Source organism: Ornithorhynchus anatinus, chromosome 9 (assembly GCF_004115215.2).
Source record: "Ornithorhynchus anatinus isolate Pmale09 chromosome 9, mOrnAna1.pri.v4, whole genome shotgun sequence".
In the NCBI taxonomy this organism is placed as follows: domain Eukaryota; kingdom Metazoa; phylum Chordata; class Mammalia; order Monotremata; family Ornithorhynchidae; genus Ornithorhynchus; species Ornithorhynchus anatinus.
Window position 1 is genome coordinate 60,507,511 of NC_041736.1, and position 227,947 is coordinate 60,735,457.

At 53.8% G+C, this 227,947-nt stretch overlaps 1 protein-coding gene across 5 annotated transcripts; it reads left to right on the top strand.

The window, feature by feature from the left end:
• The first annotated feature begins 513 nt into the window (after positions 1 to 513).
• SRBD1 (S1 RNA binding domain 1) lies at positions 514 to 133,429 on the top strand. 5 transcript variants are annotated; one of them, XM_029071844.2, is made up of 22 exons: positions 514 to 556; positions 6,983 to 7,134; positions 8,762 to 8,841; positions 10,725 to 10,890; positions 12,541 to 12,915; positions 19,002 to 19,168; positions 21,438 to 21,555; positions 22,959 to 23,097; positions 25,513 to 25,609; positions 26,354 to 26,489; positions 29,524 to 29,627; positions 33,780 to 33,887; positions 36,948 to 37,105; positions 37,666 to 37,762; positions 38,418 to 38,525; positions 76,459 to 76,550; positions 82,207 to 82,289; positions 110,848 to 110,954; positions 113,518 to 113,694; positions 116,911 to 117,057; positions 130,992 to 131,176; positions 132,390 to 133,429. In XM_029071844.2, exons 3-22 carry the CDS (start codon positions 8,762 to 8,764, stop codon positions 132,689 to 132,691), a joined length of 2,946 nt encoding a protein of 981 aa, XP_028927677.1. In that variant the 5' UTR covers positions 514 to 556; positions 6,983 to 7,134; the 3' UTR covers positions 132,692 to 133,429. The 5 variants fall into 5 exon arrangements, with proteins under 5 accessions (XP_028927677.1, XP_028927680.1, XP_028927679.1 ...); XM_029071847.2 differs by having other exon boundaries at positions 520 to 556; positions 6,983 to 7,090; XM_029071846.2 differs by lacking the exon at positions 514 to 556 and adding an exon at positions 5,823 to 6,080 and having other exon boundaries at positions 6,983 to 7,090.
• Positions 133,430 to 227,947: the final 94,518 nt, after the last annotated feature.

Consider the following 227,947-nt stretch of genomic DNA (forward strand, 5'->3'; position numbering starts at 1 on the left):
CCACGGCGGAGGGGCGGGGCCAGGGGCGGAGCCCAGACCGTGGAGGCGGGGCGAGCGACGTCACACGGGCCTGGCCCAATCAGGGGGCGCGACCACGGCGGAGGGGCGGGGCCAGGGGCGGAGCCCAGACCGTGGAGGCGGGGCGAGCGACGTCACACGGGCCTGACCCAATCAGGGGGCGCGACCACGGCGGAGGGGCGGGGCCAGGGGCGGAGCCCAGACCGTGGAGGCGGGGCGAGCGACGTCACACGGGCCTGGCCCAATCAGGGGGCGCGACCACGGCGGAGGGGCGGCGCCAGGGGGCGGAGCCCAGACCTCGGCAGCGTGGCCCAGCGGAGGGGGCGGGGCCAGGGAGGCGGAGCCCGCGCCTCCGTCCGGTGGGCGGGCCCGGATGACGTCACGGGGGTCGCGGCCCCGCCATTGGTCCGGCGTCCACTTCCGCCCGTGCGGGGCGGGGGGGGGGGGGGGCGCCGCTCCTTCTTTCCGCCCGCGCCTGCGCGGTCCCCCTCCCCCCTCCCCCCCACGCCGGACGCCTGGCCCCCGGACCGGGACCCCAGTAAGTGCCGGGGCGGGGACGAGCGCAGCGCTTAGCGCAGGGCCGGGGGCGCCGCGGCCGCTCCAACGGCACCCTGCCAAAAAAAAAATAAAATAAAATAAATCCTAACTAAGCACCCCACCCCTCCCCCTCTCCGCCCCGAAGCCCTTCCCGCGTGCTGGGCGTAGTAAGCGCCCCCTTCCCCCCCCCCCCCCCCCGTCTTCCACTCCCGGGGCGCTTACTACGTGCGCGGCACTGGGCCGAGCGCCCGGTCATCATCATAATCATAGTGATCGTGATGATAAGGATAATCAGGGTGCCGCGCCGTTTGCCTCCGTTTAGGCCCCGAGCCCGTCGTCGGGCGGGGACGGTGTCTCCGGGCCCCGGTACGACCGAACCAATAAAATCGAAAAATAAAGATGGGGTTAAAGCGCTTCCGAGGGGGGGCCCCGAGCGCTGCGCTAAGCGCTGGGGGGGACGGAATAATAATAAATAACGTTGGTATCTGTGAAGCGCTTACTATGTGCCGAGCACCGTTCTGAGCGCTGGGGGAGATACAGGGGAATCGGGTCGTCCCACGTGGGGCTCACGGTCTCCGTCCCCATTTTACAGATGAGGTCACCGAGGCCCAGAAGTTAATAATAATAATGTCGGTATCTGTGAAGCGCTCACTACGTGCAGAGCACTATGCTAAACGCCGGGGGAGACACGGGGTCATCAGGCGGTCCCACGCGGGGCTCCCGGTCTTCATCCCCATTTGACAGATGAGGCCACCGAGGCCCAGAGAAGCGAAGCGACTGGCCCACGGTCCCACAGCTGACAAGGGGCAGAGGCGGGATTCGAACTCGTGACCTCCGACTCCCAAGCCCGGGCTCTTGCCGCCGAGCCACGCTGCCTCTCAAGCCCCCCCCTCCCCCCCCATTCATTCAATTATAGTTATTCAATAATATTTCATTCATTCAATAGTATTTATTGAGCGCTCACTATGTGCAGAGCACTGTACTAAGCGCTTGGGATGAACAAGTCGGCAACGGATAGAGACGGTCCCCGCCGTTTGACGGGCTTACATATTTATTGAGCGCCTACTAATAATGTTGGTATCTGTTAAGCGCTTACTACGCGCGGAGCACCGTTCTGAGCGCCGGGGGAGACGCGGGGTCATCGGGTGGTCCCCCGTGAGGCCCACGGTCTCCATCCCCGTTTTCCAGACGAGGTCACTGAGGGCCCGAGAAGTGAAGCGACTCGTCCAAAGTCACCCAGCTGAGAAGCGGCCGGGGCGGGATCGGAACCCACGACCTCCGACTTCCCGGCCCGGCCTCTTTCCGCTGCTTTGCCGAGCTCTGTACCGAGCGCTTGAGAGGGACGGTTCGGCCACAGAGCCTGACCGCTGGTTTTCCTTTCGTTGTCTGTTTCCCCCCTTGTAGACCGTGAGCCCGTCGTTTGGGCGGGGACGGTCTCTGTCCGTTGCCCGGTCGTCCATTCCGAGCGCTCAGTACGGCGCTCTGCACGCAGTGAGCGCTCAATCAATACGACTGAGTGACTAAAGAAGCAGCGTGGCTCAGTGGCAAGGGCCCGGGCTTGGGAGTCGGAGGCCGTGGGTTCGACTCCCGGCTCGGCCCCTAGTCGGCTGGGTGACCGTGGGCGAGTCACTGCACTCCTCTGGGCCTCGGTTCCCTCGTCTGGAAAATGGGGATGAAGACCGGGAGCCCCACACGGGACGACCCGATCACCCCGGATCCCCCCCGGCGCCCAGAACGGCGCTCGGCGCAGAGTGGGCGCTTAACAGATACTAACGTTATGACTGTTATCATTTCTATTGATGCCCGTCTCCCCCTCCGGACCGTCACGCGGGCGACGGGCCTATCGACGCCGTTTCACTCCGTCAAGCTTTTAGGCGCTCAGTAAGTACGATCGATTGAGGATCAGGTGAACAGAGGGTACGAGCTTTCCCGGAACCTCGGCGTCCGTGCTCGCCTCTATTCCCAAATGTGTCGTTTGTCCATTCCAAGCGCTTAGTCCAGTGCTCTGCGCCTGGTAAGCGCTCAATAAATACCGTTGGACGAGTGAATGAATGAATGTCCGCGTCCCCGGAGGCTCCCGTGAGGACCTGAAGTCACAGTGATAGTTACGGAATGAAGAGTCATCGTCATAGTGTTGGTATTTGTTAAGCGCTTCCTCTGTGCGGAGCGCCGTTCTAAGCGCCGGGGGAGAGACCGGGTCATCAGGTGGTCCCACGGGAGGCTCACCGTCTGCATCCCCGTTTTCCAGATGAGGGAACTGAGGCCCAGAGAAGAAGAAGAAGAATGTGGGTATCTGTGAAGCGCTCACTCTGCGCCGAGCACCGTTCTGAGCGCCGGGGTAGACGCGGGGTCATCCGGTCGTCCCGCGTGGGGCTCACCGTCTTCATCCCCATCTTCCAGATGAGGGAACTGAGGCACCGAGAGGCGAAGCGGCCGGCCCAAAGTCACCCGGCTGACGAGGGGCCGAGCGGGGATTCGAACCCATGACCTCCGACCCCGAAGCCCGGGCTCTTTCCACGGAGCCAAACCGCTTCTCTGTAAGCGCCTCCTACGTGCCGGACACCGTGCCGAGCGCTGGGGGAGATCCAGGGTCATCGGGCGGTCCCCCCGTGGGGCGCGCGGTCTTCGTCCCCATCCGACAGCTGGGGGAACTGGGCGAGCCGCTTCGCCTCTCCGCGCCTCGGAGTCACCCAGCGGACCGGCGGCGGGATTGGAACCCGCGACCTCCGACCCCCCCGCCCGGGCCGGGCCGCCTCGCGGCCCCACCGCTGCGTCCCCGCCGAAGCGGCGGTTCGCGTCGTCGGCGTCCAGCACAAGAGGTCCCAGCGTCTTCGGGCGCTCAGTCCGTCAGTGGCATTTACTGAGCGCCGGATCCCGTATCGATGTATTTATAATCGGCGGTATTTCCGGAGCGCCGAGTGCGGGATACCGTATTTACAGTCGGTGGTGTCCCCCGAGCGCTGCCCGAGCGCGGGATGCCGTATCGATGTATCTGTGATCGGTGGCATTCGCTGAGCGCCGAGCGCGGGATGCCGTATTCGTTTATAAGCGGGGGTGTTTACGAGCGCCGAGTGCGGGATACCGCATGTATTTATGAGCGGCGGTGTTTACCGAGCGCTGACCGAGTGCGGGATACCGTATTCATCATAGTCGGTGGTGTTTGCGGAGCACTGACCGAGTGAGGGATGCCGTATTCATTTAAAATCGGTGGTGTTTACTGAGCGCTGAGTGCGGGATACCGTATTTACGTATTTATGATCGGCGGTGTCTGCTGAGCGCTGAGTGCGGGATACCGTGTCTACGTGTTTATGATCGGCGGTATTTACTGAGCGCTGAGTACGGGATACCGTGTCTACGTGTTTATGATCGGCGGTATTTACCGAGCGCTGAACCGAGCGCGGGATACCGTATTTATTTCTAACCGGTGGTTCTTACTGAGCGCCGAGTGCCGGATACCGGTATTTATTGATGAATGATCGGTGGTATTTACTGAGCGCCGGGTGCGGGATACCGTATTTATAATCGGTGGTATTTACTGAGCGCCGGGTGCGGGATACCGTGCTGATGTATTTATAATCGGTGGTGTTTACTGAGCGCTAACCGAGTGCGGGTTACCGTATTTGTTTATTGAGCCCCTGCTCTGTACTGAGCGTTCGGGTGACCTCCTCCTGTTTCGAAAAGGGTATTCGTTAAGCGTTCACTATGTGAGCCCGTCCCTGGGCCGGGATCGTCGCTATCTGTTGCCGAATTGTAACGTTCCGAGCGCTTAGCCCGGTGCTCCGCACCTGGCAAGCGCTCAGAAGATAACGAATGAATGAGTGCCGGGCACTGTAAGAATAATTGCGGTGTTTGTTAAGCGCTTACTATGTGCCAAGCACTTGTCTGAGCCCGATGTTGGGCAGGGATCGTCTCTTCCTGTTGCCGGATTGCACCTTCCAAGCGCTTAGTACAGTGCCCTGCACCCGGTCAGCGCTCGATAAATACAGCCGAGTGAATGAATGCGAGTTAATCGGGCGGGATACGGAGAAGCAGCTCAGCCTAGCGGCCGGAGCCCGGGCCTGGGCGTCAGGAGGACCTGGGTTCTAATCCCGCCCCTCCACCCGTCCGTTCTGTGACCTTGGGCAAGTCACCTCGCGTCCCCGTGCCTCAGTTGCCTCATCTATAAAATGGGGATGAAGACCGTGAGCCCCACGTGGGACAGGCCGATCACCTTGTATCCCCCTCCCCCCCCCCCCCCCGGCGCTTAGAACAGTGCTCCGCACGGAGTGAGCGCTTCATAAATGCCATTCTTGTAATTACCGTACCGTCCGTGTCAGTTCAGGAGCCAGGAGACGTGCCCCCCGCCCACCGCGAGCCGGGGGAGGCCCGTCCTCCGAGGGTTTAAGAGAAGAGCAGGGGAAAGAGACGGTCGGTCCGTCGGTCGGTGGTATTTACCGAGCGCCTGCCGGGTGCGGAACCCTGAACTAAGCGCCGTGGAGAGCCCAGGACAGCGGCGTGGCTTCGTGGAGAGGGCCCGGGCTCGGGAGTCGGAGGACGCGGATTCTCATCCCGGCCCCGCCGCTCGTCTGCCGGGTGACCTCGGGCGGGTCACCTCCCTGGGCCTCAGTTCCCTCGGCTGTAAAACGGAGCTGACGACCGTGAGCCCCGCGTGGGGCGACCCGATCGCCTTCGGTCCACCCCGGCGCTTGCCGCGGACCGTGACCGGAGGCGGCGTGGCGTAGAGCCGGGGCCCGGGAGTCAGCGGGTCACGGGTTTGAGTCCCGGCCCCGCCGCCCGTCCGCCGGCTGACCTCGGGCGAGTCGCTTCGCTTCTCCGGGCCTCGGCTCCCTCATCCGTACGACGGGGATCGAGACGGCGAGCGTGGGGCGGGGGCCGTGTTCAGCCTGATTCGCCTGCGACGATAACCTTGGCGTTGGCTCAGCGCTTACTCCGTGCGGAGCCCCGCTTCCAAGCCCTGGGGGGAGATCCAGGGTCATCGGGCTGTCCCGCGTGAGGCCCCCGGTCTTCATCCCCCATCTTCCGGATGAGGTCACCGAGGCCCCGAGGAGCGGAGTGGCTCGCCCGCGGTCCCGCGGCTGACGGGTGGCGGGGCCGGGATCCGAACCCGTGACTCCCGCCTGCCGAGCCTGGGCTCTTCCCGCCGCGGGGGAGGCCCCGCCTCCGCCCCGCCGCGCCCCTCGGGCGGTATTCGCGGAGACTCCCCTCCCGGGTCCTCTTGGCTGCGGATCGTCGGCGCGCGTCGGTTTTTGACCTTCTCGCGCTGCCGACTCGCCGGCCCCCTCCCCCGCGGCTGCGTCGTTGGCAGCGGGTGTGGAGAAGGGAACGCGAACACGGGCCGGCAACCCGGAGAAGGAGAAAGGGAGCCGGGGCGGGCGGTGGGGGGGGACGGACCCGAAGACACCCCAGAATCGAAGCTCCCCGAGAGGCGTGTGGACCTCTTGTGCCTTCCCCGCCGTCGGCGGAAACCGGGGAGGACTGCGGGTGGGGTTTTGCCGTGGCGGCGAGGCGGAGGACTACCCTTGCCGGTAATTACGCCTTAGATTTCCACGGACCTCTTCCTCCAAGGACGTCCAAGCGCTCCGACGTCCGGCGGGGTTCAGGTCGCGCGTCGGCGGCCGGGCCCGGGACGGCGCCGGGCTTCCAGCTGGGGTTTGGTTTTTTTTTTCCGTCCCCACCCCCAAAGCCCGAGGCCCAGGGGGTCCAGGCGGCCGCGGGCCCCCGGCGAGCGGTTTTTTGAAGTCGGTCGGGCCCTCGAGTTCTGCGCGTCGGCCGCCCGCGACGGCGGCGGCGCGGCCCCGGGACTCGGGGGGGTCTGTGTCCCGATCCCGGCTCCGCGACCTCGGGCAGGGTCCGAGGTTCACTTCCCGGCGCCTCGGTCTCCCCACCTGATCCGGGGTCCCCTCCCGCCCCCATCTAGACCGTGAGCTCGGCGTGGGCGGGGATCATATCCGTCCATTGTTGTGTCGTCCGCACGCATTAGGGCGCTCGATAAATGTGATCCACGAACGACCCGGGGCTCCGGTGACGGGGGCGCGTGACCCGCCCCCGACCCGATGGCCACGTATCGACCCCGGCGCTCAGAACGGGGCTTGGTCCTCGGAGACGCTCGCCACTTGTCACTTTTAATCCCACCTTCCTTTAACGTGATTAGCGGTAACATTTAAAGTCGCCCCGGGTATACGCCGCCGCTCGATGCCGCCGCTCGTTCGTCCGAGGATCAGCCGGATCGGAAACCCACTCTTCCTGCCCCGGGCCCTCCTCTGGCATCTCGGCGCCCTTGGACCTCCACGGGGGTTGAGAAGTCAGGCGAGTCTGAAGAACGGGCCCGTTGGACTCTGCACGACAGACCCCTCTTCGCCCTCCTCCCCCGGCCCTTTTCTCTGCAAGGACCTAACCTTTTTTTTTTTTTTTATCCCGTCCCCCGCAGAACCCCCCGGAACTCCCCCTTCAACTCAGCTCGAGGACAGGAGAGGGCCGGAGCCCTGACCGGGGGAACCCTGGTGCCGAAGAAGAGCAGCGGGCAGAGAAAGCGGAGGCGAGCGGATCTTTTTTGTCCGTTTTACGGTACCGGGGCAGAAGGTGCGTCACACCGGGGTGGGTTTCGCCGACGGTAACGTTTACGGAGCACAGGGTCGGGTGCCAACTCCCGGGCCAGGCGCCGGGGAGAGTATAAGGAGTGTGAAGACACAGTCTCTGTCCTCGGGGAGATTACGGCCCGGCGGGGACGACTGAGCCTTAAATATACCGCGGGCGGCAACGGAAAAGGTACAGCTCGTTGCGGGCGGGGAATACGTCTCTCCCGAGTGCCCCGCACGCAGTAAGCACTCAATAAACGGGATCGACTGCTATACTGCCGGAAGAGACCAGATGATCAGATCGGACGCGCTCTCCGTTCCGCCCGGGGCTCGCGGTCTAAGGGGGGCGGGGGGGGGGGTGAACGGGGTATCGTCCCCTTTCGTAGACGAGGCCGCGGAGGCGCAAAGAGGTTAAGTAACTTTCCCGAAGTCACGTGGCAGGTCAGTGGCGGAGCGGGGACGAAAACCTCGGTCTCCCGGTTCTTAGTCCCGTGCTCTTCCCGCCAGACCTCCCCGCCCCCTTCCTTCTGCGACGAAGAAGTGAGGAAACCCCCTCTCGTCTAAAGGTCGCGAAAGCGGGGAGCCGCGACGGAGCGAACGCCGTCCCTTCGTTCCCTCCCTCGGGCGTACCGGCGGAATCGGCCGAGCGCCAGGCGCTCCGCTGAACGTCGGCGCGGCAGAGACCTGAGTGGCCTCCCCGTTTTACGGTCGAGGACCCGGGGACCCGGAGAGGTTCGGCGTGTTGCTCGGGGACACCCGGACCCATCCTCTCTCCTGAAGCGGTTTACCCCGGTGGGGCGGGCGGCCTCCCCTCGAGGCAGCTGCCGGGCGTCGTGCCCGGATCCCGAGGGAGCCGGGAAAGACCCCCCGCGCCCTGACTCAGATGCCCCTGACTCCCCCCCGCGGGAGTGCCGCCTCCCTCCCGTTGGATCCAGCCGGTCGGCGCTGTGAAATGTCATTTTCCCCGAGGGAGGCCCGCCGGGAGCCCGTGCCCGAGGCCCGGTGTGGCTCGGCGGACCCTGACTCCGGAGGGGTCGTGCGTTTCTGCGCTCGGGAGGCGGCGGCGGCGGCGGCGGCGTGCCCTCGGCGGGTCCTGCGAACGGGGCGCCCGGGACCCTTCCCGGCAGGAGCACTGGGGGCGGGTGGAGGGGGCAGTTGCTCGGGCAGCCCCGTCTTCGAAGACATCTTGCCACGCACTCGGAAAGGGAGGAGCCTCGGCCCTCCTTCCCCCGTGGCCGCCTCTCCTCGCCCGGCCGGGCCCGGCCCCCGGCGTCGCCGGCGGGGCGGCCCCAGCGGGTCGGGGGAGGGCCTGGCGTGGCGGACGGGGGGGCGTCGTGGAGGAGCCGGAGAAGAAAATAAATCAAAGTTACGGGAACAGATCCGGCACGGGAGGATTCGGGGACCCCCCCACCCCCCTCCCCCCCCCCGCGCCAGTCACTTGGAGCAAGAGCGCCCTTCCCCCCGGGCTGACGTGGAAGTGCCGGGGGCGGGTCCGGCGGCGGTCTGTGTCCGCGGCCTCTCGCCCCCACGCGCGCTCCTCCCCCCCTTCCCTTTCGGTGCCCCGGAGCCATCTGGAAGAGGGTTTGGCAATCTGTGCCGCCGGGGAACTGATCCCGTCGTGTCGATTTCAGATGTCCACGTTACCCAGGAGAGCCAGACTCAAGGCCCAGGCCGCGTTGCCCGAAGATGAGATGCCGTCCTTCCTCCAGACGTGAGCGAGCCCAGGCGGGGGGGCCCGAGGGAGACCGTCGCTCAGGGGAGGGGGCCCGCGGCCCGGCCGGACCCCGCGGCCCTCCCGGTCCCGCCCCCGGGGGACCCGCGATTCTCCCGCCCTCCTCGATCCGCCGGCCCGTCGGCCGGGGGTGCTCGCCGAGCGCTTCCCGCGTGCGGGGCACCGTGCGCCGAGCGCTTGGGAGAGCAGGTGGACTCGCTCCCTTCCCTCGTGGAGCGTACTAATCACCGCCGTCGCAATCACGGTATCCGTCGAGAGTTTACTACGCGCCAGGCGCTGCTCTGAGCCCACGGGGCGGGGCGGCGGATCCGGGCGGATCGAGCCGCACACCGTCCCTGTCCCGCGTGGAGCTCACGGTCTCAGATCCCCATTTTACAGATGAGGGGACGGAGGCGTGGAGAAGTGAAACGACTCGCCCGAGGTCACCCGGCGGACAAGCGGTAGAATCGGGGCTGGGACCCGGGGCCGCCCGACTGCCGGGCCCGTGCTCCGTCCGTTAGGCCGTGCCGCTTCTCCGGTGGACTGGAATCCTCTGGGACAGGACCGAGCCCCGCCCCACGTGTCACCGCCCAGACTCCCTCCGTTCCCGGGAAGGGGCGGGGGAGCGTTGCCCGCCCGGGGAAACCGAGGCCCGGGGTGGCGGCCTGACCGGGTGCGGGTCCCACCGTGAGGCGGTGGCGAGCGTCAGGTCGAGAACTGACGGTCGGTGACGGTCAGTCGTATTTATTGAGCGCTTACTCTGCGCGCGGCGCTGGCCCGGGAGCTTGGGAGGGAACGGTATTCCGATACTGTAATACAGGACCGCATTCACTCTTCCCCCCTTCGGTAATAATGACGAGGTTGGTAGCCGTTAAGCGCTCACTACGTGCGGAGCGCCGTTCTAAGCGCCGGGGGACAGACGGGGTCGTGGGGTTGACCCGCGTGAGGCTCGCAGTCTGCGTCCCCCTTTCACAGATGAGGCCAGCGAGGCCCAGATAAGCGAAGCGGCTTGCCCGCGGTCCCGCAGCAGACAAGGGGCAGAGCCGGGATTCGAACCCCCGACCTCAGACTCCCAAGCCCTTTCCGCTGAGCCACGCTGCTTCGAAGCCCTACCGAGAGCTCGCCTCCTCCAGGAGGCCTTCCCAGGATAAGCCCCCCTTTTCCTCAGCTCCCCCGCCCCTCCGACCCGCTCCCCCTGCCCTACCCCGCGTCTCCCCGCCCCCCGGCACTCACGTCTACGTGTATTTATCTATCATTCTGTTCATTCCGATGGTCGTATGTGTCGGCAATTCTGTTTATTCACACCGATGCCCGTTCACCTGTTTCGCTGTCCGTCTCCCCGCTCCGAGACCGGAGGCCCGGTGCGGGCGGGGGATCGTCTCTATTGGCGAATCGTACTTTCCGAGCGCTCGGTACAGCGCTCTGCACCGAGTGGGTGCCCGGTAAATACGACTGAATGAGCCAACGGACGATCTAGAGGTACGGCAGACACGTAGAGAAGCAGCGTGGTTCGGTGGCGAGAGCCCGGCCCGGGTGGTCCGAGCTCGCGGGTTCGAATCCCGGCTCTGCCGCTCGTCAGCCGTGTGACTCAGGGCAAGTCGCTTCGCTTCCCTGGGCCGCGGCGACCTCATCTGGAAAACGGGCACGGAGACCGCGAGCCCCACGGGGGACAACCCGACGGCCCCGCGGTGCTTTGCACGCGGTTAGCGCTCAACAGATGCCGTCATTGTCGCTCCCTGCCCCCGGCCGGCTTACGGTCGAGCGGCGGGGACGTCGGGATAGATAAATCGATCACGGGGGTGGCGGTGGAGGTGGGGGCCGTCGCATCGTTCCCCCTTCCCGGTCTTCGGTTCCCGTCTCCCTGAGCCCGCCTCCTCCGCCAGGTCGTCGGAATCCGACGGCGACGACGTGGAGGACGCGGCCTGGGTGCCCCCCGAGAAGGCCGCCCCCGGCCGGAAGGCCCCCCGGCCCCGGGAGCCCCGGCCCGAGAAGGCCCCGGCCGCGCGGCGCGGGCGGCCGCGGAAGATGGCGATCAAGGAGGAGCCTCTGGTGAGTCCTCCAGCCCGGCGACGGGGGACTACAAAATAAACTAAACAGGGTGATAAAGATAAAAAGATCTGGGCGACAGAATGAAGCTGGACGGCAGAGAGGCAGGAGGCGGGGACGTCGGCGAGGAGGCCGATAGGGTGATATCGGCGGGACAGGATACGTCCTCGGATCGACGTGGCGACGGTTTGGCCGGAGAGGAAAGGGCGGATTTTAGACGCGAAGGTTGGCCCGACGAGATCCGGCGACAGACTGAGCGGGTGGGTCGAGTGGGAGAGATGAGTCGAGGATGAGGCCGGCTCTACGGGCTCGTGAGACGGGGAGGATGGTGGTGCCGTCTACAGTGATAGGAGAGTCAGGGGGAGGCCGGGGTTGGCGTGGGAAGACCAGGAGTTCTGTTTTAGACGCGTTCGAGGGGTCGGCGGGGCGTCCGAGAAGAGATGTCCTAAAGCCGGGGGGAAACGTAGACTGCGGAGAGGGAGCGAGATCGGGGCCGGAGGCGCAGGCTTGGGAGTCGGCCACAGAGAGGAGGCAGTCGAAGCCGGGGGAGCGAACGAGGGAGCGGGTGTCGACGGAGAGTAGAAGGGGAATCCGGGAATCCCGGAACCGAGGCTTGAGGGATTCCCACGGTTAGGGTGGGGGAGGCGGGGGAGGAGCCCGCCGCGGCTGGAGAGATAGGAGGAGCGCCGGGATGAGGCGGCGAAGCCGGAGGTTGGACGACGCCTCCGGGGGAGAGGGGCGGCCCCCGGTGTCGAGGGCAGCTGAGAGGTCGAGGAGGAGTCGGAAGGAGCGGAGGCCGGGGGGGGGGTTGGCGGGAGTGACCGCGGTGGTAAGGCTGGAGCTCCGTCCCGCCGACGTGGCCGGTCGCCTCTACCCAAAGTGGCGGACGCCCGCTCCGTCGGGCTTCTGTGGCTCCGAGAGACCGCTGCCGCCTCTTTGTCGGAGCCGGGAGGAGGGGGGATCCTAGAAACTTGACCGGGAACTTGAAAGGAAGCCCATCCCGTACTCTCCCAAGTGCTCAGTACGGCGCCTCGCACACGGTAAGCGCTCGATAAAGGCGGTCGAACGAAGGAATGAGTTTGGGGTGTACCACCCTGTCAGCACGATCACTCGTCCTGTCCCACCTGGATCACCGCGTCCGTCCGTCCGTCCGATCGTATTTACCGAGCGCTTACTGTGCGCAGAGCACTGTACCAAGCACTCGGAAGGTACGGTTTATACTATTTGTCAAGCGCCGATCTAGGAGCCGGGATAGGTGCAAGTTCAAAACCGGTTTGGATTCGCGGGGCTCACGGTCTAAACAGGAGGGAGAACCGGTATTTAATCCCCGTTTCGCAGTTGAGGAAGCCGCAGCGCGGAACAGTTAAGCGACTTGCCCCGGGTGACACAGCCACGGGCGGAGCCGGGATTAGGACTCAGGTCCCCGGCCCCCCGAGGCCCCCGCGCTCCCTACTGGGCCACGCCGCTGGTCTAGATTCGAGAGGGTGGGGAGGAAGGGCGTGAGTCGGGGGGTCGGAGAGTCGAGGGCGGGCCCCCGACGGGAGGCGACCCCGGGGTAGGAACCGGGGAGGCGAGGGAGACGCGGGCTGAGACGTGGGTTCCGGGGAACCTCGCCCGGGCGGCGCCCCTGACTTGTCCTTCGTACTTTGACAGGATCCCTCTTGGGCCACCGCCGGTCAGGTTTCGGGGGAGAACCCGGGGGAGCCGGGGGCCCCGCCCCCTCGAAGGGCCGCCGCCGCCGCCCGGAAACGGAAAACCCCAGGCGGCAAGCCCCCGGCCCGGCGCTCCAAGAAGCCGAAACCGGACGAGGAGGCCGGCGGAACGGGCAGCCGGACCCCGTCCGCCGGCTGCCCCGGCCCGGAGGGGACCCGGGCGAAGAAGGAAGAACCCGAAGAGGACTTTACGTTTGACGCCCCCGCCCCGAAGAAGATCAAGACCGCCGCGCGGCCTCAGGGTCGGCCCGCCCGGCCGCCCGGAGAGGCCGGCCGGGTGGCGGAGGAGGTGGAGATGAACTGGGACCTGGTGCAGGTAAGGGCCGGGCCCTCCCCGTCTCCAGCCGGGTGGGACGGTGGAGGGCCGAGGGGTCGGGGGCGGCTCCGGGCTCTCCACGGGGCTCGTTTCCGCCTCGGCCCCGGGTCCCCGGCGGTCTTCGACTCTGTCGCCTCGGCCCCGTCCCCGGTTCACGCCCGATCCTCACTACAACTCAGCGTGCTCCTCGGGATGCGCCCAGTGCTCCCGACTGGCTCCTTGCCCTCTCTTTCTCTCTGTGAGCTTGCCCTCCCCTCCCTCTCCCTCCCCGTCTCTCTCTCCCCCTGCCTCTCTCTCTTACCTTCTGGCTCTGTGAGCTCCCCTTCTCTCTCTTTCTTTTTCTGAACCTGCCTCCACCCACCCTCTCGTGCTCTTTCTGTGAGCTTGCCCTCCTCTCTTCTTTTCTCTCTGTGAGCCTGCCCCCCCCCCCCCTTCTGTCTCTCTCTCGCTCTCTCTGAGCTCTCCCTCCGCCGTCTCCCTCTTTCTCCGCAAGCCCGCCCCTCTCCCTCTCTCTCCGAGCCCGCCTCTCTCTCATCCTCTCTTTCTCCCTTTGAGCTTGCCCTCCCCTCTCCCTCTCCGCCAGCCTGCCTCATTTTGTCACGTGCTCTCGTACGCATACGCCCGCTCTCGCTCTCTTTGCCTCACAGTCTCCCCTGTCGGGCCGCCTCGCGCACGTTCTCTCTCCGTGAGCCCGCTTCGCTGTCTCCGTCGACCCGCCGTGCACTTCTGCTCTCTTTCTCTTGCATCCGTCTCTGCCTCGCCGTCTCTCCGTCCGCTCACCTCCCTCTCTGTCGGTCTGTCCCCCCTCCCCTCTCTCTCTCTGTGCTCTCTCTATAGCCGTCTTCGGTATTCGGTGGTAACGTCGCCTGCTGGGCTGTGAGATCCTGCGTGTGCGCGTGAGAGGGAGAGAGAGACAGACTCCTCCCCGCCGTCTCCTCACCCCCCAGACCCCGGCCTCCTCCCTTCCGGGGTCAGGAGCGGAGGAGGGCCGAAGTCCTGCTTTCTGCGGGGGACCCACCCCCTCCCATCCCGAATGGAGCCATTTTGGGGGGCTGCGGGCGTCTCCCGGGGCTCCGGGGGTGCGGGACAAACTCCGCAGGCACGGTGGGGGGCCGCCATTTTGGAGTAACGGTCCCCGTGTTAATGGGATCCCAGTGTCTCGATGACCCTGACCCTCGGGTACGCTCCGGGGAGTCGGAACCGGCCCGCTCCGAAGGCGACTGCTCCGCCGAGGCCTTCTCTCTCGGTGCCTTTCGAGTCCCCCTCCCCCTTTTCCTTCCACAGCTTCCCTCTTTTCTCCGGCGCTCAAGCGCCTTCTCCCTTCTCTCCGCTCTCCCTCCCTGGGATTTCTGACGACTGCCGTTGGAGCGGCAGCCGGTGAGGTCCTCGGGCGAGCAGATTTCGGGCAGCAGGAAGGGAGGGGCAGAGGGAGAGAGAGAATGCACACAAACAAGAAAGGCAGGAGGGGAGGGGATGCGTGGGCGTGCGTGTGTGTGTGTGTGTGTGTGTGTGAGAGGGGGCGACTGACGAGGACGGAGGCAGGGGGTCGGGGAGACAGCAGAGAGGTTGGGGGGGGGAGGGGGGAGGTCGGCAAGTCCAGGAGGACAAGATGTCCATGAGTGGGAGTGTGCGTGGCGGGGGGGGGGGGGCGGGGATTGAGGGGTGTGTGATTTGGGGGAACGAGAGCTGAAGATAGACCAGCAAGTCCAGTTCGGGAGATGCGGCCCCCAGCTTTTCTTAAAATGGTATCTATTAAGTGCTTACTCCGTGCCAGACACCGTGCTAGGCACTGTGGTAGATGTAAGTCGGTCGTTATCGTGTAAGCTCACCGGGTCGGACACCATCCCTGTCCCCCAGGGGGCTCGCAGTCTAAATCCCCATTTTACAGACGTGATAACTGAGACACAGAGAAGCAAAGCGACTTGTCAACCGGCAGGCAAGGGGCAGAGCCGGGGTTAGAACCCCGGGTCCCGCCGAGTCCCAGGCCCCGGGCTCTTTCTCCTGGGCAGCGCTGTTTCCCGTAAACGGTGACGATGACGTGCGCCCGAGACTGAGGGGAGGGGATTTCCCCGAGAGGCGGGAGGGCTGGAGGCGGCGGCCCGGTTCTCCAGGTCCACAGCTCCCGCCGTGGCGCTCCGAGCTGGGCGCCCACTGGGGCGAGTGTGAGCGGAGGTTGGTCGCGACGGCAGGGAGCCTTTGGGTTGCCCACTCGTCACTGAAAAAGGGGAGGAGGAGAGAAGCCCCGAGAACCGTCCACCTCTTTCTGTTTTTCTCATCGGAAGCGGCGCGGCATAGTCGCGAGAAGCCCGGGAGTCGGAAGATCTAGACTCGAGTCCCGGCTCCGCCACCCGTCCGCTGGGTGACCTCGGGCGGGTCGCTCCTCGGTGCTTTCCTTCCCTCATGTCTGCAAAATGAGGATTTTGCATCCGAGTGAGTCAGATCGGGGGGTACGAGTGAACGGGTGAAGATCGGACACAGTCCCTGTCATTCGTTCGTTCAGTGCGATCGAAGGGCTGAGGTTTGGACACGGTCCCTCGTTGGTTCGGTTGCATTTATGGAGCGCTTAATAAATAACCCGCGCTCCCTCATTCATTCGGTCGTATCTACCGAGCGCTTACCGTGTGCAAAGCGCTGTACTGGGCGCCCGGGAGAGTACGATACGGCGATGAGCGGACGCATCCCCTGCCCGCAGCGAGCTTTGCGCGAGGCCCGTCTGAGACCCGATCGTCTCGTATCGACCCCCGTGCTGGGTACTGCGCTTGGCGCGTAGTAAGCGCTGAACAGATGCCACGGTTATCATCATCTGTCGGGGGATCTCCGGGGGACGGGCAAGAAAACACGGTCGTCCTTATCGGAGAAGTTGCCCCGCTCCTGCTATTTTATTCTCCCCGTGGGAAGCCGTGACCTTCCGGGGCAGAGCGATTGATTTTCGTTGCGGTTTCTGGTCCTCTGATGGAGGCTCAGAGCTCCAGGTAGGGAATAGACGGGAGGAGCAGCTGAGCACTTCAAGAAGCAAGATGCTGTTTTCGTCGCAAATGTCAAACATAATAAAGGAGCAAAAGCAAAGGAGGTGCCAGAAATACATCTCAGCAGGCCTGCCTCACGTGGGCGCGGCAGCGGATTGGGAGGGGGAACGCCGAGCGGGCCGGGAAGCGCGTGATCCCGGGTCCGTTTTCGGCACGGGACCGACCCTTTCCCTCCGCGGGCCGGGAACGGACTTGGGAGACTTGGCTCCTCTGGTGGGTGGCCGGGAAAACGGTCCTGGGAAGCGGACCGGGGAGGGGCGGATAGCAGACCCCGGGATCCCGTGGGTGCGTTGGCGGGTGGTGCCCCTCAGCCAGATTCCTCCAGCCCAGCCCCGATAAATGACACTAATAATAGTTCCGGTACTTCTTGTGCGCTTACTGTGTGCCAAGCGCTGTTGTCGGCGCCGGGGTCGAATCGAGCGAAACGGATCGGTTGAATGCGATCGAATGAACCAAGACTGGACACCGTCCCCGTCGTTCAGCCGTATCGCCGGAGCGCTTAATAAGCGACGCCCCCGCCTCTCGGTCAGTCGGCGGTGTCAGTCGAGCGCTTAACCGTGTGCAGAACACCGCGCTAAGCGCCTGGGAGAGTTCAGTGTAACAGAGACGGTGGTGAGAGTCGGGTACGGTGACAGGGTGATGAGAAGCAGCATCGGCTTAGCGGGGAGAGAGCGCGGGAAGACAGAGGGACCCGGGTTCTAGTTCCGGTCCCTCCACTTGTCTGCCGTGCGACCTCGGGCAAGTCACCTAACCTCCCTGCGCCGTAGTCACCGCGTCCGTGAAACGGAGACGAGGGCCGCGAGCCCCGACCGGGACGTGGATGGTGTACAACCTGCTTACTTTGTTTCTACCCCGACGGTTGGGACGGTGCCTGCACGTCGTAAGCGCTTAAATATCGCTTTAAAAAAAAAAAAAAAAAAAGGTCGGTAGACCCGCTCCCCGCCCACAGCGAGCTTACGGCCTAGAAGGGGAAGGGCAGTAATAGAGATAAAGAAGTTACGGAGAAGGACGCCAGTGCTGCGGGGCGGAGGGAGGGGCGGATAAAGGGAGCAAATTCGAGGGCCCCCCTCTATCCCCGACTTCCGCGTAGCGTCCCGGCGCGGACCGTCCGACGCTCCTCGCTCGGCGCCGCGGCCTGGACTTCCTGTCTCTCGGCCCGCCCGCCTCGCACGTCTTCTCGTGGGCGCGGATTTTGCACGTTCGCCCCCTCCCGCCCCCCCCCCCCCCCGCCTCCCCTATCCTCGGCGAGGAGCGTCGCGTGTCGCTCGTTCCGGACCCGCCGCCGTGCGGCTCCGGCGGGGACCCCCCCCCCCCGGCCTTGGCGCGGCGGGATTTGGAGGAGCGGCGGTTCCGCCTTCGCCCCCGCTCACCCCCTTCCTGATTTCGCCAGGAAGGAAAGCCGGCGAGAGCTCCCATGCCTCTACCGAGATGCCTTCTGAGCGGGCAGACCCGCCTCTCCGTTCTAAAAGGAGTCTCTTCTCTCGGCCTTCGAAGGGATGGGCGGATTTTATTTTTAACACGCGGCGCCGTGCCGCCGCCCGGGAGCTCGGCTCCGTGGGCGACCCTCTCGCGGCCGCCTCGGCGGCCCCTCGGAGCCGACTCCCCCCCCCCCCCCCGGCTCCTCGCCGGTGCAGCGCCGAGGCCCCCCGCGAGCCGGGGCCCGGGGACCCCGCGGGTGCCAACCGGACGGGGACCCGGCCCACCCCTCTGGGGTGTGGGCGATGCGGGGGACGGAGCCGATGGTGATCATCATGGCAGTCGTTAAGCGCTTCTATCTGTTGCTGTCGTAAGCCCGTCAGAGGGCAGGGACCGTCTCTGTCCGTTTCCCGTTTGTCCGTCCCAAGCGCTCAGTCCGGTGCTCTGCGCGTCGTGAGCGCTCAAGACATACTGTCGAACGAACGAGTGAACGTGCAGAGCACCGTTCTAAGCGCCGGGCAGGGTCCACGTGGGGCCCACATTTTTTAATCCCCATCTGTTACGGATGAGGTCGCTGAGGCCCAGAGAAGTGACTTGCCCGAGGTCACACGGCAGACCAGCGGCGGAGGCGGGATTAGAACCCACGACCTCCGACTCCCAAGCCCGGGCTCTTGCCACTGAGCCTCGCTGCTCTGGGGGAGACCTGCCGCTCGGTAGTCGCAACTCCCTCTAGACTGGACGCGCGTCGTGGGGCAGGGAGCGCGTCTTCGTATGTCGCTGCTCTGCGCACGGGAAGCGCTCACTAAGTGTGAGCGGATGGATGACCGCGCCGGTCTGGAAAGCCAGGGCAGGGCGGCCGGGAGTGGGAGGACCGCTTTCTCCAGGGGGGCGTCTTCCGATGGGAACTTTCCGCGTCTTGTAGACCCCCACCCCCCCCCCCCCCCCACCCCCGTTATCTCAGAGGAGCGGCGCGGCTCGGTGGAAAGAGCCCGGGCTTGGGAGTCGGAGGTCATGAGTTCGAATCCCAGCTCTGCCGCTTGTCAGCTGGGTGACTGTGGGCGAGTCCCTTCGGTTCTCGGCGCCTCCGTGACCTCATCTGTGAAATGGGGATGAAGACTGTGAGCCTTATGTGGGACAGCCTGTGTCTCCCCCAGCGCTTAGAGCGGTGCTCGGGACATAGTAAGCGCTTAACAAATACGAACGTGATCTGTTATCTCCGGAGCTCGGGGGTCCTTCCGGACGTCGCACCTGGCTCTCCGGCCCGACTGGGCTCACTCCGCGTCTCTCGAGGCTAGGCCTCCGGTTTCCAGGTGGAGAGTTCGGGAGCCGGGGCCTTCACCCTCTTACTCTCTCCCCGCTGAACGATCTGGTTGTCGGGTCCCACCCTCGCCGCTCTGCTCTCCGGCCGCTCCGCTGATTTCCCCGGACCTGTTTTTAATTCGCGGTGGAGCGGGGGGACGACCGCGGGGGACGCGGCCCGAGACCCCCCCCCCCCCCAACGGCCCCCACGTCCCCGGGGGATCGGTCGCCTCTTTCCGCGTCTCCTCCGGAGGGCGAACGGACCGAAAAGGGTGGACCGCGTTCCGCCCCGTCCGGTGGGCCGGCGTGCGAATTCCGAAAGGCCTTGGGTCTCGGCGCTTGTAGGTTCTGTCCGAGAGGACCGACGTCGAACCCTGGGTGTGCGCGAACGTCGTCCGCCTCTTCGACGACGACAACACGATACCCTTCATCGCCCGCTACCGCAAGGAGCTCATCAATAACCTGGACGCGGACGCCTTGCGGGAAGTGCAGCAGGCGCTGGAGGAGTTGCGGTGAGTCGTCCCGGGGGAGGGGACGGCGGAGGAGGGGGGCGGCCGCTCGTCCTCCTGGGGCCCGTCGCTCGGCGATCAGGTTGTCCCGCGTGGGGCTCCCGGGCTTCGTCCCCATTTGACCGACGAGGTCACCGGGGCCCCGAGAAGTGAAGCGACTCGCCCAGAGTCGCCCGGCTGGCCGGCCGGGATTTGAACCCGTGCCCTCTGACTCCCAAGCCCGGGCTCTGTCCGCCTGGCAGCGTTCGGTCGATCGTTGGTATCTGCTGAGCTCTCACTGGGCGCGGGGCGCCGTAATAAGCGGGGTCCGGAAAGCGCCTCGCCCTTCGGTCGCCGTAGAGGTGGTTCATGCCACTTGGCGGCCGTGTGACTCTGGGCAAGGCGCTTCGCTTCGCCGTGCCTCAGTTCCCTCATCTGTAAAACGGGGATGCAGACCGTGAGCCCCACGTGGGACGACCCGATTCCCCTGTGTCTCCCCCAGCGCTTAGAACGGTGCTCTGCACGGAGTAAGCGCCTAACGAATACCAGCATTATTCTAGCCGCACACACGAGCCCGACGGTGACAATTGGGAACCTGGGCCCAGCGTGGCCGAGCGGCCCCGGGCTTGGGGGGTCGGGGGACGTGGGTTCGAATCCCGGCTCCGCCACCGGTCTGCTGCGTGACCTCGGGCAAGCCGCTTCACTTCTCTGGGCCTCAGGTTACCTCATCTGTAACCCGAGGATCGAGACTTTGAGCCCCACGAGGGACTCCTGATTACCGTGTATCTACCCCAGTGCGCGCAACCTGATTACCTCGCATCTACCCCGGTGCTTAGCACGTAGTAAGTGCTTAACGGATGCTATTATTAATAATCCTAACGATCAACCTGAATTTTAACAATCCCGTCTGTCAGATGGGGAGGGATATGGCGAGCCCCCTGTGGGACGACCTGATGACCTGGTAGCTACCCCAGTGCTTAGCACGTAGTAAGTGCTTAACAAATGCTGTTATTATTATTATTATTATTATTAATAATCCTCACGATCAACCTGAATTTTAACAATCCCGTCCGTCAGGTGGGGAGGGATATGGCGAGCCCCCTGTGGGACGACCTGATGACCTGGTAGCTACCCCAGTGCTTAGCACGTAGTAAGAGCTTAACAAATGCTGTTATTATTATTATTAATAATCATCCTAACGATCAACCTGAATTTTAACAATCCCGTCTGTAAGGTGGGGAGGGATATGGCGAGCCCCCTGTGGGACGACCTGATGACCTCGTAGCTACCCCGTGCTTAGAACGGTGCTTGGCACGCATGAAGTGCTTGACAAATGCTATTATTATCATTAATATTAATGGACACGAATTTTAACAATCTCATCTGTAAAATGGAGATTAATATTGCGAGTCCCAAGTGGGACGAGGACCCCCTGTGGGACAACCTGATTAGCCTGTATCTACCCCAGCACTTTGCATAGAGAAGCGGCTTGGCTCAGTGGAAGGAGCCCGGGCTTGGGAGTCAGGGGTGGCGGGTTCGAACGCCGGGTCCGCCACCTGTCGGCCGTGTGACCTTGGGCAAGTCACTGAACTGCTCCGGGCCTCAGTGACCTCATCTGTAAAATGGGGACGAAGACCGCGAGCCCCCCGTGGGACGACCCGGTGGCCCTGTATCCCCCCCCAGCGCTCAGAAGGGTGCTCTGCACAGAGGAAGCGCTTAACAGACGCCAACATCATTATCTTGTATCTACCCCAGCGCTTAGAACGGTGCCTGGCTCACGATAAGCACTTAACAGACGCCGCTATCGTCGTCGTCGTCATCAGTAATGCCGGTGACCGGTTTTACCGCGCGCCCGCCGGGCACAGTGCAGCGGGCAGCGGGGCGGCTCAGTGGCGAGAGCCCGGGCTTGGGAGTCGGGGGTCGTGGGTTCGAATCCCGGCTCCGCCGCTTGTCAGGCGGGTGACTGTAGGCGAATCGCTTCGCTTCTCTGGGCCTCAGTGACCTCATCCGTAAAATGAGGATGGAGACCGTGAGCCCCCCGGGGGACGGCCTCAATCCCCCGGGTCTACCCCGGCGCTTGGAACGGGGCTCAGGACGGCGCTGGGCGCACAGGAAGCGCCTAACGGATACCGAGATCATTACGAATCGGGGGAGCGGGCGTCTGGAATCTTTCCTCCGGGAAGCCCCGGGGGCGCGGGAGCCCGGAGCGGGCGGGGGCTCCGCCGACCGGATGAGAGGGCTCGACCGGGTGGCGCGTGTGGATTTTGGGTAAGGAGCCCCTCTGGTCTTTCAGGACCGTTGGAAGGAAGGCCCAGGCCGTGATCCGGAAGATAAAGAAGGAAGGAGAGCTTTCACCCCGCTTGTTAACGGCCTTGCTGGACTGTAGAACTCTGGAAGAGTTGGACCATGTGGTTAGTGAGCGTGGGTGTGAGCGTGGGTGTCTCTCCCTCTCTCTCTCACTCTCTCTCTCTCTCTCCGTCTCTCTGTGTCTCTCTCGCTCGGCGCGACGTAGGTGGGAGGAGGAAGAGGAGAAGCGATGGACCGTGGCCTAGTGGAAAGAGCCCGGGCCTGGGAGTCGGGGGACCCGAGTTCTAATCCCAGCTCCGCCACTTACCTGCGGTGTGTAATTGGGCGAGTCACCTCGTTTCTCCGTTCCTCAGTTCCCTCGTCTGTGAAATGGGGATCCGGGACCCCTTCTCCCTCCTACTCAGACCGCGCGCTCCACGGGGAGCTTGATTATCCCGTGTCGGCCGACCCCCCCGGGCCGAGAGCTCGGTCGCCCGCAGGGCGCGGCGGGGAGACGCGTCCCCCGCCCACCGGAAGCCTACGGTCCAGGGGACGGAGACGGACGTTACGTCGTCGGTAGGATCGTCGCTAGATCGAAAATTACCCGTCACCAGAACGATGGCCGTCTAAAAATACCCATCGGTCACGAATAGGGACGTAAGGGCCGAGGGCGGGGCGGGGCGGGGCGGGTCGAGGCTACGGATCCGAGCGTAAGGACGCAGCACGGTGCTTGGCGCGGAGTACGTCACGGTTACTATTACGTGAGTTCAGTGTGGACCGGGGATGTGTCTGCCGTTATACTGGACTCTCCCAAGCGCTTAGTGCGGTGGTCTGCACGCCGGAAGCGCTCAGTAGGTACGACCGAATGAAGAAAACCAGTGAGTTCTCATCGTCCGTTAGCGTGAGCTGGAGGAGCGGCGTGGCTCAGGGGAAGGGGCCCGGGGTTGGGAGTCAGAGGTCGTGGGTTCGGGTCCCGGCTCTGCCGCCTGTCTGTGTGACTGTGGGTAAGTCACTTCATCTCTCTGTTCCTCAGTGACCTGGTCTGTAAAATGGGGATTAAGACCGTGAGCCTCACGTGGGACGACCCGATGACCCTGTAGATCTCCCCCCGCGCTTAGAACAGAGTTCTGCACACAGCAAGCGCTTAACAGATACCAACATGGTTATTATTGTGAGCGTTCCCATTCCTTTAGGGAAGGGAGATGACATTCTCCCACCTCCTCTTGGTCACCTAGGAGTAGGAGTCCCTCGGCGGGACTGTAAGCTCGTTGTGGGCGGGGAACGCGTCTCTCGGGTGTCGTAGCGGACTCTCCCGAGCGCTCAGTGCTCCGCACGGAGTAAGCGGTCCACGGATACGGCTGAGTGAATGAATGGGTCCCGAGCGCGGGTTCGAGGCTGGGTCGAGACTTCTCTGAGTCGGGATGGTGGGGGCTGGGCGAGGGGAGGGCGTCAGTCCGCCCCCGTCGCCGAGGGAGGTGGGACGGCGTGGGGCCGGACTCTCCGTCCGTCCGTCCGTCTTTCCCTCCAGTCCACCCCCTACAAGACCGGAAGCAAGGGCACCAAGGCCCAGAGAGCCAAGCAGCTGGGGCTGGAAGGGCCCGCCAAGACCCTCCTCGAAGCCCCCGACACCCTGGACCTTCGGTCCCTCGTTCAACCCGATGTCCAAGGTCAGTTCCGGCCGAGCGACCCGCCCCGGCCCCGGCGGCTGGCGGGGGGCTGTCAGCGGGAAGAGCCCGGGCTCGGGAGTCCCGGGTCGTGGGTTCTGATCCCCGCCCCGCCCTCCCCCTCCCCCCCCCCCCCCCCCCGTCAGCGGGGTGACTTCGGACCAGTCACTTCGCTTCTCGGGGCCTCGGTTACCTCATCGGGAAGATGGGGGTGAAGACCGTGAGCCTCACGGGGGACAGCCTCCTTATCCCGTATCCACCCCGGCGCTTAGGACAGCGCTCGGCACCTAGTAAGCGCTTAACAGATACCGACGTTGTTATTGTTGTTATTGTTGTTATCGTCCCCGCCCGGGGGAAAGGGGACCGGAGCAGGGCCCCGTCCGGGCCAGAGAAAGGGAGGAAGGGGGAGGAGGGACGCCTCCTTTGTTAAAGGAGAAGAGAAGCGGCGTGGCTCAGTGGAAAGAGCCCGGGCTTGGGAGTCAGAGGTGATGGGTTCGAGTCCGTCTCTGCCACTTGTCAGCTCTGTGACTGTGGGCAAGTCACTTCTCTGGGCCTCATTTACCTCGTCTGTCAAATGGGGATGAAGACTGGGAGGCTCACGTGGGACAACCTGATGACCCTGTGTCTCCCCAGCACTTAGAACAGAGTAAGCGCTTGACAAATCCCAACATTATTATTATTATGATTATTATTAATAATAATAAACTGGGGCGTGGGGGGCTGGGGTCCCCAAGTTTGATGTTCCGGGGCGCCTGTAGGGGGCAGCCTCAGATAACGCAACGCCGCTCCGTCGCCTCGCCTGGTGGTCCCGCCGGCCCTCTCCGGCCACCCGGCACCCCTGACCTCTGTTTTTCTTTTCCAAAAAGAAAAAGCCATTAAAACGGAGCTTTCCCCGGAGCGGGCCGATCTAGCTGGAGGAGCGCGGAAGCTCCTTCGTAATAATAATAATAATAATTTCTAGACTCTCAGCCCGGGAGACGGTTCAAAAACGGGATCGACAGAACATCTACTCTTTTGAAATGTGGTGGCGGAGAAGGGTCCCGCGGTTACCGCGGACTGCCCGGAAAACAGACGAATGGAATTCGGAGCAGATCAGATCCGAACGGTCTCTGGATGGCCACGTGACCCGACTTAGATGAGCACGTCTCGGACACGTAATCAAGAGGACTGATTCTCTGGAGAAGGCACTGTTGCTAGGAAAAGCGCGGGGGAAACGTGGAAGAGGCAGACGGGCGGCTAGATGGGGAGAGACCCTATCCCGACTCCGGCCCTTGTCGGCTGTGTGACAGTGGGCAGGTCACTTCACTTCTCTGGGCCTCAGTCCCCTCATCTGAAAATGGGGATGAAGACCGGGAGCCTCACGTGGGACAACCTCGTTCCCCCGTATCTCCCCCAGCGCTTAGAACGGTGCTCTGCACGTAGTAAGCGCTTGAGAAATACCAACATTATTATCATTATTATCATTATTATTATTAATAACGATAACGGGAGCACCGTGAGGAAGGTGGCGGATTACGGCAGAGGACGGGACGTCCCGGAGAAAGCACATCCGTGGAGTCGCCGCGAGTCGGAAACGACCCGACGGCACTCGGTAAGCCCGATGTGGGCAGGGATCGTCTCTCTTTAATGCCGAATTGTACTCTCCGAGTGCTTAGTACAGGGCTCGGCACACAGTCGGCGCTCGATAGATACGACTGAACGAATGAATAATCGTAATTATGACATTCGTTAAGCCCTTACCGTGTACCGGGCACCGCACTAAGCGCCGGGATGGATACGAGCAAATTGGGTGGGACGCAGTCCCTGTCCCGCGTGGGGCTCGGTCTCAGTCCCCAGATGAGTGAACTGAGGCCCGGAGAAGTAAAACGACTCGCCCAAGATCACACGGCAGACAGGTGGCCGAGCTGGGATCGGAACCCGTGACCTTCTGACCCCCGGGCTCGTGCGCTCTATCCACTCCGCCATGCTGCTTCCCGTCTTTCCGAGTGGGTTTTCCAGGCAGGCCGGCCCCCGCGTCTCTCCGACGGCCTGGGTCGCCGGATGGGTTCCCCGTTTCCCGTTGTAGCCGGGGCTCCCGGCGGGCGACTGCTGGTCTGAGCCCCGGGGGGAGAGATTTTTGTCTTTATTTTAATGGCGCTTACTACGTGCCAGGCACCGCACCAAGCGCTGGGGTGACTACGAGTTACTCAGATAGGGAGGGAAGAGCTTCCAGAGCGAGCGGGGCACCTCGGGGTGAGGGTCTCCCCTCCCGCTCCCGAAGAACCCCGCGCCCGTCCCCGCGGGGGCCTCGGCAGCCCCCGGGGCTGGAGTTTCCACTCCCCGAGTTTTCCCACCGCGGGTTTCGCGGGCAAGGGAAGAGAGCGACGGGGGCCCCGGGTGTCGAGTTTTAAGGAACGCCCTGTTTTCATCCCCACCAAGGGCTCGGCACCCTCAAGGAGATCGAGGCGGGCGTGCAGCACATTTTGGCGGACATGTTCGCGAAGGATAGAGACACGCTGGACTTCATCAGGAGACTGTAGGTGGCCCCTGGGACTCCAAAGCGGGTGATGGGTGGCGTCGGGACCTAGCTTTGGGACCTGGGGCGAGTCACTTAACTTCTCTGTGCCTTGATTATCTCATCTGTAAAAGGGGAATTAAGACTGTGAACCGTGCTTGGGACCCGGACTTGGTCCAAACTGATTGCTTTGCCTCTAACCCAGGGTTTAGAACGGGGTCTGGCATTCATTCATTCATTCATTCATTCATTCATTCATTCATTCATTCAGTTATATTTATCGGGCGCTTACTGGGTGGAGCGGGTGGGCAGACACCCCCTGCGCCTCTCCTGCCTCAGGTCCCGCCCCGGGCTGGGGAGGAGGAGAGCTGGGTCCTCCCTACTCCCTCTGAACCCGCTCCTCCTGGTTGACACAAGACCCGCAGAACCGAGTCCCCGCTCTGAGCACGGGCTTCCGCGGGCCCGTTTGCGGTTCTCAGTTTCGTGGCCTTTTGCCTTCTCACCGTAGGAGACCGGATCCTTAGCATCACCGGGCGGAGCTCCTAAAGCAGCCCCAGTGGAGGACGGTCGCGTCGGCTGCTCAGAGCGGGGCTCCCCCCCCCACCCCCCGATTAGTCCGACGAGACCGTAAACCCGTCATGGGGCGGGGATTGTCTCTATCTGTTGCCGAATTGTACCTTCCAAGCGCTCAGTACGGTGCTCCGCACGTAGGAAGCGCTCGCTGAATACTGTCGAATGAATGGATTTCCCGGTCCCGGTGTGCAGGTGCCTGCAGAGGTACATCTGCATCCAGTCTGCGCTGGCCAAGACGTCGTCCAAGAACGTGAACGAGAACGACATCAACAAGTTCCATCTCTACCAGAACTTCTCGTGCAACATTAGGAACATTCAGCACCACCAGGTAGACGCCGATATCGACGACGACGGTATCTGTTAAGCGCCTACTCTGTTCCGGGCGCTTTACTAAGCACTGAGGCGGATCGATCGAACGATCCCGTTTGAGTGCTCACTGTGTGCGGAGCACTGTAGTAAGCACCTGGGAGAGTGCAGAGTAACGACACAGCAGACACGGTCCCCGCCCGCCGCGAGCTTACAGTCCTAGAGGGGCCGAGGTGACCAGGTTGGCCGTTCTCGAGGAGGGGTCATCGGCCCGGCCCCGGCGGGGCTCCGTCTCCCCCCGCCTCCCCAGATTTCCGCTCCGGGAAGAGAGCGGAGGTGGGATTTCCCCCCGGTGACGGCCTCCCGCGGGGAGGATCGCGTGAAAATGACCCGCTCTGACGCCATTGCTCGTAACTGGAGCGGGACGATTCTAGACCGGTTGGGGGGTGGTTAATTCAGTACCGCGCCCGCAGTGAGCGCTTAGTATACGCCGTCGATCGACTGACCGCCGGGCTGTGGTCCTGCTCAACCTCGTCGTCGTATCTGAGGGTGACTCGTAATCCCCCGTTGCAACATAGGAGTAAGCGCAGACGCTGCCGGCAGAAACCGCTCCTTCCCAAACTCACATCCGGGACGGGCTCTGGCCGTCGAGGCGGCCGAGGCCCCGACGTCTCGTCCGGGATCCCGGTCGCGAGCTCGGTTTTTCCCGGCCACGTCGGGCCCGGGCCGTCCCCGGCGGGGAGGCGGGGAGGACCGTCCGTCGGGGCCGTGTCCCCGAGTCACCGCCGACCGCCGCGCTGGGCGTACGTGACGTGCCCGAGGTCGCTCGTCGCGGAACTGGAGGGCGTGATCGATCCGGGGCGCGCCGTCGTGACGGCGCTCAGGGCCGAAAACCCTGCCGATCCCCGAACGTCAACTTCCAGCTGCGGTTTCGGGCGGGGGGGGGGGGGGGGGGGGGGAGTTTCGGTAGCCGAGGGTTCTGCGGGACGGATTCGGATCCCACGCGTTCTTCTCGGTGACCGTCTTAAACGTGGGTCGGTTTGTTTGCATTTTCCGTGTGCCTCCCGACTTCTCTGTCACCCGGGGCATTTTGCCCTTTTAAACGTGCCTGTCTCCGGAAATTATCCTGTCATGCGAAGCGGAGGTGGAGGCCTTTACAAAATAAGTTGTCTCGGGGCAGCAGGGGTGGTGCGTCGAGAAGATGGGTTTCGGTCGTTTATTTTTGCCGCCCTCTCCCCCGCCGGACTCTAAGCTCCTTGAGGGCAGGGATCGTGGCTTCTGGCGGTGGAGAAGCAGCGTGGAGACTGTGGGTTTGCTAACGGTCGCCACGCCGAGCTGACCTCCTGGGAAGAACGCGGGCCTGGGTTCTAATCCTGGCTCTGCCACTGAAATGCTGGGTGGCCTCGGGCAAGTCCCTTAACTTCTCCGTGCCTCATTTCCCTCATCTGCAAAATAGTAATAATAATAATAATAATGTTGGTCTTTGTGAAGCGCTTACTGTGTGCAGAGCACTGTTCTAAGCGCTGGGGGAGATACAGGGTCATCAGGTGGTCCCCCGTGGGGCTCACAGTTTTTTTTAACCCCTGCTTTTACAGATGAGGTGACTGAGGCACAGAGAGGTTGGGTGACTGGCCCAAGGTCACACAAGGTCATTCGAACCCACGACCTCTGACTCCCAAGCCCGGCCTCTTTCCACTGAGCCACGCTGCTTCTGTAACGGGTATCCGACCCCCGTTCTCCCTCCTACTTGGACTGTGAGCCCCCCGTGGGACCCGATGATCCTATATCGGAGAAGCAGCGTGGCTCAGTGGCAGGAGCCCGGGCTTGGGAGTCAGAGGTCATGGGCTCGAATCCCGGCCCCGCCACCTGTCGGTTGTGTGACTTTGGCCAAGTCACTTCACTTCTCGGTGCCTCAGTGACCTCATCTGTAAAATGGGGATGGAGACGGTGAGCCCCACCTGGGACGACCCGATGACCCCGTATCTCCCCCAGCGCTCAGAACGGTGCTCGGCACGTAGTAAGCGCTTAACAAGGGCCAACGTTATTATCGTCATCACTGATCCCCATTTTCCAGATGAGGGAACTGAGGCCCAGAGAAGTTCTTCGCCTTCATCTTCTTCTTCTTCTTCTTCTTCTTCTTCTCACTGTAATTATTATTATTTTTACCCCGGTGCTAGGCACATGGTAAGTGCCTAACGCCTAGCACGTTTATGATTATTTTTATGATCACGAACTCCCTTGTACCCTCTCCAAGCCCTTACCTCAGCGTGCCCTTGCAGGACCGTTGGCTGCTAGGTTGTTTTCGTTCAAACCACGTTCGGGATGAGCAAGCAGGATCATCTTGAAAAGATGAGAAGAGAAGAGAAGCAGCTAGGTTTAGCGGAAAGGGCACGGGCTTGGGAGTCAGAGGACGTGGATTCCAATCCCGGCTCCGCCACTCGTCTGCTGGGTGCCCTTGGGCTAGCCACTTAGCCTCTCTGTGCCTCATTTCCCTCAGCTGTAAAATGGGGGTGAAGGCCGTGAGCCCCACATGGGACAAGCCGATTACTTACCCCAGCGCTCAGAACGGTGCTCGACACCTAGTTGGCACTGAACAAATACCGTGATTATCATTATCTGATTTCGGGGGGGGGGTCCCGCATTGCAGCGGGCCGTCGATCCACCGGCTCCCTCTCCCCGGATCATCGGGCGCCGGGCCGGCCCGAGCCTCGCGTCAGAAGGAGGCCTCGCACAGTGCCGATTTCGGCGGAGCCGCCGTCCCGGACTGTGATGCCCGCCGAGCCGGAAGCGCCGCCGGGATGCCCGTCGAGCCGGGGGCCTCGACGGGGATGGCGCCGGGCCGGGGACCTCGGCCGGGACGCCCGCCCGGCCGGGGGGTTCTCGATCGGGACGCCCGCCGAGCCGGGGGCGCCGTCGGGATGGAGGGCTCGGCCGGCGAGGGGGAGCGGAGGCCGGTCGGCAGGCGGACCGCGGCCCCGTGCCTTGCCCGCCCGCTTCCTCTTCGGGGCTTTCGGCGCGGCGCGTCATCTGTTTCTGCCATTCGTGCTCACGCTCAGATCCTGGCTATTAACCGAGGGGAGAATCTGAAGATCCTGACAGTGAAGGTCAACATCCCTGACGGGGTGAAGAACGATTTCTGCCGGTGGTGTGTCAGCGAAAGGTCGGTATCTCCGTCGGCTCAGAGGCCCCCTCCGCCCGGCCGAGGGTCCCGCTTCCTCACCCGCCCCCCTTCCCGCCCCCGCGGGCGTCGGGCCCGATTGAGACGGCGGCGGGGTGGACGTTCGGTGCGCTCGACGTCGCGGCCGATCCTCCCAGGGCCCCGGCCCCGTCGCCTCGCTCTCCACGGGCGGCCGACGCGTTCCGTCGCGGGGAGGGTAACGGCTTCGGACGTGTCGAGCGGCGCGGACACCGTCTTTCGGGGAAAGCTTTCCGAGATAGTCACGGCTCGCCGGAATGCCAGCGGGCTTGAACTTTCCGCGAGCTGACGCCGTATCTCGGAGACGGGGGCGCCGGACCCCGGGAGGGTGACGCCGAGCGACGGGGCTCCGACTCCTGTCGACCTCTCCCCGACACTCGGGAAGTAAAGATGGTTGCCTTTCTCGACGGAGTAATGACGATCTGGGGTTTTTGTTAAGCGCTCACCGCGTGCTAGGCACCGGGGTAGATAGGAGATGATCGGGTTCCACTCGGGGCTCCCGGTCTCAGCGGGTGAGAGAGCGGGTATCGAATTCCCGTTTGGCAGGCGAGGGAACCGAGGCCCGGAGAACCGAAGCGACCGGCCCGGGGTCGCCCGGCGGGCGGGTGGCTGAGCCGGGACTGGAACCCAGATCCTCTCGACTCCCGGGCCCCAGCTCCTTCCGCCAGGCCGGGCCGCTTCTCCGGTTCGGCATCTGGTTCGGCCCGCCAGACTTTCCCACTCCCCATCGGTCAAGCTGAACTCCCGCGTCCGAGTTCTGAGCGCCCGAGCGACGTCCGGCGGCATCGGGAATCCTCCGCGGCGTCCGGCCGCCCCCAGACGCGCGCCGCCGCCCCTCCCGCCCCCTCCGTTAGCCGTCACCGAGCGCCACACGGAGAGCACCTGCAGTTCCGCCACTTAGATCCTCCGTCCGAGACATTTCCGAGACGTCAGACGCTAACGGAGCGCCTTCCCCCTCCCCTGCCCCCCGAGGCCCCCTGGCTTCGCCTATCCTTTCGCGCTTCGGAGATGTGACTCGAGAGCCTCACTTGAAGGCTTGACATTTTAACGGTGAAATGCTCTGTAACTCCGAAGCGGTGTTCGGTCGGGAGAGGCGAGCCAGATCCGAAGCGAAGCCACCGGTGCCCTGAACGGACGCGGAGGAGGGAGCTCCGGGGTTCCGAGCTTCCTAAAGGGGGGGGAGCGTTCTTTGACTTTTCAAAGCCGATTCTAGGAGCCATCTTGGCCGCCGCCCGAGTTGGGGTCCGAGCCGCCCGCTGGTAGCCGAGAAGGAGGGAGCGTGGCCCGGGGGATAGAGCGTGGGCCTGAGAGTCAGAGGGCACGAGAAGCGGCGGGGCTCGGTGGAAAGAGCTCGGGCTTGGGAGTCGGAGGTCTTGGGTTTGAATCCCGGCTCTGCCCCTCGTCAGTTGTGTGACCGTGGGCAAGTCACTTCACTTCTCTGTGCCTCAGTGACCTCATCTGTCAAATGGGGATGAGGACCGGGAGCCCCACGTGGGACAATCTGATGACCCCGTATCTCCCCCAGCGCTTAGAACGGTGCTCTGCACATAGTAAGCCCTTAACAAATACCAACGTCATCATTATTATTATTATTAATAATAAAGGGCCCGGGCTTGGGAGTCAGAGGTCATGGGTTCGAATCCCAGCTCTGCCACTCGTCAGCTGTGTGACTGTGAGCAAGTCACTTCTCTGTGCCTCAGTTCTCTCATCTGTAAACGGGGGATGAAGACTGTGAGCCCACGTGGGACAATCTGATGACCCTGTATCTCCCCCAGCGCTTAGAACGGTGCTCTGCACATAGTAAGCCCTTAACGAATACCAACATTATTATTATTATTATTAATAAAGGGCACGGGCTTGGGAGGCAGAGGTCGTGAGTTCGAATCCTAGCTCTGCCACTCGTCAGCTGGGTGACTGTGAGCAAGTCACTTCTCTGTGCCCCGCTTCCCTCGTCGGTAAAATGGCGACGAAGACTGGGAGCCTCGTGTGGGACAACCTGATTGCCCTGTACCCACCCCAGCGCTCAGAACAGTGCTCTGCACATAGTAAGCGCTTAACAGATACCGACATTATTATTATTATTGTGGACGCCCTCCCCGGGGGCAAGGGGCGAGAGGGTCCCGGCGCTTGTCCGAGTCGGACTACCGGGCTCGCTCCACCCAGGTCTCTAAGTAGACCTTAAAGTTTCCAGTCAGGACCGGCCGCCCCAAACGACAGCTTTCTGAACAGCTAGTGCTTTTCGGTATGTCAGGCGCTGGCCGAACACTGGAGTAGACCAAGTTAATCGGGTTGGACGCGGTCCCCGTCCCACCTAGGGATCATAGTCTTAATCCCCGTTGTCCAGATGAGGTAACGGAGGCACGGAGAAGTGAAGCGACTTGCCCGAGGTCACGCGGCAGACGGGTGGCCGAGCCGGGATTAGAACCTAGGGCCTTCTGACTCCCAGGCCCGTGTTCTATCCACTGGGCTACACGGCTTCTCTACTTTTGCCACTCATTCATTCGATAGTATTCATTGAGCGCCTACTACGTGCAGAGCACCGTACTAAGCGCTCGGGATGGACGGTGGCCCGCATCGCTGCGTCCTTAGCTATGGTGATGGTAAGAGTGAGCGTAGACTGCGTTTTATTCATTCATTGTCGTATTTACTGAGAGCTTACCGTGTGCAGAGCTCTGCACTGAGCACTTGGGAGAGGACAGTCCAACGATAAACAGACACGTTGACGTTCCCTGCCCACGGCAAGCTTACGGCCTGGGGGGGGGGGGGGGGGGGGGGGGGGGCTCATGCTAGTCCCGAGTTGGAGAGCAGGGTGGGTCAGTTACCTCATCTGTAAAATGGGGATTAACTAGCTAGAGAAGATGATAGATGGCTAGATAGATAGATAGATAGATAGATAGATAGATAGATAGATAGATAGATAGATAGATAGATAGATAGATAGATAGAGAAGCAGCGTGGCTCAGTCAGTGGAAAGAGCACAAGCTTTGGAGTCAGAGGTCATGGGTTCGCATCCCGGCTCGGCCACTTGTCAGCTGTGTGACTTTGGGCAAGTCGCTTAACTTCTCGGTGCCTCGGTGACCTCATCTGTAAAATGGGGACGAAGACGGTGAGCCCCACGTGGGACGACCTGATTCCCCTGTGTCTACCCCAGCGCTCGGAACGGTGCTCGGCACATAGTGAGCGCTTAAGAAATGCCAACATTATTATTATTAACCGTGAGCCTCACGTGGGACAACCCGATTCCCCTGCGTCTACCTCAGGGCTTAGAACAGTGCTCTGCACATAGTAAGCGCTTAACAAATACCAACATTATTATTATTATTATTATTATTAATGAGGGAAAGCTTCCCGGAGGAGTTGAACCCGTGTTTAGAGGAGAGGAGGGAGGTGACGGGGGCGATTATGGCAGATAGAAGGGACAGCAAGAGAGAGGCATCTCGGCGTGTGATTCCCAAGGGATTCAGTGCAAATGAAACAGGCTTCTCAGGGGTGATTTTTTCCTTTCTTTCCCCCACCTTGGAGGTCCTCTCTTAATGTTGGTATTTGTTAAGCGCTTACTACATGCAGAGCACTGTTCTAAGCGCTGGGGTAGATACGGGGTCATCAGGTTGCCCCACGTGAGGCTCGCAGTCTTCATCCCCCTTTTCCGGATGAGGTCACTGAGGCCCAGAGAAGTGAAGAGACTCGCCCACGGTCACCCAGCTGACGAGTGGCGGAGCCGGGATTCGAACCCAGGATCTCTGACTCCCAAGCCCAGGCTCTTTCCGCTGAGCCACACTGCTTTCCTCTTCTTCCCTGGGGTGGGTGGTACAGCCACCGCGGAGGACAAGGACTGTGTCCAACCCGACTGCCTCATTTCTACTCCAGTGCCTGGCACGTAGTGAGAGTTTAACAAATGAAATTATTATTATTATCGTTATTGCCCTCCTCTTGTCTAAAGAAGGTAACCGGCCCTCGGCCAGCCCAGCCCTGACACTTCTGCGCTCCTCTCGACTGTAAGCTCTTCTGTGAGCTGGGGACAAGTTTAACTCAGTTGCGTTGTACTCTTCCAAATGCACAAAGTAAGCGCTCAGTAAATATCATCGATTGACTGATTGATTGGTTCTGTTTGTGCAGGTGGAGACCCATGGGCTACACTAGACCCGAGTTATTAAAGATCCTGCAGGACTCTGTGGAAGACTCCTATAAACGCCTCATTCACCCCCTCCTCTGCCGGGAGTTCAGGTAGGCGGCGTCCTCCGGGCCCCCCCCCCCCCGCGGGTTCGCGGTCTCTCCAGGTGAACGCTGCTCTCTGTGTCTCGTGGGCGTTGGTTTTCCCCAGAGGAAACAAGTCCGGGAAACCCAACCCTGGGTTTGGGACCGGCTGCCAGTAGTCCAGACGTCCTGGCTCTTTTTCCCTGTGCTCTCTCGATCAGCTGACTCGTCTCCTGGTTCACGATGGGTGTGGGAAACGGCGTGGCTCAGTCGATAGAACTCGGGCCTGGGCGTCAGAAGGACCTGGGTCCTAATCCTGGCTCTGCCACTTGTCTGCTGGGTGACCTTGGACAAGTCACTTAACTCCTCTGTGTCTCAGGCCCCTCATCTGCAAAATGGGGATAAAGACTGTGAGCCCCGTGCGGGACGGGACTGTGTCCAACGCGATTATCTCGTGTCTACCCCTGGGCTTAGAACAGTGCCGGGCGCATAGTAGGTGCTGAACAGATACCATAATTAGTATCATTTTTATTATTACATGCCGGGGAGGGGCCCGGGCACACAATGGGACGTTATAATGACATAATAATGGTAATGGTATTTGGTAAGAGCTTACTATGTGCCGGGCACCGTTCTAAGCCCTGGGGTGGATTCAAGATAATCGAGTTGGACACGGTCCCTGTCCCGCACGGGGCTCACAATCTTAATCCTCATTTTACAGAGTCTTGGGCCCCCTACGGTGTCCTGGTCCGGAGCCCCGGGCCCCCGGAGGGGCCTGGTGCGGACCCCCGCACCCCGTAGGGGCCCAATACAGAACCCTGCTCCTTGTGGGGGCCCAGGACGGGGTTCTGCCCGCTTCGGGGATCCCCGTACACGGCCCCGCAACACCTTCTTCAAATGCCGTCGAGTCGTTTCCGACCCGTAGCGACTCCACGGACACCCCGTCCTCAGAACGTTCATTCATTCCGTAGTATTTATTGAGCGCCTACTTTGTGCAGAGCACTGTACTGACCGCTTGGAACGTACAAATCGGTAACAGGTAGAGACGGTCCCTGCCCTTTGACGGGCGCGCGGCCTAATCGGGGGAGACGGACGAGAACGATAGCAATAAATAGAATCGAGGGGATGAACATCTCATTAAAACAATAGCAAATAAATAGAATCAAGGTGATGATCCCGTCTTCTGTCCTCAAGTCGTGCTGGTATGTGGATCCAGAGGGTTTTCTTGGTAAAATTACAGAAGGGGTTTCCCATCGCCTTCTACCGCGCAGTAAAAACTTGGTCTTCGCCGTCATCCTTGATCACCGATTTGGTCACTCGATCATTCTTGCCAATGCTGCCGCTGCCCAGCGCAGGTGAATCGACTTGGTCTGACGCTTCACACCCTAGGGGCCAATAAATGTGCTTTGTTGACGATGCTGTAGATTTGTGCGATCTTGACAAGCTGGGAATGCGGATTCCAGCCAAACACTTAATCATACTCGTCCCAGGCAACAGACAGGTTGTGTTTACCGAGGCTTGCGGTCTGGTGGAGAGGAAGAGAGGAGGCGATATGTTCCTTCGGTCCTGGAGTTTCTTTGCTTGGCTAGGAAAGCAGCGGATCTATGGGGATTCGGGGAGAAACTCGTCTCGTGTGAGACGCCGAGCCACTGGCTGCTTGGTGGTCTTGTCTGGGTGATCGCCTCTCCTGGTGGGAGGGAAAGGCTTAATAAGGAGTTAGAGTTCACGTCTGATAATAATCGTAATTATGGTATTTTTTAAGTGCTTGCCCCTGAACTGCATGGAGATCCCGATCTTAATCCCCGTTTTACAGATGAGATGACTGAGTCACAGAGGAGTTAAACGGCTTGCCTGACGGCCTCCATTGGGCTCTTTGCCCTGGGATCACCCCGCAGCCCTTTTTTTTCTTTTAATGGTATCTGCGAAGCACTTACTACGTGCCAGGCACTGGACTAAGCTCCTAGATACGAGCTAAGCAGATTGGATTCAGGACCTAGTTATTAGGAACATGTTTTGTGACCCTCCCTTTGACAGCCAGCATTGGGACTCACAGATTGAAAGGGAGCTCGTAAGTTCTTCGGTGTGCTTATTGAGTGCTTACTACAGGACAAGGACCTTACTAAGCGCTGGGGTAGACACGGTGCAGGCGGAACAGACACAGTCCCCGTCCCGCTCCGGGGGCTCACGGTATAAGGGGAAGGAAAAGCAGGAATCGAACCCCCATTTTACGGAGGAGAAAACTAAGGGGCGGAAAAGTTAAGTGACTTGCCCACGGTCACACAGCGGGAAAGCGGCCGAGCCGGTCTCCTGAACGTAGCGCTCCTTCCACTAGGTTCTGCTGCTTCCTTTCTTATGCCGTTTGTTAAGCGCTTACTATGTGCCAGGCACTGTATTAATGCTTTCCCCGTGGGCAGGGGTCATGTCATCTTATATTGTGGTGGCCCAAGCGCTTAGCTCAGTGCTCTCCACAAAGCTGACGCTCAGCAAATTCCATCGACCAGCGTGTTCTTTGCTTCGGCGTCTCAGGGCTTCGGCGTCAGGGCCGTAGTCCATTCGATTGGAACCAGTCGGTGGTATTCGTTGGACTCTCCTTGAGGACATTTAGTACACTCTCCCAGGCGCTCGCTACAGCACTTCCTGCTCAGGAGGCGCTCAACACGTACCATTGATGGATCCCATTTCTGTCCTGGGTTGGGCTTCTCCTGGAGTCCCTTGGGCCACCCTGCTCGCCCCTGGGTTCAGGGCTGCTGGAGAGCCAGGGTGCACCTGGGTCCTTTTTCAGTCCTTGGCACCGACTCCTCTCTTCCCGCTGGAAAAATTGGACGCACGGGGTGAGTCTGAAAAGCGAACCCCGGAAAAACGGGTCGAAACCGGGTCCTCCCTCGCCAACTCAACCCACAGCCGAGCAGCCGAACCGGCGTTCGTTCATTCGGTCGTATCTATTGAGCGCTGACTGCGCGCAGGGCACTGGGGAGAGAAGGGCCGACTGGGCCACCTCCCCGCAGCGTTGCCCGGAACCAGCTCGGGGCCCCGTCCTCGGGCTGGCACGGAACCGGCCAAGCCCGAGCCCCCGCCCTGCCGCGTCCTCAGGTCCAAACTGACGTCGGAAGCGGAGAAAGAGTCCATCATGATGTTCGGGAGGAACCTGCGGCAGCTGCTGCTGACCAGCCCCGTCCCCGGCCGAACCTTGATGGGCGTGGATCCGGGCTACAAGCACGGCTGCAAACTGGCCATCATCTCTCCCACCAGTAAGCTAACGCCCCTCCCTCCGTCCCCGACGGCCCCCTTGGCCACCACCAGCTGCTCAGGCGCGGGGGTCCCCGGGGCGGGCCTGGGGTTACGGCCGGCCCCGCTTCCCCGAGGGCGTCGACGGCCCGGCAGCGTGAGAGGGATATCGTTCCCGGCGGGGGGCTGTGGGACCGAGGAGGGCTGGGACCGGTAGCTCTGTAATGGTAACGGCATTTACCCGGCGCCCCTCGGGGACTGAGAGAAATTCAGAATAGAAGAGGGTCCCATTCCCTGCCCACTTACTTCCCCGACCTGGAATTTATTTTACTGTCCGTCTCCTTGACGGCAAGCTCTGCGAGGGCAAGGATCGGGTCTCCTGACTCCCTTGCCCTCTCGCGGGCGCTTGGCCAGTGCCTGGCGCCCAGCGAGCACCCGGTAAATACCAGTGATTGCAGGCGCCCCGGTCCCGCCAAGCGTCTTGGGCAGCGTGCCGGCGGCCGTTGGGGTAGGTCGGTGGGGGCGGGACTCTCCGGCCTTCAGACTTGCCACGAGGCAGCCGTCCCCATCCGTATTCTCCAAGGTCAGATCCTCCACACCGACGTGGCCTACCTCCATTCGCGACAAGGAAACGTGGCCCGGGAGTCCGAGAAGATAAAGAGGCTGTTGCTGAACTTCAGGTAGGATGACCCCCGGCCCACCGGCTGCGGCCCGGTGGAGTTCTGGAAGAAGCGGGGGCGGAGAGGAGGAGGAGAGAGGGCCTCTGCGGCTTGGAAGCCTTGCCCCAAGGCTGCCCCTCCTTTGCCCGCTCACCTAGCGACAGTGTGGGATGGACAGTCTCTCCCTACGCGCAGCGTGCCGTGGTAGATGGGACACGAGCCCGGGAGTTGGAAGGTCACGGGTTCTGTTCCCTGCTCCGCCACTTGTCTGCTGGGTGACCTTGGGCAAGTCCCTTCATTTCTCCGGGCCTCAGTTACCTCCTCTGTAAAATGGGGATTTAGACCGAGCCCCGTGTCGGACAGGGACTGCGCCCAACCCGACTCGCTTGTTTTCACCCCGGAGCTTAGCACGGCCCCTGGCACGCAGAGCTTCACAAATGCTATCGTTGTTATTACGAGGCGGACCGAGGGCCCGTGTGGAGGAATTGATTCCAGCGCCGCTGATGCCTGGCGTTGCTCGCCCTCCTGCGTTCCTGCCGGGGCCCGGGCGGGCAGGGGCGCGGCCCACTGTGCCAGGCTTATGCTGCGTGCGGTGGCGGTTTGGCTGGGACAGGAGCGGCTCCCATGCCAGCGCCCCACCCGAAAAACCCCTCGGCTTCTCCCCCGGCCCCTCAAGCTGCAGCACGGTGGTGATCGGGAACGGCACGGCCTGCAGGGAGACCGAAGCTTACTTCGCCGACCTCATCATGAGGAAGTACTTTGCCCCTCTAGATGTCGTTTACTGGTAAGTTGGCGTTTTCATTGGGTTGGCATTTTCATTCCTTCCCTCCTCTTTGCTCCCCTCCTCTCTCCCCTGGCTTCCTTCTCCGGCTCCCAGCTGGCGGTCTAGAGCGGGTCGGGCGGCCCGGGGCTGTTCGGGGGAAGGTTGGCCCCAGCGAGGATAGGAGGTCATCGCGCGGAGCTCCCTGCGCCCCGACGGGAGGAGGAGGGATGGGGACAAGAGGGTAGCTCTGTTGGGGGTAGAGGGAGGGGGCAGGACCCAAGAAAGCCAGGGGGGAAACCCACCCGTTGGATTCCTCAGCCTGGGAAACTTGAGCCTGCCCCGACCTGGCCCTGCCCATCCGGAGCCGGGGGACGGTGACGTCGCCCTTATGGGTCCTGCCGTCCTCAACCTCGCCCGCTTTCGTTTAAACCGGCCTTGCGGATAGCCTCCCGGTTGGCAGGCCTGGGTTCTTATCCACCCCTGCAGAGGCCAGCCACACTCCCTCTCCCTCTCAGGTCAGAGAGTCCAAAGGGTCTCCTCTCCCTACAGCGCCGTCCCACGTTCCTCCCAACCGTGAAAGCCCAAAGGGGAGCAGGAACCGTTCCTCTTCGAGGCCCGGGCCAGGACTAATTTTCAAGGCTGGTTTAAATCCTTCTGAATGTTAATCCCGCCTCGCCGGGTGAGAGGTTCTTTTTAAGAGTTCATTTAAAGGGGCTATTTCTTTAGGGGCTGTGTTGCTCTGCCTCTGTTGCCTACATTTCCTGTCGCCAAGACATCTTGATTTGAATGGCGAGTTGAGCTCCCTCCGGGGCGAGGCGGGGCCGGGGAGAGGGGACGACGACGGGGGTCTCGCAAGTAGAACTGGGCTCCTGGCTGTCCGTAAAGACTCCGTCTCCCGCTCCGAACCTCCATCTTCCACGAGGCGGAGGCGCCCGGTTTTAAAGCCTCTCGGTGAGGAGGCCGCCTCCCGGGAATTCACCGAGACTGCTTCCCGGAGCTTAACCGCCGTTTAATTTCGTCTTGTCATTGTTCTGGAGCGCGAGGCTCACTGGGAAGGAAAACCCAATTTCATCGTTTGATTCCGCCAAGGCTCATTGACAGTCACGGCGGATTAAGATGTGTGTGGGCATCCCCTCCTGGCCACACACGTGCAAGCATGCACACGGGCGTGCGCATGCACGCGGGCACACGCAGGCACATATTTCACTGAAATTAATGCAAATTAGCCTGAGCCCGAACACTACTGGAGAACAGGAAGGATTGACGACTCGGGGCCCGGGTCAGGGGCTCTTCTAACGCTTAAGCTCGTCGTTTCCGTGCGTTAAATGCCGGCGAAGAGAATTGCACAATGCGATTTCGTACATTTCGGTTTGGATAGGTGGATGGCATGCATGGGGTCGATTGTTTCAGGTGTGGGCTGGAGACCTTTTCTCACCCTGGCCTCGCAGGAACCTGTTCCACTGGGTTAGTGCCGGGCAAGAATTCCCTCTGCATCCTGTCTCTCATGGGCCTCCCGTTTTCTCCTCTGGAGAATAGGGTGCCCGTCGGAATTGAAATGGGAGAAAGTTCTGAAGCCGTGTAAAATGTTTCTAATGACTCGGAGGAAGTCAGGGATGGTGGGTGTTCTGGGATGGGTCACTGAAGGAGGGAGAGTCAGGGTCGAAGAGGGAGAGTCAAGGTCAGGGGGTGATGTCTGCAGGGTCACTGGGGGAGAGACGGGGATGGAGGGGGGAGAGTCGAGGCGGTTGGATGGTGTGCGCTGGCTCGCTCTGAGAAAGCCAGCAAGGAGAGGGGAGAGTAAAGAGGCAGAGTGGCCTAGCGGAGAGTCCCCGGGCCCGAGATGTAGAAGGACGTAGGTTCTAATCTTGGGTCTGCCACTTGCTTGTTATGCGACCCTGGGCAGGTCACCCAACTTCTCCATACCCCAGTTCCCCCATCTGTAAAATGGGGATGAAGACCGTGAGCTCAATATGGGACAAGAACTGTGTCCAACCTGATTAGCTCGTAGCTGCCCCAGCGCTTAGTTCAGTGCCTGGTACATAGTAAGCACTGAACAAATACCATAAAAAAGGCGGTTAGGGTGTTGGTCGGTCTGTACCGTGTCACTGGGGGAGAGTCAGGGATAGAGATGGGGAAGGCAGGCCCGTCATCGGGCAGGGATTGTCTCCATCTGTTGCCGAATTGTACATTCCAAGCGCTTAGTACAGTGCCCTGCACATAGTAAGTGCTCAATGAATACTATTGAATGAATGAGTGAGAGCCCGTGCCGGGTCACCGGAGGAGAGTCGGGGGTGTTGTATGGATTATGCTGGATCGCTGAAGGACCGTCTAGGATGTTGGAGGGTCCATTCCTAATCGTGAGGGTGGGTGTCCAGTTGGGCAACCGGGGCCAGGTTCCTACCAGCATCTTGTTGGCAGTGAATAATAATAATAATAATAATAGTTATTAAGTGCTTGCTGTAGGCTGAAGAGTTGTGCTAGGCGCTGGAGCACCTTTAGAGACGAGTACTGGGCCGGGTGGACCCCTCATGGATCTTGGGCCTGGCCACTGTTGGGTTGGTATCCTTGTGTGTGATGGACAGGATATTTAGCCCTTCGGGATAGCCCGAATCGGAAGATGCTTGAGAAGCAGCGTGGCTTAGGGGAAAGAGCACGGGCTTGGGAGTCAGAGGACATGAGTTCTAATCCCGGCTTCGCCCCTGGTCTGCTCTGTGACCGTGGGCAAGACACTTCACTTCTCTGGGCCTCCGTTCCCTCATCTGTAAAATGGGGAGTGAGACTGGGAGCCCCACGTGGGACAATCTGATTACCTTGCATCTACCCCAGAGCTTAGAACGGCGCGTGACACATAGTAGGCGCTTAACAAATAGCATCATCATTATTATCCTGGCATTTCCCAACAACAGCCCGGATCCGGAATCGTCGTGAAGCGACCTTTTGTGACCGTCTTCCCGCTGCCGTTATCGTCGTATTTCAGTTATCACTCCAGGATTTAATTACTGCTCATTCTAATTTCTCTCTGGCAAAGAAACTCTCCCGGGCCGTTTTATAGATCCGGGAGCTGCCGAAGATAGATAATGATTTTCTGAAACAGACAGTCAGCTCAATTGAAGTTTATGTGTTTATTTGGTATCGCCCAAATAATTAGCTCAGGGTTTTAGGATGAGCACAGGGCTGCGTCCTCCCCCTCCCCACCTCCCGCCCATCCGCCGCCCACCCTCGCCGGCGGAGGTCTAAGGGCAGGCCCACCTCTGCGGGAGCCCTCAGACCGGCGGGGTTCATCTCGCCCAAATCGCCGTCGTGTTCTGGTTTCGGGCTTCCGGTCCCCGGCTGGGAAAGCCCCCACATATCTGCTCGTGGGGTGGGAGACAATCCCCCGAGGTTCATCCTGCTCAAATAGTGATTTTCTCGCTGTCCAAAGGCTCCTGCTGGGGCGTGTCTCCAAGGGGCTCCTTTGGGACCTTTGCCTCCTTGCTCAGCTGGGACTGAGCGTAGGGGAGGGACGGGGGGGGGACGGGGGGGGGGAAGGAGAGAGACCTGGTCCCCGCCCTCCGGGGGCTGCCTGTCTGATGGGAGAGACAGGATGGATTTGTGTGCGCGCGCACACACAGCAGGAGATGGAGCAGAAGGAAAAGGAGACCCGGCCCCCCGTCCTCCACGGGCTGCAGATGTGATGGGGGAGGCAGGCTACGCCTTCGCGCACACATACACAAACACACTGCTGGAGGCGGGACAGAGGGAAAAGGAGACAGGGCCCCAGCCCGTCGGGTGTTGCCAGGCCTGATGTGGGAGACAGGCCAGGCGTGCGTGCAAGCTCACAGACACACACACACACTGCTGGCGGAGGGACAGAGGAAGGAGGGGGTTGGTGGTCTGATGGGGAAGACAGGGTGCCCACTCTACTGGGCACAGGAGGTAGAGACAGAGTGAGAATAAGGCTCGTCCTTATGGCGTTGACTACCTCAGTGGGAGGGACAGAGCACTGTTTTAAGCGCTGGGGTAGATACAGGGTCATCAGGTTGTCCCACGTGAGGCTCACAGTCTTAACCCCCCATTTTACAGATGAGGTCACTGAGACCCAGAGAAGCGAAGCGACTTGCCCACAGTCACACAGCTGACTGCGTAGCCCAGCTAGTTGTGTAGCCCAAGAGCCATAAAAGGGATCCCGGAAGCCGCTCCGGTGGCCTGGGAGGGCGGAACTCGATGCACCGGGCCCGTGGCAACGTCAGTGGGAGGAAAGGGGACGGCCGATGGGACCGGGGAGTCTCTGTTCCCCGCCAAGGCTGCCTGCCGGAACAGTTGGCACTGCCTTCTAGGTTTCTAAAAGCCCGGACGCTCCTCCGTCTTCTGACTGAGACCAGAAATCAATCGATCGTATTTATCGAGCGCTTACTGTGTGCAGGGCGCTGTACTAAGTGCTCGAAACAGCGGACTGTCTTCCGGAGTAGTCGCGGGGCCCTTCCACCCAGCCCGGACTCTGTCTCCAAAAGCAGCCCGGGATACCGGGAGGAATCAATCCATCAATCAGTCAGCCGATCAATGGTATTTATCGAGCACTTACCCAGCAGCAGCGTGGCCTAGTGGAACGAGTATGGGCTGGGAGCCAGAGGACCCGAGTTCTAATCCTGGCTTTGCCTGTTCTGCACTAAGAACAGTGCTTGGCGCATAGTAAGCGCTTAACAAATACCATCGTCATTATCATTATTATTATTATTGTGCACCTCAGGTGCGGTGTGTAATGGGGATTCAATTCCTGCCCTCCCACCTCCTTCTCAGATCGTGAACCTCACGTGGGACGGGGGCTGTGCCTGACCTGATTATCTTGTATCTACTCCGGTGTCCAGTTTAGTGCTGCTTAACGATATCAACCATTACCTTTATTCCTATTATTATTTAATGTGTGCAGAGCACTCTACTAAGTGTTTGGGAGAGTACAATACAAGAGAGTTGGTAGACAAGATCCCCGCCCATAAAGAAATTACCATCTAGTTGGGGAGACAGACATTAAAATAAATTCCAGAGAGGAGAAATGGGAGAGTCTAAGGATATATACAGAAATGCAGAGGAGGCGGGATGAATTTCAGAGTGCTTAAGGGGTGGAAACTGCAGTCCAAGAGATGACCCAGAAGGGAGGGAAAATAAGGTGGGGAGAGAGACGAGAGGTTCGTTTGGGAAGGCCCCTTGGGGAAGATACGATTTTAGGAGGGTTTTGAAGTTAGGGAGAATGGTGATCTGTCGGATGCGGAGGAGGGAGTTCCAGGCAAGGGGTCAGAGTGAGATAGACGAGTCTAGGTACAGTGAGTAAGTTGGCGTTAAGAGGAGAGAGGTGTGGGCTGGGCTGTAGTAAGATCAACGAGGTAGGATAGGAGGGGGTGAGCTGATTCAGTGCCTTAAAGCCCATGGTAAGGAGTTTCTGTTTGGCCGTAGAGGTGGATGGGCACAGTCGTTTAGACTCTGAGCCCGTTATCGGGCGGGGATTGTCTCTATCTATTGCCGAATTGTACATTCCAAGCGCTCGGTAAGCGTTTAATAAATACTGTTGAATGAATGAATGGGCAACGGCTGGAGGGGGTTGAGGAGCGGGGAGATGTGCGTGAATTTTTTTTTTTTAGAAAATGATCCAGGCAGCAGAGTGAAGTACGGAATGGAGAAGGGAGAGACAGGAGGCAGGAAAGTCGGCGAGGAGGCTGATTCAGTAGTCAGCTTGGGAAATACCGAGAGCTTGGATGGGTGGGGAAGCAGCGAGGGACGGAGAGGAGAGGGCGGATTGTGTCGATGCCCCAGAGGTAGAGCCGACAGGATTTGGTGACCTCATATAGGCGGGTTGAATGAAAGAATTTGAGGGTAATGCCGAGGTCACGGGCCTGTGAGACAAGGAGGGTGACCATGTGGACTGTCTGCTTCCTGTGGGCAGGGAACATGTCTAACAGCTCTGTAGTATTACCCTCTCCCAAGCACTTAGTATAGTAATCATGATGATGGTGTTAGGATAGGAAAGCCTTGGTGAGGACAGAGTTTGGTGGGAAGATAATAATGTTGGTATCTGTTAAACGCTTACTATGTGCAGAGCACTGTTCTAAGCGCTGGGGTAGATACAGTGTCATCAGGTTGTCCCACGTGAGGCTCACAGCCGTAACCCCCATTTTACAGATGAGGCAACGGGCACAGAGAAGTGAAGTGACTTGCCCACAGTCACCCAGCTGACAAGTGGCAGAGGCGGGATTCAAATCCATGACCTCTGACTCCCAAGCCTGGGCTCTTTCCACTGTGCTACGCTGATGGGGTGTTCTCTTTTGGACACCTTTAGTTTGCGGTGTCGATGGGACATCCAGGTAGAAATGATCTTAAGGCAGGAGGAAATGTGAGACTGCAGAGGAGAGTGGTCGGAGCTGGAGAGGTAGATTTGGGAGTGATCCAGGTAGAGTTGGTAGTTGAAGCTGTGGGCGATTGAGTTCTCCAAGAGGTGTGGGTGTAGGATGGAGAGTAGAGGAAGAGAATAGAGAAGCAGCGTGGTTCAGTGGAAAGAGCACAGGCTTGGGAGTCAGAGGTCATGGGTTCAAATGCCGGCTCCGCCGCTTATCGGCTGCGTGACCTTAGGCAAGTCACTTAACTTCTCTGCTTCAGTTACCTCACCTGTAAAATGGGGATTAAGACTGAGCACCACGTGGTAAAACCTGATTATCTTGTATCCACACCAGTGCTTAGAACAGCGCTCGGCACAGAGTCAGCGCTTAACAAATACCATTATTATTATGAGAAGGGGACCCAGAACTGAGGCTTGAGGGACTCCCACAGTTAGGGGGTGGGAAGCAGAGGAGGAGCCCGCCAGAGACACTGAGAATGAGCAGCCGGAGAACTAGGAGGAGAACCAGGAAAGGACAGTGTCACTGAACCGCGGGTTTGATGATGTTTCGGGGAGAAGAGGACGATCGACAGTGTCGAAGGCGGATGAGAGGGCGAGGAGGATTAGGATGGAATAGAGGCCGTTGGCTTAGCAAGAAGGAAATCATCGATGACCGCAGAGTGGATCGTTTTCGGTCAAGTGTAGGAGGTGGAAGCCTGAAATTGGAGAGAATTGGATAAAATGGAGTGGACGTGGGAACCACGTGGACGTTGATTGCCGTAACTGGGGGAGGACCATCCTACCTCCTCAACTCCGCTGAAAGCCCACAAAATGCGCGTCTCACCCATGGATCCCCCTCGCAGCTTTTGCTCCTTGCCTAGTGTAACTTCCCTTAGGGATGTATTCGCTCCCTGGTCCGGGGAAGGCGGATTTTTTTGTGACCCCGCCAACTTGGAGCCTCCGTGGGTGTTTCCGGCCCTGTTAGGGGAGCCACAAGTCACCCCACCCAAACCGAAGCTACCGTCCTTCTGTCACGCATCGGTCCTTCCTGGACCCGAGAGTCCTAATCCCATTTCTATCTCAAACAGAAGCCGCTTCTTCCGTCTTGTCACCTCGGTTTGCCCAGACCTGAGAGGCAGGGTGGCCTGGTGGAGTCGGGAGGAACTGGGTTCTAATCCCAGCTCCGCCACGTGTCCGCCGTGTGTGGCCTCAGCCAAGTCATTTCACTTCACTGTGCCTCAGTTACCTCATCTGTAAAATGGGGACGAGACTGTGAGCCCCAATGTGGTCGATGGACTGTGTCCATCCTGATTAGTTAAGTAACCAGCACTTAGTACAATGTCTAATAAAAAAAAAATACCGTTGATAGTGATGATATTATTTGCTGGTCCACTCAGACCTCTGGACTTTAGCTGCTGATCCTTTTCATCTTGTACTTTCTTTTTTCCTGTTTCTGGGGCACTGTGACGTTTCTCCCCCCCCGCCAACCCCCCGCCTTGAATTTCTTGTCCCGGGAATTCTTTGCTGTCTGTGACGGTCACAAACAGCCGTGTAGATTTGGGTAGCACCTTTTCAAACCTTTCTTTCTGTTATCTATGAGATGACACAAGAGGGTTTTAAAACGGTATGACCTCTCAACAACACGGTGTTTAATTTTATATTCATTTCATTTTACTGGAGCACCCAAGGTAATAAAAGAAGAAATAAAAGGTTGCCTTGAACGACGCCGTTGTAAACGAGGCATACGGAATATGTGATTTTTGCCATTTTCAAATACTGTCTGGACTCGGCGCGACAGTTTTTGATTTAAAACAAATAGGTTCGCCCACCCGCCAAACGCATGTGCGTTCATGTCCCCGAGTCCAACCTAAATAACTTCAGGACAACTCCCTCCCTCCCCACCCCGCAATCCCATGCCGGTCCGTCTCACAGAGGATCTCTGTTTATTGATTTAGATTAGGACTGGAGTCCAGCCCAGAGACGCTCATATCTGGTCTTCAGGTTTTCTGTTACAAATCTGCTTTTCTTGCCAGATCCAATAAAGATTCTTGATTGTTTTTGTTCACTTTATTGGGGGTTCATGCCAAAGATACAGCGTATTAGAACCGAAACAGATGTTCCGTTTCGACAAGTGTATCTGCTCTAACGGAACCCAAAATTAAATGGCCCAACGGGATCGTGACGATGGTTGAACTTTAGGGTTTCCCGGACTTCGTTAGGCTCGGTGAAAAAACGCGGAGAGGGGAGAGGGGAGAGGCGGAGGCAGGGGGGTGAATTCCAGCTACATCACTGGGGTAGATTCTCCCCACCAGGGCTGGTCGGGCAGAGGCTTTAAGAACCGTCGGCCGGGACCTCGATCGGCTCGTGGGCCCGTGAGCCGGAGGATCGCTGTTCCCCGTCCTACACTCTGTACACACACGTACTCCTGGATCCTGTGTAAGTGTGAACACACACGCACACTCTCCCTCGCTCTCGGGGTCAGGGAATGTGTCTGTTATATTGTTATTGTACTCTGCTAAGTGCTTATAATAATAATAATATAATGTTGGTATTTGTTAAGCGCTTACTATGTGCCGAGCACTGTTCTAAGCGCTGGGGTAGACATAGGGGAATCAGGTTGTCCCACGTGGGGCTCACCGTCTTGATCCCCATTTTACAGATGAGGGAACTGAGGCCCAGAGAAGTTAAGTGACTTGCCCACAGTCACACAGCCGACAAGTGGCAGAGCTGGGATTGGAACTCATGAGCCCTGACTCCAAAGCCCATGCTCTTTCCACTGAGCCACGCTGCTTCTCCGTGCTTCTCTGCACTCTTATACAGTGTTCTACACCCAGTAAGCGCTCAAAAAATACAGTTGACTGACTCACATGCACGCACCCTGCCCCACAGACACTCATCCTCCCCAAACGTAGGCCCTCCAGTTTCCAAAAAAAGGAGGATTAATAGCATTTATTGAGCACCCCTTGCCCCCCACCCTCAAGGAGTTTCCACTCTATGGGGGGACAGACCTAAAAGAGGGCAGACCGTCCCTCCCTTAAGGCTGAAAACTGGCAGGTTGAAATGGAAACCAATTTGCATGCTTTCACTGGAGCTGTTGTTTTAACTCCTTTCTGCGGAACTCCGGAGAGTGTTTTAGATGACTAGGATAAGACCCCATTATCAGAAGGAAGCTGGTTTACCCATGAGGGTGCTTGCAGTTATCTCTGGCTTGTTGTCATTTGTTTTCTTGTTTAATTTGGCCTTAAACCCCTTTCATTCTTCCCTCACCTTGGGCAAAACTCTGTACTGGCCTGGATTTGTTGATCTAAGAGTATCAGGAGTTCAAAGTTTTCTGTACTTTTGAGAGCTGAAGAATCACTAACGCACACGTGTGTGCACACGTGCACACACACACACTCTCTTTCTGTTGATTTTACCTCTTTGGCTTTTTAACAGTTGGTTCTGAAGCTTTTGTTTCCACAAAGGTTACCATTTCCCGGGAGGTGGAGGGCAGATTTAGAAGCGTTAAAAAAAAAAAAAAATGGTGTTTGGAAATGTCGGTTCTACAGGAATCCAATTTGTTTGTCTTTTAGAGGTGTCTTAGAATCGCCCCCTTCCCCACCCCCGCAACCTCCCAAGCCCCTTTTGAGTCTAATGCATACTTGATGCATTTAAACCTCCACATTATGCTCTCCAGACGTTCAGAAATGCCACTTTCAAGTTCTGTCCGTCCTTACATTTCTAATGTTACACCCAGCCTAATTCCCACCCACTACTTTTCCGCTTCAGAGCTCTCCGTTTGAAGGGAGGCTAACATTTGGGTTCACATTATGATAATTAGGTTTCCAGGCCAGGGGGGGGATTAGCGATGTCTCCAGTCTCGTTGGAGAAAGAGTTTCAGGCACACTGGCAAAACCTGTCCGGTTGGTTGGTGGCCGGGGGTTTTATTTCTTCCCAACTCAGGCAGCATTAATCCGTATTTCATCAGGTACCTCCAGTGCAGTAACTCGAGCCGGGACCTACGGTCTGTAGCTCGCTTTTCTTTATTAATGTGCCATGAAAGAGGTACATGAAAGATAGCCAACATCAAAGCACCTTTTAAAGTGAAATGGTCGGCCCAGATCCCCTGGTGTTTAACACTGTCTGTCAAATGTCTCAGCTGGCTCGCATCCTTTTACAAGCTCTTGCTTGCTGCATTAAGGGAAATCTAAAGCAGTTGTTTTGAGTCGGTTTTTTTTCTGCGGGAGGGGGAGAGGGGTGTGGGGGCTGGAGGGAGAGGCCCAGTGGAAGGTTTTGCACGCAGCCCGTTGCGTGCCCGGGGTCGGTCTTCTTGAACCGTTCAGCTCGGGCTAATAATAACAATAATAACGTTGGTATTTGTTAAGCGCTCGCTACGGGCCAAGCACCGTTCTAAGCGCCGGGGTAGATACAAGGTTCTCAGGTTGGAAATAGTCCCTGTTTCATGTCACAGTCTCCATCCCCATTTTACAGATGAGGCAACTGAGGGACAGAGAAGTGAAGTGACTTGCCCGAGGTCACACAGGAGACAAGCGGCGGAGGCCGGGATCAGAACCCAGGTCCTTTTGGCTCCCAGGCCCCCGCACTATCCACTACGCCACGCTGCTTCTTGACCGGTCACAAGCATTGAGCTTGCGCTGAGTGCAGAGCACTGTTATATCTGCTTGGGATCCCCCAGTAAAATCTGTAAAATCCCTGTCTTTAAGGAGCTTAGATTAGGCACTTAAAAAGAAAGCACCAAGCGCTCAATAAATACGATTGAATGAATGAATAGAAGTCACAGAGGATAAAGATCTGTAAAGAGAGGTAAAGGCCCCTGGAAGAGATGAGCTGGATTCTGTACCCTGAATGCTCCCAGTAGGCAGGAAATGTGTACTCTTCCAAGCTGCACACAGTAAAAACTCAAATACCAGACTGGGGGTGCTGGAAGCGTCTTGGAAAACAACGAGCCCAGAAGGCCACAGCAGCAGCAGGAAGTGGGAAGACAACCCGGGATTCAACTGAAAGCACCTTGAGGAAGTGGAAAGAGCACAGGCCTGGGAGTCAGAGGACGTAGGTCGTAATCCTGGCTCTGCCACCAGTCAGTCTGCTGTGTGACTTTGGGCAAGTCACGTCCCTTCTGGGCCTCGGTCACCTCATCTGCAAAATGGGGATGAAGACGGTGAGCCTCACGTGGGACGACCTGATGACCCTGTATCTATCCCAGCGCTTAGAACAGTGCTCTGCACATAGTAAGCGCTTAACAATTACCAACGTTATTATATATCTGTCCTTTTTTTAATTTGTGTTGTGTCTTTGCTCTTCCCCCCGCTCCCAGCACCACAGCTCTTATGTATATATATATCTGTCCTTTTATTTATTTGTGTTGTGTCTGTCTCCCCAACTCTAGACTGGAAGCCCATTGTGGGCAGGGAATGAGACTGTTTATTGCCGTATTGTACTCTCTCAAGCGCTTAGTACAGTGCTGTGCACACAGTAAGGGCTCAGTAAATACAGTTGATTGAATGAATGAATGAGACAGAGTTAAACGCGCTCCTCCCCATCTCCATCCCAGGCTTCAGAGAACAGGAAGCCCTCCCCGAGGGCCGATTCTGGTTCCGAAGCATCCCCCTCCTGCCACCCAGTGCTCCCCGACCCTCACCAGCCCTGCAGAGTCGGGAGTTTCTTGGGGGTTTCCTTTCCTCCTGGGGTGCTCCCCTGCCGGCCTCCCGCTCCCCCAGGTGTTCTGCTCCGTGTCAAGGCTGGGCAGAGGGCGGAGGCCGCTCTCTGAGCTGAGAGGGAGGGAGCTGGCTGCCTGGCTGGCATCACTCTCCCTGGAATGCCGACAGTCTGGTGTGTTTGTCTTGCATAATTGCCTGCCCCCTGGCTTCCCCAAGTCCTTGTTTGAGCCCACCACTTAGAGTGTTTGTTTGTGCTAATTAGTGGTGCTAAGCTGTGAAAGAGATCCTTCTGGGGCCTTTCTCCCTCTCACACCCAGGTATGTGACACTCCCTGGGAGACATCTAGCTCCCCCTCTCCCCCGCCCCCCCCAAAACACACACACACACACACACACACACACACTCACTTTCTCTCTCTGCAGTCCCTCTCTTGCCACAGGGTTCAAGGCCAGATTCCAGATGGGAAGCAGGAGAGAAAAGGAAACCTTTTCCTTTGCGTGCCCGCCGGGCCCAGCCGCTCCGTGTTCTGCAGCCTTCTGGGCCCCGGAGGGAGATGGGGCCGGGAGGAGGCAGGGAGATGGGCTGGAAAAATTCCACTGGGGTCTCCTTGGAAAAAGCGAGGTTCAAATTCATTCATGTATTCATTCAATAGTATTTATTGAGCACTTACTGTGTGCAGAGCACTGTACTAAGCGCTTGGAATGTACAATTCGGCAACAGGTAGAGACACTCCCTGCCCAGGGATGGGCTCACAGTCTAATCAGTCCCTCCCTCCCTGCTGCCGTGTTCACCTAGCATTTCCTTGGGTCATCGTCAGTGGTATTTATTGAGCGCTTAATGGGTGCAGAGCGTGGTACTGAGCTCTTGGGAGAGTACAGTGCAACAGAGTCGGTAACACACTCCCTGCCCACAGTGAGCTTCCAGGCTAGAGACTTGATCTGAGGTCAGACCCCAGGCCCTGTGGGATTGGGGAAGGGAAAGGGGTGATGAGGAGTGAAAAAATAAAGCCCTCAGACCTGGTGTGGGGGGCTCATCCGGGCCTATATATTAATGTCTGTCTCCTCCTCTAGACCGTAAGCTCGCTGTGGGCAGAAAATGGGTTTACTGTTCTACTGTACTCTCCCAAGTGCTTAGTACAGTGCTTTGCACACAGTAAACGCTCAATAAATAGGAATAAATGAAAGAATACTCCAGGGGTTTACATGCATTTACATGGGGCCCCCAGGGGGTCAGAGGGATGGGTCAATCATTGGTGCTTTAAGAGTGGCCTGGTCATTGGTCTGGCAGCGTTGGTCTTCCACCCCCTGCAGACTCTAAACTCCTTGAGATCAGGGACCATCACGTCCTCTCCAGTTCTCTTGTCCCCTCCCAGGTGCTTAGGACAGCGCTTAGCGCCAATGATGTGATAGATGAGTGAACTGATTTTTCCCAGTAGTTGAAGGCTGTCCTCGCTTTCTGGTTGGAACAGTGTGGGCTCTCTGTAGCTGGGCGCTTCTCTGAGTCTTCATCGTGGTTCTTTCTCTTCCTGGACTTCAGTCGCAAGTCCTCCCTTCTGGCCTCCCTCTGCCCTCCTCATGGCAGTGCCAAGCCCGTCAGCCCCGTCCCGCCGTCTCCAAAAGCCAACCGAGCCGGGAGCCGGAGGGATTCCTCTCCATCAGAAGCTTTCAGTCGGGCTCTGTCTCTGACTGGGGTAGGGGATTCCTTCATTCAGTCGAATTTATTGAGCGCTTACGATGTGCAGAGCACTTGGATTGTACAATTCGGCAACAGATACAGACAATGATGGGCTCGCGGTCTAAATGGGATTCCTTCCAGGCTAGAACCTGGCTTTCCTAAAACAGACAAATGGGAGCGGTTTTTTCTAGAGATTTTTCCTTATCGGCTCTGAAGGCCATCGATCAGTTGTTGGCTTTGTGCTTTCTTTTTTAATTTAAATTTTTATGGTATTTATTAAGCGCTTACTAGGTGCCAGGCATCTTACTAAGCGCTGGGGTATATACAAGCTCATCAATTTGGACATAATCCCTGTCCCACACGGAGCTCACAGTCTTAATCCCCATTTTACAGATGAGGTAATTGAGGCACAGGGAAGCAAAGCGACCTGCTGAAGGGTACGGTAGGCAAGTGGCGGAGCCGGGATGGTTATACAGGTCTTTCCGTCCGTCAGGCCCCTGCTCTATCCGCTAGGCCATGCTGCTTCTCCAGCAGGGTGAGAGTAAAACAAACATTCTATTTATTGCGATTAAGTTGTCTTTTTTTTGTCTGTCTCCCCCGATTGGACTGTGAGTCCGTCAGTGGGCAGGGATTGTCTCTATCTGTTGCCGAATTGTACGTTCCAAGCGCTTAGTACAGTGCTCAGCACACAGCGCTCAATAAATACTATTGAATGAATGAAGGAAAATTAGTCAATTTATCTGTTTGGATTCCAGGAAGATTTAACGGCGGAAAGAAGTGGGTTGCCTTAGAAAATACCCGAGTGGGCATGTTTTGCCCGTTAACTCTATCGGACTCTCCCGAGCGCCTGTGAGAAGCAGCGTGACCTAGTGGAAGGAGCATGGGCCTGGCAGCCAGACTGGTCGTACCTAGCATCTTCAGGGCATTAACAGGGCAGCGAGGCCATTTCCCCCCTTTTCCCAATGATCCTTTTAGTGTGGGATCGGGGGATATCAAGTGGAAAGTGACCTGGTGGGCTTTTAGGGAGATCAGAGGGAGGTGTTAATTGCGTCAGCTGGACCTGCCAACTCTTGTTTCTTCCCATTGTGTCACAAACCTCCCCACTGCCAGGCCTGATCAGATTACTGATGAGAAGCAGCCAGAAAGAAAATGGTTTGCCTTAGAAAATTTCTGAGTGCTTATGTTTTGTCTACTAACCCTATCGGACTCTCCCAGGCGCTTGCGAGAAGCAGCGTGGCCTACTGGAAAGAGCTCAGGCCTGGGAGTCAGAAAAACCTGGGTTCCAATCTCAGCTCCGCCACTTGTCTGCTGTGTGAGCCACTCGAATTCTCAGTGCCTCAGGTCCCTCATCCGTAAAATTGGGATTAAAACTGTGAACCACATGTGGGACAGGGGCTGTGTCCAACCTGATTAGGTTGTATCTACTCCAATGCTTAGTACAGTGCCTGGCACATGGTAAGGGCTTAACAAATACCATTAAAAAAAAAAGGAATCAGTACAGTCCTCTTCTCCCAGTAGACTGTAAACTTCTAGTGGGTAGGAATGTGTCTTCCAGTTCTATTGTACAGTCCCATATACTTGATCCAGAACCATCCACTCTGAGACTCTCAGTGAGCTCTCTTCTTCCCAGTTTACCGCACCGATCACCCACTGCACACTCCACTGTTAAAACGCCAGCCTACTCTCTGTACCTCCATCTCGTCTATCCCGCAGCCCATGCCCCACCTCGGGCGTGGAACGTCCTCTTCCTTCCCACTTTCAAAACCCTCCCCACTTTCAAAACCCTCCAGAAATCACATCTCCTCCAAGAGGCCTTCCCTGACTAAGCCCTCATTTCCTCCTGTGTTGACTATGTACTTGGCCGTGTACCCCTGAGGCACTTGGATACTCACCCCGGCCCCACGGCACTTATGCCTCCCGTTACACTATTTCCCTCTTCTTTATCGATTTTAATGTCTTTCAACTTTCGTAGACTCTAAGCTCCATTGGGGCAGGGTTCACTTCAATCGACTATTGTACGCTCCCAAGTGCTTAATACAATGCTCCACCTACAATAAACCCTCAGTAAATGCCATTGACTGTGGACAGCCCCCGTCCCACATGGGTCTCACGTGATTGATTGAGTCTAAATAAATAAATAAAACATGATTGATTGATTCATTGGAGGAGGAAGGTTTTCTCTTTGGGAGGCCCAAGATTTTATTTTCAGAATCACGTGTTTTGGTTTTAAATCTGTGGAAGTATTTCAAGGACAACTCTCTAAGGGGCTTTGGGCTGGAGGTGGGATTTCCTGAGAGGGCCACCCTGCACTTTGAGGTTTTTCAAGTGCAGCACCCTTTCCCCAGCTCTTCCCTCCTGGGGGTGGGGAGGGAAATTTGAAAGGGGGCTAGGGAAGAAGGAAGTTCTGGGAAATGAAGCCAGAGTTCAGCTTCTCCAGTAGGGACATTTTCCGTAAAGTCTGTCCAGCACTGCTCCTTGGGATGGGTTGACCCAAGATGATGATAATTTGTTATTGTGCACCTGGCGCTGGAGTGGATACAAGTTAATCAGGTCTGACACAGTCCCTGTCCCCCACGGGGCTCACAGTTTATGGGGGAGAGGAGACGTGGATCGATGTTCTTGTATCTTACCCCGGCGCTTAATACAGTGCATAACACATAGTAAGAGAACAAATACTACAGTTATTATTACTGAATCCCCTTTGTACAGATGAGGAAACCGAAGCCCCGAGAAGTTAAGTGACTTGCTCAAGGCCACACAGCAGGCGAGTGGCGGGGCTGGGATTAGAACCCAGGGCCTCTAACCTCCAGGCTTAGGATCCTCCCACTGGGCCACACTGCTAGGCCAATTCTTGGGGGGGGGGGTCAGCCCAAGATGGCTTCCTTAAATGTCCTGGGTCAAAAGGCAACCCTTCCAGACTGTGTGGCCAAGGGAGAAGTGGATTCAGTCAGTCAGTTGTATTTATTGAGCACTTACCGTGCGCAGAACACTGTACTAAGCGCCTGGGAGAGTGCAATATGAGTAAACAGACACATTGCCTGCCCACAGAGAACTTACAGTCTAGAGTGGAGAAGGGATGGTGTGGGAGAAGTGGAGGTGTGATGACCCGGGAGAAGGGGAGCTGGGATGGTGTGGGAAATACTGGCCCTCTCCGCATCTGGGATGGAGAACAGACACCGAACTAGCCACGGTTTAGGAAGTGGTCAACTGCAATTGAGGCCAACTTTCTAGTTCTCTAGATGAATGTTTATGGCTGTCCAGTCCTGGTCATGGCCGGAAACGAGCCTTTCGCCCTCTTTTTCTCGCTATTGGCCCAAGGGCCAGTTGTCTGTTTGAGAAAAGGACCGCCTCATGCAGAATTCGCTCCGTCACCGGCAGAAGGGTTTTTGATACCTTGCCTCCCCTCAGCTCCCTCTAACGACCCTGACTTTCCCCGGCTCCCAGTAGGGACCTCTGTGGCCCGGGAATGAATCCAAATTCCTTGGGCAACTTCGGGGCTCAGAAAAGGGTGTGAGCCCCATGTGGGAAAATGATCTTGTCTCTGCCCCAGCGTTTAGCATGGTGCTTGGTGCAGGGTAACAAATACCATAATTATTGTTAATTTTTATCCCCGCTGCTTCTTTATCCCGAAGAAGCAATGTTTCATTGGCTTTGATCTGGCCACCTTAAAGCTCCAGTGGGTGCCCCTTTGTCTTGTCACGGTGGGAGTTGGTAAACCACAATTCCATGGTTTTATAGCACCCTTCCCACCACACACACATATCCCCCTTCATGTTTTTATAGCTTTCAACCCTGTGGTCTCACACCCCTCTCCACGCCAAAGGCTTTGTCTCTCCTGGCTAAGGACACCTGATCCACGGGATCCTTTCTGCTTGTCCTTATCTCCGCCTTCTCCTCCCTCCCTCCCCGCGGGTGATCCTGGTTTTTGTTTTGTTTTTTTAAATATTTGTTAACGCTTACTATGTGCCTTTCACTGTCCTGAGCACTGGAGTAGGTACAAGTTACTCGGATTGGACATCCATTCAGTCGTATGTATTGAGCGCTTACTGTGTGCAGAGCACTGTACGAAATGCTTGGGAGAGTACAATATAACGATGAACAGACACATTCCCTGCCCACAACGAGCTTACAGTGTAGAGGTTGGGGGAGTCCCACGTGGGACTCACAGTCTTAATCCCCATTGTACAGATGAGGTAACTGAGACACAAAGAAGTGAAGTGACTTGCTCAAGGTCACCCAGCAAACAATTGGCAAAGCTGGGATTAGAACCCAGACCCGGGCTCTCTCCACTAGGCCACGCTGCTTCTCATGCTGGTCGACCCTGTTCATCCTTTCTGCAGCTCTGTTCTGCCCTCCCAAAGCAGCGGGGGTCGGAACCGCCCGCAGGGTCCCGGTGAGGCTGGATTGTGGTTTTCTGAAGCACAACCCCTGCCTTCGCCCTCTCCCCGCTCCCCGATGGCATTAGCATCTTGAGCTCGTTGTGGGCAAGGAATGTGTCCGTTTATTGTTGTATTGTACTCTCCCAAGCGCTTAGTACAGTATTCTGCACACGAGAAGCGCTCAATAAATACGACTGAATGAATTTCTGCCCCCCCATCAGGGCCCGAACCCTCGTCACCCAGCTCCGGGGCCCGCGTCCGGGTGCCGCCACTGAGGTGGTGGGACCTTCCAATCCTCTCGTCCCCGGGCTGGAAAAAAAAAGGACACTGAAGCCGCCTCCAGCTTCCAATCCCACCGGGCCCCGTGGCCTCTTCCTGCTCTGGTTTCCTCTCTCTTCTCTGATCCTGGCTTCCCTCTTGGAAAGCGGGAGCAGCAGACTCCGCCTTGCTCTGGGAATCCTCGTTCTATGTTGCAAGGAAGTCAGCCACTCCGAGCCTCTCTGTTGCCTTCGGTGGGCCCAGCAGTGGCCAAGGAGGAGCCGGGATCGAACGCTCCGGGACCACAGGCCGGGATTTTGCCGTTGGCTACTTTTCCTTCCCTTCCTTCCCTTCCCTCTCCTCCTTTTCATTCATTCAATAGTATTTATTGAACGCTTACTATGTGCAGAGCGCTGTACTAAATGCTTGGAATGTACAATTCGGCAACAGAGACAATCCCTGCCCGTTGACAGGCTCATAGTCTAAACAGTTCCTCCTCTGGAATTTGACTGAACTGAGGAGGGAAGTTCTTGGTGTAATTCTCAGGGCAAAGGTCGATGCCATCTTCCTCCATTAGGAACAGAAGCAGGGTGGCCTAGTGGATAGACCAAGCTTTTGGAAGTCAGACCTGGGTTCTAATCGCGCTTCTGCCACTCGTCTGCCGTGGGAGCTTAGGCAAATCACTTCTCTTCTCTCGGCCCCCATTACCTCGTGTGTAATGTGAAATGAAATAAGACTGTGAGCCCCATGTGGCGCAGGGACTGTATCTACTTGTATCTGCCCGAGCACTTAGTACAGTTCGGGCACATAGTAGGCACTTAGCAAATACTAGAACAGTGTTTGACACATAGTAAGTGCTTAACAAATACCATAAAATATAAATTAAAACGAACAATTGCCATTTAAAAAAATGAAAAAAAGGAGCTTACAGTCGAGAGGGGGAGACAGACATTAATATAAGTAAATAAATTATGGATATTCATTCAGTCGTATTTATTGAGCCCTTCCAGGGTGCAGAACGCTGTACTAAGGGCTTGGGAGAGTGCAGTCTAACAATGAACAGACGCATTCCCTGCCCACAACGAATTTACAGTCAAAAGACGAGCTTCCAGTCCAGATACGTACAGGAGTACATATTCATTCATTCAATTGTATTTATGGAGCGCTTACTATGTGCAGAGCACTGTACTAAGCGCTTGGAACGTACAAGTCGGCAACATATGTACAGTTAAGGACATAAGTGCTGAAAGGCCGAGGGAGGGGTAAGTGAAGAGTGTAAATCCAAGTGCAGGGACGACGCAGAAGGGAGCGGGAGAAGAGAAATGATTTCCTGGGCCGGCCGTGGAGGCTTTCCCAGCTCTTCCTCCACTGAGAGGTTTGAGTGACAGCCAGGAGAGGGGAGAGCGACTTCCCAAGTTTGGGCAGGCGCTTCCATCCCGGTGATGGGGATTATGTGGGCTGGCGAGGGCCTCATTTTTGTGTCTCTCCGAGCCTCCGCTCAGTTCAGTTGTCAATGTGACTCGCAGGTATTTTGGGATAGTGTTTTGTCTTGAAATAGATGTGCTGTCAGAGAGTGGTGATGGAGTGAGCTCTTTTCCTGTACTGGTCTTGCCAGAAATATGTTCTTACTTGGACGGAGATGACGTTTCTGCCTCAGTCTCTCGGGAAGACTCACGTGGAGGGAGGAGAGAGGTGCCAGGGATTTGCCCGTGACCTTCGTTCGGGGACGAGCGTCCCCGTACGTTTCCCGTGATCCCCGTCCTCCGTTGCCGGACCTGTTGTCGACCAGTCGTCGTTATCGAGCGCTTCATGTGTGCGGAGCGCCATACTGAGCACTTGGGAGAGGAAGAGAGAACAGATTTGGTAGGCATGCCCCCTGCCCACGAGGAGCTTATAGACTAGAGGGGGAGGCGGACATGAATGTAAATCAATAAATTACAGATACGGACATAAGTGCTGTGGGGCTGAGGAAGGGGGGGATAAAGGGAGCAAATCAGGGTGATGCAGAAGGGAGTGGGAGAAGCGGAAATGAAACCTTAGTCAAGGAAAGTCTCTTGGAGGAGATGTGCCTTCAGTAAGGCTTTGACGGCGGGGAGAGGGTTCGTCTGTCGGATATGAAGAGGGAGGGCATTTGTGGACGAGAGTTCGGCGGCAAGATAGACGGGATCGAGGTACAGTGAGTAGGTTGGCATTAGAGGAGCGAAGTTTGCAGGTGGGGTTGTAATGGGAAAGCAGCCAAGGTAAGGAAGAAGGTTGGGAAGGTGATGGAGCGCTGTAAAGCTAACGGTGAGGAGCTTCGGTTTGAGGCGGAGGTGGACTGACAAACCCTGGAGGTTCTTAAGGTGTGGGGAAACACGGCCTGAACGTTTCTGTAGAAAAATGATTTGCACAACAGGGTGAAGTAGGGCCTGGAGTGGGAAGAGACGGGAGGCAGGGAGGTCAGCGAGGAGGCTGATACCGTAATCAGTGTGTTCTCAGGTAGCTGAGGGAGCGGAGCTGGGGGGCAGCTCGGACCAGAGCCCCCTCCCACTCCAGGGGGGTGTCGGCCCGGTCAGCCATCCCCTGCCGCCTCCCCTCAAAGCTCCTCCGTATGGACTTTTCCCTCTTGACCAATCAATCAGTGGTATTCGTTGAGCGTTTACCGCGGGCAGAGCACTGTACTAAGTACTTGGGAAACTACAGTATTACAGAGTTGGTAGACACGTGCCCTGCCCACAGCGAGCATAAAGTCTAGAAGGAGAGACAGACGTGAATAGAAATAAACTACAGATAAGGACATAATAATAATCTTGGTATTTGTTAAGCGCTTACTATGTGCAGAGCCCTTTCCTAAGCGCTGGGGTAGATACAGAGCACTGTTCTAAGCGCTGGGGTAGATACAGGGTAATCAGATTGTCCCACGTGAGGCTCACAGTTAATCCCCATTTTACAGATGAGGCAGCTGAGGCACAGAGAAGTGAAGTGACTTGCCCACAGTCACACAGCAGACAAGTGGCGGAGCCGGGATTCGAACCCATGACCTCTGACTCCCAAGCCCGGGCTCTTTCCACTGAGCCGCGCTGCTTCTCTAAGTGCCGTGGGGCTGAGGGAGGAGTGAGTAAAGGGAGGAAATCAGGGCCACACAGAAGGGAGTGGGAGAAAAGGAAACAGAGGGCTTAGTCACCTTTCGGCCCCGGCCTCAGGGACCACCGCTTGCATCCAAGCCGGCCTCCGGCGCTTCCGATTCCGTCGCCTGCCCTTGGAGGAGTGGAAATGGCCGGAACCTGTGGGTCAGGGTAGCCATTTTATGTCTGGAGCATTTTCGGCTGTGGATGGCCGACCTCTCCCCGCCACACACGGACACCCTCCTTGTCGTGCTGTTGTTGTTAATGGTTGTTAATGGTATCCGTCAAGCGCTTACCGTGTGCCGGGCACTGTGCTGAGGGCTGGGGTCGAGACAAACTAATCAGATTGGACACGGTCCGTGCCCCACATGGGGCTCACAATCTTAATCCCCATTTGACAGATGAGGGAACTGAGGCCTAGAGAAATGAAGTGGCTTTTCCAAGGTCACACAGCAGACAAGTGGCAGAGCCGGGATTAGAACCCACATCCTTTGAACTCCCGGGCCCGTGCTCTATCCACTAGGCCACACTGCTCCTCACGCCACCTGCCAGCAGCCTCGCCGACTCAGGGATTGAACTCTGGCTTATTCCTTTGCTGGATATTTGCAGCGATTCTCTTGCTGCCGACTTTTGCCCGTCGGTCGGTTTGTCTACTCTCTCCCCAATTATAATAGAAGTTCCTCTTGGGTTTTGGTCTTTGAATTCTTCTATGTGTTCCCCAACTGCCCTGAGACCAGCCCGACTTTTGGGGTTCCAGGACGTCCTTTAGTTCTACTCGAATTCGTAGGTGGAGTAGCCCTGTGTTTTCTTCTGATCGATAGCGGGTCTGACTGGGACAAGTCCATTTTGTTTGGAAGAGCTCGGACTTGCCTGCCTCCGTCTGTCACTGCTGCCTTATAAGAATAATAATAATAATAATACTAGTATTTGTGAAGTGCTTACTATATACCAAGCACTGAACTAAGTGCTGGGATAGATATAAGCTGGTCAGTTTGGGCACAGTTCATGCCCCACTTGGGGTTTACGGTCTTAATCCCCATTTTACAGATGAGGTAACTAAGGCCCAGCAAAGTGAAGTGACTTGCCCGAGGTCACCCACAGAAGACAAGTAGCGGAGCCGGGATTAGAACGCAGGTCCTCTGAATCCCAGGCCCGGGCTCTTTCCACTAGGCCACGTTGTTTCTCAGGCCCCATCCCCGGGCCTCGGAGAGTCTGTCTTGGCCCGGAGGTGGACGCGTGACTTAGTGGATAAAGCATGGGAGTCAGCCGGACCTGGGTTCCGATCCCAGCTCCGCCATCTATCTGCTGTGTGACCTTGGGCAAATCACTTAAATTCTCTGGACCTGTTACCATATCTGTAAAATGGGGATTAAGAGTGTGAGCCCCGAGTGGGACAGAGACTGTGACCAACCTGATTAACTAGTATCTACCTGAGTTCTTAGAACAGGGCTTGGCACGTAGTAAGCGCTTAACAAGTACCATTATTATTATTATGCCGTCAGGGTGGGAGTGAAATAGACGCTATAACTCAGCGTGATCCCGAGGAACAATTTCTGCATTAAGACACCAAGGTGGGGGGAGTTTCCCCTTCAGAAGGTGTTTCCGTTCCTCCCCACCCTGGGTTTGGAGAGAGCCGTAAGACTGTAAGCTCGTTTTGGGCAGGGAATGTGCGTGTTTGTTGTTATACTGTACTCTCCCAAGTGCTTAGTACAGTGCTCTGCACCCAGTAAGTGCTCAATAAACACGATCGGATGAATGAAGCCCCCGAAGACTCAAAGCCGTCCCGGGCTCCGAGAAAGACATCCTAGCGATCCACTGGCCCGGCGGCCCACGTCAATACCGGACTCTGGCTAATGCCAATGCTTGCCTTTAAAAAGCCCGGCGCTGAAACCGGAGACACTCTTCTCCCTTTCTTCTCGTCCCGAAGCAGCACTTAAATTTGAGCGCTGCCATTTTTATGAGGAAGGCTGCAGTCGCCCGGCCTCATTTGCCGTGCAGATGGGGCTTGCCCATTGCTTGGCCTGGTAGAAAGCAGGGATGGAGAGGGAGGAGGAGGAGGAGTGGGAGCGCCTGGCGGGGGCGGGGGGGGGGGGGGGGGGGTGTTCCGCTGAGCCTCTGCCGCTTTTCAGGATCCTCAAAGTGTAGGGATTGGCCGTGCTGAGAGTCTCAAAAGGGCTCTTGTGCGGGTTATTTCAGCTTGAAAGGGGATTAGAGCTAGAAGTCGGGGATCATGTCAATCGTTTGTAATTGAAGGTGACTGCTGAAAATAATTCTTTACCTAACTGGGTTGTTGAAGAGGTGACGATGGGGTCAGCGGTGGGGAGAGGAGGGGCTCCCACGGCGACCGGGGTGTGGGATCCGGAGAGTTCCCCGGTCCGGTCGGCCCCTGCCGGCAGCCGGCCTCCTGCCCTGGGCCTGACCAGTCCACCGAGGGTCCGGAATGAGCGCCCGCCCTGTGCGGACTGCTGGGCTGAGCTCTGGGGAGAGAGCCGAAGAAGCGAGGCCTAGGTTCCCTGCCCTCGAGGAGCCGCCGATCGAGTGACAGTCGAGCGGCGGACGGCACGACCTCCCGTCGGCAAGTGGGCCGCCGATTTCATCTGACAATTTGAGGTTTTCCATCCGTGAGACTAGTGTCCGTCCGTTTTTCCGGCCCCCTCTCATTCACTTCTTAGACTGCGTCCAACCCGATTTGCCTGTATCTACCCCAGCGCCTAATACAGTATCTGGCATAGTTAAGTGCTTAGCAGATATCACAATTATTGTTAGTATTAGAACTCTGTAATGCAGAGTAGTACCAGTCCCCCTCTCCGTGCCCGTCTCCCTCTCCCTGACCATCTTCCCCGCCTGCCCACCGGTGCCATAGTAAATCTTGACCAAAGAGCCTTCGGTAACATGAACTTTAGCTACAGCTGGTCCTCGCACTGACAGCCTGTCCTGACCATTTTTTTGTTAATGTTGTTAAGCACTTACTAGATGCCCTTTTTTTTAAAGTTATTTGTTAAGCGCTTACTAGGTGCCAGGCACTGTATTAAGCACTGGGATAGATACAAGATAATCATGTTGGGACACGGTCCATGTCCCACTTGGGGCTCACATTCTTAATCCCCATTTTACAGATGAGGTAACTGAGGCCAAGAGAAGTAATAATAATAATGTTGGTATTTGTTAAGCGCTTACTATATGCAGAGCATTGTTCTAAGCACTGGGGTAGATTTACAGGGTAATCAGCTTGTCCCACGTGAGGCTCAGTCTTAATCCCCATTTTGCAGATGAGCGTAACTGAGGCACAGAGAAGTGAAGTGACTTGCCCAAGGTCACAGTGCAGACAGGTGGTGGAGCCGGGATTAGACTCCTTCTGACTCCCAGGGCCGAGCCGTATCCACTACGTGTCCCATCCGTTAGGCCGCGCTGCTCCTCAAGCTTCTCCTCTGCCGGCGTGACTCGTCTCCGATCCCACTCGGAATCCCTCTTCCACAAAAAGAACCAGTTTCACTTGGCAATTCTCATTCTCCAGTTTGGACGGGATTCTTTGCGGCCGGGTTGCAGGTGGCGATCGAATGTTGGTATTTGTTGAGCGCTTACTGTGTGCCGAGCACTGCTCCAAGCGCTGGGGTAGACACAGGGGAATCAGGTTGTCCCACGTGGGGCTCACGGTCTTCATCCCCATTTTCCAGATGAGGTAACTGAGGCCCAGAGAAGTGAAGTGACTCGCCCACAGTCACACAGCTGACAAGTAGCAGAGCCGGGATTCGAACTCATGACCTCTGACTCCAAAGCCCGTGCTCTTTCCACTGAGCCATGCTGCCTCTAATGCCCTTGAACACTTCAGCTTCACAGAATGGCAGTGTGACAGTCCACCCACCGGCGATACGGTCTCCACGCCGCCCGTGAGCCAAGCACTGTGCTCGGGGCTGGGGCGGATCGCACCCCGATCCCCGTCTGTAAGCGCGTTGGCAGTCACTTCACAGGGAGAATTGCGCCAGTGCGTAACCGCTGTGCTGGATGAAGAATTTCTCTCGAGCCCAGGGCCTTCGGGAAACGGCGACCTGACTCAGGAGGTGGATCAAGAGCCACGGTGGCCATTTGAGTGGAATTTGGCTTGTTGTGTGAGGACTGCTTTCTGGGAATCACAGCGGGGGCAGGAGCGGTCAACAACCTGAATTGTTGACTATTTACAATTTGTCTGTGTGATTTGGGGTGGAGTGGGGTCAGGACTTGAACACTTCACTGCTGAGCACGAGAAAGCCCGAAGCAAGTGAAATTGAGGAGGAGGATGGAAAAAAGCCCTTTCAGTTGTTGTTGATCATCACTGGAGGGGCAGCAGCGTGGCTCAGTGGAAAGAGCCCGGGCCTGGGAGTCGGAGGTCCTGGGTTCGAATTCCGGCCCTGCCACTTGGCAGCTGTGTGACTGTGGGCGAGTCACTTCACTTCTCTGGGCCTCAGTTCCCTCATCTGTAAAATGGGGATTAACCGTGAGCCTCCCGTGGGACGACCTGATGACCCTGTATCTACCCTAGCGCTTAGGACAGTGCTGTGCACGGAGTAAGCGCTTAACAAATACCAACATTATTATTATTATTCTGGGTTGGAAGATTGAGGAAGTCGGCAGGTTTAGGATCGGATGATAACTCCAATTTTCTGTACGCGTGTGGTTCTGTACATATTTAAGTAGAAACTATAGCGATCCGTATTCCCTGTGAGGCATATATAGTGTGTGCATGTGCACACGCACACACAGACACCCCCCACACCTCCACAGAGTGGGGCTTTCTTTAAAATCCAGGTAGCGCACAGCCTGCCAGTGGCTTCAGAGATGGATCGAGCTCCGATTCCCTCATATTTTGAAGTCTTCTGACTGGGTGAGGAGTGAAGCAGCCTTTCAGCCCTGACTTCTTGGGGAAAGGAGGCCTTTGAAATGTTCAAAGGGCGAGAGTCCTAGGCTCTGGCCACCGAGTCTTCTGCGGAGAAAAGTTTTAATGAGGACTATTTCTCTACCTCTCCCCTCCTGACTCCCGGGGAGGATCAGTGATTACTGCTTGAGACACGATGAGAAAAGGACTTCAGGCCACAAACTGCACCATCTCTGGTCAATCCGTCAGTCATTACCACTTAATGAGCACCTGCTGTGTGCAGAGGACTGTACTGAGTGCTAAAGAGAGTCCGAGAGAGAGTGGAAACGGTCCCTACCTTCAAGGAGCCTACACTGTAGTGGGGAAGACTGACATAGAAAAACTTTACAGGGGAGCAGGATGGCCTGGTGGAAAGAGCGCGGGCCGTGGAGTCGAGGAGTCCCGGCTGTGCTACTTGTCTGCTTTGTGAACTTGGTCAAGTCACTTCACTTCTCTATGCCTCAGTTATCTTCTCTGGAAAATGGGGATTACGACTGTGAGCCCCACTGTGGGGTATGGACTGTGTCTAACCGGATTAGCTCGTTTCTCTCCCAGCACTTAGTATGACGCCTGGCACATAAAGTAAGCACTTTATAAATACCTTTTTTTTTAAAAAAAAAAAAGGGCAGTGATCTGGGTCAGAAGAAAGACAGATCTTGTGATGGTCAGCCATCTGGGAAGGGCTGTCCCCACTGCTAGGACTGGGCAGCCCAGCCCCTTGTCGATTGAACTAATTAATTAACGATGGTATTTGTTAAGCGCTTACTATATGCCAAGCTCTGTTCTAAGCACTGGGGTAGACAGAAGGAACTCAGGTTGTCCCACGTGGGGTCACAGTCTTAATCCCTATTTTACAGATGAGGTAACTGAGGCCCAAAAGTTAAGTGACTTGCCCAAAGTCACACAACTGATGAGTGTCGGAGCCGGAATTAGAACCCACAACCTCTGACTCCCAAGCCCGTGCCCTTTCCCCTAAGCCACGCTGCTTCAAGCTCTTAGTCCAGGCCCTTGGACCCGGTTGGTGCTCGGTAGATTAGGGTGATGATATTCGTTAAGCGCTTCCTAGGTACCAAGCACTTGTTCTAAGAGCTCTAGGAGATAAATTCATCAGGTTGGATGCAGTCCCTGTCCCACACGGGCCTCACAGTCTAAGTAGGAGGGAGAACGGGCATTAAATCCCCATTGTACAGATGGGGTAGCTGAGGTGCAGAGAAGTTAGGTAACCATGGTCACACAACAGACAATTAATAATAATAATTAGGGTACTTGTAAAGCGCTCACTATGTACGGAGCATTGTTTTAAGCGCTGGGGTAGACACAGGGTAATCAGGTTGTCCCACAGGAGGCCCACATTTTTTTAATCCCCATTTTTACAGATGAGGTAACTGAGGCACAGAGAAGTTAAGTGACTTGGCCAAGGTCACCCGGCAGATAAGCGGCGGAGCCGGGATTAGAACCCACGACCGCTGACTCCCAAGCCCGGGCTCTTTCCACTAAGCCACGCTGCTTCTCTTGAATCTACCAGAGACAGTCTCGGAACCCAGGACTCTGACTCCCAGCAGCGTGGCCTGGTGGAAAAACCTCGGACCTGAGAATCAGAGGACGTGGGTTCTTAACCTGGCTCTGCTACTTGCCCACCGTGTGACCGCATCACTTCTCTGGGCCTCAGTTCCCTCATCTTTAAAATGGGGATTAAGACTGTGAGCTCCATGTGGGAGAGGGACTGTGTCCAACCCCATTATCCTGTATCTACTCCAGTGCTTGGCACATAGTCAGCACTTAGCAAATATAACAATAATAATAATAATAATTCCACTGGGCCGCGCTGCTTCTCAGTCGGTGTCTTGATCGATGGACCGTTGAAGGAGGTGGCCAAATGGGGATCGCTGATCCCTTCCTGCGTCCGGCTCGACTCAGAGATACCGGGGCGGTGGGGACCGAGGCCGTCGCCTACTCCTCGGGGCCGGGCCGGGGCAGAGCTCTTCTGCCGGCAGGCCCGCGGCCCCCGGCGCCCGTTCCATCGCGGCATCTGGTCGTCGCCTCGACTTAGCCGCCCGTGAGGTTTGCTCTTTTCAGCCGTGCGGCCCGACGGGGCCCCGACGGGGCCGCCACCTGCCGCCGCCGCCACTGCCCTCTGACACCCGTCACTTGGCCCCCGCCGGCGCCGCGGAGACAGTTCGGGACCACCGCCCCCCGCTCCCTCCCGGGGACGCGCTCGCTCGGAGCTTCTGCTTCTGGAGGGGGAGTTGGAGGCCGGGGGAGGCCGGGGCGGAGGCCGCAGGTCCGGATTTGGGAGGAGGGGCCCAGCGGAGGGGAGGATTCAATCATTCATTCAGTAGTATTTATTATTTGAGCGCTTACTATGTGCAGAGCATTCATTCAATAGTATTTATTGAGCGCTTACTATGTGCAGAGAAGCAGCGTGGCTCAGAGGAAAGAGCCCAGGCTTTGGAGTCAGAGGTCATGGGTTCAAATCCCGGCTCTGCCGCTTGTCAGCTGTGTGACTGTGGGCAAGTCACTTCACTTCTCTGGGCCTCAGTTCCGTCATCTGTAAAATGGGGATTAAGACTGTGAGCCCCACGTGGGACGACCTGATTCCCCTGTGTCTACCCCGCGCTTAGAACAGTGCTCTGCACATAGTAAGCACTTAACAAATACCAACATTATTATTATTATTATGTGCAGAGCACTGTACTAAGCTCTTGGAATGTACAAATCGGTAACAGAGACAGTCCCTGCCCTTTGACGGGCTCACGGTCTAATCGGGGGAGACGGACAGACAAGAACAATAGCAATAAATAGAATCAAGGGGATGAACATCTCATTAAAACAATAGCAAATAAATAGAATCAAGGTGATGTACATCTCATTAACAAAAGAATGGAATCAATCCCAAGCCGGCTTGCCGGAGTAGTTAGACGATCGTATTCATTAAACACTCTGTGTGTGCCGAGCACGCATTCCCTGCCCACAGTGGGAGTAGTTAGACGATCGTATTCATTAAACACTCTGTGTGTGCCGAGCACGCATTCCCTGCCCACAGTGAGCTTACAGTCTGGAGGGGTAGACAGACATTAATATAAGCAGCGTGGCACAGCGGAAAGTGCCCGGGCTTTGGAGTCAGAGTTCACGGGTTCGAATCCCGGCTCCGCCGCTTGCCCGCTCTGTGACTTGGGGCAAGTCACTTCACTTCTCTGTGCCTCAGTTACCTCATCTGTAAAATGAGGATTAAAACTGTGAGCCCCTTGGGACAACCTGATCACCTTGTATCCCCCAGCGCTTAGAACGGTGCTTTGCACATAGTAAGCGCGTAACAGATACCACCATTTTATATGGACGTAAGTGCTGTGGGGCCGAGAGGGAGGATGAATAAAGGGAGCAAGTCAGGGTGACGCAGGAGTGGGAGAAGAGTAGATTTCTGCCCGTTCCAAGCCCCCCCGAATCCGCCGGCGGCGGGGTCTCCCGCCACAGCCCTGGGGGAGCCTGGGTCCTTCCTTAATTCGCCCCAGCGGTCACCCCCCCCAGGAAATCGGTGGGTATGGAACTGAGCCCCGGACGGACGCCCAGTGGTTTCTTTTCGCCCGCTGCCATCCACGCTCGAGCGTCCGGGGGCGGGAGGCGCCGGAGTGGGGAGGAGAGATCATCCGGCTTGTGGATCATCCAGCCTCCTTCCTTCCCCCTCGTGTCCTTCCCTTTTGGCTGCCCCTCTGCCAGATGGCAGGGGAGCCGAGGCTGCGGCAGTTAGGAAGTGGCTTGGGGGGCTTGGGAAGACGGGCTATTAGAGGGAGGATGGCAGGAGTCTCAAATAATAATAATAACGTTGGAAGTTGTTAAGCGCTTACTATGTGCAGAGCACCGTTCTAAGCGCTGGGGGAGACACAGGGTCATCAGATTGTCCCCCGTGAGGCGCACAGTCTTCGTCCCCGTTTTACAGATGACGGAACTGAGGCCCAGAGAGGTGAAGTGACTGGCCCACAGTCACACAGCTGACAAGTGGCAGAGCCGGGATTCGAACCCATGACCCCTGACTCCCAAGCCCAGGCTCTTTCCACTGAGCCATGCTGCTTCCCTACAGTAAGGCACCAACGGGGAGGTTTCCCCTTCAGGAGTTGTTTCCAAAACACTCAAACCCAGGTGTATGCACCGTGACAGACGTTCATGACGGAAACAGTGTGGCCTAGTGGATAGAGCACGGGCCCGGGAGTCAGCGGGAGCTGAGTTCTAATCCTGGCTCAGGGACTTGCCTGCCGGGTGACCTTGGGCAAGTCACTTCACTTCTCTGGGCCTCGGTTCCCTCATTTGTAAAATAGGGATTGAGACTCTGAGCCCTCTGTGGAACAAAGACGGTGTCCAACCCGATTTGCTGGTATCCACCCCAGCGCTTAGTACGGTGCCTGGCGCACAGTAAGTGCTTAACAAATGCCACCATTATTATTATTATTATTTTTATTGTTGTTATGATTTGCAAAAGCACACAAGAATGTTCATTTGCTAGGTAGCTAATTGTCAAATGCAAACGTATAAGTAAAATGAAGTGGGGGTTTTTTCGCTGTTTTGGGGGCTTGTTTTTGGATTAATGATATCTGTGCCTGGGGCTGTACTGAGGACTGGGGTAGATACAAGATAGGTTGGACGCAGTCCATCTTCCACTTCGGACTCACAGTAACAACGTCGGTATTTGTTAAGCGCTTACTATGTGCCGAGCGCCGTTCTAAGCGCTGGGGGAGATACAGGGTCATCGGGTTGTCCCACGTGAGGCTCGCAGTTAATCCCTATTTTACAGATGAGGTAACCGAGGCCCAGGGAAGTAAAGCGACTTCCCCGAGGTCACACAGCAGACAAGAGAGGAAACCGAGATTAGGACCCGGGTCCTCTGACTCATCGGAAGACCATTAACACCCCTCCCTTCCTCCTGCCCCTTCCAAAATCGAGTTTCTTGATTTCCTGGCTGCTCAGTAGCGGTCGAGTGCGGGAGAAAACCCAGGACGGACAAATCCTTCTTCTCCCTCTACAAATTCCCTCAGATTGATGCAGATGCATAACAGTATATGCGTGCTCGTGCGTGCTCGCACATGCGTTTCTGCGCCCATGCACCCGCACCCACCCATGTCCCCACACACGCGTACCCACACGCACCCACCCACACATTCATCCTGCAAGAGCTAAGTCCCGCTTACTTTAGCTCTTTCCTAATAAAGCTTTCACATGACTGCTTTCTTTCAATGGGGTTAATGTGGGCAGCAGGTATTCATTCAGAGCAAATAAAAATCAGGTAAGTTCTAGAAACCCGATCTTAGTGGGAACGTGTGGAAACGTCTAGCGACTAGTAAGTGTAGAAGTCGAGCAACATCCGGCCCTGAATCTTCTCCGAGCGTTTGAGGCGGGGGTCACAACGGGGGAGTCAGCACGGAGCCGCGGCGCTGAAATCGATGGGTCACACGTCAGTCCGAGAAGCAGCGTGGCCTAGTGCATAGAGCCCAGGCCTGGCAGGCAGAAGGCCCTGGGTTCTAATCCTGGCTCTGCCACTTGGTAGCCGTGTGACCTTGGACGAGCCACTTCTCTGGGCCTCAGTTCCCTCATCTGTAAAATGGGGTTTAAGGCCGTGAGCCCCGGGTGGGAAGGGCAGCGTGACCGAGCTGATCAGCTTCTTTCTAGGCCAGCGCTTAGAACAGTGCCTGGCACACGGTAAGTGCTTAATACCAGAATTATCCCCACTCTGCCACTTGTCAGCTGTGTGACCGTGGGCGAGTCACTTAACTTCTCTGTGCCTCAGTTCCCTTATCTGTAAAACGGGGATTAAGACTGTGAGCCTCACGAGGGACAACCTGATGACCCTGTATCTATCCCAGCACTTAGAACAGTGCTCTGCACATAGTAAGCACTTAATAAATGCCAACATTATTATTATTATTAGTCTCTGTCCCAAGATCTCCCCTGAGGGAGGCATGTGTTTTGGGGCGTGTTTGGAGTGCGGCAGGTGGCCGTGCTCGGGCCCCGTGCCCGGCCGGTGTGCTTCTCTCCCCAGGCCTCAGCTCTCCCTGGCTCCAGCCCCGATGCCGTTCACTCCTGAGCTCAGAAATCACCGTGGGGACGTCCCCCTCTCCACCCCAGGGACGCTTGGCTTCCCGGATTGGATCACAGAATCCCGGTGACCGTGTTGCCCGGGCTTGTGGCCCTCGAGCCATGGGGCCGGTCAGGTGGGCCCCTCCCCACCCACACGGAATCAGAGTGCGATCTTCCACGAAATGGCATCTCCGCGGCCTCCTGCGGTGACATCCCGTGCGTCTCGGGATCCGGCCTTGGGGACTGCCGCTGCCGGCCCCCCCCCCTCCGGTTTCCCCCGGAACCCAGGAGCCTGGGTTTTCTCCCACCGTTGCCCTGGAGTATTTCAGGCACTTGCAGCTGAGGGGGAACTGATCAGTTGAGGAAAATGCAGGCCTTCTTGGCGGGGAGAAGGACTTGGAATCGATTGTTCTTTCTGACTCCCTAGGCCTGAGAGGGAAGAAATGTGTCTAGCCGGCCACCAGGTGGTGCTACTGCAACACGTTTTAATAATAATAATAATAAATGACATTTGTTAAGCGCTTACTATGTGCCAAGCACTGTTCTAAACACTGGGGAGGAGACAAGGTGATCAGGTCGTCCCACGTGGGGCTCACAGTCTTCATCCCCGTTTTCCGGAGGAGGTCACTGAGGCCCAGAGAAGTGAAGTGACTTGCCCGAAGTCACACAGCTGACGAGCGGCGGAGTCGGGATTTGAACCCGTGACCTCTGACTCCCAAGCCCGGGCTCTCTCCGCTGAGCCACGCCGCCACGTGTTTCTCACGTTTTGAAGGGTCGATAATAATTGTGGTATTGCTCCTGCCCCTCAACTTGGACCCTCCTTCCCTTCTTTTCTTCCTCTTCTTTACACGTGCTCCTTCCCTCTGTCTCCCTCTGTCTCCCTCTTCTCTGTTTCTCTCCTCTCTCCCTCTGTCTCTGTCTCTGTCTCTCTCTGTCTCTCTCCCTTTTGTATGCCTGTCATGAGAGGCAGCGGGACCTAGCACTGGGAATGAGAGACCTGGGCCGTACCCCGGGCCCTGCCACTGGTCTGCTCCCTTACCTTGGACAAGTCATTCCACCTCCCCCAGGCCTCCTTTTCCTCATCTGCAAATGGGGTTTAAATCCCTGATCTTACCACCTTTCTCCCTCAAGACCGTGAGCTCCCTTTTGGAGAGAAATCTAGCGTGACGGGCTCTGGCCTTTCAGCCACCAGACGATGGCTGCGGGGGTGGGTGGGATCCCAGCTACTTAAGGAGAGCTCTGGGGTGGGGAGGGGCTTCCAGGACCACAGACCCCCGTTCCCACTGGCTCGACTGGGCTGTATCTTTGCTTATCAACCTTCACACGAAACAAAGACTCCACACTCTTGGCTTCAAGGCTGTCCATCCCCTTGCCCCCTCCTACCTCACCTCCCTTCTGTCTTTCTCCTGCCCACCCCGCACGCTCCGCTCCTGTGCCGCCCACCTCCTCGCCGTCCCCGGTTCACGCCTATCCCGCCGTAGACCCCGGCCCACGTCCTCCCGCTGTCCCGGAACGCCCTCCCTCCTACGTCCACCAAACTAACTCTCTTCCCCTCTTCAAAGCCCTACTGAGAGCTCACCTCCTCCAAGAGGCCTTCCCAGCCTGAGCTTCCCCTTTTCCCTCTGCTCCCCCTCCCCTCAGCACTGTGCTCATTTGTAAATATCATTTATTACCCTATTTATTTTGTTAACGAGGTGTACATCCCCTTGATTCTATTTATCTCGATAATGTCTTGTTTTTGTTCTGTTTTGCTTTGCCGTCTGTCTCCCCCTGTTAGATCTGGGCAGGGATTGTCTCTATCTGTTACAGAATTGTACATTTTAAGCGCTTAGTACGGTGCTCTGCACATAGTAAGCGCTCAATAAATAATATTGAATGAATGATTAAATGGAAATGCTGTGCCCTTTGGGCACCGGATCCTCACTGTTGCGGGGAGGGGCAAGAACCCAGAACCAGAAAGGGAGCTGGGGTGGGCAGCCAGAGCAGGGCCCGCTTCCAGAGAGGCTGCATAGCCTAGTGGATAGGTCTGGGAGTCAAAAGGACCTGGGTTCTAATGCCGCTTCCACCACTTGTCTGCTGTTTGGCCTTAGGTAAGTCACTTAGCTTCTCAGGGCTTCAGTTCCCTCATCCGGAAAATGCGGATTAAGACCGTGTCTGACCTGATTTGCTTGTATCCACCCCAGTGCTGAGTACAGAGCCTGGCGCATAGTAAGCGTTTTAACAAATACCACAATTATTATTATTCCCGGGCCGCGGGGCGGGCCCCAGCTGACCTGCAGGTGCCCTGGGCATCCCGCCACCGCTGCTCTGAGGCAACCGTCCCTGTGGACCGGGCAGCGGGGCATGCGCTCTCCTAGATCCTCAGCAGGCTGGCACATGGCGATGCAGAGGAGGAAGCGGCATCGGCATCGCTCCGGGCCACTGGAATAATAATGATGGTAATTGTTAAGCGCTTACCATGTTCCAGGCACTGTACTAACCCCTGGGGTGGATGCAGGGTAATCAGGTAGGACACAGTCGGTGTCCCACATGGGGCTCACAGTCTTAAACGCTATTGTCCAGATGAGGGAACTGAGGCCCAACGAAGTGACTCGCCCGAGGTCACACCGCGGGCAGGTAGTGGAGCCGGGATCAGAACCCGTGACCTTCTGACTCCCAGGTCCGTGCTCCATCCACTGTGCCGTGCCGCGGGCAGGGAACGTGGCGCCCAGATTCCGGGATATTGTACTCTCCCAAGCGCTTGGTTCAGTACAATAAAGACGAGCGAGCACCGGAGGCCCCGCCGGCCAGGCCGGCGCGCAGGAAATTGGTCGGCTTCAATCCCGAAACCTGGACGGAGGAGAGGGAAATTCTCGTAAACACTCGCGTGTGCGCGGAGACGCATCCTGTATCTTTTAAACACGTTTACTAAAGTGGAAAGAATTTTGTTGATCGGTTTGGGGTTTCGTCTGAAGCGTCTCTGGAGCGGCTTCTCGATGGAGGCCAGGAAGCCCGTTAGGGTGAGGGCCCTCGAAGAGGCCCGTTTGACGCCGTGGTTTGCGAGGCGGGCGCCCCTGGGGAGTTTCCTCGTGGTTTGACTTGCCGTTTCGGGCCGGAGGGAACCCCGCTTTGAAAACGCAGAGGGTGGAGTCCCAGGGGAGACCGGGAGGAGGACGGCGCCAGCCTTCGTTCTTCCCGGTCTGATGGCTTTCAGCTCTGAGGGCTGCAGTCAGTCAGTGGGATTTACTGGGCGCTTACTATGTGCAGAGCACTGTCCTAAGCGCTTGGGAGACTACAGTGCAACAATAAGCAGACGCATTCCCTGCCCACGGTTAGCTTAGCGGGGCACGCCCCGGGTGAGAGAGACGAGGAGCGGTGTGGCGCGGCGGCAAGACCCCAGGCCTGGGAGTCAGATGATCTGGGTTCTAATCCCGGCTCCACCATGAGCCTGCTGTATGACCTTGGGCAAGTCTCATCACTTCTCTGTGCCTCAGTTACCTCATCTGCAACATGAGGATTCAATACCTGTTCTCCCCCATACTTAGACTGTGATCCTCATGTGGGGAAGGGATTGTATCTGGCCTTATTAACTTGTATCTACCCCAACACTTAAAAGAGCGCTTGACACACTGTGAGCACTTTTTTAAAAAAAGGACTGCTCAAACAGGCAAATGGGGGCTGTCTGATAAAGGAAGAAAGGAGGGAAATCAATCAGTGGTATTTTTTGAGCGTTAACTGTGTACAGAGCACTGTACTAAGTGTTTGGGAGAGTACGATATTGTAAAGTTGGTAGACCTGGTCTCTGACCACAAGCAGCTTAGAGTTTAGAGGAGGAGTGAGAGAGAACGAGAAAGAGGCAGAGACATGGAAGACGAAAGAGACGAGGAGGGGAAGGAAAGAGGAGCGAAGGAATCGGGGATAGACGCGGGAAACAGAAGAGAGGGCTTGAGCTACTGTTTTTGAGAAGTGCTGAATTTTCGTTAAGGGAGAGAGTAAAATGTCCTAGAACTGTTAGGCGTCTGAGCCTAATGTGTTTCACCTGAGGGCAGTTTGCCTTGCGAAATTCAATCTACCTCAAAAAAAAAAAAAATCACGTCTCGGCGATTTGGTATTCCGTGCAAGAATCAGAATCTCTTTTGGGTTTTGAACAGCCTGGAAACCAAGTGCAAAAAATGAATTGGAGCAGAGAGATCTGCCCGCAGATGTAGTAGAGTATTTATTAAGAGCTCACCATGTAATAATAACTGGGGTATTTGTTAAGCACTTACTATGTGCCAGGCACTGTACTAAGCTCTGGGTAGATACGAGGTAATTGGGTTGGACACAGTCCCTGCCCCACCTGGGACTCAAGCTCTTAATCCCCATTTTATTCGATGAGGTAACTGAGGCCCAGAGAAGTGAAGTGATTGGCCCAAGCTCACAGAGCAGATGAGTGGTGGAACCGACATTAGAACTCAGGTCCTTCTGACCTGCAGGCCCGTGCTCTATTAAGCGCCGGGGGGTTACAAGGTAATCAGGTTGTCCCATGTGGGGCTCAACAGTCTTAAACCCCATTTTCCAGATGAGGTAACTGAGGCACAGGGAAGTTAAGTGACTTGCCCAAAGTCACTCAGTCGTTTTTACTGAGTGCTTCCTGTGTGCAGAGCACTGTACTAAACGCTTGGGAGAGTACGGTACTACAGTGAACTGACACATTCCCTGCCCCCAGTGAGCGGGAGACGGACGTTACTATGTCTAGGCTCTATCCACTAGGCCACACTGCTTCCCTGTAGCCCTCCTGGAGTCCGGCTGTCAGTCGGCCCCGTGGGGTGGGACCGGATGAGGCTCGGCGGTCCCGGTGGGAAGGCTAGGGGCTGCTGGGGTGCAGGGAACCTCTTCATAGTTCAGGATTTTTCGTGCTGGTGTGGCATACCACCAGGCTACAGTGTAGCTTAGTGGACAGAGCCTGGAACTGGGAGTCAGAAGGACCTGGGCAAGTCTTTGTGTCACCTTGGGCAAGTCTTTTGTGTGACTCGGTTGCCTCGTCTGTAAAATGGGAGCTAAGGCTGTGAAGCCCCGTGTGGGACAGCGACCGTTTCCAACCTGATTAGTCTCTATCCCAGTGCTTAATACAGTGCCTGGAACACAGCAAGCACTTAACAAATTCTTTTAAAAAAAAGAAGTGACTCCAGGGAACCCGGTCCGTTGGTCAGCCGTGTGTACAGATGGGAAAGCCTTGACTCCCAGTTGGGGAAGGGGAGGCCGGGGGGAGAATGCTGCTGCGCGGTCCAGGGGTAGGCCACCGGGTCGCCCCCGGGACCGGCTCTGGCGGCTCCTGCTCTGTCAGAATCCCGGACAGGCCTCTCGGCTTTTGTCAACCATTTTGACGGTGGAGACGGTCAAGGAGGGGCAGAGGTCAGCTGGAGACCGCTGAGGGGGCCACACGGGGAAGGGGCGGGATTGGAAGCCAGGGGCTCCGGATCCCGGCTACCTGTCCGGCGAGTCCCCCGGGTGTCCGGTCGCCCCTGCCTCCCGGCGGCACCGCTGTCCTCCTGCTCCCCTCCCGCCGCCCTCTCTCTCCCTCTCACTTGGTTGATGGTTTCCTCTCTGTCCCCATGTGTCTCCCCCAGCATCGTCAGCGAGGCCGGAGCGTCCATCTACAGCGTCAGCCCAGAGGCCGGCAAGGAGATGCCGGACCTGGACCCCAACTTGAGGAGCGCAGGTATGGGAACGGGGCTCGTCCGCCCTCCCGGGCACCCAAAACGCAGCCGAGGGTATCGGGGGACTGCCGGGCCTGAGCTTCCCGCGGCAGTCGCCGGGGCCCCAGAGAGGTCGGTGAAAATGGCCCAGTCGGCCTCGCGTTTCCAATCCTTCCTGAGCTCTGGGAGTGGAAGGCTGACTGTAGTCTTAGAGGGCGAGACTTCCACGAAAGGGAGAGGTCCGGTTGTGCGCTTCCTTTTCCGTGTTGCACTTCCCAATTGACAGGAGCAGGGCACGGCATCCAGTGGGCGCTCAGTAAATGCGATCGCTACTGAGGGTGCTCTCATCACCATCAGTGGCATTTCTTGAAGGCCCATCTCCTCCAAGAAGCTTTCCCTGACTAGGCCCTCATTTCCTCTTCTCCCATTCATTCAGTCATACTTATTAAGCTCTTACTGTGTGCAGACGCTGTATTAAGCGCTTGGGAAAGTACAGTACCACAATAAACAGTGACATTCACTGCCCACAGTGAGTCGCCCTTGCTCTTGGATTTGCATTAGATTAGTATAGGTCTTTCCGGCTTTTTTTTTAACGTTATCTGTTAAGTGCTTACTTTGTCCCAGGCTCTGTATTGAGGTAACTGAAACACAGAGAAGGTAAGTGATTTGCCCACGGAAGCAAGAAGAGAAGCAGCGTGGCTCAGTGTAAAGATCCCGGGCTTGGGAGTCAGAGGTCGTGGGTTCGAATCCCGGCTCTGCCACTTGCCAGCTGTGTGACTTTGGGCAAGTCGCTTAACTTCTCTGTGCCTCAGTTACCTCATCTGTAAAATGGGGATTAAAACTGTGGCCCCCATGTGGAACAACCTGATTACCTTGTATTCCCCCCAGCGCTTAGAACAGTGCTCTGCACACTGTAAGCGCTTAACGAATACCACCGTTATTATTATTATTATTAATGTCACTGTTCAGCAAGCGTGAACTAAAAGTACCTGTGCATCGGAGGATAGGATGAAGCAAAGAGAGAGAGTTAAATCGGGATGGAAGCGTCTGCCATATTAGTGTAAATGGCCAGATTAAGAGTGAGGAGAATTGGGGTGCCAGAGGGAGCGGGGCGTGGTTATCGGTAAACTGGCCCCCTCTCCCCCAGGTGCCCCCCGAGCGAGGGTGGCCCGGAGCGTCTGGGGCTTTCCTGGGAGGTGGCTGGGAGGAAACCGGACAGAGGATGATGGGCAGGGCTGACGCCGAGGCAGATTGGAATGGGACCTGACCAGACCCAAAGGCACCAGCGAGGAGAGGGGATGGACTTTTGAAGCGGGTCTCGGAGTGACCAGACGGCACCCCAGACGACATATTATGGTTCAACTGCATTGAAAAACGGCATGGCCTAATGGGTAGAGCACGAGCCTGGGAGTCAGAAGGACCTGGATTCTAATCCAGGCTCTGCCAAGTGTCTGCTGTGTGACCTTGGGCAAATCACTTCACTACTCTGGGCCTCAGTTACCTCATCTGGAAAATGGGGATTAAGAGCCCCATGTGAGACAGGGACTGTGTCCAACCTGACTACCTTGTATCTACCCCAACGCCTAGAATGGTGCTTGGCATATAGTAAGTGCTTAATAAGTGCCATAATTATCATTATTATTATTACCTCATCAGGAAAATGGGGATTAAGACTGTGAGCCCCATGAGATACAGGGACTGTGTCCAATCTGATTTACTTGTATCCACCCCGGCACTTAGAACAGTGCGTGGCACATAGTAAGCGCTTAAAAAATGTTATTAGTAGTAGCCATATCATTATTGAGCTATCTCAGAGCGAGTGCACAGGGCCCTTTCTCTAGCTCTGGGGATGCGAGAACTGCTTTGGGAACAAGGCGACAAATGACAGTTTCCCATCCGGGCATTCCCGTACACGCCAGGCAGGGGGATTGGAGCGGAATGTTGTCTCCGTTGTGCATGACAGGTATTGAGGTTGAACTAATTATAAATTGGTAGCTCGGGGGCTCTCTGCTCCACAGGGGCCGACTTCCTTCCCGTCCCTCTCCCTCCGGCTCTCTGAGCTTCTGGAAGTGGCAGGAGGCGGGCCTCGCTCTAATCCCGGCCTCCCGAGGACGCACCTTTCTGTTCTTTCTTTCCTTGGGGAGGGTGGGGGGAGGCGGGGAACGTCCTCTGCCCGGAAGAACAACAGAGAAGCATTGTCTTCTAGGAAAGAGATTAGAAGAAGATGAGTTCTTTGGATTTTCCAAATTTTCAGCTTTTCGCTGTGGGGCGAGGGGCTGAGGGGGACCGGCTCTCGGCCGTCCCTGCCTGGGGCGGGGGGGGAGAGATCTCAGACCCCCGTTAGCAACCCCCAACGCCCCCGGCTGTGATTCATTTCAACTCCCTGTCGGATTATCAGCTCCCTCAGGTAGGAGGACTGTGTCGGCTTACTCTCTCATCCTCTCCCAAACCCTCAGCACAGTGTTCCGCACGCAGTTTAAGTGCTCGATGAATACCCAAGGTGGCTGGATTGCGCCCTGAGCCTGGTCACATTCATCCTCAAGCTTTCCTTTCCCCCGTCTCCCCCCATCCCCCAACAAGACCCCTGCCAGCCTTAATACACTCCCTCCTGACAGGCCAGACTAACTCCAGGAGACCAGGTAGGGAGGCCACTTCATTCAGATCCAGGAAAAAAACCTTTTCCTAAGGATGGTTTTCTGGCCCCTCAGTTTAAGGTCATCTACATTCCCCTGTCGGCTCAATGACCTTTCACACTTTGGGTTCCGCATGAAATAGTAATAATGATAACTGTGGAATTTAAGTGCTTACTATATGCCAAGCACTGAACTAAGCGCTGGGGTAGATACAGGACAGTCAGGTCCCACATGGGGCTCCCAGTCTAAGGAAGAAGGAGGACAGGTATTGAATCCCCATTTTACAGAGAACTGAGGCACAGAGAAGCAAAGCGACTTGCCCAGGGTAACACAACAGACAAATGGTGAAACCAGAATTAGAACCCAGGTCCTCTGACTCCCAGGCCCATGATCTTTCCGCTAAACCGTGCTACCTCCCACTAGGCCTTGATGCTTCCCCAAATCAGTCAAGGTCGTTAACTCAGTTTTTGGACGAGCCACTTAATCTCTCTGGGCCTCAGTTTCCTCCTCTGCAAAATGGGGAGGAAATGCCCATTCTCTCTCCCTCCTCGACCGGAAGCGCCGTGTGGGACGGGGACTGTGTCCGTTCTCATTATCTCGTGTCTGTCCCCGGGGCTGAGGCACGTTGTAAGCGCTTAATCCCATAATTATTATTAATGATTTGTAAAGCCGTAAGAGGAACTCGGCGATCCAACAGTAGATTCCCATAGTGGCGCGCGGGACACCGAAGCCACCGAGGCTCCGGAAAACGCCACACAGCCGGGACTCTGGAAGCTTCCCTCTGAAAGGGGGTTATCGGGCCGTCTGCCGTCAGCGCTCCCCGATTCGAGGGGGTGGGGGTTACGGGGAACACAGCGGCCAAAGTTCGACCAGGCTCGTCTTTGCAGACATCTGATCGCCCGGGGACGGTGGTAGCTTGCAGACCAGTCAATCAATCGGTGGTATTCATTGAGTGCTGACTGTGTGCAGAGCATTCTGCTCAACGCCTGGGAGTGTGCAATATAGCAGACACGTTCCCTGCCCACAACAAGCCCACAGTCTAATAACGTTGGTATTGGTTAAGCGCTTACTATGTGCCGAGCACTGTTCCGAGCGCTGGGGTAGATACAGGGTCATCACATTGTCCCACATGAGGCTCACAGTTAATCCCCATTTTACAGATGAGGTAACTGAGGCACAGAGAAGTGAAGTGACTTGCCCACAGTCACACAGCTGCCAAGTGGCAGAGCCGGGATTCGAACTCACGACCTCTGACTCCCAAGCCTGGGCTCTTTCCACTGAGCCACACTGCTTCTCTAGAGAGGGATACCACGGAAGGAGTAAAAAGAGCAAATCAGGATGACGCAGAAGGGAGTGGGAGGAAAGGAAAGGAGGGCTTAGTCAGGGAAGGAGGAGACGTGCCTTCACTAAGGCTTTGAAGGTGGAGTGAGTGATTGTTGTCAGCTACCTCATCTGTAAAATGGGGATTAAGACTGTGAGCCCCATGTGGGACAAGAACTGAGTCCGACTGTATCCACCCAGTGCTTTGCGCATAGTAAGGACTTGACGAGTACCGTAATCATTATTATTCTTATTAAGAGAAAGGGCATTCCGGGCCAGAGGTGGGATGCGGACGAGGAGTTGGCAGTGAGATAGATGAGATCCAGGTACAGTGAGCCGATTGGCATTAGAGGAGCAAAGTGTGCGCCCTGGGTTGTAGTAGAAAATCAGGAAGGTTAAGTAGGAGGGGGTGAGCTGATTGAGCGCTTTAAGGAGTTTCTGTTTGATGCGGAGGCAGATAGACAACCACCCTTCTGCCCTCCGTTGCCAACAGTGCCGTGGAGATGGGATAAGTATCAAATCACTCAGTTGATCAGTGGTATTAATTGAGTGCATACCGTGTGCAGAGCACTGTCCTAAGAACTCCGGAGAGGACACTTCAGTAGAATAGGTAATCCTGATTGGGACAGGGTTCCAGTACAACAGAATTGGTAGACATGTACCCTACCTACAGCGAGCTTACCGTTTAGAGGGGCCAGAGGGCCTGGGAAGCGCAGAGGTGACACGGAAGGGAGAGCGAATAGGATGTGGAGATGAGGGGTGACCCAGGGCAGGATGCCCCCCGGGCATGAGGCAGGGCTGGCTGGCCTCACACTGGACCCCGCGGGGAGACTGCTGAGGGCCCCGGCATCAAGTAGTTTTCTACAAAACCCTTCAGGCCATGTTTCCTCACTCCTCCGGAACCTCCAGTGGTTTCCCGTCCACCTCCGCATCGAAAACAAACCCTTCACCATCGGTTTAAAGCAGTCCATCACCTTGCCCCATCCTACCTCGCCTTGCTACTCTGTTACTACAGTCCAGCCCGCACATTTCGCTCCTCTAATGCCAAACTTCCCACTGTGCCTTGATCTTGTCTATCCCCCTACCCCTCACCCACATCCTGCCTCTGGCCTGGAATGCCCTCCCTCCTCATATCCTACAGACAATTACTCTCCCCTCCTTCAAAGCTTTATTGAAGGCACATCTTCTCCAAGAGGCCTTCTCTGACTAAGCCCTCCTCTACTCTTTTCCCACTCCCTTCTGTGTCACCCTGACTTGCTCCCTTTATTCCTTCCCTCCCACCCCAGCCCCACAGCACTTAGGTACCTATCTGTAATTTATTTTTAACAACGTCTGTCTCCCTCTCTAAACTGTAAGGTCGTTGCGGGCAGGGAATATGTCTGTTATATTGTGATATTGTACACTCCCAAGCTCTTAGTACAGTGCTCTGCACACAGTAAGCGCTCAATAAATAAGATTGACATTTCCTAGATGCCCCCGAGGTGGGCAGGTGGGCAGACTGGTGCAGCCCACACTACTCCTCCGCCGCCTTTGCCAGACAGAGTCCGGCCCCCCCTCCCTGCCCGGCTGCCGCCCGGGTCCCCCGTCCCGCCGTCGAGCCTTATTGGGATTCTGTGGGATGTCCTTCCAGAAGCGAGGCTTCCGCCCGGACCGTCGGGAACCAGAGAGGCTCTCGGGCCCTGCTTTTCCCATTAATCCTCTCTCGCTTTCTCCTTCTGTTTTCCAGTTTCCATAGCGAGACGGGTCCAGGACCCATTAGCTGAGCTGGTGAAAATTGAGCCGAAGCACATCGGAGTGGGAATGTATCAGGTAAAGCGAGGCGGGATGCCGGTATCGCGACGCCCAAGCGTTCCTCGGGAATTAAGTGTCGATGAGCTGCGCGGCCGTTCTCGAAGATTTGTGTGGCGTTGGGGGAAGAGGAGTGAAGGCCCCCGAGGTCTCCTGTGGATCCCGCCCCGCTCCTGGCTCCGGGCTTTAGCAGTCGCAGTTGAGATTTACCAATGGCCGCGGCCTGATTTATAGCCTACGAAAAACATTAGATCAGACGGGTAACTCGATCTGAGCCGCCGGCTCCTTTTCACATCGTTACGGTGGCGGGGGAAGGTGGAAGAGGCTGAGCTGCTGGAGCTATTGATCTTCCTCCAGGAAGGTGCCGTCAGCTCCCCCTGCCCCACAGTCCTCTGAGCTCTTACCCTGGGCTCTCGTGTGTCCAGAAACAAGTGCGGGCAGATACCGGTTTTGTTCGGCCGGCGTTCTTTGGTCATCCTCCAACCCGGTTGAGGCACTTCCTGGCCATCCCTGAATCTCTTTTCCTCCCTGTCTCTTTCTGCCTCTCTCCCGCTTTCCGGAGCGGGGGCTCCCGGATCTCCGAAGAGCGCGGGGTGCGTTCACAGAGTTTGTGGACGTTGGCAAGTGGACTCGGTGGAAGGCTCCCAGAGCGGAATGGAGGAGAAGTAGCCTGGCCTAGTGGATAGAGCCCGGGCCCGGGAGTCAGAGGGACCCGGGTTCCGATCCCGGCTCCCGATCCCGGCTCCTCCACTCGTCTGCTCTGTGATCTTGGGCAAGTTACTTCACTTCTCTGTGCCTCAGTTACCTCCTCTGTAAAATGGGAATTAAGACCGTTAGCCCTCCGTGGGACAAGTACTGCGTCCATCCCGATTATCTTGTGTCTACCCAGCGCTTAGAATACAGTGCCTGGCACATAATAAGCGCTTAACAAATACCACCGTTATTATGATTAATGTTACACTGGGAGCAGCTGGGTGGCCGGGCCCTTGTTCGAGGCGGGTTTGATTCTCAGGGAATCCTGGGGGTTTTGGCCAGGAGGGCCGCCGGACTATCCCCAGTGACACTTGCCCCAGGAGAGGAAGTCGGCCCTCTCAGGACCCAGCAAGAGGTGCTCACTCATTCACTCATTCGGTCGTATTTATTGAGCGCTTACTATGTGCAGAGCACTGTACTAAGCGCTTGGAATGTACAATACGGCAACAGATAGAGACAATCCCTGCCCGGTGATGGGCTCACAGTCTAAACGTGAGTCTGAACGTCCTCAAGTGGACTCAAAGGCAGAGACTGGGAGGGCGATTTGCTTTCTGCTGAGGCCCAGGTGCCCTGCCCCATGTGGGGATTTCAGGCTGGTCCCTACCCTGGGCATCAGCGCGCCCTGGCTTCCTGTCGCTCTTCTAGCGTGAGGCACTGAGATGGCGAACCCGATCTGGAGGGTCAGCGGAAGTGCCTCCCCGATGTGGGGAAAAGAAAAAAAAAAAAAACACACCCTGAAGGGCCGAGCGCTTTCCCCGCATCTGGCCACTGCTCAGTATTTCCGTCGCCAACTGCTCTCAGACTGTCAAAATCCCAGCTTCCTCTTTCCTAAGATCCGTTGGCAGGCAATTTTTCTTCATCTGGACTTGGGGAATGCAGAGCGCGGTCATCTCACCCAGAGCCGAAGCACTCTCGGGGGCTCGAGTTGAAAAATGTTCTTCTCCGAAGTCCGGAGCAGAAGCCCCCTTCAATAATTAACGCGCAGCGATCGAGTTTCCTCTTCGGCTTCATTCTCTTTCCTCTTTGCACATCGCTGACCTTGGACAATGAAGCTAGGTGATCGATTTCGGTTTCCCGGCAAGGTCACCTTCACGTTTTCTCCTGCCTCAGCACAAAAGGCTCGTGTTGTGGATTTCTAGAATTGTTTGGGGTTTTTTTTTATGGTATTTAAGTGCTCACTGTGTGCCAGTCAGTGTACCAAGTCCTGCCACTTGCCTGCTATATCACCTTGGACAAGTCACCTCACTTCTCTGGTCCTCAGTTTCCTCTGTAAAATGGGGACTCGATACCCGCCCGTTCTCCCTCCTACTTAGTCTGCAACCTCCTCTGGGACAGGGACTGTGTCTGACCTGACTAACTTGTTTCTGTCCCAGCGCTTAGTTTGGTGCTTGTCACAGAAAAGCGCCGAACAAATACCGTAACATTATTATTACTGCACTCAGTAAATGCCATCGCTCCTACTATTTGGTTTTTTCCCACTTGAAAACTCTTTCCCTCTGTTTTTGATATTCTTTGAAATTTCTAACAACCTCATCAAGAACTATTTATTTGTTGACTGACTGGTGTTTGTTTATTATTCTATACTCTTGTGGCTCAGTTAAAATAGCAATATGACTTTTCCTCCTCCCTTCCCCCTCTACCCTCCGCCCCCAGCCCCTCATTTTGGATACGTCGCCCTGGCCTGTTCCATTAGCAGCTTGGTAGAGTTGTGTATTGGAGTCATTCATTTTTAGAAGCTCTTTATCTTTTCAGTCACACTTGCAAGAGAGCTTTCAAGTAAGTTAAAACGTGCTGGTTTTTAAGCCTCACACTGAAGCAGCCTGGCTTAGTGGCCAGAGCACGGGCCTGGGAGTTAGCAGGACCTGGGTTCTAATCCCGGCTCCGCCACTTGCCCGCTGTGTGACCTTGGGCAAGCCACTTCATTACTCTGTGCCTCGGTTACCTCATCTGTAAGAGGCTTAAGACTGTGAGCCCCGTGTGGGACCGGGACTGTATCCAACCTGATGATCCCAGCGCTTAGAGCAGTGCTTGGCAAATAGGAAGAGCTTAACAAATACCATAAAAATAATCATTATTATTGTTATTGTCATTAGTGTTATATTGCGTCGGTGAGAGCGGGACACCGACGGGCGGGAGATTGTATCTGGCTCCTGCCCAGGCTTCCACTCTGGTACCACTGCTCTGCCCTTCTGAGGTTCATGTTCCGACGTGATTAAAACTGTGCGTCGGTGAGCCGTCCGGCCCGTCGGAGAGGACTCTTGGCAGGGGCTTGGTAACTCACTCACATCGCTCTGTGAAGCCCGCCTGGCCTGTGGAACCTGACGCCGAAACCCCGGCACAAGGTTACGCCGGGTCAGTGCAGCGTTGGCAGAACTGAATCCCATCCCGACCGGGCAGGATCGTTGTTTTTCTGAGTTTTAGCACCACAGAATCGGAAGAAAACAGACCTTCGTAGACCTCTGAAGGCCCGACCCCGGCTTGAGTAATCGGGTAGCAGCCCGGGGCTGGGAGCCTGAGGGCTTGGGTTCTAATGCCGGCTCGGCTTCTTGTCCTCTCGGTTTTCACATCTATAAAATGAATGTTCACTACCTGTTCTCCCTCCTACGGGCAGTGCGGTAAGTGAACACCTCAGTTCCACGATTGTCATTATTATTATCCTCATCCTCCTGATGATTCAAGGTGTATTGAGCATCTTCTGGGCGCCGGACACTGTCCTAAACACTCAGGGAAATACGAAGCAGAGAACCGAAGCATTCCCTGCCCTTAAGGAGCCTCCACTCCAATGAGGGAGTCAGGCAAGCAGAAGAATCTTTACAGCTCCAGTATTTGAAATAAGTAATAATAGTAACTGTGGTACTCGTTAAGCGCTTACTGTGTGCCAAGCACTCTACTAAGCCCTGGGGTAGATACAAGATAATCAGGCCCCACTGGGGCTCACAGTCTATAAGGAATGAGGGAGAACAGGTATTGAATCCTCATTTTGTAGATCAGACAGTTGGGGCACACACAGAGAAGTGAAGTGACGTGCCCAGGGCCGCAGAGCAGTTGAGTCGCGGAGCTAAGATTAGAACCCAGGTCCTCCGACTCCCAGGCCTGCACTCTTTCCACTAGGCCACACTGCTTACGTCATATGTGGTACCGAGGGCTGAGAAGAAGAATTTTACGCCCGGCCATTTCCTTTTCTGTAATTTATTTTAGTGTCGGTCTCCCCTTCGAGAACGTAGGCTCCTCATCGGCAGGGATCGTGCCTGCCAACTCTATCGTACTCTCCCAGGTGCTCAGTACAGTGCTCGGCACACGGTAAGCACTCAGTAGGGACCGTTGATTGATCGAGGGTGCCCGAAGTGTCTGGAGGTTTGTACGGTTTACCATTCACTAGGGGATACTCACTGGAAAGAGTGAGATTTTATCAATCTCCCTGCGGGGTGTGGAGCCGCCTGGGTGTTGTTTCACACCAGTTGTAACCCTTAGACCGTGAGCCCGTCATTGGGCAGGGAGTGTCTCCATCTGTTGCCGAATTGTCCGTTCCAAGCGCTTAGTACAGTGCTCTGCACGTAGTAAGCGCTCATTAAGTACTACTGAATGAATGAATGAATTCCTGGGGCAGTCCGCTGGCCCGGTCCGGTCAGCCCGGAGCTTCGGTGCCAACCGGGGGCCGGGCATGCTGAGCGGGACCGTGGGGAGCCAAGACCGGCAAACGGCGCCTTCCCCTTGGTGTCACGGTTTCAGCTCTATATTTGACCAGGGAGACCCAACACCGGAACTCTCCGTACCGGGATGCCTTTCGCTCCTTTTCCCTCCTACCTCCCGGGGAACAACGAAACCAACCGTGGGCAGAAACCCAGTGGAAAAAGCAAATTTCTGGGGCACTCCGTGTCCCCGGGCTGCGCGTTACGAGTCCCTGCACGTCGGAGTGGAAAATCGCTAATGAGAGGAGAGTCCCGCTATGTGTTGACAAGAGAGGACTTTTCTCCGGCTCGGCCTCGTTCTCGTCCAGTCGCACCCCAGAACGCGGACTGTGAGCCGGGCCCTTCCCTCTGCGCTAAAGCGGCCTCCCGCTTCTCTTTACAAATGACCCTTCAAACGGAGGGCAGACTCCATCAGCCCCACTCGGGCTGACTACCGACCGCCGGTGCTCAGAGGGCAGGGGCGGCCAGCGCTCCCCCGCCTTCCGACCGACGGATCCCACAGAGCCCCTCCTTGGGGCCGAGCGCCGGACCGAGCGGCCGGGAGAGCCGCGGAGGGTGGGTCGACGCCATCCCTACCTTGCCCTCGAGCAGCTGGCAGCCTAGCCGGGGAGACGGACCCGGAAGTTAACCACAGGCGGGAGGATGAAGCGGAAAGAGGGCCAGGCGGAGGAGTAAGTGGCAAAATAGTAGGCGTCGGAAGTCGATACTTACAGAGGCGCCCGGGAGGCCTCGAGGGCCGGGGCGACGGGAGGATCCCAAGCCGTTTGTCGTCGGGGCACCGGGCGAGGGTGTCACTGATAGAGGAATAGAGGATTGATAGAGGATAGATAGAATCCCGGGAGGGTGGGGGGACTCTTCCCGGAGCTGCACAGGATTTTCATTCCGTCGGTTTATTTATTTTGAATAGATGGGGCCAGCGGGAGGGTGTGTGTTGGAGTGAGCTGCGGGAGGCTTGCAGAGGCTTTCTGAAGCATCGTCATCGTGATAATTGTGATATTTAAGTGCTTACTCTGTGCCGAACACCGTACTGAGTGCTGCGGTGCACACAGACAAATTAGGTTCGACGCAGTCCCTGTCCCTCAGGGGGCTCACCGTCTTAATCCCCGTCTTCCGGGCGAGGGAACCGAGGCCCAGAGACGACTTGCCCGAGGTCACGCAGCGGACAAGTGGTAGAGCCGGGTTTAGCGCCCGGGTCCTTCTGACTCCAGGCCCGTGCCAGGGGGTGTCGGGCGAGGACTGGGACCGGCCCGCTCCTGGCCGCCGGCCCCCCGCGCTGCCCGCCGTCTCCCTCCTTGCCCGGCGCCCACGACGGTGTGGGCCGCAGCCACAGGAGGGCAGTGTCCGTCCAGGTTTTTAGGCCCCGGCCCGGGGCCCCGAGGGGAGCCGGTTCGAGACGGTTTGAACTCGATGGCGGCCAAGTGAGATGAGGCAAGAGCCCTCGTCTGGGCGTTGGCAGGGTCCGGGGCCTCCCCCGGGCCTCTCCCGGCCAAGCACTGCCCACAGAACCCAGGCCTGCAACCTGGGCCCTTGCCCAGCTCCTCCTCCTCCTCGTCCCCACCCTCCCGCCGCGGCGTCTGCCACGAGGGTCGCGGACGGGGAGAGCGGGGAGAACTGGGGGGACGTGGTCTGTGCGCTGGGCTTCCCCCGTTACCTCTCTGACTCCCCCGGACTGCCGACTCCCCTGAGGCTGGGGGAGACCGGGTGGTGGTGGAGGAGGTGGTCGTGGTTTTGTTATTAGTGGAAAGACCACCAACCCGAGTTCTAATCCCAGCTCTACCACATGCCTGGTGGGTAACCTTGGACAAGTCACTTGACTTCCCTGGGCCTCAGTTTCCTCACCTGTAAAATGGGGCTTCAGGACCCGGTCTCCCCCTCCTGCTTAGACTGCGAGCCCCGTGTGGGACCGGGACTGTGACTGAGTTGATCATCTAGGATCTGCCCGGCTTTGGCACGTTTTAAATGCCGAAGACTGAGCCCGTTATGGGCAGGTAACACGTCCACTAATTCTGTCGTATTCTACTCTCCCAAGCGCTCAGTACAGCGCTCTGCACACAGTAAGGGCTCAGTAAATAGGATCGACCGACTGATTAAGGATGGCGGTGCCGCGCTGTGGTCAGGCCCAGGAATGAGGAAGCGGGCCTCTGCCGTCTCAGCCGCCTCGTCGTTCAGAGCAACCGGCAGAGACCGGCAGAACCCGGCGGTGGAAGCGCCGGGCGGGCCGGCGGGGCCTCCGATTTCCCACCGGGAAGAATCGTCATCCCAAGCCGCACTGAATCAAAAAAGCCGGGCGCTGGGGAAGGTCGAGGGAGCGACCGAGGAGGGGGGAACAGTTCTGCCGCTCCCTGACCGCCCGCGTCCGGGCGACCCACCGTCCCTCAAGGGCCTCAGCTTCGGAGACGGAGGCAGGCGAGGCCTCCCCTGAGCCGATAAGAAACAGCTGTCTGTGGATGGGCCGTTTCTCCTCTCCCGTAATCAAGCTGTTTCTCATCATATAATTACCGACTCTTTCAGGGCTGCAGGGGCTGGACGAGGGGTCGAGTTGTGTTGCGGAGGGTATGCCGGGACCCGAGAGCTTAGATGAAAAGAAAATGAGCGGGTCCCTGCAGCGATCCTGCTGGCCCGTGAATTTCAGCTGGGACCCAAGAAACATGGCCCCGGGAGGGGACGGGTGTTGGCATCTTTCACTCGTCCCGCTTTCTCCTCCTGCCGGGCTGATGGAAGCCTTTGCCGTGTGGCATCTGCCCGTTCTCTGACGGCCGGCCACCAGCCCGGCTACAAGCAGGAGGTTCAGACGGGCACGAACCGATTCTGGCGAGAAGCCGTTCCGATGGGGCTGTAAGACCGTAAGCTCTTTGTGGGCAGGGAATGTCTGTTACATTGTTGTGCTGTAGTAATGATAATAATAATTATTATGGTATTTGTTAAGTGCTTACTATGTGCCGAGCACCGTTCCGAGTGCTGGGGTAGATACAAGATAATCAGGTTGTCCCACGTGGGGCTCACGGTCTTAATCCCCATTTTACAGATGAGGTAACTGCGGCGCAGTGAAGTGACTTGCCCAAGGTCACACAGCGGACAGGTGGTGGAGCCGAGATTAGAACCCACCTCCTCTGACTCCCAAGCCCGGGCTCTTTCCACTAAGCCACGCTGCTTCTCTGTTCTCTCCCAAGCGCTTACTACAGTGCTCTGCCCACAGTAAGCGCTCAATAAATGCGATTGAAATTAATTACGGATGTGGACATAATAATAATAATAATGTTGGTATTTGTTAAGCGCTTACTATGTGCCGAGCACTGTTCTAAGCGCTGGGGTAGACATAGGGGAATCAGGTTGTCCTACATGGGGCTCACAGTCTTAATCCCCATTTTACAGATGAGGGAACTGAGGCACAGAGAAGTTAAGTGACTTGCCCACAGTCACACAGCCGACAAGTGGCAGAGCTGGGATTCGAACTCATGAGCCCTGACTCCAAAGCCCGTGCTCTTTCCACTGAGCCACGCTGCTTCTCAAGTGCACACATAAGTGCCGTGGGGCTGAGGGAGGGGTGAGTAAAGGGTGCGAATCAAGTCTGAGGGTGACTCAGAAGGGAGTGGGAGAGGAGGAAATGAGGGTTTAGTCAGGGATGGCTTCTTGGAGGGGAAGTGCCTTCTCTAAGGCCTTGAAGGGGGGTTAGTGATAGTTCGTTGGATACGACGAGGGAGGGCGTTCCTTGTCACAGGCCGGATGTGGGCGAGAGGTCAGCGCCGAGATAGACCCGATCGAGGTACAGAGAGAAGGTTGTAGAGGAGCGAAATGTGTGGGTTGGGTTGTAGTAGGAGACTAGCGAGGTGGAGTAGGAAGGGGCAAGGTGATTGAAGCCGACGGTAAGGCGTTTCTGTTTGATACACAGATGGATGGGCTACCGCTGGAGGTTCTTGACGACCAACTCTATTGCCGGACTCTCTCCAAAATGCTCAGTCCAGTGGTCAGCGCTCTGCAGGCGCTCAGAAGTACCCTCGATTAATGGCTCATTATGGGCAGGGAATGTGTCTGCTAATTCTGTTCTATCGTCCTCTCCCAAGTGCTTAGCATAGTGCTCTACACACAGTAAGCGTTCAGTAAATACCATCGATTGAGTGATGGATTGGAGCCAGAGGGCCCAGTCCCCAGCAGAACCGGTTCCAACCCCTTTGCTGCTGGGGGAGCAAGTTCCGAGAGTGGCCCTGTCCCCAAGGCCCGGCCGGACAGAAAGGGGCCATCTTGCCAAGGGCTGCGGATGGCGAAAGCCAGAGTGAGAAGACCGAACTGACCCCCCGGGATGGCCGGGTCCCGCCCGCCGGAGTCGGTTTTATTTACAGAGCCGGACAGCACGGGTTGTTCTCTCTGGCCCACGCCGGTGTTGCAACGAGCCCCTCGGTTTCCAGAGTTCAGGCTGTTGAATCAAACCTTAGGCTGGTTTCTTCCCTCTGGGCTCAGGGGAGCCCGGGCACCGGACCGTTCGAAAGTTTCTCTTTGGAGTCTGGATTTGGAACGCCCTCGTACGTGGCGTAAAATTGCCGGGAGTTCGCTCGGAGCCTCCGAGTAGCGGGCGGCTCAGAGGCAGGACCGGGGCTGGCCTGGTGTGGGGAGCGTTTCAAATTGAAGTCCGCAGGGCTGGTCAGAAGCTTCCCGGGGTGTGTGGGGTGCGTTTGTGTATATGAACGGTGACTGTGTCTCTCTCAAATACTCCCCTCTGTCTGTGTGTGTGTCTCTCTCACACACACACACACACATATGGAGGGCTCTAGTTTCCTCATTCCCATCGTGTTTCTCGAGCTCAAGTCACCTAGGGCCCTTCCCTAAAAATTCATCTTTTCTCCCTCAGTCAGGGCGTTGAGGCCATTTTGAGTGCTGCGAAGGGGAATCGGGCTGACTCCCCGCGGGGACCGAAGGGAAAATTGGGGGCCTGGGCTGCCCTCTGCAAACACCACCGTCGGGGGCTGAGACCGAGGAAGGGCAGGCTGAGAAGCAGCGTGGCCTGGTGGAAAGAGCCGCGGACCTGGGAGTCAGAGGACCTGGGTTCTAGTCCCGCCTCTGCCTCTTGTCTGCTGTGTGACCTTGGGCAAGTCACAACTTCTCTGGGCCTCAGTTCCCTCATCTGGAAAATGGGGATCGGTAATAATAATAATAACGTTGGCATTTGTTAAGCGCTTACTGTGTGCCGAGCACTGCTCTAAGCACTGGGGTAGGTACAGGGTAATCGGGTTGTCCCACGTGAGGCTCGCAGTCTTCATCCCCATTTTACAGATGAGGTCACTGAGGCACCGAGAAGTGAAGTGACTTGTCCAGAGTCACACAGCTGACAGGTGGTGGAGCCGGGATTAGAACCCATGACCTCTGACTCCTAAACCCGGGCTCTTTTCTCTGAACCACGCCGACTGTGAGCCACATATGGGACAGGAACTGGCTCCAACCTGATTATCTTGCATCTACCCCAGTGGTTAGAACAGTCCTTGCCACATACTAAGCCCTTAATAAATACTATAATAATTATTATTATAGGCTGCAGCCAGGATACCCGGATTGACAGAGGGAGTCTGGGAGGTAGGGTAGGGAACGGAGCTCTCATCACGTGATTATTTCAGGGCCAGGCGGGACCTCCTTCCCCGTTCATGAGGTAGGCCGAGAAGTCCGAGTTAAATACTGTAGAAAATAGCATCTTGGCGCCTCCTTTGAGCCCGAACATTCTACCCCGAGCGGTTCCCGTGCTTTCCTCCGGGCAGGCGCTTCAGGCTCCGTCATCTCGAGAATCCTCGATGTCCCCTACTCACAGAGCGACGGGGAAATCCATTTTAAAAGCACTTCCATGGACGGGAAAGGGGGAAAAGGAGGAACGGAACAGGGGTCACTTTGGGAAGCAAATAGGCAACTACGCTAAAAACGGTGTATTGAATTTAACGCCGGCTACCCTCCCTGCCTCTTGCGGCTGAATTTTATATGATTTAGATGATAATTCCGTTGTGTTGTCCTCTCCCGAGCGCTGAGTACGGTGCTCTGCACATAGTAATCACTTTAAAGATACCAGGGAGTGATGATTTTCTGGACAGTAAGTAGTTCAGAAAGGCTTTTTGTGGACTTTCAGAGGAGATGCTTTTGAACCACTCTAGAGTTCCGATTTTATTCCTTGTACTGTCGATTCTATCTTTCGAACAATCCCTTTCAAAATTGTCACGATGAACAATCGTTAAAGAGCCCGAAACCGTGTTTCGTTAAGCGGCGATTAATATCTGGACCTTGATTTTTGGATCGCCTCCATAAATATACACGTTTTTCGGTGTCAGTCATTGTCTAAGATTTCATTTTTGCTCTGCTTTCCATTACATACCATGAATTATGTGAAATTAATTTAATCGCTACTACAAACAGAAATTAAATGTGCCTTAATCCAGAGTTACGTTGTTTGCTTTTACAACTGTAAGTCATAAGTAATTAATTTTCCCTGGAAAATTAATTCACTTACCATTCCCAGTAGCATCATCTGTTGACACAGGGGTTATAGATAGTTTAATATTTTTCTGCAGCACGCTGGCCTCAACTTTGGAAGACCTTAAATCCAAACAAATTGAAATTTACTCAACTGAACATAATTTGGGAGTATTAAAAATGAATGTCTTCTTTATTGCTGTCATCCCAACGAACGACGGCTCTCCGATCCTCGTCCCGCTTGGCAAAATCTAGTCGGGGAGCAGCTGGGTGGAATTGGACCGGGGGGCCCCGGCTGGGCGCAGCAACAATAGGCACTTTATATCGCCGCGCTCACCTTAGCCGGTCCATCCCCGCGGCGACGGCGGCGGCAGGACAGGGGCGGCGTTGTTGTCTGTGCGGGGCCGGCGGAGCGGACGCGGGCCTACCGGCTCGACGCGATCCGGGTGGCGACGGCGAGGGGGGACCCGGGCCGCGGTGCTCCGGAACCGGACCTTTAATCGCTCCGGCGCGGTTAAATCCTCCTCCCGTTCTTCCTCCCAGATGGCCGGGCCCCTTCCGAGGTCGGTTCTCTTTCTCTCTTGCGAGCCGGGCGCGCTCAGCCCACCCCCACCCCCGGCCCCCCGCGGGGCCACCGGGGAGCGCCTGCCTGGGGCCAGAAGTCTTTCCCTATCCCCCCCAGCCCCCGCCCTTTTTACCTTGGGACCTCAGGAAAAGGGAGGGGAGCCCGATTCAGTTTTGTTCCCCGGCGCTGCCAGAAGCGGGTTTTTCCTGGTGCAAACAGCTCCGGCACACGGAATGATTTCTCCTTTGTTTATGTCTGTGTGAGTCTCCAAGGTGAAACTCCATGTCAGCCGCGTTACCCTTCAGACAAGAAGGGGCTTATTTTATAAATGTCCCTTTGTGGATTAGTGGCTGGGCCATTTATGAATGGGCTGGTTGGGGCGGGCAACATCAGGGAGAGCTCCCTAGGGGTGCCGGGGGGAACCCCCCGGCTTGCTCTTCATGTCTTTTGGAAGGAAAAATCGGTGCTCGATCCCAGGTTGAGGTGTTACCAAAACAGCCCCCAAAATGCTTTGCTTTTGTTATTATGGTAACTGAGTTAGAAAAGGCCACTAAGTGGACATGCGACAAATGGTAGCGTCTGGGTCGTTAGGGATGTGCGTGCGTGTATGTGTTCGTGCACACGTGCATGCTCAGAACCAGGATCATGAGTGCTAGTCGGGGGGAAACTGAGAAAATCCTCGCTAAATTCTTCCTGCAAATCCATCTGGCCAAAAGGGAGCACTCACCCCTCTCTCCAAATTCCAAAACTCACACACGGGACTACATTTACCGGTTCGGGTGGAAGAGACGCAGCATCCTTGCCTGAATTTTCAATGCATCTCTCTAGCGTTCCGGCCGTCACCCGTGGTGACAGAGTCGGGCTTGGGTGCCCAAACCACCGGGTTCTCCCTGCACCAGGGCTCGGTGTTTAGACTCGGGAGGGTTTCGGTTTAGTAGTCGCCATTTGCTTTTACAGTAAGTTCAACCTTTTGGCCGACTGAATGCAAGTCGACCCACCGCCAGAGACTCAAACGTTAACCTTGGCACAGAGATTTTTGCATTACCTGTGGGAGGGCCGTTTTTTACTGTAGCTTGAGGTCGGCGTAGGCTTTGGCCGTCCAGGACGACGGTAGGTTTCTATCGCTGCTCGCCAGGTGGTAGAACACCGTGCGAAAGCGTTCCGGGCCCGGGTTCGGCTTCCCGCCGCTAACCCGGCCAGCCGGGGCGTGCCCGCACAACCTGGGGGCACCGGAGGCTTCCTCGCGGGTCTAGTTTCCACCATCGGCGGGATGTCGGATCCCATCTCGGACCCATTTTGGGCGGGGGCACAGGCAGTGGCCATCTCTGCCAGGCTAGCCCAGTTAGGTGTAGGGAGCGTGGAATTTTCTAGTCAAGCAGAACTGGGAGCGGGGTCACGCAGATGAAGTTCTGGGGTTGGAGGCGCAGGGAGAGGGATGAAGAAGACCCCAGATCTCCCCAGAGCTTGGAGCCAAGCAGTTTGCTTGGCCCAGAGTTGGTAGCCTGGTCAAATTCCAAGCACTTAGTACAGTGCTCTGCACATAGTAAGCGCTCAATAAATACTACTGAATGAAATTGGGCTGGTGCTTTGCTTTTGCAAGATGAGCATGTTGAGAGGAATTGCAGACCTGTGCACGAAAGATCATTCTTGAATAAAAGCAGGGGAAGCAATGTGGCCTAATAGAAAGAGCACAGGGCTTGGAGTTAATTGGAGTCAATTAATCAATCATATTTATTGAGCACTTACTGTGTGCAGAACACTGTATTAAGCGCTTGGAAGAGAACAAGGTAACAATATAACAGACACGTTCCCTGCCCACAAAGAAATCATAGTCAGCGGGAGACCTGATTTCTGATCCTGGCTCGTCTCCTGTCATACGATCTCAAATCTACCGCAGCACTTTTTACAGTGTTCGGCACATAGCAATCGCTTAACAGATGTCGCCGTTATCATTGTTATTATTGTCATTAAAGACCCATCTGTTCCCAGGCCAGCCCTTGGCTTGCAGTGGGCTGGTGGCCACCCCGCCCGGAGAGATTGCCCCGATGCCTTCAACCCTGCCTCCGAGTCCGCACCCCAGTGGCAAAGGCTTCCGTTCGGCAGCACGGAGTTCGGGGCGCCTCCCGGGCGTGGGCTGGGGTCTTCGGGGTGCAGCGGCCACAAGACCCATCCCCCGTGATTCCCCTTTCCGGGCATCCCGCGACGTTAGCGGGATCTGGGAGAGATGTTGGTCTGTAGAAATCCAGGGCGAGGCCAGGCACAGACAGACTTCCCCCGGGGCCCCGGGACACCTCGGGATCATTCCCGAAGCGGCCCAACTGGGAGAATACCTCCAACCTGCTGCTTTCCCTGGCAGAAGTCGATTGGCGTCACACTCAAACTTGCGACCAGTGGTATTCAAGGGAACCAGGAATTCTGGTTCAGCTGGGTTTTCAGGTGATCTCCCGAGAAGGGAGTTTTCTCACTGCGCCCAGGAGAAGCTGACAGCCCCCCTGCCACCTCATCGGGGGTCTCGCCAGTCTGCCCCCCAGCCCACCGCCAACCCTGTCCAAGCCGGCCTTCCTCCGCCGTAGAAAGAGCCCTGGATTTGGGTTTAAAACCGAGGGGAAGGAACGCAAATGTGAAGCCGTTTGGGCTCTTCTGCTTTTCCTCCTGGGGGCCCGTCCTCTCACCGTCTACCTTTCGTTTATCTCATTTCCTTCCTCCTCCTCCTTCTCCTCCAAAGCGTTCACGGAAAGAGGTCGGTGCCGTGGCGAGTTAGCGCAGAGCTAGCACCGACGTGACCTAATCACGAGCGCATTAGGTTACAGCGGGAAGAAAGTCCCCAAGGAATCCGCGAGCAAGAGACAGCGTCAGTTAATGTGCACGCTCGACTCCGGAGGGAGGAGGCCACCAAGAAGTCTGGAGTGATTGACGGGCGTTCCGAGGGAGCCGGAGCGTATACAGACCGAGCGTGGTGAATGCCAGTTCCCCCAGTACAGGGGTTAGGTTTTTTTTCTTTTTTTCTTTTTTTCAGGAAGTCTAACTCAAAGCAGATGTCTTGCCTAGACCTAAGAGTTTGCCGTTGCCAAGCATCTCATCAGAGGTCAGGGTTCTGGGCTCCGGGCCCTGCTAGAATTCTTTCACAAATTGCTATTCGGTGAGGTTTTAATCCTAATGGAAAGAATAATGTGCTTGTAAAATCTACAGTTATTACAAACACAGTATACATATTGTGGACTTCAAATGACTACATATTTCATTCCCATAAACAGGGAATGCGGATGAATGCGGTGTGTGATCGCCCTCGACAGTCGAACTTAAACCAAGCATGGAGTTGACACTACCGTTAACCGTTTGCGTTCTTCACGCCCCGTGAGAGCAACCGGGAATCCCTGCCCAGCCGCCGATAACCTGCCCCCTCCCGCACCTCCCCCGCCTCCTCCCCCGCCCCCCAAAACCCAACAACAGGAATTCCCCACCCCAACAGCCGGGGCGCTTAGAGACGTCCGCGCGGGTTTTCGGGGGGCAGGAACCGAGAGAAGGGAGCGAGGTTGGAGGTGGGGCTTCGAGATCTTCCCCAAGTCTGTGGCGGGCGCAACACGGGCTGGAGACCAAGGCCAGGGATTCTGGGCTGAGCAGGCCGTAGTACTTTGGCGACTCTCAGGTAGGATCCGGCCCGGTTCTCATCTCGGGAGAACCGCCGGGGACGGACTCAGTTTTCCCTGCCCACGAGGGGCTCGTGGGCGGCGGGGCGGGGCGGGCTCTGGGGCTTGGTGGCGGCGGCCACCGAGCCACGTGAAACTGGAGAAGCGGGAGGCGGCCCCGAGATGGGTCCGGGGAAGGGCCGGCTGCTGGAATTCAATCGGTGCGCCTGTTCCCCTCCCAAACGGTTCCTTTTGGGGGAGCCTGAGAGAGAAAGGTAAGGTGGCAACTCGAAGAGAGAAAGTGGAAGACCCAGCGTGTTCCTCAAAGTGTCATAAAGCAGATCCCCTCTCGTGGGATTGACGGGCGCCGGCTGATGGGGAGGCTGCGGCTGGAGGGCGGGGAGCGGGCCCCAGGCGAACCGGCGCGCTCCGGTCCGTCCCTGCTCCCCGGCCCCATCTTCGCGGGGAGGCGGCCACTCTGGCCAGAGGGAGACTGGGTGAGGTCATCGCACCTGAGCCTTGAATTCTTCCCGGTAGACGGAGGTGTTACGTGGGAGATTGATGAGTGGTTGTGTGTGTTTCTATTTTTATTTTAATTTATTTTTTTTACAGAACAGGCGTGCTTGGTGCTCCTAACCTGGCATACTTTGTGGAACTTCCTTAAAAATTTGAAATCAGGGAAGCAGTTTGGCCTGTCAACCAGTGGCATTTATTGAATGCTTACTTCGGGCAGACCACTGTCCTAAGTGCTTGGGGGAATACAGTATAATAGAGCATGGCATAGTGGATAGAATTCGGGCCCGGGAGTCAAGAAGGTCTTGGGTTCTAATCCTCTCTCCGCCACATGTCTACTATGTGACCTTGGACAAGTCACTTTACTTCTCTGTGCCTCTTACCTCATTTGTGAAACGGGGATTGAGACTGTGAGCCCTACGTGGGACAGGGACTATGTCCGACCGCATTTTCTTGTATCCACCCCAGGGTTTATATAAATGCCACAATCATTATTATTATTATTATTATTATTATCATTAGAGTTGGTAGACATGTTTCCAGCCCACAGTGTACTTCCAGTCTAGGGCCTAGAGGATTGAGCTTGGGCCTGGGAGGCGGGACAGGAGTTCCAGGCCCGCAGCACGGCCTCGGGTAAGTCGCCGAACCTCTCTGTCGCCACAGTTTCCTCTTCTCTAAAATGGGGATAAAATTCCACTGGCCCTCGCGGAGCCCAGTGGTTGGCTCACAGTAAGTGCCGAATCGGCGCCATCATCACATTAGAAAATGAGCACGGTCATGGCCAGGGGTACTTGAGTCGAGGCGGGTTTGGGCAAGGGCTCGAAGCGCACGGTCCTGCCGAAAAGGAGTCCTTCGCTCGGCGGTCCCGGCTCGCTGTCTCCCTCCCTCCGGGGCTCGGGGGGGCACGTCGGAAAGGACAGGATGGTGTCCCATTAGGGAAGACGATCGATCGTATAGTCAAGACCGTGCAGATGCCTAAAACACAGCGGCCCGGCCCGAGGGCAGTTGGGGACGGGGTGGACTTGGCCGGGGGGGCGGGGAGGGTCGTCCAGCGGGGCCACAGTCGCTCAGGTGCAGGAATAAAAGCAAACAACCCCAAGATTACGATCGTTTAATGAGAAGCAAACAATTTCACATTAATGAGCTCTGGTTGGCCCATAATTCTGTCATTGGTAACTGGAATCATTCATCACCCTCGCAAATGGGCCGCTCAGGACGGAGCCGCGGTGTTCGCAGCGCGCGTCCCGGCCGCGACGCTGACGGAGCGGCCGGCTACGGTTACGGGACCGGGGGCGGGGGCGACGGAGTGGGGCGGGGGAGGGTCCCCGTTCAAACATCTTTTGTGTTTCCACTTCCAGCGAAAAATGTTTTTCAAACCTGCAGCTGGTTATTTCTGCAGGAGTTCCCACTTACGCTCGGCTTTGATTGACATTTCGAAATGGCAGCTTTTCACAAAAAGCTGCTAACTTGTAGAATTCGGTTAGGTACTAAGACAGACGGACTTTGTTCTGCTGCTGGGGCCCATCCAAGCCAAATAGAACCGGGCATCTGACTTTAATAGTGCCTGCTCTGGGTCGGTAGGGCGGCTTTTTCTGCTGGTGCTTCTGATGTGTGTTTAAACCTGACCTGGGAGCCGGGCAACCCGGGAGCTTTTCGGCTGGGTGATTGCTGGTCCGTGGCCTCTGTAGATCTCTGTTGTCTGTCTCGGTCTCTCTCTCTCTCTCTCCCCACCCCCCCCCCGTACATTTTTCAAGGATAGGGACATTCCTCTCCTTTCAATTGTTAAAATCATTTTTAAAGTTCAATGAAAGGAAGACAGAATATATTTTTTTTTAATCTGCTTCCGCACACAACAGACTCTGCCTCTCTTTCTCCGAACTGTGATCATGGTCGAGCAGGTCATCTGACTACGTGCAGATAGTGTCAAACAGCCGTCAGGGTCTTGGTGAATTGATCTTAAAGCTTCTGTGGCCTTCTGTTACCTCCGTGGCCGCTGGTTTTATAATAGAGGTAACAGTGATAATGGTATATATTAAACACTTACTCTATACCAGAGAAGCAGTGAGGCCTAAAAAGCCAGGGTCTGGGTTCTAATCCTGGCTCCACCAGTTGTCTGCCGGCTGAACTTAGGCAAGGCACGTCCCTTCTCTGTGCTTCAATTCCTTCATCTGCAAAATGAGGATTCAGTCAATGCCTCTTCTCCCTCGTACTTAGACTGTGAGCCCTGTGTGGGACATGATTATCTTGTCTGTCCCGGCACTTAATGCTTGTCATATAGTAAGTGCTTAACAAGTATCATTATTATTATTTTTCACTAGGGTGGCTACGTTGTCCAATTAGGATTCACCTTGGAGCCGGAGAGCCGGATTAGAAAAGTGTGACTCAGTCAAAAAAAACAACCTAGTGACTTTCTCCATCTCGCTTACCATTGGCTCTCTCTGGAACATTGATGAGGTACCAAGCCCACCCTTATCATCATCGACATTATCATTATTATGGTGTTTATTAAGCACAGGCACTGTTCTAAGCCCCGGAAAATGTGTTGGAGGAACAGCCTAGTCTGTGGATTTTCTCGGCTCATTCTGCCTCATCCTTCTCCTTTTTTTTTGTGGTATTTGTTAAGCACTTACTATGGGCCAAGAATCGTTTCTAAGCGCTTTGGCAGATACAAGTTAATCAGCTTAGACCCGGTTCCCATCCTACACGGGGCTCGAAGTCAAGTAGGAGGGAGAACAGGTATTGAACCCCCTTCTTGCAGTTGAGGAAACTGAGGTACAGAACAGTTAAGTGATTGGACCAAGGTCACAGAGCAGGCAAATCGCAGAGCCAGGGTGAGAACATAGGTCCTCTGACTCCCAGCCCCGGGCTCTTTCCAATTGGCCTCGCTGCTTCCCTAGTACAAAGTAAGTGTTTAATAATAAACACCAACATCCGTATTTTCATTGTTATAAAACCAGAGGCCACCGAGAACAGAAACCTCTTCCTCCTCCTTTTCCTACCTCTTCTTTTCCCCCTCCTCCTTCTCCTCTCCCTCCTTTCCTGCTCCTCCTGCTCTCCCTCTCGTCCTTTTTACCCCTTTTCGCCCTTTTCTTTATCAGCATCCTCCGCAGAGAACATTCAGTGCTTAATTAAAACTCAAGTGAATCCGTTGTCCTGCTTGCTGCCAGACAGAGGAGACATTTGTAAGGTGGAGGGAAGAGATAGCCAAAAATATTTTTTTCTTCCATCTCTCTGGGAATTTATACCACCCATGTTGTCCCCGTCCCTGTCCAAGTGGAGAATTGAGATCAATCAGTGGTATTTATTGAGCATTTATCATGTGCGGAGCACTAGATTAAGTGCTTGGGAGACAAAATGTAACAGTTGGTAGACACGTTCCCTGCCCACAACGAGTTTACAATCTAGAGGAGGAGGTGGGCATTAACAGGAATAAACAAATTAAATTACACACTCACCAGGCCTTGCCTTCAGAGACACGAGGCGGGGGCTTCATAGCAGAATTACCGTAATTATTATTGTTATTATTATTATTAATGCATGGAGGGCCTTGGTGCTCCCTAAGCCTAAAGTGGGGTCGTTATCAGTTTCATTACCAGCCCATCGCTTTTTATGGGGAGAGTTCGAGTTTTTGGACGGTGTGTGGGTGCTAAGTGTTTAAATCCCAATTGAACAGATGTGTTGAGAGTATCCAGGGCAGTCCCAGATGTTCGGCTTCGAAACCCTGGAGACTTTCCAGACCATCTAAAACTAGTTTCTCGGCTAAGTGACTCCTCTTTTTTTTTTTCTCCTCCTGGAAGTCCCTCTGTCCAAATCCAGCTCTAGAAATGAGTGGTTTAAGTAAGAAGAATTCATGGTAGCTCCTCGTCTATCTACTACACGTTACTTCCTTCGTAGATAATAATAATAATGATAATGCTTACTATGTGCCAAGCACTGTTCTAAGCACTGGCGGAGATACAAGGTTATCGGGTTGTCCCAGGTGGGGCTCACAGTCTTAATCCCCATTTTACAGATGACGTAACTGAGGCACAGAGAAGTTAAGAGACTTGCCCAAAGTCACACAGCTGACAAGTGGCAGAGCCGGGATTAGAACCCACGACCTGTGACTCCCAAGCCCGGTCTCTTTCCACTGAGCCACGCTGCTTCTCTGATAGAGGAGAGAGTCGGGCGTGTGGGATGGTTCGTGCCTGATCACCGGGGAGGGGTCAGGGATGGAGAGGGGAGAGTCAGGGGTGTTGGATGGTCTGTGCTGGGTCACTGGGGGAGGAGTCAGGAGTGTTCGATGATGTGTGCTAAGTCACTGGGGGGAGAGTCAGGGATATATTGTACTTTCCCAAGCACTTAGTACAGTGCTCTGCACACAGTGATTGCTCAATAAATACGATTGAATGAATGAATGAAAGAATGATTGGGCGGGGGAAAGTCAGTATATAGTCATTTACTCACCTATTTTATCCTCCCTGATGTATTCTTATTCATCTTCAAGCTCCCACAGTTTGTAAATTTTTGTCTGCCTGCCTCCCCCATTAGACTAAATTCCTTGATGGCAGAGATCGTGTCCTCTAATTCTCTTATACTCTCCCAGACACTTGGTTCCGCGCTCTGCACTCAGTAGGCGGTCAATAAATGGCAGCGATTAACTGCTAGAGCGAAAAGTGGGTAAACCTTCGTCTTCATTAGCTCCCCGCAGATAGCACAGGATTTTGAACATTGAGACGGTCGTGGCCGAAGCAGATGGTTTGGCCCCAAATTCGGCCTCTCTGGTCCCCCACAGCTCCAACGCTGCCGTCCCATTTTCGTCTCAGTTCAGTGCTCTGCTCACGGTAAGCGCTCAGTAAATACCACCGGTTGGTTGACTGGCTGAACGGGGGCATTGGCAGCCTGGGCTTTTTACTCCAGATGGCTCACCGAGTCGGCGGTGCCCACGGGTGGCTCCGGCCTCACCTTGACTTCCGACTGGCCGGGCCTCCGCTTGACCGACAGCCGCTGCCGGGGGTCCGATTCTCTTCTTCCGGGCTTCTGCGCATTTGAAATCTAGAACGTGGGGTTCCAGAGCGGACCCCGTGCGGGGCCAGGAGAATGTCTCGCATGCCTCTCACCAGTAAACAAAACAGGCCTGGCTGCCAGCCGGCTATCTGAGACCGGAGGAAAGAGCAGGAGCCACCGGCAGCTGCAGCAGCCCGCCCCACCTCCTCTCTTAGCTAATCCCTCCCGATCTGGCCAGCCGGACTAACCCCAGCCCCCGCCACCTGCCCTCTGGGGAGGGTGCCAACCACCCCTCCCCCTGCCCCCCTCCCCGGGGTAGCGGCAGAGCTAGGAAGCTCGGCCTGGGGAGGAGAGAGTGGAAAAGCCGGAAATGTAGCCGTGGCCTAGTGGATGCTGGGACCCGGGAGTCCTGGGTTCTGAAACCGACCTCTCGGTGCTTCGCTTTCCTCACCTAATAATAGAATTGTTTGCTTGGCCACACCACCAAGCGTCGATGTAATAATAATGTTGGTATTTGTTAAGCGCTTACTATGTGCAGAGCACTGTTCTAAGCGCTGGGGTAGATACGGGGTGAATCAGGTTGTCCCACGTGAGGCTCACAGTTAATCCCCGTTTTACAGATGAGGTAACTGAGGCACAGAGAAGTGAAGTGACTTGCCCACAGTCGCACAGCTGCCAAGTGTACATCACCCTGATTCTATTTATTTGCTATTGTTTCAATGAGATGTTCTTCCCCTTGACTCTTTTTATTGCCATTGTTCTCGTCTGTCCGTCTCCCCCGATTAGACTGTAAGCCCGTCAAAGGGCAGGGACTGTCTCTATCTGTTGCCGAATTGTACATTCCAAGCGCTTAGTACAGTGCTCTGCACATAGTAAGCGCTCAATAAATACTATTGAATGAATGAATGAAAGTGGCAGAGGCGAAATTCGAACCCATGGCTTCTGACTCCCAAGCCCGGGCTCTTTCCACTGAGCCAGCCAGGTCCTACGTGCATTTAGTATTCATCCCTCCCTCAGCCCCACAGGATTTCTGTACACACCTGTAAATTATCTATACTACTGCCTATCTTCCCCTCTAGACTGTAAGCTCGTTGTAGGCAGGGAATGTATCCACCAACTCTGTTGTATCGTCCTCTCCGCAGCGCTTAGTACGGTGCCTTGCCCACAGTATGGGCTCAATAAATACCGGCGATTGATTGATTGGCTGACAGTCCAAGTAGTCATCTGTAAATCGGGGATTGAGCACCTCCTCTGCCTCCCCCTTATATTGGGCGCCCCGTGTGAGACGGGGACTGTGTCCACCCTGATCAGCTCACATCTCAACCCAGTGTTTAGCACATAGTAAGTGCTTACAAATGTCCCAATTATCATGATAATCATTGGCAGTCAGATGGGCAGCGTTCATTGTCAGTGGCAGTGGGTCGGTGGTTAGAAAAGCCTCCCCTCTGTCCCCCCCGTGTAGAGTCCCTGCTAATCCCATGGCCTCTTCCTTCCCACCGGGGTGACCGAGGATGGACTGACCCCCCTCGGGGCCTGGGCTGGAGTGGTCACTGTCCTAGGGCTAGGACCTCTCTGGCTGGGAAACATTTTACGTTGAGCGGCCGAGCCTCACCGCTGTCTCCCGCCCCTCCAGGTGTTGGCGGTATTATGGTATTTGTTAAGCGCTTCTTCCGTGTCAAGCACCATTCTACGCGCTGGGTTAAATTCGAGATAATTAGGTCAGACACAGTCCCTGTCACATGTGGGAATTCTGTTTATCTATTTTGATGGTATTCTTGCTGTCTACTAGTTTTGCTTTGTTGTCCGTCTCCCCCTTCTAGACTGTGAGCCCGTTGTTGGGTAGGGATTGTCTCTATCTGCTGCCAAATTGTACTTTCTAAGCACTTAGTAGAGTGCTCTGCACACAGTAAGTGCTCAAGAAATACTATTGAATGAATGAAAGTGGGGCTCGCAGCCTAAGCAGGAGGGAGAATGGGCATTGAACCCCCATTTTACAGATGAGGAAAGTGAGGCGCAGAGAGGTTGCGGCTTGCCTACGGTCGACAGCAGACAGGCGGCAGAGCCGGGATTAGAAGCGGGCCCAGGCTCCTTCCCCTAGGCCACGCTGCTTCTCGTGTGCACAATGCGACCTCCGAGCGATCTGTCCAAACCACGTCCTGACCTCTGGGCCCGGCCGGAAATGGACGGGAAGGCGGGTTTGTTCCCTCTCGCTTTTTCCCCCCCCTTCCACGATTCATTATTGGATTTTTACAGCCTTTTACATTTGCTCCTTTGCCACAAATGTGTCACCAGAGATGAATGGCTGAAAAGGAAATTCCTCGCAGCGAGAGCGTTTTCCAGGACCAGCGCGGTGGCGATGATTTTGGTCTCCGCGGGAGGGTGGGAATCCAGACGTGGACCAGGTCCTCAGTTTCCCCTGTAGCTCCCAGGCGGGGATCTGGAGCTAGGGAGGGAAGGCAGGCAGCCGCCGCCTCAGCCTAGCCAACCCTCCACCGGTGACACAACCCTCTCTGGTGGTCCCGGGGGTGCTCCCAGCCGTGGTCGAGTGAAGCGTCTTGGCTTAACAGAAAAAGCATGCATGGCCCTGGGATTCAGAAGGCCTGATGATGATTGTGGCATTTGTTAAGCACTTACTAGGGGGCAGGCAGCGTACTAAACGCTGGGGTGGATACAAGCAAATTGGGATGGACACAATCCTTGTCCCCACAAGGGGCTCGCTGTCTCAATCCCTATTTTACAGCTGGAAGTCAGAAAGACCTGAGTTCTAATTCCACCTCTGCCAGTTGCTTGCTCTATAACCTCGGGCAAGTCACTTCATTTCTCTGTGCTTCAGTTTCCTCAACTGTAAAATGAGGATGCCTCTTCTCCCTCCTACTTAGACTGCGAGCCCCATATGGGACAGGGACTGTGTCCAACCTACTTAACTTGTACCTACCCCCACGCTTAGAGGAGTGTTTGACACACGGCACTTATCAAATACCATAAAATAAAATAAAATAGGTATGAATCCCCATTTTTCAGTTGAGGAAGCCAAGGCTCGGAGAAGTGAAGCGACTTCCAGTGTGCAGAGCACTGTACCAAGCACTGGGAAAGAATGCACTGGCAGAAATTAGACATTGTACCTGCCCTCCAGGGGCTCCCAGCCAAAGAGTTCCTCTGTGTACATCTATGAATGGGGTAAATGGGGGGTCCGGCCTCCACCTGCTAATCAGTCAGTAGTATTTATTGAGCGCTTACTGTGTGCAGGACACAGTACCAAGCGCTTGGGGGAGAGTACGGTATAACAGTATACCAGAAACGTTCCCTCCCCACAGCGAGCTTTCAGTCTTCTCACCGAACGGGGATTAAGACCGTGAGCCCCACGGGGGACGAGGAATGTGTCCAACGTGATTAGCTGGTACCTACCCCGGCGCTTAGAACATTGCCTGGCACAGAGTGAGCACTTAAATACCATTCCAAAAAAAATCCCCATTTTGCGTATGAGAGAACTGAGGCAGAGAGAAGTTAAGCCACTCACTCCAGGCGGAGCCAGGATTAAAACCCAAGTCCTCTGACACTGGCACCGCCTGGTCCCGGCGCGGCCCGTGGCCCGAGCCAGAGAGCCGAAGGAAACCCCGGGCGAGCGGAACAGCTGTAGGGCCCGGGGGTCCGAAGCCCCTCTCCGCCACCCGGCTCTTCCCTCCCCGTTTTATGGGGAAAGGAAAGTTCTCTCTTGTGGCCTAGACTCCGGAGCCCCGATTTGTCTGAAGTCCCGTTTTACATTCGGGCTGGGACTCGCTAAAAATAGAACTTTACAGTGGAAATGTCGACGACTCTCAATTAGACCAAAGTGCAAAGCGGAGCTAATTGGGAGGTGGACAGGGGAGGGGGAGGGAGGCAGCGGGAAGGGATCGGGGTATTAGCTAGGAGAGGGTGTTGCTTCTAGGCCTGTCTACGAGTGGACATCCAGGCCTTTTGCTCCTGCCCTATGTTTTCTTTAATTAATTGTAAAAACAGGCCCAGGGGCCCCACACCCAGCTCCCTGCGATGGATTCGAGAGTGAGGCGGCCCCCTTCCCCGTTTCCCACACGTACTTTATCTCACCGTATCCACCAGGGGACAGGAGAGCATTCAGTTTGGATGAGAGGAGATGAAACTCTAACCACCGGCCTGTTAGGACCGGTTGGGAAGACTCATTCTTTTCATTCATGAGAAGCAACGTGGCCTAGTGGCTAGAGCCCGGGCCTGGGAGTCAGAAGGGCCTGGGTTCTAATCCCGGCTCTGCCACTTGTCTGAAGGGTAACCTTTGGCAAGTCACTTGACTTCTCTGGGCCTCAGTTACCACATCTGTAAAATGGGATTGAAGACCGTGAGCCCCATGTGGGACAGGGACTGTGTCCAACCCAATTTATTTATATTCATTCGATAGTATTCATTGAGCGCTTACTATGTGCAGAGCACTGTACTAAGCTCTTGGAATGGACAACTCGGCAACAGTTAAGAGACAATCCCTGCCCAGTGACGGGCTCACGGTCTAAACGACTGTGATTTGTATCCACCCCAGTGCTTAGTACAGTGCCTGGAACATAGTAAGCGCTTAACACGTACCACGGTTATTATTATTATTTCATTCATGATTCATAAAGAAGCTGAGCCTTCTCTGATGGAAGGGTCACCAGAAGCCGTTGGCCAGAAGGCACGGGGTCTGCGCCGAATGCCGCAGAAAGAGGTGGTCCGGAGAAGCCGAGCTGAGCTCCGCCCCGTGCTGGTGCTCGCACTCAGCCCGGTGCTCACGCTCACAGTCTTAATCCCCTTTTGACAGATAAATAACTGAGGCCCAGTGAAATGACTGGACCAAGGTCACACAGCAGATAGGTGGCGGAGCCAGGATTAGAACCCAGGTCCTTCTGACTCCCAGGCCCGTGCTCTGTCCACTAGACCCCGCTGCTTCCCTTCCAGCGACTCTCTCGGTCTCTTCCGACGACTCCTGACCCTCCTCCGACTCCGCCGCCGGCTCCGGGTGACGGCCCCCGCCCCGGGTGAGCTTGGGAGAGGTCGCCACGTGGCAGGTGAAGGGAAGCGGCCCTCTGCTGAGCACCGGAGACTTGGCTTTCCGGATTTGACGAGACCCTTTCCCACCGAACTCTCCCCCTGCTCTGGCGTTTAGCTGCAGGAGATTGGGTGAAGGAGAATGGGGTCCAGGAGGAACAGACAGTGAAGGCAGCTCACGGGGAGAGACCGAGGCCTCCGAGGGACAGTCCGGGAGGGTGGTGGTCTCTAGATTGAAGTCCTGTGGAAGAGGAAATTTGGGGGCTGGAAAAGGAGCTATTGTCCGCTGCTGCTAACGCCAGCCGTCCCTGAAATCCTTTCTTCCCTGACTTTCTCTTTAGGACCACGCTCCCTGCCCTGGCCGCCATTTGCCCAAATTGATCACTCTTTGGTGTCTGGAAGGCTTGCCCTGAAATGGTGTGGGATATGAGCGGAGCTGGCTTAGAGGACAGAAATAATGGCTGTGGTTTATTCGGTGGCATACCCAAAGATTGTGGTGCAGGAGAAACACAACTGGGAACCCTGATCTTGGAAAAACATCAAGCAAAAATGCCCCCAACCCCTCCGCCTCACTCATGCTCCCCCCAGCCCCCCCGCCTTAAATCTCACAAATTTTAGTTTCAAATAATATGAACCAAATTACATTTACTTGAATTTGAAACAGACTTTTCCTCCAAATTCCTCACACTCCCCCCCCCCCAAAAGAAAAAGAAAATCAAGATTAGATTCTTTTGGGGTTTAACTTTGAGAAGTATTTTTTCCTGGCATGATCTCCATAGAGATTAGAGGGAAGGCAGTTCTCAGTGTGGTTCAGCCTCAAGAATCCCTTACCTTCCTTCGGCGCTTCTCAGAGTCGGGGAATCCAGAAGCAGTCGCCAATGTCTCTGAGGGGTGGATGGGAGGGGTTTCAGGCACCGTCTTGGTGCGGACACGACGCGGTGGGCTCCGTGTCTTCCGGCGGTTCTTTGGAGAGATGTCTGAGGAGCTCCCTCTCCCCATTCTCCCCTCCCGGCGGGTGGCAGGTCCCCGATGCTAGGGTCGTTCTCGGGAGCATCAGGGGCAGCCCTCGGTTCTGTTCCGTTTGACCCCGGTCTGAGACGACATCAAACAGGGCAGTCCAGGTGACAGTCTTTCTGTGCTGAACCGGACCAGCGGAGAACCGGGGAAAGCTTTCGAGAAGCCGCCCGGTGCTCACCATTTAGAATTCCGGGATCCCCCACGCTGACGTTTTACGTTAGCAGTCGTGGAATAATCAAAAATCATCCTAAGTGTGACACAGTGACATCCTCACAGGCAATGCTTTTAATTTTCTGAGGAATCCAGTATTTCTCTCCCCTTAAGGGGCAACACGTGAGCCGGAGGTTGGAGACTCCAGCCAGAGGAGCTTGAACGGAGGAGTTGATTCTAGGGCTGGTGGCTGGCCCAGTGCCACTCACGCTGTCTGGTCCCTGACTTTCGTGTTCCTGCTGAGGCCCGGAGTGCGGCAGGCGAGGAGGCGGGCAGGGATAGAGAAGCAGCGTAGCCTAGTGGAAACAGCCTGGGCCTGGGAGTCGAAGGACCTGGGTTCTAATCCCGGCTCTGCCATTTTTTTTTATGGTATTTGTTAAGTGCTTATTATGTGCCAGGCACCATACTAAGCGCTGGGGTTGATATAAGTTAATCAGGTTGGAAACAATCCCTGGCCCACATGAGGCTCTGAGGCACAGAGAAGTGAAGTGATTTGCCCACAGCAGACAAGTGGCAGAGCCGGGATTAGAACCCAGGTTCTTCTGTCTTCCAAACCCGTATTCTATCCACTGGACCACGCTGCTTTCCTATGAGCAGGGAATGTGTCTACCAACTCTGTTATGTTTTATTCTCCCGAGTGCTTAGTACAGTGCCCACAGTAAGTGCTCTGGAAATGTGATTGATTGATTGCCCAGCACCATAGTTGGCAGCCAAGTGAAAAGTAGTTAGTAGAGCCTGGGCCTGGTAGTCAGATGGATCTGGGTTCTAATCCTGGCTCTGTCACTTGTCTGCTGTCTCTTCACTTCTCTGTTTCAGTTACTTCATGTGTAAAATGGATGTTAAGACCATGAACCCTATGTGGGACAGGGACTGGGTCCAACCCGATTTGCTTGTATTCACCCCGGCACTCAGTACAGTGCCTGGCATATTATAATAATAACAATAATAATAATAATAATGTTGGTATTTGTTAAGTGCTTACTATGTGCAGAGCACTGTTCTAAGCGCTGGGGTAGATACAGGGTCATCAGGCCATCCCACGTGGGGCTCCCGCTTTTAATCCCCATTTGACAGATGAGACAACTGAGGCACAGAGAAGTGAAGTGACTTGCCCACGGTCACACAGCTGACAAGTGGCAGAGCCGGAATTAGAACCCACGACCTCTGACTCCCAACCAATTCCATAATTATTATTTGAGAAGCAGCATAACAGAGTGGATAGAGCATAGGCCTCGGAGTCAGGAGGGCATGGGTTCTTGTCCCGGCTCTGCCACACTTTTCTGCTGTGTGACCTTGGGCGAATCACTTCACTTCTCTGGGCCTCAGTCACCTCATCCATAAAATGAGGATTGAGGCCGTGAGCCCCACATGGGACAGGGACTGTCTCCAACCCGATTTGCTTTTATCCACTCCAGTGCTTAGAACAGTTCCTGGCACATAGCTCTTAAGAGTATTGTTTTTGTTTTTGTTAATAATAATAATAATAAATGCCACTATTATTATTTTCCTTATTATGACTAAGTGCAGCCTGAGAATTGGGGTGCTGACTCTCACAGATTCTGCTCCGGCAGGTAGGGGTGGCCAAGCAGAGTGGCCCGGCCCAGAAATGGAAGAGAGGCGGCGACGGAGATCCTTCGAGTGTTTAGGGAGGAAGAGAGGCGAGCCGGTCGGAGGAGGGGTGGCTGACTAGGTCGGTTGGCGCTGCCCGCCGGCACCTGCTCTCCCTGACCTCTGACTTCGGTTCTTTTCAGCACGACGTGTCTCAGACTCTGCTGAAAGCCACTCTGGACAGCGTGGTGGAGGAGTGCGTCAGCTTCGTGGGAGTGGACATCAACATCTGCTCAGAGACCCTGCTCCGGTAAGCCCCAGGCTCGGCCAGGGCGGACCCGCCCAAGTCGAGCCGTGGCTAGCCAGACGGCGCCCCGAGAAGACGACATTTTGGTGGGATTTGGGAGGCCATCCCCCGGGGGGTGATGAACAGGAGGAGGGAGGACGGGGAGGAAGAAGGTAGGTAGGCCCGTATGGTAGCTGGGAACGGCATCGTCCGTTCTGGTCCAAAACCAAGAGTTGCGGGGCTGTACAGTGTGCGCCCAAAGTACCGGGTGGACGTGCCGGATGTCTGGACGGGCCTTCTGGAAAGTTAAGATTTCTCCCCTCCGGGAGCCTCCCGCCCACTCCGTCCCTCCTGCCTGGAGCTCCGTTTCCTTTCAGACCTGCCAGACCCCTGATCTCCCCATCTTCCAAGCCCCTCTCCTCCAGGTGGCCTCTCCTGATTCATCCCTCCTCTCCCCACTGCCACTTCAGCCCCCTGAGCCCTTAAGTACTCCCGATTCCTCTATAACCCTTATGCTCCATCACATCCTCCGATCTGTAATTTACTTCAGTATGTGTCTCTCCTGCTAGATCCTAAGTTCCCCCAGGGCAGAGATCAGGCCTACTAATTCTGTCGTTTTCTCCCAGACGCTTAGTACCGGGTGCTCTCCCAAGAGCTTTGAACAATGCTCTGCACAAAGTACTCAGTAAATACCATTGATCGATTGTTTTGCACACAGTAAGCATTCGGTAGTTTTGTGTTTTGTGGTGTCGGTTAAGTGCTTACTATGTGTCAAACACCGTTCCAAGTGCAGGTGGTTAAGTAGGTGGAATGCGAAACTGCCCCATCTCCAAGGTGATCATCGGTTCTAAATTAGTCAGTCAGCCGTATTAATTGAGCACTTACTGTGTGCACAGCACTATACTAAACGCTTGGGACAGTACAATATAGTAATAAACAGACACATTCCCTGCCCACAGCGAGCTTACAGTCTACAGGGCTGTAAGACATACATTAATAGAAATAAATAAATTATAGATATATACAGAAGTGTGGCGAAACTGGGAGTGGGGGTGAATGAAGGGCGGAAGTAAGGGTGATGTAGAAGGGAGCGGGAGAAGAGGAAAGGAGGGCTTAATCAGGGAAGGGTTCTTGAAGGAGATGGGCCTTCAATGAGGGTTAGTAGTTGAACCAAAGATCTGAGTAGCCAATCTGCTGCCCGGACGTCCCTGTCCACCACCGCTCTTTGTCAGCGGGGCGATCGAGACCGTTTCCATCCCATTCTTGGGTTTGTTGATCGAAAACGGCACTGACCCACCCGACCCCGGCAAGTGGACGTACCCCTCCAGCAGCTGCCACCTCGAGGGGCCCTGGCCACCGTGGTCCGAACTCCAGTGCCAGGGTCGGCTGTCCTGTTCCACAGTCCGCTGCTGCCGGCCGCAGTCGAGCCGCTTTCGGCGGGTGATCGGAACAGGTCTTGGTGGGGAGACGCCGGAGGAAGCTTTGAGGTTCTGACTCTGTTCGACCGTGTCTCCCGGAGGGGCTCCCCCAGGCAGCGTTATCCACTGTTTGAGCCCCAACTTGCCGTTGCCGGGGCATCCAATGAGTAGAGAGCAGCCCGCTGCGGCCCCTCCTTTCTCCCCCAACTGTCATGGAACTGTGATCAGTTGGCCAGGCCAAGCTACTCAGATGACTAAATGGCAGGAAATGAATAGTAATTCCCTGAATAGCTCTGTCGCTTCCAAAGCACGGTCAACTCAATTACCACTTTTCGTCCTCAGAGCGTGCCCGTGGGGTAATCGATCAGTCAAATAGTGGTTTTTATTAAGCGCTTACCATATGCAGAGCACTGTACTAAGCCCTTGGGAGAGGGCAGTATAACAGATGTACGCACGTTCTCTCCCCACAACGAGCTTACAGTCCAGAGGCTAAGAAGGAACCGGATTGTGCGGGTGGGGAAGCTGAGGCCCCAGGAGCTTAAGCCACTTGGCCAAGGCTGCCCAGCAGGGTGTGGCAGAGCCAAGCCCAGATCCCTGGTTTCTCCATTCCCAGTGCTGTGCTCTTTCTGCAGCCTCTCTGTTCAGTGTCGACGTCCTGGATTTGAAAAACGTACCAGACACGGCCTTTTTTGCATGCAGTCAGCATGCTCCCCGCACCCGTCTCCCCTTCACTGTCTGGCACGCGGAGGTTACCCCTGCCCAGCTCATCTTTGGTTACTGACCTCACTTCTCCACAGGCTCCTTGTCCCCCTCCTCGTCAAACCCCACCCTGTACCCCCAGCCCGAGGCATAGCCTTCCGCGTCAACTGGCCCGTGGCGGGGAGGGTCGATTAATGGTATTTATTGAGCACTGTACTGAGCTCTCGGGAGAGGACAGTGCAACAGAGTTAGTAGACGCATTCCCTGCCCAGGTCCTGTAAGCTCGTTGTGGGTAGGGAACACGTCTACGAACTCTGTTATACCGTACTCTCCTAAGCACCCAGTGCAGTGCTCTGCACACAGTAAATGCTCAGTAAATGCCATAGATCGATAGAGGAGTCAGAAGCACTTGCGACTGGTGGCCCTGAACCCCGCTGTCTCCCCCCGCCCCGTTTCTGTTTCCCGCTCAGGCACATTGCAGGGCTGAACACCAACCGAGCCAAGAACATCATCGAGTGGCGGGAGAAGAACGGGCCCTTCGTCAACCGTGAGCAGCTGAAGAGCGTCAAAGGCCTGGGTCCCAAGTCCTTCCAGCAGTGCGCCGGCTTCATCCGCCTCAACCAGGACTACGTCCGGACTTTCTGCAGGTGACTAGTCGGGGAATGCCCCAATCTCTTCCCCCGAATGAACAGGTGGCATGGGAGCTGGCAGTAGCCATGGCAGCCCAGAGTTCACTGTCTTTTTCTTGACCTTTTTTTGGTATTTATTAAGCACTGGGATAGATATAGGATAATAATAATGATGGCACTTGTTAAGCACTTACCGCGTGCTTAGCACTGCTCTAAGCGCTGGGGGAGATACAAGGTAATCAGGTTGTCCCACGTAGGGCTCACAGTCTTTTTCCAGATGATGTAACTGAGGCACAGTGAAGTAAGTGACTTGCCCAAAGTCACACAGGTGGGAAGTGACAGAGCTGGGATTAGAACCTATGACCTCTGACTTCTAAGCCCATGCTCTTTCCACCGAGCCACGCTGCTTCTCTAATGAGGTTGGACACAGTCCATGTCCCACATAGGGCTCACAGTCTTAATCCTCATTTTATAGAAGAGGTAACTGAGCCCCAAAGAAGTGCAGAATAATAATAATGATGATAATTGTGGTATTTGTTAAGCACTGCGTGCCGGGCTCTGGACTAAGGCTGGGGTGGATGCAAGCAGATTGGGTTGGACTCAGTCCCTGTCCCACTTGGGGCTCCCTGTCTTAATCCCCATTTTGCAGCTGAAGTAACCAAGGTCCAGAGAAGTGAAGTGGCCTGCCCATGGTCACACAGCAGACAAGTGACAGAGCCGGGATTAGAACCAGGTTTTTCTGACTCCCGGACTCTGGGCTCTGCCTACTAGCCCATGCTGCTTCTCAGTGTCAGTCTGGAAAGTTGTCTGGTGATTCAAGTGGACTCCTAATCCGACCGGCTTTTCTCTCTCTGGAGAAAGGGCCCGGCTTGCAGCAGCTCCTTACGTTGAAGGGGTGAGGTCCCGGGGACCCCGGTCGGAGGAGCCGGGGCAGGAATGGGACTCCCTGGTGGGGAGGGGTTTTCCAGCTCCACTCTCTGGTCCCCAGGACCACTTTATGTCTTAAGGATCCGCACTTGCGATCGAAGGAATCAAAGCGTGTGGGCAGCGAAGATTTCCCTTCAGGGAACGCACAAGAACTGGGAGCCCGATTTTGGCTTTGGGAAAACTAGAGTAGGCGGGACTTCCTCCTACCAACCTCGGGTTGTGGGGAATTGTAACCATGCTACTGATCCGGCACTACCTAGGCTCCAACACACTGTGCTGAGCCCTGGGGCGGAGACAGATGAGTAGATGGACACGGTCCGTGTCTCACACGGGGCTCGTTTATCCCCATTTACAGGTGAGGAAACTGCGACCCAGAGAGGCTAAATGACTTGCCCAAGGTGACAAAGCAGCAGAGGACTAGAACCCAGGTCTCCTGACTCCTGATCTGGGCTCTCTCCTCTAGGTCATGCGAGCCATCATTTCCAGAGGAATGTCATTGTCCTTTTCATCCTCCCATCCAATCCACCTTCCTTGAAAATACCATCCCTTCATTGTGGAGGCTTGTAGCCATCGGGAGAGACACTTCTCCAGAGAGAAGCAGTGTGGCTTAGTGGATAGAGCACGGGCCTGGGAGTCAGAAGGACCCCGGTTCTCATCCCGGCTCTGCCACTTGTCCGCAGTGTGTCTTTAGCCAAGTTACAAAGCCCCTTGTGGGACAGGGACTGTGTCCAACCTAATTCACTTGTATCTATCTCGGTACTTAGTAGAGTGCCTGGCACATAGTGAGCACTAAACAAATATCATTTAAAACAAAAAAAAAACCGCTTTCAGCTCGAAACATGAATTGGCAGGAGGAAGACATTTTACTTAAGACCTGATTGAGTGACAGAAGCCATCCCCACCCTTTTTTAAAAAAAAATCTAGGTTGCATGCCTTCTCAGTGTAGTTTTAATTTTCTTCTCCTCCTCCATCCATGCCAGACTTCACAGCTGCGGTCCTCTCCTCTCCTCTGTTCTTCTCTCCTCTCCTGTCCCTGTTTTTTCCTCTAAGAAGGCATTCGAAGCAGGCGGGCCCCAGGGTTGTGTCCCACCGGGACATGTATTGCGTGATGTGGTCGTGCATTAGTTCTAACTGGGGTGGGGTGGGCGAATCTAATCGGGAGCCCCCGTACGACTTCAACTCTCCTGCCCAGTGAAGAACTCTCCCTGGGCTATACGGGCCACCTGCTCCAGTCACCTCGGGAGCATTTCCCGGGGCTTAACCAGCACTTGAATCTTAAGTGGCTAGGATCTCCACTGTCTCCGCTCCTCTTCCTCCTCCTCCTGCCTCTCCTCTGTCTCCTTCTCCCACTTCTCTTCCACCTTCTCCCGCCTCACTTCTCCCTCTCCTTCTCCTAGTCCTCCACCTCTTCCCGCCTCCTTTCCTCTTAGTCCTCCCCCTCCTCCTGCCTCCCTTCTTCCCACCTCTCCTCTCCTTCACCTCCTCCTACTGTTTTCCTCCTCTCCTCTTCTCTTCCTTCTCCTCCCCCTCCTCCTCACACCTTGCCTCTCCTCCTCCTCCTTTTTGTCCTCTTCCACCTCTTCCCACCTCTCCTCCTCCTGCCTTGCCTTCTCTCCTCCTTGTCCTCCTCCACGTCTACCCGCCTCTCCTCCTCCTCCCCCTCCTCCTGCCTTGCCTCTTTTCCTTGAACACCTCTTCCCACCTCTCCTTCTCTACCTCTTCCTGCCTCTCCTCCTCTCCCTCTACATCTTCCCACCTCTCTCCTCACCCCTTCCCGCCTCTCTTCCACCTCCTCTTCCCACGTCTCCTCCTGCTGCAAGGAGCTCAGAGCCCTGATAATAGCACTGCAAAAATGCTCATCTCCCTTTCCTTCCCAAAAGAGGAGGAAGAAGCAACATTGGTGGCCGGGCTTCCCTCCTGAGTTTCATTAGATATCAGAGCGGAATAGCCTGCTTCACTAAAAATCCACATTGATTTCCATCTCAAGCGATCCAGGGAGCTTATTTGGGGAATAGCTCTCCCAAGGAGCATCTGATTGTTCTGTTTCTCAGAGGCTCTAGATTATGATTCGCCCTCTAGATTATATTGGCAAGCACAGATGAGTTGGGTTTTGTTTTTTTCAGTATCTGTCTCCCCCTTTAGACTGAAAGCAGGGAACGTATCTCCCAACTCTGTTGTATTGTACTCTCCCAGGCGCTTAGTCCAGGGCTCTGCACACAGTAAGCGCTCAGTAAATACCATTGATGGTGAAGGCGGTGGGACCATTAAGCACTTTCTCTGGGCCAAACCCTGCGTGTCTGTCAACAGCCAGCCAGCCGAGACCACCGCCACCACGGGGGCCACGGACGGGAAGCCGGGCAAGAAGAAGAGCAAAGCGGTGGGCGGCGGGGTCCTGCAGCCGAACCCCCTGGACCAGACCTGCATCCACCCGGAGTCATACGATGTAGCGATGAGGTGGGTCCCCGGGTGCGAACGGTCCGTCGGGGTCCGGCCGGCCTGTGCTTCCCCGGCCCCCGCCTTCAATCCAGACAGAAGCCCGCGAGCGCGCACAACTCCTGCTCCCAGATGCCGAGTGGCCAGGCCCGCGTGGGGGTCGCGGGGCTTGTTCTCCTGAGAACACGGTTCCTGGGACAGCGAGGGCAGTGGCCTCTCTTTCCCCGACCTCCCTCATCCTCCCTCCCGCCCTTCCCTGGGCCTCCTCTTCTTCCTCTTCCCTATCTCCTCCTCCTCACCCCTGCCCGAAGCTCCTCTGTCCCGGGAAAAGTGACAGAGCACAACTGTTGGTTTCCCGGGCCAGTTCTGTCTTACCTCTGCCTGAAACGTTGGAGGCCCCACTGTGGGCAGAGCGGCACGCTGGGTACCCGGGAGTGGACAGTGGGTACTTTGCTGGGGTATCTGGGGAGGGACAGTGGGTGACACGTTGGAAATCCAGGAAAGGGCAGTTGGTGGCAAGCTGGGTCACTGGGAATGGATGGTGGTTGTCACAGTGGGTGGTGCTCTGGGTATCCGGGGACGGACAGTGCGTGGTGTGCTGGATCCCTAAGAATGGGCAGCGAGTGATGTGCTGGGTACCCTGGAACTGTCATTCATTTGATCATATTTACTGAGCGCTCACCATTTGCAAAATACTGCACTAAGCGCTTGGCAGATCAACGTACCACAAAGGTGATAGAAAAGAAAATGAGTTAAGCTCTCAACCTGAAAGGGAGCAAATGTCCTTGGAATGAAGTGGTCCGTGAAGCAGCTTGACTTAGTGGATAGAGCCCTGGCCCGGGAGTCAGAAGGACGTGGGTTCTACTCCCGCCTCCTCCACTTGTCTGCTGTGTGACTTGGGGAAAGTCATTTCACTTCTCTGTGCCTCATTTCTCTCATCTTTAAAAGGAGGATTAGGACTGTGAGCCCCATGTAAGACAGGAACTGTATCCAACCTGATTAGCTTGTATCTACCCCGGAACTTAGAACGGTGCTTGATACATAGTAAGCACTTACCAACCACCATCGCCATCATCGGAGCGTTCGGTGGCTTCGCGTGCTGTGGGGGCTCCCGGCCGTTTCCCCAGCCCCCGATGGTGGGTGCCGGACGGGGGTTAGCTAAGCAGAGGCTCCCTCCCCAGCCGGGCGGCGCTCGGCGTTTCCTGTGGAGGACTCCCCTTTCCCCAGAGCCGTCTCCCCGCTTCCCGAGTTGCCTCGGTGCCGGGCCCCGGGAGCAGCGTCGGGTTTCCCATTTGTTGCTCGGCTGCCAGGAGGTCTTGCGTCGGGTTGCAGATTATGCTGATCTGTGCATGTCGCAGCGCGATCTGGCAGGGCTCCCGGAGAATCCGACGGATGAAGAATTTGATTCTCTGCAGATAGTTAAACCGGGGGGAGCGGGGGGCAAGGGTTGGGGGGCCGGGGGGCAGCAACCTCCTTGACGAAGACCAGGAAGTTTTAATGCCGAGCTTGTCACTCAGCGCTCTCACTCTGACTTGCGGACAAAGCGTTGACCTCAACCTCGGGCTTCCTGCCTCCCGAGGATGAGGGACTCGGAGGGTGACGTTTCGGCACCGGGCGTCGATCATCCTGACTTGCAGAGTCGGTGGGGAGCTGAGGAGAGGGGCTTGAGGGGGGTGCTGATACCCCAGATAGGCGAGAAGCAGGGGAGCGTTGTCCCAAAGTCAGGGGAAGGGGCTTCGACAGCCTTTCAACTTGGACATCCCGCCTGGAAGTGTCCACCAAGCAGACGTCGGCAAGCCCGAGGGGCCCCGTCCGGGGCAGGAGAATTTCAGACGAGGCTTCGGGCCCAGGGAACAGACCTCCATTTGTGTGAGGAGAAACAGCGCGTAAAATCTCCGAGAAATGTTTTCACTCAAATGTTTTCACCCAGGCGGCATCCACACCCAGGGAGAAACTCACCTCGGGTTTCCAGCCTTTGAACAGTTAATTTTCGAGACCAGCAGAAACTCAACTCTGGGCTGGCCTCGTGCCTTTCTGCGACCCAGCCTCCTCTGCCGAGGAGTAGGGAGGAGCGCCCGGGCACAGCGCCCCTGCCCAGTGCCACCCCCCCGGGCCCGGGCCGGAGGCCGGGCACCACCTTTCGCCAGTCGTCAGCAGAGGCCGGCTTCAAGAATCATTGCCATTTCCGGGCCCCGAGCCTGGAACGTCAGAGGCCACTGCCAAGCTCCCTCTCTAGACCGTAAGCTCATTGTGGGCAGGGAATGCGTTTGTTGTATTGTTAGATTATCCTCTCCCAAGCATTTAGTACAGTGCCCTGTACGCAGTAAGCGCTCAGTAAATACGATTGACCGACTGACTGACGGCCTACAGCTTGCACAAGCTGGAAGCGCCCGCACTGTCTTCAAAAGTGGCCAAAAGTAGGCTGTGTTGTAAGAGGGCCATCTTTAGTGAAAAGCTTTGTAAATAACCAGCCAAAGGTCAGCAGCCTGGGCGGAAGGGTAGCTTTCTTATGCCCAGTGCCAGAGGGTGGAGCGAGGCAGAGCGCGCTCGTGGGCCGGCAGTCCGATGGGTTTTGGTTTGCAGTGAAAACAGCCAAGTAGCCGGCCAAAGGCACCCGCCCATAACCCACAGCTCGTTTTGCAGAGGTGTTGCTTGGAAAGTGATTAAGCCCCCTTAGGCCCAACCAGACGCCGGTGGAGCGGAAAGGTCAGAGACCCGAGTCCTCGGGCCGTCTCCTCGCCAAACTTGCCAGATGATTCGGGCAAATCCCTGGGCCGGCTCCCTCCCACACACACACACTTTCCCGCGGAGGTGCAGGAAGAGTAAAAGACGGTCAGCCATCTTGGAAGTAATAATAATAACGATGATGATGTTAGCATTTGTTATGTGCTTAGTATATGCCAGTCACCGTACTAAGCGCTGAGGCGGATACAAGCAAATCGAGCTGGACACAGTCCCTGTCCCACGTCTCAATTCCCATTTTACAGACGAGGGAACTGAGGCAGAGAGAAGTGAAGTGCCTTGCCCAAGGTCACACGGCAGGCAAATGGCAGAGCCGAGTTTAGAACCCTTAGCCTTCTGACTCTCAGGCCCGTGCTCTTTCCACTAGGCCACGCTGCCTCGCTAAGCTGGTCGGAGCCATTTATCGAGCACCTGACGAGCCGGGAGCACCAGACTGGGCAGTGCGCCGGACCATCCTCATTTCCCGACCGGAAACTCGTGTCCTGGGCCCGCACGGGCCCTGACCAGAGTAGTGTCAGCCCACCAGCCTGGTTATTCTGCCCGTGGTATTTTGAGCCACTCTCCCCTCCCGAAATATTCACAGGCACTAATCCCCGTTACGGATTTACAACCAGCAAATTCAATTACGGTGGCTCTAAACACAAGGTTCTGAGCCGTAGAGAAGCCCCACCGACTCTGAAACCATGAAGTAACTTAATTTTAACCAACCCTTTAGTCGGTAACTTACAAAGAGCCAAGCTTTCTTCTCCCCCCGCTCCCCACCTCCTTTTCAAACTTGGTTTCAAAAAACAGATAGTAAATGATTCCCAGGCCGTGGGTTTGGCTGGCGGGTTTCAGACCGGAGCAGAGAGCCTCGTGTGCATCCCCAGCTCGAGTACCGAGGGGGTGAAGAAATCAGACATCCTCAACCTCGCCCCTTCTCCCCAGAGCAGGGGCTGCAGCGGACCCTCGCTCAGCCTCTCCCCGGATGTCCCAGCGGCGGCGACACCCGAGCCCGGATCCCCAAAACGGCTCTCCCCGCCTTGGGGGTCCCACCCGACACCCAGGCCCAAGTGTTCGGGGAGAGAAAAAGTGCTCCCGGTCAGCAGAAACGGTTAACGAGGAGGAGGACGGCCTTCCTCCATCTGGAGATCCCGGCCGTGCTAGGATCAGCGATTTGGAAAAACGGCATTCTTGCCTGCAAAGTTGATACCGGGCACTAACGTGCTGAAACGCCTGAATGTGAAAACAGCCCTCATAATGGACTAGCCTCGGCTACACAATTAATCCCGCATGCAGAGGGGATCTGGTTTCCCGGCCCGGGCAGCGGAGCTCCGAAGGGAAGAGGAAATGCTTAGTGAGCTCCTTGTCAGTCAGAAGCAGGTAATGGTCACGTGCTTCCAAACCGGGAATCGGAGAGAGACGAGAAACTTGTGCCACCTCCTCCTGGTAGCAGCTTTGCAGTTGTGCTGCCCAGTCTTTTTTATTTTATTTGTTTTTAATGTATTTTGGAGCGTTTACTCTATGCCAAGCGCTGCATTAAGTGCTGCGGCAGATACGAGAGTTAATCAGATTGGACGCAGTCCCTGTCCCACACGGGGTTCTCCGTCTAAGAGGAGCAGCGTGGCCTAGTGGCAAAAACCCGGCCTTGGGAGTCAGAGGTCGTGAGTTCTAATCCCCTTTCCGCCACTTGTCTGCTGTGTGACCTTGGGCAAGTCGCTTAACTTCTCCGTGCCTTAGTTACCTCATCTGTGTAATGGGGATTGAGACTGTGAGCCCCACCTGGGACAATCTGATTACCTTGTATTTACCCCAGCGCTTCGAACAACACTTGGCACAGAGTAAGCGCTTAACAGATACCACAATTATTATTGATTATTAAGTAAGAGGGAGGAAGAAGGCTTTGAAGCTCACTGTGGGCAGGAAGTGGGTCTACCGACTCTGTTGTACTCTCCCAAGCGCCTAGTACAGTGCTTCACACCGCAGGCCCTAGGTAAATACTGCGCCGCCCTGGTTCATAGGTCATCCGGCCACGAGCCCTGGTCTGGAGCAGGCCGCTGTAACTTTCTGCGCCTGGATCTGCCCTGAGTTTTCACTAGGTCCGGATTTGTTCCAGGTGGGTGAGGGGCCTCGGGGTGGGTCCCACCGGCTTAGGGACCTTCCAGACCCCGGACCCTCGACTCCTGGAGCCCGGCGGACTGGGGCTCTGCGCCGGACAGGGATTGGGAACGATTTGCCGATGACGAAAACGGCAGTTAATCTGACATCTCTTTCGACAGAACCAGCAGAAATGACAGGTGGGTTTCGGGGGAGGAGGGAGCCGTTCTCTGCCTAATGATGACAGTGACAATCCAACTCCTCTGCCAGGCAGGGGAAGGGAACTTTATCACATTTGGCTTCGGTCGGAAAAGAACTGTGTGCTCCTGCCCTTTTCTCAGCCGCAGCTATGTGTCGTTACGTCTGGGGTAGGCGGGCCCGAGAACTTCTCTACCCGGTTAGCAATGTACACCCTCAGATCCAAGGACCATTTTTAAAGTCACCTCCTATCTATTTGTTTTTCGTAGTCGTTAAACCCATTCTACGTGTCAAGCTCTGTTCTTTCTAAGCACTGGGGTAGATACAAGCTGATCGGGTTGGACACCGTTCCTTTCCCACATAGGGCTCACAGTCTTTTTTCTCTCCCCCATGTTTTGTTCTTTTTATGGTATCTGTTAAGTGCTTACTATGTGTCAGGCTTGTAGTAGGCGCTGGGGTAGGTATAAGGTTGTCAGGTTGGACCCAGTTCCCGCCCCATATAGGGCTCACAGTCTTCATCCCCATTTTATAGATGAGGTAACTGAAGCCCAGAGAAGTGAAGTGACTCGCCCAAGATCATACAGCAGACGATTTGCGAAGCCAAAATTATTAATAATAATAATGACATTTGTTAAGCGCTTACTCTATGCAAAGCACCGCTCTAAGCACTGGGAGGATACAAGGTGATCAGGTTGTCCCACGTGGGGCTCACAGTCTTGATCCCCATCTTACAGATGAGGTAACTGAGGCACAGAGAAGTGAAGTGACTTGCCCAAAGTCACACAGCTGACAAGCGGCAGAGCCAGGATTAGAACCCATGACCTCCGACTCCCAAGGCCGGGCTCTTTCCACTGAGCCATGCTGCTTCGTTGAGACTAGCAGCTTAAGGAAAGGAAATATCTGTGGTTGAAGTACGGAATAGCAGGTCGGCGGTCAGATGGGCAGAGTCACTTCCAGCAGAATCCAGAGAGACCGGATCTGCCGAGCAGCCTTCCACTGTTGGGAGTTGATTTTCTTATCATTTAACTTCCCCCTCTACTAGAGATCGGGGTCCGTTAAAAGAAGCAGCGTGGCTCAGTGGAAAGAGCACCGGCTTGGGAGTCTCAGAGGTCTTGGGTTTGAATCCTGGCTCTGCCACTTGTCAGCTGTGTGACTTTGGGCAAGTCACTTCACTTCTCTGTGTCTCAGATACCTCATCTGTAAAATGGGGATTAAGACTGTGAGCCCCACGTGGGACAACCTGATCACTTTGTATCCTCCCCAGCGCTTAAGACAGTGCTTTGCACATAGTAAACGCTTAACAAATGCCATTATTATTATTACCCCAGCACTTAGAACAGTGCTTGGCACATAGTAAGCACTTAACAAATACCATTTGTTTTTAATCCATAACTGCAGTTTCCTAAAAACCTGAGTACTTGGACTCAATTCCTGTGATTGACAACCAGAAATCGGGGGAATAATCTGAGAATCCAAAAAAGACTTTTGAAAATCTTGAACCAGGAACAGAGACATCCTGGAAATATTAGTGTGGATTCACCCATCCTCAGTGGAAATATTCATTATTAGTGGGGGGGGGGGGGCGTTTATTTGTCTCTTTAAGCACCACCTTCAATCCCACAGCATTTATGTACATATGGGTAATTTGTTTATATTAACATCTTTCTCCCCTTTTCATTAATTCATTCAGTCGTATTTATTGAGTGCTTTACTGTGTGCAAAACACTGTCCTAAGCACTGAGGGAGATACGAGGTAAACAGGTTGTCCCACGTGGGGCTCACAGTCTCAATCCCCATTTTACAGACGAGGTAACTGGGGCACAGAGAAGTTAAGTGACTTGCCCAAAGTCACACAGCTGACAGGCGGTGGAGCCAGGATTAGAACCCATGACCTCCTACTCCCAAGTCCGGACTCTATCCACGAAGCCACGCTACGTCTCAAGAATTAGCCCCCCAATTGCCCAGATGGGGCAGGGGGGGAAAGCAAGGCCGGAAACAGGTCCTCTGAATCGGCCTTGGCATCTGCACCTCCCAAAGGAAACATCTGCCACCTCCCCGCAAAAAACCCAGACTTCGTGTCTGATAAAATCCTTCTTAAAAATATTAGCCATTCCGTCGTACTCTCCCAGATGTTTAGCGCAGTGCTCTGCACGCAAGAAGTGTTTGATAAATGTGATCGATTGGTGGATTGATTAGCTATTTCGGATCCCGCGCCTTTGTTTGATGACTAACATCCTCTCTTACCGCTGTTCAACCGAGGTCCTAACTTTGTGCAGATGTGAGCGCGAGGGGGGATATGATGTGCCTATTTGTTACATTTATGCTACTTTCTTACTTAAAGGGAGACGGATGACATGACGTTAAACAGAAACATCAGCGGCTCAGTGTGGCCCTAACAAACGGGAACCGTCAGAGGCTGGGGAGGATTTAGGATGGGATCCCTCTCAGAGTTTGGGAATACCGCTCCTTTTAGCGGCGTATGGGGAGTAGCCTTTGCCTTGCAATCTGAGAAGCAGGGTGGCCTACTGGATACAGCTCGGGCCTGGGAAGTCAGAGGAACCCGGGTTCTAAATCTGCCTCCACCACCTGTCTACTGCGTGACTTTAGGCAAGTCACTTAACTTCTCTGTGCCTCGGTTACCTCATCTGTAAAATGAGGATTGAGACTGTGAGCTCCATGTGGGACAGGGACCGTGTCCAACCTGATTAACTTGCATCTATCCCAGCACTTAGTACAGTGTCTGGCACATAGTAAGCGCTGAACAAATACCATAAAAAAAAAAATCTGCTCTGGGTTGACAGTTTGGTGTCGGGATATGGCTGGCTCTGACTCTGCCGGCGAATTGCCAACGAAAGCACTAAGAACCTGGTTGAATAGAGCATTGGTTCTTGATTTGCAGTTCACCTTAGTTCTGTGTGTTGAAAGTGTGGCCAGTAGGTCATGGGTTCTAGTCCCAGCTCTGCCCCTTGTCTGCCGGGTGACCTTGGACAGATCACTTCTCTGTGCCTCGGTTACCTAATCTGTAAAATGGGGATTAAGACTGTGAGCCCCAAATGGGACAGGGACTGTGTCCAACCCCATTTGCTGGTATTTCCCCCCAGTGCTCAGTACAGTGCCCGGTGCATAGTGAACACGTAACAAATGCCACAATTATTATTTTTCCCACCACGAGCGCAGCTGGGAAGGAGGGTGTCGGCCCCTCGCTGTCATCGGCCGGCTGGGGTTTGAACCCGGACCCGGAGAGTTAGGTGTAGATGGCGGATTTGAGGCGGACGATGCCGTTCACAGTGTGGAACCGGGGATACGTTTTGGACTCTGGCTCCAACGACAATTGTTCCCGAAGTGCTATTTTTAGGGAGAGGGGGAAGGGATTGTTCAGGGGGGAATTCACTTAACACAACCTAGCTGACAAAGATCAGTCCAGCTGCACTGCCCCGTGTCATTTAATATAGCGTCTCTTCTCCCTCTCTCTCTCTCTTTCTTTCCCTGCCTCTGTCTCCTCTCCCTGCCTGTCTCTGTCTTTTTCCCCTCCTTAGCTGTGTCTCTCCCTGTCTCTTTCTCTCCCCATCTCTCTGCCTCTTTCCCTGTATCTCCATCTTTTCCCATCTCGGTGTCTCTCCCCCTGTTTTATCACTTTCTATATCTCTTTCTCTCTCTCTCTTTTTCTCCCCCCTCTTTTCTTCTGACCTTGGTGCAAACCCTCAAAGTTTTCAGGCTAAGAACTCATTTAACTTCTTCCTTAGCAATGACGTTTAAAAATAGGGGTGATCAATAGAAAGCATTACCCTAAACCGAACTGTTTTCTCGGTATCGATTCTTGCTGTAAGAACCCCGAGGACACAGTGGTTTGAGTGAAAATGATATATGGACCGCACAGCCAGATGAAACAGGCCTCTCTTATCCATAACCGCTCAGAAAGATTTCTTTATATGGAAAGGGCCGAGGGGCATCATCTTCTCTTTCACCTAAGGGCCGGGCGCACCACAGAGCTTCACAGGTTGTGGGGACTTGAGAAACGGTATTCACTAAGCACGTCGTATGTTCCGAGCACTGTGCTAGGCGCCGGACAGGGCGCTGGGGAAGGTGTGGGATAATCATCGCCTTGTCCCTGTCCCACCTGGGGCTCTCGGTCTGGGATCTGATTCATTCAATCGTGTTTAATAATAATAATAATAATAATGTTGGTATTTGTTAAACGCTTACTGTGTGCAGAGCACTGTTCTAAGCGCCGGAGTAGATACAGGGTAATCAGGTTGTCCCACGTGAGGCTCACAGTGAATCCCCATTTTACAGATGAGGTAACTGAGGCACAGAGAAGTGAAGTGACTTGCCCACAGTCACACAGCTGACAAGTGGCAGAGCCGGGAGTCGAACCCTTGACCTCTGACTCCCAAGCCCTGGCTCTTTCCACTGAACCACGCTGTATTTCATTCAGTTGCATTTATTGAGCGCTTACTGGGTGCAGAGTCCTAATGCGTGCTGGACTGGAGCAGTGAGCTCCCCATCCCCAGACTGACAGGGTTCCGGCCAGAGGGACTTACTGTTCCAAACCAGGTTTCCCAAGTGTCCGGGGGCCTTGTAGTCCATTTCGATTAATCAGTGGTATTTATTGAGCACTTACTGTGTGCGGAGCACTTTACTAAGTCCTCGAGGGAGACTGTGAGTCCTACGTGGGACAGGGACCTTGTCCAACCCTATTGCCTTGTATCTATCTCGGCCTTTAGAACATTGCCTGGAACATAGCAGCAGCACGATGTAGTGGAGTCATCAGGTCATGGGTTCTAATCCCGGCTCTGCCACCTGTCTGGTGGGTGACCTTGGGCAAATCACTTCACTTCTCTGTGCCTCAGATATCTCTTCTGTAAAATGGGGATTGAGACTGTGAGCCCCACATGGGATAGGGACTGTGTCCAACCCGATTTGTTTGTATCCACCCCGGCGCTTAGTAGAGTGCCTGACACATAGTAGGCGCTTAACAAATAGCATAATTGTTATTATAGTAAGCACTTAACAGAGACCACATTATTATTATTGCAGGAGGAAAGAGTTGGTAGACATGATCCCAGCCCACGACGAACTTACAGTCTAGAGGAGGAACATTTGCCCCTGAGGGTCACTCTGTGTCTCTGGGCCGGGCCCAGCGCTTCCCCGGCTGGCTAAACTACTGCCCCAGGAGTGGGTGGTGGGGGTGCTTGCCCCCCCAAGGTGGGCACCGAGAGGAATTATAACCCAGCGAGGACAAGCAACTTGATTCAGGGCATTCAGTCGGTCAGTTGTATTTATTGAGCGCTCACCGTGTGCAGATTACTGTCCTAAACACTTGGGAGAGTACAGCATGGCAATAAGCAGAGACATTCCCCGCCCACAGTCCAGAGGGGGAGACGGACATTAATAGAAATTAATAAATGCCAGATATGGACATAAGGGCTGTGGGGCTGGGAAGGGGGGGAGCAAGTCAGGGTGATGGAAAAGGTAGTGGGAGAAGAGGAAAGGAGAGCTTAATCGGGGAAGGCCTTTTGGAGGAGATGTGCCTTTCAGCCGGCCGACCTAGGGTCGTCCCTCCCCAGCTGACGCTGCCGGAGTTCTATCCTTCGGCCGCGCCCACAGGATGCGGGACTTTCTGGCCGACGCCCGCCTTCCCTTCGGACATTGGAGCCGCCGGCGGGGTGGGGAAGGGGACTGGAGGTCACCCCGTGGAGCATATGCGCGATGGAGAATGTGGTGGGAGGAAGTTGGTTCGTGGTGTGGCCCCGGGGGGGTTGGGAGGGGGGCGGGAACGTGGCAGGGAAAAGATGTCACATCTGCCCTGTCAGTCAAAGCTCAGACAGCTGTTGCCTGTCACTGAGGCCCCGTGTGACCATTCAACCGTCAGCACTCACAGTTAGGAGCGCCCTCTCAGCTCGCTGTGCGCAGACGGACAGTGTGTGTGTGAGCGTGAATGTGTGCAAATGTATGTGCAATATCGTAGCGGAAGGAGCACGGGACTGGGAGTCAGCCTGAGTTCTAATCCCGGCTCCGCCACCTCTCTGCTGTGTGATTTTGGGCAAGTCACTTCATTTCTCTGTGCTATTCCCTCCTACTTAAACTGTGAGCCCCAGGGTTTAGTACAGTGTTTCTTGTGGGCAGGGAATGTTGTATTGGACTCTCCCAAGCACTTAGTACAGTGCTCTTCACATTATAAGTACTCAATAAATACCTCTGATTGCCACATAATAAGCTCTTAACAAGCCCTTTGTGTCCTGGGAAGGTCACCAACTTCTGATGGAGGAAGGGATCCGTCGGGGTGTGGTGGAGGAAGGGGCTGTGGGGATGTGCTGGCGTTTATCTTTGAGGAAGGTGTGACTAGGCGATGAGGTCCTACCTATCTCTGCAAAAAAACCGATACGGAGCCAAGTGTGGACCACGCACACGGGTGGAGGTGGAGGCTTTCCTTTGCAAAAGAAGCCCCCTCCGCCCCCCACCCGCCTTGTCCAAAGGGAGTAGCCACCACGTTGGGATGGTGAGCGATGGGTGACCATCGTCCTGGCGCTCCGCTTTCATTCGTTCATTCAATCGTATTTATTGAAAGCTTACTGTATGCGCCGTACCGAGCGCTGGGGACCGTGCGATATAACAATCAACAGACACGTTCCCTGCCCACAGTGAGGTTGCAGTCTAGAGAGGGAGACAATAATATAAATATATAAATTACAGGTAGGTAAATGAGTGCTCTGGGGCTGGGAGAGGGGATGAGTAAAGGGAGCGAGTGAGGGTGAGGCAGAAGGGAGTGGGGAGAAGAGGAAAGGAGGGTTGAGTCAGGGAAGGCCTCTTGGAGGAGACGAGCTTTCAGTAAGGCTTTGAAGTGGGTAGCGGCACCAGGGAGCCCCGCTCCCGGGGGCCGACGCTGACCCAGGTGGGACGCCCCGCCGACGGGGAATCGGGATTCCCATCCTGCCGCCCCCACACTGACGATTAATTGTGGCAAGTGAAATCCAGAGGGCCGAGAGTCCCTCGGGGAGTTCGGTGTCCCAGTGGACCCTGGGCAACACTGGCTCCGGTCCAGCGGCGCCAAAGAGGCCACGAGCAGGGGAGGAGCCGGGGGCTAGTGAGAAGCAGCGTGGCCTAGTGGATAGAGTACGGGCCTGGGAGTCAGAGAATCTGGGTTCTAATCCTAGCTCTGCCGCTTGTCTGCTGGGTGACCTTCAGTCAATCGAACAGTCGTATTTATTGAGCGCTTATTGTGTGCAGAGCACCGTACTGAGCGCTTGAGTAACAATATAACAGACGTATTCCCTGCCCACAACAAGCTTACAGTCAAGGGGGAAGTCACTTCACTTCTCTATGCCTCAGTTACCTTATCTGTAAAATGAGGATTAAAACTGTGAGCCCATGGGGGACTGTGGCCAACGTGCTTAGCTTGTATTTAACTCAGGAAGGGGCATGGCCTAGTGGATAGAGCAAGGGCCTGGGAGCCAGAAGGACCTGCGTTTTAATCCCGCGTCACTGCTTGTCTGCTGTGTGACTGTGGGCAAGTCACTTCACTTCTCTGTGTCTCAGTTACCTTATCTATAAAATGGGAATTAAGAGTGTGAGCCCCACTGGGGCAACCTGATTACTTTGTATCTACCTCAGCACTTAGAACAGTGCTTGGCACATAGTAAGCACTTAACGAATACCCTCATTATTACTCTCTGTGCCTCAGTTACCTCTTCTGTAAAATGGGGATTAAGACTGGGAGCCCCAGTGGGACAGGAACTGCATCCAACCTGGTAACCCCAGGGTTTAGGACAGTGCTTGGCACATAGTAAGCACTTATCAAATATCATCATTATTATTATTACAGTGCTTGGCACATAGTAAGCACTGAGAAGCAGCGTGGCTCAGTGGAAAGAGCACGGGCTTAGGAGTCAGGGGCCATGGGTTCTAATTCCGGCTCTGCTACCTGGCAGCTGTGTGACTTTCGGCGAGTCACTTAATTTCTTGGTGCCTCAGTTACCTCATCTGTAAAGTGGGGATTAAAAAATGTGAGCCTCACGTGGCACAACCTCATCACCTTGTATTTTCCCCAGCGCTTAGAACAGTGTTTTGCACATAGTAAGCGCTTAACAAATGCCATCATTATTATTATTATCACCTTGTATTTTCCCCAGCGCTTAGAACAGTGCTTTGCACATAGTAAGCGCTTAACAAATGCCATCATTATTATTATTATGACCCTGTATCTACCCCAGCGCTTAGACCAGTGCTCGGCACATAGTAAGTGCTTAACAAATACCAACATTATTATTATTATTATTATTATTAACAAAACCACTAAAAAAGGGGGAGGGCAGAGGGGATTCAATGTCATGGCTTCTGTGCAGGGAGAGTCTGGCAGCTATCCCTCAGGTAGCTGGGAGGACACACACGGCTTCCGGCATTCTGGGCCTTTTCCTCCAGTCTCAGTATTTGTGGAGAGCTTTGTCGATGGGCTGGTGGGAAACAGTTTCCAGACCTGGGAAAGACCTTCAACTGGCTGCTTCGGAAGTTCAGGAGAGAAGTTTCCCCACGTTCTCTACTTGTGTGTGGGACGGTGGTGCGATTTGGGGGTCAGAGCTGCCAGCCCTGGGTGTCCCCTTTACTCCGTATTCCGGGGCGTGGCTCCCCAGCCCCGAAGGCCAGAGAGATAAAAAGAGAGAAAGAGAAATAAAAGAACGGTGTAGTGGGTAGAGCACAGGCCTGGAAATCGGAGGGTCATTCATTCTAATCGCAGCTCCATCATTGTCTGCTGTGTGACCTTGGGCAAGTCACTTTGCTTCTCCGTTCCCTCATCTGTAAAATGAGGATTAAGACTGTGAGCCCCACATGGAGCAGGGACTGTGTCCACCTTGATTTGCTTGTATCCACCCCAGCGCTTAGTACAGTGCCTGGCACATAAGTACTTAAATACCATCATTGTGTGTGTGTGTGTGTGTGTCCAGGTTCCTGGCCTTCATCGGCAGAAGCCTCCAGGACATCGGGAAGCCCCAACTGCAAGAGACGGTGAAGGAGCTCCTCCAGAAGGGAGCGTTGACGGGAGTGGCCGAGCAACTGGGCACCACGGCCCAGACCCTGCAGATCATCACCGACGCCCTCGGCCAGCCCGAAGGCTTCGACTTCCGCACAGGTAAAGGCCGAGGACGGCGTTGGCCGAGCAGACGGGCTCCTTCGGCTCCGATCCGTCGGTCGAACGACGGTATTTATTAAGCACTTACTGTGTGCGGAGCCCTGTACTAAGCGCTCGAGAGAGGGCGGTGTGATAGAGTTGGTCAACACATCCCTGCCCACAGGGAGCTCACAGTCTAGACGGGGATTCCCCGCGGCTGCAGCCGGCCGGTGCTCTGCTCCAAGATGCTGATTGGAGGTCTGGTCAATCTGCCCTTGAGTACGACACTTCCCCCTCCACTGATCAATCGGTGGACATTGATTGAGCGCCTAGTGTTGCAAGGAGCACTGTACTAAGGCACCGCAAAGAGGACGATACAACGGAATGGTGGTTTCTTACGTGGAGCGTGTGCAGGCCCGGGATCCCCACACGGAGAGCCCGTAGTCCCCCACAGTGCCGTGTTCCCCTCTCTGCTCTGGAAGACCAGTGGTTAAAAAAGGTCACGTCCCTGAATTGGGCACAGAGAGCTCCCAGAGTTCCCGGAGCCCGGCCATCCTCGGAACCCCGGGCGCAATTCCGGCCGGAGACCTGCCATTGCCAAATGGAGCTGAGCAGCTGAGCGGGTGCTCACAGGGACCCTCCCCCCCAAGCAGCTGGACCCCCGCAAGGGGGGAACGGAGTTGGCCAACGAAAACAACTCCTCTGGGCCTCCTCCCGCACCTCCCCGGGCCGCGGTGGCCCCGGCCCGGCCGACTATCGGGTTTCACCTGCCGTTGACACAGTCTCCCCGGGCGCCTCAGGTCCTATCGCATTACAGCCCGGCTCTTGTGCTCGACCTCCCCGTGCCCGGGCGGGACGCGCAGGTTTGGTCCCCGGGGGGCCTAGAACCACTCCTCCCCCACCCGGGGCTGTGGGAGAGTCACTTTGGGGGGGGCCTGTGGGGAGAGGGCTACCGCCTTAGTTTCAGGGAAGGGTAAACTGGAGATCGAAAGGAGCGAGCCCAACCATTTTAAGAAGCGTGGAGTGAAGGGGAAGCGCGTCCGTGGTGAGAGGGTCGCCGTGGAAGAAGAGGGAATGGGGAAATGGCGGAAAGAGTGGAAGAGGGACGGGGGGTGCGACCTCACTGGGCCAGGGATTGCAGGGTCTTGTGATGAGCTGACTGGTTTCGGTTCTGCCCCCTTCCCGCCCCCTCTTTCCCCCTCCACCCCCCGCCCGCCTCTCCTTTCCTTTTCAGATTTTGATAAGCCGGATTTCAAGCGGAGCATCGTCTGCTTGGAAGACCTGCGAGTGGGTGCCAAGCTCACCGGGAAGGTAGAGAACGCCACTCTGTTTGGGATTTTTGTGGACATCGGCGTGGGGAAGTCGGGCCTGATCCCCATCCGCCACGTGACGGAAGCCAAGCTGTCCAAGACTAAGAAGAGGAGGAGTCTGAGCCTGGGGCCCGGAGAGAGGGTGGAGGTCCGGGTGCTCAACGTGGACATTCCCCGCTCCAGGATCACCCTGGACCTGATTCGGGTTTTGGAGGCCACCCGCTGAGGACCGGACTGTGCCTAGAGGCTCCCGCGGGGGTGTGAGGCGAAGAGAGGGCAGGCTTGGCCACCAGTCACCACCGCCCTCTGTCCCTCCCATCCCCCTGGGAAATCCAGCACCTCCAGTCTCTGTCCCTTGTGTCCCCGGGCCCTAAGGCACACAGGGTGTCCCTTCCCCGCGGGGGCTGGGGGACCAAGGGACTGGAGCCTGGAGCTACTCTGAGCCAATTCTGCCTTCCCCCTGCTCTTTCTTCTTCCTCCCCTCTTCCCATCCACTTCCTCAGCTCTACTCCTTTTCTGCCTCCTCCCTCCCGCCCCCAGCTCTACCCCTTCTCCTTCCTCCGCCATCCTCTCTCCCTTCATTTCCTCCCTCTCCTCTTCTTCACCACAGCCTTGATTTCAGTGCGTTTGCGGCCCAGTTTATTTTGAGATGACTCCCGTAACCCAGCTGAATGGCCGACCGGCCCCGGGTGGAAGCCGCGGCTTCGTTTTCTTGGTTCAGACCCGAGGGGAGAAGGGGGCCGGGCCGCGTTTCATCCAGTTTTGAGTTTTGCAGCAGTGGGCGTCTCAGAGTCATCTGTGAACCGAGACGTGCAGGTTTCTTTTCCATCCACACAGCAGACCCAACCCCGGTGCGCCCGCCGGCCAGCGCTGACCGATTCCAGAGGTTTGGGGAAAGGATGGGCTGTTTAGTGCCATGGCTAGAATGGACACAATAAACCAGTTTCTGACTCATTTTTCCACCTCCTGACGCATTCAAGTGTGATCCCGGGCCTGACTCCGAGGGGCGGAAATCCACAACCGGAGCCAAGGAGACCTGAGTGGCGACTTTCTGGCCCGGAAGCTCCTTAGAGCTTGCCACGTGCCAGGCCGAGAACCCCCCTGAAATCTCTGCCCCCAAGCTCACAATGACAAGTTGGCCCTGGGGACTGGTGACGTTAACTGGAGATCTACCACCTGTGCCCAGATTAGCATTTGGGTCTTGGCATCAACTCATTACCTTTTGTAGCATTTGTTAAGCGCTTACTATGCACCAGGTACTGTACTAAGCACCGGAGTAGATAAAAGATAATCAGGTTGAACACTGTCCCTGTTCCACTTAGGGCTCACAATCTCAATTCCCAATTTACTGGCGAGATAACTGAGGCCCAGAGAAGTAGTGACTTGCCCAAGGTCACACAGCAGACAAGTGGTGGAGCTGGGATTAGAACCCAGATCCTCTGACTCCCAGACCCAGACTCTTTCCAGGTCATGCTGCTTCCTGCTCAGTTTCTGTTCAGAACTGGAGAGGCCCAGCTCTCTCCATCAGTCAGTCAGTTGTATTTCTTGAGCACTTATTGTGTGCAGAGCACTGTACTAAGCACTTGGGAGAGTACAATATAACAATAAACGGACACATCCCCTTGCCCTCAACGAGTTTATAGTCTAGAGGCAGCTGGTAGCAAGGCCTCCTGGAAAGAGCATAAGACTAGGAGTCGAGACCTGGGCTCTAATCCTGACTTGGCCACCTGCCTCCTGGTGACCTTGGGAAAATCAATTTACTAGTCTGTGCCTCTGTTTTTTCATCTGTAAAATAGGGATGAAATTATAATTATCATGGTATCTGTTAAACGCTATGTGTCGAACACTGTTCTGAACGCTGGGGTAGATACAAAATAATCAGGTCAGACACGACACGATCCCTCAGGCCGTGAGCCCCATGTGCGGCGCAGGGACTCTGTCCAACCTGATTACCTTGAATCTACCCCAATGCTTAGAACAGTGCTTGACACATAATAAGCACTTAACAAATACTATAATAATAATTGCTTCTGCCTCGGTTTTTAGAAGAAGTGGCTAATAGCACATTGCTGAGTGTGAAAAAGAAGCAGAGAAGCGGCGTGGCTTAGTGAAAAGAGCACGGGCTTGGGATTCGGAGGACATGGGTTCTAATCCTGGCTCTGCCACTTGTCTGCTGTGTGACCTTGGGCAAGCCACAACTTCTCTGTGCCTCAGTGTCCTCATCTGTAAAATGGGGATTAAAACTGTGAGCCCCAGGTGGATCAACCTGATTATCCTGTATCTACCCCAGCGCTTAGAACAGTGCTTGGCACATAGGGAGTGCTTAATAAATGCCATAATAATAATATTATTATTAGTCACCCATCCCCTTCCATAAGTAATAATGATAGTGTCAGTCAATCAACGGACTTCACTGAGCACTTATTGTGTGCAGAGCACAGTACTAAGCGCTTGGGGGAGTTCGAGACAACAGAGTTGGCAAAACACTATCCCTGCCCACAACAAACTGACAGTCAAGCGGGGGAGATAGACATTAAAATCATATAAATGAATAATAATTGTACTTGTTAAGCATTTACTATGTGCCAAGTACCGTTCTAAAGCGCTGGGGTAGATACAAGTTAATCAGGTTGGACGCAGTCCTTGTCCCACTTAGGGTTCATGGTCTTATTCCCTATTTTACAGATGAAATAAGAGGCACAGTGAAATAAAGAGACGAGTAAGGTCACATCGCAGACAAGTCCCAAAGCCAGGTTCTTTCTACTAGGCCATACTGCTTCTCTGTCTCTCTTCTGTCTCTCACATATGTCTCTTTCTCCCTCTCTTTCTCATCAATCATCCTTGCGCTGTTTAGAGCACAGTAATAAGTGCTTGGAAGAGAACAAGGCAACAGGGTTGGTGGATAGTTTCTGTGCCCACAGTGAGCTTACAATCACTCTCTTTTATTGTCTCTTCCTCATCTCACTCACTCTCTCCCAATTTGGGTTCCTCAGCTGAAGAAAAGCTAGTGATCCGGATTTAAGACACCGAGACCCTGACGACCTCCTGGCCAGAGCCGTTTACTCCGCTGAAAGGGAGGTAGAAGTGGCCTCTCGCGCACACGCCTTTATGTAGCGAGGGCCAGGTGGCAGAGGTCGGAGGGGCCGGAAGGAAGAGGAGAGCGGTGGGGAAAGTCAAGCGGGGAAGCTGTCAGTGCTGCGGATTCGTTTTCTAAAAACTGTTGCCGTCCCCCGAGCGGTTTTCCGCCGGGAGCCGGCACGGACGCTTGGTACACAAAGCAGCTGTAGCAGATGAGTGTTTCCGGATTTGGACGGGAGACGCGACATTATTGATCTCCGCGCCACCTGACCGGACGGCCCTTTGGAGAAATGCCAGACGGTCAGTCGATCTGCACCTCACGGCCAAGGGTCATAGGCTTCAGAAGGAGCGTTGCCTAGTGGCTAGAGCCCAAGCCTTGGAGTCAGAAGGACCTGGGTTCTAATCCGAGCTCCGCCACTTGTCTTCTGGGTGACCTTGTGCAAGGCACTTCATTTCTCTGGGCCTCTGTTATCTCATCTTTTGTAAAATGGGGATTAAGACTGTGAGCCCTGTGTGGGGCGTGGATTGGGTCCAACTTGATTAGCTTGTATTTACCCTGGTGCTTGGTGCAGTGCCTGGCACATAGTAAGAATTTAACAAATACCTTAAAAAAAGTAACCAAGTTTGAAATTAGCACCCAGTTCCAGTGGAAGCCAGAGTTGGAAACACAATATCCCAGGGGTGAGAAAATCAGCTTTTAAAAATAACTGGTATTTGTTAAGCACTTACTGTGTGCCAGATGCTGTACTAGTATTGGGATGGATACAAGGAAATAGTGTTGGACACAGACCCTGTCCCACGTGAGGCTCTTAATCTCAATCTCCATTTACAGTTGAGGTAACTGAGGCACAGAGAAGTGAAGTGACTTGCCCAAGGTCACACAGCAAAATGGCAGAGCTGGGATTAGAACCCGTGACTTTCTGAAATAGGACCGGGGAGCATGTTGAACTCCAAATGTGGAATAAATCCTGTTTAACCCGAGTTTGGGGAAAGCATCAATGGCAAGATTGATGGGAAAATAATGTCTCCATTCTACCAACCAGCTGAGGAGCAACGGCCAAGGATTTCCTGCTCCTAAGGGAGTCCCCTGCCCGTCACGGCCGGGATCGAGAGCAGAGGCATTTCTGGATAGAGCCTCTTCCTGGAGCTCAGGATCTCCCCGTCAGCCTGTGTTCCGGGAGCCCGGTGGGCCCCCTCTCTGGGCCCGTCTGGGCCACCGAAAAGCTTTAGCAAGGGTGTTCTGAGTCGGGACTACCGTTCTGTCCGTCCGTCCCGGCACGACGGGTTCCCGCTGGTGACAGCGCTAAGACACGGTCTCAGTGCAGTGCCCGGCCAAGGGACGGCCTGTGTCCAAGGTGGCGGCGACAGGTTTGTGTGTCGTGGAGGATAGAAGTCAGGGTCTCCGAACCAAACTGCCCGGGGTGCCTGGTTGAGAATAGGGAGCAGAGGCAGGGACGATTCCGAGGTAGCAGTGGAGAAACACTTTCCGGACAGACGTCCGCAAAATGTTGCATGCGATGAAATAGGGAACGTGAAGGGGTGGTGAATCGATCCCTGCCTCGAGGTGGCCGAGCGTCTGAGATTAACCTTGCATCCCGAGACTTTGGCACCGGGATGTTTGGAGGAACTGTGTGCTTGTTGCCCTCATCATCAGGGATGGGCCATCCAGTGCCCCTCACTCTCCCCTCTCCATCTCTGACTGTCCCCCAGTGACCCAGCACGGACCGTCCAAAATCCCTCACTCTCCCCTCTCCATCCCTGACTCCCCGAATGACCCGGCCTGGACCACCCAATACCTCTCACTCTCCCCACATGATCCAGCAGTCCTGACTCTCCCTTCTCCACCCTAACTCTCCTTCCGGTGACACAGCATGGAACATCAATCGATGATGCTTACTGAACACTCGCCGTGGGCAGAGCGTTGTACTGAGTTCTTGGTAGAATACGATACAGCAATGATAGTCGTTCCCTGCCCACTAGGAGCCTACAATCTAGAGGGGGGAGACAGACATTAAAATATACTTTGTCTTGGTTCATAGGTGCTGTGGGTCAACCAGCAAGTGCTTAAGGGGTACAGATCCAAGTACAAAGGAGGGCGTAGAAGGGAGAGGGAGTAGAGTAGGGGAAATTAGAGCTTAGTCTGGGAAGGCCTCTTGGAGGAGATGTGATTTTAATAAGGTTTTGAAGGTGGGGAGAGTGGTGGTCTGTGATTTATGGGTGTTTCAGGACAGAGGAAGGGGGGGAAGGGGTCGGGGGCTGCCCGTGCATCTGGGTTTCCAGCCCCAGGAAGCAGGAAGCTTGGCTGTTTCCCAGTAGTCCCCACCATCTCCCACATCAGGTAGGGGTGCGGGGCATCCGGCATGTTTTTCTGACAGTCGGATGGTGCGGTGTTGGCGACGGCACGATGCCCACCTGCGGGGTGAAATGGCCAGGACACGTGCCTTTTCTGGTTCATTCAGTGTTCTGCAGCCCTGCGTGTTTGGTGTGATGAAGAGCAGGTAGTCTGTCGTATTTATTGAGCACCTACTGCATGCGGAGCACTATACTAGGTGCTTGGGAGAGAACAATATAACAATAAGCGGACACATTCTCTGCCCACCTTGAACTTATAGTTTAGAGGGGGAGACAGACATGAATAGAAATAAATTACAGATACGTACATAAATGCTGTGGGGTTTGGGCGGGGGCGGAATGAATAAAGGGACCAAGTCAGGGTGACGCGGGAGGGAGTGGGAAAAGAGGAAAGGAGGGCCTAGTCAAGGAAGGCCTCTTGGAGATGTGCCTTCAATAAGGCTTTGAAGAAGGGAAGAGTCATTGTCTGTTGGATACGAACAGGGAGGGTGTTCAAGGCCAGAGGCAGGACATGGGCAAGAGGTCAGCGGAGGTTAGCATTAGAGGAGCAAAGTGTGAGGACTCTGTTGTAGTAAGAGTAGTGAGGTGAGGTAGGAGGGGGCAAGGTGATGGACTGCTTTAAAGCCGACGGTAAGGGGTTCCTGTTTGATGCGGAGGTGAGCTGGGAGCCTGCTCACAGCCCTAATGAACCCATCAAGGAGTGTCATCGCCCGGGCCCCCGAACCAGAGCGGAGACGTGTTCAACCCGGCCCTTACGAGGACACGAGGCTGCATCCCCAGCCGCCGGCAACGGAGCCGGTGCCAAGTGGAAGAGGGGGAACGTGGCGGATGGGGGGAAGCAGGCAGCCCAGCCAGGGTCCCGGGGCACATTGGTTTCCATTATCATTCTGTTTCGCCTTCCAACGAAGCGTCTTTACATGCAAATCTGTCTTGTATATCCTGGCTGATTGCTGGCAAGATAGACAGACATAAATATTTCTAGGAATGGATCCACAGTAAACAGAGATCATTAAGAGTGCTGAAACTTTTCTTTGTGGTTTTACAAGATGTTTACGGTGAGTTCAGTCAAAAGATCCCTTCCCCCAGTCTTCTTTCCTCTCTGTCTGCTGCCTCCTACTCCTCCTCTTCCTCCTTCCCCCTCTCTCCTCCTCATCCTCCAACAAAGAGGCACTGACCCCTGTGGTGGTAGGTCAAAGGCATCCCCTCCCATCTCCGCATTTCCAACTTTCCGAGGCAACTCAAATCGAATCTAACTGAGATGTTCACATCCTCACTTTGTTTTGTTTTCAAGGTATTTAAGCACTTATTATACGCCAGGCACTCTACTAAGCCTGGCTCAGTGGAAAGAGCACGGGCTTGGGAGTCAGAGGTCATGAGTTCGAATCCCGGCTCTGCCACTTGTCAGCTGTGTGACTGTGGGCAAGTCACTTCACTTCTCTGTGCCTCAGTTACCTCATCTGTAAAATGGGGGTTAACTGTGAGCCTCTCGTGGGACAACCTGATTACCCTGTATCTCCCCCAGCGCTTAGAACAGTGCTCGGCACACAGTAAGCGCTTAACAAATACCAACATTATTATTATTATTATTAAGGTAGATAGGTTGGACACAGTCCCTGTCCCTCACAGGGCTCCCAATCTTAATCCCCATTTTGTGGATGGCTCAGAGAAGTTCAGTGACTTGCTCAGGGTCATACAGCAGTCTCGTGGCAGAGCTCAGGATTAGAGTCCAGACCCTTCTGACTTCCAGGCTCATGCTCTATCCCCTAGGCCATGCTGCTTCTCGCTCTGGGCTATTTAGTTCTCTCACACTTGAAGTGTTCCTGGAAGCGAGCGAGGTTCCTGCAATTTCCTTCAGAGTCCTGACTGGCGACAGCGAGTGAGGAGGGATAATGATAATGGTGGTATTCGTTAAGCAGTTAGTTATTCTGTACTAAACATTGTTAAGCCCTGAGGTTGCTACAAGAGACTCAAGTGGGACCCAGTCCCTGTCCCACAGGCAGGCTCCCGGTCAAAGGGGGTGGGAGAACCGGGTTTGAATCCCCATTTTGCAGGCACAGAGAAATTAAATGACTTGCCCAAGGTCACCCAGCAGGCAAGTCGAGGATTCTCAGCCCCAACTGTCAGGATTGGCGGGTGCGGCGCCTGGCTCTGGGCCCCAGGTGGACGGCCAGGGACGGGCAGCGGGAGAGGGACGCGGGGCGTCGGCTCGTCCTCCGGCGGGCCGGACCTGGATTATAGCGTCTGGTACATATTGCTTTGTCTAACGACCGGCCCCAGCGGGCTCCCAATTGCGGCCTCTCCGAAGACCCTCCCAGCTGCAGGGGCTGATTGACAGACTCTGTCGGCTGCCGCAGATGTCTGACTCCAATAAAGTCGGGGTCTTGGGAAAATCTAAGGCAATTATTGATGGGCAGCAATCCACTAATCAGACAATTTCAAAATTAATCCCATATTCCCTTACTGTATTAGCTTTCTTTCTTGTTTGTATTTATACGGCAAATTCATGACTTCAGTGAAAATTCTTCCCTCCAGCCCAATTATATCTCTCCAAGGGCATTAAATTAAAAAACAAGAGATATTGAAAGTGGCTGGCAATTAGTTTCTTTCGTTAGAGGTGCTGCGTGTCGTTATAGGCAGGGAGATTGGACGTGGAATGCATAATGATCGGAGTAAACAGGGTGAGGGCGGGCGCAGGTGCCCGGGGAGGAGGACAAGCGATTGTGTTTGGATTCGGGAGGGGATGCCGGGGTTCCTTCACGGGCGGCCAGCGGGGTCTGGGCAGGGCACGGTCCCGCCCACAAGGTCCCTGCCCGTCTCCGGGCCCAGGAGTCGGACTCTTTGGCCCGGCGGTAGGCAGTCCAGATCTTGGCCCGGTGGGGAAAGAACCGCAGATCGTCATCTCCGCAATGGGCCGCCTCTTCGGAAATCGACCGACCGGTCGGCCCATCGGCAGCAGTAGGTACCGAGCGCCTACCCTGTACAGAGTGCTGTGCTGAGCGCTCGGGAGAGTTGTCCGGTAGACACGGTCCCCGCCCTCAAGGAGCTTACAGTCTAAGGGGGGAGTGGACGCGTGAACATTTGCAGAGAGGAGGAAGGTGCTGAGATCATGGAGTCAGTAAATCGATCCGTTGTGAAATGTGAGAATGTCTGCGTCCGGGTCTCTGTGGTAGGTGACGGTCACTTGACTCTCACCATTGAGCCTGTTCTCTAGGTGACACTGAGGGAACCCCCCAAGAAGCCGGGTGTGCTGCCTTTGCATGCAGGGGGACCAGGGTCTCCCGGCCAGAGAGCGGGCTGGGCAGCCATTCAGCATCTGGGCCTGCAGCTTGATCTGGGGCCACAGTGTCCCCCAAACGGATCCTGTTCCAAAGATTGGATCAGAACAAACAGGCGGCACAAATCTAATTCCAACGTGAGACGTGACTGAGCCACAGACACCTTTTCCGGAAGGGCTTCAGAGCCCAGGAATGGATTTATTTGTGTAAGAGGAAATGTGATTACGGGACGTGTTGGTTTCCAAACCTAATGGGGGAGGCAGGAGGACCGAGCAAGAGACTTGCACTGTCCCCCAAGGTCTACAAATGCTGAGTGGAAAGTGCGGATTCTTTTCTGATAAAGTTGAGGTTGGAGTGGAGACAAAGTGTTGATTATGCCTGGTCTTCCAATCCATCAGAGGTGTTTACTGAGCACCTATTGAGGACTTAGTGCGAGGGAAAGTACACAAGTGCCTGTCCACAAAGAATTTCCAGTCTAGCAGGGGACCGACTAAAATTATTAACTAATAGGAGGAGCGAGAGGGAGAGAGCAAGATAGAAGTGTATCAGAATCAGTCAGTCAACAGTGCGGGCAGATCTGGAATCAATCATTCAATGGTATTTACTGAGCACTTACCGTGTGAAGAACGCTATACTAAGCACTTGGGAGAGCACAATACAACAAAGTTGATATGCTCCTTGCCCGTGAGGGGCTTCCAGTGTAGAGAGGCAGACAGACAGCAATAAAAATAATCTGTAGACATGTACACAAGTGTTGTGGAGCAGAGTGTGGGGTGAATACCAAGTGCCCCAAGGGTATAGATTCAAAAGTGCATAAATGATGCAGAAGGGAAAGGGAGTCAGCGACAAGACTGTAAACCCGGTGCGGGCAGGGATTGTCTCTCTTTATTGCTGAATTGTACTTTCCGAGCCCTTAGTACAGTGCTCTGCACAGAGTAAGCGCTCAATGGATATGATTGAATGAATGAAGGAACAAGAGGGCTTAATTGGGGAAGGCCTCTTTGAGGAGATATGACCTTAATAAGCCCCTGAAGGTGGGGAGAGTGGTGGTCTGGTGTATATGGAGGGGGAGGGAGTTCCAGTCCAGAGGGAGGACTTAGGAAAGGGGTCTGCAATGAGATAGGCAAGATCATGGCACAGTGAGGAAGCTGATAAGAGCAAAGTGTGTGGCCTGGGCTTTAGTAGATCAGTGAGGGAAGGTGGGAGGGCACGAGCTGATCCAGTGCTTTAAAGCCAATGCTAAGGAGTTTCTGTTTGAAGCCAACTCTGTTATATTGTACTCTTCCAAATGCATAGTACAGGGCACTGCATTCAGTGAGCGTTCAATAAATTTGATTGTTCGATCTTGATGCAGAGGTGGATAGGAAACCACTGGAGGTTCGTAAGGAGTGGGGAGATGTGGACTGAATTTTTTTTTTTTTAGAAAAATGACCCAGGCACCAGAGTAAAGTATGGACTGAAGAGAGACAAGAGCCAGGGAGGTCAGTGAGGAGGCTGATGCAGTAGTCAAGGTGAGATAGGATGAGTGTTCAGTGACGTTGAATATGTGGGTCCAATGCTATGAGGCGAGGAGAATACCAAGTTTATGGGCTTGTGAGACAGGGAGGATGGTGGTGTTGCCTACAATGACAGGCAAATCGTGGTTGAGGGAACAGGGTTTGTGTGGGAAGATAAAGAGTTCTGTTTAGGACGCGTTAAGTTGGAGGTGTTGGCGGGCCATCCAAGTAGTGATGTCCTGAAGGCTGGAGGAAATACGAGACTGCAGAGAGAGAGAGGTCAGGGCTGGAGATGTAAATCTGGAAATCATCCACAAAGAGATGGTAGTTGAAGTTCGGAGCGCGAATCAGTTCTCCGAGGGAGTTGGTTTAGATGGAGAATAGGAGACCCAGAACTGAGCCTCGAGGGACTTCAAAGGTTAGAGGGTAAGAGGCAGAGGGGGAGCCGGCCGAAGAGACTGAGAATGAGAGGTCAGAGAACTAGAAGGAAGATCCAGAGAGGACAGTATCAGTCAAGCAACGGCGGTATAAAATTTCCAGGAGAAGGGAGTGGACCACGGTGTTAAAGACCCCTGAGAGATGAAGGAGGATTAGGATGAAGAAGAGATGCTGGATTTGGCAAGAAGGAGGTAATTGGTGACCTTAGAGAGAGCAGATTTTGGGCCTGTTGTGACCTTAGGCAAGTCCCTTCTCCTGTGGCTCAATTTCCTCATCTATAAAATGGGGATGAAATCTCTGCTCTCCCTCCTTCTCTCTTGGGACAGCGCTTAGAACAGTGCTTGGTACGTAGTAAGGGCTCAACAGATGCCATCGTTATTAAGTGGCGGATCCGGGATTAGAACCCAGGACCTTCTGACTCCCAGGGCGCTTGAAGAGGTTTGGGGCGGGTCCAAAGGGGAGTAATAATGACGGTATTTTGTTAAGCGCTTACTAAGTGCCAAGCACTTTTCTAAACCCTGGGGTAGATACAAGGTAATCAGGCTGTCCCAAGTGGGGCTCACAGACTTCATCCCCGTTTTCCAGATGAGGGAACTGAGGCCCAGAGAAGTGAAGTGACTGGCCCAAAGTCACACATCTGACAAGGGGCGGAGTCGGGATTAGAACCCACGACCTCTGACTCCCCAGCCGGGGTACTTTCCACTGAGCCACGCTGCTTCCCCAGAGGCAGCCCCACAAGCCGGAGGGGCGCGGGGTCCTGGTGGCCCCGGTGGCCCCGGTGGCGAGAGCGCTCGGGAGGGAGTTTGAGGCTTTTGCTCAGAGCCGGTCCCCGGAGAGGGGGGCTGGCTGGGGGCGCCTTTTCGCTTTGATTTGCAAAGTACCAGGCTCGGGCGGCCCGGGGCGGGGAGCGGATTTTATTAGCATAGTTTATCAAAAGCAGAGGGAAATTAAAAATGCAGCGTCTCCTAGATAATCGGCTCATTAGGGAAGGCCCGGGAGGGCGCGCCCCGTGCCTGGAGAAGGGGGATGAGGGGTGGGGAGGAGGCGGTCACCCCTCAATCCCTCCCGTCACCCCAGTAGTAATCTTATTATTATTATTATGGTACTCGTTACTATGTGGCAAGCACTGTTCTAAGCGCTGAACTCCGCCGCCCCCTCCCCGGGCAGGGGGACAGAAAACCCGGACGGCCGAACGGGAGTCATCCATCCCGGCTCCACCGCTTGTCAGCTGTGTGATTTTGGGCAAGTCACTTAACTTCTCTGGGCCTCAGTTCCCTCAACTGTAAAGTGGGGATGAAGACTGTGAGCCTCACGTGGGCCATCCTGATGACCTTGTATCCTCCCCAGCGCTTAGAACAGTGCTTTGCACATAGGTAAGCGCTTAACAAATGCCACTATTATTATTATTGTTATTATTCATTCATGCAGTCGTATTTATTGAGCGCTTACTGTGTGCAGAACACTGGACTAAGCGCTTGGGAGGTACAACTGGGCAACAGAGAGAGACAATCCCTACCCAACAACAGGCTCACGGTCTAGAAGGGGGGAGGCAGGCAATAAAACAAAACAAGTAGACAGGCATCAATAGCATCAAAATAGATTAATAGAATTATAGATCTATACACATCATTAATAAAATAAATAGAATAATAAATATGTACAAATATACACCAGTGCTGTGGGCGGGGGGGGCGGGTAGAGCAGAGGGAGGGAGTCGGGGCGATGGGGAGGGGAGGAGGAGCCTCCAGGGGCTCCAGGCTGCGCCCCCTCCTCTTCCTGGGACCCCCAGGGTGAGCACTTAGTTCCAAGTCCAGTAGAGGGTTGGCGGCTGAAGCAGATGGTGAAGACTCGAGACATGGTCCACTACCGACGGCGCTGGACCCGGCGCTTACACTGTGCAGGATGCTGTACTGGGCACCTGCCGTGTGCCAATCACTGTCCCGGGGACAAACTCGGTGCAGAGCACTGTACTGGATGCTTGGGGAAGCGGCGTGGCTTAGTGGAAAGAGCAGGGACTGGGGAATCCGAGGACATGGGTTCTAATCCTGGTTCCGCCACTTGGCTGCTGTGTGACCTTGGACAAGCCGCTTAATTTGTGACCTTGGTCAAGCCGCTGAACTTCCCTGGGCCTCGGTTACCTCAATCTGTAAAATGGGATTAAAACTGTGAGCCCCATGTAGGACAACCTGATTGCCCTGTATCTACCCCAGCGCTTAGAACAGTGTTTGGCACATAGTAAGTGTTTAAATGCCATAATAACAATTATAATAATATTATTATTATTAAAGAGAGGACAATAAAATTAGTGGATGTAATGTCTGTCTTCATTAGCGGGTTGTGTGAGTTTGTGATTTTTTAAAGTATTTAGTGTTTACCATATGTGAGGCACTGTACTAAGCGCTGGGGTTGATACAAGCTAATCCGGTTGGACACAGTCCCCTGTCCCACATAAGGCTCACAGTCTCAATCCCCATTTTACAGAGGAGGTAAATGAGGCGCAGAGAAGAGAAATGACTTGCCCCAAGTCACACAGCAGGCAAATGGCAGAGCAGGGATTAGAACCCAGTTCCTTCGGACTCCCAGGCCCTCTGTCTATCCGCTAGGCCATGCTGTTTTTCAAGCTGCTGAATTCTGGTGTCACGGCCCCTCCGTTCTCCGTCGGAGACATGAGAAATACAGATGGCTCCCCTGCCCTCCCCCAGGAGACAGAGGAGCTGGGCGAGCAGCTAACCTCACCGGGGTCAGGAGGCTGGGAAGGAATGAGCCACAGCCTGGACCGGGACCAGATTAGAGGCCTCAGGCTGACCACAGAGAGACTTTTCTCAATCCTTAAAGCCTGCCTCAACCCTCACTGCCAGGTCTCTGCCTGTCTGGCCCCCCACTCCCCAGTCTCTGCCTGCTCAACCCCCCCCCCACGCCTCAGATCTCTGTCTCCTCGACCCCCCCACGTCTCGGTCTCTGCTTCCCTCAACCCCTCACTCCCGGTTGTCTGTTTCTCTCACCTCAGCAGCCCAGTCTCTGGTTCCTCGGCCCTCACGGCCCAATCTTCGCCACCTTGGGCCCCACCATCTGGTCTCTGCCTTCCTCAACCCCCTGCGGCCTGATCTCTACTTCCTCGGCTCCCACAGCCCGGTTTCTGCTTCCTTCAACCTCCGTGGCCCGCTATCTGCCTCCTCGGCTCCCCCCGGCCCCGGTTTCTGCTTCCCTCAGCATCCCCACGGCCCGATCTCTGCCTCCTCGGGCCCTGTGGTCCCCGGTCTCTGCCTTCCTTCTGTCCAGGCGATCTTGGTCCCCAGAACCTTCCAAACCACCGTTCCTCGACCCGCACCCCAACCCTTTGCCCCTTCTGCCACTTCCCAAGATGGAGAGAGAGCACTCAGACACCCGAGATAATAATAATGTTGGTATTTGTTAAGCGCTTACTATGTGCAGAGCACTGTTCTAAGCGCTGGGGGAGACACAGGGGAATCAGGTCGTCCCACGTGGGGCTCACAGTCTTAATCCCCATTTTACAGATGAGGGAACTGAGGCACAGAGAAGTTAAGTGAGTTGCCCACAGTCACACAGCTGACAAGTGGCAGAGCTGGGATTCGAACTCATGACCTCTGACTCCAAAGCCCGTGCTCTTTCCACTGAGCCACGCTGCTTCTCTTCCAAGTCTTGAATGGTTTCTAGCCAGACTACAGCTTGAATCTGGAAAACTCTCGGATCCAGACTCCTCTGGGACACCTAGGCGTGTGCAGGAGATCCAAGCTTTTCTGGAAACTTCAGGCCTAACTCTTGTTCCTGGGGGAGATGAGTATTTGGGATACTTGCTCTCCAGGAACTTTTAGTTCACTGGGGATGGAGGAGGTGTAAACCACCAGACAAGCAGTAGCCAATAACCAAAGAGGAGAGCCAAATAAAAAAACAGGGTCCATCCGTGTGCCACGGTGGGGTCCGGGAAAGTGGGAATCAATCAGGGAAGGCCTCCCGATGGGCAGGGGCTTTGTGGGAGAGGTTGGAAGGAGGGCAGAAGAGGATTATCCCCAGCAGTGTTTAGGACCCCCTTCGACATATCGGCCTGGGTCAGTTTAGTGCCCTACCCAAGTTGTACTCTGGACTGAAAGCTCTGCTGACCCAGGAGGGAACCCTGTATCTTCTGGGGAAATCTGTAGAGGGGAGCAGGGGTGGGAGGAGGAATCTCGCTTAGAAGGAGCTGGATGGAGCAGGTGAAAAACGCATTAAAGAGAAATAAAACTTCAAAAAGACTTTAAGTAGTTCACTTTTATGTTTTAACGGCTCTTTAGGAGCCTGTAAATAGCCAATCAATTGGGTTTCAGACTGGTTTCCATAGTTATGGGACTCACAGGGAATATTAGATGCAGCAAAGCTTTTATTTAGTTCCTGACAGGTAATTAAATTGGGCCTCATACATTTGCTTGTTATCTGGAGTATGAGTCACTGCCAGCCATCCGAGGGGCTGCCCTTATTTACTGCAATCTTACAACTTAATTTCTCCTTTCAACTTGCAAATGAAGGTCTCTCTGCCTTTCACTGGACTCTCTGATCTCTCTCTTTTTTCACTTTCCAATCTCTTTCTGTCTCCCTGTCTCTTGACTTCACTTGTCTCCGTTTCTCTGTAAATTTCTTCTCTTTCTCTAGATCTCTCTCTATCTCTCTGTATCCCTCTGTCCGTCTCTCTCTACCTCTCTGTCTCTCTGTATATCTCTCTCTGTCTCTCTATCTCGGTGTCTCCCTCTATCTCAGTGTTTCTGTGTCCTCTCTGCCTCTGTATCTCTGTGTGAGTCTCTCTCTGTACCCTCCTCTCTGCCCCTTTATATCTGTGTCCCTCTCTGTATCCCCTCTCTGTTTCTCCCTCTGTATCCCTCTCTCCATCTCCCTCTGTATCTCTATGTCTCTCTCTGTCTCTGTCTCCAGTGGAAAGTCTGAATCGAGCTTGGTGTTCCAGGTCTGAAGTTTCATTTTTTCCAACCACAGTTCGCTCTGGGCTCCGAGCCTGTGACAGCCTCCTTTCGCATTTTTTCAGAGTGATTTACTGTGGGAAAGACAGACGGCGATGGGCCTCAGTCAGCTCGCAGGGGCGCAGCCTGCTAAATTACAGATCTCTTTGAAAATGGGGGAATCTTTACAGCGAAGGAAATAAATTCTTGATTTCACATCCATCAGGAATGTCAGCTAGAAACACTGACGCCGCAGGGGTGTTTTGGTTAAGTGATTGTCAGATCAAAACAGGTGGGGAACGTTTGAAACGTGCGACTGTGTTTCTCCTCACCAGGACAGATTGAACACGTGTCGGTGCGACAGGGTAGAGGGGACAGGCGGTGTCTCCCAAGTAGTAGGTGTTCAAACCGTGCCGCCGACTGGCTGACTGGTAGCTGGCTGCCTGGCTGACTCGTTGCTTGGTGGTTGACTGACTGGTTAACTGGCTGACTGGTTGTTGGTTGGTTGGCTGCTTCAAGAGAAGCAGTGTGTCCTAGTAGATAGAACATGGGCCTGGGAGTCAGAAGGACCTAAATTCTAATCCTGGCTTTGCCACTTGTCTGCTTTGTGACCTTGGACAAGTCACTTCACTCCTCTGTGCTTCAGTTACCTCATCTGTAAAATGGGGGATTATATGGGTCAGGACCCAATTTCCTGTATCTACCCCGGCACTTAGTAGTGCCTGGCACATAGGAAGTGCTCAACAAATACCACAATTATCATTATTGCTATTATTGTTATTATTATGGGCTGGTTGTCTGGCTGACTTGGCTAGTTGTCTGGCTGGCTGGCTGGTTGGCGGTTGGCTGGCTACCAATCTGGTTTTTCTGGCTGACTGACTGGCTCTTGGCTGATGGGTAAGTTGTCTGGTTGGCTGGTTAGTGATTAGCTGGGTTACTGGCTGGCTGGTTGGTGGTTGGCTGGTTTGGCTGACTGGCTTGCGGTTGGCTGACTGGTGGTTGTCTGCCTGGCTGGCTGTTTGGAATTTGGTGTTTGGCTGGGTACCTTGCTGGTTTGTCTGACTGACTGATTTCTTGTTGACTGATTGGTGGTTGTCTGGCTGACTGGCTGCTTGGTGCTTGGTGCTTGGCTGGCTATCCTGATGGTTTATCTGGCTGAATGAGTGGCAGTTGTCTGACTGGCTGTTTGGTGGTTGGCTGGCTTATTAGTTGTCTGGCTACCTAGCTGGTTTGTCTGGCTGACTGACTGGAGGTTGGCTGATTGGTAGTTATCTGGCTGGCTGGCTCTTTGGTGGTTGGCTGGTTGTCCTCAGCCAGGGTATGTTGTCACCAAATCTGGAAACCAGCCATAATCCTAGGTAACTTCTATCTATTGCCCCTTTGATGTCCACTCCCCCCTATGCCCTGCCAACTCCAGAGAAGGAAGGGTGGCGGGTGGGTGGGGGGTTAACCATGGCAGAAACCTTATTTTTGCACCATCAGGAATGCTATTTGGGAGTCCCTCATCCCACCTAAAAGTGGAGCTCTCCCCAACTCCCCAAAGGCATGATTCCATGTCACCTCAAATACCGGACCCCAGCCCACTCTTTTCCTACCTGCAACGAATGTGTCTATTAATTCTGTTACATTGTCCTCTCCCAAGAGTTTAGTACAGTGCTCCACACACAGTAAGTAAGCACTCAATAAATAGAATTGATGATGATGATGACACCTCCTACCCGATACTGGGTAGAAGTTCACAGCCCCGTGAGCCTCCTCGGGGATCCTGGGCATTTCACATGCACGTGGTTCCTCAACTGGTTTCCGAAGAGGGGCCGTGGGCTCCTGCAAATGTGAGAGTGAGGGCAGTTTGGGTAGCCGGTTCTGGGCTAAGTCTTTTTGTGGATTGAAGGGCACAAGGAGACCACTAATGGGAGTCCAGCTAGGTGAAATCAATCAGTGGTATTTGTTGAGTGCTATGTGCAGAGCACTGTACTAAGCACTTGGGAGAGTACATCAGAATTAGCAGATATGTTCCTTATTCATGAGTGAAATCTGGGGATCAAGAATCTGGATCTTCCCACCTACCCTCCCTTCCTGGGACAGGCTCCTCCCATGCCTGCCTTCCCTCCCTGGGACTGGCTACCCCTGTGCCCACCCTCCCTCCCCAAGATTGGCTGCCCCCATCCTTCCTCCCTGGGACTGGTTGTCGACACCAACCCCACCCCGCTCCTGCCCTCTCTCCCCAGGACTGCTTGCCCCCACATCTACCCTCCTCCTTCAGGACCGGTTGGCCCAGTGCCTGCCTCCCTCCCTGGTACTGGCTGCCCAAGAGGCAGCTGACCCAGCTGGGCTCTGTTTCATCTCTTTCCTTGTGTGGGTGGGCACTTTGAGCATGCAGCGCTTCCACCTCTCTTACTGTAGTTTCTCGATTGTAAATTGAGGCAGGGATTACCATTCCCCTTATACAGTGGAGAAAAATGAGAGCAAGAGCGGGTAAGCAGCTTTCCCAAAGTCACACAGCAGGCCAGTGCAGAGCTGGGACTGGAACCCGAGTCTCCTGACTCCCTGGCTTGTGCACTCTCCACTGCTTCCCGGATAATCCACCTGGAAAGAAATGAATTCATTCTGTCTACCCCCAGCTAGCGTGGTTTGAGGCACAGTGAGGCCCCGGGTCAGAGACTGGGATCCAGCTGGGAGACCCCGGCAACAGACAGACCAGCTTGTCAGACGGAAGTCGTGAGAGAGGCTGTTCTCCCATGGAGGAAGGGTCGGAGGCCAGAAGTCCGAGAGGAGAATGACATGAGTGAGAGGCCACCTGCCATGTTGGCGAATGTATTCACGTGCTCCGGCAGGAGGGCAGGCAGGGTTGGACGCATGTCTGCCCGTGTGGGTGTGTCTCGCCACCACCACGCTCTTTCCTCCGGACCCAAGCAGAACGACTGCCAATCCACAGATGTCTTCGAGGGCTCCTTTGCCTCCCGGCTTCGTCTCGCCCTTCAGTTCCCGGGGGACATCATCTTTCCCTTAGAGTCTGGCTGGGGGAGAGGAAAAAAGAAAGGAAAAAATTACTTTTCAAGTCTCTCCCCTCCACCGTTGCCCTTTCAGAGCGATCTCAGAGACGTTCTCGGAGAAGCAGGGGAGCCCTCAGTAGAGTGATAAGATTTGCAGGTTAGCTGATAGGCAGCTCAAGGCCAATAAAGTGCCAGAAGCCGGCTTCCCATGGAGGAATTTGGGGGGATTTATGAGTTCCAAGCTCTCTCGGTCCCACCCGCTCCCAGAAACAGTGGCCTGGTTCTCTGTATGTGGAGACACTTTTTTGGGTCGGGGTCAGGCCATTGGCCTCCCACCCTCACCCAGTTTCCGCCTCCTCCTACTAAAGAACCTGTCTTCCCCCAACTGTCTCGTCGGCAATCAATAGATTCTGTTGATTGATTGATTGGTCAGTCCTTTGCTGTTACCTAAACCCTCCCCACCCACCCCCGTAGCACTAGGGTCCATATTTTGCACTTTGCCCCCACCCCTGTCTGTAAGCTATTTTAGTGTCAGTGTCCCCCTTGCTGGACTCTCAGTTCCTTGAGTTGAATTCAATTCAAGTGCATTTATTGAGCACTTACTGTTTGCAGAGCACTGTACTAAGCGCTTGGAAGAGTACGATATAACAATAAACAGATGCATTCCCTGCCCACAGCGAACTTACAGTCTAGAAGGGGAGACAGACATTAATATAAATAAATAAACAAAATTACAGATCTGTACATAAGAGCTGCGAGGGCAAGAACGGGGTATCCTCACTCCTTGGTGCTCTCCCAAGCGTTCAGTACAGAGCTCCCCACAGAGTGGGAGTCCAGGGCACACTATGGTTGGATTGATGGGTCCTCCTCACTTAGCCCCCGCCCCATCCAGCCTCCCCGATCCCGGCGCCTGCTGGCCGGAGGGGAGATTTACGGGTTTAGCGAGGCGAACGGGCCTCCTGGGGTTCCTGATTGATGGGCCGTCAGCTGCCTGGTCCTGGGCAGAGATTGATTTTCGAGGCAGCTGCTCCAGCTGTGCCCCAGATGCTGCTCCTCGGCGCGGGTGCCGTAAGCCGCTGGATCCGCTCCCTAATTCCACTGATCGCTGAGAAATCGCCCATTTCGGCAGCTCCGGCCACCTCTGCCTCCTGCTCCGCTTGGGTTCTGGGCTGTTGACCGCCGCACCTCTGGAGCGATGGGGTTAGGAGGTGATGGGGCTGGACCGGGCCTCACTAGGACCAGGCTGGGAAGAACCGACGTTAGATTGGAAGCTCCTTGAGGGAGGGAAAAGCCCAACTTGCTCCTGATGCCCCTGGCGAATTGACTGATGGGCACCTGTCAGGGGAGAGGCTGACACTAGTTTTCAGAAGGCAGATTGGAGCCTCTCCTTCTCTCTCGGCCACCTCCAGTGTCTCCCATTACTTCGCGGAAGAAAGAGCGAGACTGGCCCATCTCCTTCAGGCTGTGGTCCCCAGTGGGCTCCCCTCAGCTGTCCGTCTTCTACTCCCCTTCCACCCTAGCTTGATCTCTTCACTCTTCCCAAGCAAATCCCCAAAATACCTCACGATGGACTCATCCACCCTGACCTTCTGCTCCTATCTCTTCCCCTACACTAGTCACCAAGCCCCATATTCCTCCTCCTCCTTGATTTCCTTCTTCTCCTCCTATGGCCAGAGCAGTGTGGCCTACTGGAGAGAGAGCCCAGGACTGGGAATCAGAAGACATGGACACTCGCTGGCTGTGTGGCCTTGAGTAAGTTATTTAATTTCTCTGGGCCTCAGTTTCCTCATCTGTAAGCCCCTTGTGGGACAGGGACTTTGTCCAACCTGATGATTGTGTAACTGGTCCAATACTTGGCACAATCAATCAATCAATCAATTGCATTTTTGAGTGCTTTCTATATGCAGAACACTGTTCTAAGTGCTTGGAAGAAAACAGTACAACAGAATTACCAGATACGCTCCCTGGCCATAATGAGCTTACAGCCTAGAGGGGGAGACAAACATTAATATGAATAAATAATAAGTTTTAACATTATTGTTATTGCTATTACTACTATTATTATTATTAGCCCAAAGTCCATTACAGTGCCCCAAACACAGTGGGATCCCAGTCTATCACTCTGCACGTGGTAGGTGTGCAGTCCTACTCCCTGACCACCATAGGCAGGCACAACTCTAAATTCCATTAACTGACCAATTGATCGTTTGACTGACTGTCCCTTGTTCACAATTCTCCCACCTTTGATCTCTTTACTCAAGACTTTCCCTAACTTTGAATTCCTTCTCCCTCACTGTCACAAAACCACAAAACTTTACAAACCACAAAACCCCTCTTCAAAGCCCTCCTAAAATGTCCTTTCCTGCAGCTTTCCCCAACATCTCAGTCTTGCTACTCTGCTGTCGGTCTATATGTTGTTTATTCTGTTTTGTCTCCTCTGACTCTTGGCTATGAAGCCTAGTCAGTTTGCCTGCTGTCTGGCCCGTTAGGCTGTATGCTTCTTGAGATGAGGGGATCTTCAGTTTGCTCCCTCAGTGCTCAGCACAGTTCTCTAACTCCAGCCACATTAATCATTCCTGGAGCCCTAGACTGTAAGCTCCTTGTGGACAGGTAACAATATAACCTACTCTGTTATATTGTGCTCTCCCAAGTGCTTAGTACAATGCTCCACATATACCAAGTGCTCAATAAATGTGATTGATTGAGGAATAAAGCATGAAAGCACTAATTATATAGATGAGATCAGGGTGGCTGCTGGAAAGAAACTGAGGAAATCTTCCTGAAGGAGGAGGACTTTGAACTGTGGACACAGGGAGACCAGCTTTGCTGCTTTATGACACACCTATCCCGCAAGGCCCCAGAAGCTTCCCCAAGACTCTGAGGAGCCATGATTCCTCCCCAAATGCCAGAGGAGGTCATGGCTCCTTTCCAAGTGTCTGACGTCCCCCAGGCAGCAACCTCGGAGCAGAGATGAGAGCACTCATGTCTTTATCCTGTGCGCGTTGGAGAAGAGACAGACTGACAGTGGCGAAGTCTCAAAATCTGGCAACATCAAACCATCTTCTGCTGCTCATAATCTTTCTTTTCTTCATTTCTTTCTTTCAATCATATTTATTGAGCACTTACTGTGCGTACAGCATCCCAGTGATAAGGTTGATCTAGCGCTTACTCTGTGCCGAACACTCTGGTAAGCAGTGGGGCGGACTTGGGATTCTCCGATCAGACACAGTCCCTGTGGTCAGACATAGTCCCTGTCCCACACAATTTGTCCCTATTCCTTGCACTCCTGGGGGAGAATGGGTATCACTTTCCCATTTGATAGTAGGGGAAAGTGAAACCCAGAGAGGTAAAGCCACTTGCCCCAGGGCACACAGCACGCCTGAGGCAGAGCTGGGCCTGGAAATAGGGTCTCCTGAGTCCCAGTCCTGTGGTCCTAGGTCCAGCCACAGTTCTTTTATTATTATTTGGGGATTTCATTCATTCATTCATTTATATTTATTGAGCACTTACTGCATGCAAAGCACTGTACTAAGCACTTGAGAGAGTACTGTTAAGTGTTTACTATGTATCAAGCACTGTTCTCAGCACCGGAGTTGATACAAGTTAATTAGGTCGGACATAGTCCCTGTCCCACATGGGGCTCACAGTCTAAGAGAGAGAACAGAATTTGAATCTCCATTTTATGGTTGAGGAAACTGAAACACAGAGACGTTTCGACTTGCCCAAGGTTACACAGCAGGTATGGCGTGGAGCCGGGATTAGAACCCAGGTCTTCTGACTCCCATGCCTGTTCTCTTTCCATTAGGGCACACTGCTTTCTGTGATCAGAAAACATGGCTCATGCTTCCATAGTCCTTTCCCAGCAGTCAGTACACTGCACACTGCGCACTGTACAGAGCTCTGGGGTAGATACAAGTTAATTGGATTGGAAACAATTTCTGACCCACTGGGGCCGACAGTTTTAATCCCCGTTTTACAAACGAAGTAACCTGAGGGTCAGAGAAGTGAAGTGACTTGATCAAGGTCACACAGCAGACAAATGGCGGAGCCGGGATTAGAACCCAGGTCTTTCTGACTTCCAGGCCCGTGCTCTATCCACTAGGCCACCCTGCTTCTCTCCTCCCTCCTCTCCTCCCGCTCCATGCCAAGGCTGGCTGGGCAGTGATCTTCAAGGCATCGCTGTAGGGGCCAAGGCCTCCCCATCCCCCAGGCCTGAACCCCAGAGGGAGTTTCCTGGGGCCGCTCCAAGCTGGACCCTCGGGGCGTCCACTTTCCATGTCCCCCGAGGGGTAGGCTGGATCCCATTTTGGACAGACAGATGGATGGATAGCCATGGGCGTGCTCCCCGGAGGCTCCCACAGACAGATTTCCAGACGCGCCGTCTGATGAGCCGGGCAGCAGAGTGACTGGTAAGGAAATTACCGCGAACGACGCTGAAGCTCGGCTTCCCCTCCCTCGGCTCCGCACCCCCTGAAAATGATCAAGGCTGCCTCCATTTTACAAGGCCGCACCGCTGCCGCCCAGAACCCAACTGTGATCCGTCACTTTAAATCTAGAAATCCTTTGACACATTTATTTCCTGCGCAGGAAGCGCCTGCCAGATACTTGGTCGGAAAACCCTGGATCCGGGACAACTTGGGGGGATCAAAGCAAGGAAGCCTCTCTGTATCCCACCCCGCAGGCCTGCCCCAAGATGTCTCCCACCTATGCACTTGAGACCTCACCCCCTAAGCACTTAGGCACCGCCCCTACAGCCGTTATGTCCATAGCCTTAAACTCTGTTGCTTCTCCTACCGCCATTTAGTTCAGTGTTGGTCTCCCCTCTAATCGTCAGCTCCTTGAGGGAAGGGATCTCTGTTGTGTTCTCCCAAGCACTAAGTACAGTGTTCTGCACAGAGTAGGCAGTGGATAAATACATTTGACTCATTGTTTGGCCTCACCTCGTGGTCTCCACCCAAACCCCAAAGAGAAGCAGCGTAGCCTAGTGGATAGAGCCTGGGCCAGGAAATCAGAAGGACCTGGGTTCTAATCCCAGCTCAGTCACTCGTGTGCTGGGTGACCTTGGGCAAGTCACTTCACTTCTCTGGACCTCAGTTCCCTCATCTGTAAAATGAGGATTAAGCCCGTGAGCCTCCTGTGGGACAGGGACTGTATTCAACTGGATTACCTTGTATCTACTCCAGCTCTTAGAACAGTGCCTGGCACATCGTAAGCCCTTAACAAACACCATATATTATTATTATTATTATTACTTCACTTCTCTGTGCCTCAGTTACCTCATCTGTAAAATAGGGATTAAGACTGTGAGCCCCATGTGGGATATGGACTGTGTCCAACCTGACCATCTTGTATTTACCCCGGCACTTAGTACTGTGCTTGGAATCGTAGTAAGGTCTTAACAAATACCATTAAAACAAAACAAACAACCCATCCCACAGAGCTGCCCCAAGACCCTTCCCCACAGGCCTGCCCAGAGACTTCATGTGATTCTCAATGCCTGTCCGGAGCATTGCAGACCAAACAGCACAATTTTTCCCAAATAAAGTGGACAAAGCCTTGAAGGGTCAGCTCCGTGATCCCAGAATTGCTGTCTCCCAAATCCTACACCAAAAGGGCAAGAGCCAGGAAATCCTGTGGTCTGGTGAGGGTAGGGGAGCTTTGGGTCAGTGTTGTTGGATGGTCCGTTTTTGGTTCCTGGAGGACAGTCAGGAACGGAGAGGGGAGGGTTAGGGGTGTGGGATGGTCCGTGCTGGGTCACTAGGGGAGAGTCAGGGATGGAGTAGGAAGAGTCAAGAGTATGGACTGGTCCTCCCCTAGTAGAGGGAGAGTGTCCAGCCTGGAAACCATCATCAGGTTCCTCCCAGGGTCTGGTGCTCTGTTGGAGACAGAACCCTGGGCTTGGCGAGCTATGATCTGGTCTGGGGTGGCCTTGCCCAGCAGCCTGTCCATTCACCACATTCAGGGAGCCCCTGTTTGGCTCCGAGTGCCTCAGCAGCTGCATTTTTATTGGCCGTCTGCAACTTCAAAGGTTTTCCTGTTTCCTAGTCCAGGCAGGTACCGGGGGGCTCGGGGGGGCTCCGAGGCCTCAAAGCATTGGAGCCTTCTGGATTTCCAGTGAGACTTTGCTCTCCAGCTGCTGCCTCTATGTCCCCCGAGAATGGAATGTGCTCGCTAAGGCCACAGTCATCCCTGCCCCGCCCCGCCGGGCTTGGGACACGAGGGGAATTTGTTGTTGTATCTTACTCTCTCAAGTGCTTAGTACTTTGCACACAGTAAGCACTCAATAAATAAAGTTGAATGAACGAATGAATGAATGAATGAGGGCTGTGGGTTGGGGCCTGGGGGGGGAGCACCCAACTACAAGTCATCTTATGTTCTGGAGTTTCTTGCCCAGTGTTCTTCTGGGCAGGAATTCCAATCAATCAATCAATCCACCAATCAATTAGTATTATGTACTGAGAGCCTACTGGGTACAGAATACTGTACTGAGCCCTTAGGAAAGGATGATAGAATTAGGAGACATGATCCAAGGAAACTGCGGGCTAGCAGGGAAGACAGGGAGACAGGCATTTGTAAAACAGTGTGGCTCAGTGGAACGAGCACGGGCTTGGGAGTCAGAGGTCACGGGTTCGAATCCCAGCTCTGCCACTTGTCAGCTGTGTGACTGTGGGCAGGTCACTTAACTTCTCTGTGCCTCGGTTCCCTCATCTGTAAAATGGGGATTAAGACTGTGAGCCCCACGTGGGACAACCTGATTCCCCTGTATCTACCCCAGTGCTTAGAACAGTGCTCTGCACACAGTAAGCACTTAACAAATGCCAACATTATTATTATATTATTATTAATGCACTTACTATGTGCCAGGCTCCGTACTAAGTCCTGGGGTAGGTACAAGCTACTCAGGTTGGACACAGTCCCTGTCCCATGTGGGGTTCAAGTCTTAATCCCCATTTTACAGATGAGGGAACTGAGACACAGAGAGGATAAAAGACTTGCCCAAGATCATACCGCAGACAAATGGCAGAGCTGGTGGAGGCAGGTTTATTCATTATTATTATTTAGTACTATTATAATTATATAACAATTATTTTATGATTACTTAATAATAACTGTGGTATCGGTAATAATAATAATAATGTTGGTATTTGTTAAGCGCTTACTATGTGCAGAGCACTGTTCTAAGCGCTGGGGTAGACACAGGGGAATCAGGTTGTCCCACGTAGGGCTCACAGTCTTAATCCCCATTTTACAGATGAGGGAACTGAGGCCCAGAGAAGTTAAGTGACTTGCCCATAGTCACACAGCTGACAAGTGGCAGAGTTGGGATTCGAACTCATGAGCCCTGACTCCAAAGCCCGTGCTCTTTCCACTGCGCCACGCTGCTTCTCATCGGTAAGCGCTTACTATGTGCCAAACACTGTACTAAACCCTGGAATACATATTATAATTATAATAATAATAATGGTATTTGTTAAGCACTTATTTTTTGCCAAGAACTGTTCTAAGCGCTGGCGTAGATACAGAGTAATCAAGTTGCCCCACGTGAGGCTCACGGTCTTAATCCCCATTTTACAGATGAGGTGACTGAGGCACAGAAAAGTCAAGTGACTTGCCCAAAGTCATACAGCTGATAAGTGGCAGGGCTGGGTTTAGAACCCAGGTCCTTCTGACTCCCAGGCCTTGTGCTCTATCTCTTAAGCCACACTGCTTCTAACAGTAGGCACTCAGTCCAGTTCTCTGCACACAGTAGGAGCTCAGTCCCGTGCTCTGCACCCAGTAGGTGCCCAGTACAGTGCTCAGAACACAGGAAGTGCCTGGCCCAGCATTGAGCACTCAGTTGGCACCCGGTCCAGCACTCGGCACATAGCAAGAGAGAAGTGGCTGATAGAATCAGAGAGGAATCCGTGGGTCAACAAGGCAGAGAGGCTCCGGGGTAGCCTACCTAGCCAGCAGGAAAGGCCTTTGAAATCTCAGCCAGCCAATAAAACTGCAGCTGGCCCCCAAGCTGGAAACAGCTCTGGGGTTGAGTCTTTTCCCTGCTGACACCTGGGCCAAACCGAACAGATCCTGGAACAATTCCCGGACTTCTGGTTCCCAGCAGAACTTCACCGACCATCTCCCCACCTGCCGGCCCCTGCCCATCCGGTCCCGTCCTCCTACCATCGCTCCTTCCTGCACCAGTGGGAGAAGGGCAGGTTGAGCAGAGAGTTTAAAGAGCAATCTCCCACCTCCTCCAGGAAGCCTTCATCAATACCCCAAACCCCAAAAGGGTTGACCCAGTGGCGTCAACCCCACGACAACAACCCCACAACATCAGCCTCACTGCATCAACCTTAAGAGGGTCAACCCAGCAGTAACAACCCAGCAACATCAACCCACACCCACAGTGTCAACCCAACCCAACCGAACACCAGGCTCAGGACTTTATTAATAATGTTGGTATTTGTTAAGCACTTACTATGTGCAGAGCACTGTTCTAAGCGCTGGAGTAGATACAGGGTAATCAGGTTGTCCCACGTGAGGCTCACAGTTTTAATCCCCATTTTACAGATGAGGTAACCGAGGCACAGAGAAGTTGTGACTTGCCCACAGTCACACAGCTGACAAGTGGCAGAGCCGGGAGTCGAACTCATGACCTCTGACTCCGAAGCCCAGGCTCTTTCCACTGAGCCACGTTTACCTACATTCAATCCTCAGCATTTAGGAATATTGGACTATTCAGTTAGTTATGCTGATATGTAAGGCACTAGAACAAATCCTGTTACATATTTGTTCTACCTTCTGTTCCTGTTATTTGTAAGTCATTTATATCAGTCTGTCTCCCCTACTAGATTGGAAGCTCCTTGAGGGAGGGGTATTGCCTTTTATTCTCCCTAACACAGTACAGTGTACTGCACTCATCATCACTATTGTCAATATATCATCACTATCATCAATGGAAAAGCAGCATGGGGTAGAAGCAGCATGGCTTAGAGGTAAGAGCCCAGTCTTCGGGCAAGTCACTTCACTTCTCTGGGCCTCAGTTCCCTCATGTGTAAAATGAGGATTAAAAGTATGAGCCCCACGTGGCATAACCCGATCACCTTGTATCCCCCAGTGCTAATAATGTTGGTATTTGTTAAGCGCTTACTATGTGCACAGCACTGTTTTAAGTGCTGGGGTAGACACAGGGGAATCAGGTTGTCCCACGGGGGGCTCACAGTCTTAATCCCCATTTTATTCATTCATTCAATAGTATTTATTGAGCGCTTACTATGTGCAGAGCACTGTACTAAGCGCTTGGAATGAACAAGTCGGCAACAGATAGAGACAGCCCCTGCCGTTTGACGGGCTTATGGTCTAATCGGGGGAGACGGACAGACGAGAACAATGGCAATATTTTACATATGAGGTAACTGAGGCACAGAGAAGTTAAGTGACTTGCCCACAGTCACACAGCTGACAAGTGGCAGAGCTGGGATTTGAACCCATGACCTCTGACTCCAAAACCCGTGCTCTTTCCACTGAGCCACGCTGCTTCTCCAAGCAGTGCAAAGAACAGCGGTTGGCACATAGTAAGCACTTAACGAATGTCATCATTATTATTATTATCATTATAGACCACGGGCCTGGGAATCAGAAGTTCCTACGTTCTAATCCCAGCTCCGCCACTTGTCTGCTGTGTGACCTTGGGCAAGTCACCTCACTTCTCTGGGCCTCAGTTAACTCATCTGTAAAAAATGGGGATTAAGAGAGTAAGCCCAATGTGGGACAGGGATTGTGTCCAACCTGATTAATTTGTATCTACTCCAGCACTTAGAACAGTACTTGGCACATAGTAAGTGCTTAGCAAGTACCATAATTATTATTATTACTATTATCGAGGGTATTTATTGAGCTCTTATTGTGTGCAGAACACTGTACTAAGTGCTTAGATGAGTACAATACAAAAGAGTTGGTAGACATGTTACCTGCCCACAGTACTGCTAATATGTTAATGAATGATGGTATTTGTTAAGCATTTACTATATGCCAGTCGCTGTACTAAACTCTGGGGAGGATACAAGCAAATCGAGTTACTATGTTGTTTTTTCCTTGCTCCCACTAAGCACTCGAGACAGTACAGCATAAAGATGCCACATTCTCTGCTCTCGAGGACCTTCCGTTCATTCATTCAATCGTATTTACTGAGCTCTTACTGTGTGCAGAGCACTGTACTAAGCGCTTGGAATGTACAATTCGGCAACAGAAAGAACAGAGAGTTGTTCCATTAGAACAACTGTGGTAGACATGGCATACCCAGTTGGCTATTTTCCAGGAGGCCCTTGTGATGCTCACAACTCTTCACAGTCTGAAGTACAGCCACACAGCGCTCATTGGATTAAGCATGTAGGAAAGCAAACGAATCCTAAACACATCATAATTTTAAGCATCCGCAAGTGTTTAAAAAGTGTTTGGAGGGTTGAGCACACACATCCACTCGCTAGTTAAACATCGTAATCTGCTTCTTTTCTCCACACGTGGGCCGGGGGACAGAGCCTGCTCAGACCGTAGAACCCAATGACATGTTTACAATGTGTGGCAAGAAGGCGTTTAGCTCCTTAGGCTACCAAGTTAAACACTTGCAAGGGAGAGGCTTTAGCAGCCGATGTTTGCTTAGGGTGACCACGGCCAAGGGACCCGTGTCTCGGCTGCCCAAGGAGGCAAGAAGCCCAGATGGCTGCTTAGATTTTGGGGCTCGGGTCTAAGAGAGATCGAGGTGAAACACATCTTGAAAGAGAACCGGAAAATAAATCAGCCGGGAATTTATGGATCGCTAAATTCAACATCTTATCGTGGCAGGGAGTTTGTGTACACTGATAAAGCTTGGAGCTATGCCACTGAGAGATAATCTCTCATCGAAGTTATCCCTAATGGAAAGGTCTAAAGCTGAAGTGTCAGACAAAGTTGATTCACCCATGGGTTGGGCAGCAGCGGCACGGAAAGGGTCTAAGGCGGACGATCGAGTGATCAAAATGTTGATCAAAGACAAGGGCAGAAACTCTTACTGTGCGGAAGAAGGCAACGGTAAGCCACTTCTGTATTTTATATCAAGTAAATTCTATGGATATACGTACCAGAATGACTATGGCACATGATAGGACGTTCAGGAGAGGATTCGTCCATGGAGTCGCTGTGAGTCACAAACGACACGACAGCATTTGAAGAAGAAAGTCAGTTCACAGAGAGGATCAACTCCATTTTGACCACGGTGGGAGGGTCTCTCGGGAGAGCAGAGGCTTAGGTGCAGATGCTACCACCAGTGTTCACAGTTGGGCCCTGCTGGTGGAGTCCCTGGCCTCGGGTCCCTTCCCTCCCCACCGAGGAGAGGAGGATGCCTGGACCGGTAATCTCAAATCCTGAAAAGGATGGGTACTTTCCCCCCTGCACCCTCACCCCAGCTCTGGAGAACAAGGCATGCTGGGAGGGTGTGAAGTGGAAAAAAGGGTTGGGAGTCAATCAATTAATGCTATTTATTGGGTGCCTACTGTGGGCAGAGCACTAGACTCTTGGGAGAATACAACAGAGGCAGAAGATCTGGTTCTTGCTCTCCAGGAGCATGCGGGAGCAGTATTTGTTCATCACTTACTGCGTGCAGAGCGCTAGGACCAAGTCCTGCTAAAGAATTCACAGCTGGAAATTAACCATGGTTCCTGGGCCTCAAGAGGGCAAGGGGATTGGTGACAGGCACACAAGGAGTGATGAAATGATAAAATATTAACACAACATAAAAGACATGGATAACTACACAAAATAAAATCGAAACTCTGGAGGGGACAGCCTACGGGGTGCAGAGCACTGGACTTGGTGGTTGGGAGAACACAGCGTATGTAGAAGATGCCTTGCTTGCCCAAAGGGAGAGTACGGTCTTGCAGGCTGGTGGGGTCTGGTGACGGCCTGCTTTGGTGCCCACTGGCCCACCTTCCACAAAGCCTTCAGCTTCTTTTGTAGTTCCTAAGTGCTCAGGGCTGTTCTCTGCAGAGTTGGCACCTAGGACAGGGCTCTGCACCTAGTTTTTAAGAGGAAACTGAAGACCAAGACTTGCTCGCCTCTCCTCAAATAACTTCCAGTGGTTGCCCATTCCTCTCTGAATCAAGCAGAATCTCCTAACCATTGATTTAGAGACACTCAAATCAGTTTTCTGTCTTCTACTTAGCCACTCTCTTTTCCCACTACAATTCAGCTCATGCACTTCATTTCATTCAAGCCAACCTACTCCCTGTGCCTCATCTCCATCTCTTCCATCACTGACCTCTTGCTCACACCACCCCTTGACTGGAATTCTCTCCCGCTCCCTTTCCTCTCCCTCCTCTTTCATATCCGACACACCACTGTTGTCCCCTTCTTCAAAACCCTTCTGAAGTCACATCTCCTCCAGGAAGCTCTCTCCGATTAATCTCTCTTTTCCACTGGCTATATCCCACCCAACTGCCTCTTTGGCACTTTTGTGTCTCCTGAGCCCTTGTGTACTGACAGCCATCCATAATGCTTCTCTACATATCCATTTACAGACCCTACTGCTTAAGCACTAACCCATAGACCGTAGACTGTAGGCTCATTGAGAGCAGGGAACGTGGTTTTTCTGTTGTTGCTGTGAAGTGCTTACTATGTGTCAATCACTGTTCTAAGCACTGGGGTAGGTACAAATCAATTAGGTTGGACACACTCCCTGTCCCACATGGGGCTCACATTCTAACGTAGAAGGAGGACAGGTACTGAATCCCCATTTTACAGTTGAAGAAACCTTGACGCAGAGAAATTTAGTGATTTTCTCAAGACCACACAGCTAGCAATTGGCAGAGTCAGGATTAGAACCCAGGTCCTCTGATTCCCAGGCCCATGCTCTTTCCACTAGGCCAGGCGGCTACCAACTCTGTAATATTGTTCTATCCTAAACACTTAGTGCAGTGCTTTGCACACAGTCAGAGCTCAATCAATCCGATTAATTAATTGATTGATCATATGCTTATATACTTTTCTTATTTCTGTAAGTTCTGTAGTGTCTCCCAACTATTCCATATTACATAGTTCATATTCCTCTAGACTGTAAGTTCCTTGGGAGGAGAGAATGTGTCTACCAACTCTGTTATATTATACTCTCCCAAGCACTTAGTACAGTGTTCTGTACACAATAAGTGCTCAACAAATACCACTGATTGATTGAGTCTATTGATTAATTGGCGCTAACTGTCTGGCTGCCAGGGATCCATTTTTGAAAACCCTATCGGAAATGGGACTTAAAATCAGAGAGAACCTCACTGAAAATTTTACAAAGGATAAAAATTGAAGTGCAAGTCTTTCACCAAAAAGAAGATGGGGAAATAAATGTGATGATGGTATTTGTTAAGCACTTGCTATATGTCAAGCACTGTTCTAATGGGTTGGACACAGTTCCTGTGGGGCTCACAGATGAGGTAACTGAGGTACAGAGAAGTGAAGCGCCTTGCCCAAGGTCACCCAGCAGACGAGTGGCAGAGCCGGGATTAGAACTCAGGTCCTTCTGACTCCCAGGCCCGTGGTTTTTCCACTAGGCCATGCTGGTCCCCTGCTTCTCGGGTGGCTTTTGCTGGTCTCCCCGACATGGCAAAACCTGGCCTCCTCTGCCACCCGGGCCCGAGGCAGCTGGGAACGGTTAGAAACATGCTTGTGTCGGGCTGCGGCCGCCACTCCCTGTCCTGCCGCATGGAGGAAAATCCCAGACCAGCGCGTGCGGTGGTAATGGTGCCCTGGGGTGCTGCGTTGCCCATTCTGGTGCCCCCTGGGAAAGGAATCAGGCATGTGGTGGCCGATTAGCAGGGTGGGGATAACGAGGGAAGGCTGAGAGCTGGCTCACTGAAGTGCAGATGTCCCCACCCCCCCGCCTCCCCACCGCCCGGTTTGCGGGGTAATGAGGTCTGGACGGCCCTAATGGGAAACACACTCGTGTCCCCCTGGAAAGAGCCGTGGAGGCCAGCGCCCAGTCACTGACTGAGGCTGGTGGGCCATAATCTCTCCAAAATGCCTTCCAGGTGAGGCCGCAGGAGGAGAGAGGAAACTGTTCCCTACCCACATTTGTCCTCCAACCCCCAGTCTCACAGGAGAACACTCATCCCTTCCTTCTCCATTCCTGACTCTCTCCCAGTGATCAAACACGGGCCACCCCCAACCCTTTCCGCTCCACCCCCGATTCTCCTCCGGTGACCCAGCACGGACCATCCGACACCCCTAACTCTCCCCCTCCATCTCTGACTCACCCCCAGTGATTCAGCAGGGACCATCCGACACCTCTGACTCTCCCTTCTCCATCCCTGACTCTCCCCTAATGACCCAGCGTGGAGCAGCTGCCAACCGTGTCATTGGACGTTGAGGGTGACATGAAAGAGGAGGCAGGGAGTGAGTGGCTGGCAAGATCAAGGGAAAGGAGGTTAGGGGTTGAGCGAAATCGTCACTTGACGGGACGGTTCAGTTTGCGGTCACTTTTCCATCCGTGGGCACGGAGGTAACACGACCCGGCCTCGAGACAGAAAAGATATCCTGGTATCCGGTCCGTCAGCCTGACCCTTGACCTTCTATGGGGGGAAGAAGGTCGCCAGGTTCCTCTGACCCATTTGGCCCAGCCCCGATCTCTACCTCTGGCCCACACAAAGCCTTCCTACCACTCTCGGACTGAGCCCTGCCTCGGCTCAGGCCCTTGGGGCAGTGCCGGGCAGGAGACCGACTGGCAGGATCTGGGCCTGTGGGGGAGGCAGGGACCGAAGGTTGGTGGGAGAGGCCAGAAGCAAAGAGGGCTGGGAAAGAGCAGAAGCAATGACTGCTGGAAAAGGCCAGGAACAAAGGCTGCTGGGAGAAGCTGGGAGAAGGCTGTTGGGAGAGGCCAGAGCCAAGGTCTCTGGAGGGAAGCATTCCAGGGAGCTGTCCAGCTCCCCAGAAGGAAGCTCCAAACAGAGACTGGATAAAGGCAACCACCATGGGCCAGTGTTGCTTAAAAATAAATAATAATAATAATGTTGGTATTTGTTAAGCGCTTACTATGTGCCGAGCACTGTTCTAAGCGCTGGGGTAGACACGGGGGAGTCAGGTCGTCCCACGTGGGGCTCACAGTCTTCATCCCCATTTGACAGATGAGGTCACTGAGGCACCGAGAAGTTAAGTGACTTGCCCGAAGTCACACAGCTGACATGTGGCCGAGCAGGGATTCGAACCCATGACCTCTGACTCCAAAGCCCGTACTCTTTCCACTGAGCCACGCTTGAAGTTGTGGTATTTGTTAAGCGCTTACTATGTGCAAAGTTCTAAACGCTGGGGGATACAAGGTGATCAGGTCGTCCCACGTGGGGCTCACAGTTTGAATCCTCATTTGACAGATGAGGTAACTGAGGCACAGAGAAGTTAAATGACTCGCTCAAGGTCACACAGATGACCAGCGGCAGAGCCGGGATTAGAACCTGTGACCTCTGATTCCCAAGCCCACGCTCTTTCCACTGAGCCACTGGTGTGACAGAAATTCTCTCTCCCCTCCATTGCCACTGAGCATCCAGTGTGTACACAGCGTGTACTGAGTGCTACGAGAAGCAAGGTGGCCTGGAGGAAAGAGCACAGGCCCGGAAGTCAGGGGACCTGGGTTCTAATCCCAGCTTTGACACGTGTCTGCTGTCTGACCTTGGGCAAGTCACTTAATTTCTCTGTGCCTCAGTTTCCTCATCTGTAAAATGGGGAATAAATCCTACTCCCTCTCACCTAGACTGAGAGCCCCATGTGAGACAGGGACTGTGTCCAACCTGATAACCTTGTACCCCACCCCAGTGCTTAGAACAGTGTTTGGCATATAATGAGTGCTTAACAAATATAATAATTGTGGCATTTTTTAAGCATTTACTATGTGCCAGGCACTGTTTAAGCACTGAGCTAGATACACGCAAATGGGGTTGGACACAGTCCCTGACCCACACAGGGCTCACAGTCTTAATCCCCATTTTACAGATGAGGTAACTGAGGCACGGAGAAGTTAAGTAACTTGCCCAAGGTCACACAGCAAACCAGTGGCAGAGCTGGGACTAGAACCCAGGTCCTTCTGACTTCCAGGCCCATGCTCTATCCATTTGGGCACACTTGTTCACTTTCCTAAGGGCTTTGATGGTTACTTGATTCCTGGTTTCCCTGGTTTTCTGGGATTCCTGAAACACAGCCTAGGGTAAAGGGTCTGGATCTAGAATCAAGAGATCTGGGTTCTAATCTTGGCTCTGCCACTGGTCTGCTGCGTGACCTTGGACAAGTCTCTTCACTTCCCTGTGTTTCAGTTTCCTCAGCTGTAAAAGGGGGAGAGGGGACAGGCATTGAGGACACCAATAATAGTAATAATAACTTTGCAAGGTTGTTTGCTTTATGGTATTTGTTAAGAGCTTATTATGTATCAAATACTGTTCTAGGTGCTGTTTCTATCCCGCTTGGGTCTCACTGGTGAAGTAGGAGAGAGAACAGGTATTTAATTTCCATTTTACAGTTGAGGAAACTGAGGCACAGAGAAGTTAAGTGACTTGCCCAAGGTCACACACCAAGCAGTTGGTAGGGCCGGGCTCAGATCCCCGGTCCTCCGACTCTGAGGCCTGTGCTCTTTCCACTAGGCCACACTGCTTCTTCCGGCGCCCAGCCCCTACTTTGAGAATGATGCCTCAGTGTACCTGGGGGAGAACCACGTCTAATTACCTACACGAGGCAGGTAGACAGGCTCAAATCGGGTTATTTTCCTTGAATTGAGTTAGTCCCCAAAATGCAGTGGCGTCTTGAACAGGCTTGTTTCAACAGGCCTCGTGGGGAGAGCGATGTCAGTGCCTCGGCCCTGTGCGACACTTCCGACCCCGGGGCTCCGAAGGTCGTCCGACTTGGTCCCCTGGCCGAGCCCAGCGAGGGATCTGGGTGGGCCTTCCCAGAGCGGACCCCCGGAGAGCCAAGTGGTGGCTGAGTCTGCTTGGATGGAGCCCCCGGTTTGGCTCCTCGAGCCGGAAGAAGGGGCCCCCAAAGCTCAACACTCCTCAAACATCCCCCAAAACTTCACGCAACAAGAAGGAGCGCAAACCGCAACCCCGAACAAACACGTCTTTCTTCCAAATGTCATCTCAGTGTCTCGATCGCTGATCCGTCAGGGACACGAATCTTACACCTCAATGTGTTGAGACAGGAATGCTGGCAGTCTTCCTTGCAGCTCCCCTGAACTCTTCCTGACACCTTGAGTGGCACGTAATGTGTCCAGGCGATTCCTGGGAAGTCTTAACTCCTTCACTAGAAGCCTAAAAACCCTCTCCTAATCCCCGCCAGCCGCATCCAGGTTCCGGAGCCCCTGCCTGGTCCAGCTTCCTGCCTGAGCCTGAGGGGTCCCAGGGGTACAGGAGTGGGGGAGACAGGGGGAGGGAGAAGGGAAAGAGGTGGGAGGAAACTTTCAGCCCAAGTTTGTTTGTTTTTTTATGGTATTTGTTAAGTGCTTCTAAGTGCCAGGTACTGTACTAAATGCTCTGAGCCCCTGGTTGGATAGGGATAGTCTCTGTCCGTTCCCTAATTGTATTCTCCAAGTGCTTAGTACAGTGCTCTGCACAGTAAGCACTCAATAAATACAATTGAATGAATGGATGAATAAAAAAGCTAATCAGATTGGACGGCCCATGTCCCACATAGGGCTCACGGTCTTAATCCCCATTTTGCAGATGAGGAAACTGAGGCACAGAGAACTGAAGTGATTTGACCGAGATCACACAGCAGTCGAATGGCATAACGGAGATTAGAACTCAGGTTCTTCCGACTCCCAGGCCCAGGCTCTTTCCATTAGATCACTCTGCTTCTCACCTATTGTGTGGATAGCACTGTACTGGGCACCTACTGTGTGCAGAGAGCTGGAGTGGGCACCTACTGTGTGCAGAGTGCTGAATTGGTCACTTGCTGGGTGGAGCACTGTTGATGGACCATCTCACTCAATAATGGTGTATTAGCCAGGTGAGGGTCCAGCCTGGTTTGTTGAGGAGGGAGCTGGCTAGGGATAACAAGTTCCTTAGGATACAAGGTGGTCAGGTTGTCCCACGTGGGGCTCACAGTTTAATCCCCATTTTACAGATGAGGGAACTGAAGCACAGAGAAGTGAAGTGACTTGCCCAAAGTCACACAGTTGACAAGCGGTGGAGCCAGGATTAGAACCCATGACCTCTGACTCCCAAGCCTGTGCTCTTTCCACTGAGCAACGCTGCTTCTCTAACATTTCATTCATTTATTCATTCATTCAATCGTATTTATTAAGCGCTTACTGTGTACAGAGCCCTGTATTCATAAGCAGCAACGCCTCTGCCACGGTCCCCTGGCCCTGCCCCCAGTGATGTCGCGACGGACTGCATCAGTCCCTAGCAGCCGGTCTCCTTTTTTTTTTTTTGTTGGTATTTGTTAAGCGCTTACTATGTACAGAGCACTGTTCTATGCGCTGGGGTAGACACAGGGGAATCAGGTTGTCCCACGTGGGGCTCACAGTTTTCATCCCCATTTTACAGATGAGGTCACTGAGGCACAGAGAAGTTAAGTGACTTGCCCACAGTCACACAGCTGACAAGTGGCAGAGCTGGGATTCGAACCCATGACCTCTGACTCCAAAGCCCGTGCTCTTTCCACTGAGCCACACTGCTTCCTTCTCCGTGTCACCCAGGAGAGTGGAGGGAACCAGGAGGTGTGATCAAAGGCTCCACGAGTGTTTAGTTGGAAGAGAGGATGACACCGGTGGGATGAGGACAGGATGATAGGCTAGTGGAGGGAAGTGTTTCCTTGTTTTGATGTCTATCTCCCCCCTTCTAGACTGTGAGCCCATTGTGGGCAGGGACTGTCACTCTTTGTTGCTGAATCGTACTCTGAATTGTGCTGTGCACACAGTAAGTGCTCAATAAATACTGAATGAATAAATGAATGAAATGTTACCTGCCGGTATCTCCCAGAAGGGTGGAAGGGTTAGATGCGATGGGGAAGGGAGGCCTAATGAGCAGGTTCATTTGGGCCAAAGAGCCTTTTCTACTTTCCCCAAACAGCCCTTCTTCCCCATCCTCCCACCCTTGCCCTCAGCATGACGTCCAGGTTCGCTTCTGGGCTGGTCTGTTCAAACCTCCTTCCTTCACCTCTTCCTCTTCTCTTCCAGCCTGGGGACGGGGTTCTGTTGGTGCCCGTGGCAACCTCGGTTCTCAACTGAAGCCGAGTGAAAAGGACAGCTGGGCTCTGGGGAGCCTCCACCCAACCTGATGGAGACATCATCATCATCATCATCATCGAGGAGCAGAGTGGCTTAGTGGAAAGAGCCCAGGCCTGGGAGTCACAGGTCGTGGGTTCTAATCCCAGCTCCACCTCTTGTCAGTTCTGTGAATTTGGGCAAGTCACTTAATTTCTCTGTGCCTCAGTTGCCTCATCTGTAAAATGGGGATTAAGACTGTGAGCTCCACGTGGGACAACCTGATGACCTTGTGTCTTTCCCAGCTCTTAGAACAGTGCTTGGCACATAATAAGCGCTTAACCAATACCATTATTATTATTATTATGGGTTCTCCCGGGTCTGCCAGCCTCTCTTCTAGATTCCAGCCGGCCTTCCTTCTCCGCCTCCGAGCCCTCAGTCTCGCTACTGCCCCAACCTCAAAGCCCCGAGTTGCCCCATCGTGTCCTTCGAATGAAAGCCGGAGCTGGGATTAGAACCCACGACCTCTGACTCCCAAGCCCTTGGTCTTTCCACTAAGCCAGACTCTACTTCCAGCCATCCAGCCCAGGACCCCACGAGGAGCTTCAGACGGGGAAGCTGGGCCTCCAGGTGCCGGAGGGAGCGGGATGGTCCCGGGAGGAGCCGGCTGTGGGGGGCAGGACTGAAAAGGCGCAGGGGCTGGGCCGTCAGCCTGGCAATCAGCTGGTGGCGGCTCCCCGCAGCCTCCAGACCTGTCAGCCCATCCAGGGAGCTGACAGGTGTCAGCTAATCAGGTACACAGGGGATTTAGTGCGGCGGCTGGGGGATTCTGGAATTCCTGGGTAATATTCCCCTGTTCCTCACATGTCACAGTTAGGACAAGTCTGTAGTAGCAGGGCGGTGGGGGCGGGGTGGGGGGGAGGGGAAGGGGGCTCTTAAGCCTCCTTCAGGGAGAGTGAGGTGGAGGGCCCAGTGTGTGTGTGTGTGTTTGGGTTGCGGGGGAGGGTGGCGGGAGGGGAGATGAGTGGGGCCCAGAGACAGCTAAGTGATCCTGGAAGGGAAGGGATGGCTGAGTTGCGCCCAGAGCACATCAGACATCCTGCAGCTGAGGCGCCCCTGATACCCAGAAAATGCCAGGAACCCTACTCCTGGGGGACCCAAGGACTCACCATCCACAAGCCTCCAGTCAGGGGTAGAGACTGACAAAGTCACTGACCTCAGGAAGCTTCCAATTTAGTTGGAGGACAAGACAAACACACACACAAACACCGCCCCCCCCCACCACACACACACACACAGACACACACACACACACACTGCAGATCCCAGGGTCCCCTGGGAAGGGGAACCCCTGGAGGGAGCTGGTGGGAAGGGGGTAGATGACGATGGGTTGGAGCGGGGCAGAGAAAATCAGGAAAAGCTTCTTGGAGGAGGAGGGGACAAAAAGGAGAAGGAAGAAAGAGAAGGAGGAGAAAGAAGGATGAGGAGACGGGAGGAGGAGAAAAGGAGGGGGAGGAGGAGAAGGGACAGCGTAGCCTAATGGTTAGTAATAATAATAATGGTATTAGTTAAGCACTTACTAGGTGCCAAGCACCGTTAGAGCATGGACTTGTGAATTAGAAGGACCTAGGTACTAATTCCCGTTCTTTCAGTTCCGTGCTGCATGACCTTGGCCAATACACTTAACTTCTCTGGGCTTCAATTACTTCAGCTGTAAAACAGGGATTAAGACTGTAATCCCCATGTGGGATGGAGACTGTGTCCCACCTGACAAGCTTGTATCTACCCCAGTGTTTAGCACAGTGCCTGGCACATAGTAAGTGTTTAAGGAGTACCATAAAAAGGGAAGAAGAGGAGAAGTTGTTCTAAATGAAAGAAGGGAGGGCTAGGGCAGATGGGAGCAGGGAAGTCTTCTTCCCTTCCCTTCCTCCCTTTCCCCCTCCTAGTGGTACTTTCAGCCCCCGCGGGAGGGAGGGAAACGAGCTTCTGTGGGCCTGGCCTGGCCGGCTCCCCCCTTCTCGAGGAAGCCGGCTCCCCCAGGAGCAAGCTGGTGCTTCAGGTCGCTGGCCCGTGGCCGGGAATTACAGCCGAGTCATTATTTAGCATGATGAACGGCCTGTTGGCCTGTTTGGGTGTAATTCAAAAGTCATTTGTCTTGGTGGGAATGAGAGCACTTCTACTTCAGGCAGGGGACGATTTCTCTTTCGTAAAGACACAGCTAATGATGTGCCACGGCCTTCTAGCGCGCCAGGAGACAGCTGGTTCCAACTTGCGCCGCTGGAGTGTTGCGAGGCTAATATAGGAAGTCTAGGGGAGAGTGAGGGGTGATGGCTAAGGGAGAGTCAGGAATGTTGGATGGTCCATGTTGGGTCACTGGGGGGAAAGTCAGGCATGGACAGGGGAGGGTTGGCAAGTGCCCCTCGAGGACAGAGAGTCATATATTTATTTTCTTTGTAGTCCCCCTTCATCCCTAGTTTAGAACGTTGTACAGAAGCAGAGTGGCTTAGTGGAAAGAGCAAGGGCTTGGGAGTCAGAAGGTGGGTTTTAAGCCCGGCTCTGCCACTTGGCTGCCGTGTGAGCTTGGGCAAGCCCCTTAACTTCTCTGTGCCTAAATTACCTCATCCGTAAAATGGGGGTAAGACTGTGAGCCCCAAGTGGGACAATCTGATTACTTTGTAACTACCCCAGCACTTGGCATATAGTAAGGGCTTAACAAATGCCACAATTACTATTGTACAAAGTGGGTGCTCAATGACTATTGTCAGCACTGATGGTGATGACAGTGATTTTGCCCGGATGCTGATAAGGTCACCGGTGGTGGTGGTGGTGGTGGTGATAAGAATGGTCGTAGCAGTGATGGGGAGAACACTGGTGCTGGGAATAACAGTGGCTGTAGTGATGGGGGTGAAGACACCGGTGGTGGGAATAACACGGGTTGCGGTGATTAGGGTGAGAGAACACTGGTGGTGGTTATAACAGTGGCTGTAGTGGTGACGGTGAGGACACCAGTGGCGCTAACAACAAGAGCTAGAGTGATCATGGTGAGGACAAAGATGGCAATGACAAGGGCTGTGGTTGTGGTGACAGCATTGGCTGTAGTAATGGTGGTGATTTTCAGTGGAAATGCCCAACCCCAGATGGCATTACCCCATGTGATTTTTCCATGAGGTTTATCTCTCTTCAGAACACACCGCTGCACAATTTGTTCTCCTTCTGGGGATTCCCCAATCCCTCTTCCTTCCCCATGTCTCCTCTCCTCTCCTCCTCATGGGCCGCTTTTTGCTACTCTTTTCCCTTTATGTTGTAATTAATCCTCAGTATTTATAATAATGATGTTGGTATTTGTTAAGCGCTTACTGTGTGCCAAGCACTGTTTATCTAACTGTTACTTCATGCAGGACACTGTACTAGGGACTTGACTGAATACAAGATAATCGCTCAATCAACCAGTGGTGTTTATTGAGCGCTTACTGGGTGCTAAGTACTTGGAAGAGTACAATGCAATAGAGTTGGTAGACATGTTCTCTGCCCACAAGGAGCTTACATTCTAGAGGGGGAGACAGAGATAAATATAAATGAATAAATTACAGATATGGACATAAGTACTGTGAAGTTGAAGGTGGAGTGAATACCGAGAGCTTAAAGTGTATATAGATCCAAGGGCTTAGGCGACACAGCAGGGAAAGCTAGGAGGGGAATTTAGGGCTTAGTCAGGGAAGGCCTCTTAAAGGAGATGCAATTTTAGTGATTTTATCAACTCTTTTGTACCCTCCTAAGCGCTTAGGAGGGCATTCTGCCCACAGTAAGCACCCAATAAATACCACTGATTGATTCACTGATTAATTGATAGCAAACTACACAAAAACTCTAGTGATGGCGGTGAGGAGATGGGCACTGGAGAGAGTAACGTTCAATCATATATGAAGGGGGAGGGAGTTCCTGGTCAGAGGGAGGACCTGAGCAAGGATGTCAGTCTGGAGATAGAGGAGGATCTGAGAGTTTAATGGGGGAGATGAAGAAAAGACCAATCGCTCTTCTCAACATCTTCTTCTACCCCTGTCAGCCCCGCCCCGGGATAACTCTCATCACAGTATCATCAGACAACTGGTCTCCCTGGCTCCAGCCGGTCAGTCAGTCAATAATATTTATCGAACGCTTACTAGGTACAGAGCACTGTACTAAGTGTTTGGGAGGGTGGCTTAGTGGAAAGAGCATGGGCTTGGGAGTCAGAGGACATGGGTTCTAATCCCAGCCCCGCCACTTGGCTGCTCTGTGACCTTGGACAAGCCACTTAACTCCTCTGTGCCTCAGTTACCTCATCTGTAAAATGGGGATTAAGCCCCACGTGGGACAACTTGATTACCTTGTATCTACCCCAGCCCTTAGAACAGTGCTTGGCACATAGTAAGCACTTAACAGATATGATGATTATTATTATAACAGTAAACAGACACATTCCCTGCTCTCAACAAGCTAACAGTCTAGCCAATAATTATTCCAGCCAATAATCCAATCAATCTATACTGTGTTGCATGAATCCTCTTGTCACAGTATGACTGGGCCTCCTCTCCCCGTTCCTCTCTAAGCTCCAGTGGCTATTCACCACCCTCCTGTCCACAGATCCTCTTGACTGTGAGCTCCCTGTAAACAGGGAATGAGTCTACCAAATCTGTTCTAATTGTACTTTCCCAAGCACTTAGCACAGTGCCTTGCACACACAGTAAGCGCTCAATAAATTCCACTGACTGATGGATGGATTGATTGATTCAAGACTTCCCACCAGCTGTCTCCATCTTCCATATCAGCTCTCCTTACCCGCCTCTACCCAACTTTTCCCATTTTCATAGCCCTCCTGAGATCCACCTCCTCCAGGAAACCTTCTCTAATTCACTCCCATTCCGCAGGTCATGCCCACCCTGGCGACACCTTCAGCGGTTGTGTGTATACCTATATTCAATCGGTTATTTTGACAATCTCATGCTGATATGTTTGTCCCGAGTTCTTAAACCCCTGCTGGGCATCGAGCAGGCTCTCCATAAATACCAAGGATGTTGATGATGACAGAAATAATAATGTAATTTATTGACGACCCTCCTGGAGCGATGCACAGTATGCTAAACGCTTGGAAAGCACAAACAAGCAAGTGCATGTTCCCTTCCCATAGAATACAGACGCTGGAGAGGGCTGTCATGAAAGTATTTACAAGATCAGAGGACTCCAAATAAGGAAACTGAATAAAAGAAATAAATTGAGTAACCGTAGCTATATAAGTCCTGAGGCTGAGTAGAAGTAGGTGCAGAAATGCTAGAGGAAGCTGATGGGTTCATAGGACTTAAAGTGCTGGGAATTAATTGAGAAACAAATAGGCCGACGGGAGGAGGAATGAGGAAATTATAGTTTCAGGAGAGTTATAACTTGCAGAAGCGAGACCTCGACATTGGGGAAAATCTATTTTAAGGGTAGTCTGCAGCCTCCGATAGATCATTCCTCTGCAGACGTCACTAGGGTCAGGCAAGTTTATTTTTCCTATGGCTGGAGAAATGGCATTCGCTCCCACCACCATCCCCGACCCTCCCAGGTGTGTATTTAGTTACTGATGGATGGACTGAAGTGGATGTTTCAGAAAACGTGAGGTGTCAGATTAGCATCTGGGGACATGGTGTGGAGATCGGGGCCGGGGGTCCCCTGCTAGGGCTAGGCCTAGACGCTCAGAACCCTAGACCCTCTAAGGGAACAACACTGCTTCCCATGTCTGACTTCCACCAACATCCTTGTGCTTCTTCCTGCTTTCTCTAGGTGGAAATCATTTCCTTCCACTGGCTCCCCTGAGAAAATTGGAAGCTCCTTGAAGGCAGCGAATTGGAGTTCGGCGTTGCTGTACTGTCCCAAGAGCTTAGTACAGTGCTCTGCACTCACTAGGCACTCAGGAAATACCACTGATTGACTGATAGATGAACTAGGACCAGCGCACACACACCTTGAGCCTCCACTGCTTTTTGCTCCCTGGAGCAACCACAGCCTGTGTCGGTCCTGTTGCTACTGAGACTGGAATTCTGGAACTTCTCTGCTTTTAGAGACTTCTGCACTTAAATAAATGAAAATGGGGACGAGAAAAGCAGGGGCTACCCCTCTGCATGGTCCCCAGAAACACTCCGAGGACCAAACAGGAAAGTCCTCTCTTCTTTAAGCAGACATTCCTGACTATTGACCTTGAGGTCCTCTCTCAGCTCTCCTACTCCACTTTCTTCTCCCACTACACCCCAGCTCACACCTTCTCAAGCCAACTTTCTCATAATGCCACTTTCCCTACTCTCCCACCTCCAACCTCTTGCTCACACCTCCCCTCTTGCCTGGAGCCCCCTCTCCTCAAATCCTGCAGACCGCTGCTCTCCCTGATTTCAAAACCCATCTGATATCACACCTCCTCCAGAAGGCCTTAAACCAACTGATTTCAAATCTCTCTATTTTATATTCCCCAACTATCACTTCAGCAGTTCTGTGTGACCTTAGGCACTCTGGAACTCACATGCGTCCCTGTCACGGTCGAGTATTAGTCTTTATATACTCTATTGCTTCCCCCTACTGGTAATTTATTTTAGCATGTCTCCCTGGCTAGAGTGTAAGGTCCCTGAGGGCAGGGATCATGTCTACTAACTCTGTTGTGCTCTCAGCACAGTGCTCAGTCCTTTTTTGTGGTATTTCTTATTTACTATTTGCCAAGCACTGTTCTAAACACTGGGTAAATACAACTTAATCAGGCTGGATACGCTACCTGTCCCACGTGGGCCTCACACTGTAAGTAAGAAGGAGAACCAGTATTGAATCTCCATTCTGCAGTTGAGGAAACTGAGGCGCAGAGAAGTGAAGTGACTTGCCCAAGGTCACACAGCAGGCAATGGGCGGAGCCAGGAGTCCTCTGGCTCTCAGGCCCGTGCTTTATTTGCTAGGCCACGCTGCTTCCCCTAGTACTTACTAGGTACTCAGTACATCAAACAGTGGCATTTATTGAGCACTTACTGTGTGCAGAACGCTGTACCAAGCACTTGGGCAAGTGCACTAAAAGCAAGAGAGTCATTCCTGCCCACTGGGAGCTCCCAGTAGAATAGACTCCAACGGTTCCTGTCGGAAGCCGCCTTCGAGTTGAGGACTGATGAACCGTCTCCACCCCTCTCGGTTCTGATAAATTGCACCTTTGTGCTTTATCCACGGCTGAAAGCTTCCCCTCTCGCCAAAGAGTTAAAAGAATCCCTCGGCAAAGTCCCCACGGGGCAGGCCGGAGCAGTCCTGAAGAAAGGCCTTGTTTGGGTAGTAATCGGATAGGCCCAAGTTTGTCTGCCCGTCTTGTTTTCTTTAACGCAGGCTGTGGAGTCGGGGCCGCCGCTGCCACGGCCTCTCCCAGTCCACGCTGAGGTGGGGCGGGGCGAAGCGGAGAGTCGCCAGCTTGGGGAGTCTCAGGAATCGGACTGCGGGGGTGGGGGAGCAGGGAACGGCCGCTGCAGAGTTCCCCTGGGGCCTAGCGGCCGGGCAGACCAGCCGGGCCTGACCACTCTTAGCGTGGAAGGAAAAGAGAAAAACTTGCACTAGTAATAATAATGTTGGTATTTGTTAAGCACTTACTACGTGCCGAGCACTGTTCTAAGCATTGGGGGGGGAGATACAGGATAATCAGGTTGTCCCACGTGAGGCTCACAGTCTTAAGCCCTATTTTACAGATGAGGGAACTGAGGCACTGAGAAGTTAAGTGATTGACCACAGTCACACAGCTGACAAGTAGTGGATCCGGGATTAGAACCCATGACCTCTGACTCCCAAGTCCGTGCTCTTTCCACTGAACCATGCTGCTTCTCTTTATATCACACTGTGCAATATAAATGGGAATTTGGGGTAAAGTCCTCCCACCTCCAGTCACCCCCCAACCACTACCTCTGGGGCCTAAAAAGGGGAGGGGGTGGAACTCCTTCTTTCCTTGGTGACCGTTATGAAAACAGCTGACCTTTTACATTTGTCTAGTGCCATTTTCTCCCTCACCTCATCCCTGGAAGACAGGGAGAGACAGGGATTTCCATCCATTTCCCAGATGAGAAATGAGAGGCGCACAGAGGCAGCATGGCCTGGTGAAAAGAGCCGGAGCCTGGGACTCAGGAGACCAGAGTGACACTGCTCCTGGCCTGCTGTGTGATCTTGGGCAAGTCACTGAACTTTTCTGGGTTTCAGGTTCCTTTTCTGTAGAATTGGGATGAGATGCCACAGAAACAGCATGGCCTAGTGGAGAGAGCACAGACTTGAGAGTCAGAGGACCAGAGTTCTAATCCTGGTTCTGCCAACTGTCTGCCGGGTGACCTTGGGCAAATCACTTAACTTCTCTGTGCCTCAGGTTCCTCTTCTGTAAATTGGGTATTCAATACCTGTCGTCTTTTCTTAATGGTATTTTTTAAGTGCTTACTATGTGCCAAGCACATAGGGGTAGATACAAGCTGATCAGGCTGGCTGTATTCCCTATCCTGCATATGGCTCACGGTCTCAATTCCCATTTTATAGATGAGGTAACTGAAGCACAGAGTAGTTAAGTGACTCACCCAAGATCATACAGCAGGTAAGAGGTAGAGCTGGGATTAGAACCCAGGTCCTTCCAACTCTCAGGCTGCGCTCTGCCCTCTAGTCCACGCTGCTTCTGTCTCCTACTTAGACTGTGAATTCCATGTGGGGCAGGGACTGTGTCCAGTGTGATTAACTTGTATCTAAAACAGTGCTGGACACATAATAAGTGCTTAATGAATACCATTATTATTATGTCTGCCCTTCCTCGGGTTCAGATTGGGAGCCGTGGGTGGGACAGGGTCTGTGTCCAATCTGATTACCCTGCTTAGCACAGTGCTTGGCACTGAGGAAGTGTTTCATAAATACTATTATTACTCTGATCATGATTATTATCAGAGAGGTTCGAGGACTTGCCAGAAGTCATCCAACAGGAGAGGAACTCCAGCCCCTGCAGTTTTCATCACCAAACTCTGATGTCTCCCAGGAAGCGACACCTGGCATGTGCTGGAGAGGCCAGGAATAGCCTACAATCCCTCTAGAAGATGGGAAGCTTGGGGAATGTGTGGGGTGACCAGGAAAAGTGAGGAAGGCAGGAGGATGGAGAGGCTGTGGTGGAGGTGGGGGGAAGACTGGTTTGGGGGAAGAACGCTTCTTCTTCCTCCTCAATCAATGGAATCAATCAGTGCAATACAACAGAACATCTGGTTCCCTGTCTACAATGACCTTACAGTTTAGATAGGAAGATAGACATTAATTAAAGAAAAATTAGAGCTATGTATGTAAGCACCATGGGACTGAGTTTGAGATACATACAAAATGACCGAAGGGTAGAGATAGAAGGGCAGAGGTGATGCAGAAGAGAGAGAGGGAGACGGAGAAAAGAGGACTTAATCGGAGAAGGCCTCTTGGAGGAGATGTGACTTTAGCAAGGCTTTGAAGGATGGGAGAGTGGTGGTCTGGTGTATATGGAGTGGGAGGGAGTTCTAGGCCAGAGGGAGGATGTAGGAAAGGGATCGGCAGTGAATTCTCCTCCTTCTCCTTCTCTTCCTCCTCCTCCTTTTCCTCTTCCTCTGCTCCTCCTCTTCCTCCACCACCTTCTGCCACTCCCCTTCCTCCATCTCCCCTTCCTGCTGCCCACCATGTCAGAAGCACCCGCTCCACCTGGGTCTGTGGCTTCTGCAGCTCTCCAGCTCCCAGCAGGCCCCCGGTGGCAGCGATAGCAGCAGGGGCAGGTGCTGGGCGCCTGACATTAGCACATCCATCAACGACCTGTGCTTCAAGCCCAGATTCATGAAGTATTTATGGAACAGAGAAGTGGGAGGGATTTTGGCCACCCTCACCATCCATCTGGGGGAGGCCAAAATCAATTCTGGGAAGAGGAAAACAAACCAGAGCCCAGACAAAGTGGGCCCTGGTGGGGCCGGGAGTGGACCCCCTCAAATAATCGGCGTTTGTTTTCTGACCGAGCAGGGCCCGGCATGCTGCCCTCAGTCGGGTGGAGATGGGGTGGGTGTCCGTCACCGGGAGGGGGCCGCTCTTCCCACTGAGAGCCAGAGGGAAAGAGGATGTTGCATGTTTACATTTTCATTTCGATTTCAAATAAACCAACTGGAGCCTTAGCCCCCCTGGCAGGACCTGTCTGAACGGCACGGGGGCTGCTTTCATTGCCTCACTGCCGGCCTGTCACTCTCCTGCAGGAAAATTCCAGAAGGGGATAGGAGGGAAGGGAGTGTGTTTTCAGAGTGACTCCTTCTCTGTTTCCAACTAGGCCGGTGGCCTTGCCCCCGGGCATCCTGCAGCAAAGGGGAACAGGGATGGACAGAGAATCCAGGCTCCATCATATTCCTGCTGCATGACCTTGGGCAAGTCACTTAACTTCTTTAGGCCTCAGTTTTCTCATCTGTAAAAGGGGGATTCAATATCTGTTTTCCCTCCTCCACAGACTATGTGCTTCTCATGGTATAGGAACCGTGTCCAACCAAATTATCTTGTATCTACCTCAATGTTTAGTAGAGTGCTTGGTACATAGCAAGCATTTATTCATTCATTCATTCAATAGTATTTATTGAGCGCTTACTATGTGCAGAGCACTGTACTAAGCGCTTGGAATGAACAAGTCGGCAACAGATAGAGACAGTCCCTGCCGTTTGACGGGCTTACAGTCTAATCGGGGGAGACGGACAGACAAGAACGATGGCAATAAATAGAGTCAAGGGGAAAAACATCTCGTAAAAACAATGGCAACTAAATAGAATCGAGGCAATGTACAATTCATTAACAAAATAAATAGGGTAATGGAAATATATACAGTTGAGTGGACGAGTACAGTGCTGAGGGGATGGGAAGGGAGCGGGGAGGAGCAGAGGGAAAGGGGGAAAAGAGAGTTTAGCTGCGGAGAGGTGAAGGGGGGGTGGTAGAGGGAGTAGAGGGAGAAGAGGAGCTCAGTCTGGGAAGGCCTCTTGGAGGAGGTGAGTTTTAAGTAAGGTTTTGAAGAGGGGAAGAGAATCAGTTCGGCGGAGGTGAGGAGGGAGGGCGTTCCAGGACCGCGGGAGGACGTGGCCCAGGGGTCGACGGCGGGATAGGCGAGACCGAGGGACGGTGAGGAGGTGGGCGGCAGAGGAGCGGAGCGTGCGGGGTGGGCGGTAGAAAGAGAGAAGGAAGGAGAGGTAGGAAGGGGCAAGGTGATGTAGAGCCTTGAAGCCTAGAGTGAGGAGTTTTTGTTTGGAGCGGAGGTTGATAGGCAACCACTGGAGTTGTTTAAGAAGGGGAGTGACATGCCCAGATCGTTTCTGTATTTATCAAGTACCACAAGGAGTATGATTACTCATTCCTATTAGAACAGGGCCAGGGCAGGGACAGAGAGATGGGACACAGAGATGTATAAACCCTTAGGGAGAGAGATGGACAGAGAGAGAAAAAGAGGGAGAGAGAGAGGGAAAGAGAGATACACAGAGGAGGAGTCCAAGGGAGAGACAGGAGACCCAACAGAGAGCTATTATTTCTGAATATCTGTAAATATTTTTATGTCTGTCTTCCCTGATATAGTAGCAGCTCCTTGTGGGCAGGCAATACATCTCATGTTTCTTTTGGACTCTCCCAAGTGCTCAGTACAGTGTACTGCACCATTTCAGAGAGCTAGTCACCGGGAGGACAAGACAGGCACCTCAATCAATGGTAGTTATCGAGTGCTTACCTTATGCAGAGCATCGTAGGGTTCACCTAATTTCCCCCACCACTGCACCCACTGGTAGCGAAGCACTGCAGGGATGCAGCGTGGCGCAGTGGAAAGAGCACGGGCTTTGGAGTCAGGGCTCATGAGTTCGAATCCCAGCTCTGCCACTTGTCAGCTGTGTGACTGTGGGCAAGTCACTTAACTTCTCTGTGCCTCAGTTCCCTCATCTGTAAAATGGGGATTAAGACTGTGAGCCCCACGTGGGACAACCTGATTCCCCTGTGTTTACCCCAGCGCTTAGAACAGTGCTCTGCACATAGTAAGCACTTAACAAATACCAACATTATTATTATTATGTAGTCTTTATCCGTCTGAGAGATGGGTCTCTCGGCCCCATGGGCAAGTCCCTTAGCCCCTCCAGGCCTCAGTTTCCTCATCTGTAAAATGGGGATAAGATCCCTGCTTTGTCTCCCACTAAGACTGACAACCCCATGTGGGATGGGGGCACCATCTGATCCCCTCTAGACTGTAAATTCATTATGAGTAGGGAATGTGTTTGTGATATTGTTCTGTTGTATTCTCCCAAGTGCTTAATACAGTGTGCTGCACACAGTAAGCACTCATTAAATATGATTGACTGACTGATCATTCTGATCCAGCCCATCACTTAGTGCAGTACCTGGTACATGGTAAGTGCTGAGAAAATACCATCACCAAACTATTCCGTTCATAACAATGAAATTGATTTCCAGCATTCAGGCAGTCAGAAACCTATGCTTTTCCTCTTTTTATGGTATTTATTAAGCACTTACTATATGCCAAGCACTGTACTAAGTGCTAGGGTAGATACAAGCTAATCAGGTTGGACAAAGTCCCTGTTCCACATGGGGCTCACTCTTTATCCCCATTTTACAGATAAAGTAACTGAAGCACAGAGAAGTGAAGTGACTTACCCAAGGTCACACAGCAGACAAATGGCAGAGCTTGGATTAGAACCCAGGTCCTTCTGACTCCCAGGCCCAGGCTTTAACTGTTAGGCCACACTGCTTCTCCAAGACTCTTGTGAGTCTCTTCCCGGGGCATGGACAACCTCTCACCTGGCGGGAAGGACATCTCTGTGGCGGATCAGTTAATTTTTCAATGGGTATTTACTCAACACTTACTACATGTAGAGCACCGTACTAAATTCTTGCAAGAATACAATATAACCAAATTAGTGAACATGTTCCCTGCTTATAACGAGCTTACAGCCTAGAGAGAAACCATGCCAGGACTGTTTCTGACCGGCAGCTCCTGACCAAAGTGGCCAGATCACCTGGAGGACATGACCTAACCATCCTCCACGAGGATTTCCTTAGCCTGAGGTTTGGACACTGAGAAGAATGGCGGGTTGGGCATGGATGAGATAAGCAGAGTATAAGGATAAGGACATGGAAGTAGATATGGATATTGACATAACCACTGGGTGTTTCATTCACTCATTCATTGAATCATATTTATTGAGCACTTACTGTGTGCAGAGCACTGTACTAACCACTTGGAAAGTACAGGGACATAAGTACATAAGTGCTCAGGGAGTATGGATTTAAGTACTTAGATGATGCAGAAGGGAGATTGAATAATAATATTAATAAGTCTGGTATTTATTAAGCGCTTACTATGTGCCAGGCACTGTACTAAGCACTGGGGTGGGTACAAGGAAATCAGATTGGACACAGTCCCTATCCCGCATTTTACAGATGAGGTTAACTGAGGCCCAGAGAAGTGAAGTGACTTGCCCAAGTCCACACAGCAGACAAGTGTGGCAGAATTGGGATTAGAACCCCTAATCCTCTGACTCCCAGGCCCGTGTTCTGTCCACTACCCCAGGCTGCTTCCCATGGGGTGGGAAGAAGAGAGGTTAGTCAGGAAAGACTTCCTGGAGGAGATTTGATTTTAATAGGGTTTTGAAGATGGAGACAGTGGTGGTCTGCTTAATCTGAAGGTGGAGGAGGCTGTGAATGTGAGTGTGAGGGTGTGTTGTGGGGGCGTGGAGGGGAGGTAGGGGGGTCGGGTGTGCCCTTTGCCTCTCGTCTTTTCCACCTAGACTCTGATTTCTTGTGGAAAAGGGGCAAAGACCAATGGCCACAGCCCAGTAGTGACTTTGGTTGGAGAAAGTTCTTCCGTCCAATCATCCAATCATCCATAATTGAACTCTAAAACCGAGACTGACTTTCAGGCAGCTGTTTGCAATACGGAGCTGGCCCCCCAAACCCCACCCCCAACCCGTGTAAGAAATCTTCTCCCAGAAGTCAGGCCCCAGCCCCAACCCTTGGGTGCTATCAGCTGAACAAATTCTGAGCCCACCTAATGCATTTGAGGTAGCTGGGGTTTATTTTTCTTTCAATAAAATAAATGGTTTTGTAATTAAATTTCTGCTCCGACTGTGCTTAATGGCTCCTCTGACAAGTGCTAATGTAAGGCGAAAGAATGAATTTGAAACGACACATACTGTTTTCCGGTCTGCAAGCAATTTCGGAGCAGAGCAGGCCATACCTTAGGCTGACAAAATGCTCTCATTAATCTGCTCACTTAACGCTCCCGTCCCCTCTTCGGGGAATGGAATCCCCCCACCCCATCTCCCCCGCCACCCCTCCCAACCCCCCACCCCCCAGCCCTCCCTCTCCTTTTTTTCCCGCCCCAAAACCCAAAATCTCATGAAGCGAGCCGTTGTTTAAAACTCTTCTGTGGTCTCTGGCGGAGGAGCCGGTGGAAATTCGCTGACTTAACCCCGTGAAATGTTGCAGCTGTCTCCCAGGGTCAGACTTGACCAACGTTTCAGGTCCTGGCAGCAGGTCAACGCTTCTCTCGCCTTCCCCCTACCACCCCCATAGCGTTCTCTTCCCCCTTTGAGGGATATTTTTGCGTAAATTTCCCGCAGGGAGGTGGAGAACAGCTATTACCGGTTTGGAATGGGCTCCTGAAACCGATTCAAACCCTCCTTAGGTGCAACCCACCTGGATGCCGTGTTTGCCTGGTCTCCCTACTCGGAAAAGGAAACAGTAAGATTCCCCCGCCCCCGTTCCCCTTTCCCCCTCCCCACCTCGTCCAACCCACCCCCAATCCAAGCCTTCGGCCTAAAAATCCAACTACACTCTCCCTGGAAACACCTTAGCTTTGGTCATCGTGGCACAACAAGGAAATCTGTTCTGGAGCTGATGAGACGCCTGTTGCTAAAATGCGTCTTCGCAGTCCTTCGCAGGAGGAAGGTGAGAACCAGAATTGGACAGCGAGCTCGGGGAGGAGGGGTGGAGGGCGTGTCCACTGCATTTTCCCTCCAAAAAAGGATTTAGTATGAGGCTCAGATTGACTAATCCAACACCCTCATCCCAGCGTCCCTACCCCTGTGACCCTGCCACTCACTAGGGGCCCATTTAGCCTAATAACAGCATAATAACATGCTGACTCTGTCTAGTGTTTCATTCTTTCATAGAGCTCTGACGGCCAGCGTTTCCTCAAACAGTCAATCCGCCAGTGGCTTTGATTCATTCATTCAATCAATCGTATTTATTGAGCACTTATTGTGTGCAGAGCACTGTACTAAGCGCTTGAAAGGTAAAATTCAGCAATAGAGGCAATCTCTGCCACACCGGGCTTACAGTCTAGAAGGGGAGAGACAGATATCAAAACAAGTAAACAGGCATCAATATAAATAAATACAATTATAGATAGATGCACATCAAAACGAGAAAACAGGAGCTTAACTATGTGCAGAACTTTGTACTAAGTGACTAGGAAAGGATAATACAATACAGTAGTATAATACAATACAAACACCACAATTACTATTATTACTATTAGAGTTTTGGGGTTTTTTTTCCTTTTATGGTATTTGTTACGTGTTTACTTTGTGTCAAGCACTTTTCTAAGCATTGGGGTAGATACAAGCTAATTAGGTTGGACATCGGCCATATCCCACAAGGGGCTCACAGTCTTAATACCCGTTTAATAGAGGAAGTAAAGCAGACAGTCCCCTCTCAGGGTCGCACCTGGAGAGTTTCCAGTCCTCTACCAGTCTCCACTACAGGAGGGAGAGTGAAGCAGAGGCCTACCCATACCATTCCTACTTTGGGCCATGGCTAGTGAGTGGAAGGCAATCTGCTACAAGTCAAAACTCCCCTGTGCTGGGTAGCAGCGGCACAGGAGAGAGTCGAGGGCGGAGACTCAAGTTTACTTCAGAGAGGGGGGAGGCAATGGTAAACCATTTCTGGATTTTTACCAAGAAAACTCCCTGGATCCACTACCAGAACGATTGCAGGTGGAGGTGGGGCATTACGGGAGAGATGCGTCCGTGGCGTCACTAAGGGTCGGAGATGACTTGACGGCATAAGACGAGACAAAGGAGGCACAGATAAATTAGGTAAATTGTCCAACGTCACAAAGCAGGTAAGTGGCGGAGCCAGGATTAGAACTCAAGTCCTTCTGACTCCCAGGCCCATTGTCTATCCACTGGGCCACGCTACTTCTCAGAGTTGGTAGACACAGTGCCTGCCCCTGAGATCTCTTGGGGGACTATACACCCCATTTTACAGAAGAGGAAACTGAGGCCCAGAGAGGATCAATGCTTTGCAAAAAATCCCATAACAGGCCAGTAGCAGTGCTGGGACTGGAACCCAGATCTCCTGATCTTTGCCCTATTCTCTGGGCCCTAGTCAGTAGAACCAAGAGCATTGCTCACTGGCTACTTTGGTGTCTTGTGAGGGTTTTAGAGACTTCGTATCCACAAGTAGCACAGGTTAAAGAGGGACCAATGGGGGTCCGGGAGATGAGACAGGCTGTGTGATGTGAGGGAGGTCATTTACCCCCTCTGTGCCACAGTTTCCATTGTCTATCGTCCATCTCACCGGCGACCTCTCACCCATGTCCTACCTTTGGCCTGGAACTCCCTCCCCTTTCATACCCAAGAGATGATCATTCTCCTCAACTTCAAAAACTTATTGAAAGTCCATTTCCTCCAGGTCTTCCCCAACTAAGCCCTCATTTCCTTTTCTCCCACTCCCTTCTGGGTCACCTTGCAATTGAATTTGCATTCTTTATTCACCCTTCCCTCGGCCCCATGGCATTATATACATAGTCATAATTTATATATTTATTTATATTAACGTCTATCTCCCCATCTAGACTGTAATCTCGTTATGGGCAGGGGACGCGTCTACCAACTCTGTTATATTGTACTCTCCCAAGTGCTTAGTACAGTGCTCTGCACACAGTAAGTGCTCAATAAATGTTACTGATTGATTGGTTGATTCCTCAGTCAGTTACAAAGGAAAGTCTACAGACTCACACCAGGAAGACAGTGGGAACACGAAGGATACTGTTGATCGGAATGACTTGGAGTTAATAGAATCGGTGTACCAAAATCCACATCCATGAGGAAAGCCATCCTGAAGCTCAGGGAGAGATGGGGGAGGAAGATTCATTCATTCATTCATTCAATAGTATTTATTGAGCGCTTACTATGTGCAGAGCACTGTACTAAGTGCTTGGGATGAACAAGTCGGCAACAGATAGAGACAGTCCCTGCCGTTTGACGGGCTTACAGTCTAATCGGGGGAGATGGACAGACAAGAACAATGGCAATAAATAGAGTCGAGGGGAAGAACATCTCGTAAAAACCGATGGTAACTAAATAGAATCAAGGCGATGTACAATTCATTAACAAAATAAATAGGGTAATGAAAATATATACAGTTGAGCGGACGAGTACAGTGCTGTGGGGATGGGAAGGGAGAGGTGGAGGAGCAGAGGGAAAAGGGGAAAAAGAGGGTTTAGCTGTGGAGAGGTAAAGGGGGGGTGGCAGAGGGAGTAGAGGGAGAAGAGGAGCTCAGTCTGGGAAGGCCTCTTGGAGGAGGTGAGTTTTAAGTAGGGTTTTGAAGAGGGAAAGAGAATCAGTTTGGCGGAGGTGAGGAGGGAGGGCATTCCAGGACCGCGGAAGGACGTGACCCAGGGGTCGACGGTGGGATAGGCGAGACCGAGGGACGGTGAGGAGGTGGGCGGCGGAGGAGCGGAGTGTGCGGGGTTATTTGTTAAGCGCCAATTACGTGTCAAGCACTGTGGAGGGTTGTTAATAACATTTGTGGTATTTAAGCACTAAGATGACAGGTTCATTGTTCAAGCCAAAATCAGAACTTGCCCTTCAAGGGAAAGGGTCATCAAATCACCATCACCATCATCACCATCACCATGGATGAGTATTGTCGTCGGAACTAGCTCAGCCACTTGTCAGCTGTGTGACTTTGGGCAAGTCACAACTTCTCGGTGCCTCAGTTACCTCATCTGTAAAATGGGGATTAAGACTGTGAGCCCCACGTGGGACAACCTGATTCCCCTGTGTCTACCCCAGTGCTTAGAACAGTGTTCGGCACATAGTAAGCGCTTAACAAATACCAACTACTGCCATCATCATCATCATCATCACCACCATCACCATCCTGCACAGGGAGAGAATGGGGACTTGCCATGTGTCCACAGGGAGTGAGTGGAGACTCATCGCACGTACATATAAAGAGAGTGGAGACTCATCACATGTACATGGGGAGAGAGTGATGACTCACCAAGTAAATTGAGAGAGAATGGGGACTCACCATGTGTTCATGAGCAGAGAATGTACATGGGGAGAAAATGGATACTCACCACGTATACATGGAAAGCAGAGAGTTGGCGATCCAGCCCTGTTGGAGGTCACCCACGGATCCCTACTTCCCCCCAGAACGTGCTAGTGCTTCTGGGGAGCTGTCGGCCCCATTCAGTAAAAACATCCCCTAAACTCAGGCTCCGAGGGGGCTGGGGTCCGTCCCGAGGGACCAGCCCTGCTCCGCTTGGGCTTGCCAACACCGCGAGCCAAGCTGCTAAAGCCTGAGGGTTTTATTAGTTCTGTTTTTGCTATCCTGGCTGTTCCGGAGACAAATGCCGGCAGGGGACGAGGAGAGGAGTGGAGGGGAAAATAGGGAAGGGAATGGGGAAGGAGATCTAAGAGCAGGAGGATGAGAGGAGGGGCAGAAGCAGAGAGGGAAGAAGCGTGGGGGAAGGGGAGGGAGAGGAATGGGAGATGGGGAAGGGAGGGAAGTGGGGAAGGCAGAAAAGAGGCCTAGTGGACTGGGAGTCAGAAGGACCTGGGCTCTACACCCAGTAAGCACCCGATAAATACGAATGACTGATTGGTTGGACCTTTCAGATTCAACATTCATTCACTAGTATTTATTGAGCGCTTACTATGTGCAGAGCACTGTACTAAGCGCTTGGGATGTACAATCAACATCAAATGGCAGGACAGGATTGTCAACAATGAAGTCTTGGAATGAAGTCAGGAGCCAAGTATTGAAACTGCTCAGCGCAACAGAGCCAAGCTGAGTGAGACATGTGAGGAGAATGGTTAAGAACAAGGTATCCAAACAGCTGCTGTACGAAGAGCTGAAGCTGGGACAACAGGGTACCCAAACAGATGCTCTACGGAGAGCTGAAACTGGGACACCTAAAGCAAGGGGAAGAGAGGAGACGTTTTAAGGACACGTTTAAAACAGAGTCACAGGCAGTGATGCATCCCCTCTAAAAACAGCGAAACCACTGCAATATCACTTCACTTCTCTATGCCTCAGTTACCTCATCTGTAAAATGGGGATTAAGACTGTGAGCCCCCCATGGGACAACCTGATTACCTTGTATCCACCCCAGCGTTTAGAACAGTGTTTGGCACATAGGAAAAGCTTAACAACTACCATTATTATTATTATTATCTCTGTCCTTTCGCAGTGGCACGGCACACTGTGATCCAAGGGGGAGCACTCTTTCTGCGTACAAGCCCCAAGAGGATCAGAAGACTAACTTGTCGGCACAGCCAGGATCAGACTGGATGTGTAAGGTGTGTTGGGGCTGTGGACCTCGCACCATCAGTGCCGTCTCTTCTGAGGATGAGAAAATGTTTAGTACGGGGCTCTCTGCGTGCAGAAAGATCTCGGTAAATGCCAGTGAGTGACTATTTGATAGCTCTGTTCCTTCCAGGGATTTGGACTCTCTGTTGGGAGTGGGACACAGAGGAAGAGGAGTGGGAGAAGGTAGGGTACTTCGTTTCTTCACCATTACTTTTCTGTGTCAAATTTCCACTTGCAGAATGCTCAGAGAAAATCTGCCTTGCTTCATTTGTATCTGGGTGCCTCGAGACCTCAGGACCTGGAACACAGGTTGGGAACCATGGACGAATGTAATTCACTCAATTCAATGCATTAATAATAATAATAATAATCGTATTTTTTGAGAGTGTACTATGTGCAGGCAAGATCGCAGCGAGACCGGAGAGGGTGGAGGAAGCAGACGGTGGCCGAGCTGAAAACTTTCAGGAGGACTGCAGCCTCCTCCACAGAGATCACTGGGGCACAGTGCTCAGCACTGGCAGAAAATACATGGGTGGGATTTAACCACGGTGTCTGTCACTCGTGTGGCTCACACGCACAGACCCCGGGCCTGGGAATCAGAAGGTCTTGGGTTCTAATCCTACCTCCACCACTTGTCTGCTGTGTGACCTTGGGTAAGTCACTTCACTTCTCTGTGCCTCAGTTCCCTCATCGGTAAAATGGGGACTGAAGCTGTGAGCTCCATGTGGGGCAGGGACTGCGGCCAACCCGATTTGCTTGTATCCACCCCAGCGCTTAGTACAGTGCCTAGCATAAAGGCGTAACAAATACCACAATTATTATTATTATTATTATCCATAATTGTAATCTGAGAGACAGACCGAGAGAGCCCTATCCCTTAGCCCCTTCCCCCTCCCTCTCCCACCCTATCTAGAGAAGCAGTGTGGTTTACTGGAAAGAGTCCGGGCTTGGGAGTCGGAGGTCGTGAGTTGTAATCCCGGCTCCGCCACTTGTCAGCTGTGTGACTTTGGACAAATCACTTCACTTCTCTATGCCTCAGTTACCTCATCTATAAAATGGAGATAAAGACTGTGAGCCCCCCCCCCCACGCCCCGCATGGGACAACCTGATTACCTTGTATCTACCCCAGCGTTTAGAAGAGTGTTTGGCACATAGGAAATGCTTAACAAATGCCGTTATTATTATTATCTCTGTCCTTTCGCAGTCCCCCAAGTCGGGGGGAGGTGACTCCCCTGCCGGGAGGGAGGGAAAAACTTTGGGGCCTTTAGATGGACCCCGGAAGGGAGGGGGCTTCAGGGCTGAGACAGGCTCCACTGGGAAGGAGTGGGGTGGGGTGCGGCTACAGGGCCTCCCCCAGTATCTTCATTCAATAGTATTTATTGAGCGCTTACTATGTGCAGAGCACTGTACTAAGCGCTTGGGATGAACAAGTCGGCAACAGATAGAGACAGTCCCTGCCGTTTGACGGGCTTACAGTCTAATCGGGGGAGACGGACAGACGAGAACAATGGCACTAAACAGCGTCAAGAGGAAGAACATCTCGTAAAAACAATGGCAACTAAATAGAATCAAGGCGATGTACAATTCATCCCCTCCCCCGACCAAGCCCCCCGACTCTCCCTTGGGGTAGGGGTCCGGCCAGAAGCAGCATGGTGTCGTGGATAGAGGCCGGGCCTAGGCTTGAGAAAGTCACGAGTTCTAATCCCGGATCCACCACGTGTCTACTGAGTGACCTAGGACAAGTCACTTCACTTCTCTGGGCCTCATGTACCTCATCTGTAAAATGGGGATTGAGAATATGACCCCCATTTGGTACAGGGACTGTGTCCAACCTTATTTGCTTGTCTCCACCCCAGCGCTTAGTTCAATGCCTCGAACCTAGTAATTATTATTATTATTATGATTCTTTTCCTGGACTGCTCTGCCCCTCAGAGGAGCTGGGGGGCTCTCTGGTCCGGGGTAGGAGCGAGAAATCCGGACCGGGGGGCATCCACACCGCAGTTCAAGGAGTTGGGGGAGGGGGGAGTGGTAGAGGCCCCACAGAAAGAGGGAAACAAAACGGTCTCAAACGCCAGGCACCGGTGCTTTTCTGTCGGTTAACGGGTATCCCCGGCCTGAACTTGACGGGCGAGACCCCATTCGTCCCGCAGCCCCGGGTCCAGAAAGCCATCCCGCCGGACCGTCCGCTGCCCCCTCCGGTCAGCCGCTCCGGCCAGCCGCTCCGGGTCGGATCGCCACTCTCTCTGGTCGATCTGTTTCTGATTCATTAAGCATCTGACCCTCCCAGCCCCCCGGCCCCTCGCCCCTCGCTTCCTGCTGCAGGACTGCCCCTGACGGCCTCTGCTCAGCTGATGACCGTTAGGGAAACCCGAGCCTCGGCTCCTGGGGAGGGGGGTGGGGAAGGGGGGGAAGAGAGGAGGAGGGGGCGACAGAAAGGGAGAAGGTGGGGAAAGGCAAGGGGAGAGGGAGAGTGGCGGGGGAGAGAGGAGGGAGAGAAGGTAAGGAGGTGGGGAAAGAGGGTAGGGGAGAAGGGGCGGGGGATAGTGAAGAGAAAAGGGAAGGATGGGGAGAGAAGGGAGGGAGATAATAATAATTATTATTATTATTATGGCATTTGTTAGGCGCTTATTATGGGTCTGGAACTATACTAAGGGCTGGGGTAGATACAAACAAATCGGGTTGGTTACAATCCCTGTCCAATGTGGGGCTCACAGTCTCAATCCCTTTATCACAGATTAGGGTACTGAGGCCCAGAGAAGTGAGTGACTTACCCAAGGTCGCACAGCAGATAAATGGCCGATCAGGGATTAGAACCCATCACTTTCTGATTCCCAGGCCCGCGTCCTATCCACTATGCCGTGCTGTTTCTATGGGGAAAAGAGGTTTTGCACTCTTTGAAAGGCTTAGTGGACAGAGCGTGGGCTTGGGAGCCGGAAGTCATGGGTTCTAATCCCAGATCTGCCACTTGTTAGCTGTGTGACTTTGGACAATCACTTCACTTCTCTGTGCCTCAGTTACCTCATCTGTAAAATGGAGATTAAGACCGTGAGCCCCACCTGATTATCTAGTATCTCTCTGAGCGCTTAAAATAGTGCTTGGCACATAGTAAGCGCTAAACAAATACCACTTAAAAAAAAAAATTCTACTCAGGCTGTGAGTCCCATGTGGGTCAGGGACTGTGTCCAACCTAATTAACCCCTACTATCCCAGCGCTCAGAACAGTGTTTGACAGATAGAAAGCGCTTAAGAAATACCCCAAGGGGTAGCTATTGGACGCTCGCCGTGTTCACCCACTGCTCTGCCTTCCCCGGGGTAACGCTCCCTGGCAGTGACACGTGGAGGTAACCGGAGGAGCAGACTTTGGGGATCCTTCCCGGCCTCTCCCCGTCTTCCTGGCAGTCCCACGCCAACATCTGGGGCTGATCAGCCGGACCCACCCAGACCTTCCACGGGTCCTCGCCCCCCTTTCCCCCCCGCCGGCAGAGAAGACAGGCCCAGGAGAAGCCCTGGAGGTCGGGGTCCTCAATCGTATTTATTAAGCGCCTACTGTGTGCAGAGCACTCTACTAAGCTCTTGGAATGTACAATTCGGCAGCAGATAGAGACAATCCCTGCCCAACAGTGGGCTCACAGTCTAAAAGTGCTAGGACAGTTTATGACGCTTCGTAAGTGCTTAACAAATGCTACAAAAAATAAAACTAAAAATGAAGAAACTCCTATTCAGTGTAAAGGCTGGAGACAGGGGGTTGCCCAATCTCAAAGGCCCCACTTGCGAGCCGTCCTTGGTGAAGGAAGGTCTCTCCAGAGGTGCTCCGGCTTCATGGAGCAGTGCTTTCAGCCCCCCTGAGCGTCTCCTAATAATAATAATAATAACAACTCTTATTATGGTATCTGTTAAGCGTTTACTGTGTGCCAAGCACTGTTCCAAGCGCTGGGGTAGATGCAAGGTCATCAGGTTGGACCCAGTTCCTGTCCCACATGGCTGTGCTGAGCTGGAGGCTGAGGAGGGGCGGTTGGGGGTGGGAGGGGTGGAGGGGGAGCGTTGAGAAACTATTAAGGTACCGCCCTTCTCCCCCAGGACAACTTTGTTCCCTAACTGTCCTGAGGCCACGGACGTTTCTCTTCCGCCGAGGCCCGTCCCCTTCTCTATCCCCCGGCCTCCCCGGCCTCCGCCCACGGGTGCTAACGTTCCCGGGTGGCTGCGGGGGTGGAAAGGGGAGGGGTTGGAGGCGGGGGGCGGGAGGGGGGCAGAAGGAGGGGTTGAGAGGACCGGCAGGCGGGGCAGAGCTCATGGCTCTGAAGCACCGTGGCCTTGTGGATAGAGCACGGGCCTGGGAGTCAGAAGGAACTGGGTTCAAATCCAGTTTGTCTGCTGTGTGACTTTGGGCAAGGCACTTCACTTCTCTGAGCTTCAGTTCCCTCGTCGGTAAAATGGGGATTAAGACTGTGAGCCCCATGAGGGACAGGGACCGTGTCCAACCTGATTAGTTTGTATCTACACCAGCGCTTAGAACAGTGAATGACACACAGTAAGCACTTAACAAATATCATTATTATTATCATTATTATTAAAGAGCCCGTTTGGAGTCTTCCCAGGCCTAAGAGAGGTCTCGTGTCTGTGCTCACGTCCGAGGTTGGGAGCCCAGTCTAGGCAGCTCCGGTCCTGCCGCGGGAATCCGGGGAGACCAATGATGGGGTTAGGGTCTCCAGATTTCCACTCCTGGAGCACAGTTCCCCACCCCCTCGGCAACGCCCCCAGCCCTCCTCCCTCTCTGCCCCCTCCCTCGGGGTTGAGCTGCCCCCCCCCCCAGGTGTCGTGGAAGTCTGAGAGAAAGCAGGCAGGAGTCCGTGGCCCTCGAAGGCAGGGGCCGAAGCTTAGGAAGCAGCATGGTCTAGTAGATGGAGCCGGGGCCTGGGAGTGAGAAGGAGCTGGGTTCTAATCCCGTCTCCGCCACTTATCTGCTGTGTGACCTTAGGCAAATCACTTAACTTCTCTATGCCTCAGTTGCCTCATCTGTAAAAGGGGATCGGGACTGTATCCAACCTGATACAAGCTAGTATCTATCCCAGCGCTTAGAGAAAGCCCTTCCTGCACCTCCGGCATCCGCTCTGTCCGAGAGACGGGGGCGAGAGGTGGAGAGGGTCCGGAGGTGGGGACAGCTATGGGAAGGAGGGACAGCCCGGCCCGGGGTCTCCCCTTCCAGACCTCCCCTTCCTGGTCACTGCGGAGGTCCCACTGACCAGACCCGAGGGAAGAATCCCAGGCCCTCCTCCCCAAGCCTTCAGGGGACCGGCCCCCTGGCCTGCCTCCCACCCCGCTTAGCATCCATTTACCTTGATGATGTTGTCTTGTCCTGTTTTGTTTTGTTCTGTTTTGCTTTACTGTCTGTCTCCCCCGTTTAGACTGTGAGTCCGTTATTGGGAAGGGATAGTCTCTATCTGTTGCCAAATTGTATATGCCCATCGCTTCGTACAGTGCTCTGCACATAGTAAGCGCTCAATAAATACTACTGAATGAAAGAATGAATGGCAGGACCCCCGGGGAGGAGGATGTTTCCGATTAACCGGATCAGAGGGGCCGCCTCGCAATGGGCGAAGATTGGGGTTTTATCTGCCGGACGGCCTTCGCGCGGGTCCGCGGAAGAGCAGGCTGAGCGGTTCAATTATCAGACATTAATTAGACGTCGAGATAAAGCGGAGGCGAATCCTCGAACCATGTGTGCTGACTCCTTTGAAGTGCCCCGCTTAATGGCTCCGAGATCTGGGCAGCATTTCCTCTCCCGGGCCGGGAGCCGGAACGCCAAACTGGGGAGAAAAAAGGAGAAGCAGGTGCTGCGGGGTAGCCGCCCCGCCACCGGGCCACCTGGCTCCCCGCCGGGGGCCAGAGCAGGGGGTCGCGCCTCGGGGGGACCGAGGCCAAGGAGGGAAACTACGGGGAGAGGAGCTAGGAGGAGGACCGGGCCCCGAGCGGGGAGCCGGGAATCCCGGGTTCTAATCCCAACTCTGCCCCTGACCTGCTGAGTGACCTTGGCCAAATCGCTGAACCTCTCTGGGTCTCTGTTTCGTTCTCCTCGCGGGAATGTTATGAGGGTAAAATGAGGTCTTTGACATGACAGCACTTGGGGATAGATTAAAAAGGCGCGCCACTCCGCCCCTCACTTGCCGTGGGTTCTTGGGCAACTCAACATCTCTGTGCCTCAGTTCCCTCACCTGTAAAATGGGGGTGTAATACTTGATCTCCCTTCTACTTAGACTGAGAGCCCCACGTGGGACCTGATGATCGCGCATCTACTCCAGCCCTTAATACAGTGCTTGGCACATAGTCAGCGCTTTAAAAATGCCACAGAGACGAGGTGCCGTTATTCTGATCCGGGGAGCGGCGGCACTCTCGGCCGGACAAGAGGAAGGTCAGGGGTCACTGTCAGGGCAGTCCTGGAGAAGCACCCCAGCACCCCATCGAGGCACCACGCTGCTCGCCACCAACCCGCTCCTCTGGGGCGGGGGTGGGGGGAGGGAAAAGGGACCCAGGCGGACAGTGGCCACCATGGGATTCCCAACAGCTCCTTTAAGGAGAGCTGAAATCGGGAAATTGAAAACAGGGAGAAAGAGGAACCGCTCTAGGCACGCAGGAATACCACGACATCAATCAATCAATCATATTTATTAAGGCCTTACAGAGTGCAGAACATTATGCTTAATCGCTCGGGACAGTGCAATATCACACATTCCCTGACAACAAAGAGTTTAAGTCTACAAGGGGAGACAGACAATAATCGGTCAATCAATCGATCGTATTTATTGAGCGCTTACTGTGTGCAGAGCGGTATAATAATAATAAGGGCGATTGTTAAGCGCTTACTATGTGCCAAGCGCTGTTCTCAGTGCCGGCATTGTTCTAAGCGCCATACTTAGCGCTATACTAAGTACAAAATAGGAAAGTGCAAAATGACAGTTGGTAGACACGTTCCCTGCCCACAGCGATCTCAGATCCCGGAGGGGAAGACGAACATTAATAGAAATAAACAAATTTTGGATATGGACCAAAGTGCTATGGGGCTGAAGGTGGGGTGACTAAAAGGTGCACATCCAAGTTCCAGGAATCCGAGGAGCGCGTCTTTCTGAGCGGGGGACTCGGTCCGGATCGTGAGACAAAGAGGTGAAAACGACATGGGGTCAGGGGCTGCATCCAGCACGCACAGCACAGCAAGGGACTGTGTGGGGAGGGGGGGGTGGGGTGTCTGTGTGTCTGTGGGTGTCTGAGTGTGTCTCGGTGTGAGTGGGTGGGTGCCTTCCTCCCTCTCCCCTCCGACCCCCTATCCCTCCCTCCCCCTCCCCAGCCCCTCCCGCGGGGCGCTAATGGAGGGGGCGGCCGCGCTCTGTAAACCGCGGAAGGCGGCCTCCCGCCGGTGTAAACCAGAGGCGCTCGCCGGGGATCGCCCAAAGCCAAACAGGCGTGATGGATCGCCCCCTCTGACCCCCGGGAGCTCTAGCCGGGCGGGACAGGCTGCCGCCGGTCCTGGGCCGCGCCCCTGGGCCGGTCCCGACCCCTCCCAGCCACTCCAACCGCCCGGACCCCCCAGCAGATGGGCTCGGCTCTGTTTATAAACATCGCTGAAGGATGAGCGCCGGGGTTTATGTTGGGGAGGGGACAGCGTTCATTTCCGCCCGCCCAACCTGCTTTTAGTGGAGGGACCCCCGCGCCTCTCCTCCCGCATCTCCGCGCCCGCCCCCCAGGAGGTCCGGAGGCTTTTAACGCGGCTTTGCTGGCTTCCCGGCCGGGGGCCGGACCAGGGAGCAGACCCGGGGCCGAGCTGGGGGCGAAGGGGGGTCGTGGTCCTACCAGGGGGTGGGTGGTGGAGACTCATCCATTCATTCATGGCCTAGTGGCTAGAGCACCGACCTGGGAGTCGGAAAGGACCTGGGTTCCAATCCCGAACCTTCCTCTTGTCTGCTGGGTGACCTTGGGCAACTCACTTCTCTGTGCCTCAGTTACCTCATCTGAAATAATAATAATAAGGGCATTTGTTAAGCGCGTACTGTGTGCCAAGCACTGTTCTATGCGCTGGGGTACATAGAAGGCAATGAAGTTGTCCCTCGTGGAGTTCACAGTCTTCATCCCCATTTTATAGATGAGGTAACTGAGGCACAAAGGAGCTAAGTGGCTTGCTCGTAACCGCACAGCAGACAAGTGGCGGAGCCGGGATTAGAACCCACATCCTCTGACTCCCAAGCCCGTGCTCTTTCCACTAAGCCGAGCTGCTTCTTGAACCCTACGTGGGACAGGGACTGTGTCCAACTTGATTTATTTGTATCCACTCTAGCGCTTAGTACAGTGCCTGGCACATAGTATGCGCTTAACAAATGCCATTATTATTATTATTATTTATTGAGCGCTTACTGTGTGCAGAGCACTGTACTAAACGCTTGGGAAAGCACAGTACAATGATAACAGTGACATTCCCTGCCCACAACAAGCTTATAGCGCAGCAGGGCTGGAGGGGGGTCGCGGGGAGCTGCGGGGTGGGTATCCCGATTAAACCCAGATAGGCAAGGAACCCATCTGTGCTCTGACGCTATGGGACTAGAAGAGGAAGGGTAAGGGAGGAAAAGCCGGAAGATTTGCTCAGTGTGGTCAGTTATTCAGGCCTGCGTGGGCCCCGGGCCTCGCCGCTTTATCTCTTCTAGCTGTGGTTTCCCTTCTGCCTCGACTGGTCACCTACACTCTCTGTCTACCCGTCACCCCGCTAGGTTGCAGGCTGCTGGAGGACAGGCTCTCGGGGATTCCACTTTGGTCTAAGTTCGCTTCTCCCAGGAACAGTGCTCTCCACAGAGCAGGCTCCCACTACAGTACTCCGAGCACTACAGGAATGCAATAGTTTGGAGCTTTGCACACAGGAGACACCCAGTACCGCTCTCTACACACAGTAGGCACCCAGTACAGGGCCCCGCACACTAAAATAACGGAGTACAGTGCACCACATGCTACAAGAACGCAGTAAAAAGCTTTCACAAAGCAGGCGCCCAGTACAGCGCTCTGCACACAGCAGGTACTCAGTGATGCTTTGGATAATGAGACTAAAGATAAAACATGATCTAGAAAACCATCCATCAGTGGCACTTTTCCCCTGTGCAGTTCAAGTTGCTGCTGGAAGAGTCCAACTGTGTGCCGAGTTGGTTTCCTGTTGCTTTTCAAGTAACACATGTGGTTGCTGCTTCATGACTCAGACATTTCATTCTACTTTAGGTTAGACAGCTGAGGTGCTGGAGTTGCACACAAATACATACACGTACACACACACACATACACTGCACCCAAAAATCAAAATGGGGTCCTGGACACCAGCTCCCATGGGAGTGATGGGGCCACTGCCCTCATTCATTCATTCATTCAATCGTATTTATTGAGCACTTACTATGTGCAGAACACTGTACTAAGCGACTCAGGTTCCGGCTTTAGGGGTGATGGAGCCGGTGTCCCCGGGCTCCAGTTCCATAGGGGTGATGGGGCGGGTGCCCCCAGGTTCCAGCTGTGGGGCAGACGGGGCCAGTGTGCCCAGGTTCCAGTTGTGAGGATGATGGGCCTGGTGCCCTCAGATTTCAGCTCTGGGGGTCATTCATTCATTCAGTTGTATTTATTGAGCAGTTATTGTGTTCCGAGCACTGTATTAAGCGCTTGGGAGAGTAGAATATAACAATAGACACATTCCCTGTCCACAGCAAGCTTACAGTCTAGAGTTTACAGGCTAAGGGCCAATGTCCTGGTCTATGTTTGTGGGGGTTATAGGGCTGGTGTCCTCGGGGTCCAGCTGTCAGAGTAAAGGGACAGGTGTTCCTAGACTCCAATTGTGGGGGTGATGGGTCCCATTTTGGGGGGGTGAAGTCACTGTTCCCCTAGAGCTATTTCGGACTTCTGCCTCTCTCACTGCGATCTCCACCCTGTCCGGAGAGCGTCCGATAGGGACTAATGAACCCCTCCCTAAATAGGTCTTTCTGACAATATCTCCATCAGTTCCTCCTCTCCATCTGTTCCTCCCTACTTTATCCCTCCTGCTCCCCCCACTAAAAGCTGTACCTCCTTTCTGGCCCAACTCTTTAAGTGCTGGTCCCCACAGAAAGAGTGTCCGGTGTTTCCGAATGGGTTCTACAGGCCATGTTTGAGTGGAACTAAAAGAGGTACTGATTGGAAAGAGCAGAAGAGGGAATTCCCAAGTCCCAAGCCCATCCCCCGACCTCTCTCCATCATTTATCTTCCCCAACCCATGGTGTTGGTCCTTGGGAGTCTGAATAGAGTGTCCGCTCCGGCCTAGGAGCAGGTCTGTGTTTCCAGAAATGACGCTTCCTTGAGCTAACCCTGGGGAGAATGTTTGTGCTCCATCCGTGAGACTGGCTCCCCAACTGCTGGCCAGCCCCCGTCATTTCAACTAGCCCCAACCTGGAAAGGAGAAACGCCTTGTACGTGTATCTTTCCCTTTCGCTCTCAGTCCCAAGAGAAACAGAAAACTCCAGCTTTTCTGGAACTGACTGATTTATTTTAATGGTTTTGCTTCACTAGTTACCAAGTGCCAAGCACTATGCTAGGCACTGGGGCAAATACAAAATAATCAAATCGGACACTGCCCGTGTCCCGCTTAAGTCCATAGCCTTATATTCTACCTTTTCCCCTATCCGTAATTTATTTTAATGTCTGTCTCCCCAGTAGATAGTAAGATCTTCAGGGCAGGGATCATGTCTACGAACTCTATTGTAGTGCGCTTTCTTTAATGTTTAGTACAGTACTCTGAACAAAGTAAGCACTCAATAAATACCATTGATTGACTGACATGATCCCAGCTCTCTAGGGGCTTACAGCCTAATGGTGAAGACAAGCAAAACCAATGTTCAGATTTTTTCCACAAGCGCTTAAATGAGTGGCCACAGGGGACCAAAAGGAAATATTTTCCATTGTGATTCTTTTTTTTAAATTTTATTTGTTAAGCACTTACTATGTGCCAGTCACCATACTAAGCCCTGGGATAGATACAGCTAATTAGGTTGGACAATGCCTCACATTGGGTTCACAGAATTAATTCCCATTATAAAGATGAGGTAACTGAGAGCACAGAGAACTTAAGTGACTTACTCAAGGGGACACAGCAGATAACTGGCAGAACCAGGATTAAAACCCAGATCCTTCTGACCCCCAGGCCCATGGTCTAGACCACACGACTTCTCTTTCCTGGTCAAAGGGCTGTTAATTTCTACTGTCACCCCTCAGAGACGTCCCCATTGGACTTGTCAACCTCCACCCTCCCACCCCAGGTCTGGAAAATAGGAATGGGTGTTTTGGGACAAGAGAGGAATGTAGCTTTCTATCCAGGAGATTTGCATAAGGAATGGGATAATGAGCCCATAAGCAGTGTCACTGCCTCGCTTCTAAAGGAGCCTTGAAAATAAGTATTAGCCCGCCAGCCCAAAGCCTCCATTAAAGCACAGAGACAGGCCCAGTGAAAAACTTAAGAGGTCATCCTTCTCCTTTCAGTTGCTATTTCCTGGGATTTAGGGAATCCTGGGCAGGCAGGGAGGGAACTTGAGGAGAAGGGGGCTTCAGGGATCACCAGTGATGACTGAGCCCCAGAAATAAGGGGCCTATTGGGGAGGGGGTGGGGGCGGTGAATGGAATTCTCAATTCAGAATGGAAGCTATAGTCAAGTCCAGTTGGAGGAAACAGGGTCAAGAGCCTGCTGGAAGGGATGTGGTCAAGACGGCAGCAAACAGAAGAGCCAAAAGGCAAAGAGTGTCTGAGTGAGACTTCACTTCTATGCTGAGTATGTCGGGGGAGGTCTTGGGCCCTTCACGGGGAAACAATTGTACTACTGGGGGGCAGGCGGCGGGGGGGCAGAGAATGGTATTTGTTAAGCACTTATCAAATGCCAGGCACTATAGTAAGTGCTGGAGTGGATACAAGGTTGGACACAGTTTATGCCCATCTACCCCAGTGTATAGAACAGTGCTTGGCACATAGTAAGCGCTTAACAAATACCATCATTATTATTATTATAGGGCTCACAGTCAATCCCCATTTTGCAAACGAGGTAAATGAGGCACAGAAAAGTTAAGTGACTTGTCCAAAGTCACACAGCAAAAAGTGGTGGAGCAAGGATTAGAATCCAGGTCCTTCTGACTCCCGAGCTGGTGCTCTTTCCACTATACTGCTCCCATAACTTTGGCCGGGAGGGTCTCCCTACTGGCCCCCTGCCTCCTGAACGTGACTCCCTACAAAAGGGGCGTGCTGGGAGAGAGAAGAAGAATGAGATGGAAGGTTCCCCAGCCCCTTGGAAGCCTCTTGGGGGCTCAGGAAGCACTCGTCCTAGCCTCTTCACTGCTTTCAAGCCAGGGCAAGGGGCCCCCCCGCCAGGCTCTGAGCTGCCCGCCTGAATCCCGAAACGCCTAATGGAATTACTCTTATCGGGCCTGCGTCTGCGCTTAACCAAGCAGCTAATGAATTCCAGAAGGCAATACCGTGTGGGGGGCCAACACAGGTCCGACTTCCAAATCGGAGCCTGAAATTAGAGATGTTTGGGTAATGGGAAACACGGGGTTGGAGGGGTCCCTGCCCCCACCCCCAAACCCCACAGCTGGTATCCCCAAACCAGCTCCCCACGGTGGAGTCGCTTCTCTCACAAATGGTCCCACCCCCTCCAAAAGGTCAGGCCGATTCACTCTTTCCCTGTCTCTTTGTGCATCTCCCTTTCTCTGTCTCTCTTTCTCTCTATGCCCCTCTTTCTTTTTCTCTGTGTATCTTGCTCTTTCTATTTCCATTTCTCTGCCTCTTTGTCTCTCTCCCTCTTTTTCTCTCATGCATCAACCTCTCTCTTTCTGTTTCTTTACCCCCTTCCCTGTCTCTGTCTCTCTCTCTGTTTGTCTCTCTCCTTCTATGTCTCTGTATATCTCTTTTTCTCCCTGCATCTCCCTCTGAGTCTGTATCTCTCTTCCTCCCTGCATGCCCCCCTCTGTCTCTATATCTCTCTCTTTCTCCCTGCATCACCCTCTCTGTCTCTATCTCTTTCTCTCTGCCTCTCCCTCTCTCTCGCAATCTCCCTCTCTCTTTCTCTGTCTCTGAGTGTGTATCCTTCTTCATCTCTGCCTCTAAGTGTCTTTTTCCCTGTCTTTCTCTGTCTCTCTGCCTTGTCTGTCTTTGGCCAGAGACCAAAGAGCCCCCTAGGGAAACTGTGGATTTGGCAACAGCTTGTAACTTTCCTTCTCAGCGGCGTTGAGATGCCCCAGGTAGGGGATCCAATGGCTGTCCTCATTCCTCATCGCTGCCCCCCTGCCATGCTCAGTTCCTCCCAGAGGGAAGCCACCATATTCGAGCTCCCCCCCTTCCCGCCCCCCCTCCCCCGCCCCCGGACACAGCCTGCTCTGGACACAGCAGGCTCCCAGAACAGGATAGACTGTAAATTTGCTGTGGGCAGGGAATATGTCTGTTATATTATTGTAATGTACTCTCCCAAGCACTAGTACAGTATTCTGCATGCAGTAAGCGCTCAATAAATATGATTGGCTGACATTAGATTCTCAGAAAAAGGCCTTGCCCTCAGCAGGCGCCAGTACAGCTCTTCGGACACAGAAGGCGTCCAGTACTGCTGGGCCAGGTCCTGGGACCATGGGGGCCTGAAAGACAGCATTTTTCTTCCTTTCTCCTGGGTCTCCCTACCTGCCTCCACTCTCCCTGCCCATACACACATACCTCGGTACCTCCATTCCTGGGGGACGGGGAGGCTGGTCTGCCCAGGGTAGTGGGAGCAGGGGGCTGGCAAGCATGAATACCCTGACAGGTCCAGGCCCCGTGGGCAGCTCCGCCTCCCATTCCCTGTCCAATTTATCCTAAACGTTTCCCTGCTGGAGCTTAACCCCGTCCCGGCTGCCGCTCGTGACCCCGGTACCTTGGAGATGAATCGAACCCTGTTCACTGCACGATATCCCTTTACACATTTCTAGACAGCTATCAGATGGCCGCCCTCAGGCGCTCGCCATTCCTAGACGGAGCAGGCCTCTCGCGCTGGGGGTCCCCTAACGCTCCTGTGGAGCCGCTCCCGCCCACCCCCACAGTTGGCTGTTCCAAGCCGGGAAATACGGGGTGGGAGGGGTCCCAGCCCCCACCCCCAGACCTCATAACTGAGGGTCCAGTCCAGTATTAGCGTCAGCATCTTCAGGAGGGATTGGGTGCCTACTCTATGTAGAGGGCTGTACTGGACACCTGCAATGTGCAGAGAACTGTACTGGGCACCTTCTGTTTGTAGAGGTCTGATCTCTCTGCAGAGGACTGACACGGGGAGGGTGACATGGGGAGAAGGGGAGATCATGGACTGTACTGCAACTGTACTGGTCACTTGCAGAGGACTGTGTTAGGTGCCTTCTGTTTGTAGAATGCTATACTGGGTGACTTCTGTTTGTTCAGTGCCAACTCCACATCAAACAGAAACTCCTTACCATCAGCTTTAAAGCACTCAATCACCTTGTCCCGTCCTACCTCACTTTGCTACTCTCACACTTCAACCCAGCCCACATACTTCATTCCTCTAATGCCAGTCTACTCACTGTACCTCCTTCTCATATACCTTGCAGCCGACCTCTTGCCCATATCCTGCTGCTGGCCTAGAATGCCTTCCCTTTTCATAGACAATGATTCTCCCCCCCTTCAAAACCTTACTGAAGGCACATCTCCTCCATGAGGCCTTCCCTGATTAAGTCCTCATTTCCTCTTTTCCCACACCCTTCTGCATCCTCCTTCCCATCTAGATGTGTCTACCAGCTCTGTTGAGTTGTACTTTCCCAAGTGTTAGGTACACTGCTCTGCACATGCTAAGCACTCAATAAATGCGATTGATTGATTGATTGATTGATTGATACAGCACTGGTCTCTACTACCTGCAGAGCACTTGTACTGGTCACATGCTATTTACAGAGGACTATACTAGGTGCCTTCTGCTTATAGAGTGCTGTTCGGGACACCTCCTGTTTGTAGAGCACTGAACCGGACCCTTCTGTTTGCAGAGCACTCTTCTAGACATCTACTACTTGCAGATCACTATGCTGGATCTCTGCTATGTGCAGAGGACTGTACTGGGTGCCTTCTATTGGTAGAGCACTGTACTAGGCACTGCTGTTTGCAGAGCACTCTACTGGACCCTACCTTCTGCAGAACACTGTTCTGAGCACCGTTTGTATCTATGATATTCCCTTCTCCCCACGTCACCCACTTCCATCCCCTGCAGCCCCACCTCACTCCCATCTTTAGAGTGTTCATGTATTTGGAGGAGGTGTTTTGGGCTTCGCGATTCTCTCTTCTCCTCCGAGGAAGATGGAATTGGACAGCGGCACATCCTCTTGGCTCCTTGAGTCCCCGGTAATGCCAATAACAGCTTTGCACCTTCTCCCTCCTTGGTCCGTTTCTCCCACTCCTTCCAACTCCTCTTTCACCAGCTGGATCTGACTCCTTTCCCCCGAGCTCTCTGACCCCCCGGGGGTCCACCCCTCTTAAATCCTTTCTTTGCTGGTAGACAGAAGGCCCATCTGTGGGCACACCTGAAACTTCACCAGACCGCAGCTCCCCCATCTTCCAAACCTACTGAAATCTCACCTCCTCCAAGAAGCCTTCCCGGGCTAACTCACCACACCCCAGCTCCTGTCACCTCAGGAGACCCTTAGCACTTACGTATATTGCTATTCACAATATACTACTACTTATCAATTCTTATCCATTATCTACTTATCCACCCTATTTATCCATTCTCTTAATTGAGAAGCAACATAGTCTAGTGGATAGAGCATGGGCCTGGGAGTCAGAAGGATCTAGGTTCTAATTCCGTCTCTGCAACGTATCTGCTGTGTGTCCTTGGGCAAGTCACTTAATTTCTCTCTACCTCAGTTACTGCAATTGTAAAATGGATATTAAGATTGTGAGCTTCAGTGGGACAGGAACTGTGTCCAACTGTGTCCAATTTGCTTTTATCCACGCCAGTGTTTTAGTACAGTGCCTGGCACATAGCACTTAAATACTACTATTACTATTATTAATAATAATAATCACTCTGTCCCTTGTCTATCCATACCCGGGGTACTACCTGCTAAATCTCCATATGTTCCCTCTGCCAGCACTAACTGTAAATAATTAGAAGTTGACTGAAACCTCCTTTAGATGGAAAACCCCACAAGGGAAGAGAATGTGACCTTTATCACTAATGTAGTCTACCAGGTACTTAGCACAGTGCTCTGCACAATGTCAGCTCCCAGTGTAGTCAGACTCATGGACAGTGGGGATGATTCCAAAGAGAAGGGTCTTTTGGGGAAATCAGTTCCCTATTCCTATTTTTTTTTTGGAGGGGGTAGAAGGGGCGGAGGGTCATGCTGGTTTTCTGCATGTGTCTGACCTGATTATCTTGTCACCAGCCCAGTGCTCAGGATGGTGGTTAGCACATAATAAGTGGTTAACAAATCCCACCATCATTATTAATATCATGCTCCACAGATGGCTCACAGCCCTCAGGAGCTACTGTACTTGCTGGTGGATGGCTGGTGAGAGTTGGGCTGGAAATTCCAAGCCCACACTGGGCCAGGTGTTAGTGAGAACAGTGAATTCCTCTCCCCAGTGAACCCACCCCATGACCCCGCTCCAATGCCTGTGCCCTCGTGCCCCCACGCCCCCGCAGGATATTAAAAATCACAATCAGTGGAGATTAGGCTGCAGCAGAGCAGTTAGAATTTCAGGTCGATGCAGCTGGTTTCATAGCTCGAGGACTCACGGGAGAGAAGCATGAGGACCTGAGAGTCCTATTGGCTGGAAACAATCCACCAATCAATGTATTTATTGAGTGCTTACTGTGTGCAGAACACTGTATTAAGTGCATGGGAGAGTTCTATATAACAGAATTAGCAGCATGGAAAAGTGGGTAGAGCCCCAGTCTGGTAATCAGAAGGTCATGGGTTCTAATCCTGACTCCACCACTACCTGCTCTGTGACCTTGAGCAATTTACTTTACTTCCCTATGCCTCAGTTACCTCATCTGTAAAATGGAGATTGAGACGGTGAGCCCAACCTGGGACAGGGATTGTGTCCAACTAGATTAGTTTATGTCCACCCCAGCGCTGAGTACAGTGCCTGGCACATAGTAAGGGCTTAACAAATACCATCATTATTAATTAGCAGTCATGTTCCCTGCCCATAAAGAGCTTACAGTCTAGAGAGTACTCTGCTCACGATGGCAGAGGCCGCGGGGGGGAGGGGGATTTCTGGGCCTCTGGGGGTGGTCTGGTAGAAGGGCTGGTTTGAGGAGGTGGTGTCAGCTGGGGGAGGGAGGGGGCGGGGAGGTTGGGGGGTGAAGGTCCCAGCCTCAGTTTCCCGCCCTCTCCCACGGTCCGCCAGGAGCTGATGCCCTTCTCAGGAAGTGTCTGGTTGCTGGACCCTATCTGTCTCCCTGCCCAGTGAATGGTGTTGATGGACCCTGGACACCACACACCTCAGACCCATTTCCCAAAGGAAGAATCAGGGGTCGGTAAATCAACTGTATTTATTGGGCACTTACTGTGTACAGAGCACTGTAATAAGCACTTGGGAGAGTACAATGCAACGGAGTTGGTAGACACGTTCCCTGCCCACAGTGAATCACAGACCAGAGGGAGAGACAGACATTAAAATGAATACGTTGCGGATACAGACATAAGTGTTGTGGGGTTGAGGGAAGGGTGAATAAGGGGTATAAATCCAGGTGCAAGGGTGACACAGAAGCAGGAGGCGGGGAGGGAGAAGAAATGAGGACTTAGTCGGGTTGTCCTCTAGATTCTGAGCTCAATGTGGTCAGGGAATGTCACTATTTATTGTTGTATTGTACTTTCCCAAGGGCTTAATACAGTGCTCTGCACCCAGTAAGCGCTCAATAAATGATTGAATGAATTAAATGAGGTTGTCAAAGATCCCTTCACTGACATGCTTTCTTCAGCAGGGTTGGACCCAGGAGTGTGGGAATGACGGGGCGGAAAGGGGGGATGTTTCCAGACCCTCCCCTGCCTCCGTCCCACCCCCTTTCCCTGATTCCTGGCTTGTCCTTGGGCATCTGCAGTGAAGCTGGAATAGTGGAAGGGGCTGCCCTTAGCTTCCGATGGCCTAGTGGATGGAGAACACAACGGAGAGTCTTGTTCTGCTCCTGGACTGCTGTGTGACCTTGGGAAAATTCACCGAACCTCTCTGAGCCTCAGTTCCCTCCTCTGTAAAATAGGAACGATATCCCTACTCCCCTTCCATTCGAGGCTGTAGAGCCACGGGAGGGCCAAGGACTGGGCCCGAACTGGTGATCTGGTGCCCATCCTAACGTTTAGCACAGTGCTTGGCACAGAGGAATGGCTCGACCAATCCCATCGCTGGGCTTCCCAGGGGAGGCCCAACTGGCGGGGCCTCTAGAGGGAGGTTTGGTCTCTCCCTGAAGCTCTGGGAAAGGCTTGCCGGCTCCCCTGCCCCTCCCAAGCCAGCGGAGTCTACCCCCGGCTCCCCCCGCTGCAGCTCGCTCAGAACGCGGGCGGTGTCGGGTTTCCGGTCGCCATGGAAACCAGCTAGGAGGGAGTGTCATTAATCATTTAGAGCCCAACGAGTCTAGGTCAGTCTGATTGCGGCGGATACGGTATCATCCCGGGACCCTTGGAACTCAGTTGATTTGAATTAAAAAAGATTAAGCGCCCCCACCGCCCCCCGCCCCCCACCCTACTCCAGGCCCGTTCCTTGGGATCTCATGTAACGGCGGTCGCTGGAGCCATATGGATTAAGAAAACCAAGCTACGCATAATTGTCCAAGGTCCAGTGAAACCCTATCTGAGTGCAGGTGTCTGGGAGGGAGGAGGAGGAAGTGGAGGAAGTGGAGGGCGAGGAGGACGAAGAGGAGGAAGAGGAGAAAAAAGATGAGGTGGGGAAGAGGAGGAAGAGAGAAGGAGAAAGAGGAAAAGAGGAAGAGGGAGAGGAGGAGAAGGAGAAGAGGTGGACTACAAGGAGGATAAGGAAGAGGAAGATGAAAAAGAGAAGAAAGAGGAGAAGGAGAAAGGAGGAGAATAATGATTCCTCATTTCCTCTTCTCCCACTTCCTTCTGCATCATCCTGATTTTCCCCCTTTATTCGCCCCCCTCAGCCCCACAGCACTTATGATTCATTTATTTATATTAATTTTTGCCTCCATCTCTAGACTGTAAGCTCACTGTCGGCAGGGAATGTGTCTACCAACTCTGTTATATTGTACTCTCCCAAGTGCTTAGTACAGTGCTCTGCACACAGTAAGTGCTCAATAAATAGATTGATTTAGGAGGGAGGAAGAGGAGACGGGAGAACGGAGGAGAAGAAAAGGAGAAGAAGGAGGAAAAGGAGAAGCAGAAAGGAGAAGGAAAAGAAAGGAGGACGAGGTGGAGAAAGAGGAGAAAGGAGAAAGGAGGAGGAGAAAAGGAGAGGAAGAAGGAAAAAGAGGAGACAGGAGAAGGAACAGAAAGGAGGAGGACGAGGTGGAGAAGGAGGACGACAAAGGAGGAGGAGGAGAAAGAAGGAAAAGAAAGGAGAAAGGAGGAGGAGAGGGAGGAGAAACGGAAGAGATGCAGGAGGAAGAGGAGGAGGGGGAGGAGGAGAAGAGGAAGGAGTAGGAGGAAGAGGATGAGAGGGAGAGGAGGATAAGGAGGAGGAAGACGAGAAAGAGAAGGAGAGGAGGAACAGGAGGAAAAGGGAAAGGACGAGGAGGACGAGGAAAAGTAGGATAGAAAGTAGGAAGTGCAGGAGGAGGGAGAGGAAGAGGATAAGGGAGAAGAGGAGGAGAAGGAAACCGATAAGAAAAAAGGGGAGGAAAAGGAAGAAGAAGACGAGACGGAGGTGAAGAGGAGGATAAGGGAGAAGAGTAGAAAAAGGAGGTGGAGGGGAAGGAGGGAGAGGAGAGCAGGAGTTGCAGGGGTGGGGAGGCGGGACAAAGATCACGGACGCTTGGTTCTACTTGTGGCTTTCAGTGGAAACAATAAATACCTTTTATTTCTCCAGCGAAGGTTCCCCCGGGTGGGCCTTGGATTCCCCGGTTCCCCGGGCTTTCCGGGGGCGCCCTCCCGCTCCCGGCCGGCCGGATCTCCCGCACGGACACCGGCCCTACTGTCTGCCCCTGGGTGGGGAGAAATAAGCCGTGTAAACACTGATGATACGTGCTTGAATCGAGATTTATGAGCTCGAGGAAATTGACTTAGAGGCAGCTACAAATCAAGGTGGCTCTGAAATGGTTGTAGGAGCCCACGGAGAGAGACCCCCTCCAATGAACGTGCCTTATTTATGGCCCTTTCTGTGACTTCAAAAAGAGCCGCAGTAACTCAGTCCGGACTGCTTTTTTGCCCGATGGGACCGAGACATTTCAGGGGAGGCCGGGAGGGTGCCGGGGACAGGGAGTAGGGAGAAAGCAGAGCTACGAACGGTAGTAATAATAAATAATAATAATAATTCTGGCATTTGTTAAGTATTTACTATGTGCCAAGCACTGTTCTAAACGCTGGGGGTGGATACAAGATAATCAGGTTGTCCCGCGTGGGGGTCACATCTTAACCCTCATTTTACAGATGAGTTAACCGAGGCACAGAGAAGTGAAGCAACTTGCCCAAGGTGACACAGCAGACAAGTGGCAGAGCTGGAATTAGAACCGATGTCCTCTGACTTCCAAGCCCTTGCTTTTGCCATTAGACCATGCTGCTTCTGCTAGGGCGAAATCTCTCGTGGGGTGGGTGGTAGGAGCTCATAAATCTCGATTCAAGCACGTATCATCAGTGTTTACACGGCTTATTTCTCCCCACCCAGTGGCAGACAGTAGGGCCTTTGTCCGAGCGGGGAGTGGTCCTGGGGGAAGGAGAACAGGAGGACTCTCGTGTCTGTCGCCCTGTTAGATTGGAAGCTCCTTGTGGGCAGTGAAAGTGTTGCTTGCTTGATTTGTACTTCCTAAGTGCTTGGTGTTCACTTTACACCCAGTGAGGCCTCAATAAATGCTATCACTGTTGCTGCTGCTATTTCTCTACCACTGCTATTACTGCTGGTTCTGTAGAGGGTCTCTTGCACGTGGTAGGGTCTCTCTGGGCACTATCTCACTGCCTTATCATCTTACTGCCTCTCTTCCTCACTGACTCAATGTCCTCACCACCCTCACCGCCTCACTTTCCTCACTGCCTTCACCGCCTCAGTGTCTTCACTGCTTCGCCACTTCACTGTCCCCACTGCCTCATCTGTTTCACTGTTCTCACTGCCTGTCTTCACTGCCTCACCACTTCCCTGCCCTCACTGTTCACCATGCCTCATCTCTTTCAATGTCCCACTTTCCTCACTGTGTCACCCCCCCCCCCCCATCCACTGTCTTCACTATTGCCTTACTGACCTCACTACCTCATTGTCCCCACTGCATCATCGTCTCACTGTCTTTCTGTCCTCACTGCTTCATTCATCTCTCTCACTGTCCCCACGGCCTCAGTATCTTCATTGTCTCATTGCCTCAGTATCCCTAGTTATTCACGCATTTTATCTTCTCACAGTCCTCACTGCTCACTGAAAATGGAAACGTTATCCAACCTCAGCTTCATTAGCATTATTCTTTCTTGATTCTCCTATCTCTCTGGCCATACAGTCTCAATCTCTTTTGCAGGCCCCTCCTTTGCCTCCCACCTCTTAACTGTGGGTGTCCTTCAAGGTTCAGTTCTGGATCTCCTTCTATTTTCCATATACACCCACTCTCTTAGGGTGCTCGTTTGCTCCCGTGGCTTTAATTACCCCTTCTATATGGACGATTCCCAAATCTACATCTCCAGCCCTGATCTTTCTCCCTCTCTACAGTCTCGCATTTCCTCCTGCCTTCAAGACATCTCTATTTGGATGACCTGCTATCACCTCAAACTTAATATGTTTAAAACAGAACTCCTAATCTTCCCACCCAAACCCCGTCCTCTCTGTGATTTTTCCATCCCTGTAGGCAGCGCCACCATCCTTCCTGTCTCACAAGCCTGTAACTTTGGTGTTTTCTTTGACTCCTCTCTCTCATTCAACCCACATATTCAATCTATCACTAAATCCTGTCAGTTCAACTTCACGCCATCTCTAAAATCTGCCCTTTCCTATCCATCCAAACAGCTAGCAAGTTAATCTTCATGCTTACCCTATCCCACCTTGATTACTGAGAAGCGTGGCTTAGTGGAAAGAGCACGGGCTTGGGAGTCAGAGGTCATGGGCTCTAATTCGGCTGCTGCTTATCAGCTGTGTGACCTTGGGCAAGTTACTTAACTTCTCTGTACCTCAGTTACCTCATCTGTAAAATGGAGATGAAGACTGTGAGTCCTACGTGGGACAGTCTGATTACCTTGAATCTACCCTAGTATTTAGAACAGTGCTTGGCACATAGTAAATGCTTAACAAATACCAATATTATTATTATTATTACTGTATCAGCCTCCTTGCTGACCTCCCTGCCTCCTGCCAATCCAGTCCAGATTTTACTCTGTTGTCCAAATCATTTTTTCTACAAAAACATTCAGGCCATGTTTCCCCACTCTTCAAGTACCTCAGTAGTTGCCCATCCACCTCTGCATCAAACAGAAACTCCTTCCCATCAGCTTTAAAGCTTCGATCACCTTGCTCCCCCCACCTCACCTCACTAACAGTGCTTTGCACATAGTTAGGTGCTTAACAAATACCATAATTATTATTATTACTCTCCTCCTACTACCGAGACTGCACACTTCACTCTCCTAATGCCAACCTATTCACTGTACCTCCATCTCTTCTATCTCACTGCTGACCTCATACCCACCTCCTGCCTCTGGCCTGATACACCCTTCCTTTCATTTTCGACAGACAAATACTCTCCCCACCTTCAAAGCCTTATTGAAGGCACATCTCCTCAAAGAGGCCTTCCCTGACTAAGCCCTCATTTCCTCTTTTCCTACTCCCTTCTGCATGGCCTTGTCTTGCTCCCTTTATTCACCCACCTCCACCCCACCAGCCACACAGCACTTTTGTACACATCCATGATTTATTCATTTATATTAATGTCTGTCTCTCCAACTAAACTGGAAGCTCACTGTGGGCAAGGAATGTGTCTGTCATATTGTTGTGTTGTACTCTCCCAATCGCTTAGTACAGTGCTCTGCACATAGTAAGCACTCAATAAGCATGACTGATGACTGCTTCAGCATCCTCACTGCCTCACTCTCTAACTGTCCTCACTGTTTCATTATCCTCACTGCCCCAGTGTCCTCCCTGTCTCACTGCTGCACTGTATACTGTCCTACTGTCCTCACTGTCTGTAGTCTCACTGTCCTTACAGTCTTCAGTTCTGCCTGGGCAGTGACCAATCAAACCATCCACCAATAGAACTTATTTGAGCACCTGTGGTGTACAGAACAATGTTCTAAGAACCTGGGAGAGTCTCTCCCTCAAGGAGTTTACAATCTCTCAGGGGAGACTGTCTCTGAAATAATTTACAGAGAGGAGCAAGAAAGGGAAGGGGCTGTGTACATGAGTTAGTGTTTGAGTAATGGGGTGTGTAAAAAACGCTCTGACTTACTCCCTCTGTTCTTTCCCCTCCCAGCCCCACAGCACTTATGTACATATTTGTAATTTATTTATTTGTATTGATGTCTGTCTCCCCACCTCTAGACTGTAAGCTCATTGTGGGCAGGTAATGTCTGTTTATTGTTGTATTGAACTCTCCCAAGTCCTTAGTACAGTGCTCTGCACAGAGTAAGCACTCAATAAATAAGATTGAATGAAAGAATGAAAGCACATCAGTGGCTCGGGAGGTTTTGAGTATTTAAAGTGCTCAGGTGGGCGCAGAGGTGACTCCATCTGAAGGGCTTCCCTGTTTTAATAATAATAATAATAATAATGTTGGTATTTGTTAAGTGCTTACTATGTGCAGAGCACTGTTCTAAGCGCTGGGGAAGACATAGGGGAATCAGGTTGTCCCACATGGGGCTCACAGTCTTAATCCCCATTTTACAGATGAGGTAACTGAGGCCCAGAGAAGTTAAGTGACTTGCCCACAGTTACACAGCTGACAAGTGGCAGAGCCGGGATTCGAACTCATGACCTCTGACTCCAAAGCCCGTACTCTTTCCACTGAGCCACGCTGCTTCTCTCCCCCTCAACCTCTCTCTGTCTTTCACGTCCTCCTCTCTGTCCACTCCACCTTCCCTATCTTCCTATCCTACTGACCTCATATCTTTTCTTCATCCCTTTTCTTCCCTCTCTGCCCATCCCGGACTACCGAGGTTTTTTTGTCCCCTTGAACTTTTCTAGGTTCCCTGCACACCCAGCTTCCCTAGATGCCAATGGGGCAGGAATGAGGGCTGGAGAGAAAAGAAATGGGCCTGGGGATGGGGATCAGGGGATGATGCCCAGCTCTGGGTCACTGGTTCTTCCCTGCACACTAGCCCGATTGCCAGAAAGGCTGAGTTTGTCAAGGGGCGGGTGGAAGATTGATTCTAAATTTGGTTTCATGTTTACACTGGACTGCTCCCGACTGCCGGTGGATTTGGGTTAGCGATTACAAAGAGCTTTGTTTTAGCCGTAAAACCCTTGATCTCGGGAAACCAGAGAGGCTGCAGCATGGCCAGGGCTTCTGGCCGCTCAGTGTCATCGGAGTGGAGGTTAATCACGTGCATTTTGGGCTGTCATTTGGATACAATTCATCTGGGCTCAATCCCCTACTCTCTCATCTTCTCGGGGCGACCCCGTGTTCAAGGCAGCTTCAACCCCCAACCCTCCCCACCCCACCACCCTGCCTCAGAGTCTTGTTCTTTCATTCCTGCCCCTGCATGGAGTTTATTTGTCTACTACGCTTATTCAGCACTTATATGCTAAGCATTGTACTATGTGCTGGGTTGCATACAAGACAAGCAGATCAGACACAGTCCGTGTTACACACAAGGCTCCTGGTCTGAGAGGGAGGAAGGGAGAGTGAGGATCTTCTCCCCATTTTAGACCTAGGGAAACAGAAGCTCAGAAGGTTTTTGCCAGGGGTCATCCAACAATCAATCTTCAATCGTATTTATTGAGCACTTCCTGTGCTGAGCATTGTACTAAGTGTTTGGGAAAGTACAATATAACAGAGCTGATATAAACGTTCCCTGCCCAAAATGAGCTTGCAGTCTAGAGGGAAGCTTATCACAGAGTTTACAGCAAGCCTGGGGCAGAACTGAAATTTGAACTCGAGCTTCCTGGAACCAGGTTTCCCACTCTGTCCACTAGGTCCTGATATGGTTTCCCCAGAAACCAGGAGAAGAGAGACTGACGAGCTCTTCTGGCTACCAGGTGGGGTCATCTGGGCCTCTCAAAGGTAGACAGGGCTCTGCCAGGTGGCCCCTTGAAGAGAGGCTGAGGAAAGTCTGACTCCACCTTCCCCTGCCCCAACCTGGGCTCCTAGGCTCTGGACAAGCTATGGGCAGTGAGATTTCCTTTGGCCAGCCAACAGGCCTCTGACCATGGTCCCACTGGTCAGCCCTGGCCATCTCTGGGCACCCTCCATGGAGGCTGCACCTGACACGTGGAGCAGCTCCAAGAGGGGCCAAGCCTAAACACAGAACCAAGACTCAAGCTGTGCCTACCAGCCCCTGGCTGATCCATGGGTCTTTACCACTGGCATGGGACCATGTGACTGCTAACCCCGGGACCCTTCAGGTAGCTTGGGAGGCTGCAGTTCAGAATGATCGGAGCAGGTAATCAGGTCCCTAACCTATTAGATTTGGGGAGGGATCAAGGGAATTCCAGATGTTTATTTGCTGTATCTCATAAATTGTATTCAAAAGGAAATGTAACCTAATGCATCAATCCTTATCTCTAAAGTAACTTGCCGTAAGATTGTAATTGTAGATTACTGCTGTACATATAATAATAATTATGGTATTTTTTAAGCACTTACTATGTGCCTAGCACTGTTCTAAACACTGGGGTAGATACAAGGTAATGAGGTTGTCCCACGTGGAGCTCACATTCTTAATCCCCATTTTATAGATGAGGTAACTGAGGCACAGAGAAGTTAAGCAGCTTGCCGAAGGTCACACAGCAGACAAGTGGCAGAGTCAGTATCAGAATCCTCATCCTCTGACTCCCAAACCCGTGCTCTTCCAATATGCAACACACTCCTAGCTCCCCAAAGATAACAAACAGGAATTTTTATATTGTACTCTCCCAAGCACTTAGTGCAGTGCTCTGCGCACAGTAAGCGCTCAATAAATACAATTGAATGAATGAATCAGCTCCCCCTCACCACTGATTTCCACCACACCCAGGATCCTCCCTTCCTCCCGCATCCCCAGAGGCGCCCTTCCGCAGCCCCTGAGGTGACCATCACTCTCCCCTCACTCCTCTCTCTGACCAACTCTCTCCCTGTCCTTTCCTTTTCACCAGGAAATATCCCACCCTGATCCTTCTCGCTCCCCCATCCCCCATACCTCAAACTTTTTAGCCACCAAACAAAAGGTCCCGAGATCTCCTACCCTGGACAGAGCTAGCAGAGGTGAAGGATGACAAAGCTGAAAGGAGTCCACCTCCCTGGGGACATCCGCTAGACCTCTGGAGGACAGCAGACAGGCCCCTTACATAGGATGGGTACCAGTCCAGCTCTGACAGTGACTGAAACATCTGCTTCTGGGCATGTTGCACTTGCAAGGGGTGTTTTAGGGAATTCTTTCTGCACATGCTCTTCCCTCAGAACAAAATGTCCCAGCATTAAGTCCTAGTAGTCTCTGGGACCTTAAATCCTCTCCTCACCCCTTACTCTCTCACCAGTCGACCCCAGGGGAAGGGAAATCCTGCTGTGGGGCCCTATCCCAGTGCCCACCTGTCCTTACCCAAGGAAAGGAATTGAATCCCTCCAGGTAGAGGGTAGTGTTGTGTTCTCCCAAGCACTTAGCAGTGTTCTGCACATAGTAAGCACTCAATGAATACGATTGATTGAATGCATATGCCTGCAGATATACTCAGCATAACAGAGAAAGGAAGTTCAGTTAGCAGATTTCCACTGTCTGCCCCTGGTTCAGTAGAACGAGGCTGGGAGGACCAGGGGTCGGGGGAGGGAGACCCAGGTTGCAAGAGGAGGGCTCTTGGGATCCCTGGTCTATCCCCCTGTTTGCACATCTGCTTCACACTTGTATGCCCTCTTACTCTTTATGATTGCTCTTGTCACCATATTAATGTAGGTGCACATTTACATTGATGGTAATTGTAAGTTTCCTGAGGAGCTCTGATTTCTGCAAATCCTTAATTAAACTGATGTGCTAAATTAAAAATAATGATGTAACTGTACTCCAGCGCAATCACCCGGCCCACCTCCCCTCTCTCAATCCATAGAAAGAGGGTATCTTGCCCAATGCACATGGCCTGGGGTTAATATTTCACAATTCTGATCCATTTTCATTCAGAAGAGAAAAATGTTGACCCTCCTGAAAGTTGTAGGTCTTTCAACAAACGTATCATTCTCCCGAGACCATCAAGTAAGGATACAGAGAACCAATCAATCATATACCCCAATTATTGAGATATAATCAATCACTAGCATTGATTGGGCACCAACTGTGTGCAGAATACTGTTGTACATGCTTGAATACACTCGCAGAATTGGTAGACACAATCCCAATCCTCAAGGACCTGTCCTTACATACATACACTCACATACACTAAACTGCTGTACAGATAAAAAGAAGAAATGGAGTATAAAGACATATACATGCGGGCCACAGGGAAGCAGTGAATATCAAATGTTTAGGTGGTGGGAAGGTGCTGGGGTGATAGTTGAGGGGGTGTAGGGTGGGGATGCAAGAGGTGAATCAGGAAAGATCTCCTGGAGGAGATAGTCCAGGGGTCCCCCGTTGTACAAGTATGATGGTTTGAGCCTCATTCATCTTTCTACCTCTAATCTCTTCTCTTACCTGTTTATGTTATAGGGTCAGTACTATGCAGTGGGTAAAGAACTTGTCTTGCGTGCCTCCCCCTAGACCGTAAGCTCGTTGTGGGCAGGGAATGTGCTATTATATTGTTGTATTGCACTCTCCCAAGCGCTTAGTACAATGTTCTGCACAGTAATCACTCAGTAAATATGACTGACTGCTGTTCTTTCCCAAGCATTTAGTACAATGCATTGTACCGAACTAACTAGTGCTGCCCGTTGCTGCCCGTTCCTGCCCGAATCATCTTTCTAAAACACAGTTCAGCAATTTGTCTCTGCCTCTAAACTTTCCAGGTGTTCCCCATCTCCTTCCATATCAAGCAGAAACTCCCATCCATTGAATGTCTATGTTAGGGTCACTGGAGCACTTAGTCGGGGGCTGGTTGCTCTCATAGACGTTTATCCTCATGATCAGGGATGGACCATTCCAAACCTCTGACTCTCCCCTCTCGATGCCTGGCTGCCCTGCACAGACCATCCAATACCCCTGACTCACTCGCATTTACTGAGTGCTTACTGTGTGCAGAGCACTGTATTAAGCCCTTGGGGGAGTACAACTTCCCACTGTCCCCGCGCGGACCAGACAACACCCCTCACTCTTTACTCTCCATCCCTGACTCGAGTTGGTCAACCCTAACCTTCCCGGCCACACCTCTGCATGGCCACAAAGGTCAGGACTTGATCGCATTCTTCTGACAGCATAGGAGTTCCTCTCGACTACTGTTACCACTAGGCAACTAGAGGAAAGATCCTGGGTCTGGGAATCAGAAGACCTGAGTTCTACTCCTGACTTTGCAACTTGTCTGCTTCATGGCCTTGAGCAAGTCACTTCAGTTATGTCAACTGTAAAATGGGGATTGAGATTGTGAGCTTCATGGGAGACAAAGGATTGCGTCCAAATTGATTAGCTTGTATCTAGCTCAGTGCTTAGTAAAGTGCCTGGCCATAGTAAGCTTTTAACAATTACCATTTAAAAAAACCCAAACTTGGTGTCTATCTGGCATATGAAATCCCCAAAAGTGTAAAGCTCAGTTCCTCCGTCTATAATTCCTGCCCCGTTTATTCCACTGCTGGTGTGTAAATGTCAAGGAAGAAACATCTGGAGAAAAGAAACTTTACCTAGATTGCAAGCCTTGCATGGGGCAAGGATCATGTCTGATTTGTTTATTTTGGATCAATCCCAGTGCTCAGCACAATGTTGGCACTTAGTAAGCACTTAATAACGTCACTAACTACTGGTGATGCAACTTCAGTTTCAATTCTCAAAGGTCTTTCTTAAAATCACCCTGATGAATCCAGGAATCCACCGCCTCTGTCTTCCCTCCTAAGAGCCCTTCATTTCCATTCAGCTGCCACTTGCTCCTTTTCCACACAACATGAAATATTGTCAGAAACACAAAATCTACAGTTCTGAATTCTTATTGGTTGATTCAAGACCATCTTCCTGACTGTGTGTGTGTGTATGTGTGTGTGTGAGAGAGAGAGAGAGAGAGAGAGAGAGAGAGAGAATGTGTGGATGGGTGTAAAAGTGTGCATGAGAGTGCACATATTTATGTGTGTGATTGTGTGTTTATGTGTATGTATGAGACTGTAAACATGTGCATGGGTGTGAGCCAGTGAATATATGTAAACGATTGTGAGACTGTGCTTATACAAGTGTGAATGTGGGTACCCACATATATCTGCTGTGTTCATATATATGTATATGACTGTGTATCTCTGTGTGTGTTATGGTATTTGTTAAACCCTTACTATGTGCCAGGCACTCTACTAAGCATGTGTGTGTGTGTTTGTGTGTGTATGTGTTTTTGTGTGCCCAGTCTGAGCCCCATAGAATTTCCCACTTCCTGATCTGGACTCCCTGCCAAGAGCATGGTTGACCCTGGAAGGGGCTGCTGTGTCTCACTGTTTGTGTAACTCCACGGCAACACGGACTTTAATTCAGCCTCATTCCAAGCCCGTGACACGTCCCCCCAACACCTCGGGGAAATGAGTCCATGTTGGCCGGGCCAGGCAGCCCCGGGGCCAGAGGGGTAGAGCTACCCGGCTGTCCCGGCGGGGGAGAGGGCAGGACCAAGAAAGAGAGGGCCAGAGAGACCCTCGGAAACCCTGTGAGGGCTGGGGAAAAGGGTGAGAGTTGGAATTTGTTTCCAGCGAATTTGTTTGCTTAGAGCTGATCTGGCCCAGAAATCTGAGACGGAGACAGGGGCAAAGCAGGGATGTGGTGGAGTGTGTGTGTATATATATGTGTATTTGTGCATGTGTGTGTATGCATGTGTGCAGTCCAATCCTGGGGGCTTCCAATCCCGGGGGCTCCCAGTGGACCAGGAAGATTGACCTGGTCCTCCTCAGGGCAAGGCGAAGGGTTTAGAGGTGGTGCTGTGTCCATAGTCCCATTCTGCAGAAGGGAAAGGCGAGCCTGAGAGAACTGCACCCACTGACCCAGCAGCTAATGCAGGGGATTCTGGGAATGGGCAAGGAGTTCAGGCAGCCTCCCCATCTCACTTCCCTGTTCCTGAGACCCAGTAAGATTTGGGGGTGGTCTGACAGAGTTGGATGGGGGAGATTTTCACAGCCGGGAAGCAGGGCAGAAAGAATCGGTCGGGGAAGCCCTCCTGAAGAAGGTGGCTTTTTAGGTGGGGAAAGGGTGGGTTGGTGAAGCAATGGCATGGAAGGGTTTCCAGACTGGCATGAGACAATGGGTTGGCAACAGGAGCGTCAAGTCACAAGAAGCAGTGAGGGCCCCAGAGGGCATTGCCTTCCCCTTCCTTCTCTTCTTCCCCTCTCCCCCTCTGTCCCTTCACTGCTTCCCCATGTTGGGCTCAGCCCCGTGGCCCACCAAGCCCAGAAAGGGGTGCTAGCAGGCTGGAAGGATGGCGGGTACCCTCTTGGACATCCACCCACCAAAGATGGACCTTCCAACACCCTTGACTTTCCCCTCTCTATCTCTGACTCAACCCCAGCTACCCAGCATAGGTAATTCAACACCCCTAACTCTCTCCCTCCATCCCTGACTCTCCCCCAGTGAACCAGAATGTACCAGCCTACACCCCTGACTCTTCCTCTCCATCCTTTATTCTCCCCTAGTGACCTAATATGAACACTGGTCGATGAGTCTGTCTAAACTGCTGGAATCTGTTATTTCCAGCTTCACAGCTTTCTGTGGGGATGGGCTTCCTGGGCTCACCTTCCACCCACACCCACCCTCACCCCCCACTAGGAAGACAGGCTTAATCAATCAATTTGTGAATCAATAGCATTTATTGAATTCCTATTCGGGGCAGAACCCCATACTAAATCCTTGGGAGAATATAACAGGAGCAAAAACACATTCCTTGTCTTCAAGGATTTTTTAAATCTAAATGGAGGATCAAGCAGACACGGACTATTTACAGAGAGTGGGAACATGAGGGAGGTGGGAATTTAACTGGGAAGAGCCAGAGTACATCACAGTGAAATAGATGGATTAAATAGGTAGCACGAGAATTTATCCCCAGTCTATACATTGAAGCTGGGTGGCCCGCTGGAAAGAGTACAGGATTGAGAGTCAGAAAACCTGAGATGTAATGCCAGCTCAACCATTTGCTGATTGTGTGATTTTTGGACAAGTCGCTTAACTTCTCCATGCCTCAATTTCATCATCTGCAAAATGGGGATTTGATCCCTCTTCTTCCTCCCCTTTAGGCTGTGAACCCCCTGTGGGACTAGGATTGTGTCTGATCTGATTGCATTTTATCTACCCCAGTGCTTAGTACAGTGCTTGGAAAATAGGGAATTCTGAAGAAATGCCACCATTATTATATTGATATTGAGTATAAGTAAGAGCTAGGATGGATATAAATTGACACAAGTAGCTTTGGAATTGGCAGGATTTGGGGCTGGGTGTTTGAATAACTGGGGGACCGCAGGGAAGCAACATGGCCTGGAGGATAGGTCATGGGCCTAAGAGTCAGAAGGACTTGGGTTTTAATCCCTGCTCCAGCACTTTCTGCTGTGACCTTGGGCAAATCACTTTAACTTCCCTGTACTTCAATTACCTCATCTGTAAAATGGGGATTAGAACTGTGAGTCCCAGGTGGAAGACTGATTCTATCCAACCTGTTTATCTTGTATCTACCCCAGTTCTATGCCTGGTACGTAGTAAGCATTTAACAAATAACATTAAAATAATTGAAAACGGTTTCCTTGGGCTTGATTTGACTCTCCAGGCCCAATAGGGTGGGATTTGAGGAGCCGCATTGTGCCCACCCCTTTCCTGCAGCTGTGAATTCCAACCCTGGCCCCTCCTGACCTGGGTCTGTCCAGGCCACAGAGTCCTGGCCCTACAGGTCAGTGGTCATCCAGAAGCTGTTCCAATCCCCTTAGCGTCCCGATTTTTGCAGGTGGGCTTTGGTATTTGTTAAGTGCTAACTATGTGTCAAACATTGTTCTAAGTGCTGGGGTAGGTATAAGTTAATTAGACTGGAGTAAATCCCTGGCCTGCATGGTGCTCACAGTCTAATTAGGAGGGCGAAAAGGTATCCCCATTTTACAGATGAGTAAACCGAGGCACAGAGAAGCAAAATGACTTGCCCCAGGTCACACAGCAAGAAATTCGCAGAGCTGGAGTTAGAACCCAGGTCCCTTTGACTCCCAGGCCTTTGCTCTCTCCACTAGGCCACACTGCTTCTTCTTCTCTGTCCTATCTCTGGCCAGCCTAGTTGCCCACGTCGATTGTTAGGGCTGATTAGGCGAGCTCAGTCGCAATGGAAAAAGACCCCAGCCAGTCTCTCCTCCAAAATGATAATAATAATGGTATTTATTAAGTTCCAAGCCCTGTTCTAAGCGCTGGGGTAGATAGAAGATAATCAGGTTGGACATAGTCCCTGCCCCGCATAGAGCTCCCACTTTTAATCCCCATTTCACAGATGAGGTAACTGAGTCATAGAGAAATGAAGTGACTTGTCCAAGGTCACACAGCAGACATGTGGCAGAGCCTCGGGATTAGAACCCAGGTCCTCTGACTCCCAAGGCCATGCTCTTGCCACTAGACCATCCTGCTTCTCTAAGCAGATCTTCCAGCTCAAATGCGCGGGGACGAGCCGGCCCGTCATGGGACATCTTGAGCTGGGAGGAATGGCAGATCCGAGAATCCTCCAGCCTTGAGGATAGTCCCGCCCTCGCCCCACAATGGCTCGCAACCTTTCCCCATCCCGCACAGCCTCGCAACAGCACCGCCAAACTGCTTTGAGGTAGGGGAAGCCAATCCTCCCCTCCAGCGTAAAGTCTCGGGGAGAAAGTTCCCCCGTAGGGCCGGCGCTTCCCTGTCCTGAATTCCCGGGAAGGAGAGGGAGGCAGTTTCGCGCCTTGACTTTAAGAAGCGCTTTAAATTTCTCCATGCGCTTTCACATGAATGATCGCACCATATCCTCGAACTATCCCCGACAGGGATAGTTTACATCCCCATTTTACAGATGAGGATGCTGAGGCCCAGAGTCCAGCCTCGTTGCACTGCCAGGCTGCCAGTTACAAAGCGACGCGCCGGCCTTGATTTTCCATTCGAAATGTGGAATTGACTTCGGTCTTTTTTTCTTCCGTCCTCCTCCTCCCAGTTCCTTCCCCCAGCTTCTCTGCTCCTCCCCACAGCTCTCTTCTTCCCCCAGTCTCACTGCTCCTCCCCCCAGCTCTGCTGTTCCCTTACCCCCCCCATTCCCGCTCCCTCTCCCCCTTACGCCTTTCCCTCTCCGTCTTCTACACTTTTTCCCCACCCCCACTTCCCCTGCCCCTCCCCTCCCCGCGAGGCTCCGCACCCTCCTCGGAGGAAGCCTGTTTTGTCTCTTGCCCTTCTTCCCCGTTCCCACCGAGACACTGCCAACTGCAATTGTGGTTGGCGAGAAAGGGATGAAGATAGCAATTTTCACTGAGGTCTCACGCCCGACCTACCTTGCTTGTCCTCTAGACTGTAGGCTCGTTATGGGCAGGGAACGTTTCTATTAATTCTACTGTATTGTACTCTCCCAAGCGCTTAGTACAATGCTCTGCATGTAGTAAGCGCTCAGTAAATACGATTGATTGATTGATCACTGACATTTCCATCATCATTCCCATCTCTATCATCACTGCGTTCATCATCCCTGTCATCGTCCCCAGCATCACCATATCATGATCAAATCCCCCTCGTCAACATCCCCGCGATTCTCACCTTCATCATTAAAACCTCCATCACCAGTTCTCATCTCCATCACCCCGATTATTGTGTCATCATCAGCCCTATCGTCATCACTGGCCCCATTGTCATCATCCCAATAAAATAATAATAATAATAATAATGGTCTTTGTTAAACGCTAAGTGCCAAGCCCTGTTCTAAACGCTGTGGTAGCTACGAGGTATCAGGTTGTCCCACGTGGAGCTCACAGAATTAATCCCCATTTTACAGACGAGGTCAATGAGGCCCAGAGAAGTTAAGTATATTGCCCAAAGTCACACGACTGGTAAGCGGGGGAGCCGGGATTAGAACCCACGACCTCTAACTCCCAAGCCCTTCTTCTGCCCATTAAGTCACGCTGCTTCTTTAACCGCTCTTCTCTTCTCTTACTAATTTGACATGTAGTAAGCTCTTGACATATACCATTTTAAAAATCCAGAAATAAATTGAAGGAAGAGGAGGGGATACCAACAAACCACCACTCGCCCCACCTTCAAAGCCCTACTAAAATCAGAACTCCCCCAAGAGGCCTTCCCCAACTAAGGCCCTATTTCTCCTCCTCTTCTGCATCGCCTGCGCACTTGGATCATGTACTTTTTAAGCAATTATTATTCACCCCACCCCACCTTGGCCTCGCAACAGTGGAAAGAGCCAGGGCTTGGGAGTCAGAGGTCGTGGGTTCGAATCCCGGCTCTGTCACTTGGCAGCTGTGTGACTGTGGGCAAGTCGTTTCACTTCTCGGTGCCTCAGTGACCTCATCTGTAAAATGGGGATTAACTATGAGCCTCACGTGGGCCAACCTGATTACCCTGTATCTCCCCCAGCGCTTAGAACAGTGCTCTGCACATAGTAAGCGCTTAACAAATACCAACATTATTATATATCCATAATTTATTTTAATGTCTATCTCCCTCTCTAGATTGTAAGGTTCTGCTGGGTTGGGACCGTGTCTATCAACTCTATGGAATTGTTTTCTCCCAAGAGCTTAGCGCAGTGCGCTATACACAGTCAGCTCTCAAAAAAATACCACTGATCACTCGACTCAATCAATCAATTGATTGACGTCGATTTGCGCTGGAAGACTGAGAGAGCTGGGTGATTGGGGAAAGCTTCTTGGAGCAAGTGGTCTTAAGATGAGATTCGAGTGTAAGTGTGGGAGTGAGTGAGCAACTGTGTGAGTGCGAGTGAGCGTGAACAGACATCGTTTTCCCGGGAAAAGCCCCCGGGTCCAGGAATGTGGCTTTCTGCAGAGTTCAGCTTCCGAGCCCCTGCGCAACGGAGCCTGGATTTCCCGTCCCTCTGGGCCGAGGGGGACAGGGGTCGGGTCCGAGGAGGCAGCGGACTCGGGGCCATAGCTGCAGGGGATCACCCCGGCTAGCACTAGCCCCAAGACCTTGGGGAGCGGGGGGGCGAGGGACCTGGGGTGCGGAGAAAGCAGCAACTGAAGCCCAACCAGCTGTGATCGCGTTTGAGACAAGCACGGTTTGGGGCTGAGCTGCGGGCCCGGTTTTTCCCGGGAGGCCCCCTTCCCTTAATGGGGGTGTCTGGGAAGAGAGTCGGGGTTGAAGCAGGAGGAACCAAGCCCGTTCATGTCTGCTGCAAGGATAGGAAAAGCACGTTTCCCGAGGGGTGAACTGCGGGCGTGGAGCGGCACAAAGATATTCCATTTTTGGGGTGGGAAAGTCAGGGACGGCGCGGGATTAGGGCTGGGAGAGGGGGAATGGGGACCCTGCAGCCGATACCCCCGAAAACAGGGGCAGATTCAGTCCGTCGATCATTCATTCATTCAATCGTTATTTATTGAGCGCTTACTGTGTGCAGAGCATTGGACTAAGCGCTTAATGCACCCCCACCTGCGCCCTTGGCGGCTTCCCCAAACTCTTCTTCCATCCTGGATTAGCTCAGGGGCTTTGGCTAAAACAATCTTGCCCTCCAGCGCTCAACCTAGACAGGTACAGCATGAATATAATAATAATGATAATGATGATGGCGTTTGAAAAGCGCTTACTAGGTGCCAAACTCTGTTCTAAGCGCTGGGATAGCTACTAGGTCATCAGGTTGTCCCACGTGGGGCTCACAGTCTTAATCCCCATTTTACAGATGAGGTAACTGAGGCACAGAGAAGTGAAGTGACACGACCAAAGTCACACAGCAAAGGGGAGGATCTGGAATTAGAACCCACGACCTCTGACTCCCTAGCCCGCGATCTTTCCACTAAGCCACGCTATTTCTCTATATGAACTAATATGGACTCAGTGGGTGTGAGTTGGTGTGAACATGTGAGGGATTGTGCGCGTGTGAGTGTATGTGCGTTTGGGTGTTTCCACGCTGCTGGCCTGCACCTTCTGGACATAACTTATTCTCTCCAAACCTTTAGGTCCGGTCTCCACGAGCGAAGTACTCGAGTAAGGTAGTTACAGGGGTACACTTTGGGGGTTAGTGAACCACTTAATCCCTTGACGTTTCCACTTAATATACAGATATTTCGGGGCAAAATGTCAGGGGAAGATGGGTTGGAGCAGATTTATCCGGATAATTGTCGGGGTTCGCTTCGGGGCATGAGAGGCTCGAGGGCAGTAGTCGGTCTCCAACGCGGGCATTCCCTTGGATCTTCCTGAAGGAGCTGGTGAGGGTGGGGGAGATAAAGGGGTACCCTGGATGGACGCTCCCCTTAGGTTGCCCGGCGGAGGATGATACTTGGAGAGAGGCGAAGGTCCGGCCATGGTTTGAGGCTGTGGGATTTGAGATAGGGGAAGGGGTCCCGCTATTCCGGAACCTCCCATCTCCATCCCCGACCCCGCACGGTTTCGGGGTCCTCTGACTTTCCCAAACTCCGCTTCCCGATTCCTATCCCTAGCCCGCCCCCCGATCCCGGTAAAGGGAGGGGTGCCCACTCCCCATCCCCGGACAGCTCTGCCGGATCGGGCCGTGGGGCAGGGACCAGGCAGAGGGATCGGGGCGGGCTTCTCGGTGGTGATTGTATTTCCCGATTCCGGTCTAAGATCCCCGGACATTCAGACGGTCCAGGGATAGGGAGAACTAAAGTCCATCTTGGGGCGCCACAAAGCCTGGGACACCCCTATTTCCAGGGGGAGAGCAGGGCGGCGAGGGAGGAGAAGGGGGGAGAGGGGCAGAGAATCTGCACGCGAAACTGGGAGTGAGGGTCTGTGAAAACTGGAGTTGGAGATCAGGGTCCCGGGAAGGAGAGGGAATGTCCCGCGGGCCGATTCTGCCACCTCTCCAGTGTAGACGCGGGCGGGGACCGAGTCTTGCGGACTTCTCGGTCGGACTGTGGGAAAGGGGACCCCTTGAGGGGACCAAGGAGGAGCGGGGAGGAAGGACCAGAGAATGCGGGCCACGGGTCAAGGAAAGAGAGGGACTCCTCCTTTCCCCCAGTCTGGATCCAAGAGTGCTGGAATGCGGGGCCGGTGGTGACTCGAGAGGATGGGCGCCTCTGGACTTGTCAACGCCACCCTCATTTACTCGACAGGGGTTCGCATGATCGCTCAGATGTTTTCGGCAAAAAATGTATTTTTTTCTCCGCTCTTTTGTACGAAAACAGAAACTTGGGATAAGGAGCCACTTCTCCCCAGGACCGCGCGGCGAGGCCCGTCTAACCCAGGACTCTGTCGCCGACCCGGGGGAGCTGGTAGGAATCGTGTGGTGGTTGCCCTCCGGGACACTCACCCTCATGGTCAGGGATGAACCATCCAGCTCCTCCCTGACTCTTCCCCAGTGACCCAGCACGGACCATCCCACAGCCCTGACTTTCCCCTCTCCGTCTCTCCCCCAGTTATATTCTCATATTTTAAGCCCCTAGGGACCTTGTCTAAATCCCACGTCTGTAAACTTTCCCTGTTTTCAGTATAGTGATCTGCATACAGTTAGAGCTTAATAAAAACTGCTATTGGGGCTGCTTCTACTGTTACTACTAATAATACTAATATTATTAGTAATACTAATACTAATATCA

Excerpts from the sequence above, each read along its gene's own strand:
- SRBD1 (XM_029071844.2), top strand. The coding sequence starts at position 8,762 with ATGTCCACGTTACCCAGGAGAGCCAGACTCAAGGCCCAGGCCGCGTTG. Across the intron at positions 26,490-29,523 it reads GGAACATTCAGCACCACCAG|ATCCTGGCTATTAACCGAGG; the intron begins GTAGACGCCGAT and ends GCTCACGCTCAG. Across the intron at positions 117,058-130,991 it reads TCATACGATGTAGCGATGAG|GTTCCTGGCCTTCATCGGCA; the intron begins GTGGGTCCCCGG and ends GTGTGTGTCCAG.